This window comes from Thunnus maccoyii, chromosome 11 (genome assembly GCF_910596095.1).
Source record: "Thunnus maccoyii chromosome 11, fThuMac1.1, whole genome shotgun sequence".
Lineage (NCBI taxonomy): Eukaryota > Metazoa > Chordata > Actinopteri > Scombriformes > Scombridae > Thunnus > Thunnus maccoyii.
In genome coordinates, this window is record NC_056543.1 from 24,075,510 (window position 1) to 24,319,302 (window position 243,793).

Here is a 243,793-nt window from a genome sequence, read left to right on the forward strand (position 1 = left end):
CTGGAGCCCAGGTTTTGCATGCTAAGCACTCTGCAGCTAAGTCTGTGTGTATGAGTGTGTGTGTTTATGAGAGTTTGCATTTGCTTGTGAGCTTGCTTGTGTCTGTGTGTTTGCGTGCGTGTGCTAGTGTCGGGTAGACGGGGGGGCATAGGGGGTCCATCTGCTCTCTTCTGCTCCTCTGCACTGATATAAGATTACGTTAATCTGGGTACTTGTCAGGACAGGTTAGTGAAAGCAGACGACTGGGTGGGACTCATGCTAAACAGGTTGGCTAGAAAACGGCTGTTTTTGCCCTCAGACTCTGCAGTGTGGGTTTTGGCAAAAGGTGGTGAATGGCGAACAAACAGTCCCATAACTGCCGTGGATTTTCTGTGTTGCACATTTGCAAACATTGGCATAGCTTCTAAAAACAATGAACTTATATAGCTTTACCTTTTTGGGCGATTCAGGGATGTCCCCCTCCACTCAAAAATATGTTTTTCTTCTTCTGTCACTTGGATGTTGGAACTTCACTGTGCACAATGATGTATGTTCAGAGTTTGACACTAGAAGGCTATACATGTGCTCACCTTAAATCTGAGGCATGTACATATGAGCATGATTTGTGACATCACAACTTTGGGAGATAATTGTGGTCCAGTATGCAACTTACACAAGTGTGATGTGAAAACGTGATGCATCCAGTGCACACACACTGTGTCTAGTAGTTAAACTTTTGAAACGAAAAATATTTGCACATTCAAAGATTCTGGATTGATTCTCACTTGTCTGTCTGAATTTCTGAGGAGGTAATTGAACTTTTTTGTGGAAAAGCCAACATCAGACATCTTAAATGTCTTAAAACATGTCTGGAGGGAATCTGTAATCTCATAGATTTTGGTAGTCTGTGTGTTTGTAATCCAGTCCAGTCATGTGTCTCAACTTTTCACTGTCTGGTACCCACTCTGTGTTACTTGTGTGTGGATGAGTGTATGTCAGACAGGGTCAGTCCTGTGAAAGTCAGGCCCCTGCCCTTCCTTTGCATCACCTCTGTTGTGTTTACCCCTCTTACCACCTTCTCAAACATTTTTATTCAATTAAATAGCCCTCCTAAATCCCATACTGCATCCTGTGCGCTTCTGATGTTGTTTTCTCTGTAAGCACTTTAAGGCCATAATGATTTTGTAACTTGTTATGCTAATTAAAGTGGCCCTCTCAGACTGCGTAGCACAGGGAAGGATTTATTGCCCGTTTGCTTGGAGGGGAAGAAAAGAAAGAGAAGTTAGAGTAATTAATCCCGTTAACCAAGGATAATTGGGCAAAAAATAGCCTTGCCACTGCACTGACTGGGAGGAGTTGCAGTTAACCCTGTTTCCTGTGTTTTATTTCTAACTTAATGTTTCCTCTTGTTTAAACTTCCTCTCAGGATTCCTGCTAATCCGCCTGCCTGCGCCCCATTGGTGGATTGAGGCAGCATTGGGGGCCAGAGGGAGGAGGTGCCTGAATTCAATCAAACATCAGTAAGGATTTGGTGTCCTGTGTGCCCACAGTCAGGGTTTAGTTTGGTTAAAGCAAAGCGAATTTAATTTGACATGTTGTTAAAATTATTTCAATTAAATTATCATTTTAATAATGTAAAATTGATATAATGTTTTTTTCTTGATCTTGTACATTTCTAAGTTACTCTGTTTTTAATGTATCTGAATAAAAAATCCTATTTTTTTAGGCAACATATGTTCAGAAATGAATCACATTAATTAACACACTTCGAACAATTAAATGTTCTCACTTTATGACATTGTAAACTGTGGTTAAGTGTTGTCTTTCACCTAACTGTTTTGCATTAACATGTTTTTATAGGGACAAACATTTTCCAGTTTTTACAGTGGTGTTCCCATGCACATAGCCTTTTATGATCAGCTGCAATAACAGGCAGTGCTAACTCGTTCCATACCCACAATCCTCTCCCTCAGGAGAAACACTCATCTGTTTTTGTCAGTACCATGCCGGGACTGTAACCGGAATAGGCAGATCCTAATTTCATCCATTTTCAAGGAATTTACAGGCTTAAACAAGACCTCCTTGAAGACATATTTGTGTTAGAATAGAAAAAAAGGAAAAATAAAGGGAGAAAAAAAACTTTCTGTTCTTCAAAATGGTTTGGTCGGTGTATCAAAGGGCTGCCATGTTATTCAGAGAATGTGGGAAGATAAGAATCTATATTCAAACATGACCTTTGATTTGATATTTTCATTACACTGTTTTGTCAAAATCTCATTTTATTGTGAATGATAAAACATTCTGTTTCTTTATTAAACAAAAAAGCAATTGACAATTTAATTGATAATAGTTTCCTGTTTCTATCTCTTTTTCTGTCATTCTTTCTGGGATTCTTGAGCTTTAAAACCAAGGATGCCATTTAAATATGTCCTGTTGAAGTGAAAGGCAGGGAACAATTTTGCTGCATTAATTTGAGAATTCAACATTTCTGGGCTGTTCTTGCTAATTGCTGTTTTGATTGTTTTCAAGTTCAGTTATTAGCCACATTAGGTCAGATTAAGGACAAGCATGCAGAGACAAAGCCAGGTAATTAAGAGAGGATATGGAAGCCAGAGTCAGCCTTGTCCAGTTACACTTGACTTCATTAATATGGCTAACTTAAATCAACCGTCACAATGCTAGCAGGAAGGCTATGTTTTTCTCAATGTGAACTTGTAGTCCTGCCTCCCAGACTTCACAATAGGCTGTTTAGCATCCACAGTATGGCTATTGTCACTGTCAGCCATAGGATAGGAGGCAAGGGCAGGGTAGAGGAGAGGCTACCATGAAGAGAAGTTAAGCAGAGGGACCTGGGGGGAGAACACTTGACATATCTATCCTCTTGCAAGCAAAACCCCTCATAATTAACACCCTAAAGATAATTATTTCTCTTGATTTGTTTTCTCTCTCTGGCCACATTTCCTATTGTGCCGCCTGTATTTCATTCTGCTCTTGTTTATTTATTTATCTATTTTTATGTTTACCTCCCCCCCTCCTCTATGCCTACACCATATGGTTGCAGATCAAATAATGTCAAGCATTTTGCCCTTGCAAGTTTTTGCAATTTGCAGTTTCCAAATGTGAGACCTGTTGAAAGCAGGAGTGATAATGGACATGGTCTACCCCCCATCGTTTTTGTCCCACCATATCTCCCTTCAATTAATGCTACAGCGGGAGTTTCATGTAATAACACTTGCACTTCTGAGCTGTCCGCATGAGAGAGGGAGAAGAGAGGGAGACAGGAGAACAGAGGGAGAGAACCAGTGAGAGAACAGAGGGAGGAGGCTGGGAAGAAAAGAAGAAGGAGAGAGAAACAATTAAAACTGAGCTGGGATGCCATGACAGGACTGCGTTGTGTGGCCATGTGAATGTTGCATGTCAGCTAAATGGAGCAGTGAGGGGATGATGTGATTGGCGGTTGGTAGAGTGCATGCTAAGCTTGTCTATCATTGTTGCAGAACACAATCAAACTGGTGCCAGCAGGACGGAGGATGCGTTGACAGCTGTAATTATCCATCGCCATGGTGATCACTTTTGGCCTGCCGTGGATGGCCGGCGGATGCCCCTCCTCCAGTCAGCCTTTAATCAGATTGGACTGTCAGTTGTCAGGTAGACATGGGTGGGCCGGACACTCTGTATGTGCACCGTCTTGGGTCCCTAAGTGTTTTTAATTAGGTATTTCCATCCAAAAAGAAGACAATACTAGAGCCAGAAAATACATATATACATAGTTGACAGTCGAGTTGAATTGAGGAGCCACTAAAATGTTTGTCCACTTGTCTGTTTACAGAACAGGAGCGTAGGTGGACTTGTTGTGATTTTGTATTTATAGGACATATTATTGCAACACACAGGATGTCTCTTTGTGGTTATCTATAGCATCTCTTTGTATCTCCATATAATAGCAAACATCATTGTGTCAATGATCCCTTGTTTGTTTTTGTCTTATTTATACTTTGCAGTAATATTTCTATTGTGTAATTAAAGGTGTATGAACCAATGTGTACCAGATTGCATGGAAAAAAAATTATGATTAAAGTTATATTTGTGTTTTATCTAATTATTGCAATGCTCCTTAGTTCACATCCACAGTGTTAAGTAGATTGTTTTTAAGCAATATTTTACATTTCTGTGTTAATAAAACCTGTTAAATCCTCTACAAGACCTATGAAAAGTATGAAATGTTTGTTTTTTTCTGTTTTTAGTTGAGCAAACTGCCAGTGCCTGTCATGTTTCTCATATAGACTGTGCATGAGTCACTGTCCTTTAATGTGACGCAGTGGTAGCAGCCCATAATGGTGCAGTGCTTAAGGTAACAGAGAACGCCAGGTACAGCCTGATAATGTCAGTGTGATAATTAGAGCAGAGAGGCTTAAACCAGCGGCCCACGGGGAGACAGCCCCTGGTGTGGAGAGATGGCACGCAGCTGGATCATACTTAATTAACTAATTGAATATCATTTTGCCAGTTAGCTGGAAATTAGCTGGAAATTAAAACATGGACAAACACGACACTGAATGGACATTATAAAATTAATTTGAGAGAATGCCTTTTTCTTGCAAAAGCTAATGGTCTGATGATTAGGGTTGGTTTTATTCCATAGTGAATAATTAACATTTTCTATTACTTGATGCTCATCTTTCATCTGAGCTGTGCTATAGAATTTTCTAAATGTAAGATGTGTCACTGTTTTTCTTGTTCTTACCTGCCTTCGCTCACACTTTCAGATTTTTGACACTTCACAGTCACACAAGTGATTCATGATGTAAGTGTGTGCATATGTCTGTATATATATGTAATTATATATATATATATATGTGTGTGTGTGTGTGTGAGAGAGAGAGAGAGAGAGAGTGTGCATACTGTATGTGTAAGTATGGCTTTCATTAGTCCCATATGAGATAGCCAGAGTGCGCTTCTTGCTGTGATGAGGGAGGAATATGGCTTAAGAAGGTACAAAAATATCTCTGGATGTAATAAAAAAAAGGAGGTCAAGCTCATCCTGGGTGACAGTGGGACCCAGATTAAGTTCCACTGATTTGTGAGTATTTATCTTCAATTCAACACATGCTACCCTCATTTCAGAGGCTGTTCCATAAGCATAATTATATGTAATAACATTTTAACAGGCCAACATCTTTTTTTTTTTTTTTTTTTTGCATTTAAGCTGTTAATAATATTGTCTTGTCTTTTTCAAAACCCACCTTAGGGGGAAATCCTGTGTACATATTAATTTCCTTACACTCTATTTTGAGTTATTTCGGGTGATTAGTCTTTCTGTGCTATGACTGACATCTCCTGTTTGTTACACCTGTTCGCTTCACAGATCTTACACTTTTACTATCCTTACTGAACAGAATAGAAAATATTTTAATGTCCCTGAGGAAATGTGTCCTGCCTCTGCACTGCAGTTCTAAATATGACAAATATGACAAATGCAAATCTATAGTACAGATAGTACCACACTTAGTCATGCGTACCTTACACCTACCTTCAAGACTGAATTGTGCCTGATAACGCTGCGAGGACCAAAATGTCATAAATAAGTGAGTGATCAACAGCGTGCAGGATTTTTTTTTGGTTCTTGCATGATCAGGGTTTTTGATCCAGCGCACCTGTCTGTCAGACTTTCTGCTGTGAACTTTATAGTAATTATTACCTCCTTAAGATTAGAATATCAACACATCAGGTGTCTAATAAATAACAACTGTGCAACTGGCCTTCAAATGAAGGATATATTTTCAAAAATACAATAGAGTAATTGATAAATAAATATTATCTGCTTTTTACCAAAAATTAACTGTAGTACAACCGATCACATCACACTTTATTTTATGAATATCTGATGTAGGGATACTTTATAAGATAGTAGATATATAATATCTACTATCCAAGCAGATCCAAGCAGTCTACAGAGTGCAACAACTTACCCTCACTGTACTGAACATTGGAAGAGAACAATGATACAGTATACTGTATATCACAGCAGACTCAGTCAACTTAATATAGGAATCAGCATGAGGCATCAGAAACCACAGGAGGAAGCCACTCACGACTATATCGTGTTTGTTGTGCCGCTGCTGCCCCACTCGCTCTCCATGCAGTAATAAACAAATAAAGTGGGAGAAATTAATCCCTCTGGAGCCATTGTGGGCATTTCACGTCACCCGCCACCATGCTCCCCAGCTGCTTCTGTGTGCACTTGTGTGTGTGTGTGTGAGTGAGAGAAAGAGCACATAAATTTAGGGGTGTGTGTCTATGCTGTGGTCTGCGTGTGATACAAGGCCCATACTGAGACAAAATGAGTCGAGGATATGTGTGTGTATGTGTGTGTGTGTGTGTGACGAATGGCTGAGCAGAGACACATCCACATTATCAATGATAAAAAAAAAAACATCAGTAAATGTTTAACCTAGAGTTGAAGACAGAAGAAATAATGGTGTAAAGATGCATGTAGCTTCTACAACGCTATGTTCATTTACTTCATACATTACAATCACAAAGACCAAGCCAACCTAAAAATGCCTGGATCATTTATATTTATTTTTATTTACTGACAACACAGACCTACATATTTGTAATCAGCTCCAGTTTTCATGCATTTATTTACAGTTAAACAGCATGCTTAAACACTGCAAATCTGTCTTCAGTGGCAAGGTGGCAAAATTTGAGATCCCCATGTTTTCCTTTCACTCAATCACCCAGTCATATAATTTCAATAAATAAAATAATTACAAAATACAAATTCATCTCAGCCACTCGGAGAGCAAATCGGCTCAATAGAGAAATCAACTTATATGGCGATATGTTTCAGAATGGCTGTGCTCAACCAACAGCAAAGAGAATTTTTCCTCCTCAGATCTTAACACACCCACACACAATAGGCGTTTAGTATGTGTGGGTCAGCACAACAAAGGGGCTTATGGCTTGTTGTTTCCTAATTAAGAATGTAAAAGGGGATTAGGCTTCAAACAGCACAGTTTTTGTAGTTTCCTTCTTTCCTCAGCAGTCGAGGTACGGGTTACCTCTAATGGCGGCATTAGCCCATTATCATTCTCTTGTGTTATTTTTCGGAGCATAGTCGTGGCTCTTCCTGTCCTCCTCACTGTCTACATCACTCTCACATCCCCCATTTTTTACATCCCCCCCCCACCCCCCACCCCTTCCCTGGTGGCCAAAGTAGCACAAAACGTACCACTGGAACCCCACCCCCCACCCCAAACCCCCTCTTTCTGTTTCTCTGAAATAAGCAGTATTCTCTGGCCCTGTTTGATCCTTTGACTATGCAGGGGCTTCATGTCTGGCCAGTGTTTTTGGATCAGCAGGTAGTCGCAGGCAAGCTGTTAAAGGGGTCATCATTCTTCTCTCTCTCTGCTCCTCTCTGCTCCTCACACACAGATGGGGACCTGCTGAACTCTGCCAAAGGTCAGCGCTAAATTACATATTTTATGAATTCTTGCTTTAGTTCAGGCTTTTGAGAGGGGACACAGAATAATGAAACGCTGCGAGGAAAACAATTATCTGACATTTTCATTAATCACACTGACAACGTTATTTCATTGTCTCAGTTTAAGTGTCTATTTAGAAATTCTAGAGATGTTTCTGTAAATTCCCAGCCTATTTAACTCTTATTTCATGCTTACAAGAAATTGAATTATCTCCTCTTTTTTTTTTTTTTTTTTCTTTTTTCTTTCTGTGAATTCGGCCTTCCCTCCACCCTGTGCGAGTTGAAAGGGCCGTCTGAAATGTCTGATGTTTGGAGAGGAGACATTTTGGCTGGCATCCAGCTCATTGTACACCAGACTGGACTGGGCTGCCATGGCGGCTTTAACTCGCTGTACAACAGACAGATGACAACTGCCGGCGCACCATTCAAGACCTCAGAAACAACATCTCCCCACCATGTCTGATGAATTAGGAATGGAAATCTATGTTTCTGCTGGTTTTACTGCTGTTGTCCTTTGTTGCAGAAAGCTTTAGTAAGGATGAATTTGCCTGTGTGTTTCTATCCATGTTGAACTGGGGCTGACATTTCTTAGATTTTGATTAATAGCTCCTTGGACGGTCTAAATACAATATGTCTGTGTGTGCCAAAGAACATATGTGCTTGCCTGTACACTACATGCACACCTGGATCTGTGTGTGTGTATTCATTGCTATGTGTGAACATGTGTTGAGTTAGGTAGAGGTAATGGTTTGGTGTGTATGGATAATTCAACTGCCATCAGACTGCAGCATCTGCCATCAGGTGTCTTCTCACCAGGGTTCCCGAATGGTGCTGGAGACGCAAGTATATCTGCTTTCACAATGCTGAACATGACATTTGAATGTGCATGTACACGCAAAAAGAAAACCGAAAAAAAAAAAAACCCTGTGTGCACATGGACATACACAAACACACACTTCACAGAGGCTGTGTGAGAGCCACAATGCAGAGCCTGAGGGCTGTTGTGTCTCTGATGTTTGTATTGTTTACTCTGTTGTCCCAGTGCATGTAGGAGATTGTTGCGCACTTAGGCCTCACTCTCTCCTTGTATTATTTACTATGACTGGTGTGGACAGCAGGTTACTGTCCGGGAGAGCTGAAAGGCCGAGAAAAGAGAAGGGGAAAAAAGGAGGCAGAGATCGAAGGAGACAGAAAGAGATCATTGACTATATCTTTTTCCCCTATAGTTTCTTCACATACTGCTTCTCTCTCTTTTGCAGTTTGTCTTTGATCCTTTCTCCTCAAACCTCTGCCCCCATGGGTCACCAGCTGTCAGACAGCCAGCGGAGGGTGCCGCCTCTCTTCTTATCCTCTCTTCTCTCACTTTTTTCCGTTTGGGATACGCACCGTTTTGCACCCGGGGAATCATTTGGGAACCCCAGGTAAGTGAACCGAAGCCACACAGATGTTAATCTCCCCTCGGCCCCCCTCAGACATGCACCACACTCCTCCACCTCCTTCTTGGTCTCTTCTTTGCTTTTTTTTTTCCACTCTTGCCCTAAGTCTCTGAAATCTCATTGAAGACAGGGAAGTGGGAGTTAAGGTCTCTTGATTAAGTTTCTTTTTTAATGGAGGAAGAGAGGGAAGAGGTGGCAGATAGGGGAGAGGGATGTATCTCGCGGCTGGGAGTAAGGGCCTCACTTTGGGCACGCAGGCAGGTGAGCTGGTCCTCACCTCACTCCACTCTCCCTCCTCCTTTAACAATCCGGTTATCTGTGTCTATTACAGAAGGGTGGCTGACGGCCCGGATAAATCCTCACTCTTCCAGACATGTTGTGGGGCCCTATCAGCTGGGGACAGGACCTTGAGCCCTGATGAGAAAACTGGTCCAGGGAAATTGAATTAGCTATTGTGTCTGGGACTTCATTGATTGCTATTAGAGTTGGCCTGGAGGTGGGTGAAAGAGAGACGAGGAGAGTTAAGCCTGTCTGAGCAGAGTGCTCTGGTTGGTCTCTAGAAGGAGAACTTAAACCATACCAGATTCAAGCACTTGTCACGTTATTCTCAAAGCATGGTCGCCAATTAATAGACGCGCAAAACAAGAAATGCAGAAATGTCTCATATCGAAGAAAAGGGCTTGAAAACATCAATGCAGGAGAAAGAAATAATTGTGACAATCTTCATAGTGCCACGAGTAATGGTATGAGTCAGTCATGATAGAAGTGGATAACAATGTGAGTCAAAAGTCTATAAATGTGACAGCTCTTTTGGCTTGAGATGATGGATGGAGTCTGTGATGCAGACACTTCCTGTTTCTCTGGGTGCGGAGCTGCGGATGAAAGAGCTGCGGTGTGTTTTCAAACTGAGGAAGAACAATAGGTCAGAGGAAGAAAGAGTTCCCCTGACCTGACCCCCCCTTCTGTTGAGACTGGGGCCTTCTGACACTACTGATCTCTCTGGCTGACTCACACAAAGAAAGAGATAGGAGATACCTGTGGGCATTCTGTCCTGCTGCATAGGCACCTGCTTCATTTGCTTGAATTGCAATTTTACCTTAACATACATTTGAGAAATACAGATCAGAGAAATATAATACCTCATGACTATATAAAGAATAATCACAAAATTTCCCCTACCACCTAAAATTATAACGTAATTTATGAAAAGGATTTATATTATATATTTATTTCTTACTATTATTAGTTTGCCATTATTGTGCTTACATGCCTACACATCTGTATAGTGTATTTTATATTTTGCAAACAAATATACAACTACATAAATTCATTCAGAGAGTCAATTGAGGAAAGAAATGAGGAAACCTATATTTAAAGGTACACTCCCTGATTTTGTAATAGAGCTCAATAACATTTTAAACCACACTATAACCAAATCAAGGAGTTTAATATTTGCTCGTCAAAGTTGCATCACTAAGATTTAAGTTATTGTAAATACTGTATTTAAAGTAATACTTCACATAAAATCATTGGCCGCTAAAATATGAGTGAATACATTACGTTTAGTGGAGCTTCACAGCTTTGAGCAAAACAATAATATAACAGGAAGTCAGTGCATTTAGTCAAGAAGTCTCAAACCCTAAAACTGTTCACTTAAACTGTTGAAATTAGGGCTGCAACTAACCATTATTTTTAGATTATCAATTAATCCGTTGATTATTTTCTCGATTAATCAATTAATAGATTGTTCTGTAAAATTTCAGAAAATGGTGAAGAAAGTCACTGTTCTACAAAGCTTAAGATGCAACCTAAATGTCTTGTTTTGTCCCATCCAATAGTCCACAACACAAAGATATTAAGTTTGCTATCATATAGGACTTAATAAATTGCATTGCATTTTTTCTTTAAAAATAACTCAAAACAATAAATCGAATATGAAAAGTTTCCAGTCAGCTTTTCTGTCATAATCATTGCAGCTCTAGTTGAAATCACTGGCATATTTTAACAGGAATTTGAACATTTAAAAGATAATGAGCACATAGATAATATAGGATTTATTGGTTTCTATGGCTGTTATTTTCTATGGCTGTTATCAATTTTTTTGGCTGTTAAAATATGTCACTATATTAGCCGCCATGAATTAAAACCGACTGTGTCCATATCTGACTGTGTCCTTGACAGCGCAAAGAGTGCAAACATTGCATAATCACCTATCAAGCCCACAGATGTTGAGTGTTTAATACCAAGAATATAGATTTTAGATGCAGTATCACTTTAATACTAATGCTCCTGGTGACTTATATGTCTAATTCTCAGAAAAAGTGAGATCAAAGGTGTAGAGAGCAAAACTAGACCTTGGATAAAGCCCTGTGATATCTCTCAGCTGAATCATGCCGATGAGAATATATAACTTTGAAAGGATTCTGTGAATTTCAGATCAGAGAGACACAGTAACACGTTCAACAGTGTCAGGCCAAGCTCTGTACAGATCAGCTAGGGTGTTTGTGACAGCCACCTGTGCGAGTGTGTGTTTGCCTTGTCTACTACACCACCACATGTCGCTTCCTTCAGGAAACCAACAGAGATGATTGATGATGGCTTCATTGTTTGGGTCCTGGCTCCCCCCGATATTATGATAGTTAAAATTGTTTTATTTTTTTCCAATCCGTGGTTTATTATCATAGTTATGGAAATCATTCCTGTCAGTTATCATTTTAACATGTTAAATGACTGGTTTAGAAACTTTGCACACAGGGAGCCCAGTTTTCAAATAACTGTTATAGATGATTTTGTTGCAGTCTCAGACTAATAAACCTAGTAGACAGTATTATAAGACTGTGCCTAGCAGTGTTAAAGTGTCTACAACCTCTACAAATAAATAAAGCAGGTTATAAAAGTTTAAAAATGCTCATGGCTCATGGTCTAAAATATGCAGACTGGAGGCTGTTTCTGTATTGATAGCAAGACCATCAGCATAGAGTCTGCAAATAGATGACATGCAAATCTGTGAAGATTCCTCATTAGTACTCTCTGATAAATGAAAATTCAAAGCACACAGAAGTATTTGTTCCATGTATTATCTGAATGCAGAGGATGACTCTTGTATTTAATAGCACCAGTTGCTTGATATTGTGGCAATTAAGGAAAGAAAGCTTAGTCTATTGTTGCACTTAACCTCTAAATATCTAGAATGCAAATAAAAATAATTGCACCTCACTGCATTCACTACAACATTGTGAAAATGAAATAAAAAAGCAAAGCAAATGTCTGTTAATGAGCTGCAGTTTTATAATTATGAATGTACAAACCCAGCCCATCAGTCCTCCGGTGTCGCGCTGGGTAACCTCACTTCACCCTACACGTTCAGCGGCGGCTTTACACCCACCATAGGTGTGGGCCCAGAAACATCCCACATGGTAGCTCACACTGTGATAGCCTCCAGCTCTTCATATGAGGTATTCTGTGTGTGTGCACGCATCTGGTGGTGTGCGTGTATGTGTACACTGGCAGCCTCACTCTTTTATTCAGGGATAGCTCTTTCATCCTCTGTAAGAGGGCCGCAGGGTCTTGCCCTCTGAGTCCCAGAGATGAAGTCTAGTGTTTATGTGCGTTAGATTTCCATCCCACAGAGCGGGCCCTCCCCTTCGACTCACATTAAAGAAGAGAGGTGGACAACAGCTCAGTGGTTTACATTTTTATCGTTGTCTGTTTCTACAGGCAGTAAGGATTTAGGACAAATTGTTGCTGATAGATTTATTATTACAATTAGTATTGTTGCAATTTTTACTACTTCTACTATGATAGAGTCATATTCCTCATGTCTATTCAGATTCTTTTATTTGTTTGTTTCAGAAGAAGTCAAATCAATTTTATTTATACAGCGCCAAATCACAACAGAAGTTATCTCAGGGCACTTTTCACATAGAGTCTAGAACGTACTCTTTAATTTACAGAGATCCAGCATTCCCCCATGAGCAAGCACTTGATGAGCACTGAGAAAATTGTCAAAATTACTTGAAAAATTGGAGAGTCTATTATCTTTTCATTTACAGCTTAAAAGAGGATGAGTGTCAGCTGGTGCGTTGCCATATCCATCCATTTATAGCAGGGAGAAATATACGGAATATGAAAAAACAAAAGTGAATGCACATCCACAAAAGCAAATATGCATGTACACACTTTCACACAAATGTACATTCATGCTTTCATTCAGATCTATTTCCAAACACAGGCACACACACACACACATATGCATAGTTGGGCATATACACACACATCCTGAGAGAGTGGTGGGTCAGATCAGTAGCAGAGGCCGAAGCTGACCTCTAGTGAGTGTGTAGATTTATTCTAATCAGTACTCTGCTTCTGACAGGTTAACTGCTGCCCCCTGACCCAGGGAGCTCTCTGGGTGTCACCGTCCTTGTGTTCCCTGTCCGCTTTTATCGGCAGCAAAAAGAAAATGTAAATTAAATGCAGCATAAAAATAGATGATGGGAGCTTGTTCCTCTCATCCTTTTATTCACCCCATCTTATCTCTCCCTCCTTGCTCCTGCTTTTTTTTTTTTTTTTTTTTTTTTACATCTGCATGCTCAAAATGCAATAGAAGGAGAGTTGCTCTATTTTTTTTCTACCTTGCACTTGCTTTCTTTCTTTCTTTCCATCAACATGATACATATACAGCTGGCATGATAAAAACAGTGGCAGGGTGGAAAGCAGGTCATTTCCTGAAGCATGACAGGTGATGATCACCAGTAGAGTTATATATTGGTGAAAGGATTGTAACAAATAGATTATGATGTAAAAACATTGCATCACACAGAAGAGAAATAAAGAAAAAAAAAATCTCCTCCTCCTGTCTCACTCAGTCTCTTTCTTTCTGCACAACTGGCCTTAGCGGTTGCAGAGGGTAGTGTTACATCTGTTGTTGTGCCTTTTCAGAGCAGCAGAGAGGGCAGTCGAATTAGATAGCATTGTTATACCTCCATCAGAGCAATTTTCCAGCAATGCCTCTAAAAGCCCTCACACACTTCATCAGTATTATTGTAATTCTTTAGCTCTAGGTTATTTGACAGCTGCTGTGCCCCACTGGCAAATCCCATTCGTGATGCCGTCCCTTTCACCGCAGCCAGAGATCCATTGATTTTTCTTTTCCCTCCTCTTGCTTCGCCCAATTCATTTCGGATTGCTCAATGTGAAACATTTTAATTTCTGCTCGCACCTCCACTTGGACAATAGTCAGAGGTTTCCCTTTTCTTCCCCTTTGTGCAACATCTTTTCTTTCCAAGTCTTTAACCAGCAAAGAGGTCAGTGTAAATAGATTTACATGATTTCTCCTGAGTTTACTTTTTTACTAAGGTTTACAGTTTTATTGACTGAAATAAGTTTACAAGAAGTGAAAGCTATGTGTAGTGCAAGAAACAGAAAAGCAAAAGGCAGAAATTATTGTTCATTCAACTCTTAGGTGCAATATTACTTTATATTATAATACAGATTTTGCTGCTATCTTTTTAACATTGCATGTGTTTAAATGTGTGCATATGTGCAGGTGTGTAATTAGCAGTATTCCCTCTATGATTGGGCTTGGATGTGCCATTATAGAAGCTATGTGCAGTCTGATGGAACCTATTGATGTCTGAGTACACAGGCCCTACTTAATTAGTCCATCACACCCACTGCTTTGGTCTCTATAGGATCCTCGTAAGTGGTACTCCTTTGCATATGCCACGCGATTTCATAGGAGAGATTCTTTTTTTCTTTTAAAATGATGGGAAGAAAAACAAACATTATCTACGTCACAGGGGATAGGACTGTCTGGTTCAGTCAGAGTGTTTGTCTGACTGACTGTCTTCCTCTGTGTGTACACCTGGAGGTTTCGTCACATGTGTGTCTGAGAAAAGTCAGTGTGTGCCACTCTGCGTTTTGCTCACTAATCTAGGAGCCTTGCACTCGGCATGGCCGACATTTTGGACTGTGTCATTGATTTGGAATCGAGCTCTACACTCCTTGTCCTTCACTTAGTGTTGAAATCAATGATGCCTGCTTCTGACCATGCATTAAAATCTGCTCTCTCTCTCCCCCCCACACTCCCCCAGCCTTCCTCCCCAGGACTTTGACTCCTGCTTTTAATCTGTTCTGTAGCCAGTGTTTCTCCTTCACCGTCGGACTTGGAAATGTGCCATCCATGAATATTCAGATTGGGGGGGTTGCTATAATATTGAATATAACCTGCCACAACACTGAGAGTGAGACTGGTGCTGCACAAACAGGTAAAGAAGTAGATGGAAGAAGGGACTGAAATGTCTCTCTTCTTTGTTTCCCATTGACTTTCTCTCACTCTGAGACAGCACCCTACTGCTCAAAAAGTGTCTTTGTATTCCTGTAGTTGCATGTGGTGTACATATGGTTTTGCATTATACTATATGCAATTATGATATGTGAAGCCAAGTGGCCTGTCACCGTACCTGTCCCCTGCAGGTCAACCTTTGACCCCAGCATTCCTGCACAAGGTTTGGCCTGTTCCCTGGTAACCTCCTGGAGAGCTACTGGCCCCAGACCTCCATCTATTTTCCAACAGCATCCATCACTCGGGAAGCCAGCCTCTTGAGCTGGTTGGCCTTATCTTAAATATGTCACTCTGGTTTCATTTTCACTTCTATTTTACCTCATTGATGGTATTCTTTAACAACTTTTTATTTTTTAACAGGTAGGACATCAATAGCAAATCAATGAAAATAGAAAAATAAAGCCTTGATCTAGATAGTTTTAACTGTATGTCACACATCATATTTTGCTAACAAAAAGAGTAACAGTGTCCATGCTGTAGCATAAAAATAGAAAATCAGGTATATTGTCAGGATGCAAGTTGCACAGTTTCTACATAATTGTTTTAAAAAGTAAGGAAGGCCAAGACAAAATAATGCAAAATAATGGATTCATGCAGAAAAGAGTAAAACTAAATTATTACCTGCTAAAAAAATTGCTCAGAAATCAAAATCTTTGGCCAAACTTCAGCTTGTGTCACGAACAATGTTTGTTTTGTGACAAATAAGGGAAAAGCCTAAAATGTGACTTAGTGAGGAGGTAAAAGTGAAAAAATTTGAAGAACAACTGTAAAGCAGACATGTTGTACCATAGCAATCACTGATGTCCCACATCATGTTTATCATCAGGTTTTTATTGTCCACAAGTGTTTTCAACATGAAAAACATAAAGTTTGCTTTGCCTTCGTATGTATTGGTCCCATTTTTAGCTCTTCAATGATTTAATTTGTGGCTGTTGAGGTTACAGTTACTAACATGAAATCACATCTTACAAACCACAGCTCATTATAAAAGGGAGCATTTATTTCCAATATACCAGCAATCCAGCATATAATGAAAAGCTGACACTAGACGGGAAGAGGCAAGGACGGGAGAAATAGAGCAGTTAGGCAGGCAGGTGGACGGAGACAGAGCGGGAACAAACAAATGAAGAGGGCATCTCATACACTGCTCCCCCGTGGTGCCCAGTTGAATAGACCTAGCACAGATGTCAAAGGAGAGGCCTCTCAGCCACAATGTACACCTATCTGTCACCACACCACCTTGACAATAGGGTATCCCCTGTTGGCAACTAGGTAAATATTGTGGATGGTAGGGGGTTAGAGGTGTATGCTGGACCTCCAAGACATAAGTGAAAATCAATGCTGATGAGCTGTTGAGGCCACGGTTGTGAGTGTGTGTGTCTGTAATACAGTGTGTTTTGACCTGGAGTGTTTGCAGTAATGGCAGGCTTTTATAAGCACAGGACACTTAGGAAGGACTGCATGTTGGGGTCTAAGTGAACACTGTCCCTTCCATATATATAAAGTATATACACACATGCGCACATACACAACCAATACACAATGAACTGTTGATGGCATTCATAAGCACCTGCTTTTATTTATCTGTTTCTACTTTTTTCATTCCTTCTCCTTGTTTTTTGGGTGATTATTTTGATGTACCATACATGTGTCAAAAAATCTGGAAAACTATTGCATTTTTCAATGTTATTATTTTATTTACTCAGTTTTATTTATACGTTTTTTTCACACGTACACCTTTGTTTTACAGTATGTGAGTGATTCCAAAATATTCTAAATGTTTAAAGTCCATCCTCTACCTTTTGATTTGATTTCTCTAACCGAGAAAAACAAAAATCTGATTAATCAAAATCCAGAAAACCCATTTTCTGAGGCGTACCTCTTTGCTCCCTTCGTCGACCAAGCAGAACAGCTATTGTTCACTCACGCAGTAATGAGACCCTGAGCAGGGCAGACGGGCCTTTGGGCAAACATACACACACTCATACACACCCGCACGCAAACACACCTCAGAGAGTTGTGTCAGAGGGGTTAATAAACAAAGATCAAACACGGGGTTAAGACTGGAACACGGCCCTGGAATCAAGCTGTTTTGGGTTTCATCGCCATCCTAAATCTGATTCCATGTTCTAGAAGTGGAGTGGTTAACTGCTACTGCCGCAACGCTACACTCATGTCATCTAAGAGAAATCCAAGCGTATGATTAGGCCTCGGTAGGTTTGGGTGAGGCCGAGGGGAGACTGTGGGTGGGATAGGCAGGTTGGTTTCAGAAGGACTTTCTAATAGGCATTCAGTTGGTGAGAGCTCCCCCCTCAACACACACACACACACACACACACACATACTATTTCTACACTGTTATTGCTCTTTCTCCTTCTTTCTCTCTCACTCATTTGGTGATCTCATGGAGTGAGCCTTTTCCATGGAGGACAATAGCAGTGGAAATGGATTATGATTATAAAGGATAGGTAGTGGGTTGGCGGCATACCGACACTGTGCAGCATTAATATGGTGAAGCTCGCTGCAGGAGGTTCTCTGTCCTTTCTACCTAAACTGTAGGCTTGGTGATTTTCTCTATGCCATTTTTCTGTATATACTATATTGTGCCTGTGTGCTACAGCTTGCACCTTGTTTGCCGCTCTATTCAAAGCCTCCTCTATGTGACTGAGAACCTTTGAAATCTCCTCTGGCTTTTTTCTCTTATGAGGGAACTCAAGTGTGAAGGTTTGATATGCAGAGGTGGGAGTAAGTCACACATGTGCAAGTCATAAGCAAGTCTCAAGTCTTAACCTTCAAGTCTCAAGCAAGTCCCAAGCTACTGTGGTGAGAATCGAGTCGAGTCCCTGCTATAAGTCAAGCAAGTCACAAGTCATACGGAATTCTGATGATCTTCCCCAGTTTCCACATTTAAATCAGTTAAAAGACAGTGGTCATGAAAAGTTAAGTTTTATTTTCAACATTAACAAAAACTGTTGCAGCCTGCTTACACCTTATAAATCTTACTGATATTTGACGTTTTGTGGCAATCAATAACAAGCCTCCTAAATAAACAACAATGGAGGGTGGAGCTCTGAAATTATAATATAGCACTATGGCTTTAAAGGGCTTTAAAGTGAAAACAGAAGTACGACACAAAAAATTTACATCACAATGTTAAGCCTTCTGCCCTGGCTCCCCTTCAGGAGGGTCACACCATTTCTCCTTGTCCTGTTAAGGCATCTGTGTAAGGTGCTTCTCATATGACACTGTGTCATTGTTTTCCTACATCACTGTTTCTGTGCACAAAAAAGTATTTTAACTGGTTATATAACCCTGAATGAGTCCCCTGATTGTCTTGCATAATCGATTTGAAGCCAAGTCTAATATAGCTTGAACTTAACGTTAACTTTCTAGCTAACGTTTGACCAGCTAATAAGTTAGCTAAAAAGACAAATTCACATACCTTTTTTTGTGGGTTTTGTAGTGACGGATGAAGTTTGATGTTGTGGTGGTCATGTCACTGATTTCTGAGCTGCAGATCTTTCATACCGCTGTTCTCTTCTTAGTACCCTCATGAACAACATAATCCTTGAATCCAAATTTTATTATTTTTGGACTAGCCCCTTCCATGATAGCTGCTCAGTGCATTGGACTCTGCTGGTCTGCTGTGTCCTAGTAGGTTGCCAGGTTTACGCACATTGCATTAGCAATCACCCAATCATCTTTCAAAAACAAAATGTAACTTATCAATAGTCAGAAAAATGCAAGTATTTAACTAAAAAAAGTCCTTTTGAGTCATCTGTCTCAAGTCTAAGTCAAGTCTCAAGTCATGAATACCAAGTCAAAGTCAAGTCAAATCTTTTATAATATTAGTCAGACGAGTCTCAAGTCCTCAACTTTGTGACTCAAGTCTGACTTGACTTGAGTCACATGATTTAACCCCCCACCTCTGTTGATATGGTCAAATAATCAGAATTAATTTGATAGAATCACAAAAGCGATGCCTTTTTTTTTGTCTCCCCCATCAAATAATTAGTTGCACATTTTAGATATTTGATAGCAGTTTGGCCATTAATAATTCATGCTCACTAAATTCATAAAACATCATCTTGTCCCCAGCAAGTAACATTTGATATTGCATCTAAGGCCCAGAGCAGAGATGTTTGCCAGAATCCCATCAAATGAAATTTCTAAAAATACTGACTAGCATGTTCTCCCTCAAAGGCTCTCAGTGGCCCTTAAAGAACGGCTGGAGGAGGAGAGAAGACCCCTGCTATCTATTTTCTTTGGCACCACAGCTTTTCTGAACATCTTCCATTTGATTCCCTGCCTCTCTCTTTTTTTTTCCCTTCCCTCTCCCTCTCTTCCAGCCCCTTCTCATGATGTCAGTTTAATTCAATCTAAAGGATTTAAGCAACCAGCATCTTTTAATGTCTGTTGGAAAGGCACTTGTAACACATCAAATTTACTCTCACCTTTCTGCTGGGATTTTGAGGGGGGGGAATCAAGATCAATTATTTTCCGAATCTGAAGTTTCATTAAAATCACTTTTCTCTCTCTGTGTCCTTGCGTCGTTTTAAGTGGGCCATCTGTCTAAACATCTCTCAGGGTTCTTTTCCCTTTTTTTCTGATCATTTCCTCGCCTTATTCATGAACCCTAGGAGTCCAGCTTTGTAGTAGTGTTGGAGCTGGAGCAGCCTACCCCCACTGAATACAGCTTTGGGCCTCAGCCTGCACAAGACACCCCCTCTTTCCCTGTTACCTCTCCCCCAACTCTCCCAAATACCTCCCTCCACCTCTTCCCCACAAGGACCCAGTGAATCTCTGAACTTGCTACACAGAAATGACCCGCCTTTTTGAGATCGGTTATCCTCACCCTCTCTCTCTCTCTCTCTCTCTCTCTCTCTCTCTCTCTCTCTCTCTCTCTCTCTCTCTCTCTCTCTCTCTACCTTTGCCTCTGTCTTCCCCTCTCAAACCCACCCACTGTTTGAGACCCCCCCCCCCCCCCCCCACGCCTCATCCCCGGCCTTCCCTCCTTCCCTGCCTCTCCTCCTTATTGCGGATTTGTATGCAGGCTGTGACCTGGGTGGCTACAAAGCACCGCACATTATTCTTGATCATTCCTCTGCCCCCCGTGAAGCCAGTTATGAGGAAAGATCCCTTAATGATGCTCTGACTATTAACAGTGTTTTATGTCCAAATGTCTCCCTCGTTCTCCGAACCAACCGGTCAAATATAGATACAAGAAACCAGGGAATCTACACTGAGAAGATTTTGGTTTAATATACATAAGCCTGTTTGATTATGGCAATAATTGACAAGTAAAGGGCATGTGTGATCTGTGATAGTGGGTTCCCAATGTTTCCAGCATTATTCGCACTGAAGTAGAACTTGAATGTGGCTGATTTTCTATCAGCCTTTAAATGGTGCAATTTTGGTCATTTCAGGATATGTGTCTTTTGAAGCAATTCAGAGTTGGAGTTTCATTTGAACTTAAATATACTTCATGAACATGCTACATTTTCTGTGTTGTAGTCAAGTTTTACTTTCCAAAGCTAACTGAAATTCAAAGATTTATAACTCCTGCATGTTGAAGGATTTAGCAATGGTAACTTGCACAATATGCGCAATATTGTCATAATGCATTTTTTCGTATTTCGGTCATTACTTATTTTTCTTTTTCTTCTTGTGGAAAGCATAAACAGCATTTTAGACAACGGAGTACATGAACATAGAGTACATGTGTGTTGGTGCATGTGCGTGTGTGTTGTATTAGCGAGTGTGAGATTAGTCTTGATCTGTGTCTGTTGTCACACTGCCAGTATTGTGTCTGCAGCCAGTCCATCCAGGCCCCCGCATCTCCCATCCCGTCCCAGGCTCATCTCTCTGTCTGTGGGAAGACAAGTCACAGCGCCAGCCTGGCTCAGAGCCAGTATGGAAGCTCTGGTTAAGTCCCTCTGCCAAGCCTGGATTACACCGAGATGTTAATCATTGGAGAGCATATTAAAATCACTATCATATACTTTCAGTTTCCAAACTGGATCGACATTTCAGAGAAGGCATATCTGCCACCTACGAGCACATTTGGATCATTGCCTTTTACGCAACTACAGTAAAACATGTCAAAACCCATGTCTACTTGAGAATCCATAGTGTTGTTTTGGGTGGAGTTTAGTAAAGAGGAATGCCCTTTAAATTCCAGTCTCTTCTGTTGCTTCATTGTTGCAGCTTATTGTGTCATAAGTAATTCTAGCTGACTTCAAAGGAGGCTGGGGCACAACTGTAGGGTTGTGGGAAGCACAGTGAATGTCGACCAACGCAAACGACCTCTCTCAGATGGGAACGATACAGATTGTCTTGTGAAAATAGTCTGTTTCCCGTTTTGTGTTCCCTCAGATTGATATTTGACCTAAATTTGGCAAATAAAAACTTATAATGCAAGAACCTGATGCCAAACCTGACCTCCCTGAAGTTTTTGCATGTTTTTTTTTTTTTTGTGCATTACTGTATGTGTGTGTCTATCTGTATGCATGCAGACGTGTGTGTTTATGTACAAGGTTCACATTTAATGGGCTTTGTAGAAGTGAGTGGGAGCTACCAAAATGGCAAAGGGAGCAACACAGAAATAGATCATATTTCTGTTTTCTGTGTTTTTTCCTAATAAACCAAAGCAATATATCAGAATTATGCATAATCAGGGCTTTTCAATATTGGCTAAGTTGATTTGTGTGAGATGTGTGTAGGAGACAAGAGGCCTGTAATCAATTCACTTAGGGAGTATGTATGCATTTGGGCCTCTATAGTGAAGGAGACAGACGTTCAAATTAGAATGATGAATTGTACTGATCTACTAAATCTATCTGTTCTGACTTTGCCAACAGATTTTAGAGGACCTCACTCATTCACTCTGTCTACTAGCTTAATCCTGTTCAAGTTGCAGGGCAGCTGGAGCCCATATCAGAATATGTGGAAAGAAGGGAAATACTGTACATGTCACCAGTCCCTGACAGAGCTGTCACTTAGTTTCTACTGATCCGTACATGTGTGCAAGAGAGTAAGAATGGCTGTGTGTAAGAAAAAGACAGAAACAGAGCAAGAGAGAGTCAGACACAGAGAGAAAGAGAAAGCACAAGCATGGAGAATTAAGGCATTGTTTAGCAGAGTCGCCGGTAATCAGCAGGAGTTGGACATGCAGAGATTGTTGGCGGGGCTGGAGATCGGGGGTCCATACTCTCACTGTCTACGCTACTGGAGAGATCTCCACGGGGGGAAAGAGTGCCCTCTGGCCCTCTTCACTCCCGACACATCCATCCACAGCCCTCACACCTCCTCACACACATTCCTCACATACTCTCAGTATTGGCCTGTCCATCTTCCTCTCACTTTGCCTTCATTTCAATCCGACTTAAGCTGATATCTTACTTCAGATCATAGAAAAGTTCTCTGTTGCAAATTGCTGTATAGTACATATGATGAAAATGTGTGATAAGCGCAACAAAGGTGTGAATACGGTTGATTGTTTTGACAAACATAACCTACGTAAAAGTAAACAGAAGTCACACAATGTGATTGTGGAGATTTGCGCCTCTGCATGTTTCTGTCAAATTTACGGCACTACAGTATATGGGAGCATTTTTCTCTCTCATCAGCCGTGAAATCATCACTCCGCTCATGGAAACAGAAAGAAGTTACACCTGTACACTTGCAGCTGTCAATACGTCCTGCCGATGCTCACATCAGGTTTTTGAAGAACACGCACATACACCTACACATATAATGTGTTGTTCCAACAGGGGGTATATTCTTGGTACACATGCAAACACATATGGTCACACTTATAGCATAACATATAGCCCACAGCATGTTCGTTTCGTCATTTCTGCTGCAAATTTAGCACACACTTTTTCAACTTTGGCACTGAACTTTTGTGCTCACACAAATAACTACACATAACTATTGGACTTCCTTTTCTGAAGTCTCTATTTCTATTGTGGTGTTTGATTAGGGTGTCAAAATGTCATTTATATATGGTAGCTTTATAATTTTGTTTTATGTGTCTGCTTAAATAAGATATAATACCAACCAGCTTTCACAGTTGGAGTTTTTTGGTTCCAGTTTTGTGTTTGTTTGGGGGTTTTTTTTCAGGCAAGAAAGTTTCAGTTCAACAACCATGTTCCTCAGTCTTAATGAACCCATCAGTCAATAACAGTCAATGACAGCAGTTCCCTGTGTTATCAGTATTCACGCGGGAAATCGTCAGCTTTCTAATTAAGTGGATCAGAATTAATCAAGCAGCCGTTCACTGTGGCAATGTGTCAGAGGAGAAAGCAGTTATCACCCAAAAAAACACAAAGTACACTCAAACACATCACACACACACACACACATGTACACGCACTCACATCTACACACACACAAACACAAACACACACACACACACACATAATTAAAGCACATATAGATATTCAACCTTGCAACTGCATCTGTTTTATACATCTCATTATAAAATTCATTAAAACTTACTTAATTAGTAAAAGGCGTAGTTGTACATTTTGTTTCCTTAGAAGCACATCCCAGGTCAGCTTGACTACAGACTTATACAATATGCTCTTTTAATCTTCACCTTCTTAGATCAACCTTCCTTGTGACTTCTTTGTACATATAAGGCTTGTTGTTTTTTCTTTGTCCACAAATGAGGACTGATGGAAATCTAACTTAGTCTGCATCTGAAACTGTTTGGCATTTAAACTCTGGTCTTGTTGATTTTTGGATTTCACTAACCTTTTGAAGGCGAGTCTGTGCTTCTTTGGTATTTAAACACGTGTTTGGGTACCTTTTGTGCTTTGTGGGAGAGAGAGTGTGTGTGTGTGTGTTCACATGCACACTATGTACTATGTGTCTGCCTACAGTATGTATGCATGTGCTTGTGAAAAAAGCAAAAGGCAGACAGTCTGTGTGGGTGTGCTTTAATGTTGTTGTTGCTCAGATGCCCTCTTTATCTTGAGCCACAGTTTCAGTGCGGTGCCCTCCCCCAGCTGACCTTTTAATGTAAACTGCTTGTTTTAAGATGCCATGTTGCATCAGAACAGAGTGGCTGCTGGGATGCGACTCTAGTGTTGCAAGGAATGAGGGAGACAATTCAGAGGTGGAGAGAATCTCTCTAAGTGACCTCTCAAACCTTTGACCTTTTAATGAAGCTTTTATTACTGACATCCACATTCACTTTGTTTTGTTTTGGATTTAACCCTCATTGAACCTCAAAGTTGATGTCCTTCCCTCTCTCCCTCACTTTCACTCCTTCCCGCCTTCTTGTCTATGTCTTATTCTCCCCCTTTTACTCTCATCCTTGCTTTTTTTTCCAATCCTCTGTCTCTATTCCTGTTTTCACCAATATGTAAAAGGATGATTTGTTTTGTTTGGTCCAAAGTCTGGTCTCATCTTCAAGTCAGCATGCATCTCAAACTGCAGACCAAATGGGTCAGATCAATTAATGGCCCTAAAAAATTAAATGTCCTTATATTTTATGAAATTAATGATAGGGACAGTACTTAACTAATATAAAAATACATTTATATTAACAATTATTTATTTATCCTTTATTTAATGGACCCACTAGGAAAAAAAATATTATTGTTTTTGAATTGACCACACAGTTCTTCTAATCATGAGCAACTACCAAACGGTTGAGAGGTCCATTTACAGAAAAAGTACACCTTCAATAAATCATGAATTTTTCTCCATTAAAGTGAAATAAAATTTTTAGTAACACATCTCATTTTATGGAGAAGAATAATACTGACAGAAGTGTATGATCAGCAGCTGTGTTCCATAGCAGCATTCAGTTTTTTGGGAAAAAAAAATGTTAACAAAACTACTTCTATCATTTCTACCAATAGAGTATATTTTTGAATAATTAAAGGGGACCTATTATGCTTTTCCTTATTTTCAGTCATATTTATAATGTTACAGTGTTGGATGTTCATATTAAATGTGGCCAAAGTGTCAAATAATGAATATGAATATGTAGAAGTATGTGAGCAAAAAGCACCAGCTTCAGACTGCTCTGAACACTCAGTTTCCAATGTTTTTTTCTACTTTCATCCTGAGCCGACGTCTGTTTGTGATAGATTTCTTTATATGGTCATCTGCTCACTGTTCTGCGCCTCTAACATGGCATTTTTCCATTATTCTACGCCAAGCCATGACTCAAGTCAAGCTGGCATGCTGTGAATGCTTTTCCTATTGGAGGTGTGCTGGTCATCTGCAGCTCTTCATCAAACATTGTCATCACTTTGACTGTTTCTGCTTATACTATTCCTCCCTGCAACATTTCTAACTGATCCACTGAACAAAGAGCTCCAAATATGTCCATATGTTGTTGTCAACTGGTTTTTAGCGTTGCTAACAAAGCTCTGCCAATTCAGTGAGGAACACATTTAATTTCCTATAAATTCTTCACAATAAAAGTCTATGGCTATTGAGTCATTTAAAGGCTTTTAATATGAAGCAGTAAAGCAAGAAATGTTGGGTTTGCATCGGCAGTAACTTAACACGACTCTGATATGGCTGCCCCTCAGCAGGCTTCCAGAAAGCTGGCCAATCAGAACAGAGTGGGCTCATTAGGAGGGGGGCCTTAAAGAGACAAGAGCTAAGACTGCCTGTTAGAAACAGAGGCTGAACTGAGGGGCCACATAAAGGGCCAGTATAAGATAAATAAGTAGTTTTTTGAACTGTGAATTATGTAGAACTACTCTAGAGGAGCCCCAGACTACAAATATAGAGATGGAAATTAGCATAATAGGTCCCCTTTAATATGCAGTCATCAGATCTTTTTGGTAGTTATTAATTTACATAATTCTGTTCAGCAATACCTCTAACACTTAACTAAATCCAAAAAATAAGCTGGCTAAAAGTGATGTATCTACCTTAAACTTCCCAGATTAAAATCACCTGAAAAAATCTGGTTCTGAAAACTTCAAGGCCTCCTGTAAATTTTTGGGCACCTAACATACTTCAAAAAGTCCTGGAAATGGCTCAGTCAAGATGAGTTGAGTAAAACAAAATTTTCAGCAAACTATCACAGCTCAAAACAGTTAAGAAGACCATAAAATAGTTAACCAGGAAGTCTCTTGAGATATATTTTCTCTATTACAAGAGAGACCTGGCCAAAATGACAGTGTACAAATAATTTAAATGTCTCTCCAACAGTCTAAACCAAATAAACAAATGTATGAGATGTCACTATCCCTGTGATTTGGTGGTCCATTTTACATTTTGGCAAACAGAGGCACATATCACTTGCAGCACCCAACCCTGGGTTTAATGATATACCATGATTTTCTTGATTATCATTATAATTCTGTGTGCATACTTACAACCAAGTGGAAGGTTCCAGGTCTTAAAAGTGAAGCCAATGTAGAAGTACCTTAAACCTGCATTCTCTCAAATGGCCAGCAGGGGCAACTCCACTGCCTGCAAAAAGAAGTCCGATTGTATGGAAGTCTACGAGAAAATGACCCTGCTTCACACTTGATTTATTACCTCAGTAAACATTTTCCTAATGAGTGTATGGTCTCAATCGCCAGTTTCAAGTCTTCTTCAATACAATATGATGTTCATTTTGTAAATTGTGGTCCCACTTAGAGTAAAATAGACAGTAAAGCAGGGAATGCTTTAGGGCATGGTTATGTTGTGACTGACAAGTTGCTACTATGGCTACTTTGGTTAGGTAACATAACCATGGCATAACCCCAGATTTACAGAGTATAGGTGTAGCCTTAGTTGTCACTATTTAAGTATGTTTTCAGTTCATGAAAGTCAATTGTAATATTTTGGTGGCCTAAAAAAGTCTTGTTTGGTGTTTGGTAGTACTAAAAGACCCTCTAAGGAGTCAGATGTTCAGTTTTTCCAGTAGGAACATCCATCTTGCTTTAATGGTTTTAAGCTGGTTTTTCACTAGCGAAAATTAGCATCAGCATTAGCACAGTCAACCATGGACTGTAAATGTACCGTGCTAACGAAGCTAGCAGCTAGCATTAGGGTCAGCTCCACCCTCTCATCCAAATATGGTCACTTCACATCACTTCTGGCTCCGAAATGGCAAACTCAAGGCTTCAGAACGGATGTCCACAAACCAATGGGTGATGTCACGGTGGCTACATCCATTATTTTTTTTACAGTCTATGCTTACAATCTAAAGTCTCTTTTAGATAGACTGCATAGGAGTTTAGTTTATAACCTCTAGTCATATTCAGATATGATGGACCTAAGGATGAAGGATTAGTAGACAGAAATACGCCAAGGATATCTTAATCTGCTGCATTTCACATTCTTCACATCCAGGTCTTTATAGTATTATGCATTTGTGTCTGTAGTACATGGTCAAACAATGCTGGAATGATCTAGCTACAGTACATAGAGCAAAGATGAAGGATTTGTCATGTAGATTTGTCTTAATGCTCCCCACACACTATGAAAAAACCTGTCTGAGACAAGCACTGCCCTTGTTTCAAGTTCATCTTTTACTGTGGCACCCTTTTTTTAAACAATTAAGATATGCCATGCCAAGCTGATGGAGAATTAAAATCCTCAAATAAATATGAGCAAATGATGAAGCATGCATCATAACTCTTTCAAGAAATTCCACTATATAAACTAAGTAGTCTTCATGATGCTCTTGTTGTGAATCTATAAGATGCAGAACAACTTTCATTTGTGACAGAAAATAATAATAATAATAATAATAATAATAATAATAATAATAATAATAATAATAATAATAATAATAATGATACATTTCATTTGTACCACACTGTTCATTCATCGTGAAACTCAAAGTGCTACAATATTAATAACATAGAACACAACATAAATAGTATTAAGAGTTAAGATGAAAAAGCTCTCCTGAACAGAAAGGTTTTTAGGCCTTTTTTAAAAGAGACTAGTGTCTGTGCTGCCCTCAGATGGTTAGGAAGGCTGTTCCACAAGCATGGTGCAGCAGAGCAGAAGGCTTGATCCCCCATGGTGCGGAGCTTAGTACTGGGGGCCCGGAGGAACAAGCTGCTGGCAGATCTGAGGGTGCGAGGTGGAGGTTTGTGGTATGATCAGTTCCTGTAGGTAGGGAGGCACATGTCCGTTGATGGATTTGTATGTGAGTAGCAGGACTTTGTAGTCAATCCTGAAGGAGACAGGGAGCCAGTGCAAAGAAAACAGAATTGGTGTTATGTGTTGGTGTTTTCGCACTCTCATCAGGATCCTGGCAGCACTGTTCTAAATGTACTGGAGCTTCTGGATGCTTCTGCCAGGGATCCCTGTGAAGAGTGCATTGCAGTAGTCCAGTCTTGAGGAGATAAAGGCATGGACAAGTTCCTCTGTATCTGACAGGGTTAGAGAGGGACAGAGTTTAGAGATTTTTTGGAGATGGTAGAAAGAGGTTTTGTATAGATGTCTTATATGGTTTTCAAAAGTCAGGTGAATTTCAAACCTAACACCCAGATTAGTGACTGAGGAGGAAAGGGGGATGTCCTGGCCATCAAAGGTGAGATGAGGTATGGGGATGACTGAATCTGGTGTGGAGTACCAATAAGGAGAGCTTCAGTTTTGCTGCTGTTTAATTGGAGGAAATTTGTGCTCATCCAGGCCTTCAGCTCTGTAAGACAGGTGCTGAGGCGTGACATGGCTGCAGAAGAGCTTGGGGCGGTTTTGATCTACAGCTGAGTATCATCAGCATAGCAATGAAAATACATCCCATGTCTGCTAATGACATGTCCAATGTTTCGCTGCATGTGCAGGATTCTCATCAGGTTAACATGAAGTTGACATAATAAAAAATATAATCCTTTTTATTAAATGTATCCTGTTGTGTTTCATTTGTCAGAGATTTATTTGTCCTCCATGGGTAGCTAAACTGATTGGGGAAGTACTGTGGCACCTGCCTGTGCATAAACACAACAACTGTGAATGTGCTGAGTTTTGGGTTATTTAAGTGGTTCTTATTGGTTCCTCTTCTTCTCTTTTTGTCTATTCCCTTGAGCTCCAGTAGTTAGTAGATTGAGCAGAAAACGGCAATGAACCCTCCGTTTCCCCTTTGACCAGTCCTGGTCTCTCTACTGTCCCACAGTGCACTTGGACTATGAGCTGTCTGCTTAGCCTGTGGCTGTCTGGCACACTGACCCCCTTAAGAGGCCACTTTGTGTGTGTGCGTGTGTGTGTGTAAGACAAAGACTGTGTGTTTGTTTGTGAGTGTGTGTCGTGTGCCACCCCTCCTCTACCCAAACATCAACTCATATCCTGGCTGTTATAAATAATTCATTGGCCATTTGAGGCCCCTGGAGCAGAAGAGCACTTGTGCGAGCCTTTAGTGATGGCCTTTAGTCACTCCTTACAAACGCCCTAAACAGTCCTCACACACAAGAATACACTCCTCTCAAACCCCAAAGAAGCCACTTAAACTGTCACAGCGGATCAATGGGAAGCCCAAACTCAACATTAGACTCCTTTTTTGCCAAAGCTGAGATTTTTCCAACCTGACAATACTCAGAGCAAATAGATATTTTCTTATTCCCGTGCAGCCTTTTATCACCTACCTTGTACTGTAGTGCTGTTTGTATCCAGAAACTGTAGCCAGGGTCAGTGTTTTGTCCTGAAGGAGGAGGGGGAGTGGGTCCAAAGCGCCTGGGTTTTTAGCTCCAATCTGCTGTCTGCCTCTGGTCTGTGTATTTGATGTGGAGAGCAGGTGAAAGAATGGGGCGTTGGGGAGAGAGCTAATCAAGAGCGGTGAGGGAGACATGGCGTGAGCGAGACAGGGAGGAAGAGACGGAGGATGAGGCGTTGTGAGGTCAGAGTAGCATCTCGACTCCCAAGGAGAGGAAGAGAGGTGTCCAGTAGCACCTGCCTCATTACCGTCCGCCCCCCCTCCGTCTGACGTAACCCCGCTAACCCTGAAGAATATACATTAGCCACGGGCCATACCTATGGGCCATGCAAACACATTTGTACAAGTTTTTGTCGATTAACTAATTCAGAAGTGAGCTTCATTATTCCACTACCCTTAATTGAGATAACAATGCAAATTCCCTTCATTAACTGTGACATGGACAATTTCTCCCGGGCTCCGCAGGGACACCATTATATTCAGAGCCCATGGAGCAGGTTGCAAGGTGTCATCAGATATTCAAATGGCATGCTTGTTTAATTGCAGTAAATGTAGCATGTCCGGACGGGTTGGCGGAGGACATTTGGAGTGCGTGCCTGGCCGTTTTTGTGTCGGTATGTCCGTGTGTGTGTGTGTGCGTGTGTGTGTTTGGTAATAGAGGCATTTGGATAGTAGTTAAGGTAGGAGTCAGTTCAAGGTGTGAGTGTGTCTGTGTGTGTATATGCGTGTGTGTGCAGGGCCAATGGGCCCCCCAGGCAGCTGTTTGCAGGGCCCTGTGCGATCCCGTGGGGCTCCTGAGGGAGTGTGTTGTTGGACTCTTGTCTTTTATGGCAGCAGCAGTAAACATGACAGGCTGTTTGGAGACCATCTGTTTCCAATGGCTGCCGCATGGTAACAGGGAGCTCAACCTGAGATCTGCTTGGTGTCTGTCTCAGAGGTAACAGTCCTGTCTTCTGGCTTCTACAAGGGGATTCTGACAGGGAGAGAGACGGGAGGTGGAAAAGAGAGGAGGAAAAGAGGAGTCCAGTGAGTTGAACTTGGCATCTGCATGTGCTACCTAGCATCAAACAGCACCCTAAGGACCTACAGGTACAGCCTCATCACCATACGCAGTCACACGCACAGCAAACACACACACACTGAGGGAAAAAAAGACATACACTCTCCTTAACACACAGTGCACACACACAAACACCTCGGGCCATTAAGCTAAAGCAGTATTAAGAGAGGCGATCCCAGAGCGTGACAGATTGAGTCAAGTTCTTCTAACACTCTCATGGCTGCCGACACTGTGCTATGTCAGAAGCCTCCTTCCCTCAACACCTCCTCTTGCCAAATTGAGATGAAGAAAAGACAGTCACACTCCTCTTAACACATGAGTCATTAATATGTCTCTGATGCATTCATTTGTTCACCTCACTCATTAATTTCCAATATCAAATCAAAACAGTGTGGATCGCTTTGAGGTGTGACTCGGACTGATTTGCAGGTCTTTTACCTTTGAGGCCATTACAGTATCACAGATAGATTTATTCCCCCTCTGTTGTCCTTTGTTGAAATCAGAGTTTAGAAAAACACCAGTCACCCATGTGCTCCTATTAGTAGCTTGACACTGTTTTTATTTAATGAATCCAGAGAGGTGTATCAGTTGAGACATGGTTGGCTTTCTTCCTGTCTTGGCCTAATTATTCTTTTAAAGTCATTTACTTTCCCATCATTACCCTGCTTAAACACCCCCATCCTGAAAGGCCTTGAACCTCTCCCTCTCTCTCTTTCCGCCTTGTCATTTCACTCTCCCTGAACGTACTCACCCATTAAAGAGCTGCTGCAGTCCGCCACTCATTGTTGCTCAGTACATTTACATTGAATAGGTCATTGGGACCCAACTAAGTGGAACTAATGCGGGACAGAATAGTAGAGGGTTTGGGTTCAGTGTTACACAAACCGTCTGCTCTGTAATAAGGAATCTCTGATTGCTGTTAAGTAGGAGGGGGAGTACCTCACTGATCCAAGTCATGTCTGGGTCAAATCTGGGGTTTGTTTGTTGTTTGTTTTATGGTTGTCTGTTTGTGTTTGGGCTTTTCTTCATCTCAATGGGCACAGAAAAGGTCTACATCTATTCAAATTATTAAAGCATAAATGAAAGCTTACATACAAAAAATCACCGGGTTAAAATTGCACCTAGTTTGGATCAATATAGCACCAACACAACATTGGGTTAACCTTACCCAGTAGCAATGTGTTATTTTGACTCAGTGTTACACACAGCAAGCTTTAGCTAAAAAACCACCACAAATGTATTGTTTCTTTTACAAAACAATGTGCATATGACATTCAAAAGATAAGCAAGCTATTAACAATCAATAATAAACCATGACATGTAAATTTAAAAAGAGCAGATTATAACAAGCTTTAGTTTGTGTAAGTAACATTGAAAAAAAACCCCACTGAAACTGGGTAAAAACAACCCCTTGTCTTGAGTGGCTTTCTGGTTAACATTTACCCAGTATTTGGGTTGTTATATTGTTGCTATATTGACCCAAACCGGGTAAAATTTTAACCCAGTGATTTTTAGTGTGCACTTGCCATTCTTTTAGTGGTTCCATTGTTTTTTTTGTTTCAGTTGAATTGTTGCCCTGCATACAGTATTGGTCTTGTGATTATGCAGGGACAAGGATGCAGAAGGCTAGGCCATATGGTAGATGTCTCCTCACCATCCTGAAAAAGAGAAGACTTGGGAACGGGCCGCAGGGTCACTCTTTGACACCAACCATCGTGCACCATAAAGAGACAGCAATTATATACACACACACCCAGCCTGCGAACTGTATGATTTGACTGTATGCTTCCAGTATTGGGACTGTTGTACTGTGAAACATCTGTTATGTTTATGGAAATACAGCCACAGCTTTTCTCATGCTGACAATAAAGTCTATCTTCCTACACAACATGTGTTAGGTCTCCAGTTGAAGTAAACAGGCAGTAATTCTGTATCTTGTTTCTACTTCGTAGGCTCATCTGTGGGTGCAGGCAGGGAGGAGATGAGAGTTGATACTTACACTTCTGGCTTAACATGGTGGGTGGGAGCACAACAGCTGGTTGACGTTTATTAAGGCATTGCAGTGTGTGTGTGTGTGTGTACGTGTGCACAAGTGCGGCATGCATTTCAACCTGTTTACATGTCCATTTGAGTGTATGAGTCTATGTAACAAGTGTTGAGGCAGACGCAATTGACTGTTCTATCAATTAACACTAACTTCAGTTCCATAGAACGAAGAAAAAATGATTTTCTGTAGTCAGTTAGGTGGTCATTTTGCTGAACATGAGAGAGAGCAAGAAAGAGAACAAGAAGGAAGAGGTAGAAGAGGAGAGAGAGTAGCCTGTCTATGTGAATCCACTTCAACTGGATTTAGCTGTATGAAGTGGGATAGATCAAATATTGAGTAAGTGAAGGAAGGGCATCACCACATCAAAGGCATGGATTGGGAGGCACAGGGAGAGATTAAAGGCAGCCTTGAAGAAGTGGGTGAAGGAGACCAAACTGTGGTGGTTGTAGCCACGCTGGATGGGCCAGTCAATAGCCGACCCACTGCACTGCTCCTCCAAGTTGCTGCTATCTGAACACATAGCTTCTTTTCTCTGCTCGGGCTGCCAGATCTTAAGGACTCACTCGATGACCTTGAAAAGGTAAGGGTCATGAGAGCACAGGGAAGAGGAACATCAACAGGAAGGGGAAGATACTTAACAGTGAAATTATTCAAAGGATGAACAACTTCGAAAATTCTCCACTAGAAGAAGTTCTCAGAGTATCTCCACCAATCCCTTTCATCCCCCTCCTCCGTCTTTGTCCACCCATTACGTAAAGGTTGCAGGATTTCAGCTTTCATCTACATCCATGATATTCATTTTTCAGAATTTAGCATATTTCTGTAGACAGCCAAATAATTGACGCAGCAATGAAAGGAGAGGACACAATAGAACGTAAACAAAGTCGAGTGGAGACCCAAACCCCTGCCGATTCTGGCCCAATCAGCCTGCCCTCTTCTGGCCCAGCTTGTGTGCCTGCATGCCTGCCTGAGCTTGGCTAGGTTTGAAAAGTCAGGCTTGTGGGTGGATGCTACTCATAAATATGTATTTGGCTTGAGCTGTGTAGTCCCACTGCTCTCTGCTCTGCCTTGCTTGCCCAAACCTTGTGCTCCTCTCACTTGTCAGTCCTTCATAAGTTAGGGATGCAACTTCCTGGGGCATATTAAGAAAAAGCTTAACAGAAAAATTATTGATACTAGTGTTTTTATTACATAGGTATTGTGCAGAGGCTTGGATGCAGGAGGATTCAGGTTTGCAGAAATTAGAAATACTGCCTTGTATGCCTCCACCAACCAGTCAAGTTGCAGTTTACATCCATGTCTGTCCAGACTCATATAATATTTGTAGTAAAGACTTTAAAGGAATTTAATAGAAGGTATTTAGTGTATTTGCCTCGTATGTGTTCACATGCTTGGCCAATAAAGCTGATTCTGATAGAACACAAAGTTTTAGCCATAATAGTAGACGTTGCTTCAGATATAGATGTTGCTGCAAAGAAGCGACAAATTCTAAAGTGGATGCTTCACACACAGAAGATTTATACAATCACCACAGTTTCAAGGTGGGCACTCAAGATTAGTGTCACCAATTCAGTATCTGACCAAATGTGAAATATGGTCACAAGTTATGACGTTGAATAACGGCCAGAAAAGTGTTTTTGCAGAACATTATGATGTCACAGTGGAGTTGACCTTTGGCCTTTTGGATATAAAATGTCATCACTTCATCAGTTATGGACAAAAACATGTTTTGTGAGGTCACAGTGACCTTGACCTTTGACCTTTGACCACCAAATTCTGATCAGTTCATCCTTGAGTCCAAGTGGATGTTTGTACTAAATTTGATGAAAGACCTTCAAAGCGTTCCTGAGATATCACATTCACAAGAGTGGGATGGACAGACGGATGGACAACCCGAAAACATAATACCAATACCTCCAGCAACGGCTGTTGGCATAATAAAACCCAGGTAAACACCATCATTGTAAGAGCATATTCTGCCAAATAAAGACTACAGTGAAAAAATTTACTGGGTCTCACCGCTGCCGTCGCACCATTTCCTTGGCAGAGAAGCAACACATAGACATCTAAGGGATTAAAAGATTTGTGCCAAGACTGTGAAATCTTAGGAGAATCTGGAACTTACTGGGAAGCAGCCCAGAGGTATTGTTGTTAAATATGTAGCCGATAAATACTGTATGACACTCTCTTATCTATCTATCTATCTGTCTATCTATCTATCTATCTGTCTGTCTGTCTGTCTGTCAGTCTTCACTGATTGTTTCATTAGCATCTGTAAATTTAACCGACAGTAAATTTTCCTTGAAGAAGATTTATTTTTTCACCTTGAAAATTGAGATTTGTCCGACTGAGCACATAATCCTGATCCTGAATTTTGATTTAGGCTGCAGCTAGTGTTTGTGAGGGTGCACTCTTTCTATATGCGCTTCAAGTCAAAAGGCACAGAAGCTAAGACCTAAGATCTCTGCATGTACAATCTGTTGGGAATCTGTCATGTGACAATCCTTTTTTATCTACACAGTTGGTGTGTGTGTCTGAATGTGAGTAAGCGTTTGTGTGTGTGTGTTTCTGTGCTTGTGTGTGTATGTAGCTCATATAAGCACTGAATCACCATTCTATCTTTGTGTTTCCCAGGTCGCACGTTTGCAGTTAGCTTAGTGAGGACATACATATCCATATCCTCCAGTTAAAAGCCATGTAAGTCCTCGCAATAATTGATTTTCTCTTTGATTTTACAATTATACTTGAAGCACTGTCTTACAGTAATCAGAAGCGCTAGATTGTCAAGTATTGTGCTGCTCTTTTCTTCCCTGACTATTTATGCTTGTGACAGTTCCTGCCCTTTTTTCTTGAAACACTATTATTAGGAAGGCTCTGGCAGAGTCAGTGTTCTTTCATTTCTTAGAAATGGGAAAGATCCCCTAACAAACAAGACTTAATGCATACCTGTAAAAACATGGCTCCAGGCCCTGATCAGATAGGAAGCTTTGCGGTTCTCATTCTAACAGTAAATGCAAAGCACAGCCATAAGCATTGTTAGTAAGAGAAAGTTCAAAGGCCACAAAGTTGGTTTCATCATTCTTGTTTCTATGCAATTATCTAGTTAGAGTTAGATATCTAACCAAAAATAATAACAAGATAACAGAATGTCGTTCTTATGTAAAAGGCTGTGAATCCCATTCAGTGTAGCTTAATGGAGCTGTGATGTGCTGCTTACTTCGCTTCAGGGCTCCAAATTGTTTCACTGCTTGATACTAAAGCCATATACAACCTTGCAAACAGTGAAACATATTCAAGTTGGAGTGAAAAGAGGGGTGCCCAAAACACAAAAGCACTTATGCTAGTGCTACATGATCGTGGTGTTTGTAGTTTGTGCTTAAGATGTTCTGTTTTTATTGATGATTGTTATTATTTCCTCTATTACTTGTATAGATAGCTTGATTAAGAAATCATCAATTAAATGCGTGTGCCTATGGTGTGCACATATGTGCTCAGTTCAAAGACCGACAGCTAGAAAGTGAATCATCATCCACATGACAGAGATATTTAGGAAGATTGAAGACATTGTTCTTTATTTTTGTCTTGTTGCATGTCATCCATGTCCCACTTTTGAAACAAATGTATTATAATGTTCTATGCCTTTATTCAATGTGGAATGATTCTCAAGCTGAGCCAAATCATTATAAATATAAACGGGATTTCAACTATCTGTCAAAACACAACAAAAACATCATGCAACATGAAATTCTTCTTTGAATGTGTTAGTAAGGTTTCTTTGTAAGGGCTCGTCAGAGGAGAAGTTAGCGTGGTGTGTCTCTTATCTGAATTCGTGTAGAGAGGATAGAAAAATGACAGTCTCCCGGCTACGGGCCAAATCGAACCTTTCAATCTTTTCTCTGCAGGGACTGACCACTCAACTTTGCGAGCCAAGTACTGTACACTGAATGCTGCAGTAACCTTGACACGAGTTGACCTCTATGATTATTATCCCTATATTCTGTATTGGTATTCTTGCTTATTCCATGCTGTACAATGATAAATCCAGACCCAGTGTTCACAAGTTTGAACACCAGCCCTCACCCTCAACCCCTATTCCCAGCCCTGCTCCTATCCTTAAGAATCCAGTACAGAACTGCTTGTTGGATGGTCAAAAAACTTAGGAAACTTCCTCCCCCATAGCTTTTTGACATTGGATTAGGAAGGGGTTGTGCAGGGCCATTAATGTAATTTTGCAAAGGCAATAATCCAACATTGACGCCCATTTACTGCCATGATTGACCAGCTGTACAGAGGTAAGAAAGGAGCCAGGGTCTGAACATCTCTTTCTTGCTCTCTCGAGTGCAACACTATGAATGCCTTCCAGGAGGGACAGTCTGAAAACATGTGCCGTTATCCCTGTATTCAAATGATATCTTCTCTCTTTCTATGAAGGCTGACTTTTCACTCCGCCTTGAAGTGTGGCCAAACAATCAACGATCAACCCTGTCTTCTCCTCTATTCCTGCCAGCCCAGCATTAGCATTTGCAAACTCTTTCATACCTTTTGACCCCCAACCCCTATCCATATCCCAAGCTGTATCCCATCCCCATCTCTATAGATATTACCATTCCCTCTCCTATCCATACCCCGAGGCCCATCCTCTCCAGGCCCAGCCCAGTGTAAACTCCTGCCTTCAGTAGCCTGTCCACCCTGTGCCCTGGCTGTCAGCTTTCCAGGCAGGCTGCGTTGACAAGGGGAGGCCACTAGGGCTGTCTGTCATGGGGTTATTCTCGGGGCGGAGACGGTTCAGCTGATTCGCTGACACCGGCTGGCGTGTGCGGGGGCTGGAAGGGCGGGCATTTGGCGGGGATTTACAACATGTGTGTGTATGAGTGTGTACGTGTGTGCATTTGGCGGGGAGCTACCAGGGGTTAGCCTTGCCAGATGACAGGTATAAGGGAGGCGGGGAGAGAGACTCGGGAGGCGATAAAAGAAAGAAACACAGGGCTGGCTCTGTCTACACACCTAAACACACACATACACACGCACACACGTACACAACCAGTTGAAGGACAATGAATAGGGTTCCAGACCTCAGCAATACAGCTGGGAATAAATGCCCTGAGCCCCGAGAGAAGTAAGCAGAGAGTAAAATGTTGGATAAAATGAAAAAAGTTTTCTGACTCTGCCTCCTATAGCTGTAGACAATACTGCAATCTGCAAGTTCCTCATCATTTCAGTGTTTTTTCAACATTTTTTATTAAAAGCAGTCACTGCTGTTGTCATTATGCACCTCACACCAAGCACTGTCACATGTTTTACTTTGTATATTCTGTTGATGAAGTGTCTCTGTAGGTGGCTCTTGATTTTTTATCTATTCAGCCACAGTAGCTAATTCTGGTGATGCTATAACTACACTTCATGCACAATTATTAGGCAGATTGTATTCCTTAGGATTAATTTGTATTGTTGAACAAATACAATTCTCTCAGTCAATCCAAAATGCTGTTGAACCTAAAACCTGAATGTTTAACAAAGTAAAGTGAGTTTTGTCTTTCTTAGGGGAATGTATAAGTGTGCTGAATAATTAGGCAACTAAATTACAAAAAGAAATTTTCCCAAATCACTTGTTTATTCTCTAATTTAGTTATTTAATTTATTCTTTAATAATAAACTAATTTCTAGAGTAAGTGTACCAAATAAGTAACACAAAATGACAATTAAATAACATTTTTGGCCTTTCAAAAATATTTAGTGACCAATATAGCCAACCTTCTTCTCAATAACTGCCATGAGCCTTCCATCAATGGAGTCTGTCAGTTTCTTGATCTATTCAAGATCAACTTTCACTGAAGCAGCAGCCACAGCCTCCCAAATGCTGTTCAAAGAGTTGTATTGTCTTCCCTCACTGTAAATCTCACATTTGAGAAGGGCCCACAAGTTCTAAATAGGATTTAAGTCAGGTGAGGAGAGGTGCCAGTTCATTATTCGGTCATCTTTGAGGCCTTTGCTGGCTAGCCAAGCAGTGGAGTACTTGGTTGCATGTGATGGAGCATTGTTGCACAAACACCTTGTTGAATGCTCAGGACTACCTCCTATACCACTGCTTGAAGAAAGTATCTTCCAGAAACTGGCAGTAGGTCTGGTAGTTGATTTTCAGTCCATCTTCAACTCAAAAAGGTCCACTTAGCTCATCCTTAATGATAGCAGCCCATACCAGTACCCCTCCTCCACCTCACTCGAAGTGGTGCCCTGTGTCCATCAGTGATCCAGCCCTGGGCCCATCCATCTGGGCCATCAAAGGTCACTTTCATTTCATGTGTCCATAAATCCTTTGAAAAATATGTCTTCAGGTATTTCTTGGCCCAATCTTTATGACTCAACTTCTGAATCTTATTCAGTGGTGGTCGCGTTTCAGCCTTCTTTACCTCGGCCATGTCTCTGAGCACTTGACACCTTGTACTTCTGGATACTCCAGGTAGGTTGCAGTTCTGAATTATGGTGGCACTGGAGGATAATGGGCTCCTGGTAGCATCACGTTTAATTCCTCTCAAGTCTTTTGCAGTTAATTTGTACTTTTTCTTCTCCATGCGTTTTTAGTGACTCTGTGTTGCATCCGTCTGAAAGGCATTTTACAATTTTTGACTTTTCATTGTCAGTTAAATCTCTTTTTTTGGCCCATTTTACCTGGGGTAGTGAAGCCTAATAATTATGAACACCTTAATATAAGGTGTTAATCACCTTAGTCCACACCCTCCCTCATTACACAAATACATATCACCTGAAAATGATTAAATCCAATAAGCATTCAATTTTATATGGTTTGGAGTTGGAAAGTGTGCATAGAAATAATGATAAGGCCTGAATACTCACTTGCCTAATAATTGTGCATGCATTGTTGTCAGCTTCATCTGTGTGTTCCAGTGTATTCAGTAAGCAAATTGCCTTTTCTGCTTTTACCATAGAAAAATTAAACAGACTACATCCTGTGTTTCATTGTTGAACATACTGTAAGTATCTGATCCTGATGTACGTAGATTGAGGCGGCAGCAAAACTTCGCCACATGAAACCTAAACTATTTATGGCAAGAAGAGAAAGATTTGTCTTTTTTTATCATATGGGTGAATTGACTACATAACACACTTTTGAAGTCTGTATTGCTGTAATATAACACACAGTCAGAAAGTCAGTACAGGTTTGTGTCAGTGTTTTCCCCAAAAGTGTCAGGTAAATGTTATATTCCAAAATGAGAAAAAAATGACAAATATTGAAATAAAAAAGATCATGCACCACAAGCAAAGTCTATGCATTTATACACTTTCACAGTATGGACACAACAGCAGCAATGTGACCCTGAATGTCCAATATATGAGGTTTTCATCACCAAAAAAGCAACTTCTGTTTATGGGTGCTTTCTGTTATTTTCTGAGCAAAAAGTACTTGAAAGCAAGCCAGCTTTTAAAACATGAACAGACATGAATATAACGAGAAGCCCTGGAAGGCAACAAGACTCTTCCACCCTGTAGCACAAACAAAGCAGAGATTATGAGTGGGAAAAATCTACAAGATAATGAGGTAAATAGTGTACTCTTTAACCCACAGTGAAAGTGTTTGGCTGCAAAACATTTATTTACACACTTGTTTTGAGTGATTTTATGGTCATCTTTGTGTTTTTTCCAGTAATGCTGTTGATTGTTTTGGAGAAGGTTGCATACCTTTTAACTCATATAAGGATAACTTCACAGAATTCATGATAAAAAGTCACATGTACACTTGTAAGCAAATCTTGCATGCTGATGTACAGTATCTGTGTGCTTTTTAATGATCTTAAGGTCATCCCAGCAGAGTCAGAGAGACTGTACCTTACACCCCGCTGTAGTCTCGTCTGAGATCTGGGAATCTAAACACTGACATTCAGTATTATACGGTGTCTGGGCTGTCCCAAGCTTGACACCCTCCTCGGCTTCTTTGGGAATCTGATGCCCCTGCTCAGATTGCTCTATTTTTCTGTGTGTCTTGTTGGTACAATAGGACTATAACACCAGCAGGCATAGTGTGTCTGATCAACTGTGTTTGTACAATATGTGCACCTCTAAGAGTTCGTTTGTTGTTTGAGATTTTACAAGTGCACTGGAACTACAATATATATGCTTATAAATCTACTCAATAGTTATTCTGTGTCTGTGTGTGAGGTGGTGATAATCCCTTGATCTCCATCAGAAGGTCCCAGCGACATGCCAATGCTGACTTTGGCCACAGGAGCCAGGACAGCCCAGGCGCCAAGACAGCCCAGTTTCACTCATGTGGTGCCAGCACTGTGGGCCTTAAACAAACAGGGTCAGCTTACAAAGACAAAGGAATGACATGGATCCACTGGACTCTTAGTCAAGTCTTCAGATTTACTCTATTCATAAATCTGTCAGTCTCCCTGCACACAGGCATATTCACAGCAGCTGGGGGGTCATTATCCAAGCAGAGACATGTAATGTATTCGATTTATCTACGCAGTAACACTGTTATGTTTGATTTTTACAACTTAAAAGTGAGCCTCAGTGTCTTTCTTGTGATCACTTTTTGTTAGGAATATTTACAGAAAGAGTTGCTGCATCTGAACCATTTCACTTATTTTTACTGGCTGTCTTTGACATTACAATTTGTCTTTGATAATTTCTTAGCTGATAGCTTCTCATATATACATATAAAAAAACAATTACTGAGAAAGTTTCTCTGTTCTTACCTTGGACCTCAATTATCTTGAGAGTTTCTAAATCCTACATTAGATAAATGGCAATTGACTCTTTTCTGTTTCCTATAATAGAAGCAGCATCCTGACACTGCAAATGAGATAGAGTTCAGACATTAGTATGCTGTTAATTTGACCCTAGGCGCCTCTATGCAATCAGATCTGAAGCCAAAGCACTTAGCCTATGCTAAGGATTAATGACGGCTATCTAAAACAATTTGGGAGCCAATCAGTTGAACTGAGGAGGGTAAATCTAATATGATAATTTATCTGCATCAACGCGACTTGCCTGGCAGGGAGGAGTATGCTAATTGCGCGACCCTTACCTAGTGACTGGATGCACACAGCTGGGTGTGCTGGCTCTAGCTCTGCTATTAGGGAACTTTGAGGGACTTTGGAGTTTGCTGAAGCGAGTTCTCCTTGGAGGGTGATGGGAAGTGAACCCCGCCGCTTCACACTGAGCTCAGCCCTGCTCCCCTCAACCCCTCCATTTCAATTTCCATAATGTGCCCGCCTCCAATGACATGACAGCAAGGCGCAAATAAGTGTCTATATTGGTATCAGATGGAGATGTAGAGGATAGGGGTTTTAATATGGTTGGAAGGCCTCCCCAAGGGACCATTTTTGCCACTACAGAACATCAGTTACACAGTTACAACAATAGTCTCTTAATTGATTCGTTTAATTAGCCGGAGATGGAGCTAGCGCTACAGCCTGTCATCCTGTATCATAGGGGGTCTCCTCTGCAGCCTGCATGGCCAGCCTCTTACCCCACACCAGTCAGACTTCCATTAAAGTGTAATTATATGTAAATGAAAACTACATAAAACCCCCTCTCAAGTTGACCACTCAAACAGTCCTTTCAATGGCTCTTTTTCTTCTCATTTTTACTGATAAAAAGAAAGTGAAAGAGCATTTGAAAATGCAGCAGCCAGGCGTTTTTAAAACTTAACATGGAGACATTTTAAATCTTTTGCCCTACTTGTGAAAGACAAGCAATTAATCAGTGCTTTTGATGGAGAAGTAACTCTGTAAATCAGTTGCCAGCTTTGTATTGTAGAGAGTGAGTGCACTTGCGTGAGTTGGGGGTTGGAAGGGAGGGTGGGGATCAGGGGGCCTGTATGGGGGTATGTAAGAGTTTCTATTTAAACTGATGCCTCTCAACAAAAACAGCCACCCTTCCAAATCCTATGCACCCACTGCCCCCTCCCCTCGCCTTGTTGTTTACCACAGCCCCAACTTCACAAGCCCTCTTGGTATGAAGTTGGAGCCACAGAGCTAAGAGCAGGGGAGTGATTACAACTTCCTTCAGTGTGAATAGTGCAGATGTCGGCCTGGCCTCAGTGAAGCAGAACAATGCCCTCAAAGCGTCTGGACACAATGAGCCTTTCTCCTCTGCCGGAGATGTCTCTCTATAGCAGCTTGCAGCGTGGGGATGCTAAGCAGGTGGCACACAGAGAGACAGAGACGGCCCTGGCCCTTTCAAGTTCCCTCAGCTGAAAAGCATCAGTGGGTACATGTGTGGAGGAGTCGCTGCGGATTGCTTCTGTGGTCAGTCTGGGCATTAGCGTCTGGAGGTGTCATTTAGCTGTGGATTAGCCAGGCTGCCTGTTCACTGGGGATTTTCCCCCATTGATGGGCCACTGCAAGAAGCTGGGATTGATACTCTCTGGCGTCTTTCTCTCTGATCTGCCATGGCTTGGTCGAAGATTGAGAGCTCTTTCACTCTTATATGAGGAAGTTATAAAGTCCACCTCCCTCCCGCCATTGACTAATCCCCCCCCCCCCCCCTTTTTTTCCCCATATTTCTGCATCACACTTTTCTTTATTTTTGTCTCAAATAATGATTAATATTATTTTTTTTAAACAGTGAAATAAACAGTAAACAATATCAATGAAAAACTGTGATTAATAAAGCAAAATTTTAACTAAGGAACTAATAGTGGGTTTTTTTTTACAAATATTTATTTCGTACAAATATTTTAAAAATGATTTGTGCAGGTTGGTTACATCACTGACATATCTGTCTCTCTCCTCTGCTCTGCTGTTACATCTATCAGCAGGTCTAAACGAGGAGAGTCACATCCACCTGCTACATGATGCATATTTCCTAATTTAGGGGTTTTCCCCAGAGATAAAGCTGAGCTACTGACACATGCGAAGTGCTCCCAAGGGACTCTCCATAACTTGTTGTTCCCCTTCTCCTTTCCACAAAGTAAGGTTGTAAAAATAAGCAAAAAATGAAAAGTGCAATGCAATAATCGCCTTTGAAGTTCTTCCCTACACGTTACACAGTGTGCTGTCTTTGTGTTATGGGTGTATAAATAGGTAGAGGTCTGTCTGCACTGAGGTGATGAGGCAAGTTTTAGCTCAGTAGTCAGCGCAGTTGTCTATGATCTGGAGACTTCAGTTCGAGACCTCCTTCATAAGATAGTTTATTCATGAACACTTATTGTAACACTTTAATTTTATGAGATTAAAAGTGTAATAAAAACAAAAACAGGATTTTTAAGTCTCTTTCCACTTTTATTCAAATTCAAATACAAATAATTTTGCTGCCTCAACAAATATAGATACAAATACAAATACTGGGCTCTCTGCACATACCTAGTGTCTGTCTATGCTTATATTTTATATAATATGACATTATGTGTACATAAAGTATATTTGTATGTGGTTTAAAAATGTATACCACACACTTTATGTGCTTCCGCTTGATTGTGTTTACCACATCACGTTTGTGTACTAAAAATGGAAGCACCCTGCTCTTATGGATTTGCAGATTTAATTATGACAGCACGAGCGTCCCACCGTGTGTTTACCACAAAGAGTCCCTCTCTATGGAGCTGAATAATTTGCTCTCCACTTCGCCAACTGTGTGGCATTACTGTGGTTTTCCTGGGCCCAGTGGAGAGCAGTGGGGACCAAATGAAGAAGAGTCACCTGGCGTCTCCTTCCAAGGTCTCGCAGAGTTAACATGTAATGAATAAATTAATATCTAATGAAGGAGAGGGCCACTATTACACTCACCCTGCACTCATGCCATCAGGGAAGATAGAGGCTGATGACACTAAATACTGCAGTGGGTGCTGTGAATTGACAAACAACATCAAAAGATAGAAAGTGGTGCTAAATACTTTGTGCACTCTCCTACTGTGCTCATTTGAGCAAAAGTTAATGTCATCTGTACTTTTGTTCTTTTGTCTTATTTGTGTTTTCATCTAGCGAGGTTCACGCTGAAACTGTGCTTTCATCACAGTGTGGGCTGATAAAAGATTTTTGACTCTTTTAAGCAGTGTTTTTTCTTTAAAACATAATTGTTTTAAATGATTTGTACCTAGAATGTCTTTCTTAATTTGGGCTATCCACAGACCAACTTCCAAATGATGAACATTCACACATAATTTTCCTCTTTTTTGCTCTTTCATGTTCTATTACTAACCACTCCTAGCCACCTCAACATCCCTCTGTTACAGGAGTGTGTACAGTATGGTGTCTGGTGTATGATGGTGGCAAAACAATATGCCTTCCAGATTTACCTTTCGTGTATCTTTTGTCATTGAGGGATTTAATGCGTCATTGGCACACGTGCAAGGCGAGTCCTGCTGGGCTGTTGCTAATGTCGAGGCCCCCTTGTGAGAGTACATTATCTCTGAGCCTTCCTATTATTCTGGAACAGTCTTTGACTTCTAATGTGCCTATCTACACGTCCCCGGATATCTAGCGTCATTATGAAGCGTACTAACAATCCATTATTCTCATCTCTTGTCATTACAGCAAGCAATACTCCATTAGGTTAAGTTCTCTTGTTTAGTTCTCTTAATTTACATGAATGTCAATTTACTGTCCCACAAGTATTAACACAAAATTTATGCACAAAGGCTATGAGTCACCTGATAACAGATTTTCTCCATTGTTTGTGTGCATTGTTAGAAACAAAGGCCCAGTTTTGAGAGACAGCGGTACAAAAACACAAAAACTGTGTTCAGGTTTTATATAACAGCAAATTCTGGGTCCAATTTGTGATGTGTTCTCAAACCTCCTCATACAATCAACAAAATATAGTGTCTAAAGAAAATGCTATAAGAAAAAATCCTCACGCAAAACAGCTTAAAGAAAAACAACATTTTTCAACAACATGCATCAAATCAAAATTTCACATCTGCATCAGTAAGTGATGATTTGAAAAATGGTTACTGTTACTACTGATATTTTTAGATGGACTTAGACCATTATAACATTATAGTTTAGGAAACTATTTCCCTTGTGTAGATTTTCTCAACTTACAGTAAATAACACTCATCCCTTTACATGTGACTTCAAACTGAGTCAAAACTTTTGTACCTCTGCATGTGTTCACACAGTGAATGAGCCATCAGAGCAGAAACAGATCTGTACTTAGTGCCTGCACCTGAGTTAAATGTTCTACATACTATGTTTCATATGTGATAGTTGTGTTATAATCAAGATAAATGTGTGGAATCACTCACAGTTAGAATACAATTGCAAATTTTTGATCATTTACCGTTTTAGAACAGAATTGGCAGAAGTGCCGATGAACAATGGAGAAAAACTGTGATATTATCAATGACTGGAAGTAGCTGCACAGATAAGGCAAGGAAAGTTAATCAGATAGACCAATCAGTGATTGTGGTGAATGTAAACAATACAGCTGCCAGAGGTGAGACACATTAACCTTTATCCTGAAACAAATATCATATTTTTAGGTCTAGTGAGTATTCAGACTGTACTTTGATCCTGTGCCCATGCACAGAGAAAATCAGTGCTGACCTGCACGTTAGCTGACTCCTCAGAGGAAATACCAGAGTTTTCTCTGGCCATAGTACACAATACAATAAATGTAGAAAGTTAAATAGAGGAAGGGGGAGGTGGATGGCAATGGCTAGTATAGTGGATCATTTTTAAGCGGCCACAATAATAACAGTGGCCACAATATTAACACCCACTGACTGTATTTTAATCAACAGTTACTGTATCACCCCATGCTGCATGTATAACAGAAATAAAGCTAATCTTTGGACTTGGAAGCATTTTGAGTCTTATAAGGATTTCACATTTTTTAATGGAGTTCATTACATGTGACTTTTTCTTCACCAGTTTTCCTGCCACAGACATGGCATCACAGTGTCAGCTAATGATCACAAAGTGACAGACCAGCCTATTTTCCTAACCAGAGCCATCATTATAATGTCAGCACAATAAAATCAAAACCAGGAGGTAGGGAAAACTAACAAGGATAATTAGATTGGAAAACAGAAAAAAACAGCATGTGTTTGATGAACACAGGCTGATTGTTAAATACACCGATGAGAATGATTAAAAAATAAATATTAAAATAAAACAATGACAGTCAACACTTGGAATTTTGAGAAACATAAGGTAATAAATAAAAGAGAAATAAATAATTTAGTTTGACTGAAATCAAATTATATCAATTAAACTACTTTTTCACATACATTTAAATGTAACTTTATTTAAAAACTTCTTTATCTGGATTTTGGTGGCGATCCTGAATTAACCTTGTGCTGGCACTAAATGAAATTCTGTCATGTCATGTCAACACTCTCATTTATGTATTTCTGAGCCTCTGAAATGGTGCCTAATAAGGCTGATAGGGATGTGATATGACAATATTTGCCATAGTCTTGTTCCAGAGAAGCAAGCCCAAAGGAGAGATTTGTAAGCCCAAATTCCCTGATATTGAGTGTTAAGGTGAGCTCTCCTTCTCAACAGGAGTCAAGGCAAGCACATATCCTATACCTCTATCTCAGATTACACAGATCAGCAGATTTAAAAACTATATATATATATTTAATATTTTTACTTCAAAAAGCAACAAGCCTGCAAGTGATGATAGGTGCTTGCTCTTTGCTTTTACCAGTTTTTTTTCTTCGTACAGAGTGGCAGGTGCATGTCCCCCCAGTCTGGACACACCATAAATCTGTACTATTTACGAGCAGAACCATCAGTACCACACCAAAAACAACAAAATATGTCACTGTTCCCCCTATTCTTGTGTCGTGTTTTCGCAGTGACATCACTGACCACTGACTGATAAATTACTCTAATGGTCCATTCTTAGGCAAGAGGGCATGGTAGGGTCATGACCTTGAGGATAGAGGAAATGGTTGCAATAAGCAGGGGGTCATCCTTCTGTGATAACCACCCCTGCGTCACCTGTGACTAACTTACTGTCTATCTACTGGGCACCGAGCGTCTTGGTCCTCCTTTACCAACAGGAGAACAGCACGAGGTCCTGTCGTCCTGTGCTCCATAGACAACAGTTTGGCCCAGGAGAACAATAAAACAGTGTCAGTTTCTACAGGAAAATAGAGACAAAGTGAAAGAGGAAACAATTCGTTCACAACAGGACACAAGGCCGTTGAGGATAACCTGCCTTCAAAGATGCTGGGGTGGCGTATCAGAATAGTTTAGAGGTGGCGCACTTCAAAAGGCTTGGTGCGGCTCCCGTACCGAGTCGTTTTTCCTGCTATTCTTGTAGGTTGGTTTTGGGTTGCTATAAGTAGCCTGCATCCTGTCCCTCTGTGGTCTCAGGTGGATAGTTTTTGTTTTTGTAGCTGGGGCCAGGCCTTTAATGGCTCTCTGTGCTTCCACTGCCTCTGTTGGCAGGACTGATTGGCTTGTTAGCAATGTACACATATATCATACTAGACAGCTGCCAAAAACTCTTGTGTAACCCTAATTAGGACAGGTCATTTTGCTGCACTATGTTACATTAGCCCTTATGATAGTCAGGGAAACAGTCTAGAAAGGCATAATTGTTGCATAAAAATGATGCTTTTTCTTCATCTTAATTTTTTGTTTTGTAGCCTTGATTTAATATACACAGACACTGATTAAGTTTTAGTCTACGAGGACATATCACTGAAATACAAAACAATGATCTGAGCAAAAATTAAATGAAAGTGAAAGGTCAATATCATTTTAATAAAGTGGATATCTGAAACTTTGGTTTGTTAATGTCTTCAAATCCTCTTTGTCCTTGTGTGAGAAAGCATCTGTTCTACGCTTGTCCTAAGTGTCACTGTATCCGCCTTTATCCTCTCAAACCTCCTGGATAAATACAGGTTTGAAGACATGCCAGTCTGCAACTTTAGTGGACCCTTCCCCGTCTGTCTGTTTGTCTCTGGCCTCTCCTCATGTTCCCCCCTTTTCAGAGCTTTTGTGTCCTTTTGAAACATCTCGTCCATGTTGATCAGTGGTGGTCTGCTGGTTACCTCTGCTCCTCCCACAACACTCAGAGGCACACATGGCCCATTGTTTGGAGCACCAAGCCTGATTAGCGTGCACTCACCAACAGGATTGGTAGGCAAGCCACTTAGTGGAGTAAATGACCTCTGTGGTGTAATTAGGTACAGTCTGTGGTAACCTGGTGGTCTAAATTCTGGCCAGAGTGCACCTCTGCTCCCCCTTCCCCACCTGCACCTTTGTTAGTCACCCAGGCTTCCCTGGGTGGCTAACAAAGTCCATAGTCCTCCATGCTCGCATCCCTCTTCCTCCCCTCAACCTCCCCTTCCTCTTAATGGCTTTCAACTTTGTCTGGCTTTCCTCTCCACTGCCCTGAACCTTAGGTCAACCTCCCCATTAATTACAGCTTCTGGTGATTACGGGAATGAGAGGGAAAGTGGCGGAGTTTGCCTAGCATGTGGCGGTTCCAAACGGGGCGGCTTTGACTGTTTATTTAACCATACTAGTATCTCAGGTTAAGGATGTTCATGCCATTGTTTCCCTGTGACCCATGACCTCTGTTGGCCGACATTAATCAAGCCATTTGTACCTTGGGGATTCATGTATTTTCTCATATCAAGTACCTTTTTAAAGCTAGATTTAGTTTATAGTTTATGGTTTTAATATGTCATGACATAGTTATTAAACAGTATAAAGTACCTTTTTTTACTATTTTTTTTTACCTTGTAGGAGCCCAGCCAAGAAAGGGGGCTGGGGTGGCAGCACACCAGCAAACTCACACATGCTAACGGGTGCAATCACAGCCTCATATCCTGATTGTGCAGTTGGTAGTGTGGACAATGAGGGCGGAGAGAGGGAAATGTGCACGGCAGCTTTCCATTATGAGATAGTATGTATTACTGTAATCCAGAGGGCCTCCTGCTCGCTGTGGCGTGTGCCAGACTCCTGGGTGGGCAATCTCAGAGACAGTGGGGAGGCCCAGCTTATTTCTGGGCACATTTGGCATGGCCTATATGGCTGTTACAAGAACTAGAAGTGGAACAGAAGTCATAAAAAGACGTTTTGATATTTTGGGGGAAACTTTTTAAGTGCTAGGGGTGAAAGGTGTGTTTTATTTATTTTTTTGCTTCAGATGTGGTGACTATAAAAAAGGGCAGGTTGTTTAAGATGCTAATAACTCATAGTGAAATGATGGCGCCTCTTTCTGATGCATGTCAGGAATAAGAATATGAATTATAATTTCTTCAGCAAATGAAGGTCTGTGTCTTGCTCTTCCACTTTTTAAATGGCACTCTTGCTCTCATGAACAGATGTTGTGTTAGATTTTCATTTTTTAAAATTATCCTATGGTATATATTATCAAATAAAGGGACAAATTTTAATGTTGCATATATGACAAGATTGATGGGGCCTATACGGTTTGTAATTGGTCCTTGGCTCCTGTCACTTACTTACTTGTGGTTCAGTTGTCAGAGACCTTCACAGTATGAAAGCCTGTGCTGCCCTGAAGACCACTTGTTGGAAGCCTGCTGATCCTCTCTGAGTCTGGAATGGCCTCAGGAGACCCTGAAAGCCTGTCAATGCTCTGTCAGAAAGCTTATCCCCGTGCTGATGGCACCAGGCTGGCACTGGAGCACAGCTCTCCACTGAGACAGAAAGAGATGGTTGGTGTCCCACTGGAAATGTGTCTCATGCCTGTTAAGGTGTCTGCAGGAACATTGGCACGAAGCTTTTTGAGAGCTTTGCAATGAAAACAGAACATAACACATTCACACACACACAGTGAGAAAAGGCAAATTGAAGTAAATTTAAATGTGTGTGTGCAAGGGTGTAGGTCTGATTTGGAAAGTGGTGGGGTCATAACTTTGGCAGGGGGTCTGGTAGTCCTCCCCCAGAAGATTTTTCATTGCATTTCCCACAATTCTACACAATATACTATGACTATATCGTACTTTCTTGAACACAGTAAAAGGTGAGAAATTATCAGTCATGTGAAATGTCTGTCTCTATCTCTCTCTGATGCCTGTATGGACATATTTTGTCTAGTTTTGGTCTTGCACATTGTTTTTTAACAATGTTATCAAAGAGATAACATTACAGCGCACACGTCTGTCTCTCTCTGATACCTGTATTGACAACCAGTATGTGATATGCCTTAATTTAAAAAGCAAAAAAAGACAAAATAAAAAAGGACGCTGTTCATGCACTTAGAATAGGTGACAAGATAAGTTGGTTTAAAACAATGCTCAAATCAGAAGGATGTGCTATTTGAGGTAACATTACAGCTCATAGTGCAAATTCTTACTTGTTCACTCCTCTTTTCTTTCCCTGCCTGGCCTCGGCTTTCTCTTTCTTTTTCTATTTCTCTCTGATGTCTGTATTAACAACAAAACTAAATGAAAATGAATGGAACTCATAATTTGTTATAAAAGTTATGAAAATGAAGGGAACTTGTGATTTGCAGTGCAGCACTAGATAATAAGTTAATTCACCAAGTATGTGCATACTGGCAATGTTCTTTGCTGATAGATGCAAAGCCATTAAGCTAACTCAGCATTTTACTACACACATAGCTACTTACATTTACCAAGAAATAAGACCGTATGTCTCTCCTTTTCCTTACATCCATGATGATAATGCATACTGCTGAATTAAGAGGCAATATTGCAGGAGGTTCCATCAGAAAATAATTAATTGTGATGTTAACTACAGTAAACCTGTAGCCACAAAGAAAAAGAACAAGAACAGTTAATGTTAGCCAAGTCAAAAGTAATAGCACAAAATCACAGCACAGCCGGTCACAATATTTAGTTTGCTAGCTAACTACGATATCTGCCAATGTTAGCTAGGTATACTAGCTACTAGTATTAACATTAATATGCCTATTTTTGTTTGTACAGTGCTAACCTTAGCAAGGCTATTACAATTCCTGGTCTTTAGTGATTTATCCAGCCCAGGACAGCTGTGTCTTTCATATCACTGAACAATCTATGATCAATGTGTTTAATTTGATACCGGTACCATAACGTTATTATCACAGAAGGCAAAGCACCTGCAACACGACAGCCTGGATTGTCTTGTGCTCTTGCCTCGAGTTCTGTCCTTTGACTAAGCGTACCGCGCTGTTTCTGGTTCATTATCATCTGATTCATCATCATTCATTTATTTTTTTTCCCACCTGCATTCCGCAAAGACCCGCCCTACTCTGTCTCTCATTGGCTAGTACCTGTTGCCTTTTGTTCAATAGGTTGGTATGGTTTAGGCATGACGAGTGAGCTGGTATTGGGTTAAGGTAAAAATGATCAGGTTCAGAGCCAATCAGTCTTCGCAAAATGCAGGTGAGAAAAAAAAATACGTGCATCCTTTACGTGCATCCCTGCACGTAAAGGAGGTGGGAACAAAGCAAACGAACACCAATAGAAACTCTATTTCTCGTCCAGTGGGAACATGAGGATCTATATGTAATTAATATCAAATTAGTGGTGAGGACTATTTTAGGTAACCAGAAAAGTGGTAGGCACCCCACCGTCCCTACCATAAATTATGCCCGTGTGTGTGTGTATAAACTGGTATAGTTGATAATATAAAATATATTATCATCTCTTCAAGTACCCCATCACTAGAGATAATGCAATAATTTATACTGTTGTTGTCGTGTGGATATATACTGTATAGAGGTTCACACCCTCTGTAACAGTGGGTGTGAATCTCACATCACTAAGGCGCTTGATTGCCATAGTTACTGAAATAACAATGATGATCGTTCCAAGGTCATAACCTTGCATGACCTAAGTTCAGGGGGAGGTTGTATGTGGGTTTCCTAAGAATAATAAGTGGGAAATCTTCACTTCCCAGACCTCCCAGTAACCCTACAAAGTGAGAGATTTACGAGGCCCAACATGGACTCCCCTGATTGGCTTTATGACAGGACTTCCACCCTGTTCTCTACTTCTGTCATTAGGGGGTCCTCAACTCCAAACTTAGGCTGCTATGGAAGGTGTTATGCTCAGAGAGTGGTTTGATACAGAGGTATGGAAGTATTGGAGCAGAGTTGTTGCAAGGGTAATTACTGTGGAAATAGGGTGGGTTAGCAGTATGCTGTACATTGTGTTTCTATAGCACTGTGCACATGTTGCTGTTCCATTATGTACCGGTGCTCAGTATCCCTCTAAACTTGTAAACTGAAATATACTATGCTCGCATGGATGAACAGCTGACTTTCACTCTAATAGACACATACACATACACACTCACAAGCATGCACTGGCACTAGTGGAGACATACATGGGTCACCTGGCAGGTCATGCCCCCCCACTGGTCAGCCCTGCTGTAAGATTGCATTGATTATGTGCTTGTCTGCAAGCATGCGGTCAAGCATGTGCATTTTAGCATCTGCACATAGTCTATGTTGGCACATAGAGATGAGATCTGTTTGTGTGTGTGTGTGTGTGTCTATGTGTGTTGTATTATACTTGCATGTCCATGGACCAAAGTCATCATGCCGGCATTTTCAGGAAGTTTGACAGGATCATATTTTCAGAGGATCACCATGAGGGGGTAAAGCTCGTTTTGCTGTCAGCTTTACACTCACTGAAGGAGTACCTGTACCAACTTGTGAGGAAATAATAAGTCAATGGTATATTTTCCAAACCAAAAATGTCATAAAAAGACAAAAAAAGTATACTAAACAACCATTTTCTTACCACTGTGAACATCATTAACAGTCTCATTATGGTTGGACTACAAATTGAAAACATGTCTAGTTAAAAAGTTGCAACATAAACTGCAACGTGCTTAGCTTTGTTTTACCTGGTGCTGTGACAAAAATGTTTTTTTCCTTTTTTTCCCACCAAAACATCCAATCTTGCAGTACAATATCTGCTGATAGTACAGCAATGTTTGGCAGCACTTGGTTAAGATTAGGGAAAGATCAAGAATCGCAAAGTGTTAACCAAAGTGCTTTTGTTGCTTAAACTGAACCACACATGGGGCTTAATGCAATGCAAACCCTGGTCTCTGTTGTCAGAGTTCTTCATTTAGTACATTTTTTACCTGATGGACGAATATCAACTCGGTTTGTCAGAGTCCAAAGGCCCACACTGGACTTGTGTTTCCATGTCAAGGGTTAACGAAGAGAGGAGAAGGAGAGAAAAAGAAAAAACAGAGGTGATAAATTCTGTGAGAGTCAGATTTGTGCCAAATGTAATTGAATGTTCTGTGTATTACGATGGCCCTTCAGATCTCATCTCATTTGTTTCTTATCTCATTTGTTTCTCAACAGTGAAAGAGAGCTATGCAGTCCACAAGAGGCCCACAAGTGCTTTAAATGAATACGGTCTGCTAATAGCTGTGAGAAGACTCCCTGGGAGCAACCATGAAATATGTGCAAGGACCCATGACCACTGAGATAATAGCCCCTGCCCAGACCATGGATTCTCTCTGTCCACTCTCTCCTCCGCTCCGCTCCTCTTCCACCCAGGTTTGGAGTGGCTCATGTCTGGACAGATGGTAAGTTGAGGCCCCTGTATTTCCTGGCAGAGCAGGGGGAAGGACAATGCCCCATGGGTGATATAAGGATGAACAAAATTTGTCATCCCATCAGTTTAATAGCTTTTTTTCTTATGATTACTCTCCCGTGATCAGGATAATAATCAGGCACAGTGCACGCATACTAGCATTTGTGCAAGTCCGTATATGTTAATGCTTTTATTGTGTCTGTGCACATGTGAATAAATGGGTTACACTCAACTACAATGGTGTGCATTTGCTCACAGTATGACATTTTTTATTTATAGCAAAAGAAACAAAACTTCTTTCTTGACCATGCAGGTCTATAGTCAATGCACTAAATACTAACTGCAGAAAGCAAGTGTTGGCTATTTCCTAGCAGGGAGTTTTGTGTGTAGGAGCTTTTTGTGTGTGGAACCACATCCAGGGCAAGAAAGAAGAGAAGATAGAGGCAGCTCTAATTAAAGCCAAAGGAAGAGTGTCATCTGCTGTGAACTCCCAACTAGGGGCCACAGCAAATCAATGGACAGCCAGCACCGTCATCATCATCAACAGCTCCCGATCAGAGCAATTGGAGGGGAACAAAAAGGAATGAGAAAGACTCTACCAGGAAGCTCCTACCACCTGTGCAGAGCAAAAGAAAGCAGGGGAGAGGGAGACAAACACAGAGAGAAACAGACAGAGAGAACAAGATTGTGATGCCACGGTTCGAGCTATTGTGAGACGCTGGAGATTTATCATTTCTTAGTTTAGGGCAGGCGATTTTGTCATCATCACCAAGGACATTCTATTTTGATAAACAAAGGTGCAATTGTATGAACATTGGCTCTGAACTGAATGATCTAATGACCTCTCAAAAAAATATTGATTTTGGGGCTTTTGCTAGAAGATCAAACCGCTGCATATGGTGTGTGCCAATGGTAAATGTTCCTGGGAATATAAAAAGTGTTCCCCAAGAGCAGATTTAGACTATTGAACCCTGTAAGCGGTATCAGTGCTCTCCTGTCTATGTGAACTGCGCCTCTTGGCCAACAAGCCAAGGGAGCACTGGATCAGATTCTTACGCAAACACAAGCACATAAACGGCATGTTCTCATGGCATTAGCATTCCAAATGTTTTTCAAGACGAATGTGAATGCGTCTATTTTTGTCTCATAACCCGCTCTCTCAGATAACTCCCTTTGAATAAATGAATTCTGACAAGGGGAATCTGCATACAAAAACACAGCGGGTTTAGAGGCAGCGGCTGGTCCACTGGTGAGGGCCTCCGAAGCTCTCTCTGAATCTCTTCATTCACTGCCTGCTCCTTATGGACTTACGGTTCTTTAAATGGCTGCCTCTGTTTATCCCCTGTTCACATTGGAGTGAGGCGGTGAGGCATACAGCTGCACATTCAATCCTCTGTGCTTCTGGTTGGCACCTGCACATCTTTTTACTTACTATATCTTACAGTGACTGAACCTTTTACTGAAAAAGTTACAGACTAGTGAGGAAAGACATATCTGTTGAAAAGGGGCATGTCCGTTGTTGGGGTCAAGTTTTCACAAGAAGAGGTTGGATCATCAAACGATAAAAGTCATTCTGTGTACAGCAATTTATTGCCTGCTTCCAAACATGTGGACAAACCTATCAACATGCTTTGCTACACAAACCTTACATTAGGAAATTGTGCAGCTTTTGGCACTCTGCTCATCATCCCATGTGGTGCTGGTGGGCATATAGAACAGACTTTCAAAGCAGTGCCATCTCCATATGTTCACTACGATAATCTTTTATCCTCTTTTATCCCTGACTCTGGTTCAGTCCCTTCCTCGCCTGTGGCAACAATTTTATTTCTGCATCAATTAGCACAGTGATTAATACAACAAGCAAACAGTTTAGAGGTAATGGCACACAATTAACATCTTTCCCCATCATAAAGGGTATGCTAAACACTCACACCAGCACACTCTCTGCCTGGAATGGAGAGAAGTGTTTTGTCCCTAATTCATATGCTCTGGGATGGAAGTGGAGTGGGCCTGGCTTTGTGCTATCACCACATTAATCTAATTATAGATAGCTGAAAATGAGTCTTGCAAATCAGGACTGTGTGTGACACCCTTACCCCCCCACCCCCTTACACACACACACACACACACACACACAAACACACACACACACATTGTCCCTTAAATAGAAGAGTGAATGAGAATGCCTTTGCTTTTCAATGCACTGCCAACACGGAAGTGCCAACCCACTCTTCAAATGCCAACATCGCTGGTGAAAAGGCACCATTCACTTGCTTTGTATCCAAACTTGTTACTGACTTACTTTTACCACCTACCCCTGTCTCTTTTCTCTTTTCCTGTTGTCTAATTACAAACCCATTGGCACCGGGAGGGTGTGCATGGGTAAATAGAGCTGTAGGGGCCTGTCATGTGTGTAGTAGTGGAGAGAGGTCCTCGCAGCGCTGAGGGATGAGATGATTTGTTGTGATTGACAGCTACCTTGAGACTGGCCTGATGGAGTTGTCAAAGCTGTATGCTAACAGCCTGTTTCCTTACCACTGCAGATGTACTCTGCTCCGCTGTACTGCACACACAGACACACACACACACATGCACAGCATTTTCTAGCATTAGGCACATCATGGGAACTCAAATATTTATCAGGACACCGGTTTTTAGATGCAATATGAGAAGAGAATGTCAGATTTCACATCAAATTTTGCTTTCGGGGTTATTCTAGTATAAACAAGCATTTTGTACTGACAGCTTCACACTGCCACCTCTTCCATATCACAGTCTTGTTTTTTCTGCAAAGCCAAGACAGAGCTGTATTTGAGGGTGCTGTCTTGGGCTAACACCGGGTGTGTGAATACAATGGCAATCCTACATCTGGGAACTCAGTGGGAAAACTATCCTATTTCTCACTTGTGCTGTCAGAAGAGGGTGTTCATTTTTACAAGGTGGATAGTGTTACTACGAAATGAAGTTGTGCAAAATTCCCTGTGAAAATCTGGTTATGAGCGTTAGCTACAGTATGATTTTGACTGCTACTATTCATCACATGGGTCCACTGAGAGTCAGCGGAGCAAGTTTGTTTATGGTGGGCTGTTTCCCTCCCACCCTTGGTATATGTAACAGAGTTAGAAAATTCTGTCATTAAAGACAATTATAAATCAAAAAATCCAAACTTAACTGCTGTTTATACTGTGAATGTGCAGAATGAACACATCACATGTAAACACATTTATATCCACAAATTAAGATGTATAATATACTTTAGGGGCAAAATTACCATAATTGTTCTGTTTTGACTTGCTGTGCAGGCATTGTGTTATAGAGTGTGAGTTTGTCACTGGCTTCAAGGAATTGCAGCAAAGGGAAAGGTGTGTCGTGGCTCAGAGGCTCTTGTTCTGTAATGGGGTGCAGCTTTAGCGGGGTATAGAATGACCATCCTCACTCTGCACTTGGTCACCGGATTTCTCTTCTGGCCCCAAGTCTTTTTTCCTTTTCCCTCTCGTTTTCCCTCGCGCCTCGTTCTCCTTGCAGTTATTCATCCCAGGAACAAAAGCTAAGTGTTTAGCTGTGAGCCAGATCAAGGGCCTGCTTCTTCCTCCCAGGAAAAGGTGGAATAACAAACATGGCCGACGCTGAAATCAGCCATACCTTCTGTTGGCTCCAGACTCCCACATCTGTGCCGCACCTCTCTCCGTCTCCCACGCAGCTGCTGCTGAGGCTGGGGAGGCTTCAGCCCAGTGCCTCCCAGCTCCCTTTGCCTGGGTGTCCCCTGGGAAGCAGCTGACTGGCACCCAGACTGCCAACCAGATGATGGATCCTACCAGGAGAATCAGACGTGACAGGGGGAGGTGAGGCTGCAGGAGTGGCCACCACTGAACCTGAGGACGAGGGGCAGATGCGGTCAGCTGCCTCAGCTCTCTTTGTGTGTGTGTGTGCACTTGTGTGCAAGTGTTTGCATGCAGATATGTTACTGTCTGTATAAATGCATGTGATTCAATGCCCATGTCTGTGGGTGGTTATTTTGGCACGTGCAGTCAGTCAAGTTTTTTTTTTTTTTCTTTTAGTTTTTCACTCCAGTCACATTCTCCATCTGGACGTGATGTATTTTATTAGCTGTAGGATGTTAAAATCTTATTTTGAAACCTGACAAAATATCAGCATTCGTCATGTCTGCTACTGGACCTCCCCAAAACTGTGACAGATGCCAAATGACACATGTTGAGGATGAGCATACCAAATCATGTTGAAAAGAGAAGCGTTAAATGAACAGAGGTGGAAGAATTTTAATTTTTAGCCACGATATATCTGATTTTGACACCAGATCCTTAATTCACATAACTGGTAAGCAGTCTAAGAGGTTGCCACAGGTGAGTCTATTGTATCTCTAAATTGTATGTATCAATTATTTAAAAGAAGGAGAAAAATGCATGTTTAAAACCTTTTACTGGGCTCAGCATATTGTTTTGTCATTTCTGGCATGACCAGCTTGATCTTGTGATACCAGCTGGATGAAAGCTTCATTCTTGCCCTGCGGCGTCCCGCTGTGCCATTGCCTCAACCAGACACTCTGATGGTAAGTGACTGCTGTAATTGTTCTGCTCCCAGCTCTTACACTTCAGCCGTCCAACTGGCTCCTTCCTCCTGGTCATGCCACATTGCCCCCATGGGCCATATTGGCATGGACCCACACACAGCCCCCCAACACAGAGATTTAATACAACTGTACAGTTTGATGTTGATGTGGAATTTCTTTCAGATGAATCCCTATTGATGATTGCAACACTTACAGTACTCCTCTCATCCTGGTATCAATACAAAAAAAAAGAAGCATTAAAAATAAATAGGATTCAACATGAAATCTATACCTGCTGATATGTTTGATGCTGTGAACAGATTCCAGTATCTCTGCTTAATCTCTGCCAAAGTCTGTTTGGAAAATAATCTAATTATTGGGTTGATTCACCCAAATTACAAAATGATTTTCTCAATGACAGCTGCTGATGGCAACAGTCTCAGCGGTGAACATTTTAAAACCTGGGTGAATAAAAACAAAACTGCAGTAGTATTTAGAAAGGCTAATAAATAGGGAAAATATGCATTTTATTTTTTTTCCACTGTAAAGATATTTTTTTAAATGAAAAAAACCCACCATAAAAATATGGTGACTACCCGTGTACGTAAATAAAGTGTTTACTTAGCAGCCTGCGTGCTTTCATCGTCATCTCTCTGAGATTATGCATGGACTCAAATGCTCTCATTGCCTCATGTAGCCTCTCAGACTACGCCAGCAGCCGGACACACACACGCACACACACACACACGTACGCACAAACACACACATAACCACACACACACACACACAAGAAAACAAACAGCGGAGAGGGGAGTAAAAGATGAGGGGAGGGTTTCTCACTGTACTGTACATCAAATATTAAATTGTTTACCATGGCAAATAGACTCATCTTAGCCCAGTCTGATTGAAGTGACAGTCTTTGCTGTGAGTAGTGTGTAAAGTGGATCAGCCCTTGTCGTATGGTGGGGACCTACTACTGTAACTAAGAGCCTCATTTCCCATTCACTCTGTTGTGTCTCTTCTTCACACATTCCTGTTGGAAAAGGCACCCGCTCTGTATTAGTCAGGACTTACGCTGATATCTTTGCTTTTGGGTGTTAACGTTGGAGCCCTGTAGCGGTCTCTGTCCGTTTGCTTATGTAACTAACGTCATACAGTGAGGAGGAAGAGAAGGAGGAGGAGGGGAGGAAAAGTGAAGAAAATCAGTGAGGAATAGTGAAGAACGGTAAACTGTGCTTCAGCACTAAGAATGTTAAAAGATGTGTGCTGCAGCTACGACACTGTCTGTCCATCAGCAATCCGTCTCCCTTTACCTACAGGGTATGAATATACACAGACACACACACATATGTGCAAACACACATGCATGTACACTCTCAACACACTCAACCTTAGGGATTTGTGTGTCTGGCTTTTATCTTGCCTAACCACCAGTAGTCAAGTCAGGAACCTAGTGAATAATTCACCATATTTACCTGCTCCTCTCTCCAAGACTTATAATGTTTGTATTGCTGCACAAGTAAATGAATGAATAAATAAATAAATAAGTAAATGAAGCACCAGGTGAACATGTGAATGCATAAATAAGTAAAAGAGCAGGGAGGCAGGCCAGTGTCTCAGCCAGAGGTATGTTGCCATCTTCTGGTTTTGGAGCCAAACTTCAGGGAAAGGTACTGTTTTGCCCAGATACTCTAAGTGCTCCATCTTTCATATTTGTAACTTAAATTACTTAAAAGTGAAATCTGTGGCTTCATTGGCAGCACTATAACACCCAAATGAAACATCTAAAGATCACTGTCACTGTTAAATGTCTTTATTTCACATGCAAATTTATTGACAAACTATTCACGGGCCACCACTTGCTTGGTTGAGCAACTTTAACCAAGTGTATTCATTACTTTCTTTGAGTTTTGCCTAAATGTGCTCTGTACAAACAAACCATGAATAAATGTTATTAATTTGATTATAAAATGATGCAAATCTTGTAATGCAAGAATATATATTTTTGATAGGTGACTCAGGGCTTTACTTTGAGGTGTTGTCACGAGTTGTTGCCAGGATTTAGATGCCTTTCTTGTTCATCTAATTTGCATGTATGATTATCCACATATGCCCTCCTGTTCCACTACTGCTCGGAATATGATCTGTGCTGTGGCAGGGTGTTAATTGGCTTGGCCCTGCAGTGTGTCTGTGCACTGGTGTGTGTCTGTGTGTGTGTGTCTGTACCTCCACACAAATGTTTGCGTATGTATATGTCAGCATGTTGACAGCGTGAACAGTGTCGGAGTCTCTCTCGGCAGCCCAGCACATGTGGCTCTCCTCCAGTCAGAGTGGCTCTTTCCTCTGTTCCTAACATGCGCTCTGTGCCTCCCCATCCCTGCCCAGCCCTGGCTGACTCTGTGAGGCCCTGTCCGCCACAGACAGGGCCTCACCGAGGAGCCAGCCATTTACTCTGGCTAAATAGAGTGTGTTAGATTCTATAGACTGACAACCAGAGCTGGGCAATAATTCAATATTATCAGTTATAGTCTTTCAGTGGAACCGAAGACATGCTCACATCATCATATAAAAACTAACAAAGGAAACCATAGAAAACTATTTATTCCACCGATCATCAAGTTGATTATTTTTTAAATGTGATTTTGTATGTATTTGCCATATAATGATACATATGCATATCAGACAAATATTCAAATTAATATTTTGATAGTAATTTTAGACATATTGCTCAACCCCTAAATGCAACATACTGGACAAACATAATAAATACATATAGACTTGTTTTTGGTCATTTCTTCCAGCTCTTCTTTGCCAAAACAAAGTAATGTAATATAACATGTGTCCAGTCTCAAATCAAATCTTGTGTGGAAAGTGTGTATTGATGTCTGTATCATTCAATGGAAAATTCAGGAAATCTCAGGAAAGTCGTGTAGAGTTTGTGATGATTCTATTGTTTTTTACAAGGATGTCCCATGAGATATTTGTATGCCTTCCTTTATGGCATTCAGAAACTTCCGCAGCTATGTTTCATCATGTTGCTGTGTGGTGTCCAGGTTTGTGTGTCTTACCTGCCAAGTGTTCATGTGAGTATGTGAGAGTCTGTGTGCTCTATGTGGTGTGATGGTCAGCAACATGAGAGGTGCTGCTTCCTTCTGTGTCCAAAACGTTTGTGTGACTGTACTTTGCGTGTTGCTGTGCTGTCTGTGGTGTGTAGTTTTTGGTGGGTCGGCGTGGGGTGCTGAATAAGCGGGATGCCACGCTGAGTGGGCACATGCCCCAGAAAGTGCCAGAGGACAATCAACAACACAGCCAAACACACACACAATCTTTTGCCCTCCCTCTCTCTCTCTCTCCTTTTTCCTGTCTGTATCTTTTCCCACTATCCCTCCTTGCTCCTTTTTGCCTGCGGCAAGACAGCTGTGTCCATCAGGCCGTGAGGCCCGTGACATGGGTCACACGCTAAGAACCCACTAAGATCATGGCAGCGGAGCAGCTCTTCTAGCTGTTTGTGCAGGGAGGAGTAGTGCAGAGGCTCCCTCATGACCCTCATACAAACAGTGAACAATCCATTTTTCTCTGTGATAAAAAAAGAAAAAACTGAAAAAACTCTTTCCGTTATAATTTGTCATGAAGTTGAAATGTTCACAAATTTAAAAGTTTATTTAGATTCTATATATTGATGCCATATTTTTTACTTTATCTAAAAATATTTTAGCTGTGTAATTGTGATTCCATAGATGAAAATAATATGAAGGAGTCCTGTATTGTGACTGGCACTGCATAATATATTAATTTGAAAAGTGACAGATTGGTTAAAACATTTAGGGATTAAATGAAGAGCAGCAGTGGACTATAATTATAATTAGATAATTCAGTCAACACAAATATTGAAGATTTTCTTTCTTTTATTTTTCAGTTGGCAGGCCTCACTTCACTCTATTAAGTCCTTTAATGTGGTGCTGGAAGCTACAGAAGTACAAATGGCTCCACAATAATGAGTGGACCATCATAGCGGCCTCTGAATGAGATCCATTATGATTTCATGGCTGGCTGGGCAGAGTTTTAACTGCATGCTCTTTAAAAGCTGTCGTCAGCTTTGCTTAGAATTACCTGAATCTGTTATTTTGTGTTACACAGGGAGAATGCTAAAAGAAGAAATGGCAGAAAACATAAATCACTCATTTAATGTCAAGTAAGGCCAATATAAAATACATTTTATATTTTATTGATGCTATTCAAAATTGTACTAATTAAATTGCAGGTCTTCAAAGCTGCCAGACAAGCTCAACAGAATATTTAATATGACAAGGTAACAAATGAAAATGTCTTTAGTTTCTTATCTAAAATGTATTTTCAAAACAGCTAATTTGATTTAAAGTTAAATATGAATGCACATATATAAAATGTTTCATTTATAAACTTCACTGAATCTTATTAAATATTACAGGTGTATATAAAGATATAGAAGTGTAAGTGGAAAACAATCGTGCAAAAAAAGTGACTCATGTGTAAAATAAAATAACTCTTTCTGAATTAAGTGTCTATAACTCTAAAACAGAACAGTCTAACTCAGTGCTCTGTAGTGTAATGTTCATTGTAAGGGTACTATAGGGCTTGAAAACATACTTTACAGTCAAAGTTGTCATATATTGCTGCTTATCTGCTTGAACCTGTAATCAGTGATTAATCCAGTGGATTAATTGCTCAAGTCAGAAACACAATATTTCAGATACTTAAGAATTACTTTGCCTCTTAAATAGGTTGGTAATTTGTATAAAACCATTGTAATAATTTACATTCACACGTATTTTATCGTCTTCTTTTATTCTTCATGATTTTAAAGTTACAATCATTCCTGATTTTTTTACCCTTTATGTCACTGTTCATTCACCTTTTAATTTCTCAAATAATGCATCTGGATTTTGTTTTGTTGTTGTCCCATTGCGAATAGTTTTTGTGGTAAAATTACAGTTATCCTGCCGTTGGTAATCCATTACCCCCCAGCCATGTGGAGCTGTATTTATAGTAAAAATATTGTCACACATTGCCACAGCTGCTCCAATTCACTTAATGTCGGGTTTTAAGGAGCAGCTAAAAGCTTTGCTCCAACAGCTCCGTGTCTTTGATGTCAGGGAACTAGATATCCCCCCAGATCTGGAACACAGTCCCAGAATAAACACTGTGGTCTGGAGGTTAACTTGCAGAGCACTATATAGCCCGAATGCTGAAATCCATACGGCTTCAATGAAGGTGCCTCTCTCACTCTTCTCCCCACTTCACCCTTCATTCATTCACTGCTTTCTTTCTCTCTCTCTCTCTCTCTCACTGGAGCTGCTTTTGTAACTTTGCGTGGTGCGGCAGCATGTGCTCTCTCCCTCTATCTTTCCCTCTCCATCTCTCTTTCTCTTGTCCTCTTTCTCTGTCCCTTTTCACTTGCGGAGGTTCGTTTGAACAGAGGAGCTGTGCTCTCTTTGACCTGTGCTTGTCAGTGTTAATTGTATGGGTTTAATTACAAAAACACATTTAGCACGTTGAAAGGGGTTTAAGTTAAATCCTTCCTCTTCAGACCAAACCTCCAGGATTTAGATGTGGCAGGGCTGTATCAGCTATCCGAGTCAGATTAGATGTTGCCTCTTATCTTACCACAGCCTGTCTTTTGAGCCGCCTTTTATTCAGCTGTCTGTCTGAGGCTTTTCCAGGCTGCTTAGATGCTCTTAGCAAGGCAACTTGATTTGTATGATGCATCTCATTGATTCTTTAAATAATGATTTAGTATTCCTCTTTGCTTGTTACTTATTAAATCAACTGTAAAAACAAACTTTTAACTTCTTTAAAGAATTTTAAAATAAACCTGCTGTCAGGCAAAACTGTATCTATTGATTTATTAAAAGTTATTGCACAATTTTGATTTGGTCCAAACACCACAACAAATTAACTTTACAATATTTTATTCATTTATTTGCTTGTTTATACTCACAAAACCACCTTTGCTCCATACAATGGTACATTTGCAGAAACAATTTAAACAATTTAAATATTAAATTCTGTATTTCTGTCAGAAAAAGATAACAAAAGTACACACAGAAATGTTTACAAATATTTAAATTACTATATTGACAATTTTAATGTTTGATCTATACATTCCATAATGTTAATTGTGCACACTTTTTGGAAATATCTTTAAATAATGAAACAGACAACATAATGACATAATTCTGCGGCACTGACACGTCCAGACTTAATTCGGTTGATTCACGTCCATTGTGAAGCAGCCAGTGAAGCTCTGTTTAATCACAAGGATTTGTCATGTGATTGACGGACTGTTGACAGCAGTATTGGGGCAGTATTTAGCAAGGTCTCAGGACCCCCGTGGCTAAAGTGAATTTTATGGAGACACTGGTGGGTCGCTGGCATAACAAGAAGTCAGGCAGTTTTTAAAGCTGATGCAAATGAAGGTATTTCATGTTGACATCTCACCGTCTGGGGTGTGATAGTTGATCACTTTGTGCATGGTGGGAAAACAAAAGTGCATGCAAAGCCAACCCTACAGCATAGTCTGTGTGTGTGTGTATGTGTGTGTGTGTGTGTGTGTGTGTGTGTGTGTGGTTACACCCGCCAGTGTCCCTCTCTGTGTCTGGGAGCAGAGTAGAGTACATTAACAGACCTAATTTACAATGTATGGACTCTGCGGACTGGAACATTTGGAGTTATGAGATAGTTAAGCGCTTGGTTAACAATGTTTGGATTGAAAAGGGGGCAAATGGCAGGTATTTATCTTGCGTGTCTCTAATTATGAGTTGTTACTGAGAAGATTTTTAAATAACTAGCAAGAAAAATGTTTGCAAAGGCAAAAAAAAATCTATATTCAGGAAAATAACTGAGGGTAAGTTAGTGAGGTGTAATTATTAGAACGTGTATGTATAATTCAATTTAATAACTTTAATTTGACACATCACATTAATCACGTTTTAACTTGCTCTATTTCTTTTTCATAATTCATTTATTTAATTGTAATTTTTTTTCTATTTTACTTTTCAGATTTTAAAATACAAACCTTGTTTTTTATCTTTTTGAAATGCTCTATAAAGTTTGAAATGAATACTGACTGTACATATTTTTTTTCAATGAATATTTGAGATGGAGTCATTTACTTAACTTGATGCTGTCTGTTTTGATTTTATTTCCAACAGATTCCAAAAGAGAGAACTCGCCCCTAATAAATGAGGTTTCATTCTGCTTAATGTAGATGCACATGGAATTTTTAATGTTGTTTGAGCAATTACAACACACCCAGTGAAACTTTAATCAAGATTCCACTGGATTATGAAACATGATAGGATCTACAAAATATTTACTCAAATAATATTTGTAGGAAATATTTTTCTGTGGGGTGATTATATTCTTAATTTGAAGGGAAAATGTAATATTATATGCTACTAGAAGTCAAATTGTCTTCAAATAAATATTGCATTTGTCCATATAAGCAGTGCAAACTGTTATCTAAATCCTAATTAATTTGGGGTTTTTATTTGTTTTTTTAACCTGGAAAATATGTGATCATGATGAACAAATGACAGACAGTATTTTATACATTTACTACAAGTCTTGAAATATAGCTGATATTCAACTGCAGAAATGGCTCATTCACTCACACACCGTGACTATCAGACACTAAAACTAAATGTTTTTAGAGAGAAGTTGTACTTTCATAAAATCCATATGACATGCTTTGATGTTTTATCTTTGACCCCTGACCTGCACATTTTTCCCTTTACAGACAAACTAAAAACAATATTTTCTCAAGACTACATCTTGAGGCTTTTTTTCACTGCAGTCCTGAGGTCACGGTTTTGTAGGCAGCACTGCCTCTAGATGTAACACTGAGAACTACAGTCCCATCACAATCTATATTACACTTTTTAAAGATAAGGCATTTTGTAAGAAATGAGTGCAGTTTAAAGATGTCCTTTGAATTTACATAGGTACCTTTTGAATTTACTGAAAAACCCTCATTTCCTTGTAATCCTACCATATTTCTATTTGTCTTAATATGTGATTCTTTAATCCGACAGCTGGTCTCTCTCACATTAAAAAAGAAAATCACAAAAAGCATAAATCTTGACTCACATAAGTGATTTCAAATTTGTCTCTTTCCAATGAAAGGATAAAAATGAGAATGAATGAATTGCAGCTCTGAGGTTTAATTGCTTTTTCATGATCCAGCAATCCTGCAGGAAAATGCAGCGTAAAAAAGCCCAATTAGAGTCTTTTCACTTTGTGCTGGAGACAGCAGGGTTCAGGCTGATTGTCTTTCTCTGCTAGTTGCTCTGCTCCAGAAGGTGATATTGGGTTGGACCCCTGTTACCCTCCGAGCCTTCTGTTAAATTTGGCAGAAAAAACACCGGGGCTCAAGGAAGAACAAAGGCGTGCCGGTTTCACCATAGAACCAGAAAAAGAATCCCTGAAGAATGGATTAATTTGGTCTAATCGAGGAGACCCATTCCATGCTTACTCTAGCAATGAGAGCTATTGGAGCAAGCAGGAAATGGCTCGGAAGTTCTTTAGCATGCTCCCCCTATACAGCAGATGCTCTGCATTAATTGGTCTATGAAGGCCTGACCTGGGGTTCTGTGCAAGGGGTTTAAAAAGCATATTTATTATTTGCTATAACCTGGCGTACATGATGTGTGCACACAAGGGTCGTATTTCATGATATTATACAGTTCTTAATGTTGTGTGTGCTTCAGGGAGCTGGTGTTTGGGAGGTAATGTTTTAACAGCAGGTAAGTCCTAAACACCATTCATCAGAGGCCTGCTCTCTCCCCTCATCCGGCCACAGCCATGACTGATGGGCCTGTCTTTTGTATGAATGTTTAGCACAGTGGAAAGCCATATGCCACTGGCACCGACTCCTGCCCACCACCTCCTACTGTAGCAGTGGTGGAGAGAAGAAGGAGAAGAAGAAAGTCAGAGTGAACGGTAGGATGAGATGGGTTCAAAAGCAAGAGGACAACACAGAGAAGAAAATAAGTGTAGAAAGAAAATGAAAAGAATTTTTTTTTGCCCTAAACTCACCACAGTATCACATTCTGTGGTGCTGTACCTACATACACCTACAACTTTAAATACAGTTATTAACAGATGATGGGCCTTCTCTGTCACTTTTACACTGATTTATCAACAAGGAGTGTACATGTACATACACTCAGCTACACACATTAATAGTGGTAGAGATGTATTTTTAATAAGAGAAGCGGTGGTGGGAGGTGAGAGGGGAGGTGGTGCTGGGCTGGTCCATCTGTCCCAAGCAGCCTCTCTCCCAGTGCTGCTGCCGCCCCCTCGTGAGAGAAGCACAGCTGTTACTGGAAAGCCCTACTGTCCAGAAAGGGGCTCACACTCCTCCCCTCCATCCTCCATCCCTGTGTCCCTCCAGCCCTCCACCTCTCTGCCCAAACACCCCTGCAAGAGGATGAAACGAACCAGTAAGCCCAGCCACTGTGCAGTCAGCCTGCGCGTCTGCAATTTCAAACCTCTTTAGATCATTTTTCATGCTCGCCAGAAATGAATAATGCACACATTAACTGGTGCCAGTTAATAAATTTCCGTCTCACTGCACTATATTTTTCAATAAGGGTCTAGCTGCTTCGTTTTGTTTTGCAAAACAGCCTCAGAGGACTCCTGCTGCAAATTATCCCAGCCCCCCCTAAGTCAAGGAAAGCCAAAGAGCCTTTCCTTGACTTAAGAAATGATAAAATGATCATAAATTGCCTTAAATTTTCACTATTGCATGCAAATGTCAGTGAGTACATTTGCCATTTTGTTATATACATGATCACTCATTGTGCTTTTCTCAGCTGAAGATAATACACCACAACATTTTTCACAAGAGTGCATCTTCAACATTCAGCCCCCAGGGTACCGCTACATGGAAACAGAATCAATCTTGGGGAACTTCCAGGCTTTGTAAGGGAGCCAAATTGGCAGACTATGTCCATTATATCAGTTCAGCAAAGCCCTGGCTAGCATCTGGCCACACTGGACGTTTTATAGCCCATCTCTAACTATTAATCATTGGCCGCGACATCACGGACTCTCAAGAGGGTGGCTGGATGCTCCGTTACAGAGAACACAACGGAAAATGCCAAGGCATGTAGACACGACGGTCCCAATAACCACTGACAGTAGCCCTCCTTAAAATGACAGAGTGCATCCAAGCCAGACGGACAGAGTGGTGTCAGGGAAGCGCTGTGACAGGCGAGGGGACCCCTCTGAAAATGCCACCGTGCCCTAGTGGCCTACCGTGTTGTAGTGCACTGGTTGTATCTGTTCTGAGGTCGTGTCATGTAATATGATCTAGATGAAGCGGACAGGGTGGGTCCCTCTCTGGGATGCGGATGGGGTGTCAGACAAGCTGCTCCTCTAATAAGGACTGCCATTCTAATGATCACTCAGTCAGCCTAACCTCTGACCCCTACTGTTATAAGACACAGGGAGGGGCAGGCTGAGATGGTGGGAAGGACTGCGGGTTCAAATGCGCAGTATTTACATCAATTAGACAGGCAAGATGGAGGTGCCCATCAGAGCCCATTAGGATTGTTGTGGTTGGGGGGGAGCGGGAGGGAGGGACACTGTGGGCCCTACAGAGGCCCAGCGGACACATCACAGGACTGCCCTTGATCACATCCTGTCACATTGATGAGAACTCTGTCAAAGCCACTCTTACAGATGTACGATATGTGACTGTGTGTGTGTGTGTGTGTGTGTGCTCTAAGCTGCCATGCCTGCTTCCAGTCTTTCACCAAATAGGCCTACCACAAAAACAATAAAACTACTCACGTTAGACACAGTACAGTATTTGCCTTCCATCCCGGTGGGCATCAAAAGGCCATGTTCTTGCAATGCCAGTCATTCAATTTCAGGGTGACCACCGCACGTATCCCCACTGCTGCTTCATTTAATGTCTCAGGATATTTCAATAAAGCGGTTTTGATAAGCCTTGTGTTTCTTTATTTTGTTGGGGGGTGGCTGTTGGTGCTTATCAGATGCAAAATAGCACACCTGCTGTTCCAAAACACCCTCAGTGGGTTCAAATTAGTGCTCCCCTGCTTCTTGTTCTGCTGTTGAATATGCCGCTGCAACAAAAGGCCGACAATGGGGGATTTTTTTTATAACAAGTTTTGTGGCAATCAAAACAAAATGCCTTGTTGAATTTAGTATTACAGATTTGTGAAGGGTTTTTGGCTGCGAACAATCAGTCATCATTCTCCCGAATCCATTGATTACAATGATCAAAACTTATCAGCGCGATTAACAGAACGCAATAAAGAACCCCACCTGGGAGTTGATTTCATTATATGATTGTGATGGACAACCCAAGCAGGTAAAAGGTATACAGTAAAAACCCAGAGAACAAGGAGAGGACTTCTTAAGGTTGTAGTATCCCATCTTTTATTAATGTCACTCCCTAGGACAGCAGGTTTTTGTCAGTCAGAATGGATAATGAAGATGTTGGCGGGCCGGTGAATCCATCCCTTTAATACTAACATATTTTATGATAATGAAAGGTATTCAAAGAATGATTATGATAAAAGTGGGCTCCCCCACTGATGTGCCAGCGCAGTTGTGCAGCTAGACAGTCAGCTGCAGGCACTGAAAGAAAGGATCACACAGAAGGTAAAGAAAGGATCCGTAAGTACATAAAGCGAATAGCTGATGGTTTTGTAGCCAAGCGTACATCGGCAGCACTGCATGTTGCACTGCATGACGAAAAATAATAATATAAGGGAAAAGCTTTCAGTCTTGAATGTCACTATCCAAATCTTTTTGATCTTATTCTGTCTGCATTCACTCCATAGCATGAAGCCCTTTCACCACACTGACCTTTACATGGGTCTTGTTGAAACAGGTTTAATCTTCAGCTAAACAATACTTTGAGTGTGTCGTGTATATAAGCTATTTGTTGTGGTTTCAGCTATATCTACCACTGACTCTGTACATCAAAGCAGCGAAAATAAAAAACAGAGTTGAGTAACAAGGAAATTTCATCATATTAGTTGCATATTTAGGAGGTCATATACAGAGGACATCGCTGGTCGTGTGTGCTGTGGCACCCCCCGATGAGAATATCAGTAACATCTTCCAAGCATCAAAGCAACAACTGGTGTATTGTACTGTATGTGTAAACAAACTTAGCGGCCCCTAAAGCAAAACCATACCAGCCTGCCAGAGCTTCAAAAGTTTCCTGCAAGCTGTAGGAAGCAGGTGAAAAAATAGAAGTGTGTTGAACTTTGACCTCCCGTGCACACTTGTTGACTGATGTTTCACACTGAGGTCGCCTTTTCCCTCAGCAGCGATCTTCAAGAGGAGCAGGCCTGTGTGTGTGCGTGCATGCGTGCATAGTCCCCGGGGAGATCATCCCCATCTCCCTTTGAAGGCTCTGTGCTATAGAGCTGTTTTCATACAGCACCGGCTACGGGTTTCCTGTCTCAGCTGACCCCTTGTCTCCTTGTGGACACTTCAGAAAAACTTGCCAGGACAAACACCTTTCTCCCATTAACTACAGAGGCTTCAGGAGGAGCAGAGGCAAAGGGGGGAGTGCCATCCCATTCAGGAACAAAGAGCTGGGTATCAAAAAACAAACAGTAACCACATCAGCCCACCAGTGGCCAACACTTACCAGCTAATACCTCTCATGGACAATCAGTGTGCTGTGTTTTTCCCGCTTGAGTAAAGACTATGCTATGAACATGTGCAAACTAGTGATCTTGATCCAAACCATCACAGATTTTGAGTATAGGAACATTTGGGACTTTTGAGTGAAGGCCAATCCAAATAAATTTTACAACAGATTCTCTGGATCCACACATGCTTGGTGTTCTGTCCAGCTGACACAACACAGGGTCAGAGATGAAAAGAGGATGGGGTTCACCAAGTATCAGTTCCACATGGCCTTCAGACAGGGCAACAAAACAGCACAGTGCAGACGACCATGTAACCAGAACAGGCATCCAGCACACCTGCCCCTGATACAACTCAGACCCATGAAATCAAATGATGCACAAGCAGTCTCATACATGAAAAGCTCTCTACTAGTTAAAGCTACAAAATGACAAATTGCAGCTGTTCAAGAATGCTTTTCGCTTTAGTTTTCCTCCTTTACACAGTGGAAGATTTTTTTTTTTTTGTTCAAAGACCAAAACTAGAGCCTCATACACAAATCATGTTTTTTTTATTTCCAAATGCTACAAAGCCGGAATTAGTGTGATAAAATAAAATCAATTGGAACAGTGGAGAAATGTGTTTCATGGTAGGCGAGGGTCCTGGTGGGCTCCCTCAGGGTGTGTGCTGTTTAAGCTGGTCCAGTTTGCGTCGCAGCATGTTGTAGTTGTCTCTGGTCCCTGGAGCCTCGGGGTCTAACTTTAGAGACAGCTCATAGTGTTTCTTTGCCAGTTCCAGCTTTCCCCAGCGATGATACAGCACAGCTGAGGACAAATAGACACTTCTTCAAGCTGAGAAGCAGCAACAATTTCAGCTCTGTTCATTTAGTGTGTTCAATATAGTTCACATAGGTTGCACAATATTGCCTCGTCTAGTGTGCCCAATAATTCTCTTTTTGAGTTCTGGAGTGCTTATAATCTTTCTTCTACTCAGTATAAAATATGTGGTACAGCCCAAGTTGCAGTAGCCTTACCTAAATTGCCATGGCAACTAGCACCATTTGGGTTAATCCGAAGAGCGTGAAGGAAGAAGCCCTCTGACTCCTGAGGAAAAAAACAAAACAAATAGAAAAAAAAACAAAACAAAACAATGAATAATCTTAGCTGGTCAAAGAAATTTACCACTCCTGACTTATAACAGATTATGGAGGACCTTTTAGCACTAAAAGCATCAACATGCATGAAAAGTAATAATCTGAGTTGAAATGTTTATACCACACTGACTGACCTTATATTTCTGTAATTTCCCCAGGACATTAGCCAATGAAAACATGATAGTGTGGTCATTTGGGAGGAGCCTCAGAGCTTCCCGACCGATCAGCTCCGCTTGACCCAAGTTACCTCGAAGACAGAACAGACAAATACAAAAAATGTCAGACATTCATATTTAGTGATGCACACACACACATATAGCTTGTGACACATTGTATTTTTAGTATAAGCTACACAACATGGTAGACAGTGCATATGTTACTAAGAATGTGTGTTAATGATCAAAGGAGTGCAGTAAAACACAAACACAAATCATGAGATATAACTGTAATAACAGCTGGTATATGGAGAATCTGATTGTCTGCTTTATTTGTCAGCAGTGTCTAGAGCAGAGTTTTTCCCTCTCCACACATGGAGGAGCGGTTTAGTCTCCTAATTAAGGTTGAACACAAGGCCCACTGGGTTATTGATCTCTGTCACAGACCCGTCTGATGTCTGGCCAAAGATGGAGAAAAAGAGAGAGAGAGAGAGAGCGAGAGAGACAGTCAGACAGACAATGACTGTCATGTTCTGAGTCATGGCCTGTGTCCTTCACTCACAGCTTGCCAACATGTGACTACATATGAGATGGTGTCTGTGCCTATCTGCCTGAATCTACACTGATTCTGCCTTTTGTTTGTGTAATGATCAAAACAAAAGGGGGAATGAATACCAAAGAGAAAAGAATATTCCCAATTCCTTGCTATTTGAAAATGACACCCATTGTTCTTCTTTTCTCCTTTTTTTTTTGTTTGGTGGGGAGAGCTGGGGAGAGAGGTAGAATTATTTCTGTCAGATTTGGGGAACAAATGCGGTGGGGGGACTCTGAGGGGGCGCTGTTCTGGCTGTGCTTGCCCACGTTTGATCAGGAACATACTGGGACCTGATTGGACAGTTCCAGTGCCCTCCTGGGAGACCCCGCCCCCGCGGGAGCGGCTTCTGACAAAACGGCTCGAGCGTTTGGAAATCAGAGCATTCTCCACACGGCAGGGAAGAGTGCCTTCAAAACTCAGAACACAAAGCTTTAATACATAAATTTCAAGCATTGCTGATTCCTGCTCTTCCGGTCTAATCTTGTTGGCCATTTAGATTTCCTGCCTTTCCAAAATAACAACGCTGTGTTTCTTGGCTGTTAATGCTGGGACAAGCTGCACACAGAACAGAGAGCTCTTTGAAAGACCCATAAATGCTAAAATAAATATTCACAAATGTGTGAATATTATTATTATTATTATCTATTATTTGTATTCTTATTCATTCTCATTACTAGAACAACAATAAACATTTCAGATGTAAAGAAGCCTATAGGAGCATGAGAAAACACTGAAGTTTCCCTCCCCTCAAAAATGTGTTCTTGTTCCTTCAGTTGGATGTTTGAGCTTCATTGTGCAGTATGGTGTGTGTGCAGAGTTTGACTGTAACTCTGCAGGCTGTTTTCACATTCATCTGCTGAAGCTGGAAAGTTTCTGTTGCTCACCTTAAATCTGAGTTAAAGGGACAGTCGGATTTTTTGAAGTGGGGTTGTGTGAGGTACTCATCCATGGTCAGTGTACAACCTATAGTACATGGGGGTTGGCATGCCCCCAGTTTAGAGAAGAAGGCAGGTGGAAGCTAAGCAACGTACTGCTTTGTACGAGGGCAGCAGCAAAATATATTTTTGTCACCTAAAAAAAAGGCCCACCTAAAAAAAAAAAAAAAAATCAGTTTATGTGTACGCTATATTTAGAAAATTTGCATCGCTTTACCTTGTCGTCAGATAGTCCTTTGGCACTTCATTTCCTCAACCATAGAACTTTTGTATTACTACGCGTGCTGCACACTGTATTATGCCGCAGATCAACTGTCTGATCTCGCAACAGCACTTTCTGATCCAAACAGCTGCTCTGCAGCTTAATACAGTGTGCAACATGCATAGGAAGTTCTATGTCACAACTAGTCTGGAGACCAGTTGTGGATTTTTCAATGAGGGAGAAGGAGAAGATGTAGATTTAAATGATTTCTAACTAGATAATTGAATATTTATTGTTGAAAAACCATATCTGACACAAATTATCATTCAAAGCTGAGTATTTTTATATGTCTTACAACATGTTTAGAGGGTAGGACTGTCACGATAAATACTTTTGTTGGACGATATATTGTCCCGGAAATTATTGCAATAAACGATATTATTGTCATTTTAAGAATATTTTATGCCACTGATATAATGACATATATATATATATATATATGTAATAGCATAATAATGCAAGTACACCCTTTCAAAGAGCGATGAACTTTAATTCTTAAGAATCTTCAGACATTGGAATGTGAAAGAAATCTTTCCCCTGAGTCGCGAGGTTAGTCTGGATTGCCTGCACACAGCTCCCACCTCCGACATTACATGTAAAAACAGAAGTGGCCGGGCAGTAATGGCAGCAGCTTTCAGTGGGTCCGGTATGGGGTAGTGGCTCAACCTTGAGCCACTTAAGCTCACCAGGGCAACATGGGTGGGGTGATCAGAGGGTGGGCTCTACATTTCCGTAAAAACGCCAGACGGAGTTATTTGCGGTTATTGCCGTAGGAGAAGTGCCGCTCACTTGCGCGTTCCCCATCAGGATGTGCAACAGCAAGGAATGGCAGCGAGTACTTACTTAGCCAATGTGACATGAATATCCTATTAGCCACTAGTGCAGAGTGAGGAAGATCTGCCCTAATGTGGAGGTCGAGGAAGAGCAGGCGTCACACGCTGCCTTCCCCTTTTTTTAATTTTAACAGCACGAGCAAAAACTGGATTTATCAAAATGCTGAAACCTAAACAACCTGCTGAAACAGACAGACAGATTATTTGCTTTAAATAGATGGACCACACACAATTAGTTATGCTGTTTATTCTGGCATCATGTTGGTGACATTCTTACGTAAACAAACAGGCATGTAAACACAATGGGCAATATTGAAGTCAGCAAAAATGATCAAGGTCATGTCCATATATCGCACAATAAGTCAATATATGGACATGATAATGTTGATAATTACGTTATCAAAAGATGAGTTGATAACATAATTATCATGACAGGCCTTGTAGAGAGGATCTTTAAATTAGTTGTTGTCTGGTGTTTAGTGTAGTTTATGTATTAAAAGGACCTGCCAAACAATTTAGTGATAGTAGATTCCAACCTTGAGGTGTGATTTACAATTACAGTTACATTTTTGCATGTGTGTGTGTGTGTGTGTGTGTGTGTGTGTGTGTGTGTTTTGTTATACCAGTGTTGTCCAGTAGAATGACCATGTTGTTCCAAGCCAGGCTGTGCTCAGGTTTTAGCACTGTTGCATTCCTCCATGCATTCAGGGCATCCACGTATCTGTGCTGGTCAGCATACTAAAAAAGAAAAAAAAAAAAAAAGTAGGATAATTGTGTTGTAAATACTTTATCTTTATAAAATTATCTTTCCTACCAATAGCAGTTTTTCCATCGTCATTTTTTTTTAAAATATCACCAACTGCTAAAGAGTATTTGCACTATGGAGTCTCACCAAGCGCCCCAGGTTATAGTAGCAGTCTGGATATTTTTTCCGGAAGCGGATGGCGTTCCAGTAACTCTGCTCTGCTTCCTCAAATTTCTGCAGGCTGTTCTGAACTATACCCAGATTCATCCAAGCTGCGGCAAAATCAGGCCTGAAGAGATTAATAAATGCAACGCAATCAGTAGGGGCTTTTTCGAGTTATTCAGTGAAATTAAATTGTCATTTGTGTATAATGAGTGCTGTGTTCCTTTGTGTTGAACGACGTACTGGATAGAAACTGCTTTAGACAACAGCTGCTCTGCCTCAATCAGTTCATTCCTCTCCTTCAGGATGTTCCCCAGGTTGTTCATGGCGTGGACATAATTAGGATGTAGCCTGAAAGCCACAGAAAACTGCAGTTAGCACAACTCCGTCCTCTCTCACATACTATTCAACAAGCCAGTAGCTGATTGGATTGCCAATGCTTGTGAGGAGACTTACCGGACTGCCTCTCTGTAATATGTGATGGCAGCAGTAGTGTTCCCTCTGTCAGCCAAATTCTTACCGACATTATAATGGACCTGAGGAATCAACACATTAGGTATCAGAGTGTGACTTTAAGTGTATGGCCCTCATTTATTTCCACATGCTGAGAAAAAGACTTAATATATCCTGTAGAAACGGTCAGGCAAACACACAAAACATGGATCTTTACCTTGGCATTGAGTGGACAGACAGTCAGGGCACTGGTAAAGAGGCTTTGCTCCGACCGCCACTGGTGACTGCGGAGAGCACAGCGAGCTACATATACACACAACAGTGTAAGCACAGACGCACACAGCAGCTTCTGGAATGTGGAAGAAAAAAAAAAAAAACAAGTCATTATGACCCTTAAGCTTAAAAGTAAATTCTCTGTGACTCAAAGTTAATAGACTGCAAATGTATCCATGTAACACGTGGACACCACCCGCTGTTATCATCCCTTTATAGATGAGTCATTAGACATTTCTCATGTCTGTCCCTACACTACATCACTGAGTTACTGAATCTTCAAAGCTACATAAACAGGTGGTTAAATGAAAGGGTTTTGAACTGGGACAGCGTGACCTGGTGGCTATATAAATAGAAAGGTCGTTGAGTTGAATCTTTGCTAGAAACCGAGGGCTCACCATCACCATGTGGTAGCCTTTATTTTGTTGTGATCTTTTTGGTATCAGCCCACCCTACCCTGTATTTGGCCCAGCGGAAGCAGCAGTGTCCGATGGAGTAGGCCAGCAGTAGGCAGTAGCCAGACGAAGACAGGTAGAGCACTCTCTCAGCAATGACGAAGCCCACCCTGAAAAATATGTTACAGGCTGGCAGGAACGGGACCACCAGCAGCACCAGACCTAAAGTCAATGTCCTGGCAAGGAGAAGACAAAAATCACACAATGCAAAAGGACTATAATCAAATACTATGCATGACAATATAAATAGCTGTCTGACAATGTATGGAGGAGAAATTTCAGCAAAAAAAAGGCCCTTAACTCAGGAAACTTGAACCACACACACACACTGTCTCTAAAGCAACAGCGAATTTTAAAAATTCTCTAACTGCAATCGAGACGTGGTGCTGCTCTGGTCACACTGCAGTGGATATGATACAATTTTTATAATCAAGTCTAAGTCTAGAGAGGCCAACATGCACTTCATCTCATCTACTGCGAGTGCAAGATGGCTCTGCTTGCTTACCTCCTTCTCTGGCTGTCCTGCGAGCATAAGGCTTGGCTTATCAAGCCTATCAGGACACACCAGAGCAGCAGCAGCCACACCATCCTCCAATCAGTGGCTGACTTAATGAGAGGCACACAGCCCATGGACCAATCAAAACACAGCCACCAGGGACACAGCAGCAGCCAGGCATTCAGAGAGTAGTAGTAATTATAGTTCACTATCTGCCAATCAAAGAGGAACAGGAAGGGTGCAGAATGGAAGAGAGTGGGGAGAGACGAGGGAAGAAAAGCATTTCAAATTCAGAATTAAAGTACTTGGGTTAAACGTAATATTAGATCTTTAATTAGATTTAAACTGTGAACAAATTAAATATGCTTCATTGGAGTCAATTCATTATTGCATAGATCCTACCATATATTTCTAACGTTTCAAGAAAATAAAGATTATTTCAGGATGTAATCATGTACAGCTACAGTGTGTGATCAAATGTTGTATCTCAAATGAATTTCACTCACCCTGAGAAATAAATTTTCTGCAAAAGAGGCAGGGTTGTCAACTTCAGTGAATGCTGGTGGTCCTGTTCCCATGATCCTCCAGCGTGCATAGAGCATTGAGAGTCCTCCAAGACCCATGAGAGCCAATCGTGTAAGCAATCCTGATCGCAACATCTCACTCACCTGTCAGAAAATATATAAAATATATAATCGGTGCTTGTTTCAAGCCCTGTTTCAAGAGCCCAGTGATCTCAAGTTCATATTGCTTCACATAGACAATGTACAAGGTTCCAACACCTTTTCTTGACTCAAATTCAAGCACTTTCCAAATAAATCATTTATATATATATATATATATATATATATATATATATATATATATATATATATATATATATATATATATATATATATATATATATATATATATATATATATATATATATATATATATATATATATATATATATAAACACACACACACACACACACACATATATATATGTACTCAAAATGATTATTTGACTTCAACCAAAATTATGTTTAATAAGAGTATTCTACAGAGGGGAAACAAATTAAAAAGGAAACACAACAAAGTTTCAAGTTTGAAAATGTGTCCCTGATCCAGCGATTTACTATGAAAGTAATGCAATTACAATTTTAAGCTCTTTATTCAAAATCCAGCAATTTTCAAACCTTGAAAATACCACATTAAAATTCAAGCATTTTCAAGGATTTCCAGCACCCATAGGAACCCTCAATGTATGTGATGTGACATTAATCATACAAGGGAGTACATAATTTATGACAGAAAAGAGGGGGGAGGATAAATAAACTGTAACTCACATTGAGTGGATTCTTCCTAAGGAGTAGCCTCTGGCTGAGTTCATACACATTAACATTACAGATCAGGAGGACATCAAAGGCTGCATTCACACCCTAGAGGAAAATACATAGAGAAGGAAGGAGAAATGGCATTTAAAATTTATATAGGTCAGCAACAAAATGGATCTTTACCTCCAATCACACATGTGAAAAAACATCAGACTTAGCTTTTCAAGTAAGCAAGAACAAGAGATCAAATCAATTATCATGTCGCCATAAAGTGTATCTATTGGTATCTATTGATGAGGTCTCTCTTTTAACATTGTTACAACCGGATGTGATGAAATCATCAACTAACTACAAAATGCTCTTTACAAAAAAAAAAAAAAAAAAGACTTTGTACCAAGACTGTGATGCCTTGTTCTTTACAAAGCATTGCTGCAGCACACAGCAAGAGGCTGACCACAACCCACTGGACAGAAAACCTGTCATCTCTGTCAGTCCCTGAGAACACAAAGCCAAGACCAAGCTAGTTATGGACAGGAAATGCAAATGTTCAAAAGATACATAAAAAAAAACAAGTAGCTCCACAATGTTTGATGCCAGCACTACATTTATCATCTCATATGGACAGTACTTTGTATGATACAGTTTTACGGTGTAAATAAATAGTAACACTTGTGTTAGATACCTACCTCTGTTGAAAGCTTTGCAGTAGGTGAGAAAAGAGAGCTGGAAGAACAGGGCGCACAAAAGGTCTGCTCGACCCACTATACCAGCCACCTTATTGAGATGGAAAGAGAGAAAAAGACAGAGCAAGAGAATAAGATATAATAGATAAGACAGAAAAACAAGTTAAACTACCAAATATACATTAGAAACAGTCTTATCATATGCAGCCTTTCACAAATGATTGCATTTTGTATCATCTCGCCCATTTCCCATTTTGTTTTGCATGGTGTATTGAGTTACAACTGGAGGCTTATTAACAGAGGTAGGAAGAATCTCTCATTATCAGAGTGGCTTGTTGGTGTGTGTGTTCTATACAGTGTGTGGGTACAATATGGTTGGCATCCTGGGGTTGCCTGCTTTGATACATACAGCAGGCCTAAGCCAACAGCCTGCCTGCCTCCAACCCCCCAGGTCTCACCTAGTCCTTGCCCTGCATGATTAAAGAAAATGGAGAGGGGGAATTGCTGCCTTCCAACCAGGCTTTACAGCAAAAAACACATATGCTGGCAGGTCAATAAGCATCCCAACACAGCTAATAGTCAGGCCATGCTACCACACACACCTTGGCCCTGCACTCCCAGCTGAGACGGGGCTTTTGTTCTTTGCATGGAACCACTGCATGTTTAGTATTAAAACCTCTGGACTAGAGAGACAAGATGCCATGATGCACTGCTGTAGGGAAAAAAAAGTTTATTTGTAGCCTAAAATCACATAAAGTACAATGTCTCAATGGGCTATACAAGCCCACAACAACAACTGTTACTGCCTGAGTTCAAAGCAAGAAGGGGAGCTAGCATAATTGGGCACAACTGATGCATCGGGCCATGATATGAAAAATGGCCAATTATCTAAATTGAATTATTTGTAGATGACAGTTTTATTTTTCCATTTCCCATGAGTTTAAAGATTGAAACAGTTAAACTGTTAAAAAAGTATCCAAAGTCCAAGAAGTTGGATGTAAAAATAACTGTTTTAATTACAATTTTTCTTCATTGTTCAGATTCATTTCTGCCAACTGTGGTCTTCTGCAAATGTAATGAACCAGTGATCATAAGTTCAATTCATTCACTTACATTTTAATGAATTTTAGTTCTCTTCACAGAACTATCACATAGAAAACATGTTTTGAGCTCTCCAAATATAAACAGAATATATTAAACTAAGAGATTCACAGGGACTGAGTGAAGATTTCTTCTGAGACTTCTGTTTACATAATTTTTAAGCATTTTTCCCAATGAAGAAAAATCTGTTTCTGCTGTGTTTCTCATTCACGCCTTGATTCTACCGAGCACGGCTGCGTCACGTTCCGCCTGTGACACGGTTTGGTTCTGTCCTCTGCACAGTGCCATACCCCACCGGGAGCAGAAATGGGGCGCTTTTTTGCTCTGGCAGTGCCAGAGAGAAGAGAGCCACCCCTCTACCTGGAGAGGAAGCCAGGGACCAGGGCACCAGTGCTGTGATTTTCCACTGTCGTCCATGGTGACAAATATTCTCTGACCGGTTAACTTCTGGCCTGGTGCCACCACTTATAACGTAACGCCTGAGACACATTGGATGCGTGAACCTCAGAAGTGCATCGCTGAACTGCGTGAGACGCACGTGACACGCAGCCTGTGTGGCTGTTCTAACTTGTTAACATGGGCGCCGAAATGAAAAGCAAGAGGTTCCGCAACGCACACGCACTGCTCACGCATCCAGTGTGTCACAGGGGTAATGTTGATGTAGTGATGTGATATATGATCAGGAGTCTGTACAGGGTGTTTTATTTTGAAAATTGACTGGATGCTCTATGTCGTTTCTGTGTCTGACTTCCTGTCTGCCTCAAAATGCTCTGTGCAGCTTGATGCAGCTTCCATCAAAAACAGACTAGACGTGTATGTTTAGCGGAGCAGAGAGCTGCTTCTGGGACGCTTCTGAAACGCGCTGCGGTAGCTGTGACCTTGGGATCAGCTATGGCGGCTGCGTCGCAGCCAGAATGCGACACAGATGCACCCGGTGGAACCAAGCCATCAGTGTATGAACCGGTGAAGGAACCAAACTTTTGAGTCCAAATTTTGTATGATTTTACATGTGACGGCACGCTTCAGGTTGGTCACTTTCTGTGTGTCAAATGATGGAAGCAGAAAGCGTTGGAAATGCAGCTCTGAGACTAAGGGATGTGTGAATATAAGGTAGGAAAAATCTATGGAAGAGCAACAGTTGTATATCTTTGGAACAGTGATTTACTCATCAATGTGAGCTTCTGTTATACTGTGCTGCCAGATGAGAAAGAGCCTAAATAGAGTTTCCAAACCCATCGGAAACTATCCAAGTTCTATCTTCCACCATACTTATTATTCCTAACTGACTGAGCACTGCTTGTTTTATTTAATGCTACAGTGAGAGCAAAGAAGAAGTAAGAATTTTGATGTTCTTGTTAGAGATGAAAAATTACCATGGACATGATCTGGACTTACACTTTCTGTGTGGACAGGGTGTGCAGCAAAGAAGAGGGCAGCAAGCAGAGAGGTCTTGGGAGCATGGTTCAGTATCCTATTCTTCTCATCATAAGCCAGTCCACCAATCAGTATAGCAAACACATCAATCATAAGGGCAGATATGACAGCATGGAGGATGATGTTCAACACATGGAAACCAACAGGGTGCAGGCCTCCCGCCAGTAAGTAGTTCAACCTGCAACAGCAAGAGCGGGGGAAATACCTGATGCTTAATGTAAAGTAGGTGCAGGAAATAACAGATGTGTGTGAGTGTGTAAGGCGCAGCACAAGCTATTTTAAAGCCTAATGTGAAATGATGATGGCATTGGGATGTTCCTGTCACATTAATATATGATGAGAAAGAGGCAAAAAAGGCCAAGATGCAGAGTTGAGCAATGATTCTTCTACTAGGTCTGTTATTTCTATTTTAGGAAAACTGGAAGTGTATTATCACACTTACACACCTACCACAGGTAAAAAGAAATGTGGTACGTGTGTTCGAATTGCCATCTATGTTTTAAAGTTAGGTGTAAATTTACCCCATGGTTATGTCTTTTTCACCAGTGTGAGGTAACTGAAAACATACTGTAACATGAGGCATAAGTACTATTACTGTATTTTAATATAACATGCAGTTTTAATACTGCATTGAAAGGGTTGACAGGAACTTTGTTGCAGTGCCATGTTAAATGATTTTAACAGACAACTCCAAGCCAATCAGAAACAAGCATTTTTTTGTAACCATTGTGTAACAGCAGAGGGTGAGATCATACAGTACACAGGAGTACTAACCTAAATGTAAAGACAGTGAGAGGCCGGTAGGATTTGTGACTAGAGTTGCTACTCAAGTTGCTTCCCCAGAAGTCATTTCTCCAGATGTTGTTCAGAGGCGTTGCTGGTTTCAAGTCCTACAACAGAAAGCAAAATGAGACTAATGCCAGCAACACTAACCTGTACAGAATGCCACTCCTCACTCTGCAGAAGCCATGTCATGAAGTAGATAACTTTTTGCAACACAAGGGAAGGAAGCTCAATGCCCCATACAGCTGTGTGTATGCGGGAATGATAGTACTGGAAACAAGTTACCTTGTTGTTGACAATTGCTTCAGAGTCATCAAACACAAACTCTCCATCATAACTGTTTATGAAGCACAGGAGTGCCACCAGGGCGACAGTGACTTTGGCCTGGACAGGAGGAAGCTTTGGCAGGGGTATGAGGTGATCCCAATAAACTTCAGACAATGCCATAATGCATCGGGGCTTTGGTCAATTTGTATCATCATCTAGTCCCTGCAGGGGAAGAAAATGGATAGACAGTGTCACCTACTACAAATGTTATCTAAATACTGATAGCTGGCTTTGGACACTGAGTGGATAACAATTACCTTTATCTTTTGAGAGACACCTTTAGAGGGCTCACAGTCTTTATGCCAGCTAGCTGCCAGGTTAGCTAGCAAACGTAAACGTTAACTCACAGAAAGAGCCAACAAGTCGTACCTGCACACAAACATGCTGATTCACTTTATACTTTTGTTAACAGAGAGGTGAAATGAGTCTGTCTGACAGTTACACGACGCTGCAACGTGAAGGTGAAACGTTACCTTGGGGTTTAGCAGGCTAATAACGCGTAACTTTAGCATGTCTTGTTAGCGGGTGTTATCCACATTATTTTACGGCATAGACGTAACCGACGCACAGTAGTAGCTATATCGGTATTGCTGGCTATCTATTTAAAATATTTCTGAGACAACGGGGAAGATTATTCCACTGCAGAAGACAGCCCCGGCGAGGTTCAGACAGAAAACCACGGCTGTAAACAAATATCCACGCTCAGGCTCAGACACTTCCTGCTTAGCGTCACTGTGACGTACTCATTTTCAGCCAATAGGTGAATAGGATGTAAGTGCTGCTGAGGTAGTGTGGTTCAGTTCAAAATGTGAGGATACTGTTACAGCTCTTGTAGGCTAAACACAGAGACACACATGATGCAGTTTAGCCTCTAGGAGTTTATTACTCTTACAGTTAGTAAAAAAGTACTGACTGACAGTTATTTGGCTGAAGTGAAAAGCTCTCTTCTTCAACCCTTTCTACACTTCTCCCCCAGGAAATCTGGAGCTCATTATGTAGACTGAGTTTAGCTGCAGGTTTTAATCGTAAATGCAGAACCTGGAAAGTCTGCTTCTACTGCATGGTGCTCTGCCTCTGGATGATGTCAGAGAACCATATGTTTTCCCTGATGATGCTTTTGACTGATACTTTTTCCATACTTACAGCACAGGCTACCCTTCATCGCATCGTGTGTGTTTGGCTAACTAGTTTTGCCTTTCTTCTACTTTCTTTTTTTTTTGTAAAGGTTGAATAGTGTAATTCAGCAATGCAACAGTTTGCTTTAATGCTGTTTTCTTTCTCAAGCCCCTTTCAGTCTCTGTCTCTTTCTGTTTATCTACTTCTTGCTGGCTTAACCTCTGGCATAGTGTTCTAATCCTGTAATTGATTGTCCATCCTGGTGTCCCTTTTGCAGAACAGCTGACTCATCAGATGAGAAACCAGTGCAAAACAATGCCAATTAGGCTTGTCTACACAGGATATGCACACACGCATGCATGCATACACACGTATAAATCCACTTATTCAGTGATTTCACTATATCAGTTTTGCATTAAACAAAATCTAGTCACAATCTACCTGTCTTTATCATTCAGTTATTTTTTCTCTTACCTCTTTGCTTCACAGTATGCACATAAAAGGGCGAGGTACTAAAAAAATCATAGTGCATCCATTCCATAACAGCCATAACAAGTGTTAAAATCTGAGTTTAAAATGGAGAGGAAATATGGGCACAGAGGAGTGTTTTTATATGCCACTGAGGGTAACCCTGAGGTTTGGGTTACAATATAAGCATGCCTTTGTACTCAGCCTTTTTCCATGTGTATTTCTATGTTAAACCAGCCAAAAGGTGTGAATATGGTATTTAGTGTTGACTGACACCCAGTTTTAGGATTTGCATGAAATAATGTTCATGTCAGTCAAGCTGTGTCAAGCACTATGAGAGTGCTGAGAGTAAGTGTGTTACTTGGTCTTGTAACTTATATGGTGGTTTAATCAACTGTTTGCAGCATTTATTTCTACATTTAGATTGATTTAGATTGTATCTGTTAAATAGAAGTTGCTCAGCATCACTTATACTAGTGTTTGGCATCTAGAGTTATTCTTTAATCTTTCCACTTAATGAAAAAAGACATCAAGAAGTTTTTTTTTAAATAAAAAGAAGCATAAGGTGTGATTAGTCATTATGTCATAGTTACTGTAAGCAGTGTGCTTATCTCAATAAAAGCATGTGGGATACGTCTTATTAGAAACAGACAGCAGCTGTGAGTATGTCCATCCTTTTGGCCATAGACAATGTCATTTCTTAAGCTTGGGAGTTGGTGTTTTGAAGTAGCAAGTTCTTAGAGGAGCCATGTATAAGAATATAATATGATAACACAAATTATACAAGGTGGGCAGAGCAGACAAATAATTTCAAGCTAATTTTCTATTTAATTAATCCCCATTAAATAAGTTAACCGATGAGCAAGCTTTTCCTTTTATGTCAGAAGATGTAAAACCTTGGTTTGCATTTGCCATCTTCAACTCTTCAACAACGTGCACTGGCTTGAACACAAATGGTTTCTGTGTGGTGGGGTGGTGCGTTTGTCTTTGTGGGTGCATGTAATAATATCATGGGTATATTTCTCTGTCATAGACTGTACGGCTGTCATCTCCAACACTGGTAATCTGTTGTTTGTCAAAAGATATATTAATAGAAAGAAGCGTTAATAGAAAGACTGGTGTCTGTAAGAATTAGAGGTACTGAGGTTGTGGAGAGGCCCATAGCCGGCTTTGGGATTTTGTGCTCCATTTCACCTGTCATTGCTTAGGGAAGACAAGGAATCTCCCTAATGGCCAGAGCCATGGGGCCCAGGGCGACGAGAGGGGGAAAGATTGTCAAGGGCACATTCTCAGACCTTTAAAATGGGTCTCAAGGTTGGTTAGAGAAGCAGACACTTATTCAGCAAGAAAGCACACATAATTAAGGCCATGCTTCAAAACATCACCCTGGTGTCCGCACAGTCAAATACAGTTTTTATGGGTACTACCAGTTTGGTGGAGCTTCATGGTTTGAAGGACACACCATGATTGGAGGGAAGAATCAAGCTTGGATTACTTCCACTATTGGAATGCTTTCTATAAAAAAAAAAAAAAAGTGTGCTTACATCAATCTTAATTTACTCAGTTTTTCCCTCTGGCCTTGATATTAAAAGCTTTCAGCTGAATTTTTCTTTCCTCATCAGGAACATGGAAACTTCGGAAGGAGCATTTAGTACTCCCAAAATCGCCTAATTACCACCACATGCAAAATGCATGAAGTATGGATTTCATCTCCAGGTTCTTCACCCATGTCAGTCAGTTGGAATTCATGTTATTAGCATCACTTGAAGTGGGCTGGCGTGGGCGGGGTGGAAGAGATAATGAGGGAGGATGTCCCAGCACCACCAATGGAAGATCTAGTGGCCCAAATGCAGGGAGACAGGATTGCCAGTGGAGACCCTGTCAGAGAGGGTCCACTGTTTTTGTGATCACGCAGAAGGTGACAGACATTGATTGTGTGCAGTCTGACACAGAATCACAGCAGAAAGGAAAGGTCAGGGTCAAATGGCGTGAAAGTGAAGAAATGGCTAAGCATCACGCAATGTCCTGAGATGAACGATGCAGCCCGCATGTGTTTTTCATCATTAGCTGTGAGTAATCACAGTTGGCACAGTTTTCATTTCTCTGATCACAGTGGGTGATATACACTGATATTCTCCGAAGTCAAACTTAGCAAGTTTATATTTGCAATACATGCTTTGTGGTGAAACATCTCACTTTTTTTAGTGATTACTTCCCTGGCAAAAAATAGATAAAACTACTTTTGTTGCCAGAACAATAATTATCTTTTTAGCCTCTCAGACAGCAAATATTCAGTGATTTCAGCTGATGAAAATGCATTTTTAATGTTTTTTTCATTTTGTCTAGTTACTAATTAAACTCTACTCAACTTCCTTTTTCTAAGTGTACTATTGATGTGATATTAATGTGAAGAACACTGGATGTTTTCAAAATTGAATGTCCATCCCAATGGACATCAGGTCTAGAATAACATATTCAGAAGGTTGATGACAATATTATTGTGGTTGTTTATTAGGTTAGGACAATCATTTCAATCATACAACTTTTTTTCTACATTGAATAGTTATTTTAGATCTTATCACATCAATATTCATGTTATGAAGTGTATTCCATAATGTTTTACCTTAAGACAGCAGAGCTTCTCCAGCTTGGAGTAAATTGAGCACTTCCAAAAAAGTATATACTAATATTAAAATTACAAAATCTGAGACATGATTTGACATAAAAACATTAGATTTAGCCTCAGGCTTACCATACACTGAAAAGAGCAAGAATAAACTGGATGAAAACATTTATAAGTGGAAAAATTCAAGTCTGAAACGGTTATGTTAACTGTTGCCTTTGATGGGAGCAGTTAGTCACACCTCAACTTTTAAGTTTCAAGTTCAAGTTTCAAGTTTCTACTGTATGTAGATCTATTTCCCAGGTGTGGTGTGTTGGAGTCAAAAAGAATACCCCTGCCCTGCCGCACACAGAATCTGTCATAAGCCCTTTCTGTGGTGATCTATACATGATCACCACAGAAAGCCTGGTGCCCAGGATATACAGTAGAGCTCTGCTGCCATGGAAATTGCTGTGAGGGCAAACCACAACGTCAAACATACAGTAGTCACTTCAAGGCCAGACCTTAAATATGGAGAACAAATGTGGCCAAGACCAGTGTTTCTCAAAGTCTTCATTCTCTTATTCAAAAGTGGTGATGGACAGTGGTGCATATTTGCAATTGGCACAAGTCTGTGAAAATCCAGGTAGGAAGATAAAACCTACTCCTTATTCTGCCTGAAAAAAACCTCAGTTGTTTCTTTTTTTTCTTTCTAGAACAAGAGCCATTTCTTTACTGACTATCTACAACTTCCCTCCATTTAAGTCACTGGATTCCAAAGTGTTCTTGGAAAACGTTCCTATTTTTGTCTGGGTTCAGAGGTGGAACAAACATCTACAACAAAGGTGAGTGAGATAAAATTGACTATAAACCAGGCACTGAGTTATCACTTGTCACACGCCCTGTCTGAACCTCTTTAAAAGGTGCTCTTCACTCATTATTTCGATAAAGCTGCAAGCCTCACCCTTTCTGATCAAAAGTTTCTTAATATCACAATCCCCAAACTTATCCTTAAAGACAGTACTGTATCGTTATACGTGTTTCATCTCCTCTAAGTTCTCGTAAGCGACTATCGATGCGGTGGAGCTGAACCGTCTCCTTTTGAAATGTTCACCTCAAAGGTGCTGAATCCAAATCTCTACACGATTGAGCTGAGCCATGGGGACTTCATGTGGAAAATCAAACGCTGTTTCAAGCACTTCCAAGCTCTTCATCAGGAGCTGCTGATGTTCAAGGCTGTTCTAAAGCTCCCCCTGCCAACCTGCATGTAAGAACTGCTAATTTGCTCACCTTTGTCAATCACTTACATATACAACAGGCAAAAAACCCACACACACATAAGCATGTGAATCACACAAAATGTACACACACATACATGCATAGAACTGACTTAAAGCAAGAAACCCTTTTTTAACAGTTGCTTCTCTGTATCCCAGAGTGTTCATTTCTCAGCGGAGGGTGCTCAATTTCTCTTCAACTCTCTCTCATTTCCTTCTGTTCAGCAGCTTGAAAAATACAGCATGCTCTTGCAGACGGTGAAAATTCATTTATATAATAAGCCCACTGAAGGATTTCAAAGAACAATTTCCAGCCAAATGAAAAGCTTGCAGTCTCTCTTCTCCCTTTTTTTTCAGTTTAGCAACAATCTATGTCATGCTATGTTTTTAGAAATGAATAAATGCAAGCAAAAACAAATTAACATTTTCTTTTCTTGTGGCAAATATGTTTCTGTGACGCAGTTACGTAATGAATCTTTTAAAATATGTTTCTTCAAAGATTTTCCGGCAATATATCCTGATGTTTTTCATCAGAGTATCTGAGCGGTAAAAGTAAGAGTTATCAAACATGAGTATTATCTTATTGAGACATGTAATGTGATGAATGTCATATCATTACAAAACTGATTACACTCTTCATATACAGTTGTAATGATAATACTAAGGCTGTAATTCAGGTTCTGTAGGGGAACAGTCATTAGGCTATGCGTGCACTCTACAGCTGAATGGAAAACAGCTGGACTCAGTCTGACAGATGCAGCGTGAGGACTACCTGAGAAACATCCTCTAAGGCACCATGTACAGGATCCATCCATTATAGTCAAAGCCTTGTCTTGTAAAAGAATGACATCAATACAGTCAACTCCATTGAAGGTGAACCTTCTGCACTTTAATTAGGTGTGAAAGCTAACAGTAATTTCATCCTTGTCAGAGTTCTGTGGCCTGCATGAGGAGAGTCCCTTCACAGAGGACGGTGATGGAGAATAGCTTGCATTAATGAGGGGAAACACAGCGGGCAGGAGCAAAGAAACTATCACTTAAAGAGCTAAGATGGCCGCTAATATCCATTGCCTACAGAAAGAAAGCGATGAGATGACACATTATAATAATGATGCATAAGTGCAAAGTAAGCATCTTACAGTAAAACAAAGTCAATTTGTTCTTTAAGAATATGTGCGACAAACTGTAAGTGAAGTATTATTGTTTTTCAAAAGTTTGCAGCGTCAGTGTGTCAGCGATAACTTCATTCTTTTCAAAGACTGGAGAAGAAATTGGTCATTAAGGTTTCTTTTATTCTAAACAGTTCCCTTTCAGTGAGAAAAGTAGCTTAATATTTCTATATTTAAAGGTTTCAGATGGACTTTTTAGGACTCAGTCACATCTCCATCAAGGACCTGATGCCCAAAGAAATGTAAGAAGAATGTGAGGCAGTTTATATCTCTTGTATTCTTTGAATTATAAATAAACAATTTTTAAAAATTGCCAATATTTTGATGCCTCATTTAATTACTTCTTTATTTGTACTAAATGTATACTAATCAGTTATCTGATCATGTGGAGGTTGTCTTCATTTTTGACGTGTGTGTGTGTGTGTGTGTGTGTGTGTGTGTGTGTGTGTGTGTGTGTGTGTGTTTGTGTGTGTGTGTGTTTTATCAAGTCAATGTTTATTCTCAAAGAAACCAGCTAAAATATAAAATTTCAGTGTCTCTGATTATAATGTGTATCCAAAAGTATGTTACTCCCAGCCTAAAAGATAAGAGGTATGATTGTATACTATTTTGTGTTAACATTACTTCATAGCTCACTAAATATACATAAAAGCCATATGTCACGCAGCTCCAATGTTCATGATTGCATCATTCCTCACATCTGGGTTACAACATATTCAGCTTTCTACACACTGAATTCAACCATCGTGTGTACAGTGAGCAACCCTCCCCTCATCTTTTACTCCCCTATCCACTGTTTTCTTGTATATGTGTGTGTGTGTGTGCGTGCATATGTGTGTGCACGCGTGTGTGTGAGTGAGTGTGGTCCTGTGCACTTTTTAGATGGCTGGTGGTGAAGGACTCTTTTGTTCTCTACATGAGGCCGAAGGACAGCCAGGTGGGAATGGTGATCCTCTATGATGAGGGCTTTCACATCAAGATGAGCACCCGGGAGACCGTCGTCCATCACGGAGTCACCGCCAAGAACCTCTGCAGGCAGGCATCTGATCTTATCATATTTACATTTTGCTGTGATGGCATAGCCACACGTTTGTGCTGAGTGTACTCCTACGCAGATTATTTGTGTGGTTTGTTCTATACTGCTGTATACATGCCACAAATGTTACATCCCTATTGCTAGAGGCCAAAGTATGATATTTCCCACTAGATCTACCAACACAGATGTGATGGACTAAAAACAGTATACTGTCGTAGGTGTGTAATATGTTGCTTTCCTTATGTGTAACAAAACCTGTTTAAAAAATTACAGCATGTTCTTTTGTCTTTTCTGAGGGCTATGACACTGAGTGTTTCACTTTTTGGACACTTGATTCATTCATCCATTCATTCAATCATTTATTCACTCATTTCAACCTTAGAGGTAGAGTATAGGAAAGACTTTGACCTTAAGGAGAACCACTATGGATTTTTCATCCTCATCAGGGAGAAGAGAAAAACACAATAATACATTTTAATAATAATTCATCTTATTTTATTGGAGCTGTTCCCTAGCCAACCACCCAAAAAGAAAACACAGATCATGCAAAAATTGACAAGACAAAAAAATTACAGTCATCATAGTAGTATCAGGCTGGATAGTGTTGGAGATTACTATTATTATAATTATAAAGGTCCTTGATTAAATCTTGGTTTTACAATCTTTATTTGGAAATATGGAATTCTTTATCAAGAGGAACTCCCCTGATTTTACACATGAAAGTCCGTTTACAAGTGTTGGGGAGAACTACTGCATATGTGAAAAACATATAAAGCCTTTTGTGGCTCCAGAGGGAGCTGGCAATATCCACAAGACCACAAGTGTGAAAATGAGAAAAATCTGTGGTGTGCATATGCATGGAATAAAAAAGACAATAACTGTGGTTCTGCTGCATCAACTTTGATCCTGTCCATCTTGAGTCCGACAATGTTATAGATGTGCAATGCTAAATCAGTGGACTACTCTCTCATCAAGCAAACATTACTTAAATGCCATTAGTTTAGGAACCAAATAGATTTCTAGCACAGCCTTGTCCAACAAGTTTAGCTGTTGAACACTTTCTATGGGGTAAAATGTCTACAATATGTGCAATTATGACCTAACATGCTGTGATTCAATCTACCACATTGTAAATCTTTCTTCTGTAAGGCTGAATCTTGACATATTCTTAAAAAAGCCAGTGGCAACACCGGGAGATTGACCTATAGTGTATGTACTAAAAAGATATTAGCTTATTTTCATCCCCTAAGAGCCTAAGTTGGCACTTAATGCTTGGAGTTTTGCTTACTTATTCTTCCATCCAGTATGTATTTCTTGTTTTGAATAATAAATTAATTTGATAAATATTTTATATTGAATCAGGCAAAGTACAGCTATTTGTATCGAGATAGCTGTAAGTTCCCATGAATATGTGAAGTTAATTGATTGATTTGTCCACTTGGGGACAGAGCAACTCTGACATGCAGCAACATTAATTGTTGTATTTCTGGCCACCTGATAATATAAGTCCAAGACTTACTCTCTTTGTAGTTTCTTTTTGGTCTTCATCATCTCCTGAGAAAAAAACTCTGGCTAGTTGCTAAATTTGTCTGTGTGATATTAGGTGCAGGTAGCATTCAGTGGGTTTATCAGAGCTTTTTGGATTACTGCCTGCTGCTGCTAAAAACAAGGTTGATGACAGCGGTCAGCTTACCTTGCGAGGCAGCTGGATTGGTGAGATCACAACATCATGAGATCACAACATCATGAGATCACGCCAGAATCCATCTTATCAGGCTTCAAGTTATACGCTTTTGTCCAAACCGCCGGTGGTTCGACCAATCAGCGTCGTGAATCCAGCTGCTTCGCAATGTAAGATGGTGATAGACAGATGGTTCATCCAATCACCTGCCAATTATTTTTTGAAAGTGCCTGCCCTTTTCCGACTTCTTAGATGGTTCTGTGTAACAAACTATCTGGCACTTATCATTAAGTAAATATGCTGTAAAAACAAAACAATCAGCTAAAAGAGGCTTAAAAGCTCTGTAGAGCTGCAGAGTTGGATAATAATTCTCTGTGGGTTCAAACGCCATGAGTGACCATTTTTATATTTCATACAAGTAGTGATTTGATTCGTTGTTAATAAAGGTAACACTGAGCAGCGTGGAAAAAGGGTGCGGAAAATTATAGGTATGTAATTGGTATCTGCACTGAAGTACCTGTATCAAAATCTTTCAAACATACCCAGCACTATGTTACATCATTAACATACTAATAATCAGAAATACATTCTTCTATGATTATTAAAACTTTAAAACCCACCAAAATAACTGTTTAATAATAATTTAACTCTTGACATTCACCAACCACCAGAATTCTTCAACACCTGCAGTTGTCAACAGTCCTCCCCGGACACATACAGATATTAAGTCCTGTCCAAATCCATCAACTTTACCCAGTGCCTCCACAGGTGTCTGTGGCTCTGCCTCCCAAAGTGACAGAGCCATCATAACACATCACAACTCAGAGTGGAAGAGTGGCAGCACCCAGCTAGTCTAATGTACAGTGTAGGCCTCTGGGCACGGAGATGGGATGGATACTTGGATCATCCACTAGATGCCAGAGATGACTCCCTTACTGTAGGGGATGGCAAAACATTTTGTCTGCATGTGACCCCCGCCGGCTTCTTTCTTACAGGGGTCAGGATTTACACCAGGAGAATGGTTGGATGAATCGAATGGCCAGAGGGGGGTTGAAGAGAAAAAAAGGGATGTGTGAGACCTGGCAGTGGTTGGGTTGATTTGTTCTGTACTGTGGTCCCTGCTGTTGCCTTCTCCCTGGTGTTGCTCACAAAAGTGTTCCGCCAAAAACCCTCTTGTCACCATGGCACCGCAGGCCCCGGCATGATTGACACCCTGTCACATTATCTTATGACAGCGCTGGTGGAGAGAGAGTGCTGAGGAGTGATACTGGGAAGTGGCTGGGGACTTGCACACAGACACAGACGTACACACACATTGTTTGCACGTACGCACACATGCCCGCACAAATGCATGCATACACACACATATACACACATATACAAGAAACACAAACACACCCTAAGGAGCTCCAACACACACCAGCTGGGTAATGGAAGTACATATCAGCCATGGTGTGTGTGGATGTGTGTGTGTGTGTGTGTGTTGGTGTGTGTGTGTGCACTTGTGTGTGTGTGTGTGTGTGTGTGTGCATACTCTTGCTCTAGAGGCAGAATTCACTAAACACCGGGGAAGGTTCATACAGGGGCGCAGATGTTTTGCACATCGTGTACATCGTGCTTCAGAGACATGCTATTTTAGGCAGCAGGGTGTATGGAACAGTCCGCTGATTCATTTATGAGATGAACATCAGTTTATATAGCTGAAGGTAGCTCTAGGCTCCTATTTATGTCATTTATGTCACTCTATACCCAAGAGATGCTCTATTGTAGCATTGTAAGATCTCTGTGTACCAAGAAGTAAAGGAGTGGTAAATCAGCAAGGAGCCCTAAAATAGATGAAAGTCAAGCAAAGAGAGTTTAATGTTGATCTCATTTATGTTTTGAAGTTAACATGTGAGGCTCAGTGACAGCAGTTGAACTGGTAACTTGAATTGCTTATTGAGGGTTTTACAAAAAACAACAGCTGGCTGCATGGGAAAGCAAATTCATATTTATGCCATGTTGTGTCGTGCTATACTTGATGATATGCCACTAAGACCATATGCCCTCTACATCACTACTTTCGGCCCATTTCCGAAGCCTTACATTTTCTGGGAACCTTTTCAGTGCTCTTAGGATGGGCAGTTTATTTTTGGGTTGGTTATTTTTGACATCTACACAAACCCAACTACTCTAAAAAAGAACAAGCGAAAACGAGAGAGACATAACTGTTTCTATCCTTCCTTACATTATATTAAGTCCCCATTTACCCTGCTGCATGTCTCCTTTTCAATATTCAATCAAACATCACACAGTTGTGGATTTGTATATTCTATCGTGCAAAACTGTGTCTCAAACAAAGCTTTTTCATTCATGCATTTTAAGGCTAAGACCTTGCCAAAGTAAGGTATTCAATCCTGAGGCCTCAACTCTAACAGCCATCACATGCCAACATTCTGCAACTTCTGGAAGTAACTCAACATCTGCCACACAGTTTTCAGAAACTAACTTATTTTAACACTTATTTATCATGAAACCTCACAGTGTGACTCTACACTAAAATACACTAAAATATGATATGTTACAGGCTTCATTCTTCGTCAGTAGTTGTTAAGGATAGGTTGATGCTTCTAGACCTTTAAGTAAAACAGACAGTGGTTACCCTTTCTGTAAATGGGACTCACAGGGAGCCATTGCCAGCAGTGGGCCACCAATGTTTGTCCACATGTGTATGACCCTTTCGAGGTCCAGGTCAGGGCAGGCATGCCAGTAACAGCTGGGTGAGGATGATGGGTGTCAGACCACAGCACACGTCAAAGCCCAGACATCCATCTGACAGCTGGATGACATTGAACTGGGAGTTAAGGATAATTTGCCTGTTGGGTTCTTGTTATTATCAGTAAAATGCATTTTCAAAAATCATAATCACATGATATTTTAGGAGAATATAACACTTTGTAGTTTTTGGTATCATTTCACACCACCTTTAAGGTCAAATCAGACTCGGTTCAGATTCTGGACTTTAATTTTTAGAGCATTCCCATCAATTATTTGGCAGGTGTATTGAGCAGAGTCAGACCAAGATGAAGTCCCCATTAGCATCTGAGGCCCACTTTAAGGGTTGATATTCATCCACCTCCGTCTCTCACACTGAGAGGTGGAGACTAATCTCTCAGGATACCCCCTAACCCCCTAATGCCTGTCTTTCCATTTCCTAACCCCCCCACCCCCCCAACCCCCCTCCCCTTCCCTCCTTTCCCCTCTGGAGGCCTGCATTAAACATAAAGACTCTGCATGGATGAGTGAGTCAACAAATTACCACAGCCAATAAATGGGAAAAAATGATCTGCCACCAGTCTCTCATTTTCTCTCCTTTTCCCTTTCTCCCCTCCTCCTTTCTCTTTCGTTGTTTTCCTCTTTCTCTCCCCCCCCCCACCCACCACCCTCCTTACCTTACTGTCCTCTATTAGGTTATTGTCCCAGGCTTTTAAATAAACATGATCTTAGCCTGAGCTTCTCCTTATTGCATTTAGTTAGAGCATCCCTCCTCATGCTTGACTGGTTGTGTCCATCAACTCAGGGGAGCCTGACTTGCTGCAAAATCCCAGCTAATACACATGAAACTGCTACAGCTGTTGGTCTAACCTTTGAGTGTCTCCTAAGGAGCACAGTGATATTTGCACTTAATAAAATTATGCCTACCAGGAGAATATGCCGCTGACATTTGCCATTTGTCAAGTTGAGGTGGCAGCGAGGCTTTATGAGTCATTAGTGTTCAGGGTACAGTCAAGAGTTGCTTAGCCTGCAGTTTTCCATTAGTGTACATAGGAGCAATCTCTGTTAACATCATATGTACAGTAACAGCCACCATTACATGAGAAGTGTCTTTTCACCCTTGTACCTACATAACACTTGCTCTTACTTTTACTGTTTTTTTCACCATCTTGCACACAGCATGAAGTAAATCATCCCTTCATTCTAATGCAGTGTCACATTTAGCAGTAAGTGTCAAAGTAAGCCTTGAGCTGAAAAGTAGTGATTTTGTTTTCTGTGCCAGCTCTTTGCAAACGGTAATGCAGCAATCTGCACTTGTCTGACTCTGAAGTCATAGATTCAAAAGAGAGAAAAGCTATAGGGTTCAATGAGGAGCCGAGCACAGTTAGCAACTTCAGCCCACGCAGAGTGATAGATGTTGCAGATGTCGTGCTCTTCCCTGATACAGCCACAAAGAGGTCATGCTATGAAGGTATCGTTTCTGCTGTCGGTGTAGGACAAAGGGAAAGGACAGAAGAAAAAGTCAGCGCAGTGTTATTTTCAAAGGATGGGTTACTGATGATCACAGCCTTAATGGTTGTTACAGATGAAATGCAGTTTGATGCTAATGTGTGTTGATAGGGGGGATCCTTATGTGGATCAATAAACTCTTTAGTTTTATTCAATGAACACCCCCTTTGAATCTTTTTTTTTTTTATTTCCTTGGACATTTTTGACACAAAATTTGCTTGAACTATAAAGCTTTTTGTTTCCCAGAAGGATATTTATGAACTGTTCAATCCATATTCCAAAGCTAAACATATTGCACAGATATGCAGTGGAGGTGACTCATCCTGCCTGGCTGCCAATAACAGCAAAGAATACCATCTTATAACAAGTCTGGTTATCCTCTTCTGACACGGCCATAAAAATGTATGCTTGTTGTTGGCACTTCATCATGTTGAATCTTATGCTTCAGGATGTGTTTTAAAGTGCATCTTGATTTTAAAATTATATTTGAAGTCATCATCTGTAACAATAGCAATGTCCTGGGAGTGAGTGTGAACACATCTGAGACATTACAATGAGTCAAAGAAGAAGTTTCAATATAAATTCTATAAAGAGTAAAAGTAAGATTTCTCTCATATTTTATTCCCAAGCCTGTCTCAAAGCCCCTGGAAAAGTATTTCTCTATAACATTATTTATTTTACTATTATGACTAAGCAACAATCAAAGTTAAAGCAGTAAAATGCCCAAAAAACATACTGCTTCATCAGGTATGTGTGGGTGTGGTTTGATCAAATTTACATTGGCAGCAGCCCAGAAATACAGGAAGTAACCTCACAACTGCAATTACATTTTAATTCAAAAGTTACTGATACTAAAACCCCATGACTTGTAATTATATAAAGCTGATTAAATTCTTCAAATTGAAACCATTCAAGGTTTATTTAATGTATTAAAACATGTTCTTAAGATATACTTAAATATACTGAAATACTTTAGGCAGGCAACAGTCACATTGGAAACTTTGTCTTTGTCTTCATTGCATGCATACTAAGATAATGAATGAACTCAATATGTATTTATTTTCTGTGCAAAACAGATGCAGCTGCAGAAAACCCTGATATCAGCCATAAAACAGGACTGATAACCAGTGATATTTTTTTGAATTTTGTATCTTTTAATGTTTTTCTTCTGCACTCCTTGAACAAATAGTTTTTGATTCAACTGAGATTTGACCAACATGTCAATATTCTCAAGTGACACTAGCATCAACACTCTTAACCACTGGACTATGTGTGCTGCTGATTACCCCCTGCAGCCAGAAAGAGTAGTAGTTTCAGCATTCATTTAACTGGCCCTACAAAAAAAAAAAAAAGATGGCCCCTTGATTATTAAGTGCACAAGTGATTCCTGCCTACTCATAGAAAGCTGAGATCGCTGGACTGCTGACAACCTGCGGGAGTTATTGTGAACTACGTTTTTCATTTTAAGCCTTTTTTGATTTTGTTCATTTCCTCTTTCAGTCTACAGTATGTGTCCTCTGGCATTGGATACAGCATGAGAGATGCTGTTTAAATCATTTGAGTATGTCTAATTTAACGCAAACAATTAAAAATAAATAAATGTTAGACTACAATAGAGAGAAGTGGGGGATATATTTTTAATAAAAACATTGATATGCATTAAACCATTCATCACCACTTTAACTGATCAACATCTGTTCATTTCGGTCCCTTTCCTGCTCCTCTTCCTCTTTTGGTCATTGCGTGGTCAGGACTGGCAGCATCATCATGTTTTTCTCCAGCAAGGCCTGGAGGGCCTAATGAGTTTTTCTTTGCTTTTATAATGCACACCTGAAAACTTCCCCTTTATAAGAACTTGTTTCAGCAGAGATGATTAAGACACTTCATAAACAGACTGAATACTTACGGAAATTTGAATTTATTTTGGATCCATTTGTAGAGAGACTTTTTTTTTGCATTTGACATCCAAGAGTCTGTTCCTGCTTCATAATTCCTCTGTGAGTGAAAGTTGTATAACAGTAAAACATGAGTAAGCTCCAGAGGGATTGCTAATTTTATCAGCACTGTATCATTGCTAAGATTGCCTTTGTCAATTCTGAGTATGTAAATAAAGATGGAAACAACTCAGAGCTAATCATATACAACAGTGTATTACAGTACTCCTCATTACAAACACTTTGGAAGATCAGCACTTGCAAAAGAAATGCAGGAGCTGGCAAGATGCTGCATTTTGTGTGTATTTGTAAGCACAGAGAGGGGCAGAAGTGGAGTCAGCCTGAACTCCAGGATGCTTCCCCTTCTCCCACCCAGAGACTGATACAACAAACGGCTGTGTCTGCGCTCCAGTGAGTCTGGATCCCTTGGCTTCCATTACTCTTTACCACTGTCTTATGGTAAGTCTAGCCATTTATATACAGTATGTACCAAGTTAGTAAACTTGCCCAATATTCTGGTTATCCTACAATTCTGTTATTTTCTTTCTGTGTTTGTGTCTGCACACACACTTGTGAGTCCGTAGAGACAGACTCCCTGCAGAGCCACATCAGTAATAATGAATTGTGTGGAGACTGGAGAGGCCTGTTTCTGGCAGGGTGAAGACTATAATGCAACTTCATCCTCAAGGATCGGGTCAGGCTTGACAAACCATTTGATGAACACTTAATGTCTTGCTTGTTTGGTTTCTTAACTGTTTCCAGCTTAAGCATAGAACCTCCTCTTGAACATATACAGTTTGTTTACCAGGAGTTTATCAAGAAAATTCAGATGATTGCAGTCATCATAGGATAATTAGGTTTCCTTGGATAATTAAAAATAGCTTACAAACAGAAATGAAACAGATTCATCCCAATAATCTTGTGACCAGCCACTTAGGTTTTCTCACTTCCTGGCAGGTTCTGTCCCCAGTGTGAAATTAATTGCTGTGAAGTTGTCATGTCAAATATCAAAATCTTATTTTCAAATCAGATCTACACTGTCTTAAAAAATCAGAGCTGTGCCAAGCCAAGCAGAAAATAATCTGTAACATCACACAATCCATGAAGGACACTGATTTTCACTTTGATACTCTTTGATGTTGTTTGATTCTGTTTGTTTGCTTTCGCGCATCTATCCACATGTGAGCCTGTGTGTATGTGCAAGCATGAGTTGGAATTTTTTGGAATCTGGAAAATAGAGTCTGACTGCAGAGCAGTGAAAGGTTACATTTGCAAAACAAACTATATGACAACAGCGTTCTCTTTTGATATCATGATTGGCAATCTTCAAATGCAGGCAAACAAAGAAGAAGAAAAGGAGAAAAACAAAGGGGAAGCAAAATTGAAGTTGTCAGTTTGTACCTGAGTTGTCCCAAACTATCCCATTCTGCAGCCAGTGGGGGTTTCTGTCAGTCGGCAGCAGTCTTCAATATTTCTCAGCCTCTGTCACCGCCATTCCATTTCTCTGTCTGGGCTTTTATATATCGCGGGTCTGGGTGCTCGAAATGTCTAGGTAGGACACACAGGGATGAGGGGGCAGATGGCAAATATATAGATTAAAATCATTCACAATTTCTAGAGAAAAGGGAGGGAAATGTGGGCAGGTGGGGATTGACTGAAATTAAAGGTAGTCTTTGATCTCAGTAGAATAAGAAACTACGTACAGATGCTTATTGAGTTGGGGAGGAAGCGTGTTGTTCTTTTGTGTGAGTGCATGAGAACCAGACAGCTTGACCTACTGTAGCATGAGATGTTGTTTTGTTATCTGTTTGTTTGCTTTGAGTGCATTTTGTTCAGAGTTTTACAAAGGTATAGGAAAAAAACTGATCTCAAGTGTAGCCAGATCTTTCTTTTAGGACATCTTGTCTTATGTTTTTCTCTGATATAAAATCTTCCTTCCTACTGTACACAACGCTGCTACTTCTGTTATTGTTAGTACATTACAAATTCATATTGCAGAGTGAATGACTTGCCTCTTCATAATGTCACATCCATTTTCTGCTCCCTTGCTCCCAAACACCATATTCATGCACAATTTGGTGTAATAGCAGACTTAAAAACATGAAATTATGAGGTAATGTCTCACCGAGGGCTATAGTCAAATTAAAAAGTGCTTTCTCAGTGATATCTAAGATTGCTCTCCGCAGTGAAATTTAATAGTTTGAGCATAGCACCCCCTGCAGGCAGGCATTATTCCTTGCTAATAATACCCTCAATGCTCTGACTAAAGCGGTGGCTCTCATTGTTACCCCTTCGCTGCAATTACAGGCCTTTCTACTTTGATTGGTGGGTAATTGAATTGGTTTGAGCCTGTATGATTTCCTTCTGAATTTGCCACTCATATTCCAATCTTGGCACCAGATCAGACAAAGCCTGTCTCCTGGTAATTAAAGACGCCAAAGCCAGGTGTAGAACTGGGGAACTGGGGAACCATAGCCAGTTGAATGGGACTGATTAGGTGTTTAGTGAAAATGAGATTTTCTGGCTCAAAGACAAAGTGCAGTCTCTCACTCGGTGCACAGTGTTCAGTGGGGTGGCAATTGACTGCTGATGATGAGGTACATGAGGCAAAGGCCTGAAAATGACTTCTCATATTCATTGCATTTACAAAGGAGCCACTGAGTCAAAGTCTAAGTCTAAATGTAGTGATACATTTCAAGCATGAAACAGGCTTTTTTGATTTAACTTTTATGGAAAAATAGAGGGTTTTTTTTTTTATCTAACGAGGCAGAAAACAGCTTGTCCCAGATCAGTTGTGGAGATTGTCATGCACAGAGAAAGCCACTGATGAAATGAGAGCTTTAAAATTTGTGTAGGACAGTGAGACTGAACTATGTGAATAACCCTTATCTGACAGTTTCCCTTTATAGCATAGAACAAAAAATAGTGTTTGATAATCCCAATTTCCCATGAGGGGAGAAGAAGGTCCAGTTTAATTTGTTGTTCTGAGTTTTAGCTCAAACAGATTTCTTTAGGGTTATTTGTACTTACGACTATTGTAACAAACAAATGACCAAAAATATTGAACCTTTTACTGCACACTCACACCAAAGGCAAATTGATGAGGTCAAAGAATAACATTTTGGTCTTAAGTGAATGACAGCTGTGGTCAGGTCAAGGTCAGCATACTTTGAGCGATGGATGTACGCCAACTGACTGAGTGGAAAATGAGAGTTTTTTCTCCCTTCATTGAGACTGGAATGGATTTTAATCAACACATTATGCCAGTTGTTAATTGCTTTTGCCGCCTGCTGCTAAAATAATTTGCTACTTTTTTATTGTAGTAGTAGCCATCTGTTTCAAAACACAGGGACAGGATCAGGCCTAGACCTGGGGTGGATGTTGACATGAGATACAGGCGGCTAATTTGCACTGCCGCCACCTTATTTATGAGGCTAAGAATGTGTGGAATGGAGGGGAACATTCACAACAAGGATCTTAAATGCAGAGCAAGCTATATTGAACAGAATATTAATCTTCAGAGATGCACATATAAAGGTGCTGTCATTCAAAATCTACTTCACACTTCATTGTCCTCTTGTATCAAAAGGATAAATGACTAGTCACTACTGTACAAGTGTACATGCTGGATTATTCTGGGCTTCTTTTGAAATAGACGTCATTTTGGCCCCGAGGAACAATGGTCTCCTTATGAGGCTCACCCTGCTTTAACCCCTATCTGTGTCCCTTTAATTGCTCAAGGCTGCAGACAGAAGCTCTCAATAATGTCTAGAAGGGACAATAGCCATGAGGAGCTCAGTGAGAGAAAGCTTTTACCCTGCTTCACCTCATATTTACTCTAATCAGTCTTACTGTTGAGGCACACATTACTGCTTGGTGACTTTCGGTTTGCTCACATTGGTTGAGCGCATGGTGACTCTGATCCTGTTTTTGGTCTGATTTTATGTCTTTGCTCAGTGTGTTTTATGTTTTATAGGCAAATTTCTATTTAAATGCGGCAGAATGTATGATTCTGTGCTCCTTTGTATTTTTTAGTGAACATTTGAAGGAGGCATTGAGGATCTTTTTGACTCTTTGGAAAGGTATTGAGATTCATCTGGCCACTAATAAATCAGATCAAAACCTCATAAGGAATCTTCATCTCTGTCATTCCAAACAGCAAGAATTTACACATTCAGGAGCAATCACAGCTCATTTCTACATTGGTTGCATTGTCTCTGTGTGAACCTTAAGAAGTATAAATTCAGAGTTTCTGGAGTAGGATGACAAGTGTGTTCTAAATTATATCGACACTGTTTCCTCTAGGACCAGTTTTTAATTGGCTCTGTGGAGAGCCATCAACAGCTGCACATGGGGATGTACAGTATGTGCTGTATGTGTGTATGTGTGTTTCATATGAACATTTCCAGGTACTACTTTCTGATAAGTCACCCTTTATAAAATAAGAACAAAGATATTAAAACGAGAGCTGTGACCCTGTAAACTTTTCAAGTAAACACATGAACTGCCTGTCCACCTCAAGGTGTATTAGTCAGTTTTTACAGCTTGATCACTTGGTGTGGAAGTTAGTGTGCTTTGGGGTTGCCAGGTTGTGGAAAATCCCCCCTAAGCATGAAACTTGCTTTGTCTTTTTAGCTAGCTTTTTATTTCATTAGGGAGACCCCTCCAATAAATTGTTTGACCACCTACCTACTGGAAATGGGCTGCAGAGGACCAACAATCCACATTTACAATAAATAAATGACACTTACAACTCCAGGCTTGATGGATTATTGTAAGAACCCTTTATCAATGATTTATTAACATTTATAAATGACCAACTTTTGGTGATGACTCATTAGAAACTCTAGTGGGCATGCTATATGGGCCCAAAAATGCAGAAGTGTGAGGAAGCCCAGAGGCTTTTTCTGGCGTAAGCCATGGATAAGAGAGCTGAATACGGCCCACCACTCCTCCTCGCTGCCAATTTTTCTCAGTGGCCAACTGCAGTACTACAACACAAAATCCTCTGCGGGGAAAGAGACTTCTGTAAAATTGTTGACAGGACACATTAAACAGTAAACATTGTCAATTATTACTCTTTGTATTATCTCATTTTAATCCATGGTTTTATATTTATAAAACCAGAATCCATATTAGTGGTAGGCTGAGTGGGAGCGTGCAGGCAGGGCCAGCGGGAGAAACACTAATGTGTATGTGCAGTGGGCCACACAACATGGAACTAAACCCAGTTTTTGGTTATGCAGTTGGCAAGCGATTTTCATTTGAGTATGTGCACCATCATGGAGCCCAGTATCCAATTTCTCCATCCATGGGTGCTGTTATGTGGTTTAGATGTAGCTCTATTTAGATTAGCCACTAGAGGTCACTACAGCCTGTGAACAGTATATGTGTTACAGTTAAGCAAGGACTTCTGGGTAGGAGTTCATTGTATGTTTCTGAGATTAGCAGCAGCTAAGGTGCTATGTGCTAGTCTGTTCATGGATGACTACGAATCATAATAAAAGGTCAAGTTCTACAGCATGAGTCAGTGAACTTCATGACATGGTGTCAGAAGTGACTCTTCCCGCTGAATGAGAGAAGAGACGAGTTTGGATCACCAAAGTGGCCAAGTTTCATGTGCCGGAATCATTTCACTTCACCCAGCCATCAGCATGGCCGACCCAGAGACAGTGTTTCTATCGCTATCAGATCACAACGAAACTTGACGAGGAAGATGGTGACGTTCAAATTAACACTTTGTTGTATGCTATGGGCAAAGAGGCAGAGCTGATATTTAGCACCTTCACATTCCTGGAAGAGGACATCAATGTCTATTATTAGGCAGTAGTTAAGAAGTTTAATGAAGATTTTGTGCCCAAGCAGAACACAATATACAAGTGTGCATGATTCCATAGACGCTCCCAGCGACAGGGGAAGAGTATGGAGGCGTTTGTAATCTTTACAAACTGGCAGAACACTGTGAGTTTGGAGGAACTAAGGATGAACAGATAACAGATCACATTGTCTTTCACGGACAGTGACGTGTGATTTGACTTTAATCAGTTTTGTGTTTTGAAAGGGAGCATGTGTTTAAAGGTATAGTTAATAGAAAAATGTAATCTGAGACATCACTGCATATACTTGTCTCATGTCAGCTGTAACTACATTTAATCTCATAGGACCATCATCTGTTTCATTGTGTTTTCTGGGTTTTTGGTTTTCTGTTTGCTCTGTTTCCCTCCTGTGTTCATGTACTACTCTCCAGCCTGCTTTCCCTCCACACCTACCCTGTATCAAGCCTCGTTAGTACTGTCCTGCTCTCAGTGTTTCCCCCAACCAATCAGCTACTCACCTCAATGCTCTCACCTGAGCTTCTCCACTAATCTCCCCACATGCACCTCATCTCCTTGTTTGTTCAGTTAGTATTCAAGTCCAGTTTTCAGTTCAGTTTTTGTCAAGTCGTCTGATCAATTTGTCTGTTCCTGTGTCACAGTTTCTGTTGATTTTCATAGTTCTGCTTTTGATCCTGTCTGCCTGCCGTCTCCTGCATTTGGGTCCACCTGCTCCACTGTCTTTGTGACAAGCACCCTCTTGAGAGATCATGCAGGCACTGTGGTGGTGATGGATGATATCCTAGTTTTCAGCAAGGATAAAAAGGACCACAACGACAACCTCAGAGTAGTAATGCAAACCATTAAAGCTTCAGGACTAAAATTGAACAAGGACAAGTGTAATTTTGGGAAATCTGAAATCCAGTATTTTGGACACATCATTGGGCAAGATGGTATCAGACCCAACACTAAAAAAGTCAGAGCTGTCACAGAATTGCCCAGCCCCACTAACGTTACGGAGCTATGCCAGAGGATTGGGATGATCAAGTACCTGAGCAAGTTCCTCCCTGACCTTTCATCTATCATGCACCCCATTAACAGCCTATTAAAAAATGATGCTGTGTGGATTTGGGGAGAGGCACATGAGCAAGCATTTAAACAAGTGAAAGCTATGTTGACCACTGCACCTGTCTTGGCATATTATGATGCGCCCAAGCCAACAGAGGTTAGTGCAGATGCTAGTAGCTATGGTCTGGGACTTGCTCTGATAGATAGAAAAAGAATGCCTTGCAAGTGTTTGGGCATGCGAGTGGTTTGTGAGGTACTTACAAGGCATGGAAAAATTCTGCTTGCAAACAGACCATAAACAGCTTGTCCCTCTGATAAATTCATATGACCTTGACAAAGTGCCAATTAAATGCCAGCAGTTGTTAATGCATCTGATGAAGTTCAATGTTGAAGCTCTCCACGTCCCAGGAAAGCAGCTTGTTGTGGCTGACACTTTGTCTTGCAACCCTCTGCGGGATAGTGGTGTACCTGACACATAACTCGATGTTAAGTGCAGTGATATCAACAAGACCAATAACAGGTGACAGATTGGACGTTATCAGAGGGGCTACTAGCCAGGATACAGACCTTCAGACAGTTGCTTGCAACACCAAAATAGGCTGGCCTGTAGAGGTATCACACATACCACACACTCTGCACATATTCCATGTCACCAGAGCTCACCTATCAGAAGTTGAGGGACTCCTTCTGTATGATGATAGGATTGTCATTTCCCTCTCACTGCAGGAAAATGTACTCTCGCAGATACATGAAGGTTATCAGGGCCTCACTAAGTGTTGTAGAAGGGCCAACATGTCTGTTTGGTGGCCAGGGATTGGACAAGACATCTGAATTCTACCTGACGAACAAACCTACTCAGAGGAGAGAGCCATTGATTACCACGCCACTGCCACATGGACCATGGCAAAAAATCGGACCGGAAAAAACAAGACCTTGTAGTGGTGGATTACTATTCATGATGCATTGAGATTGCACACCTGCCCGCCACGAGCAGTCAACAAGTCAGTTCTCATATGAAAAGCATGTTTATAAGGTGGGGGATCCCATTGGATCTGGCAACTGACAACGGTAGCCAGTTCACCTCAGTGGAATTCAGACAATTAAGTGAGATGTACAACTTTGGACATAAAACATGCAGTTCTCACTCTCCACAGGTCAATGGGGCAGCCGAAAGGAGTGTTGCCATAGCTAAATGGATCCTGCGCCAGTCAGATCCTCACCTGGCTCTGATGAGCTACCGAGCCACCCCAATCACTGCAACAGGTCTGAGTCCTGCCCAAATGATGATTAGTCGATAGATTAGGACAACAGTCCCCATTCTACCTAAGCAGCTGCATCCCAGTCCTATTTACTACAAGAATGTCAGGCTCAAAGACCAGCAGACCAAAAATGCCTACCGCTTCTTTTGTACCAGACATCACTCAGCATGACCTTTACCTGCACTACAGCCAGGTCAGTGTGTCAATGTCAAACCGGATGGAGAAAAAGGCTGGAAAACTCATTGCCAAGGCACCAGAGTCCAGATCTATCAGTCTATCTGTGGGTGGAAAACATTCACACAGAACTCAACTGTTTTTGTGAATCCCAAGTTTACAGCCACAAATCTAACCTATGAGTACAAATCAAGTACTTTGTGGGGATGCTTTGCATTTAGTATTTGCAGTTATAAGCAGCTCTCTGGACAACACCTCTTCACTTTGTTTTCTGTGTTGTTATTTGATTTTAATGTGGCATGGAAAACTCATGCCACAACGAACACAACGAAAATCAATTCATTCAGTTACTGAAGACAAAAAGCTAAATAATTGTCCCTTAATTAACATCTTTTACTTAATTATGACACAGTAATACATAAAAAAACCCCACATGAAACAATGTGTATTGTATTTCCCGTTATCTCGTTATTTGATTTGTTTTGTTTTGAATGTTAGTAAGTCATTAATAAAGGGTTGTGGGTTTCTCCATTTTCAAAAAGTCATCAGCTAAAGTTACCTACAACTTAAATTATTAATAAAGGGTTCTTACAATAATCCATCAAGTGTTTAATTGTAAATGTTTATAAACTGTTTATAAATGGATTTTTGTGGTGGTCAAACGGTCCATTGGAGGGGTTGCCCTAATGAATTAAAGAACTGGCTGAAAAGAAAAGCAAAGAGTCATGCTGAAGGAGGATTTTCCACAACCTGGCAACCCAAAATTTGTCCTTATTAATGGTTTATAACAGATCTATAAAGCATTAGTTAATGATTATTATCAGGCCTTATCAGAGAGTGGTGCATGCAGTATTTGCATCTATGTTTGTGTGTGGTGATCTTGTACTGGAGTATAGGCAGAGAAGGCATTTTCTAGTCTATGTGCCTGGCGACATCTCAACAGGAGGGGACTGAGCCATCAAAGCCATCATGTACTTTAATTACAGGTAATCTTGACTCACAGACACTCTTCCACTCCCTCTGCACTTAAGAACTTCCTCCTCAATTACCAAAGTGCCTCAATTAGGCCCTAAATAACCAGTGGACATGCACGAGGGAGAGATGGGCAAATTACAATAGAGAGGGTAAAAACAACAGGCCCCGTAAGAGCCAGTGTGATGCAGAGGCAATTAAAAGACAAAAAAGTGTTCTACCACGCAGGGCGAAAATGAGAAAAAAGAGAAAAAGCCCTTTGATGAGCTAGTTCTGAGCTAAGTGGAGCTTAAGAGGCGATGGTTGAGGAGAAGAAAGAGCGAGAAAAGAGAAATTAAAGACAGTTGATTGGCAAGAGGGCTGATGTCACACTGTTTCCCTACAGGACCATATGTCGGTGGGAGCACTCAGTCATCGAGAGACTGGAATGTGTGAGTAAGTCATGATTTCTATAGAGCGAGTAGGCATCCCACAGGCAGCTGATTCTCTAAACTCTCTCTGCTTTCCCTCACATTCATTATCCAGCCAACCCCATACACACTCCATCAACTTACTGGGCTTTTGAATGGACAAATGAAGACCCTGTCTACTTTAATGGGCTAATTATGTGTCTAACAAGGGCCCTTGTTAAGGGAAAATGCTCTAGCTGCACCCGGCATTATGAATGTGAGTGCATTAGTCAATTAGCTCAAATCTAACCCAGCGCGATTGTTTGACGAATTAACTAGAAAGAAATACATGATCAAGGAACACAAGGAATAAAATGAGTAGCTAATACAGACACCTCTGTTTATGTGTTTGTGTGTATGTGCTGTATTCACACTGCCCTTCTGGATCAACTTCATTTTATTCTATGGACTGCACGCTGACCCGGATGGCTGGCTGGAAACTGAGCTCATCTAGATCCACAGCAAGCTGCTCATACCAGATGACAGGACTGTTATCATCAGTCATCACTATGAAATGGAGACAGTGCAAAGCACCAGGATAGCTTTCTAATAAGAGGAGTAAAAAGAACTGCACAATATAATGTAGTCCAATGGAACAGCCATTCAGCTCAGCCTGAAAAAAATTGTAGAATTGAGTCAATTCAAAGCAAAAAAGTTTGGACTATATACTTAGACTACAGAAACAAAAATGCAACGACAAAATAAGACTGATGACTAATGACTAATAATTTGTGTTTCATGTTTTTTTTACTGTATTTAACCTTATAAAAACTTACAAATAAATCCTCCCAAATCCATAATCCATGAACATACAAATAATGGTCAAAAGATGTCTCCTACTTTACTGAAAAGTCCATTCTCAGTGTATGTGAACCGGAGACTACAAGCTTCCACATCACACCTGCGTAAATTGCATACTGGACGATGATTGGCTTCTAAACTAGTTGTGATGTCACACATGATACTCATAGGCCCGTCCCTTAAACTCAGATTTAAGGTGAACACAGAAAAACTCTCTACTTGTAGCAGCTGAATGTGAAAACAGACTTCTAGTGTCAAACTCTGCACATACATCATCCTGCACAGTGAAGCTCAAACACCCGAGTACAACAAAGAACAAAATACGTTTTTGAGTGAAGGGGGACTTAAACAGCTTATCCGGGAAGCTCAGCATGTAGCCTATCCAGGAGAGGGCAGTGTTATCCAGAGAAGAGAAGGCGTCTGCACTGAGTGTTTGATCTGAGCAGATGTGTGCCAGGAGTATCATTAAACAGCATCTGTCCACTCAATTACCCTCTTCGTTAGTCTAATCCTACGTCGTTTTTTATTCATAGAATGGTTATTATGTTCCTCATAAACTGAATGGAATTACTGTGTAAAACAACTGATGAGGCAAAGGAATCACAGAATGACCAAAACAACAGAAAAGACTCAGGTAATTCAGGCTGCATGTGATGTAGTGTAAAGAGTCAGAGATTTTTCCTTTCTGTAGACACCAGTAACCAATTCTGTGAGGAAGTGTGGATGGTGTCTGTTGTCAGGTATCCCAGTGAGTACATACAATAAGCCTGAATGAGTAGACATTGATTCCTCACAGTCCCCACAGTGTTATCTTTTATGTTATCCTTCAGATAGGTTGTCATATGTGTTTTGTGTCACATGTGTTTTGCGTCCATGCTTCCTGACCAGGTTTTCAGTTATCAGTGAGTGAAGAACCTCCTCAGTTCCATGGAAAGTGTGCAAATGGGAATTAAACTTAGTTTAGACAATGACTTGGTACTGTGTTGCTGTTCGTTTTACTCAAATTCTGTTGACCTTTTTGGAGAGACTGATGCCACAGATTTTGTCTAAATGCTCTTTACTACCTCATTGTTCAGAGTTGATTGTGATGTAAATTAATCTTCACACTAACATTTTTCTAAAATGTTTAAAATGAGTTCAAGTTCCAAAATGTCCACCATAAAAAAGAGTCGCTTCCCACATGTATACAACTTTCATCTCTGTCCTGTGAAAAATATGTATCTTGAAAACATCAACTTTTCATGAGCTAAGAAAAAGCTTTTTTCAGCTTTGCGACCATGCCTTTTACAGATAGTCTAATGAGTTTTTAAATGTGTCGTGTAACATCAGAAGCTTTCTAAGCGCATAAGGGAACAGTGAAGGAGTATTAAAATCCTTCTGTTGATCTATAAACAATTTCAAATCACCAAATTTGGAGAAACATCGTTGTAACTATATGACATTATGATTATTTCAGCCTGCCTCAAATATATTGAAAACATTCTTGTGGAGGTTGAATGCACCTGTAAGTTTCTTTGCACCAAAGCTGCTAAATGAATATAATGTGAATAGAAAAAAAGCACAAATCTTTTGCTCATTAGGCTTAAGCCTTTATTAGAATAATTGAATACTTGATAAAGCTAAAGATTTATAATAATTTATAAAATAATTTGTGTTTTTAACTCCACACAAATACATAAGATAGATTTAACTTTTAATTACATTCACAGTCATAAATCTAAATGTTGGAGTGACTTTCATGTTCTACCAACTAGAACAAGAGGCCTGGTTTAAGTATAAAGTGTCTATAAGAAAATCGATATTTATGCAATTAATACTGAAGACCAGAAGAGACAACATTAGAAACATGAACGAAGAACAGAAGAACAGACACAAAGCATTGACATGAAAGGACATCACAAATTATAGTAGCTGTATCACCACAATTATTGGTTTCAAATGTTGACATGAAACAGCATAACAGTAGAAAAACACAGACAGCAGCAGTGTCTTGGTTCATTTCATAAATCCAACATGTCCTTGCTGGTCACAGTCATCACACAATCTGCTTTAACACCATATATACCTGCATAGAAAAACTCAGCAATCATAAAGAATGGAAATCACAGAGGAAAAGTAATACGTTTCCCAGAGGTATGAAATTGTCACTGCATGTCAAAAAGGCTGCTCAACGAATGGCTGCTCAACGACACACAGCCTACCGTACTTTCTGAACAGTTCCAAACCTGGATTAAAAAAATATTAGAAAAAGTGTTGTCATTGATCAGGGTAGAGCTAGAAGAAATCAAACAACTTGATTCAGCCAGCAAGCATCCCGGCTCATCTGTAAAAAACTGCAGGATGTGCTGCGCCTCGTCTCTACATGTCGATGAGGTCGTCGCCGCTCTCATCGCTCTCCACAGTCAGCTGACGGGTCCACCACTTCTTCACCTCTGACCCTGAAGAGGCTTCATCGTTGACAGGGTTCATCTTGTACACATGGGACTTGACACTTGTACGACCTAACACGACACATACGCACAGAAAAGAGGATTCACAGCCTGACTCTTGTCACTTCAACCTGCGTTTCTTCGTCTTTGTATTTCCAATTCCACATGAAAAAGGCCTTTGCCTTTTCAATAAATAAGAGTTTGTTTTTCACTGACTTATTTAGATAAATAAATCACTTTTTCTGCAGTATAAGGTCACATAAAGAACTAGTTTTCTGGAGAGACACTTGAGTAACACTTTGTTCCAGTTCTAACTCACTTTAGCAGATCGTCCTCTGCAGATCTGTGCCACATGAAAAAGAGACAATATACGGAGGCGTACACACCTGGAGGCAGCCGCCACTGTCCCAGCTTCCTCTGTGGTCTCCCCAGGTCTGAAGAGTCCTGCCTGTAGCCTCCTCTGTCTGACAACGTGGGGCTCAGTAGCTGCTGGAGACCACTCATCTAAACAAAGAGGAGATATCCTTTGTTTCACCAGTGCAAGCGCACACCTGCAGATTATATGATGTGCTTGCTATATGTCAAGCTGTGAGCATGTGTGAGTGTGTGCGCACTGTTGGTACATATGTGGGGCTTTACCTCAGGCTGCAAGGGGTTGTCTGGGTTGTTAGTATTGTGGTCTTCACTTGGCACTGTGGTCTCTATGCTGGGGGGGTTGAGGAAGCGGCTCAGCTCCTGCTGCTGGCTCTCTCTCAGACTGTGGATAATGCTACATGACTGCTGCTGCTTCTGCAAAGGCACACAGACACATGTGTTCAGTGTGTCGTGTGTGTGTGAGGAGATATACTGTACGTATACCCTTAAAGTATGTTTGTGTGTTTTCAGTTGAGAGACTGACTGCACGGATGCGTTTGAGGCATTTCTTGAGCCACATGCGTATGGTCTGCTTGGCAACCTCTTCTTCAATGGTGTACTCCAGCTGTTCCCTGGCCAACAGCTCCTCCAGCTGGAGAGACTTTCTAATGTCCACAGAGCGATACGACAGCATGCTGTATGATTACACAAACACATACATGCACACAAACACCAAACACAGAGACATACAGCAAACAGAGGGAAATAATTAATGAAATATTATTTCATCAGGACTTTCAATAAAAAATACACTACTCACACAGGTAATTTTTGTTATAAGAAAATTGATTACTGTATATGTGCGTGTACTGTATGTGGTGTTCCATGGTCACCTGAGCACATCATGGAAGGTCACATCTCCTCCGCTATGCAGTCGCTCCATCTCATAGCACATGTGTTTAAACAGCAACTTGTCTTTGTCCAGGTCCACCTCCAACCTGCCTCTGAGCAGACGCAGCAGGAACTTCACTCTGGATGTCGGAATGACACCCTGGAGAAACAGCCGTAGACGTCACAAGGTGATTCAAAAGATGGCAGATGATAGTTAAGATGGGATGGTACATGGGATCTGATATTTCACATATCAGGAAGATAAGGAACAGTATCAGTGGGATAATTAAGTCTAGATCCTAAACTGTTGGGAGTTTTGGTGTCAGATTCTCAATTCATTTTTATGTTTTTAAATCAAACTTACAATTGAATCCATTTACTGCCTTATTTGGAATCTATGATTAGGCAAATATACTACTCAGGAAGGCAGAGCCCGAAAGGTCTGCCTAATATGTAAATTCTGTGAGCGAAGGATTTATAGAGATTATATAAAGAAAGTAAGTAGAACCTTTTCCTCTTTTCCTCACTGTTCTGCATAAAATAAATAATCCATAGGTTTTTCTTTTCTGCTTGCTTGACGTCTCATTCTTTTCAAGAATAAGTTGGCTGCACCCCATGTACCAGGCATAAACTATGAATTTATTGTGCTACATAAAACTTGAAAAAAAAATCTAATTAACCTTAAGAGGCTCCCTTAAAAGCCTGAGAACATCAACACTTAATGACCCTTTTTGTGTTTTTTGGGGGATGGCTTGGTGGAGTTAGCAGTTTTTTTGAGTTTTTTTGTGGGATGTCAGACCACAGGTAGGGGTAGTGACTGGAGACAGTGAATAGGGTTGGGGTGGGACAACATATATAGCTATAGGCTGCTTTTTATATACTTGTTCAGTGCGATATAATTCTACAAGCCTGCGCAAAGACTTGAAAAGAGAAGCCTACATCCGGTTGACATCATAGATAAAGAGGAGGGGGTCTACATTCCTAATCCAGCACCCACTGCTGTAATTATTTTTATTCCTATTACTCAATGCCATACTTTGTTCCCTTCAGCCCTTCTCATTAGCTCGTCCTGCTTTTATCTTCTCTATATTATCCTTTGCTCACAGATATGCAACTGTCCCTTCTCCCCTCTGCTAAATCCTCTCTCCTATTGCTAATTTCTCACCTCTCGTTTGTCATCCACCATGTTCCAGATGATCTGGAAGTGCCTCAAGTCATTATAGCTCAGCAGCTGGTCCTCCTCAGTGGAGTAGAACAGAGAGAAGTTCTCCACGATGATGGCTGCAGCAATAGGAAGTAATATTAATACTCAGAGACAGAAATGTTCCATAATAACAATATCAATGTAGTCTCCATTTCGAGCAGCATCAATCATCTTTACTGTATTTCTGTAACAATGAATGCAAGTTGTTCTGCTGCAGTTTAGAGTGCTACATCTTTTTATTGTATGATGCCATGAGAGCTTCTGGGAGACAAAATGAATCATATCACAATAATGGGTTGATTGAAACCCGGACTGTTACATATATTAATAATAAAACTCATAGCACAAGCTAGAGCAGGAAAACAATCCATTTGATAGATTTGTTTCACTCATGCGCTTCCTGCTTTTTCATGAATTGCTTTTCTTGTGTGTGTGATTTTAATGGGTTTCTTTCTTTAGATAAAGTGCTCCTTGCAAAAGATCAGTAGTAGCTTTTGTATTGTAATAAGTATCTAAGGTTTATGCCTCACCATCTGTGTCTTTCCCTGAATGGATTACAACCCATAGGAAAGAGAATGATACATATACAGTCCATAAAACCAAGAGAATACACATTGTAGATCATATTGCTGTTGCCAAGGCTGTCGGTGCTGCCAAGTTTGCTATCTTTTTGAATGTCTTTCATGTACCCGCACACATCTCTTTTTTTGTCACTTAAGTTGTTTACATTCATTCATTCCCTTGGGACTTTCCCTAACCTTAATCAAGAACCAAGTCTTAACCATAAAATGTTATGTGTTACTTCATGGTGACCAGTTTTTTGTCCCCAAATTGGAGGTGAGTCTCAGTAATGTGTCTGTGTGAACAGATCCTTATTCCCACCATGTGATTAATACAATAAACACACTGACCTACAAGTAGGTTGAGCATGATGTAGGCTATAATGACATAGAAAGAGCAGAAGTAGATAAGAGCTCCGGCATAGTTGCCACAGTCAGTCTCCCAGTAGCGATGTTTATCCGGGGTGCAAAATGGGGGCTGTACCTGGGGATAGAACAACCAAAACATGTTCACACCAACATATGAGCCATTAAAATAATAGAAATTACATTTTTTTTATAAAATATAACACATAAAACACAACAAATGTCCCCTGAAATATTACAGGGTTATTAAAGGGTTTTACTATTTATTATTATTTATTTTCTAACTTATGTAGTGATATCTAGACACATCAACAGTTTTCATCAGGACTATTTAATCAATAGAATGTAGTTCCAGCGGAAACTGCTGAGAGTGAGGTCTGTGGACTATCCAATGTAACATTTGGGAGTACCTGTGTTTTTTTGCTGTGAGCACCACAAACAAATATCCATTCACTTCCATTGTATTGGGGTGCAGGCAGAAATTAGAGTGAAGTGACCCTTCCCACACAAAATATAATACAAACAATATACAATATTTTCTCAGATTGGGACTAGATGGTCTGCTGCTTTGTTTGTGTGGATGTGTGCTGGATTCACAGCCCATCTTACCATGCAGTCATGCATGATTTTATTCCAATCTTCCCCTGTGACAATACGGAAGAGAACAGTGATAGCCTTGCCCGCTGTGGAGAAGTTGGCATGCCTGCAATTAGGGGAGACAGACATAATGAGACAACTCTATAAATAAGGGGTTTTGCTGTAGTGTATACAGTCTGCAGTGCTCACCAGTGAGAATAAGCAAAACAATAAAAGACAGGTCAATAAACAGAAACACAAGATGCAATCCTTACCTGTTGATGTTCTCTCCATATTTGACCGTTCCAAAGAGAACAACGCCAGCAAATGCGTAGCAGAGGAGAAGGAGAAACATTCCCACGATGATGAAGAAGCTCTTGTACATACTTACTACCACAGTCAACAGCAGCATCTTCAGCGTCACCTTTAGACATCACACACACATTCAGAAGTATATTTTGTTGTTACAAAACACAGCAAAATACAGTGAACTGAGTTTTTGGCAGAAATGTACTCACATGCTTCCCACATATTGTGAAGAATCTGAAGACAATCACACATGTGCCCATCATGTAGGTATATGCATTCTAAAAGAAAAAAATAGAAGGTAATTATTTGCTAAAATACATTAAGTTGACTTTATTAAGTCCTCCCTTAATGTGACAGCAATTTGTCTAACCAGTAAGGCAAAGTGCAGGACTATCCAGATGACACCAAGTGACGTGACCAGCAGGTCATAGCGATTCCGTCGGCTCTGCCAGTAACCCGCTGGAGACATAGCTATCAGCTTCATGGTCACCTGGGTAACAACACCAACACAAAACTTTAGATGGATATCTATACTCAGAGGAAGCAATCAAAGTAAAACCTTAAAATAGCTGGATGAGTAGACAGGATAACAGGCTCACCTCCAGGACAAATATAAAGGTGAAGACAACCGACATGGTAGCAAGGGGAAATGTTACATGATCGTCTACATCCCACTGAAGAAGAGCAGATTCACACGTCAGTATGTTCACATTTTATACATATGGCACATTCCAATTGTTCTCAACATGCAAAAAAAATCTTATAAAATAAAATAAGAAGCATGTATAGGTGAAATGACATGTTGCCTACCTTGACTGAGAGCAGCACTGACTGTGCCAACACCAGCACAGCAATGCCTCGTTTGAAGAAGGGGTGCTGGGTAATGTCATACATCTTGGCCCGGAAACCCCCGTTTTCTGTCAGGCAGATAGAAAACACAAGGTTTAACTGAAACCTGCATAGTGACAATAAAATTCTCTTGATTATTTATTTCAATGTTTTCAAGGAGCTGGGGTGGGTTGAGAAAATTTAATGACCACATTTGAATGTCTACACTGGCTGTGGCAGTGGTGTACAGCTTGAATCTGTGATAGTATCCCTGTAGCCTGCAGAGGGCACTCGTGAGCTGCTTGGATGGTACTGTCAGTGTGATAATACTTTACAGCGCTGGAGGATTAACACACACATATTTATGTAGATATTTAAAATACAGTGAAAGAGACTAACACCATCTTGCAAATGTGCACTGGATTTTAAAAATTGCATAGTGAGGTTAGTATTACATCACTGACTTCACAAGAGACTCACAGATACTCAAATATTTTGGTTTCTTTGAACTTAAATGACACAATCTTAAGTTCAAAGATAAAGTCCTTAACGTTTCATAATATATCCCATGAAGCATATTTGGAAATCTTTATACTCATGTTTAAGGCACAGTATATTCATATTTGGGATGGTGTATATTTGTGCCTTGGGACTCTCTCTTAGCTGCTTTAAAACAGGATGAGAGGAGTTGATGTGATACTATATTCCATTTGTCACTTCTGCTGCGGCAGCCACTTCTCCAGATTGTTCAACGGTGCAGAAGGGCTGCATCTACACCGCAAAATTGCAAAAATCTGTTGGCCTTCTTCATATGCACTTGTATTTCAAACTCATGCTCGTAACCAGTCTCATATGTCAGCATTCTAGCTTTTAATTTGAAAACTGCTGTAATGCTTGATACAATTGTCCCTGGTGTCCATTTCAAAGCAGGGAGTTTAATGTCTAATGAACATCAAATAGAACATCCTGACAAAATGCTCTAACAAAAGAACATCCAGTGACAGGCAATGTGATTACAAATGACTGCTGACCGCTGAGACAATTTCTGCAAGTACTTTGAGTAGGACCATGTGAGTTAAGGCCAGTTCAGTGCTGTAATAATCTGCCAGTAGTGAGTGAGTGGCGCCAGTGCCGAGGGCCTTTGGATGTGGATCAAAGTCAGGTTGATACTGCTGGTGTCAGCGGCACTGCTGACTAAAATTGAAGCCATTGATTTTCTGTTAGTTCTCAGCCTCAGCTGTACTAACAGGCGTTTTCCCACACTGCCTCCGAGAACCTTCAACTATTCTCACGACTCCAATCACAGAGGAGCAACAATGTAAATGCACAGTAATCCCATGTTAAAATGTTATTGATAGAACTATGAGGCTTTGCTTATGTATGAAATTCAAGTTGAATATTTATCCAGTTACTGCTTGTCCATTCATGTAAATTTAGTGTGGATAAAGCTGGTAGTTTACTTCAACAGAGGTGTCAAAATTTAATAAAATCAGTAAATATATTTCACATAGAAGGCTGTGACATGCATGATTCAGTGTCTGAGCCATTTGCGTTCTGTCTTCCTTTTCACTTTTTTTCATTACTGCTGCTAATCATCGATAGGGTGTCATTATAAATCCTTCCCCCCAACACACACACGCCACATGATCAAACAGCGAATGGGGCAATGACGTGACTTTCATAATGTTTAGTATGATACTCTATCACTGCTTTGTATTACAGAATGATTAAAAAAGCATTTGTTGTGTGTTGTGAAAGCATTTTTAATATGTGTGTGTACCTGGGCGAGGAGGCAGGTGGAGAGGTTGGGCTATTTTCAGTCTGCTCTTCAGATCCTCCCATCTCCTCTGGTCCACAGTTAGCAAAGCAGTGCCCTGGTGGTGGGAGACACAACACATATAAAACCTGGAGTGGTTGTCCTGCTGGACTGCAGACATCCCTGCCTGCTTCTCTACTCTCTTCACTGCCAATAAAGGCAAAAACAACCACAGAATAATCTTAATAATCATAATCTTAATAAAGTATAAAGTTGTATCTCATAGCTGGAAGTTATTTAGTGAGATACATGAGGTGCTTACCTTGTTCTCGTTGAAGTTTGCAATGACGACGCCTACGAACAGAGTGAGTCCAATCATGCATCCCAGAAACACAAAGACATGGATGTAGATGCCATGGATCTGCCAGCACAGAGGTAATAAACTAAACTGAGTAACACTCACACTGCTGTTGCAATACATGAGACAGTAATAGACAAAAATTTTTGGTGGCAGGTGTTAGAAAAGTAAGATCAGGTTCAGTACCGGTCCAACGCGGTGAATAATGACATCTCGGACTTCCACCCAGCCTTTAAGTGACAGCACTTCAAAAAGAGCCAACATGGCATTTCCCACATTGTCAAAGTTAAAATTACGAGGGTTGGCCCTGGAGGAGGACAGAATGGAAATATTAATCACTGGCTGTGCTAAAACATTCTTAAATCAAGCAGTAGTGAAAAAAGCAAGTGTTACCAGACTCTAGGTACCCAGAAACCCGGTTTCTTCTCCCCAGGCTTCAGTCTCAGGTTGAGGTTTTTGGAAACGCTGACGTTAATTCTAAATATACCGTAACAGTCCTCCTGTAACAGCACAGTTTAAGAGCAAAACACAGAATGAAGCAACCATTAGAACAGCGTCTACAACAGAAAAATAGAGGTATTAGTGAAGTGGTTTACTGCATTTGTTGTATGAAAGAAATACTAAAATATTTAATTTGCTAAAATGATAAACACACTGAGAATATGACAATAATGAATATACTATACTTGGTTTTACATAATGTATAAGGGGTTTTAATAAGAAACGAAATAAGAATCTTAAAAATTAAAAAGTTATAACAGTTTGAAGACAATCATATTAATGCATGATAATCATTAGCACGCTTCTTACCAATTAACTTTAACATTTAATGTTTAACCATTATACTATATAGAACATTGTAAAAGGCTTTTTATATAATATAAGATGTATTCTATAATGGCACAAGCTGAAATAAGAATAATGACTGTTTCTAAGAAAGTATAGGATAAAAGGAACCACTGGATTATCGATTTTAAAGGGGAAACCCCTTTTACTTGTTCTTGTGGTTTCCTGCAGGGAGCGTGAGATGAGAGGAGGTGGTTTAGTGAGGAGATTATGTTTCTTGCTGTACCCGTTTAAGGATATGGGGGTCGTTGCACTTGGCAAGCTTTCCGGCAAACAGTTGAACTCCGAAGCTTGCGAACACCAGCATTAGTGTGAGGAGCAGAATGGAAACCTGCAGGAGAATCAATCAAGAGTTTAAGGCAGACAGTTCAACATAATCCAAGCCTGTGAGATTAGAGAAACAGCTAAGCATGTGAGACAGCTGTGAACGTTGAGACCTCAGCCAGGAGAATCCAAGTCAGACCCAGAGAGAATCAGTACCTATTGTAAGTTCCTAATAATATAAACAAAAATCCACATTTTAAGACATGTGCTATAAATCATGGATCTTTTTCTGTCAATCTTTTTCCAAAGAATGCAGCATCTTAGTTTTTCACATATCTCAGTGTTTTTCAGACAACCATTTTCTCCAAATCATCAATCATTATAAGTTTTCAATAAATTATGTTTAATGATATACTGCACTGCAGTGAAATGTAAACATTTAGCTAATGGTCCTGGTAATGCTCTATCTTCAGGTCACTTATATTCCTAATTATTTCCTACAGTATTTCTGAATATAATGATCAACTGGAAGCTAAACATTTACCAGAGTGAGCTCTGTTCACCCACATTTACACACACATATCTGTAACGTACAGTATATCAACCAGGACTGACAGGAGTAAGTGTAATGAACAGCAACTAACTAACTTACATTACTACTTAAATGTAGATTTTGAAAATAGCTTAAGTATTGTAGCAAGCACACTAGCCACTAACCAGAAAAATCTCCTTGAATCCTTTGAGAACCTCCCGCACCACCTTCCTCATCTGGGGTACCAGCTTGAAGATCCTGAGCGGACGCAGGCAGCGCAGCATCATCATCAGCTGAGCCCCAGACTCAGGAGGGATGTCAGGAGGCAGCCAGCATAGAAAAATCAGACTCACCTACAGAAGCAACATGAATGATCAAGGGAAGAAAAAACTAAAAATAACAAGAAAACTTGGTAATATTTTAATGCTATTTCATCATTTGTTGCAGTCTTCTTGTGTCACAGTTTATAGCCTTTTATTTACATAAACAAAGTCCCCCATTCCCATATCACAATTAACCTAAGACAGATACTGTATGTTGTCCTACAACACAACTGAACCAAGACTAAATCAGACTTCCCTGGATTACACAGCATGTGATTATTTTCTTTGCACAGGTGCACAATCAACATGGAAATTAGATGCACATAAGAATTCAAGTTATTTTGGAAAGCTAGTAAAATGTGAAATGATGATAGTGGGGTCAATGATCCACCCTTAGAGAGTTTTTTCCAGTATGATTCCTCCATTATGATCATATCAATTTTTATGTTTAAATGACGCTTAAATTAGAAGATTTTTTTTCTCACGAGATAGATGAAAATGTCCATCACTCCTCCAAAGTCTCTGATGACAGCCGTGGGGGTGAAGAACAGACCGTCGGCCATGATCTTCAGGTTTAGTTCGATGCTCATGAAGATCACAAACACATACTCCCCAATCTGAAACAGAGAACATTGATGTGACAACATTTTCCATTCATGCATACACTGGCTGGTTCATGCAACCATCTAGTTTGAATACCTGAAGTGTGGGGACTTGCATGATCCTGGTGAAAGGTGATTCAAACATCATGGAGATGCAAGAGCAGATGGTTACTATGATCATCACCCAGTCCAAATAGGTGACCAGGCCCAATAGATCACTGCAGGAACACACACATAAATAAAGTTACACAAAAACACAGTTTCTTTTTAGAATTTACACAAAGTAATTGTATATTCAGCTTAAGTAGGTCAAGAAAGCGATTTGGCGTGCAAACCAGCACGCAATCAGGGATAAGTCAAGAGAGAGAGAGAGATGCAGAGAGACAAAGAGAGCAGGAGGATACATGGGGAGAGTTATCAGAAAGTGAGAATGAAAACATCTTTTTGTGTATATGTATGCACAGCCCTGTGTTCTACAGCAGGATATCTGTAAAAATCCCCTGGCACCAATAGTATCTGATGCAAAGGACTGCCTCTCACTTCAATAATGAGACTGTGAGCTTGGCTGAATTACTATCAGGTTGCATAATGGGTGAGATCTATTTCACAGCTCCTCACTTCAGTTTTCATTCCTCACTGCAGTTTTGGAGAAGCACAACAGGCAGGCAATAAGCTACAGAATTAATAAGTATTCTACTGTTGTGGAATAAACAGATCAATAGAGAGTGAAGGAATCAATAATTCATCAGACTTACTACAGTTGGTGGTATTTGGTGTTCTTCACTGCTCCTGTTATGGGGTCAGTTTTGGATCTAGATATGAATTCATATAAATAAAATAAATTGTCAGCATTTTGACAGAAAGAAAGGAGGTTACACATCGTGAATACAAACTGAATTCCAAAATGTTTATCTCATGGCCTCCTGGAACCACAAAATGCTGCCTTGTGAAGCTGGAAAACAACAAATAAAGACCTGTACAGGTCTTATATTAGCTCAAATGTAAGACTGATCTTACACATTGAAACGAGCTCGAACGATCATCCTGCAAAAATTCCTGAAGCGGTGCTCCCGACCAACAATAAAGAGAGGCTTATCAAAGTAAGGATGGTTCTCCCTCAACTCCTCCTCCTGGACCTTTCTGCTCAGCCACACAAACAGAGAGATGAGATAAACACCGGTTATTGTACAGTATATCAATGACACAGCAAGGACTGAATGTTGCCTACAAGCAATGGTTAACAGGATGGTATTTTTCTTTTGTTGGGAACTTACTTTTACTAGCTCATATTTTGTGAACATGTGTGTGTGTGTGTGTGTGTGAATACCTTTTCATCTCTGCTTGCTCTTTCTTTTCTTGGATCATCTTGATCTCACTGTCCTCTCTCTGGGCGTTACGGTAGCGTACCGTACTGGAATGCTGGGCAAAGAGACAATAAAGATGTAGCGAGTGACACATTTTTAAGGTTTTTCCTTAGATTTTTATATTTCTTAGATATTTTGAAGAATACTTGGATAAATACATAAACAACTAGAGCCGAGTTTGAGAAAGCTATTCTGACATGCAAACACATAGTACAATATGTTATGTCAGTGTGGGTTTGCGTGCTCACATCTTGGGTGAGTGTCTCCAGCGACTTCCCTCGGCTGATCCTCTGACTAGTGGAACCATGTCGCAGAGATCTGCAGATACAAAAAGCAGACAGTGAGAGAAAAACACTTGAAGTATCTAATCTAGTATAAAAGTTATTACGCTTGTTTGCATTTCTGTGTGTATGTGGGTGTGTGCTGTCGGACCTGCGCTCTTGGCGTATGTGATGCTGGACACTGAGTATGGAGCGTTCCTTCGCTGGCTGGCCTTCAAAGGAACCACTTAGCATACGCTGTCTGGTACAAGCCCTGGGAAAAACAAACACAAACATTTTTTTTTTTCTCCTCATATCGAATATCATGAATATTATTAATATCATGATAAGAAAAAAAAACAGATCACCAGCTGGTAATCACAACACAGCTGGATCTGTTGCATCTTTCTACCTAACAAGGTATCTGTAGCCCTTATAAAACTGGACTCATAATAGCAGCGATCCAGGGCATCATTTTGAAACAGGTAACATTCATTCCATTAGTCAGTGTGTGTGTATGTGTGTGTGTGACTCTGGGTGTTCCTGTTTGTTCTGGCTAACAGCAGAGTCATGTACCAGAACAGAGCTAATGACACTGTGGGCACCAGCAGTGTGTATACCTTAATCATTTATGCAGACTCGAAGCGATTACTTGTTTATTGGCTGTATGTATGTAAGTGCTTGCGTATGCTAGATTGTGTGTATATTTGCTTACGTTGGTGCGACTGTGAACCTAATTGTGTGTTTGTGTGGAAGATGGCAGGCCAGACAGAACGTGTTATGACTACTGATACGCTGTCTATCATTCAGACTGACAGAATAAGGGAGGAGGGGCAGAGGGAGAGCGAGCCAGATTGGACACGGTGCTGGCGAGCTAATCTACACTTAGTGCCAGCTCTGCCATGCTGAACAGCAAATTATCCATTTCCTTCATTGCGACAGTAAATGAGTCTGAAGAGGGCCTGCATGTGTCTTGTGTGTACGTGTGTGTGTGTGTTTGTGTGTGTATGTGTGTGATAAAGAGAGGCATTAACAATACCAGAGTGCTGTTACAGCAAAGCTACATCTAATATGCACACACATTAAAGTTCACACACTCAAAGTCTTTGATGTGTTTTATGACTGTGGATGGCGCATACTAAACACATCAATTTGCTTAGCTGGGGTCTCCAGGGATGGTGTTAATCCAAAATTTTATGGTGTGAAAAGATGTCTAGACGTGCAGGTTAAAATTGGGATAGGTTTGATCAAAAAGGGTGAAAAAAAAAAAATCAGGCAACATGTAACCGTTGTTTCTGCAGCATTTTAGTTGCAACATTTTATCATGGATCAGATAACTAACTACATGTTGAAATACTGTCACTGTAAATTTCTGGGAACAACAATTTTAACATCTGCAACCTTTCAACCTAATGTAACCCAGGTTTGATCTTGAAGACATCATTTGATCTGCAAATGACCAAAACCACACTACTGAATAGGTGTAGACATGTCTTACCGCAGGATTTTATTGATAGTAGTTTCCTTTTCCAGGAGGTTACGAGCTCGGATGCTAAATATTGACCTGCGAAGCTGAGAGAGCACACACGGGTTGCAAAACAGTGAGAGTCTATTAGTGGGATTTTTTAAATGTTCCGTAGTCTTCCAAAAACACACCATACACACTGAGTACATTTACATACACACTAATATTCCACTATTATTCTGAATATGACAATATTCTGAATTTGATACAGGTCATAATCCATTTGGATATTCCAAATTAAGCCTTATTCCGAATGTAGCATTTTCCAATTAAGACATGTGGGATATCCTGACATGCAGCCATGGACTGACAGGGACGACTCAGCAGTGTAGTAAACATCATGGGACAACCTAAGTACTGAATATGCTTGTAATTATACATTTATATTGGTCATTTCAATATCACTTCCCTCTGCATGTCAATGGAAAGATTAGTGGAATAATATTCATTTTCATTAGCCATGTAAACAGCTTAGCAGGAATATTGTCTTTTTCAGAATAAGGGCAAAAACCGGAATATTTTGTGCATGTAAACATAGTCACTGTAAACACTTGGTCAAATTTGCTATCGTTACTGTATTTCTTATTGCTGTGGTTTATCTACTGGATATAGAACCATGAGGATGGAGTCATCACCGTCATATCCACTATCCACAGTAGGTGTGTGTGTGTGAGAAAGAGTGAGGAAATGAGTAAGAGAACGAGTGTGTGAAAGTACCTTTTGATCGATATACTTGTTGTCTTCAATGGCTGAGCGTTTGGAGTGGTCACAGGAGGAGGATGAAGCGGAGGGGAGACGCCGGAACAAACAACTGGTGTCCTGCTGCTGCCGATCAATGAACTGCTTCATAAAACTCTCCCTAGAGTACACAACAAATAACACACACACACATGCACACACAAATGTGATGAAGTGTCCTACTGTAGAAATCCATTTGCTTAAAGATAGAAAAAAATAAGCGTATTTGTATCGTAACACCAACAATTTCAGTACACTTTCAGCTGCAAAATATGTCAGTGGAAGTTCTTGCTGCAGCAGAAGAGCTCCAGAAGGGGATTTCTGTGTTGGACACAGTTAAGCTCTCCTGCTAAAAACTGCATAAGATACAAAAGGCTTTCCTGCAGAATACTGTATTATTGGTGTCTCTAGTACTCGTTGTTGTGGTGTTCTCTCACTACTTCCTGGTAATCACTACTCAATAAAACCTTGTTTTTTCTTTGATTTTCTGTTGATGTGGTATGAGCTTCTGTAAGTCTATATATATATATAGTGGATATTGATGCTCATTCTAATGACGAAGTTCCTCTTGTCAAAAAAACAATTGTTACTGGTGCTTGAAATATAAGATCAAAAAATCTAAAACAAATATGCTGTAAGAATCAACTCGGTGTGCGTCTCTCAGTGACTGTGTACCTGATTCTTGGCACAGTGAAATCTGACGGGAGCTTGGAGATCTTCACCATCTGAGGTCTGTTGGGGAACTTCTCAAAGATCCTGAGTCGTAGAGGGAGTTTCTCTTTGGTGTCAGCATTGGCTTCACTTTGCTTGAGCTAACAGGGGAAGGGAGAAAGCCAGTTAATGCATGCAACAGAAGAGCAAGACGGATATAGTAAAAGGGGAGAGTCAGCTGCATGACGAGAATGAGGGAGAAAAGCATTAAAACAATACAAAGGGAAAGAGGGGCACAGTTAACTTGAGTTTGGGTTGTGGAAAGGTTTGACAACTGCATGAAGTCATCCTCGGTATTTATGGGAGTAAAGCACCAGATTAAACTGGGTTTTCCCAGAGAAAACTGTGAAACGCAGAGGTATTACCTTTAAGAGTGCAGCTTTAAGTTTCTGCCTGATGATGGCAGCAACACACTTACATACAAAATGCACATCACATACAGTACAGTACAGACAACCACGTTTAGGATGAGATCCCACTTACTTTCAGAAAAGAATGGAAGAAGGCAACAAAAGAAAAAAAGAAAGATTACTTTGGAGTGGTTGATGGAGAAAAGAAAAGGTAGTGAAAGAATAACTCGCACGTGTGCAGACTTAAGCACAGTGGCACAGGTTGACAAAATAAAAAGATGACAAAGGGAATGAAACCAATTATTTCCATTTAATTACATATGGGGGGAGGCTGATTGAAATTCCCTCGCAGGTATTCTCTGTCTGGGTGCCTGGAGATAACCCCTGATGTATTGCAGATTAGGCCTGGAAGTGAACTGCATTTAGAGCAATGGTGAATGGCAGCTTATCATTCCGAGCAGGCAACCGCTGTGAAACATATTGACTGGGCTCGGTGAACGTTTCTCTGTCAGTCACGCTGTTTTTCTGTCTGTCTGCCGATGCAAACGTCCCTCCACGCTGTTCATGCGTATTGGTATTTCTGTCTGCGCTTGTCTGACTGCGAGCAACCGAATGACTGGAACAGCCTCTCATTTTTGAGGGATAACAGTCAGGGAAAGGAAAGACCTGACAAAAGAGGGAATGTAAATCTGTCTATTTTCTTTTTCTAGCAGACTAAAATGTGAGAGCTTCTTCTTCACCCTGAGTGGGTGAGTGGCGAGTGGCATACTGTGAAGACAGAATTATGCACCGACATTTGTTTGCCCAGGGTTTCTGTCTATATTCTGACTCCTGAGATAGACACAGGATAGAGAGAGGGGGACAGAGCATGAGACAAAAAAAGTCAAAGTAAAAGTTGACTGAAGGAAATGTATGGGAAAATATGTATGACAGAAAAGTTAAAAGATGATTACAAATAAAGTTGATTGTTAGAGGAAAAATAAGTCTTCCTCGTTAACATGGCTTAAAACACGCTTTTTAAAATATTGAATCTACTGTAATAGCATAGAATTGAAAATAAAAGTGTTGAGCAAAATAGTGCTCTTCTCTCTAGTGCTGCAGTTTTCTGTGTGAAACCTGTTGAAAGTGCTGCACTCATCTCAAATAGTATCTGTATATTTGGTTGTTGAATTCCCTGCAAGTAACACACAAGCAAGCAACAAAATCCAGCATGTACACACACACAATGCAGGATTAATATGGACCCTTCAGTTCCCAAATATCCTAACCAATTGGGCCAACTCAGCGAGACGTACAGTTTAGCCAAGGCTCAACACCCTTATCTGCAGCAGTATCCCATTACAGCAAAACTTTCTGTGCCATCTATTGTCCTTTGTTGCTCTCTGTGTTCAACTCGCTTCCTCAGCCTCTCAAAGAATTTGTTCTTCTCCATCAAAGTGGGCATCTATCCACATAGCTTTATATAAGACCACCCCAGTCTCAAAATCTTGAGTTTCAACTTCAGATTCTGTTTATCGCCTCCTTCCCTCACATTCTTCTTTCCTTTCTAAAAGAGGGGAAAGAAGAACTGTAGGGAGAGGAACAGACTTAGACATTCAAAAAGAATTGCTATTAAAATCTTTCTTTCATAAATAGACTAATGTGAGTGAGGCCCAATTATTCATGTACTTCAATTTATGCTGCATCTGGGGACCCACTACCGTGCAAATAAATAAGCAAAGGGTACACTGAATTTAATTTCATTTTATTCTGGGAAAATAGTCCACTGTACCATGGACCATTTCGATTCCTTTGTGTGGTGAAGTGCTATTACAGCTCATGGCAATTAATGTCCAGAGGCCAATGTAAGAAGAAGTCCTGTCAGCTATGGTACCAAATGTATAGTTTCCTTAGTTATTGATGCTGTGCAAGGCTGTTCTGTAAAAGGTGAGGAGGTGCACCATTAGCTGCCATAGATCACCATTAACTGTATGTGCTAACCCATTGGTCCTTCAGTCTGGTCAATACATAGGATCAATAAAGCACACATGGACAGACAGAAGCACAGGAACAGGGCACTTCCCAGCAAAATCCATTCTCTGCCGATTATAGGTTTTACGTGTTATCATGGAACAGGAATCGATTTCTCCTGTATCAAAGTACAACCATGATAGTACCAGGTATTATGTATATACATATCTATGCATTCAAATGTATCTCGTAAATTTATCAGTGTGTGTGTGTGTGTCTAAGTATTAAGAGAGATAAGTTCTATTTCAAAGTGCATATGTGTGTGTGACAACCATTTCCACCTGTATGTCTGAATGTGTGTGTGTGTGTAGGAGAAAATGTCTCTGTATTTTTCTTTGTGTCACAGTGAATGGTTGATAAATCAAAACTACTGCTTCCCTTGCCACAGATGAGATTTAGTGTACGGTGGTGTAACAATGGGGCCGAGACTAATGTGTTTTGCCTTGAGACCCATTCAGGTGACCTGCCACTGCTTCCCCCTCCATTCAAGCCAATTTCAGGCTTGGATAAGCTAGGGAGATTTCCGACTGGGATTTCCACAGCTTTCCTGACCAGGGCTGAAAGGAAGAAACTAATGTTGACCATTAGCATTAGACCAAATTCAGTCTTAGCTATAGTTCAGTGGGAGCATCAGGAGAAAGTAAAGTAGTTAGCATGAAAATGGCCCAAGACAAGTCTGGCACAATATTGAGTGAAACCAAGCTGGGAGTAAAAGCATTTAACAGGAGCAAAAAAGCTACTTTCTTGCAGGGGAAAAGTAGTAAAACCCCTGTATAATGACATGTTTCGGTGTCAACACCTCCATATAATATGTATGATTACATACAGGATAAGCAAGTTATCACAAAAGCTGTATATTAAAGCTCCAGGACAGGTAACATGGAGCTTGCTTACAGTAGAGGGAAATTATTCAGCTTCTTTTTGACCTGCAAGTTAATCCATAATAATCCTTAACAACTTTATTGCATCTTGTATGCACACAATGGGCTATAGAGCTAGGCAAACCCAGTAGTCCTTTAACAACTAATCCTTTAACTGCTGGCAAACAACTTGAAAATCAGTCACTGCAATTACAACATTTTATGTTACTAAGAGAACAGAGGGACGTGTTTATATGTACTTTGCGTAATCTGCGTATACTGTACATGTAGCATATCAGTAACCAGATTTCTCCTCTATCCTAGACCTCATTTTGGAAGAACATCTTACTGATTGTAACTGTATTAGTGATAGAATAGATGATAGCTGCCTTCTGACTTTCGTTTTGTAATCTGATTACTTTAAGTGCATGTAAACACACTGATTGATAAGGCAGTACAAAAAAAAACAGTCAAAAGCTTTCATCTCTCATCTTGGTCATCTGAACATTTAGGCATAATGCTTTCATAGATGCACATGCTCCAGCTAGTGACTCTAATAGGCATGTGAATACACATTTTCCCACTTTCCCACCTGAACTCTCTGATCAGTCTTGTCAGAGTGGCTCGGGGACGTGCGAACACAGAGTAGGAATATCTGTGAGAATAGCCAATGGAACAATGGGGAACTGATAAACAGCCACCTTCTAAACTGCTGCCCACACACACTAGCTGAGCACCGGATGCATGTACAGTCATCTGTATTTTACCATTCAGGCATCAAAGCTTGCCATTCACTAGCAACACCAGACAACAGCTGTGCACGTGTGAGAATGTGTGTATGTGTAATTATAGATTTCACATTAATTGTTAGTACAACACAGCCTCCTTACTTTCTTTGTGATGCATCATTCATCATGTGGGTAGTTACTAACTGGCACAGCAGAAAAATACATGGAGTGTGCATGTGCTGTATGTGTGTTTCTCTGTCTTTCTACAAATCTGTCAATAATATCTATGATCAATACTAATATTTAAGTGTAAAAAGGCATACCTATAATACTTAAAATATGTGTGGTCCCTGTCATACATACTAACCTCAAATAGTGGCCACAGCCTTTATTTACTTCAACTGCAGAGGGCACCAGGCCTTTAATGGAAGCAGGCTTATATTAGAGAGACGCCTTTATTTCTAATTCCCTTTGTTTGATAAGTAAATGGTAAATGGACTGTACTTGTATAGCGCCTTTCTAGTCTTCCACTCAAAGCGCTTTTACACTACAAATCATATTTACCCATTCACACACATTCATACGCTGAATGGGTACAGGGGCTACCATGCAAGGTCCCAACCTGCCCATCAGAGGAAGCTAACCATTCACACACATTCATACACTGATGGCACAGCCATCAGGAGCAATTTGGGGTTAAGTGTCTTGCCCAAGGACACATCGGCATGTGGACTGGAGGAGCCAGGAATCGAACCGCCGATCTTACGATTAGTGGACGAACCGCTCTACCTCCTGAGCCACAGCCGCCTGTATATTTGCATATATTTTAGTACAAAGCCTCCTTGTTTTCTGATCTGCTTGTTTGCTCTGTTAAATTTTTGTTACTGCATCACCAGGATTCTACTTACTCCGACGTGTGGAACAATAAATCTAGAGCTTTAGTTCCAACCAGAACGTTTTGGCAGTGCACCACTTAGCTGTAGCATACCATGGATGTATAATAAGAGCTGGATAGGGCGTCGTCGTTCAGCCTTGCAGTCAATTTTTCCCAGTGGCCACTCGCGGTATTGCAGCAAAAAATCCCCCTGCAGCCCAAAAAGGATTTTCCCTGTAGACCACCATTGTAAAACAGACGCCTGTAAAACTGTCCGACAGGACCCCTCAAACTGCAAACAACGTTTAATTGTTCAATTATGACTCTTTCTATTATGAACTTTTGATCCATGGAGGTTTTATGTTTGTAAAACTTTCCTCAAGCCGAGAAAAGCGATTTAAAAATCTGTGACATCATCACAATGTAAAGTCTATGGGCCGAGCGGGAGCTCGCGGGCGGGGCCAGCGTGGGAAGCACTATTGCGCATATTCAGTGGGCTGCACAACGCGAGGGCAAACTCGGAAACTAGAAACTCTTTTTGGCATATGCGCCAGGCGAGCAATTCCTATAGGACTGAATGGGCACCATTTTTAGTGCGGTGTCCAGCTCTTATAATACATCCATGTAGCATACGGCTAGCATGCTCATGGATGTATGCTCGCCGGCTCAACCAAGTTACCCTGGTTACCCGTGCTCATTTAGTGTTGCTGCTGTCATTATTTTTAAAATATATGGGCTAATAGGGCCATAGTGAGTGAGTGAATGTTGGTGAAGCCCAGTAGAAGACCTGTGACGTGACTGTCAAGTTTCTTTCTGCAGAAAAAAAACAAACAAAACAAAACAAAAAAACATGGCTGCCATTCCTTTTACTCTCAGTCGAAAATGCAATATTTTAAGATAGTTGCTGCATTCAAATGTGTTTTGATAACATTTCTAGTGAGAAATGCCTGTTTTTGGGGCCAGCCTTTATTTGTTCATGTCGACCATGCACCCTGCTATTATTGGAGAACCTATTAGAGGCTATTAATTGACTACCATCTTTTATTTGAGGAAATACAGTAACCTATTTGCATTCTACTTTCCATGGTCTTGGTTGGGTTGCCTAGGCCTCGGGCCAATCCAGCTGTAATACCCAGGGGAGGCAGTGTAGAGAGCAAGTTAGCAGGGGTCACCCTCTCCTCTCATTAGCTGAGTAACGAGCCATGCTGTGGAGATGCTGTAAAGCCACACAGCCCGTAAACCTCTAATAGCTACCTCCAATACCCAAAACAACTCTGGGTGACTCTATTATTACCATTATCTCAAAATCCAAACCTATATACAGTCATATTCAACTGTGTGCCTCTGTGGTCAGGTCTTGTGATGCTGAGGTGTCCAGCGGTAGCCTTGTGGTTAAGACTCATACTTGTGTAATTGCAACATTCACAGCTGGGGACCTTTGCTGCAAGTCTTTCTCTTTCCCCATGTTTCTTGTCTGTCTTCACTATCCACATTAAAAAAAAGCCAAATAAAATAATCTTTGAATTCTTGACAAATGTTAAGTTTAAGAAAATTTCATGTTAAAAACATCTGCAAAAACTATATAAGTATATTCAAGCATCATTAATGAGTTACATAAACGCACAGCACTGGGGGGCACACATCCTCAGTCTCTCGGTCCATATATGTAGTATTCCAATTGTGTGGATACTTCTTAGAAAACAGAGCTAGTAAACAAAATGACGATGATGTGCCCCGGCCCGTACCTAAAGTGTCACTGTTCCACAGATAACTTGACCAAGACATCCACTTGAGCACAAAATCTGAGGGGAAAATTAAGTTCAAACACTTTTAAATGGCTGCTTAACATTCCTCAGTATGTCTCCATCCTGCTATAATCATGGGTGAGTTCATTATAACATGCAGCACATACAAAACCATGGCAAAATTAATGTGCGATTGCAGCCAAGTGAAGACTAGAATACACAAGTCCACTGTGTGTTAGTGCATGCTAGTTTTAGAACATGGCAGGCACAGTGCCTGGAGTGTCTTCCAATAGAAAACTGAAGGTGACATTCAAAAGATAAGAACACATTGTATTTGGATTCTCCAAGGGGTACGCTCTTTTCTTCTCTGCTCCCTCTGTCTTCCTAGCCTTTCTTCTCCTCTGCTAAATCCCCAAATAAGTCCTTGGTCCATTAAATCACAGAAATGGAGGACAAGCTTTTAGTTTAATTAATAAATAATGAAGTCCTTGGTGGGAGGCCATAATACGATCAACCCATAATGCATTTGATCAAACTACATTTTTCTTAACAAAATGTATATTCAATGCTGAACGCCTTCTGAAATATGGTGGCTGAAGCACAGGGCAGAGTGAAAACATGTCACCTTTACAATCAAACATGTATGAATATGTGTAAATTAATATTGAGAAGAATCTGGTGTTATGTGGAGAGAAGAGTCCTTAACAGTGACTACTCATTCTAAACCTCATTTATACTCAAAGCAAACATCCATTTTCCCTCTCCTCCCGTTCTCCTTCCTCTCCCTTCCCTCCCATGCTGTGTTTATCTCTTCCTCCATCTCCTTCACCCACCTCCTCCCCCTTCAGTTTGAACTCTCACAGTTCAACTGACAAATATGGAACAAAAAGATAGACGCATCTCTACTGACCACAACACACTGTTACTGCTATGCTTTTCTCAACGCCAACTTTGACATGGCTGTCACACTGGGGGAAGAAATCTAATTACCTCTGTGCCACATCACACCCTCTGTCTGTGGCCAGTGGAACTCCCCACAGTGTTTCTTTAAGGATCTGGTAGTGAGCCATCCCTCACAACTGTGTCTGTTAAACTGATAATATATTGGGCATTTGAGAGAGTAGTCATCCATCACACCACAGCTGATGCCCACATAGACCTCTAAGATACAAAGAGACACACAATTATAAACACAACACACACACACACACACACACACATTTTTCTGGTCCAGCCATAAATCCTTGAGCAACAACAAATCATAATTCAAATTTTGCATGTGTAGGCCTTGCACTAGATGGCAGTATGGTTAGATGGTACAAACTATGAAGCACAGCAGTCCGCTTTATCATTGCTGCAGCCCTAAACCGATCAGATAATCTAGGAATCTAATATTTACCAGTGGGTGCAAAGGAAATCCTTCCCAAAGGCAATTTTGGGTCTGGCTCAAAAATAACAAAGGCCAGAGGCTATTGGGAACACACATGAACAGAGCACAATGGAATCGGTCGCAAAAACTTGACAGATTATTAAAAGAATATAGGGCCAGAAATTTAAAGAAATGTATTTGTATCAAATCAAATCAGGAAATACTTAAATTGTCATGCTTTGAGCAAATTGTTTTCCTTTCCTTCTCTCAAAAATAGAGTCCAACCAATGCTGGATATTTGTGGCAGATACAAGAGTTCCATAACAGAGTCCATAACAGTATAATAATAGTAACATACACAAACATTTTTTAAAAAGGATCCCTTAAATTTGAGTACTATTCTTATTATCAAGGTCTTAATCAAGAGGACCATGAGAGAGGACACCTTGAGTACAGACTATTTTGTCCATTTTGTCTGTTTTTTTATCCTGCAAATTTGTTTTTTAAGAAATTTTGACCAACATATGTACAAAGTGGAACATTTTTCAGATGAAAAATAAGCTTCTCTGTGCTTTTTGGTTAACAAACAAGGGCATATTTTACTGTTTGTAAAATATCTTTATCTCAACGATAACTGGTATTTCTGTGCTCCAATTTGTTGTTACTCGTCAGTCTACCTAATACAGTATACCAAGATATTGGTATGGCCAATCAGTCAAGCTCCATTTCAAAAATAGACTTATCACAAAGGCATATAGTATCCAACTGCAAGTATCTGTGTATGTGTGTTCACTGGCTACTTTGGGTGGCTGCTTACTGTATAGGTCATGAAAATATCTGTGTTATTGTGGTCATAACAAACATTAAAACATTATCTAAAGCCCAACCAAGAATTACCAAAATTGAAATGTTATAAAACAGGTCCTTCATTTTAGTTACATCAAACAGTCCATGACCAGGCAGACCATCACTTTCCAGCACATACAGTATGTCCTCTACAGGCTGAACACTCACAGCTACACCCTCTCCTCTCTGCTCATGAGCATCTGGCAGATTTTGAGAGAATGAAAGAGAAAATATCAAAGGACAGAAGAGAGGTCTCAGAGCTCAATGTGCAAAGGATTCAAATGTCAGTTTGTCTGCATGCATAATGTAAAAAGATTGTAGTCGAAGGAAAGGTAGCTATGCTTTTAGCTTTTCTCACTCTCTGCATTGCTTTTTACATGCTCCTTTTTTTTAACAATTTCCCAAATGTGTTCTTCATGACTCATCTACCTGGCCTGAGGACCTGTTTGATTGCCACACATTTCCTTACACACACACACAAACACACACACACACACACACACACACACACACACACACACACACACACACACACACACACACATTATCATCATCATCACTGCCCTAAGGGGTAAACACCTTTTTCTATTTAGCTGATATCTACCGGCACAGGATAAACATTTTACCCTATCCCTGCACCTCCCCCTGGCCCTGCAGACATTGCTCTGTGGGCAGGAATGATTTGTTGGATGGAGATGGGCCATCAATCTCTCCCATAACTAAGCCCACCAACCTGTCACACAGTAGATGAAGGTAGAGCAATAATGGGCAGCAGCAACGTCCAATAGACAAAGTAATTTTTCTAATCACGTACAGCTATTGGCCCATTCCTGTTGTCCTCCTCTGATGGTGGCACTTTAGATCTATGACTATGACTGTCTGCAGTTGTGCAGTCACTGCAGACTTAAGTTACACTGCGAATTAGTACAAAAAGTAGAAGCAATTTTATCCACTTGTACATGGAGAAGAAACAAGGGTAAAAAGAAGAGGGTACAGCGTTCTATCTCACACAGGCTCCACCCTCTATTGCACTCTATGGGGTAATACTCACAATCACATGCACACAATCACCCACTGAAATTTGCACGTACGTAGCCAGCCAATCAGGACACGCCTACTGATTACGTGTGTCTCATACAGTATATAAGGCAACACTTCGCTGCTGCCTGCCGTATCCCATTAACTAGAAGAGCGCCCCTCAGCCATGCCAACAGGCGGAGTATCTATGAGTTGTACTTGACTTGGTCAGTCTGTGGGCCATTCTGTCGGAATCCAGATGGATGGCCCTGTAGCAGGTAGTCCTCAGGCTGCGGTGGGGAGCAGCAGTGACAGCTTTGTCTTTGCAGGTGTTGGGGCTCATGGCAGTGGGCCATCCAGTGGTTCCACTGGGGCTCCTGCAAATGTGCCACCTGCAAAGGTGGTTTGCCAGCCTGCACTTGGATCCCGAGAGGCACACTGAATGGTGAACGTTCCTCCATCAGTGTATAAGGACCTGTGTTATTGGGGTCCCCACAGCATCTGTCAATGGGGACAAAGCTTGGTTGAATGACCTCCTACATAGCGGTGTTCACAGATGCGTCCGTGACAGAGTTGGGGGGCACATGCCTGGGTAGAGCGATAGGTGGTGTGTGGCCTCCAGGGGAAAACTGACAGGCAGGGCAGAGTCCAATCCGCAGCCCTGTTGATGATGGTGGAGAACCTGTTGTTGTGGCTTCAGAACATCTCCTGTCTCTGAGAACCCTCCACATTCCAGGTCCAGAAAACAGGGGCACTAACCTCATGTCAAGAGGTGGCCCTCTGGCAGATGAGTGGAGGCTGAACCCCAAGGTGATGTAGCAGATTTTGAACGGGTTTGGGAAAGCAGAAGTGGACCTGTTCACAAGTCGGAACAACACTCACTGCCCGCTCTGGTTCTCCCTGATGCTGCAAGACGATCCACCCCTGGGGGTGGACAAGTTTGCACACATGCCATGGCCAAGAAGGCTGCTATACACCTTTCCTCCTCTTCATCTCATTCCCCCTCTGCTGGAGAGAGTGAGAAAAGAGCGGCTGTTGGTCATTCTGATAGCCCCAGACCACCGTTCAGTGCCATGGTATGAAGAGATATCTCAGATGTTGGTGGCCCAGCCCTGGTCCATCCCCCAAGTCTGGGGGGCCCTGTCCCAGGAGGCAGGCTCGATAGGTGCACTACTGACGTTGGGCCGACCTCTCCAGGCTTGGTTCCTAAGAGGGACAGGCTGATGCAGGCTGGGCTGTCTGCACAGGTGGTACAGACCATCCAGGCGGCAAGAGCAGGATCCACCATTGCTTGCTACAAAACAAAGTGGTTAGGATTCCAACGTTGATGCGAGGAAAGTAGATTAGACTCCTGACATGTGCAGTGGGAGAGGTTCTCTCCTTTACAGTATCTAGTGGAAAAGGGGCTATCTCATGCCACTGTTAAAGTCTATGCAGCAGCTATTTCCTCCCATCATGATGGTTTTGGCGACAGACCTGTCTTCGCCCACCCCCTCATGAAACGTTTCTTACAGGAGGTTAGGAGACAACGCCTAGTGATGCATGTCTCCGCCCCCCAGTGGGAACTACAGTTGGTGCTCAAGGCCCTAGTGAGTGATTACTATGACCCCCTGGAGTGGTCCTCTTTGAAGGCATCGTCATTCAAAACAGCTTTGCGGCTTGTGCTGACTTCAGCTAAGAGAGTGAGTTAGATGTGCCTCACTGCCATTTCTTGCATATTAATTATCTAACAATTTATCTACTGTAACAAAACAGTACAGTCAATCGTCACCAAATAGACCACAATAAAACAACAAGGCGGTATTGCGTTTTTAGTGTGAGATAAAAACTAATCCAGGTTGTAGGTGTAAGTAAACCTGCCACCATTACTGCATTGGCATCTTGCCTGTAAATCTGCATAACAGCACTGTAATGAACACATAAAGCCCACATTTTTCAATAAAATCTAGTCCAAAACTACAGTCACTGGGCTGGACTGTCATCAACTGCTGATATAACAAACTTCAACTTTGGAAAGCTAAATCCACAAGCCTTAACTTTTCTTCATCTTCATTAAATCCTGGCATTCCATCTAAAACCATACTATCTGTCTACCATTCCTGGCCAAAATCCAGGTGATTGCTGACCACCAACATCAAACCAGCAGTTGTGTGTTCACCCAGTGAAACTCAGCCGCCACAGTAATGGCAGCGTCACTAGAGCGTGCAACACATAAATCAACTAAATTAGTCTATATGAATGCCAATTTATTTCTGCTGTGCAGTATGAAAATTTTAAATGATATTTCATGAGGAGTTCAGCACTTCCCCAAGTTTGTGTGTGTGTGTGCAGGTGTTAATGTGTGTTTGTATGTGGGCGGGCAGGTGGGGGGTGGGAAGTGCTCTGGTTCCTCCCATCACTTCTGTTTTCCTGTGCTGTCTACCTTTCTCCTGTCCCTGGCTTCATTTCATTAAAAAATTCCAGCTAACCTAATTTCACGCAATAAATGCGTTATCCTAATCAACATTGATGGGTGGTGCATGCTTGCGTGTGTGTGTGTGTGTGTGTGTGAGAGAGAGAGAGACATGAAGAAATTCCTGCTACTTCTGTGCTTCTGGCTCATCACTGTGGTGGAATAAATCGTTTGTTCATTTGCTGCAGCCCTGCTTACTCTCACTTCCCTGATTATTAATGATCACTCTTTATGTGCACGACATGTGTGTTTGCACATGCAAGTGTGTATGCACATGTGCCTGTGTGTATGTATGGGTGTGTGTGAGTGCTGAAAGCAAATAACTTTAATTCTTGTTCTCAGGCTGTGATTACAACGCATAGATTCAGAACTGTTTGACGACAGCTCCCATCACACAACTTTAAAGCAACCAGATATTTCAGCACAGCAAGCTAACACTGATCTGCTTGATCATAGTGGGACTACCAACAAGCCTCTGTGCTCTCCTGATGGTTCAAGCTTTGACTCACAGATGAAATATCAAATCAAGACAAATGGTCTGTCGAGGTTGACAGATGCAAGTCATTCCCCTGAAAGGCTGGGCTGCAATCAGCATACAAACGATGACAGATGTTTTTAGCTACATGCCTTATTGATGATGTCATTATCAAATCAGCAACATGGGCAGACACAGTAGTCCAACTGCTTCACACACACTCACACACACACGCACGCACGCACGCACGCACGCACACACGCACACACACACACACACACACACACACACACACACACACACATTCACACAGTGGTATTTCCATCACTTCAGAGGACATTACATTAACTTATATTCATTTCCTGGAGACTTATCCTAACTATAACGTAGCCATAAACTTACCTTAACTTAAAACCAAGTCTTCGCACTAAAATTAATGACTTACGTTAAGGGGATTTGCTTTTTGTCCTCATAAGGGAGGCGAGTCCCCACAACATGACTGTGTAAACAGATTTACGTCCTCACAGTATGAGGAATACCTGGGGTGGCTGCGGCTCAGAGGTTGAGCGGGTCGTCCACTAATTGGAAGATCAGCAGTTTGATCCCTGGCTCCATCAGTCCACATATCTAAGTGTCCTTGGGCAAGATATTGAACCCCAAATTGCTCCTGCTGGCTGTGCCTTCAGTGTGTGAGTGTGCACATGAATAAGCATTAGAAACTCCTCCTGATCAGCAGGTTGGCACCTTGTATGGCAGCCTCTGCCATCAGTGTATGAATGTGTGTGTGAATGGGTGAATGTTAGCATGTAGTGTTAAGTGCTTTGAGTTGTCAGAAGACTAGAAAGATGCTATTTAAATGCAGTCCATTACTATTTACTTGGTCCCCACAACATAAGGAAAACCTGGACCACATACGCACGTACACACACACACACACACACACACACACACACACACACACACACACACACACACACACACACACACACACACACACACACACACACACACACACCTGGCCATGGCGACAATCAAGGAGATACACATGGGGTGACAGGTGGAAATCTAAACCCACCCTGATGACGACATGATGACGACCGACAAGTGTTGCCTGGTAACTCCATTCATACTGATCTGCTCCATTAATGCTCCGATTAGAGCTCAGATAGGCAATCATGGAGCAGATCATAGCGAGTGGATGGCAGTTTGAGAAATATTGCCATTTTAACATTACTAACTTCATTAAGTTGAAACTCAAGGTAACAGCTCAAAACATATACAAGTAGTATATGTTTATGTTGTAGTCTGTCACAGTTGCTGTACTTTTATGGAGTTGTTAACAACATTAGTTCTATTCTCAGCTCTGAGTCATAAGGTGATCCTGTAAATATCAGCAGCCAAACAGACTGTTTGGCCTCTAAGGTGTGCATTTCTTTATACTGTATAATTCAGAGGTATTTTCCTTTCTATATTCATCTACTGATGTTGCAGTAATGTACTCACAGTGCATTTTAAACAGGATGCTGCTGACCTATTACGCTTAAAAGTAAAATGAACTCCCAAGATGGGTCCTTCAAACTTTTGGCTGACTGAACAACACTGTTAATACGCCAAAATAATGGCTAGAAGAGAGAGGAAGCTAGTGCTCCCCGGAGTGAATGAGCAGGAAAGCTGTGAATTACTGCATATGGAGATCAACAAATCCCCTTACTTCACTGCACTGCAGTAATAAATATACTAATTTTGACTAAATAAATGTAATCATCTTATGTTGTTGGTGATTACTTATTTATGTTAAGTCTATGATGTAAGACTATGATGGATGTTACAAAGAATATGACTTATCAATATATAGAAAATTACTTGAATGGTCCAATGGCATCATGCATAACTGTGCCATGCAGGTAAGCCTTATCGCTCAAAGCTTGACTGCACATGTGAATTTTCATTTCAATGTGACATGCACATACACACACACACATAAAGACACCGCTGGCACACCTGCAACCACACACGTACTGTATGCTTGAAGGCCTTCATGGTTGGAAGGAAAATACAATGGCGTCCAAGAGGAGATGACATGTTTGACTGGTTTTCCAACTGATATTTCTGACACACATGGAGCATGACGGGGGAATGGGATGCCGGGGCAAGATATGCTATCACCTACAGCTTCCATAAACATAATTTTACCCACTGCAGCTACACAATCAGACTTCAGTATATTACATTAAATGCAACTATGATCCCAACACTTAAGCCAATAAATGCCACTAATTACACCACCAACAGTGTAAATGTACACTCTACACTATCCTCTGCTCTGTAATGTCAAAGTTGTTTGTTAGCACACCATCCCTTATTTCACTTCAAATAATACCAAGACAAAATCCCATGATTTGCATGAACTCACTCTTTGAATGGTTTATTCGGCTTCAATTTGTTGTTCCATTATTTCCAATTAATTTTAACACAGCAACTGTCTGTGTGCTCAACCGACTGTGAAGAAGAAAGGATTAAAAATGTCCCAGGGAAGAGAATGCACACATGGCCTTTGTGTGCCCAACTCTCACTCTAAATATTGATTGATATCTATTCCATACCTACAGCGCAGTTTTAGAGCTGAGAAAGGAAAATATTAGATAGAACTATTTTCTGTACGTGGTCATTTTTTATTTAAATCATTTGCCATGGACAGAAGTCACACTGCAAACGTTACCAACTCACTGTAGTCATTCATCAAACAGCAGGCAAAATGATTCATCACATACACTGTAATTGGTTTCTCATCCCTCAAAACACACGTGTGTATTTCTTATAGAAAGGTTAGCCGTGTCATTGGGCTTTTGCCAATTGTTTGTAGAAGCCTTTTCTTGTGGGAGGGTGATCACCATCTATGCTCTATTTATAGTCACTCTGTATCCGTGATTGAAGCACCTGTAAAATAGACAATTTTACAGTCACTGCCTCTAATCACTCAGCTGTGGGTGGGAAATAACCTGTCCCCGCAAGCTGAGACCTGCCAGCCAGCTATGAGTGCACACAGTGCACAGCGTTTATGTGTGTGTATCTATGTGTGCAAACATGTTCATGGCAGTGAGCTTATAGATACTCTATGCAAACACATATCCAAAACGACTGACCAGGAGCTCAAATGTTAGGCATTTCTTTGTCTGCAACCATAGCACTTTTTAAAGAGCAATTTCTCAGTAGAAATACATCTGCAATACATTTGCATTTGATGACAGAAACTGCTTATTAAAGTTCACCCGTTGAGCAGTGACAAGGCCTTGTGTATTTGCGTATGTGCGTTTAAGTGCCAGGTTTTGCACACAACAGGGTTTTGCTTTTTTCAAGTTAATTGCCCATTTACTCAACCCTCAAGGAGAAAAGCCCCAAAAGGGCAAGAATGAAGAAATTACTCAGAGCCCTGCCCACATGTGGGCACATAATACAACCCTGTCACTCTTCCCAGGGTTGCAAGAGAAAAGTGTTCGGCTTTTAAATACAGCGTAGCACCAAACAACAAGTAGAAATGGCAAGCAGTAGAAAAAAAAATCTGTGTTTAGTGCTGTGATTATGGGGACAGAAAAGGTATTTTTCAAATTTGGTGCGTGTGTACTTTTGCATTTTGCTCTTTCGCTATTGTTATTCTGACTGGTTGATATGTGCTTGAAAGAGAAATGTTGCACTGGATTTCCTACTGGTAATGCCATTTGCTACTGTGATTAATAGAGCACAATTATGTCAATCAAATCCAATGTAACCTTCCAAATCTAGGTAGAATTTAAGCACTGAGCGTCAGATTTACTGCAGCATTTGCGCCCATTTTTAAGGCACAGATGTGATGCATTCTGCCCCAAACACATGTTGTATTTATCAAACAGACACAGGAGACTAGAGCCACAGTTCACTTGTCATTCGAGTGTCTGAAAGGTGAGCCTCTTTTCTCATGGCATATGTATTCAGGGGAGGATCACACAAATAATAGGAGGAGACATGTTAACAGAGTTTAATTATGTGTTCTGCTGGATTTACTAAGGTCACACAACTTGCGACTATCAGTTTTGTGGGGCAAATTCTCTGCCTTGGTAGGCATAAACAGAGTGCAAATAGGAATTAAACAAGCCACAAGTAAGGTTTTGGTTGGAGAAAAGAAACAGATATAAACTATAGCTTGTAAATAAAAACTAGTGCTGTCAAAATAAACATCTTAATTTTTGCAATTATTTTGAAATATTTAATGTGTCAAAAAAAAATTAGCTGCGTTTTGTTTACTACCTGTGGCGACTGACCTATGTGACAATGTGTGTCGCCAAACTGAAACATCCTGGCTAAAGATGGATGAGGACAAGGATGGAGTTCATTTGAAAAAGTTGCCTGACAGATCTTTGGAAAAAAAAAAAGAAACCTAATCTGCACAGTTTGCAAAGCCAAATTTAATTACCACAAAAGTAATTTGTATTTGACATATCACCTCAAAGCAAAACACTCTACCGAAACACAAGGCTTTGCCAATCTACATTACAGGAGTGTGTTACTCATGGGTGAATAGTGAAACCATTAAGTCAGAAGGTAACTTATGCTTTGGCTAATTGGATAGCTAAAAAGTGCCACACAATGAACATAGTAGAACACGATGGACGGGTTGCTTTGGCATTAAGGCCTAAATGCACTGGAAGCGATAACTGACGCACGTCAATTGATGCTCCTATGGCTCACTGCAAGCGTCAGATTTTAAATTCCAACACTGCAGAACCAACACAAATTTGTCATTTTGTCCTTGTATTAACCGTTAATTGGATGTAATGAATGAATGAAAAGGAGAAATGCAGAGGAGGAAAATGAAACTGAAACTAAGAGCGTCTGTGTCCACAGTAAATCATTTGTTGACTGTTTGATGGTTATTTATTTGTGCGTTAAAACGTGACTGCCGTGAAATAATCAGAATATAATGTTTCCTTTTCTCATTCAGAGGTTTTGTTCTCACTACCACTCGTTCTCCTTGCTCAACTTGCGCTATTTCTCTCTTTTTCAGCTGCAGAGAAAACAGTTTTGATCACTGAGTCCTAATTTGATGCTCCAAAAATCGAAACAAGGTCAGAGTAGTCAGGGTAGCATCAAGGCAGTTTGACGTGCGTCATGACGCTTCTAGTGCGTGTTCGGCCATTAAAAACAATAGGTGTACTTCAAAATGCACGAGTCAGACGCTTCCAGTGCGTTTAGGCCTTTAGACTGAGACATCCTTCTCCCTGGCAACACTCCCCAGCTCCTCCTGGGGGATCCCAAGGCATTCCCAGGCCAGGAGAGATATGTAGTTCCTCCAGCGAGTTGTGGGTCTGCTCAGATGTCTCCTACCAGTTGGACATGCCCAGAACAACTCCAGAGGGAGGCGTCCAGGAGGCATCCTAACCAGGTGCCCAGACCACCTCAGCTGGCTCCTTTCAATGCGAAGGAGCAATGGCTCTACTTCGAGCTCCCCCTGGATGTCTGAGCTCCTCTCTCTATCTCTAAGGCTGAGCTCAGACACTCTCCAGAGGAAACTCATTTCAGCCACTTGTATCCGCGATCTCATTCTTTCACTCTGGAACCAAACTCCTGGAAGTGAAGGATTTCAAGTATCTCGGGGATTCGAAAGTGTTCTGGCCAAATGTCGCAAGATTGTTGGGCACTTTAAGCATAGTCCATCAAACACTCAGGAACGAAAAGAACAGCAAGTGGCACTTGGACAGAATCAAGAATCACTTGTTCAGAACGTTGCAACAAGATGGAATTCTACCCTAGAGATGGTCAGTGAAACAAACCACTGACCACTACTCTGGCTCAGCAAAACAGCAACGTTGCCATGTTGATTGCACAAGAGCCTGCAAAACTGCAAAAGCTGAAGGAACTACTTGAACCTTGCAGGTAAGTTAATATTTCTTTCTTATCTCTATCTCTTTCTTTGTCTCTGTCGTCCAAGAGTGTGCTGTTTTCTCTCTCTCTCCCTCTGTGTCTTTTGTGTGTGTGTGTGTGTGTGTGTGTGTGCTGTGTGCTCTCTCTCTCTCTCTCTCCACCTGTGCCTTCTTTGTGCGTTCTAGCTCTCTCCCAATGTGTGTTCTCACTCTCTCTGTCCACTTGTGCGTGTGTGTTTTCTCACTCTCTCTCCCCCTGTATCTTCTGTATGTGTGCATGCATGTGTAGCATATGGACAAGAAAGTAGTGAGTGTCTTTTGTCCCTTGATAATGTAAACAGACTGGTCTGTCTCAGTAACTGGCTGAATGTAAATTAGGACTAAGCCAAATTGTTTTTATGGAGTGACAGAGATTTAACATTCTGAACTCTCAGCAGAATCTTTCCTTGTTCTTTTTTTCATATTTGTATGAATTATTGTGGACCTTTTTGAAATTCAACTGGCACTTGAACATGGAACACATATTTTGTTGTTAATTTCATAAATAAAGTTAATAGTTAATAAATATTCATTTATATTAGTGCAAGTAAGAAATGATTGCCTTCTAAGCTGATATCTAATTTTAATGGCCTTGATGGTTTTGAAATGCAAATCACACTTTGTTATTATTTCTGTTAGTGCATATAAGAAATATGCCTTTCAAGCTGACAGTCAATTTTGATGGCCTTGATGGTTTTATTGGAAATCTGTAGTTCACAGGAGAGAATCTGTGTTCAAAGTTTAAAAGATACTATTAACCAACAGTATTTGAATTTAAATATACTTCCTTTGTGTTGATTCTACATTAATTCCATGATTTTACATTTAAATATCCATTATTTCAAGCTTCAATCTTAAGAAGAAAAAAAGCAATTAATTGCGATTAATCACTGCGAATTCTGCGATTAATTTGTTAATTTAAAAAAAAAAAATCAATCGACAGCCCTTCTAAAAAACGATTAAACTTCACCATCAATGAACTGTAAAATCACTACAGGCTGCAACAAAACATTTCTTTCTTTTGTTAAGACATCTGTGTTTTACTTCAGGATCCATATCAACACCATCTCCAGCTCCACCTGCTCTGCTCTGAACTACAGGGGGGAGGGTGCTTGGTTGTGATTGGCTAGTGACGCACACGCACGCAGAAAACAGCACGCTCTCATGTGCACCCTGAATGACTGATTTTTGACAGTTCACTGGCCCACCAATGCAGCAGCACACTGTACTGTCCCGGTGTGCCTGATGGCAGTACACCACTGGTGCAATACCAATTTCTTTGTAAATCTGGCCCTGGATGTCCATGTCTGTAGGATGAAACATGCATGTACTCTGTACATCAAGCACCAAAAATACAGAAAACAGGGTTGGTTACCAACAGTTATATGAAGTACACCAACCACCTGTCTGGCAGAGGTCAGATATCAAAAAGACTACCAATAAAATTTGAGTACATATGTGATGAAACTCATAATGTGCACTGCAAAATATTGAATTTAGATGTAATTCTTGAGGTCATATTTTGAACATGGGACGTTGCCTGGTTCTCTTTTGGTGAATTAGTTTGTGGTTTTTGTTTTTGCATTTCAGCATGTTTAAGAACAAAAAAGAGCAGAACAATAGTAAGTTATTCAAATTAACAAAGTAAACATGAAACCACTTGAAGGCACCAAATGAAACAAACAGAGTGGAATGTTAACAATTTGGCCATTAGGCCACTGTGGCTTAGTCTGGCAATGATTTGTCACAATTTTAGCTTTGCTCACTGTAGTCTGACGGGACCATGGCTGACAAGCTTGTGAGAGATGTAACTGCAGTTGGATAATACTGCTTCATCTAACATCAGAAAAACTTAAGTTTTCATAGTTTTTAGCAAGGACTAACCAACATTTATTTAAACAGACAACAGAAGAAATTTGCCACGCAGGTGATTATGAGATGGTTAATGGAGATGCTTTCTAGCTTTAAATGCATCCTAAATGGAAGAAAAAGAGTTGCTCAGAATTTCCCCCAAATTTATTGCTCTTCTAAATCTGAGCATGACCTTGTTTAGTCTTCAGACATTATTGAAATTTACAAGTTTCTTACCTGTTTGAGTTTCTTCAAATCTTCATCCAGCTCCAGGTTGTCCAAGATTACGGCCACAAAAAGACTGAGCAGAATCTAAAATGCAACAAGAGGAAGTCATAAGAACATATGCTGTGTCTGAACACAATACATTTTTATGTCATTATCATAATCACATCTAAAAAAAGAGACTTTTTCAAAAGTATGAAGTGGCCTCGTCATTGTATTTGTCGCTTGTTCTGCCCTGGGAGATATCCTTTATGTCTGGGGTGTGAGTCATCCAAAGACTATATGTGCTGTTTGATGGCTTACCAAATCAGAAGAACAAACACTAAAATGTCAGCACTTCTTACACCTGCAACTCTGATTAACTGTGATTAGATGTACCACTTGAAAAGGCATTGAAGAGTTGGGGGCACTAATTGAATGCATTAAGAAAACAATTCATGTATCCTTTTGCCACTTATTTTTTCAAACCTATTTTTACTGAGCAAAATAATAGAATATGTGTTTAAAAAAGCATACTGCAGCAAATTGAGCCATTGTTCTTAGTGTACATTGAGTTGTGTCATTCAAATGCAAATGTCGTTATGACAAGCAGTGTCAATATACTAAAAGCCCATTTAACTTAACCAAAACACTAAAAACTCCAGTCTGTTCAATGCATTTGACTTTCACATTTGAAGCAGCATATTGAGTTCCTCACCAGGGTAGCAAACAGATGGTAAAGGATGAAGTAAATGGCCACTACCGGAGCCCACATATCACCTACTGCCACCAGAGTCTGGTCCATGACATCTACCCAGCCCTCCTGGGTTAGGATCTGGAACATGGACATGAATGCCTACAGGGAGGAAAGCACAGGATAAGAGGAAGTGAGAGAGGGATAAGAGGGCAGCATATACTAGTGGAAGCTGGGGAGATAAGGAAAGGAGGACAGGAACAGGGAGGAAATTACACAGAGAAACAGGCAGATTTTGACATTTAAAATATGCTTTTTCACAGGAGAACAAATATCAGACAGCTGACGCACATATCCCCTTCTGACCGTCTTTCTCTAGCTTGAGATTGTCAAATTTCAAAACATAAGCCAGGAAGGGAGGAAAGGAAGCAAGAGAAAGGCATCTGCTTTGCTGCCCTCTCATCTTCTTGCTAGAGGTCAGATGAAGGTGTAGGAACAGCCAGCTGCGACGCTGTGGCCCCTGGAGTCAAATGGCACGCCTGCACTTCCTTCGTAGCATCTCACCTCCAGACAGCAGCCTCCTCCTTCCTCGCCCCTCCCACCCACTCCTACATCCCAATCACTGCAGATAAAGATAAACCCAGCAACAGGTCAGCCAGTAGGAAAGGCAGCCAAACGTCATTAACTACGACGTGTGCGCATGTGTGTCTGTGTGCATGCATATGGATGTGTGAAGCACAAGCAATATAGAAACGGAAAGAGAAAATGACAGACAGAAGGGTAACACAGCATACAAGTGGCATCTGTTTATGAGCAACCTCTCCTGTCCCGCTGTGCCTGGGATCAGTGGAATGTTGGAAGGGAGAAAAAAATTAGGATGGAAAGATGCGGCTAATGAGAGAGAGAGAAGCCCATGAGCACTTATAAATCAAAGGAGGTACCACATCTGTCGACCCATCATCAGCATCTGCAGGCCTCCTTGTTGCGTGTCTGAGATATCCCTCTGGAACTGCTCATATGAGTTTACATGTAGTGTGTTTCATAGACTACCTACATACTGTTTTAATTACATTTGATGTTTCCCTGAGAGCAAATCATTTGAGTATTAGAACACATTTAGACCAAGTGTCTTTGGAGCAATTTAGTCAAACTTAATGGTTTAGTTGTTTGTCCGGATATGAGCATGTGAAAACAAGACTATTCAAAACCAGATGGCTCTAACGAAATAACTGCCTGAAAATGCTGGCTTAAACCATTTTCAAATAAACTGCATTGCATCAGGGGAAAGAAATCAATATAAACTAAATAAAGTAAGTATGAAAATACTCTAAGCTCTACAAAGCAGCAGTATTTGGGTTTCTTTATGTAGTCTTACCTGCTATTAATACAGAGAAGCTAATTTCAGTAAAGAGATAATAAGTGTAAAAGTAACCCTGAATGTAACAGATTTTGTTTAATCTCCTGATGACAGATTACCAAAAATCTGTTGAATACATGAGACGTTGTGACTCACCATGACTGTTTTACAAGTCGTGATTCATTGGGGTAGTTTCCCTAAAAAACACTTAGAAAAATACATCTAAGAAATAACTTGAAGGTATTATCCTAGTCATTGAATCTTTCTTTAATAGACTATTTCAGTTTTTAAAAACAATATTCTTTTAAAAGTATGCATATTTCCCTCTTGGTGACAGGGAGCATTGCGTGTGGTTTCTTACCCTGGGGAATGTGGTGAAACGGTCCAGCTCTTCCACAAAGCAGAACATCTGCAGGCTGATAGCTGACATGACGATGAGGAGGCTGGCTGTGAACACCACCAAGCTGCCTAGTTTTTTACCTGGACCAAATATCTTATAGACAAAGTCCTCCAGAGCTGGGGAGATCTTTATCAAACGCACCACACGTAGCACCTGAGGAGAACGAAAACAAATACTGTATCTCAACTGTAAGGTTATGGTTTGTGTGACCAGTGTTTTTGTAATTTTGGTCTTTGGGACAGTAATTTTATAGTCCACACCAGAGGAAGAGGGAGTTAATAGTTTAGAAGTTTAAAAGAAGATAGTTTAAAATAAATATCACAGTTATAAAAGCAAACATAGTAGCACATTAATAACATATTAATTTTAAAAGAAAGAGCATTATCTTGACTCTGTGCTAAAGGTGCAGTGATACTCTCCTCTGTCAAAGGGCTTAGTCGCTAAATTGCATGTGGTGACAACAACCCCGAAAAGGTAATGCATCTTGGTCAGGGTTTGATCAGGGATCCAGAGAGTGGCTATTGATCCACCTCTGCACTGTGATGCCCCTAGCCAAAGATTTTTCTTTACAATCCCGCTCTAAGCCAAATAAATGGCCATATTCCATTCCCTTGATATACAGTGAAATAAAGGAGACAAACACAGGATGCAGGTCTAAAAGAAAACCTACAGTAAACAAATACAGTAATAACACTCACAGCATGATGACAGACTAATGGGAAGACACTACCTTCTACTCCTGACAGACCATGATGAGCACAATCCATTTTACACAGACACAAGCTATGAGGCTAAGGGGCGAACCATGAGACAGGTAGTGCACAGAGGATACAAGGCTGCAACAGCAAAACTATTTTTTTGCTTATCTTTCTTTTCAGCCCCAGCCTGAGATCCACAAAACACTGGGGAATTGAAGTACATGCCGTCAATACAACTTAGATAGACATCTATCACAATAGAATTTACTGTAGATAGACAGACATCACAAATGATGGGATCATAATTGCTGTTTAAATGCATGCCACTTTAAAGTTTGTGCCACCATCTGCCAACATGTTGTCTGACCAAAGAACACTTGACTTATCTGCTTTCCTTTTTTGACAGGGAACACACCAGAGTGGCAAAAACAAATCTATTAATTATTCATTTCAAGACTGTATTGTATATATTTCATCAGAGGGGTGCCTCAAAATTGATTCTAAAAGCAGTGTTTGTGTCTATCTAAGCATAATTTCTGATCTTGCTCATTAAAAAGCATAATTCCCACTGATTCCAAACAGAGGAAATCCATATATAAATAACATAAATAAAATAACAGAATCGCCTAACAATTTCACACAACCATTGCATCAAAAAATTACCACCAGTAGTAGTACTGTAAAAAATAAATGTGATTTGTATTGTATTGCATGGTGCAGCACTACCTGAACAGCAAAGCCCTGATCACGTACCACCATGGCCAATGACCAGTTTGGAATGCATCGATACCATTTCTCACTCCTGACGTGATTACAAGTATAGGACTGTGAGTATCAGTCTATCTGATATTGATCCTTTTTGCATTAGATATATAACTGATGATTTTGGATTCATTTCAATGGGTATCATTATTGTCAATGTAAAATAGTAAAATAAAAAAGCCACAGACAAAATCACTATCATCTATACTTTTATACATTTATTTTCTCACGTATGTGCAAAAAAAAATGCCACTGTTTCAAGTGAAGCAGACATGAGACAAGCAATCGACACTCTTCTGATTCTTGAATATGATCAGTCTGATGTGCGAAACAAATAACATATACCAGAGGTGATCCCTACTGCGGTTCAGGCTCAGGGCCAGATCTGGAGAAGGTATTAAACATTAAATGACAGACTGCTGTTGTATGGTAGAATAAAAACCGTGTTTATCACCAAAGAAAATGCTGTGATTAACTATAAATGACACTCAGAGAATTTCTTTCCAGCTGTGTTATCCGTGTGCGCTTCTGTTTCTAGCCTCTTGCAAGACAAAGCAATGTTTTACATAAAATTGAATTGCATAATGTGTCACATTGTCGCTGTCACAGATATTCTATCCAGCGTTTTAAACCCAGATTGGCCAGATACCAACAACCAGAATTGGATAAGTGCATCTCAACCAGAAAGGTCCAAAACTAATACAATGCCCTGCCTCTCTGAATGAATGAATTGACTGAACTGTTAAATCATGCTGCTACTCAAGTCATTGCAATTCTGAACACACACACAGAGAGGCAGGTTCAATTTGCTGATTAAAAATCAATATGCCAAGTGTGTGTCTGTCAAAGCTGTAAGTATGGCTCTAAAGCGTGTGACATTTTGTCCAGACTGGAAGACAATTGGTAAGGCTAATGAAACACCCCTTGGCTAGATATACAATAATTAAATAAATATCTCAAACAATGGTTGTTTAGCCTGTTCCCTTCTCCTATGGGCAAGAACATACTTCTGGTTCCAGCACAGAGCCTTAAGGTTAATCACTTCTGACTAAATGTCACCTATTCAAACTGGGACCTAGTGGGAAAAATATCAGCAGGGACAGTGAATGACAAATGCTTTCCCATGAGTGAGGCGTGAATAAGACTCTTAATGCCCATAAAAACAGCTCATTAGACAAAAGCGGAATACTAATTGCATTAGGAAAACTTGTATGAACATGACATTACTGCAGTAGAAAAATCTACTGACATTAAGATTGGACTTGGAACAGTTTCCAGACTGTAATGGTCTGTGCATGTTGCTTAGCTATGTTCTAAGCTTGTTCCCCGGTGTCCCTGTTTGTATATACATTTGTTGAGACAGGAAAAACATATTTTGACTTGATAAAGTCAAAGGTGGCCCTCTTTAATTTATTGTTTTTTGTCATTAAACCTTTTCTCTGATACTGTATATTGATCCATTGTATAAACACAGAAACCATACAGTTGTCTATTATTATAAAAATTAAGCTGAACTGCAAAAAATCAGCTGTCAATTTCACATTATCCTTTGCTTATCTATGTTTGCTTATTCCATGTCTTGTTTAATGTCTTTATTATATGACAACATAGCTCTAGGGCTGAGCAGTGACTGATTTTCAAATTTAAGTTGCAATTTGAAAAAGTGCTGTCTTCAATCAGCAAGAACAGCAGCACATAATCATTATTGTTATTATCATTAATAAGTTTTAAGAGGTGAAAATTTAAGTCAGTAGATATCTGACATTATGCAGACAAACCCTGGAGTAATTAGAAATAAATCACAATTTAAGTTGCAAAAAATAATGTAATAATAATAATAATAATATATAATAATAATAATATACATTTAAAATCACAATTACATATTTTCCCTAAATTATTAAGCACTGGATAACTCATGAATGCAATGCTGTTCAGTGACCAGGATAATGGTGCACATGAATGCTGTTAAAGTCAGAAATATATATGTTGTACATGTGTTTGCTTGAGTATATGCATTGCACATGTGTGAATGGCAGTTGTTGACGGAGCCGGACAGGGATCAGAGCACCTTGTATGGTCAAGGCTCATTAAAGACCCATTGAGATGCCCTTTCCCAAACAACTGTCCATAGAGCTTTTCATCGGCTATGTACCTAAAGAAAGGTCAAAGAAAAAAAAATGTACAGGCTGTGCTGATGGTTGATGAAGCTACACTGTTGCCACATGGGTCATAACATATACAGTTGATTTCTGACATGAGAAATGTAAAAGGGTAGAAGATGTCAAATCAAACACGCTCAAAGCCAACTCATAAGTAGCACTTATGGACAAAAATACTGTAGACCACCACTACTATTAGAAAGACCAAAGGAATCACACATTTTTACTTCCATACATAGAGTACATAATGATCAGGACTTTCCCTGATGCGCACTCTTTCACTGAATACATCAGGCGTAAATGCCCATGATTGAACAATTAAACAACACTCAGAATATGCATGTATCCTCACCTGAAAGTAGGTGAACTGGGAGTGGTAGAGGTCGGGGTAGATGTGCAGTGTGGTGCCCACCACCAACAAAGATTCAAACTTGTGCAAGGAGGAGCTGATGTAGCCGGTGAAGCCGAGGCACCAGATCTTCAGAAGAGCTTCCAGGTCAAATAACACAGTAAAGGCAACCTAGGATGGGATGGAGAAAACAGAAATCAATGTTGGCATTCACTCCCTGTCAACACAAATCTCTGTCAGCACAAGATATTCTATTCTGTGGATACTGGCAAACTACTGTATTCATTTACTGTAAAGAATATTCCTGTGTAATGACCTATGTTTGTAGGATTTGCTGTGGGAAATAGGATCCTGCTATTCTGGTGCTTGGCCTGTAGCAGGGACTATACATCAGGATATCTTGGCCTCTGATGCATTGATTGTGCTCTTCCTGTTTTTAATCTCTCTCTTGCTAGTCCCCCGACTTTATGTAAGTGCAATACTAAAACACTGGAGTCCTTCAAGTAAAAGATCTGAATACGTCTTCAACCAGCATGGGTAAATACAGTAAGAAGGGCAGAATGAAATTGGCACCTCACCAATAAAATGTGTATTTCTCCATTTAACTCTGAACCCAGTGCCTGCATTTCCTATTTTCTCTTCATAGCCTTCACACCAATTGGAACAAATCTGCAGATCGATGGCTGTATGATATGGATGGGGGGAGTGAGAGGAAGTAATATTGTGTGTCTTTTTTCCCTTTTCTTATCTCCTCCATTCAGCTGTGCGTGAGAGAGAGAGAGAGGTACGGACGGGAAGAGGGAGGTGGACACATTCCTTGCCGTGTTTGTTGGCGCTTTACCAGCTGCATACTGATGACATCAAACCAACCTGTACTGTATGTGTGTATGTGGTTGTGTGGTTATTTTGAAACAGTAATATAAAAAGAACGAACAAATGTACTAAAGCCCTTTAATCAATGAATGCAAATGTATAATGCCCATTATTACACAATAATGCATAAACAGATGTATGGATTATAAACTATCCTCGCTTGTCAACATATCTTAAAGTCCCTAGTTGCATCATGCGATCATGGACAGGATCATGTGATCATGTGGCATGGACGAGGCAAAATAAAGCGGCATTCAGATTATGCAGGATTAAATGCCTATTAATAACATCCCACAACAATCCCATATAGGATGTACCAATAAGGACATCAACTGTAGAGAAAAATATCTTAAAAGTTGTGGGTTTTTTTGTTTTTTTTACATATTTTAACATAAGAAACAATCACAAACATGATCTCATAATATTTTTGTATCGTAAATGTATGAATTTATGAATTAAATATAATCTCAGGTCAAATGGCTTCCATTGAAATTAATTTAATATTACAAAAAATCAGAGGGTTTGGAGTGGACATTTGGAACTATAAGAAAAAGCGGGAAATAAAAAAAAAACAGCTCACCTCTGCCAGGTAAAACTCATCATAGTGCCTGCGGTAGTTCTCGCCTTTATAATAGTTGCTAGCAGCAACGATGACGTCCACAGCAACCATGCTCAAGATGAACATGTGGAACACAGAGGACCGCATCAGTTGCTGTGGAAACAGAGCAGTGTTCAATTGCAATCAATGTAAACTGCACAAAACTGGCAAAAAGCAAAGTAGGAGTGCAACCGTTCATTTGTTTCCCATTGAACTTGATCAGATTCTAGTTTGGTTGTGAGCCAGCAAAACCATGATAACAAAGTATAGCATTGTCTGAAATAAGTTATTTCCATTTTGACTGAAGGTTGTAACTCAAGCAGACAGGCAGGTATCAATATATATATACTGATATATATATATGTGTATATATATATATATCAGTATATCAGTGGAGGCTGGTCCATAGAGGCAGAGGAGGTTGATCCTCCTCTATCTATGGTGGAGGTGGAGTGGCGGACAGGGGAGGACAGGTGCCTGCTGTCCTCCGCAGGGCGGGATCTCTTACATTGGATTTAATGTATTTCATTTTTTTTCATGCTAACCTGTGATTGGCTCTGACACGTAAAATGATGCTCCAAGGGAGGACGTCCTCCCTTACCAATCAACAACCAGAATGCAATATTGACATTGAGTTGGTCCAATGATAGTTTCCAGATTTCATCTTCAATTCTCTCCACTGTAAGCCAGAGTAGCAGCGGTAGATAGCTCCATGCGATCCGAACCGTGAGTTTTGTTTTCATGTCAACACCCCTAGTGTTAACAGCTTTGTGGACTATATTTTGTATGTCATCCACATAGATCAGAGTGTGTAAGTCATGTATTTGATACATGCATTAATACTTTCTGATGTGAACCTATACTTTTAGATCTGTGAAAGTTTTTAGTGTTCAATCTTTCTTGTATTCAGCGCTGATCTGAACCTATCACATTATAAGCTTTGTGCTACTTTATATATTTCTGTATACTAAGAAAATACATAGGAAACACGTGTAAATCATGTGATATGTTGTCTGGTTTTGATGAGAATATAAATTTGTTGTCACAATAGAACAGTACTAAAAATTTGAATTTCACTTTGTTGGTAAAATGACACATTTGATCCACTCCATGGCTAAAATGAGCACTTCTTTGTTTAGAGACAATATGTATATGCTAAATGTCTTTAAAGAAGCAGCCTTTTCGCCACTCAAGCAAATTGTTTTATTGGCATATAAAATTGCCCCCCACCCCTCCAATTTCATCAGTTGAGACAATGATATAGTTTGATGCGGTTTGTTGTAAGATTCCATGTTGGTTTTCCTCCTGTCCTCCCCAATTTTTAGAGTCACCAGCCGCCACTGATGTATATATATATATATATATATATATATATATATATATATATATATATATATATATATATATATATATATATATACATAAAGAGCTACTAAATAAATTTGTAAATTTGTTGTCCATGTCTGCACAGGTGCAAATTCTTCTGTTTGGACAACAGCTAAAAGACAATGGCTATAACTAAAAGGCTAAAAATGGTTTTACATTGTGTTTCATTCAAGATCTGGCATCCTTAACCAATTTAGGAACCAATTTCTGTTTCACAGAAATTATTAAAACCAAATCAAGAATTACTTTGCAACACAACTTGTGATAATACTGTATATGGTGTGAACAAAACCTAGTAAGGTAACAGCAAAAAAACAGAGAAAAAACAAGCCTTGATAAAAACTACATTGTAACCATTTTCAGAAATGTATAGAAGTGTCAGAGATACAGGCTGGAAGACAGATGATAGACAGTCAGAACAAGACTATATATATGTGGTAGCATAGACACGGTTTCTTTCTTACTGGAGGTGCCAACCAACATAGGCTGTGCTGTATATAAAGAGGTGGAAACAGGCAAAGAGGGCCAGCAGCTAAACTGCACGGAATTCAAAGCAATCAGGAGCCTTTCACTGGTTGCTGGGAGAAACATCCACCCAGACAGCAAAATCAGTGTGTATTCAAACAGCCGGAAAACAAGAACAGAACGAGGCAATAAATGTATGTTATTTCTTGTGGGAATAGCAGTGGAATTGAACGCCTACAACAACATCACAGGATGGAAACAGCTATGACTTGTAAGAATGTGAGGAAAACTACAAAAAAAAGCCAGAGTCGGACAAAATACCCACCCCTCATTTAGACAAACACTGTAACTGTGTGTTCTTTTGGGGACAATGTGACAGATGTGATCACAGCCCTTAACTGCATGTATGTAGCAGAATGAACAGCTTGTGAGTGGGTAGAATCACTCACCCTAAAAAAGACTTGCATGTAATAGGAAGGATTGAAAAAAGTGAAAAATGAGAGGAAGACTTTAAGACAGATGAAGAGTATTTGCAGCATTTCTGGAAAGATCAAATTCGCCCCAGGAAAATGGGACCACTGCCATCTCCCCTCCTACACACAAATACAAGTACAGTACAAACTAGTCTAGAAAGTCTGATCTGCAATCATATTTGATGATTTGAAAAAAAGTGATGAAGATAAAATTATCTGAACTTTGTACTTGCGAGTGAATTACATGAAGTGACAAGGTGTAAAAAGAAGAAAACAGAGAAGCAGAGAGACCAGCGTGTGAGTTGGATAAAAAAAAAAAAGGTGGATACAGTCTAGTGTGTGTGTTTGTGCTCTTGTTCTAATATCTTTGTGAGAACCAATTTTAGTTTTAGAGAGACTGTCCTCGCCACAAATATGGAATAATTGATTGTTTGCTCAAACATGTAAAACAACCTACTTTTTCAATTACTTGACAAGTCACTTTTGTATTCACGCAAATTCTGACTGTTGTCTGTCATGGCAAAGGAGGAAGTACAGTAGAATGATTCTTATATTACCACAAACTGTCATTTGAAAAAGTTGGTGAACAAAATGTGTGACTTTGACATGGGAGTCCGCTGCTTGTATGCCAACTGCCTGAATAAACCTTAACCATAGAGCAGATCAGGAAGCACTCATATAAATCATTTTTGTATCATTTTTTTGGTCATTGGTTACATTTGTGGAAGAAACTAACAAACAATGTAATCCACTAAATCACACAACACTTTTGCAGTTTTGTAAAGGGACCATTACTCGTCAATCCTCACTTCAAAGGGGTGGTAGGGCAGGTAGTTCCGATGCAGAAGTGCCTTAAACCTGCATTCTCTCTAATGACCAGCAATCGCTAGTTTCAAGTCTTCTTGAATACAGCATGATGTTCATTTTGTAAATTATGGTACAGTATTTAATTTAAATTTTGACGATAAAGCAGAGTATGCTTTAGGGCATGGCTGGTTTCACCTCTACATACCCAGCTACCAAGTGCAGGAAACTTAAATCTGTAGCACCTTTTAAATTTACTTCTAGGAGCCCGCGAAGCCTTTTGCTAGTTTTAATGAGGTGCTCTTTTGCTCTTATATTTCTGTTTTACTGTTTTATTTTGTTGTTCTTCCTATTTTGTCTTGTCTTGATATCTCATCAGCTCATTATTAAACACTACATACCATTTATTTATCTCACAGATCTGAACTCCTGCTATTCTCTTAAGCTCAACTGATCGATAGAGTTGCTAGCCTTGGGGCTGGGTGTTTTTGCAGAACATACACACATGCCCACACTACACACACAGTGGTTAGTCTCCCTGACTGAGATTGGACGTGACAAAGCAGTTTGACATTTCCAGCAACCAGACGCTCTCCCCCATGGGTGTTTTGGCTGAACGGAGTTGTGTGTGTGTGTGTGTGTGTGTGTGTGTGTGAGTGTGTTTGTGAATGTGTGAGGGAGGGAGCAGGAGAGATAGAGGCAGACTGACAGAGAACAGAAAGTACATGCTTGCGCGTATGAAACGGTTGATTTTCTCAAGGTCCTGACTTTGCCCGTATTCTCTGTCAGCTTTTGGGAATCACACTACTAAGAAATGCTGGAGATCTAGCTGGAGAGTAGTGTTCATTTGTAACCTCTCACATATGGAGATACAACCAGCTCTTCCACAGAATAAACTTTTCATCTTTTGCACACATTTAACCCCATTTTTTCAAACCGACTAAAGATGTGGTGCACCTCACCAGATAATGCTCTTCATGTCATTCCCAAGGCAAAATGGCAGAGCTGCAGCTGATGGCACTGGCACACCATATATGGCCTCAAGATGTCAGAATCAATTTAACACCATCAATTGTGGGACAAGATGGCTCTCCCCTGCCGTTTGATGTTTCTTAGCTTGTGTGTCTCTGAAATCCTTTCCCACTTGTTTGATGGATGCTATTTATTTGTGTTGCCTCTGGCTGGGTCTTTGAAACACCAGGTGCTCACTGTGTACAGGCACAAGCATGCATGCAAACACACACACACGCGCTTTAAAGTCGAGTTTAAGCAAGCAGAAGCCGCACATTAAGTTGTGGCTTTCGCATTTTGCACAGGGAACGCTAGCATCATTCTGTCTGATAGCAAAGCATTGATTAATTTCTAATTTATGACACAGTACATTCTGAAAAATACAACATGTACTCAGCTTTAATTTGCTTGACTGCAACAGAGTGTGCATGATAGAAATTGTGTATGCAAATGGTGTTTTAGATAAATAGACTTCATTTCAAGCAGCATGTAAATTGGCATTTGGGGAAACAGTGCAGTCTGTGTGGAAAAAAAAAAAAAGAAAAACATAAAAAATAAAAATAAATAAACACCCAGTTCTCTTTTCATCAAGCCTTCTGGCTTCTTGTGTGGGTACTTGAGTTCTTTTATCACCCAATTTATGCTCAGTCAATTTAAACAGTGCAGCAAAGCCTCCCTCTCTAAAGGCTGTCTGGTCAGTGTGACATAAACTGCCATCTGACAGAAGAGGTGAGATAACGTTCAGCTGTGTTCATAAGAGGTGTCCCACCATGATCCGCTGGTAATAAGCATACCAATCATCTGGAGGACGGGGATATTTACATCATATATGGAACATTTCCAGTGGCTGCAACTGTAACACAACCAAGACAGAGAAACAGACTGACAGACCAACGACTGCTTCCTCATACTCCGTCTGTTCACTCAGAATGCCAAGGAGGACAAATGCTCTTTCCGCCGGTACATGAGACGAGTGTAGCACATGTGCACATAGCTGGCAGGATATAGCAGTATTCACACAGGAATTGTCACCGACAGACTGGGCCATGTTCTGGCACCAGCTCTGCTACAGTTTTCTCTCCCTTGTTTACTGAGATTAAGAAGAAACTGAGTGGGATTACAGACTGCTTCACATCTCTTCACCGGCATTTGTTGGCGAACGAATAAACAAATCATGATAATCAGAGTCTTATCAGGGCTTTTTTTTTTCCCCCCACTGAAACTCTGAATGAAAAGATGCAGAACAGACAAGCTAATTCAGACATCAAATTGCTGAACAGTATAGTTAACTCGTGGCTAACTGTGGTATCAACAGAGTTATTTTAATTTAAAGCTTTTGGCTGAAGCAGTGGGTGTGTAAAATCGTGCTGGGTTGGACATCTAGCGAAGCGGGAGCCCCTTGGCTTATTACGGCCCTGACTAAAGCAGGCTGACTCATGTCTCAGACTGGAAAACAGGCCTTAATAAAACATGATGGTCTGCCTGTCTGCGCCCTCCTACTCTTAATAACATCCACCGTGCTTTGCCACCTCTGCCTCCCTTTCTTGTCTGGTTCTTCCTTATAGACTTATAGTTTATTTCATTTCAGCGTATATCACTATATGTGCTCCTGGCTGATTGCAGCCTAGACCGAATACACAATCTGATTCAGTCATCCTGTTCTCAGAGGGCTGGTCACATCTTGTTCACTTCCTTCTTACAGGTGATTTCGTTTCCCCCTATCCACATATATCCACCCTTCTATGCCCTAATGCTGTCTTTTTTTCTCCACTGTAACCCTTTAGAAAAATGTTCTTCTCACTGTGATTATTTTCCTCCTCTCTAGCCAATTTCCCTTTTCTCTCTGCCCTCCTTCTCCTTCCACAAAGAGACAAACTGACCTTAACCTTGATACGTTGTGCATATGTGTGTGCGTGAGCTTAAAATGGTACAAGTGGTGTCACTGGGAAGAACCGTGGGGCAAAGATCAGTGGCGAGGGGGAAAAGGAGGGATCCAGAGAATCAATAACCTCTGGCTTGGGAGGGAGAGGTCAAAAAGGTGTTCCTTTCATTGGACCTCAGTACCCCCCAGTGAGATATCAGGTTATCCATCACTTTGTATTTAACTTTGCAGACAGAGGGCTGCAACAGCGGGAATGAGCAACATCAGCTGCTCATCGCCAAAAAGGCGATACTAAATTAATCACAGGATCCCCCTGGATTATTGGAAGTAGGTAACATTTATCATTCCTTTCCATAGTGGTCATTTTAGAGCTTTTTTTAATTATCCTCTAACAGACTTTAGTTCCTTAATTTGTATCTAGGGTTATTCTATGTATTTACATAATAAGCATAAATGTTTTTCTGCAATTGCAGCTTTAGATTTTCAATTTTTAAATCCATTTGTGTACACTTGTATAGAATGTCACCCTCTATTTTTGCTTATAACAGCCAAAGCTCCAATCTGCAGTGTAATTATGGTATGGTTGAGCACTGGGGGCTAATTAGTAGACCAGGTCTGTAGGGAAAGAACCAGGCTGCTACATTAACCTAAATGTAGCCCAAAACATTTTGACATTAATGAATGTACTTGAACTTTAACTCCAGCTGGCACATGCAGGCAATTTCACCAAAAGCCACTGACACTTCCATGCATTTAAACCTGCTTCCAAACATGAAAAATATATTTCATACTAAACTACAGGGAAACATGTCGGAAAATATTAATCTGGAATTTTGCATTCGATGAAAAGGTGGCTTTGAATATCAAATCAATAGAAACGTGACAACTGTTTCAAAGAATCAAAAGAATTTGTAAGTGACGCTGTCATACAGTTTCAAAGCTGCTTGTCTGTCTTAAAACAACACTTAAAAACAATTAAATAATTTTTAGTAGACATCTCTTCCTAATGTGATTTTGATGTAAGAGAGACAGGGGACAAAATACAGCATCCCCATTACAGTACAATCTGTTATATGTTACAATCTTATTAGTATGAAATTTCCCTTTTGTTTTACTATCCCTCCAAAGCAGCTCAGCAAGAAAACACTGTCCAGGGAAAATTTTATAGAATATCATAAAGTTGTTACAGTGCTGTCCATACTCACTGACAAGTAATTATAGGGAAATGGAGGTCAAAGACATAACAATAATGGCTTACAGTGACAGATGAATATCCAAATAAAGACTATGTTAAGGATTGTCACTGTAAGATTAATAAAAACACTGAAAAACAACTGTCAGAACGGAGGAGGAATGCGGCGAGGCTCTCAGTTTGCAGGGCTATTTCGGTTCGTAGCCCCTCAGGAGGGGGAAGCTGCTGTTTCCTCTCTGTCTCCAAAAAGAGCAGGTGGTTAATCAATTATGTGTTATCTCCAACTGCTGCAGCCCCTTGGACCCAGACGGACCCAGACTGACACACACACACGCACGCACAAATGGACAGACATCAACGGGCAGATCAACGGGGTGACAGTCAGACACACAGAGGCATGACCGGACACATACAGGTGGTTTAAAAGACAATCCGACAGGTATGGGTGAGCTAGCAGCTGAGAAACAGGAGGACACACACAGGCCGCCTGTCTGTAGATAGCACCCACTTGCCAGCCCTGAAACATTTTAATCATTTGACGGCCAATTACTCTGGAGCCAGGCAGAGCAGAACAGAAACTCACACTTCACTTCCTCAGCACTCGCAGATGGCCCTGCAGGCTGAATCTTCACTGCCTGTCTTCACTCTACCTGTCTACTCAGCTAGCACTGCTCAAGCAATGAAATAGGGTGTTTGGCAATGTTTTAGACAGAAGAGAAAAGGGGATATCCATCATTAATCAAATGATACAGCTGCGGTATGATAGGCCTTCTCTATTACAGCATCGAACAACAGAAATTATTGGAAAAAAATTACAATATTACCCATTCTGTCAAAACACATACATAACAGGTGCACACTACTCTCCACCATAACATATTATTAGATTAATCCTCAGATTATGTACATGTGTAGTGGTACTCTAGTTAGTGAAACCATGATCTGGCCCTTTTCCATGTACTGTGTCATTTCCTTTAAGTCATTTTACAGTGACTGAATGGTACTTGTATGTTCATTTCCTTATCATTGGACAAAGTAGTACCACTCATTTTTCATTATTTTCTTTTTTGATTTAAAATAGGTAAATGAGTATTTATTTAGAATATAAACAACACATAAAAATTAATAATGCAAAATTATGTGTGGAAATTCAGATTATAAAACAACCATCTGCAGCACAAATGTTCTCAAGTTTCAATGTTTTTTTAATGAGGTGGAGGGACTCTTGCTTTCTCTTAATTGTTCTCTCCAGTAGCTATTAGTCAAAGCATATTCAGAGCTTGTCCTTGTCATGCTTTAATTCAACACAGTCGCAACACAGTTACAATCACTTTATTCTCGAGTCACTAGTGGTAAACATTTTGTGTTTACAAAGTGTGTATCTGAGACAACATGGACCTTTTCCAAATTGAAAATCTGTAAAAACATAAAACATTGCCTTACTTATAATTCTTCTCTGTGATCTATGATCAGGCCTTTGTGGTTTGAATGGAACAGCTGGGTTAGATCTGGCGGTTTCCTGACACCATCAGAAAATCAAAACATTTTCAGAGTAGTTTGATGGTTTGACATGCCACAAAATGCTGTCAGTGTGTGATTGACAACTACAAACAATGGATGACTTTTGAAATTAACCACTGTATGATGTATGTCAAAGTCACTCTCATTGTTATTCAACTTTTACACTACTTGATGATTATTTGCTTCACGCTTGACACTTTGAATGCTCAAGTAGGCAGAAATTTAGATAACAACTAAAGCACTTTAATGTGGCATTTCAACCCCAATCAGAACTGTAGTGCAAAATACTCATCCTCTGTCAGCTTGAAAGATGGCTGGAAAACCTTAAACAGAGACTAGTGGTTGTGGTCAGCTTTAATATATGTACTGTATATAATGGATTCCAATATTTTTCAAAAGTGAAAAATATTTACCATGTTTGCAGCATAATTTCAGTACTTTGGTGTCCATTTGTATGTTCAGTCTGTTCCAAATAATTATAAAAAAAATAATTTTCACTATGGTACTCAAATACATTGTAATATACACTGTTCCTATATTTAGCTACTGTAGTAAGTTGCCTCTGTTTACAGTGAATACTCACAACAATCTATATGTAATATATGCATGTTGGGTTTTTTTGTTGTGAAAACCTCTTTGGAATTTATTGTCACTGACATAACTGCAAGAGCATATAATTGAGCAATCCTTTGGGTGATGTCATATAATCAATAAGATCACTTTGAAGGATTTTTAAAGGGGATATGAATCTAAGCTGCTGTGGTGGATAATGAAGATCAGTAATATATGATAAACCATTTCATTGATCATCTACATAATTGATCAGGAGAGAAAGAAATATGTAAAATAATTGGATTAAATCATCCTTATAGATCTGTGGTTGGTCCAACCTTTCATCATTGCCATATATGCATTCACGCACTTGTGGTGAACAGGCTCTCTCAGGCGCTCGTCTGTAACAAGACAAATACAGGCTGTCTGCTAGACCAGACTGGTATTCAGAAAGGAAGTGTAACCAGATGGGACAAATGAAGATCACTATGAGCAGAATTATCCCTGTCTCTCAGAATTATGTTCATAATGGACAATTTTACTGAAGACAATTTACAATCAATGCAAACATTCAGCACTCATATGTTTGTTTGTTTTTTACCACTGCTATGCTGATGACACCCAGCTTTATTCCCACCAGATGAACCAGCTGTCTCAGTGCAGATCACAGTCTGCCTCAGTGATATCTCAAACTGGATCTGACTGAGTATGTCGATCAACTTCTTGTACAAGCAGTGGTCATCTCCCACCTTGACTATCGAATCGAATGTCCGAAATGCGGCAGCACATCTGGTCTTCAACCAGCCAAAAACAGTTCATGTCACTCCACTTTTCATTGCTCTCCACTAGCTCCCTGTTGCTGCTCCCATTAAGTTCAAGTCACTAATGCTCACCCACAGAGTGGCCACTAGCACAGCATAGCACAGCACCCACACACCTGAGCTCCCTCATTCAGGTTTATGCGCCCTCTCATTCACTATGATATGCAACTGAATGGCAACTAGTCCTATGGTCACTGCAAGGCAGGAACTCTCAATCCAGACTCTTCTCCTGTACAGTCCCTCGATGGTGGAACAAGTTACCAAACTTGATTCGGTCAGCAGAATCTTTCTGTCTTCAAAAATAGCTTGAGGACCTACGTCTTCTGAGAGTACTCACTCACCTAATACGCTCTTTTTCTCCCTATCTCTCGATTCTCGAAAAAAAGTGACATGTTACTCAACGCACCTGCAAGCCTTGTGGCACTTGTGTCAGGTATAACAGTGAGTCTTAAATGAGTGTAAAGGCACTTATTATCAAAGGCTTCTCCTTGATCTACTGTAGCTTGGATTGTACCCTCATTTGTACATAGCTTTGGACAAAAGCACCTGCCAAATGAATAAATGTAATGTAAATGAGTACATGTAACACTGGCATTGAACTTTGGGTAATTTTTAATCATCTAATGCCAATATTCTACTTTTAGAGTGAATTTGTAGAATCCACAGAGTTCTACAGTAGCTGAATGGTTACTGTGCATGCCACATAACTGCAACGTCCCTGATTTGATTCTAGCCAGGGACCTTTGTTGCATGTCATGCCCATCTCTCTCCCCTTGTTTCCTGTCTGCCTCTTCACTAATGACTGTCAAATAAAGGCAAAAATGCCAAAAAATAATCTTTTAATCTGTAATCTTGATAGTAATCTTAATGATGTGTTTTTTCATTTACCTACCTCTCTCCCACTTTGAACCTTTCACTATGTTATACAGTATACTTCAATATTATTACTATGAAGAAAGAATTATAAGTTGATTATTCCTTTACAAATTTTTCTTCTACAGTGCTTTTCATGTGTCAAGCTCTCTTTGACAGGAGACATCTATTACATTTACTGGGCCATTGCCCAGAGCTGTAACGGTCCATGTGATGGAGGTGTGAGCTGTTATGCACTCTGACCCACTAAAACACTGCAACTTGGTCTGTCTCACAAGAAGTCGGCCCTGCGCAAGCCTGTATCCTTAAGGCGATGAGACTTTAAATAGTACTATGTAAAAAAAAAAAAAGAAAAGAAAAAAAAAAGAATGGGTCTGCATTGCTGTGGACATGTTGCTACAGTACCAGTGAGAAGATGAGATGAGAAATCAGATCAGATCATCAATAAGTTTTACGGTCTATCGGACAGCAAAACGCTGCAGTGTTTTTTTAGAAGATTTTATAACTCTGGAAAGTTTTAATGACGGCAATCATTTCTTCTACTCGACTACTATGAGGTAAACAGCAGAATTATGCCAGTTATGTTACAAAATTATCCACCAACAATGTGTGCTTGAATGTATTTGATTAGCAATCACAGTACGTTGCTGAATGATGTCATATTGCGACAAAAGTACAGCCCGGTTCCACTTTTTTTCACAAGATGGTCCTGTGTTGTTTCATGGGAGCCCTCAGCATTGGGAACCCCCTTGTGCCAAAGCAGGAGTCTCATTGAAATGGAAACTGTGTTTTTTGACGCAGTGCTATTGTTGGTCTGAACATGGCCTAATGCCTCTCTCTGTTAATCTGTTAACCCTTTATTCTTCTGTCAGAAGTGGTCTTCTTGTTGGCACAAGATGACAATAATAGCTATTTTGGTGTGAGCGAATGAGGCAGATGAAGCAGTCTGGGTGTTCCATATAATAGAGCACAGGGCTCAGAGGGAAGTCAGCCGTGTTTATCCCTCTGGTTATCCCTCTATCTAAATCTTTCCTCCAACTGATGATGAGGCTCTGGGGGACATAATGCATTAAAGGGAATACTGCATATTTCACATTCTCTCTTTTCTCTCTCATTTCTTTCCCTCTCCACTACCCCATTTCTCTATTTTTAATTGTGCTCTCTTTCTCACTCTGTTTGTGTGTGAGCCTTCTTCAAGCTTAGCTTTGGAGCATTATTTTCTTCATGACAGCATTGTTGACAGCTATCATCCCTCTCGTAGCTGTAGACTCCATTGGCAGTCTCTCACAGCAAGAGCCCAGCCTTTTACACCACACCGCTATCAACAGTGGGCCAGCTGTAAGCAACACCCGCTGCTTTCAGCTTATCTTTAAAGCCCAACCATTTGGATCACACCGACCACGAGGCAACAGTGGCGTCCATCATGTAGACGTCATTTAAAACTCATTTATCACTGGAGCAACATCATTAGTGCAACTCTACACATCAAACCTGAGCCTCCCCTCATTTAAAATCCCATCATTTAGTCATTTGACACAGCCATTGAAGATACAGACAAATGTGAAAACAATGAGGTGATACTGTGTGCATCCGTGGCACTTGTTAAATGGATGAGGATTACTGATTCTCTATTAATACAAACCATTTGAACATCAATAGAGAAATTTAAATAAGAATGGTTCAGCACACACATGCACACTGTATACACACAGGCACACAGCTCAGCTTCTGTATTTCAAGTAATTTATCAGAGAAGCAGAAAAGATGCATGTTAAAGTGTCATAAACATTTTTCATAGAATTATGCATGTGTGTGAGTGACAGAGAGACATTTTACACTAGCAACATCAGCAGCATATTAATTGTGTAGCGTGTTTACCTGGAGGCAGGCAGGCGCACGGCCATGTGGTTTGTTGACATCCACAGCTACAAGCTGCCATCCCCCAGCAGCGTCTTCGTGGAACATCTGTGGCACAAGGACAGCACATGAGGGGCAGCACACACAAAAAAAAAAAACACACACACACATTAAAAAAGCACTGGACAAAATTCAAACACACACATCTACCCTTTGGCTACATCTTCATGAAACATCTGTGGCCACAAAAAAAGCTGAAGGCATCACAAACACAGATTCATGGCCACACAAGACAGCATGGTAGCTACTAAATACAGTCTGTAGGCCTAAGGACCTAACACTAGAAATAAAAATAAACCAACAGTAATAACACCAATAACACACCAGACAGCTTGCTCATTGATGAGTATCAACCATCCCTCTAAATCATCAACACAACAACTCAATCATAAGCATTATCTTGCGGGCCCTTCCACTCCTGTGTACTGGACCAAGCAGTGTTACAGATGTTGCAAGAACAAGGCTGTGGCCATAAAAGGGCTATGAATTCAGATTGTTATGAAGAGGCTTTCTAGCAGCTTGACTGAATTCAAAAACGGTAAATTCTTACATATGAGAAACACAGGCTGGTTGGCCTAGTATTCAGAAAGAAGGGTAACCATGATTGGGTTGCACCAGCTAACTGTAAATCCATCAAAGTTTGTGTGCCACGTCTCTCTTAAATTCTTAGTGTCTAGTTGCACCGTTAAAACCTCTTCCATTAAAACATCTAGTAAACACTTTAGTAATGTGTAAATCAATTGCTAAGAAACATCTGTAGCTCCTTCCAATAAGAAGCAACCAACTATGTAAACATGAAGTCACTCAACAGGTTTAGGGGCCAAAAGATATAATAAAACTTCACTGACAGTCCTTTGTGAATGTACGTACGACTTACTTACTGCTTAACAGTATTTATGCAGTTTATAGTGAGAAGGAAATATATATTAAGAAATCAAATGTTTGCATTAAAATGTAATGTTAAGTGCTAGGTCACATATGTCAACCCTATTCCTTGATACCTTTTTTACTCTTCAATCCAAAGAGGTCATATATTAGCAAGCTAATGTTAGTTTGTCAGCTGGTTAAAATTCAGCTAGCTTATGCAACGGTTACACCTGGCAGTTGGTAAGAGCAAATATTTAGTAACTAAACTCTATGTAAGAACTAGTTTGTGTGGTAAAACTAGATTTAATTTAGTGATACATAAATCTCCACTTAGTAAACACTTCCGCTATAACTAGGCTAAGCTTGAATTTACGAATAGCCAGCTCCTGATGGCACAAATGAAGATCAACCCTGTCTCCCTCTGCAGGAGAAACTTTACATCCAATTCACATGTTTGATGTTGATCCGAAGATTAAGAGTTAACTTCACCAAATGTCAATGTCAGTTAGTTACCTTACCTTGGTGTAGCCCCAAATGAGCTTAAAATGGCATTGTTTCTGACATGATAAAACTGTTCTTAACCATGTCTTAATCATAGTTTTTTGCCATAACCAGTATTCCCTCATCTTAACAATATAACCATTCAGTGGTTGTCGTAAGCTGATATTATCAGACATTGCCATTTTAACTCCATGTAATACAGGTTCTGCAAAATTATGCAATTGACAGTCTATATAACAAATGGGCTGGTAAAATTCCACAAAACATGGAAAACAACTTTGCTTTATGAATGTCACCTACATTCACTTGGCATTTCTCAATGCACTAGATAGTGGGTTAAACCACTGTGTAACATTAGTTGTTTCTGGAATGGTGGGGATGACATACAACACAATTCTGAGAATCAATTGCCATTGGAAGGTTGGTGAAGTTTGAAAAAAAAAAAAAAACACCAGTTCCATCACACAGCCAATACAAAGAGCAGCTGCTTGCCTCTTACATGAAGAAATCCTTCAACCACTGTGCTTTATTTGTCACTATACTATTTAATTACATAACTTTCTCCCACTCTGTTTCAGCTTTGTCTTAAGCCTCTCACATCAGTGTCACATTTGGTCACATCCTAGCAAGACCATGGTCCCCAATCCATAGTTTTTATAACCTTGTTTTTAATATAACATGGCGAGGAGAACATTATCTACAACCAAGATGTCAAACACAGAGAGCTGATATCATTCAACCACAGACAAGCCAAGTAGACTTCAGTGTCATCAATCAAACTTCAGGACAAAAAACTGGATCGATGAAACAAAAGTGGATTTATCCATTGTCATTTTATCAAGATACTTAGGCTTTACAGCCTAATCTATTTTAAAAGCCTGAATAATCTGGAGACAGCAGAGCAAAGTCAAATAACTGGGGAGTGTGGCATGGGTTGTTTCTCCCAGGGCCAACTTATACCAGCCTTCCTCTCTAGGGAAAGTGAGGAAGGGAACATATTGTTTCAGCCTCTGTGACTGACAGTTAAGTGTTATACCACAGCTAATTAGTTTCCCCCCATCTACGATAAAGATAGGGGCATGACGATTATTTTTGATAATGGCAAGAAAGACTAATTGTTTTCAAGGTCATAGCTGTATATGCATGCCAGTGGCATGAGCCTGGGTTCCTTCATGACTGGAGTAATACAAGTTTTAGTTTCATGACTTTCCAAGATGTAATCTTTCAAACACTGAGAGGGAATAACCCTAACCCCGCCAACTCTATTACAATTGAAGATGTTAAATGCTTAAAGGGGAATTTGGATTCTTTACAAATACAATCCAAACTTCTGGTAGGCTTCAATGTCAGACCAAGGGTAGCTTTTCTTTTCAATCAACAAAACATCTGCAAAATACATGTAGAAAAGAAATAACAGAAATAAATGCAGAAACATGTATCCATCCACCAAATTTATTGTTGTATTTATCAGTGTTTTAATTGGCTACTGTTATATATACACACAATGACTTATACTATAATGTTATATATCTTTGTGAATTCTAAAGACATTAGGCTCTGAAACAAATAACATCTCTGATTTCCTGCTTCATTATCTTTCCAGTTTTCAACTGTAATGTAATCATACTTTTTGCAAAATACTTTCTCTCTCTTTCTCTTGATTTTCCCTGCTTCAAACCCACTTCCCATCCCTCTGTGGAAATTTCAGATAACTCTATTCTATGTGTGCAAGAGGCAATCAAATGATTGTCACATGAAAATAAGAATTAATTGAGATCAGAGTCACAACTCTCTCTCATACCTAAAGGGACATTTGCAGAAGAGCTAAATGTTCAAACGTGAAAACATGTCAAGTCAATGCTAATCACTAAAATAAATATGTGCTGTCTGGACTGAATGTTTGTGAGATATCTGTGGGTATTTATAGAATGAAACTCCAAAAACTCAGTTTTTTTCACTTACCCAAATCAGTCCTTTATGAGTTTAAAATTTTGGTGTTCTCCTCTGCATACGCACAAACTCAAGCCCTAAAATTATTCGTTTTTTTGTCTAAAAATCTTTTAATAAGCTTATTGTCATCAAAACCTTCCTAGACACCTCTGATGTGCTAAAAATTGTCTGAGATAGAAGTAATTTCTTAAGAAAGTTGATTAAATCCTGAAGGGATAATCCCTGTAGTATGTTCTGGGTCTGTCCCAGGGTCTTCTTCCAGTTAGACATGCCCAAACTACCTCCAAATGCATGCATCCTGGAGGCATCCTGATCAGATGCCCAAACAACCTCAAATGCTCCTCACCTTGTCCTTGAAGGTGATCCCAGACATCCTTTAACATAAACTAATATTGCCAACTTGTATCTTCAATCACATATTTTCGATCGGTTTTGGTATTTTGAGTCACTACACAGAGTTCATGATCTTTAAGAGTGGCTGGAACAGACACTGACTGTTAAATCAAGAGCTTAACCTTCTGGCTGAGCTTGTTTTTCACCACAACAGTCTGGTGTTGCGGCACCAATCTGCTTGTCAGTGTCATTCGTTCTTACCCTTACTTGTGAAGAAAACCCTGTGATACTCGAATTCCTTCACCTAAGTCTGTAACCTGCTCCCAAATAAAGGAGGACAAACCACCATTTACAGGCAGAATACATTGGCCTCAAACTTGGAGATGCTGACTTTCATCCCAACTGTTTCAAACTCAGCAATGAACCTGCCTGGTGCATGTTGGTGGTAATAGTATGATGAAGCCAACAGAACTAAGCAATCATCAAAAGACAGAGATACAATCCTGAAGTCACCAAAGCAGACACTCTATCATTTGGCTGCACCATGGGATTCTGTCACTGAAAAACACGAACAGATTCAGTGAAAAGGCACAATCTTGGATGAGCCCTATGCCTACCTAGAACCTGCTAGACTTATTTGCAAGAACAGGGACAAGCAACGTTGATAATCACTTCAGATTAAGGCACCACATAGCTGTCTTGTCACACTTTTTCAGCTTGTATGTCTGTGTGCGCCTGAGTGTGATAGTTCTACCTGTGTTGTAGCAGTAGAGGTGGTACTACTTCTTGAGCCCCACATCTGCTGAAATTGCACTCTGATCTCAGCAAATGTCTCAATGATGACTGCAATGAACACATTCTGTAAAAAAGCAAGATAGAGAGATTGTGAAACAGAGGCGGTGGGAGAGAAAAGTGTTAATTAAAAGTAAATGACTGAATGCAGGTCCATCTCTTTGCTTCTTTTTACTATTCCGGACATGACATACATTCTCTCATTAGCCAGAAAACATTCTACTAACAAGGTGAAATCGTTATGTCTGTAAGGTGAAAGATAAGATGATGTCAATTAACCAAAACCTATTGGTGTTCAACTATCCCCTGCTGCCATGCCATGGGAGCTGAAAGCATTATGATAAAGTGCAGAAAGACAAACACTGGCTCTAACCTTGACAAGCCATGCCAAGAAGAAAATGAGAGTTATAAAGTAGAAGTAGGAGCGCCAGCGAGGGAAACTGTCAATGGCTCTGTACATGAGGAACACCCAACCCTCTTGTGAGGCAGCCTCATACACAGTAAAGATACTTGTACCTAAACAAAGAGAGACACAAGAGTCAGAGAAATGTACAGTCAGATGAAAAATAGAGATTGAAACAAAGAAGAAACAAGTGTTAGTATCAGTTCTTTGCTTAACACAGTGATGCCTGTGAGCCTCATATCAATTACCATGGCTCCCCTCAGACTAAGCCTTTCAAAAAGACAATACCTCGAGTTTCTCTTTCCATCTATAATTAATGTACATTCTGACAGCTTGCAGGATGAAAAATACAGACAGCTGGTATCCTCATAGTTCCCTTCTTTATAATGAAAAAACTTAGAATTCAAACTGTTTGGCAGACTCATTAATCTATACAAATGATCTGTAATGCATGTCTTTGTCACTGTCACCGCCAACTTTGGTCAGATGTGGCTAATTAACATAAATTTGTGAGTGGGCCAAACTACAAAATGAAACTTTGTTTGTTTTCTTGTTAATGTGCTCTCTGCAAATGAACTGTCTGTACTATTATCCCTTGGTCAAAGAGGTTGAAATCGGGAAAGAAACACCACTCCATACTATTCTAATTTTTGAAAAGACTGAGAGTGGACTGTTTCCTTTTGCTATTTAAGAACACAACCAGATTAGGGAGTCTTTCCTTAGATAAAAAATATTGCTCACTGCATCAGATCATTTTATGACAGGTGACCAGCAACTGACAGCAGTTGTCAAGTGTAATTGACTGAATCTACCAGTTCAACTATTAAGCACTTTACATCACTGTTTTAAGCTTATTATCTTAACAGTTCTGAATCAGGGCCTCCGTGATTCAGTGCTAGATCCCAAAGTTACTGTATTTTTGTGAATGTCTCATTCTTTAGATAGATAGACAGATCAGTGGGTAATCTTTGGTACAGACAAGTACTGTACTCAAACTGTCAGTAAGTCTGTGAATCATTGTGACCAACTGTGTTTATATTTAGAGAAGCTGTTTGTTGAGTTTGTCAAATGTAAGGTTTTTGGTACTACAAGCACCCCTGTGCGAGATGAGTAGCATTGTTGTAAAACATCTTCCTAAGAAATATTTCTTAAAAATAAAGGCCAAAATAATAAAATAAAGGTTTGTATATGATGCATTTAAGCTTCACATTACAAGTTACATGAACATTTATAAAGTGTGTTCATAGATCAATACCTGACCTGTAGGCTGTACATTGCATCGAATCTGCCATATCCCAGTCTATAATTTCTAAATTACTGTTAACTGTGAAGCTCACACTCTCCTTCACGGCTATATAAAGATTAGGGGCTCTGCACTGTGTACTGACACTGAATGTGAGCACCATTCAGCTGATAAGAATGCAGGATGCTGCTGAATGGCACAGCTTCACACCAAAGCTGGTATATACAGCACTTTCATTCTCACGTTATCACACAGGGTCATTCTTCCACATTTCACAAACAGAACGTAGATTTAAAGATGAGCAGCAGCTAGTGTATTCTTGCATTTGTGTCTTCTACAACTGTTTTTGTCATTTTTGGAGTCACTGTTTTCATTCAGTTCAGCTTGATGCTGTAAAATAAATGACTTTAAGCTTTTCCAGGCATGTGTTAACAAGTGCGTCTAAGTATCAAAAATTTATATATTCACCTGTCCACAGGTAATTCCTCTAACAGTGAAATATAAAATATTACCTAAAATCTCACATATACACACTTACAATCATATACAATTACTGTCCTTGCCTATAGATGGAGTACATCAACATGTCATGGAGGTCATGGAGGTCTACACTGCAGCCACCGTTACTTTCCTTTTCATATAGGTGGCACAGACTGGACTAAATTACATTCAAAATATGGTCATTGTAAATGTACCTTTTTAAATACTTATGCTTGTGTGTAATATGTTTGAGTGCATTGTTTATGGGTATGGCTTATACCTAGTTCATTGAAGCCACTGTAACCAAGTTCCTGTCGGCTGAGACCCAGTTCTTCAAGGTCCATGCATTTGAAGCCATGAGGACACTGGTAGCCCTCCCCATCGGGGGAACAATGAGTGTCTGGGATGGCCAAGCTGTTCCATGACACATTACTGACCAAAAGAGAAAAAAAAAACATGAATTAAATAATATGCAACATGTGGTACTTGGAATTAACAACTAAAAAAAGGAAATATATATATTGTAATATAAGTAAATGTAAAGGTTGAGGCTTATTGTATTTATTTTAAAAGTGCACTATGTACATCAGGGAGTGTATGTGTGGGGTCAAATAAATAGCTGGCCAGTTACTGATTCAAATGTTATTAATAATAAATGTACTGAATGATAACATTCATGGAGGTACAGTCAGTTTTCAAAAAGTAGTAGCAGGGTGCCTTTACAACAACACAAGCATGAGATGCACACATAAACAATGAATGTTGCCTGACACATACAGAGTACATACACACACTGCCCCTCCTCCCCATTTCCCTGTCTTTTAGCCACAGGTGTTATTCCAGGAGCGGCTTGATTTCTCTAATGAAAATGAATGCCTTCAAATTGGCTGCCCAGACATTCATCCAAATTGTTTATTAAGGGGTACAGGATCAGAAGGGATAATTTATTGCACTATCACAAAGGGCAATCAGAGGCATAGTGGTGAATCCCGATAAAGCTAATTATACTGGGCTGAATAATACCACTGTGTCTTATCAAAGAAAAATCCCTTTTCTTGATGACAAAGGGGAGATAGATGGAGGCCCAAATGAGAGACCAAATGTCCACTAATACCATGATATTAATCATTTTGTGAGTCAAATGAAAAACCAAACAGTTCTGTGATAAGATATTATTAATGATCAGAGTCTGCAATTCAATTCAACCAAAATTAATTTGTGAAGCTTTGCATGATTGGACATGTGAGGTCCTGTCAACAACCTCTGCCCACCTCAACAACTATCTCTTGTCACACACGCTACAGAAACACAATCATTGCTATTCTATTGAGCACATGACGAAACACGCTACAGTATCAATACTCTTTTCTAAAGTGCTCTTATTCCTTTCCATCAAAATATCAGATTTTTCATTTTTCTCATTTTCATGACATTTTTCATATATGACTCATTAAAATAATTGGAGTAAGCGTCTTACACCCTTTGTGTAAAATGTGTCTATTTTATTAATTGGTTCAGAATATCTAATAACTTCACACATGCACACACAATACTATCGTATAACCCTCACAATGTAGCTTTCAAGAAATCTACAAAACACAAATGTCGTCCTCCAGTTAAGTACATCTCATTTATACTGCACAAATGCATGCATGATATTCATGCCATGGGGTCAAATAGTGATGAGGTCAATTGCAGAAATCCTGACATCCAGAAAAGGAGACCCTACTTTGTTCACAAATCCAAAACCATTTTCATCTAATACCCATATCAGAAAATGTCTCCCCTGCTATTTTCCCCAATTTCCATCAAATCCCTTGTGTGTGAAAAGCTAGAGAGCTTTGACTTTGTGTCAAGGGCATTTGGACAGATAGAGATTAGACACATCAGTCCTTTTGTGACATATTTTTAAAATACCCCATTAGAAGCATATGAGGGATTTAGGAAAAGGAGCACAGCAGCAAACAAATTAGATACACAGCTGCCACGCCACTTTTGGATTGATGTTACAGAGGGACATCAGAACTATAAATGTGAAAATATCCTGTGCTTTCTTTCCTGCAACTAATGGTCAATATATGCAGTGTCCCTGGGGTGCTTAGGCACAAATCAGTACACGGAGATAGATGGGCAGCTGCTGAGCTGAATGAGCTTAATACAATGGCTGGACAACGTAGGAAATTTTAATTATTATAATTAATGTTAGCTCTTGCTGCAGGGGCTTTAACCATGATGGTCACTTCCCCCATTTTTTGTCTCCACAAGCATTCCTATTCTCTGTATCATATTATCATCACCCTCAACTGAATGATGAACACAAAGGAACCCTCACGGATGTGTTTAAATACATATTGTATTTGTAAAACAACACGTGCACACACTGCACACAGCACTTGAAATTAAGGATGTCCTGTTGTCTCGAGGACAATAAAAATAGCACCTGGGACACAAAGATACGGTGTCTGGGACAATTCTGAGACAGTAGAGAAAATTATCATTACAAAAACATCAGAGCAATTTCCAAATAGGCATTATTTGGATAAACTGACCATATATTGGAAATCTAAATGGTTACTTTCTCGCATGAAAGAATATTACAACTTAATAAAGTGACATATTAACAGTCCTACAACGAATATTACAACAGCTTTTAACTTGGCTGTCCCAAGCCCACACAAGTCAGCTCCCACATGTAACCTCGATAAAACAGGAAGAGCAAGTACACATCAGGGCATTTGGACTGTACTTGGCTGGATGTGGAGTGGACTTTGAAAATGGAACAGTACTTTGACAGCGACTGATGACATTTCACAAGTACACAAGAACGCAGATTGAGAAATGCCTACAGAGAGGCAGCAGTAAGGAGATAATTATGAGAATGAGATGTACATATTAACTCAAAACAAATTAAATTGAATGTTAAACTATGAAGCTGTCATGGTGTTTAAAACACAATGAAGTGTTTACTATGAGATATGTTCAAAATGAATGTATGTAAATTTCTATTATCGTATACCAATCAGAAACAGGTTTGGATTTGCACTGCAGTTTGCAGTGATGCATTATTGATCAAACAGTTAGTAATAAACAAGAAACAGTAATAGTAAATACACTGTGTATGTACCTGATGAATTACTGTCTTAGAAAAACAATAGCTAAACTACAGAGTGGTTGTATTACTCTAAGAGTGTAAGTAAGTAAGTACATTTTATTTATAAAGCACCTTTCAAAACAAGAGTTACATGGTGCTGTACAATAAAAACATTGAAGAAAAATAAAAATAAAACCAGAGAATAATAATATAAAGGCATTAAAACTGCACAGAAGGCAAATATACATTACAAAACAAAGTGCTTACGAAACAAATGAGTTTTTAAAAATATCCACTGACTCACTGTTTTTATAGCTAAGGGAAGACAGTTTCAGAGAGTGGCTACAACTAGCTACAACTGCAAAAGCTTGGTCACCCTTCGTTTTTAGCCTAGATTCCGGGACAGCCAGAAGGCCTTGGTCAGAAGACCTGAGGGATCTTGGTGATCCCACTGTAGTCAGGGGATACAATAATTCAGAAATGTTAAGTGGAGCCAGCCCATGAAGTGTTTTATAGGTGATTAAGAGAATTTTAAAATCAATTCTGCAGTCGAACCAATGTAGAGTGGTCAACACTTGTGTAATGTGTGACCTACATCGTCTCTTAGTTAAAAGTCTAGCTGCCGCATTTTGGACCAGCTGGAGCCGAGACAAAGAGGAGCGACTCAGGGTGGTGAACAGTGCATTGTAGCAATCAAGAAGGGAGGAGACAAAAACATGAATGATTTTTCCCAGATCTTGAAAGGATAATACAGATTTGATTTTGGCAATGTTTCTTACTTGACAGAAACAGGATTGGGCCACTTTCTTTACATGCAACTCAAAATTCATGTGTTGGTCAAAGAAGACTCCTAGGTTCTTTGAGACTCGCTTAACGTTTGCTGCTAAAGGACCAATACATTGCTGTATTTTATCATAAAATGCTTTCAGGACCTATAGGAAGGATTTCTGTTTTGTCCATTAAGCTGGAGTTATATGACATCCAGTCTGTGATAGCAGTTAAGCAGTCTTGCAAGGTAGAGAGCTTACGAAGGTCATTCGGTTTGAAAGAGAGGTACAGCTGTGTATCGCCTGAATAACAATGATAAAAATAAACTGACTAATTAAGAAACCAAGGGGAAGCATGTACAGGAAGAACAGAATAGGACCAATGTTTGAACCCTAGAGCACACCACAGGTCAAAAGAGCAGATGAGGAGACATAATCATCAATAGCCACAGAAAAACTTCTGTCTGACAAATAGGAAGCAAACCAGTCAAGGGCAGTGCCAGTTATACCCACCTATTGCTGAAATACAGTGGTCAATAGTGTCAAAGGCTGAACTCAGGTCAAGCAGCAACAGAACTGAACATTCCCCAGCATCAGCATGCATTAGGATGTCATTTGAAACCCTACAAGGAGCAGTTTCAGTACTGTGCCTCAGACGAAAACCAGACTAGAACTTATTAAAGATATCATTGTTGACCAAGGTATGTAGGTGTTGCTTACAAACTACTTTCTCAAAGAAAGGAGAAATGAAAGGAAGTTTGGATATAGGTCTATAGTTATTTGGAAGTGATGGGTCAAGGTTTGATTTTTGTGGCTGAATAATAGCATGTTTAAAGCAATCAGGCACATAGCCAGAGCTAAGGGAGCTATCCACAATAGAGAGTATGATTGGGCCTAAGGAGTCAAAAACATCTTTAAGAAGAGAGGTTGGAACAATGTCAAGAGGACTAAAGAAGGGATGTATTTGGGAGACAGTGGCTGTGAGTTCTTCCTAAGAAATTGGGCTAAACTGACTCAATAGAGAAACATGAGCTAGACAGTCAACCCCAGAGGTACAGACAGGCAATATTGAAGACCTTATGTCAGTGACCTTATCTACAAAGGATGATAAAAAACATTTCACAGTCATCATTTGAAAAGAGTAGGGGGAGGGGCAGGGTTCACCAATCTATCAACTGTGCTGAACAAAGCTCTAGGATTTTTCTTATTACAGTGAATCAGGTTGGAGAAATAGGCAGTTCTTGCCTCTTTCACCTTTTGATTAAAAGATGACAGTAGTTCCTTCATATAAGTAAAGTAAACCTCCAGCTTAGTGCTTTTCCACCTACGCTCTACCTTTCTGCACTCTCTTTCTAGATAACTTATGTTATTGGTCATCCAAAGGGATGAGTTGACAGTACAAATCAATTTGTTTTCAAAAGGAGTGACCAAATCAAAGGTTGACAAAGAGAGTTTGTTAAAGGAGCAGACTAAGTCGGTCAGGACAGCGAAGGTCAAATCCTTACTAACGTCTACAAAGATAGAGTGCGAGAACCATTTGTGCACTTGATAGAATGGATGTCAGCATTAAATACAGCATCAAAAATAATACACTTATGGTCAGACACAAATATGTTCTCAATGCATAGAGCATTAAGGTTCAGACCAAAAGTAAAACTGAAATCAAGAATACGACCATGATTGTGTGTTGGCCCTGGTATATGTTGTGTTAAATTCAAAGACTGAGTTGTGCTCAAAAGCTCAGCAGCAAACTTATCTGATACATCATCAACATGTATTTTGAAATCACCAACAATCATAACTCAAGTTTAACAACCACAGAAGATAAAAATTTGGCAAAATCAGTTAGAAAGCCATTATTTGGGCTGGGTGGGCAGTAAATCAACATAGAGAAAAGAGGATCAGCCAATACAATCCTGAACATATGCACCTCAAAAGCGTTGAGATCAGCGCCTGTCATTACTTCTGTTCCAAACCAGGGTCCAGTGATCTGCAGTCAAAGGAGTTGAACAGGGCAGTGTCTAATGCTCTGCTGCTGCTCTAACCAAGAAGCTGTTCACTATACCTGCTGTAGGATGGGGAGTACAGCCTACAGAAGCAGAGGGAAGCCACACAACAGTTGTTTCAAGAGACACCAGATCAGAGAGTGTCCCAGCTGGAGCCAGACCACCACACACCACTAGACAGGACGGGTTAGACTATACATCATTTCCATGGATAGCAGAGGAATTTAGGTTCACAATCTGTTTAGCCTGTGCAACGGCAATGTCATATAAAACTGGAAAGAAATTGAGTTTTTTGCTTGAGCTCCGATGAGGATTTTAGACAAAAGAAGTCTTTATTCACCTTTTTATACAAGAGGCATTTTCTACGTGTATATCCATTATGTCTTTCATCAAGCTGGATCTCATCTTCAGTTACACCCACTTTAAACATTCTGCAGCATAAACAAATCAGCAATAGCGATTTTTCCATGTCAGATCCAGATATAGCTGGAGCAGGGTACATTTCAGATGAATGTCTCACTGATTTTACTGAACCAAACGCTTCAATGCTATAGTGCATCAGGTGGATCAATGAAAAGCCATTTGCACACTCAATCAATTAATCAGAATGAACTCACAAAATTTATCTTCATCCATCAAGTTTTCTGCAATGTGTGAAACAGCAATTTAAATGGCTGTTCCCATGATAAACTAACTATTGAATCCAACACCCATTGCATCCCACTACTATGCTCTAAAATACTTTCTTGAGAACATATTGTTACATGATAAAGTTTGTGCAGGAGGAAAAGCAACCCTTACAACTGTGAAGGTTTGATGTCTCTTTCAAAATGCTCAAAATACAACTTTACAAAAGATGCACACAGTCAGATGCTCATAGAAGAAAACAACAGTTTCTTTGTGTGGAAGGCTTCAGAGTGATTTTAAAAATGACAAATGTGGCAATAGATGGCTTCAACTTTAAAAGCACCACAGTGCACAAAGAAAAACACAGCACCAGCTGGGTGGCAGAGCACTTCTAATGGCAGAATAGAGCAACCAGGAAACCATGAGTTATTGCAGAGCTGGCCAGTCCTCTCAATACTGGTAACCAAAATGTCTTCCCTAGATTGTAATATATAATTACATTTTTATTACATAAAATCTCAGAAATATTACCTTTATGGTAAGAAAAAAAATATTTGCAGAAGTGCTGCACCACATAAAAAAGCCAATTTAATGTGTGAGGCTAGATGGTCACACTGTGTTGTTCTTGTTGATGAAATGAGATCCTGCCAGAATCTGTCAGACTCAGCTCAGCAGGTGACAGTCAACGACTTATCAGGCGGACCCATCACTGGTCTTCTTTGTGGTAATTAACTATAGCAGGATGTCGCAATGCGGGAAGTAAACAGAACAACATTTTTAACTTTTCTCCACATGGGTAAATACTGGCAGGTCAGACAGTCACTGTTAACTAGGGATGTATGACCAATTTACTGTACAGGGTGCTGGTACCACTGTCAGACAAGTTCTGCAGTGAAGTTAAAATAACATCAGCTCTACCACCAACCTTTCATTTTAAATGTACAAGCATGGTATTGCATAGGGGAAGCTTGTTGTTCTTAATGAAGGACAAAGATGCATTCTCTTAACAGCTGTTAAGGTAGGGTCAAGCACCAAAGTGAAGTTAGTTTGGCATTGGATATTCAACCGCTCACCACATCTCTTATCATCAATGTTTACAAAAATATTGCATAAGTTATTCTCATAACAGTTATTTTGTAGAAAGGACAACGGAACAGAAGCTCTACCTTTGTTAACGCTCAATCTTTGACTGGAATTTGAAGGTGAGCACTATAACTGCTATAAACAACACACCAGTACACTTATTCGTCATTAAATGGATCTGGCTGTATCATGTTTTGCTAAAGAATGGATTTCATCTGTCAAATAATATACGGTGTAATTCACTGCATGTTAACCAGTGCAACTGTTAACTTAGTGTCACAGATGAGTCCAATAAAAGCCTGAGAAAAAAATGTTTGCAAGCTAAGAAAAAAAATCAATCTCAGAACCCATCAGCTATCTGTCTGACACAATTTAGCCTCTGGGGGCAACGGCAAATATTTCAGGGCTTCCAGTGTAGCCCGCAGATATCCTGATAATGGATATCCAGGCCAAGACTTTCTCTTCCATACACCAGTCATTGTTTGCAGACCAATTAGCCACTTGAGACGGTCCAGACAACATTTTGGCTAATCTCTATAAACAGATATATGCATTTGAATGTAGATCTTTTTTTAAAAAAAGCTAATAAAAAGATAAATAATTGCCAGACAATAGCTGCTGAGTTCCAAGATTGCATTTTGGCCAATGCATTCCACCTCTTTTGCTCTCCACACAGACTGTTTACCTGCATACAACCAAAGCCCACTCAAACATGATTGATCAATACAACTCAGACTACAAACGGACTACAAAAGGAAATCAGAACGCTTCCAGTACCAAAATCTTGCTCCATTGCCTACAGATTCTGCATTCATATGCAGATATCTGTTTATAGAGATGAAGAAAAAATAAGACACACACGATACAAAAATAAGAAAAAATTGAGACAGAAATCCCCAAAGCAGTAAACAGTTGATTGTATTTAAGTCCCAATCTACTGAATTATTTACCCATCTATGTATTTGGGTTTTTTATTTCAGATTTTGTAGTGTAGACTGTGCTGTGCTTTGCTTCACACAGGCAGACTGAAAAACAAAGCCTCGACACCTTTCCTAACCAAATTGCTAAACTCACAAGTAATATAAACTTGTGAGCTCACAGCCTGCTGGAAAACTCATTAAGACTGATGAGGAAGCCTACAGTATATTCCTTATTATTCAGAAGCTGTATTCATAGGCTATTTATGTTTAGACCAAATGTACTTGCTGGTGAATTACATAAGATTGGCTTTAATAGCCTGTAATGCACAGATAATATGTCTGGCATGATGCATGTTCATTCATGTCAGTTTAGATGTACACTCAGCATAGTCCCTAGTCAGATATACTGTAATAACAAAGATGTATGTCCTCTAGCTTCTTAAAACTATTTCATACTAACCTTTGTTATTGCTATAGTAAACATAAAATGTGTCACTTCCCTGAGGACTTCCATTACAGACATTCACTACAACAATGACAGTATAACAGTGCGGTAAAACGGTTATTTGAACAGAGATGGTGATCTGTGGAAACAACAAAAAAGTCATGTGCTGTTATAGTTGCAAATAAATGAGTTTTTACCCTTTCTGTGTATCATTAGTCACACAGTGATGGTTGAACGTTCCGAACATTTGAACACCCAGAATTCCATAAAGCAGGAGAAAGAACAGCAGAAAGATAGAAACACTCCAGATCTGTTCCCCAGATCGCCTGCAAAGAAGAAGAGTGAAGGAAGACATATCTGATTGTTAAATTTGTATATGCACAATCATCCATTAATTATGGAAACCCTTTTTAGGGAAATGCTCAATTACTACAGTATTATACTTCAGAATATTGGTGATGCGGGAGCGAGGAAGCTCGAAGCGGAAGTAGATCCTGAAGGCCCGGATCATAATGAGTGCTCGGGGGATTCTTAACATTCCCCATGGAGACATCTGATCCACAAGCTCTGCTATTTCAAACACCTAAAACAAAGTGAATAGTTAAGGAGTAAATAACAGCTACTACAATGTCTTCAGTCTGTACACTTTCAGGAAAACAATGTACTGTAATTGCAGAAAAACTTGAATGTTGCAATATACCTGCAGCACCAGGGACACCCAGATGAAAAACACCATGAATCCATCAAACATACACCAGCGATCCTTCACATAGGAGTTATCACCCTGTGCAGAGAGGGAGATAAGAGGGAGACAAAAAGGGAAAAAAGGGGAAAGGAATTATAAAATAGAACAAGAGCAAGAACTGTGAACATGAATGAGTAAATAAACTATACTGAACATAAAAATCATCATTATTCACAGCCATTTTGTTAAAGAAAGCTGATGTATTCCACCAACTAATAAGCATCCTGTGATGTTTAAAGGCATTTATAATGCTAGTCTTATAATTCTGAAAATTGTCCATATCAACAATTGCCAACCATCATCTTCAGACAGAGAAAGCTTTTTTTGTGAGAGGAAGCCTTTGTGTGAAAAAGTAATAGTGTAGCAATTTTCAAGGAAAACAACAAACATCAGAAATGACTGTGCCCATGTTGACAGACTCACCGCAATATTCAAACAACTCTGTTTTCAACACGATAAGACAAAAAATGATTAAGCCCCTGAAGTGTGAACAAACCGAAATGTCATGGGGCCAGCAAAAATGGGCATACTTAATTACCACTTACAGAGAGAGAGAGTCTGTAAGAAGCTCTTAAGGGGTCAGTCTTCCACAGGAAGAAAGGCTGCAAATGGGAGGGTGTGTTCTGAAACACTCTACAGATAAGAACCATGTTTGATGACACACTGACAAGAACAAAAGCATGCAATTACTTTGCCACACTATGTGGATCATTTGTTAAGTGCACGCACTTTCAACAACTACTGTAGCTACAAAATACAACTTCCAAGTGCCAATCAATAACCTTACTGAAACCACTTTGGCAGATGTTAAAATAGAAATTACTTTAAACTTAGAAACCTAGACGTTAAAATGTATGAAACATCATTTATGTGTCATTCATACGTCACATCCAAGGAAGATGAACAAAAAAATACCTTCCCATTTTACAGACAAAGACTGGTTTTATCTGCTTTCAAGAACTAAAAGAGGGATTAAAAAAAAGAAGAAATGTTTCAGTTTTTATGCTGTTTTCTTGCACTGGTGATTCTAATTCTGTGTCCTCCAGTGCATCCCTGCTTGTTATCCTTGATTTACCAATTAAGCTGTCCACACTTTTTATGGCAGTAATTATGGGCCTTTCATCAGCCAGCTGTCTGCTTCTATAGACATTATCTGTCTACCTTGGATATGAATTGTGTTGATTCATCTGAATTTACAGCTCAATGCAACTGGTGGGTTTGAATTTGAAGGGTGATTAAAATCCGAGGCAGCACAAAAAGGCCACACTTCTGACTATTATCGACTGAGATGATGGACAGACAAAAGAAAATGAAATGTACTCGATGAGACTCCTTTGGTCAAATTTGAAGAAAAAAATCACTATGTTGAATTATCTTTTTTGTTTTCTACACCACTCAATCACTTGTTTGGGAGAAAGATCTGACTCATTAACCAGTGAAGTTACAACAGAAATAATGATTTTACCAGTACTCTGTATTTCAAAAAAGACCATGTTTTGACAAGTCAAGATGCACAAGCTAGTCAATACAAGATCCACATGTAGAACACATGTTTTTGCAATAGTTATTAGTTTCTTCCATTGACCACTACAACACAATCACTTCAGGAGAGGTGATTTTTAATGACTGTAGCTGAAACTAAACATGGTATGCTTAGTATGGTATTAAAGCCAATTCTAAGCATTTTAGCTGATTATGGCAACAACATGTTGTCAATCAGGTCTTTTATTTGTTCAGTGGCTGTTAGGGCTTGCCAATCTTCCACTTACTTAATTTTAGGTTTTAGGCCGACGGGCATTTCATCTTTGATGGTTTTCTGTGAGTTAATTAGTTAGTGCCCTTTTGGCACGAAAAGTGAAATAAAAAAAGCTAATCAGTGCTATGCCCCATAACCCTTACGCGAGGTTTGATTCAAATTAATTCTTGACTTTTTGAGATATCTTCCTAACACACAAACACAAAGGTGGGAAGAAAAATAACACACAAAATAAAACATAAAACTGTAACACAGAAAATACTACATGCTGAAATGAAAGAATTAAGTTAGAAAGATGTTGTTTGTGACAGCATGGAACATTGGCAAATAATGAGAATCTTTTTTTTTTTAAATCATGTTGTAACTTGATTTTTGTAATGTGCTTCATGTGACAATTCTGTCAAAAATTAACGAGGACCTTGTTAGTCGCTACCTTGATGATTCCTCTGATGTGCATCTTGGCGATCATCTCGGCGGTGTAGAGAAACATGAGCAGCGTGTCCAGTGTGAATGTGACATACTGCAGCGGAGGGTAATGCTCAAATGTCTTGGGGGTGTTCATACACACAGAGATGACACTGATGATAGCACAGGCTCGCAGCAGAGTGTGCACCCACTGGAGAAGAACGAGAACGGGTTCCATAATATTTTGCCATATTTTTAATACAAATTTACAAGAGAAATACAGAAATAGAGATGACAGAGCAGGACACTCACTGGTTTGTTGATCCAGAAGATGTCAGCGCTGTCTGCGAGGGTCTCATCTGGCCCAAAGTCGGTCATGGGCTGGGCCTCGACCCGTGAGCTCTGTTTCCTCTTCAGCATGCTGGGGCTTGCCGTGCTATACAGAGAGTGGATCTGACAGAGAGAGGGAGGCAGACCACACAGTGACCAAAGCTAAATGAGCAACAGGAGAACACCCTGGCTGCATCCAAGTCTGGGCAGTGGTACTACCACTTTTTGTAACTCCATGGCCACATTAACAGTAACTGACATTAAAAATATCAGTAGACTTCTCAAATAATAAATAACGGTACAACACTTAGGTGTACCAATACGTGAATAGACTGTAAAATGACTTTTCCATTTATTTCTGACGTGTTATAGATTAAATTGTGCATCAATAGTGGCTTCTGGATCTAACATATAGCATTAATCTTAAGTATACTGTGATGTGTTTTCTGCAAAGTAAACCACCCTGACTTGAATTGCCAGAAAAGAAAAGGGGTGTGTTCTTTAAAATTCAACGTGTTGCATTGTTGAATGGCCACCGTGATACACAACGTAGCACACATGGAACACAGGACGAGTGTATTCACATTGGAACAGCTCCAGTAACTTACCATTTGACAAAATCATACATGATCTTCATCATATTGAACACCAAGGCGCCAGCAGATTAAGCTGTACAACCTACAGTACAATGTGAGGAAGTGCGAGTCGGTGTTACCTGTGCATGTCCATGTTTGTGTGTGTGTTCGTGTGCATGTGTGTATGCTGGAAAAGAAAAGTGTACAGGCCGTTTCAACATAAGAACACAAGAAGAAATGACTTTGAATGGAGACAAAGCGCACATACCAAAGGGAAAAGTAAAGCTGAAATTGCTCCAGCACTGCACATAACATGCGATCAGGCATACCCTGTAAATAACACACAACAGTTAGTCAACATCATGGCTTATATGGTGTACAGTACACTACCCACATCTACAGTACGCTCATAGAGACAGGAATGCCCACCACGTCTGACATCAAGGCATATATGCAACACACTCTGTGAGTGAGTGAGTGACTGAGGTGTTGTGAAAGAAGAAGATGGGGTGGAGGAGGACCAGGGGACTCACTGTGAGGCTCCTCATTGGTGCGTTCATCCCCAGGTCACAGAGGGGTGGAGAGACCAACCAGAGAGAGAGACTAGAGATGTAAAAAGGAGAAAGTCCTAAAGGCCTGGAGGTCCTGCGGCTGGTAGCAGTCATAAGAGCAGTAAAGAGGAGTGAGAGGGCACATTCACGAGTACAGAGAGGTGCAGCTTCAGAACATGTATCTATAAAATAATTAAAGGGTTAGTTCACCTAAATTACATGAAACACACACTGGCTATCAGTTTTAATAAGGACTATTGTTATGGTGGAAAGTTCTCATGAAAACTGTTGCCACTTTTTATTCAGTCAAGCAGCACAACCATATTAACCCGTTTTGGGATGGTAGCATAAATCTCAGAGATGGATATTTCAAAACCTTAGGAAATAAATCCAAGACTATCTGCATGGTTAGATACTAGAGGTATAGTTTTTTGTAATTTGGGTGAACCAATCCTTTACGCAAGACAGCATTGAAATATTGTTAAAATAATGCTGAGGTAGTCAGGGTATCACCATGATGATGACGGTAAATTATAGATTCAATTTGTTGATTGCTCTCCTCACTTTAGTACCATTAACATAAAAATAAAAAGGCAGAGCGGAAGAAAAAGTGTTTTGTGAATAAAACAAAATTCCCTTAACTGACAGTACGAATAGAATAAAGAATCTTTGAGAAAAAGTTCCAACTTGAACAAAGCTGAATAGTGCAAAAACTTTTTACATAAGTAACAAAGATTAAAAATCTAAGCATGAGAAGGATACAAAGGACAGTAATGCAGATAGAACAATGTAACCATATCACCCTTGTTTCTTTTTATGCTCTTGCCAAGAAAAGAAACTGTCCATCCTATAAACCCCATGTAGTTAGAAGCAATTTCCAAGTGTAATTGCTACACTTAACATATGCAGATGGAGACGTGAGGAAGAGTGAAAACAAAATTACAGGGTCTAACTGCTATTATGTGGGAGTATAGGTGGCAAAGACTGCAATTACTTTCCCATTTGGAGAGAGGACATGTTCCTCACGGGCAGGATGCGATCACTGGGCAGATTAATTGTACTGTCACTGTGGGTATTTGTTGGATTCTGCACTGAACTTTGTTTGCTGAAGTTTTATTCATGAAGGATCTTAATTGCAACAGACTAGAAAAAGTTTGATAGCAAATTTGTACATGTCTTTGATTCTCCACTACGGCTTAAAGCGGAATTCAAATTATCTTTTCATACAAAGTGGTTTAAAATAGCTGGGCTTTATCCAAATTTAGGAAAAAATTCAAAGTTTGCCCAAGGTAATGGTGCACTCACATGACACTTAAGGAGGAGAAGAGGATTTCATTTAAAGCTGCACTCATCTATATTTTGACATAAAAATAGATCAAATGAGTTACTGTAATGTGAAGTGTCACTCATAATGACAATCACATTGTTATCGTCCAACTGCAGTTGCCCTCTACTGAGTTTTTTAGTGTCTTTTTGTTTGTTGTTTTGGCTTTAAAGCCTGCAAACTCTGCTCTCTTTGACCTTGTTTCCGACAGCAGCAGGCAGATCTTTTCAGAAAAAAAAACTGATAAACCCATTGTATGCTACATGCCTAGCACCGAGCTTGAGGCAGACAAAGTTAGCAACTAGCTGATGAACACAGATAGCATTTAGCAGCTATAGAGCAAGATATTTCCTTCAGGCATTGGTGCAGACCAAGACAGAGCTAAAAAAAAGGGAAGTGAATATTGGGATTATATTCATCAGGTGGCCAGAATCACAACTCCAAATGAATGCAGATACTGCTCATTGTCTGCTGAGTATGTAACTAGGCAACTGTTTGCAAACACATTTGCCATTATCCACTACTGTATGTTCACCAGCTAGTCACTTACTGGTCTGATTCCTGTTTGGTGCTGGGCAGATAGCGTACAGTGGGTTTTTAGAGAGTTTTTTGCTGCAAACAGCTGCCTATTAGATCTGGAAAATACACTAATGAGAGCAATGAGAGTGAATCAGAGCAGTAAAGTTGCAGGCTGTAAAACCAAAACAAGGAGGTGAAGAACCAAAACACTCCACTGAACAGAGGGGAACTGTAGAGCTGGGTGATAATTGTTTGTGAGTTTATCACTATGTGCGATACCTTTTCCATTTTAAGTAGTAATCTTATCCATTGTTTCAAAAATGATTAGAGCAGCTTTAAAAGAAAAATTAACAGACTCTATCATATCCTCACATTATAACAATGTACTGTATACTGATGTTGAGGAATATAAAAAAATCTTAATATTTGATTTTATCCATATCACACAGCCATGAAAAAGTATACAAAAAAGAAATCAAATCACTGTCAGATTTCATAAATCTGATACCTTTTGTGGTATATACTGTACTACACATATTCATCACTAGAATTATCATTACTTAATTATGCTTGTTTCATTTAAATGTCAGAATTTCATCAAACAGCTTGTAACAATTACAAGGTACCATTCTTCCAGTTCTGTTTGCAGCATTTTAAAGACTGGTCAGTTGTCCGTGATATAAGCAAATTTCAGAAAGATTTTCTGATTGAAAGTTAGTATCGACACAACCTTGAAAAACAAATCAATCTTTGTGTTTTAAGGACAAAGTACACCTGAAGCAGTTAAGATGTGAGTAAAGGCCCTACTGTGGCTGTCCCACTGTGGCCTCACAGTTTTTTATGGGCAACTGTAAAACACTAAAACCATTTTGAGGAACTGTCCACCTGCTCTATCAGTCACAAAAAGCCGTCCACAACTGGATGTCAATCCAGAAATGCTTATCCATATTGATATTGCAAGCTGAGTGCATGACATCGACGGAACCAAGGTTACTATGGAAACGGATGAGAGCTAAGGTGCTACACTGAGCAAAAACAAGCTATGAACACAACACCTATACAGAAATGTGGGCAAGAGTAGGTCCTAAAAGAAGCTAATGTGATATTTAGCAACCAGGCCACGTGACAGTGTTGCAAATACACGACAATATTTGATCAAGGCCTACTCCGGAGGATGAGAATTTTTACCACTTCCTGGAGAACCCACAAGCTAGCGAAGCAGCAGCAGCAGCAGCAGCAGTCGCATCATTACCGCTCAACAGAGGTCCAGTTAAATACACCACGGCTGCAGTGTCAGATTTAGAAAAATACTGAATGACTTACGAGAGGTGGGTTTCCCTTATCTACCGTGTCTCGTCCTGTCCATGACATCAGCTGTTTTCCGGATGTGTTGGGATCGTGTTGGGAGAGTGCGGGAGCGCGCGCAGGTTGCAATCACATCAACAGCACCAGCTCGTGAAGCAGCGGAGGCGCGCAGCTCATCTCCATGGTAACAGTTGAACGTCTCTCAAGTTGCTGCATCACAGCCTCTGTCTCCCAAATACTTCATTGCCTTGATTGTTTTCACTTGGTTTAGTACTGTAAATTGTGTCAGACCACTTCGATTTATTTTTTCTCTCTCATTTTTTTCTCTCTCTCTCACTCTTCATATCAGTGTCCTTATTAATGAGTATTAATCTGTAAATTGTATGGATCAGCATTCTTTTTTCCGTTTTTTGTTTGTTAATCTTTTGTAATTATTGAGTTTATTGTTTGTTTTGCTGGAAACAGAGGCAAGTACAAAGCATTAACTTTTTATGCATGCCTTGATCCCCATAAATTATTATTATTATTATTATTGTTGTTGTTGTGATTATGATAATGATGATGATGATGATGATGATGATGATGATGATGATTATTATTATTATTATTATTATTATTTTACTTCTGAGTACTACTACTGAGTACTATGGACCTCCAGCACATCACCTGCCCAGTGTCTGCATCAGTGGAATGAACTAGTGGCACTCTTCAATACATCTCTGAGCAGCGTCTTTGATCTTCAAGCCCCTGTCAAGATGCGTGAGGCCAATTTTTCCCGCTCTACTCCCTCGTTCACTCATGACCTGCAGAAAATAAAAACATTTGGACCTGTCCTGGAACAACTCTTCAGACGCTCTGGGCTCGCTGTCCATAAACTGGCCTTCCGTGAACATCAAAGGAGTTACTTAAAGTCTCCTAAATATGTTCGGTCACAGCTCTATTCCAACCTAATTAATAGCAATCCTGACAACCCAAAGCATCTTTTTTCCACCATAAATAATCTCCTGAAGCCACAATCATCTTCCCCAACTGAGGCTACAGAGGCGTGATGTAACAGCTTCATTGACTTTTTCAGAGCCAAGGTCAACAACATCCGCTATCTGATGTCCAGCTCCTCCTCTCTGCTTCCTCCTGTCAGCGACCCTCTGTCTGGGAGTGCGCCATCACTATTTTACTGGTGTCAAACAGAACCACTTTGAGGAAATCTTTAGGAAGATGAAACCCTGTACTTGTGCCCTGGACCCCATTCCCACAGCTCTGCAAAATTCATACATTTCCACTCTCAGCCCCCTGATCACCCAAACTGTCAAACTCTCCCTTCAAACTGGTAGTGTCCCATCTGCCCTCAAGGTCGCAGTCATCCACCCCCTTCATAAGAAGCCCAACCTGGAGCTACAGACATCCAGCTACAGACCTATCTCCAACCTCTGTTACCTGTCCAAGGTGTTGGAGAAGGTGGTTGCTTCTGAGCTTCAGGATAATCTTAAACACAACAAACTATTTCAATTTCAGTCAGATTTTCAGTAAGCACACAGCACTGAAACAGCTCTGATCAGGGTTGTGAATGACCTACTGATGGCAGCTGGTCCCCTGCTCTCCTTATTCTCTTTGACCTGAGTGCTGCATTTGACACTGTGGATAACACTGTCCTCTTAGAGTGCCTCCACACCACCATTGGACTGTCAGACTCTGCACTTAAGTGGTTGTATGTCTCACTGGGAGGATGCAGGTCTAGATCACTCCCTGTCACCTGTGGTGTTCCACAAGGATTGGTTCTCAGTCCCATCCTGTTTACCCTCTACATGCTCCCCCATGGACATGTCATCAGCAGATTTGGGATATCTTTTTATTGCTATGGTGGTTATATACAGCTGCAAATGCCCCAAGCCCTTCTGCAGCCATGTCACCCCTCAATACCTGTCCTAAAGAGCTGAAGGCCTGGATGAGCACAAATTTCCTCCAGTTAAACAGCAGCAAAACTGAAGCTCTGCTTACTGGCGCTCCACACCAGATTTAGTCATCCCCATACCTCATCTCACCTTTGACAGCCAGGACATCCCCCTTTCCTCCTCAGTCAATAATTTGGGTGTTAGGTTCAACCCTCAGCTGACTTTTGATGACCACATAAGACATCTATGCAAAACCTCTTTCTACCATCTCAAAAATATCTCTAATCTGCATCCCAGATACAGAGAAACTTGTCCATGCCTTTATCTCCTCAAGACTGGACTACTGCAATGCACTCTTCACAGGGATCCCTGGCAGAAGCATCCAGAAGCTCCAGTGCATTCAGAACAGCACTGTCAGGATCCTGATGAGAGTGGGAAAACATGAACACATAACACCAATTCTGTTTTCATTGCACTGGCTCCCTGTCTCCTCAGGGTTGACTACAAAGTCCTGCCACTCACATAGAAATCCATGAACGGAAATGCACCTCCCTACCTACAGGAACGGATCATACCACAAACCTCCGCCTGCACCCTCACATCTGCCAGCAGCTTGTTCCTTTGGGCCTCCAGTACTAAGCTCTACACCATGGGGGATCGAGCCTTCTGCTCTGCTGCACCAGGCTTGTGGAACAGCCTGCCTAACCATCTGAGGGCAGCACATACCCTAGTCTCTTTTAAAAAAGGCCTAAAAATCTTTCTTTTCAGGAAAGCTTTTTCATCTTAACTCTGAACTCTTTCTACTATTTTCTTTATGTTGTGTGCTCTATGTTATTAATACTGCAGCAATGTGTGTTTGTGTGTGTGTGTGTGTGTGTGTGTGTGTGTGTGTGTGTGTTTGTGTGTGTGTGTGTGTGTGTGTGTGTGTGTGTGTGTGTGTGTGTGTGTGTGTGTGTTTAAAAGTGTTTTTAAATGTGCATTATTTGTTTGTTGATGAGCCTTGTCAAAGAAGAATTTCTGAAGTTATTATTACTACTACTACTGAGTACTACTGAGTACTTCTGAGTACTAATACTGAGTACTACTATATACTACTGACTGAGTACTACTATTGAGTACTACTGAGTACTACAACTATTATTGTTCCCATAAATTATTGAGTCGAGTACAGTGCTGTCAGGTCAACTCAGAGCAGTGTAGAGTTCCTGTGGGATAAAAGGTGCAAGTTGAAAGTTCCACTTCAGCTTGCTGTGTATAGTTAGCTGTTCATTTACCTGACCTTGTATCAAACAGTTTAAATACTGCCAGAGTCTATATGTAATATCCTACCTTGTTTTATGTTGAGGGGCTGAAAAACATGAAATCAATTCTGAGTGTACATGATTCGAAGATGAGTTTGGACATGGCCAAACCAAAAGCATACATGAAAAAGATAAGAAATACAAACTTTTAAATAACATGGGGTGAATCAGTATGTATTAATTGTATAACAACATTTCTACATTTTATGGAAATTATATGGGAAAAAACTGTCTTTGTGACAAGAACTTTCGAGAAAAACATTGCAAGTTTAAACATGTTATTTGCCCTGTTCAGTTCAAATGTATGGAAGCCTATATAGGACTATATTAAAATGATAATGTAAATTGAAAATGAAAATGTAATTCCACAATAACATTATTATTTTCCACATATGTATGAGTTATTTGAGTAACAATTAAAATGAAAGTGCAAAAATTAAATTTGCATTTTCATTTTCACATACTTTACATATGCGTTCTATGACCATATAAAAATGAAAATGGAATAGCTATTTGACATTTAATTTTCAAAGTTGTACCCCGCTGTATAGTAGACAATATTCAAATGTTAATTCAATGTAACCTGATTTCCCATTTATGCAATCAATATTTAAGTCACAATTAAAATTAAAATGCAATTCTAACAATTCGAAAAGGAAAATATAAACCTTTTACATTTCATTTTCATTCAGACAAACTAATGTGGCAATTGTTAGAGATCATCTGTGAGACCAACATTTATCTTCCAAAAGGAATTATATCATATATCCTATATCTCATCTGGCCAGTGGCTCCAAACCATTACAGCAAATTTCCGAATAGGCATTATAGGCATATTATCCACTAAACAGCTGGTTAAGTCTTTGAAAATGAAATGTCAAATGTCGTTTTCTTTTTCATTTTCAAATTGTTAGAAAATAGCATTTTCATTTTCATTTTGACACCAAAAGAGGTTGGTGACATGTAAATATAAATGCAATAGACTGCTGTTTCGCTCACCGCATTTGAATACTGTCCACGGTACAGGAAGTTGAGCCTTTGAAAATGAGATGTCAAATGCTGTTTTCATTTTCATTTTCAAATTTTTAGAAAATTGCATTTTAAATTAATTTAATTAACTCATATTTAATTTTAATTAAATATTGCTTGCATAAATGGGAAATTATGTTACATTGTTTATATTGCATTTTAATTTTCAAATTTGAATTAATATTTGATTATTGTCCACTGCACAGCAGGGTGTGACTATGAAAATTAAATGTCAAACAGCTTTTCCATTACGAGTATGTGCAAAGGAAAATGCAAATTGAATTAGTGTATTTTCATTTAAATTTTTATTCAGATAACACATACATATGTGGAAAATTATAATGCTATTATGAAATTACATTTTCATTTTCAAGTTTACATTATCATTTAAATATAGTCCCTTGTAGGCTTCCATACCATGAATCAACACTGTAGAGGATAGTGAAAATCAATGATAGTGCAATGTGGGATCATATTAGCATTGTTATACTTTTATTACTTAAGAATTTATCTTAAACGAATTACTGGGGTCTTTGTCCTGTGAGACAATTCTTTTATTGAATAAAGCATGTGGAGGTTGCTTCAAATGTCTTTTTTTCATTTATATTGTCCCAAGTTAATAATGCACCATACCGGTAGGTGATGTTTGTATAGTGGTACTACAGTACTATTTAAGCATCACAGAAAGCCCAATTAGTTGTCATGCACACAATCTAGGATGCATCTGCTGTTAATGCTATTAATTACACCTGTGCTTTCTAGGCTATGATATGTCAAAAATATCTGCTGTGAAAAAGGTAAAACAAGCGCAACTTCAGTACTCTGCCTAAACTTACAAAATGTCTCATTCATTGCTTATGGGCAAGAGCAAACAAAAGTATGATGCATGTAATTCCATTGACTCCACCACTAATTTACAAACCAGCTTGGTTGGTCCAAATTGGATGGTAGTGTCTTGACTGTCATTGAATGTCAGTCTTTTGAGACTTACCTGAATTGAATTTGTACATTCAACTTTGTTTGAAATTATATTAGATCTATTAGATCAGACTCAAAATGTGTTTCATTATTCCTGCAGTATTGTTTTGAGAACTCTTGATTCTCCATTGTTTGTTGTTGTTACATATTAGCCTATTTCACAGCAGATATTTTGACTTGTCATAGTAGGAAAAGCACAGGTGTTACCAATAATATTAACAACAACGCTGTTCCATTCAAGTGTTCTAGTATTACAGTGAGCCAGCATACACTACCAGGACCCTGAAACTTAAGCAGATAGATTATTATTTACACCTGTGCTTTTCCTACTGTGACATGTCAAAATGTCCTCCGTGAAAATGGCCTATTAGGGGAAGGTATTGATTTTGTTTCTTGTTTATTATTAACATTAAAAGGAAAGAAACAACTACTCCACCATAGAGAGATCATCTGGTAAAGGAAGGAAAAAAACTGAAACAAAAAATTTAAAAAAAACAGTCTGCTTCTAATTACATCTCAAACTGGTGACTTTTCATTTTGGCAGTTTTCCCCACTCCAGCTCTTGCCCAAGACTGTCTGAGAGTCAAGACTAATCAAAGGCACTTGTATAGAGAAGACTGTTGGCCTCTGAAGGGATTGAGCTAGTTCAGGCCAGCCTGCTGCTCTTTCTCTCCCTCTCTCATTTTCTTTCCCTCTCACTCTCTCTTCCTGTCCTGTCTGTTTAAGGAGAGAAAGACTGGGAAATTCCTTCAAGCTACTTTACTTCAGGTTTCTGTGGGATTTAAACATGCACACTGAGGTTTTGGTACAGTCCATGTTAGTGCCGTTGTTTCTGATTCTGCTCTCTTCCGTGGAGGACACTTTGTTACAATCGGTGAGGTGAGTTTCCACATAGCTTTGTTTTTTCTTGTTTATTTTGGGGTGAGCCTAGAGAGTAAAAAGGAAGAGGGAGGTGCAGAGTTTTGCTGACAAAGACAGCATTTGGAGAGTGCAATGTGAGAAAGTTTAGGAGTGCCTATACATGTAGTTTGCACTTGAAGTTTTTTGTGCAGTTTCTTTATGCTACTTTACTTGCCTGTCATAATGCTGCGTGCCAAGTCATAAAATCCTAGAAGTCTGCTGCTCAGTTTATTATTTAAAGTTGCAGAGCACTCTTTTTAAAACTGAAGGGCATTGATTTATTTCCATTTGGACACCTCATAAATTACCACTATTCCCTATCGATACAATGTTATAACAGCTTTCGAGGTCATAGGAAGGAAGCTTGAGTAACATTTTGGCTGGAAGGGAGGATTATGTTTTTCAAAAGTGTTTACTGAGCAATCATTTGTAGCCATGAACAATATTGAAATAAAGAAGGAAATCCCCAAACCTCACATGTGTCAACGCAACATTTATGCAAAATTGCAATTAGTAACCTCTTGTATTATGTACTTGTTTTTTGCTTTATTATAAAATCATGAATATTGACTTTAGCCGCTAATGCTGCAGAACATATATTACACTTTTTGTTGAAATTGGCTTAAATATGAAGGAGAAAGATTCATTTCTGGTTTCCTTGGCCTTTTACTGTACAGTGGATCCCCAGCCAGCAGAATGTTGCCATATGATTCAAGCTTAACACAGCTGCAGAGGAGGTGTTTACTCCAAGCAGGTGCACCATGACAGTGTATGACATACTGTACTGTACAGTAGTATTTATTGGACAGCAGTGGCAAACCCACACATACTTAAACACAGTAAGCATCAGCGCCTGAGAATCCAGGTGATTACAGTGTTTTCCTCTGTTTTCCCTATACGTATCCAAATAATTTTCACCTTTTTTGTTGCCAGTTATATCATCACAACAAACTGACAGTGAGAAAAATGGTAGGTGTGAAACACTCAATAATGAAGGTTATGCATTGTAACCTCATTTCTAAGAACACAGGCAAAGTCCTCCAGTAGGTTCTGTTGGCTTGGCCAATGTACTTACAATATTTGACCCACTCGATATCCACAACATCAGCAAGTCAGGTTGGACCCATCCATCTTTACTCTACGTTACAATAGGGTTACAATACATAACCTTTATTTATCTACACACTGGCTTTGCCCTCTAATGGGCCCTACAGCTGAAGGGACAAAACAAGCCCCAAGGAGCAGCACCAGGCTGTGCAATGACAGAGACATTTTCCCTTACACAGCCATTACAAAAAAGGCTCTAAAACAATGAACACATATTTTTTATTTAACAAAATATTGTTGAAGTAACTGAACATGTTACTCACCTAAGCCACCCTCAGAACAGGAACTGAAAATAAGGCTAATTATATGCTTTTAAAGATTTAAAAAAAAAAAAAAAAAAAAAGGATAAAACAGTGGATAGGAACAATATGTATCCTTGCTTCTCTGATACTTCATGTAATTTCTAATAGTACCAGTGTATAGCATAATACTATATTACAGTACCAGTTTCAACTTTAATCAAAGATTTTCTCAGTTTGCATTTTAAGCATATCACAGGCTGTTTAGTCAGATTCAGTTGTGTGAAAATTGTTTGCAATGTCTTCCCATGATGATTTTTGGATTAGGGACACTGACCAGTTTTTTTTTTCTTATGCAGTCACAGAATCATACATGTTGGTGTTCAGATGGCTATTACTGTACCTGAATCTTTGTGTTATGTTCCAATGAAGTGTTTTTCATAATTCATCAGGCAGAACTAAGCAATTTTTTACTGAAGTTGTTAGACAGCATTAGTTGGACTTTGTCAGCTTTTAGGTCTTTACGGTCAGCCCTAATAATAGGTTGCTTACTGATCATACTGACACATTGTGCCTGCTATTCTATAATTTTATTCCATTCTGCTGGCAGATAGAATTGTTGTTTGATTGTTGTTGTTGATGTAAGCGTGTAGCTAGGCTAACAAGCTAATATCTTTTCTGTATTCTATAATTTTTCCCACAATACAATACATTACAATACAATAAGGCTTCCACTCAATAGTAACATTTTTGTTTGGAGGCACTAGGTTTACTAGAAGGGAGTACATATGCAGTGCATGGTTAAGTCCAATAATTAAAATCTTTCATATTTTGATATTGATTTCAATCAATTTTCACTCATCCACTGATATTGATAATGTTGACGATGCCTCCACCTACATAAGGTGTAGGTATTTCCAGTATAGCTGTCCAGTATTTTCAATGCCATCAACATTTTTGTTGGATACTCCAACATTCAGCCCTCTTCAGTGTGGCATCAACAACAAGAGCCAACAAATGATGGATTGGATACCACCGTTTTTATCTCCTTGAATGAGCAAACAACTCTGTTGAACCAATAGGGAGGACAAATCACTCATTTACATTGCTAAGGGCAATGCCACTGAGTCTTCTCAATGAGTTCAAATGGTTTCTTTGATAGAGCCGTGAGACATACAGTATAAGAAGGACTTACTGGGGGACTGACAGGAACACAGTTGGACTCTATTGCCTCACCCACTGCAGATAAGGATTTTGAGACTAAATATTATTTGTGAAACATCAGTGCTAGAGAAAATGCTAGTATGCTCAGATCTCGTTTAGGATGTTGTGGTGCACCCATTACTTGTCCATGTTTAACTGGCCAATTTTTTGAAACAAGTGGCCAAAGAAGACAGCCTATCAGTTGTCTCATCAGACATAGTTACACACCCATTAAAATAGAGTTGAAATTGCCACCAAAATGTAAATTTGTTTTCTGACTCCATCAGCATCAGCAGTTAATCAGGCCCTCAGCAATTAATATGCCCTATTTTCTTAGCTTAACTTCCCGTTAGACGAGGCTCCCAGTACCAAAAGCAGAAGAGATTCCAGGCTTGTAATGTGGAAGAATTGATACTGCCATACTCCCTGATTCTGGGTTATCAAGCACTGATGCAGAGGTGGTAGAAGAAGTATTCGGATCCTTTACTTAGATGAAAGCACCAATACAGCAATGTAAAAATACTCGATTACAAGTAAAAGTCCTGCATGAAAAAGCCTACTTAAGTAAAAGCACATAAGTATTAGCAACAAAATGTATTTTGCTAAATTGCACTAAATTGCAGTAAAAGTAGTGGTTTGGTCCCTGACTGATATATTATTATATATGACATCATTATTATGTTACTGCTGTAGCTGCTGGAGGTGGAGCTAGTTTCAACTACTTTATATACAGTTAGCTAGTTTAGTCGAGTGGTTCCCAACCAAGGGGTCAGGCCCCTCCAAAGGGTCACCAGATAAATCTGAGGGGTCGTGAGATTATTAATGGGAGAGGAAAGAAGAAAAAACAAAGTTCTGATACACAAATCTGTTTTTGGTTTTTGGAATTTTTCTCTAATCTTTGATTTTTGGTGAAATGTTGGATCATTTGAAAGTTTTTTGAAATTAAACCATGTGAGAAGTTTAGAGGGTAAAATTCATATTTGGTGGAGCTGTTAACAACTCATAGACATCTGAAATGTGACCACAACTACACACTACTCTTTGTAAGATGTCAAAAGCCATAAAGGTTTGAAACCACTGGTTTTATCTTTAACCATGTATTGTGTTTCAAATCCTCATCTAAAAAATAACTAGTAACTAAAGCTGTCAAATAAATGTAGTGGAGTAGAAAGTACAATATTTCCCTCTGAAATGTAGTGGAGTGGAACTATAAAGTTGCACAAAATGGAAATACTCAAGTAAAGTACAAATACCTCAAAATTAAGTACAGTACTTGAGTAAATGTATTTCACTTTCCACACCTGCACTGATTTTGGTTAAACTGATCTGGGGCAGTAAGTGAGATAGTGAAGCTTGAGATGGGAGGATCCCCACCTTCATTGTGCATTGTCCTTGCCATCTTCTGGATTGCATTACTCTCATCATGATGAAGTCCCAGCCTTGCTCAGGCTCAATCAAGGGAAGTACCCTGCAGATCAAACAACCCTGACTGCAGCATTCCAAGCTCATAGCAGATGTAACATTCCTGATGGGCATCAGGTGAGGCTGGAGCAAGAGGGGCAGCACAAAATAGTGGAGGGCAGAGACAAGGTCTCATGCTTGACCACAGAAAGTTGGCTTGTCATGAGAAAGAACCATCATTCTGATTAGCAAGTTGTTAAAATTCAGTGCGCTGCTCTGCAGACAAGTGTGATTAAGCCTAAAAAGACAATCAGTGGGTGAAGCCTGTGTGAAATGGAATTTGTATAACCTCCCCATGACACATGGCACACACACACACACTCTTTATTTAATTTAATGGGAGTGACCAGAACACTTGATCTGTTGGTTGTTTGAAATGTGTCTACTGTTCTCAAACCGGACAGCTGCCCCTTATGAAGAGAGGGCAGGAATAGAAAAAGAATGTCAGACATCATCCAAATGAAACAAATCTCACTGAGAAACCCCATGGAGTAAAAACAAAGCTCAGCAACAGCAGCTGGACTGTACTCAATGAAAGGTGATGGTGATTGTCTGCTATTTGATTTCTTCACACTCTGTTTTTGTAATTCCAAGACATTTTGTTTTTTCTTAGTATAAACCAAAACAGTCTGACCATGCTCTGAGAAGTTTTTCCCACTATTCTCCATATTGAACTTTTTTCCTTCATGTGCAATGCCCACAAATAGAAAAAGAAGTTTAAATTAATTATACTTCTGATGCCCAAACCTGTATGTGAATGATATTTCTGCACTCATACTAAAAATACTATAAATACCAAACACCCTGAACAGGTTCTTTTTGATGTATGAAGGGAGACATTCCTGGCACATCTGAGCTTATTTTCTTTGAAAAGGCACAGCGTATTTGACCCTTAGTACATTCCAAAGCTGCATTACAACTCACCCTTTTTTCTTTTTACCAGCCAGGTGGGTGGTGTGTGTAAACTATCCACAGAGTCATCCCTGCGCCGCTGCCGGACACTTGATGGCAAGATCTGCAGTGGGAGGGGCAAGTGTGACTGCGGCATCTGCATCTGCCAGGCCCCAGATCCAGGGAAATTCTATGGGCCAAGCTGCGAGTGCCACGACTGGGTCTGTGCCACACACAATGGGAAAATTTGTAACGGTGCGTAGAATGATAGAATGACATATACAACAAAACCCGATCGTTAGGTGTTACAATGAGGAATCAAACATGTTATAACACTGCTGTCTGTTCTTTTATTTGTGTATTGTCCTCTAAAAGTTTGGCTGTCCACGTTTGTGTCTATCACATGACTTTGGGGTTATGCAGCACATGGCTCCACATATTTTAAACAACTTGGGTATGGTTGTTAGTGATGGGTCAGTAAGTGAAGCAGCAGATCTCCTCAGAGAAGCTTGGCAAATAGACTCTCCAGCTGACGTCTAGGGTCTGTTTCAGCCAGGTGCTGGAAAAGAAAACAGAGAACTTAATGGTGCCATCCAGAAACCTAGATTTTCTTTTAATGCTTTCAATATAACATTCATTTTTTTATGATTTCATCTGGGCAACCATGTATTTCACAGACCTGGAGTGGATTTAGAGTATTTTGGTTTCATCTTTTTTTTTCTTTTTTTTATTGCCCATTGAGAGGGGTGCAGTGCTTTGTCTTTGAGAGCTCATATCACCATGGCAGTACTTCAAAGAATTTCCTTGGTAGTAGACAGCTGGTTGGTTCACACATGCATTAGCTTTTGTTAGGAGGCTTTGAACTTAGCTTGTTGCCTGGAATTTTACAACACTTGAGAGCGCATCCACACTCAAGAACAAGTTGCCTTATGAAATATTCTCCACTCTGTACATTCATTTTTCAAAATGAACTCAGTTGCTAATTTATTAGGTTTTTTGTTATAGTAATAGTAATAGTAATAGTAATAGTAATAGTAATAGTAATAGTAATAGCAAACTAAAAGTGTAATACAACAGCCATGCCCTGCATTAAATCCTACCTCCTTGAAGGTTTTTAGATGATGATTTAACTTTATAGTGATGCTATTTTTGTTGAAGCTGCTATAATCAATATTTTTATATTAACAATCAATCAAATTACTAATGTGAAAGCTCATAGTGACAAACCCACAAGAATAATCATCAAATTCTGTATCAAATTCTTCTTTAGCTCATTGCTTTGATTTTACAGCCTGCAACTGCAGTGTTTTGGTTCACTCTCACTGCTCTCATCAGCGTCACTCTAGGCTGCAGCAGGCAGCTGTTTTTAGCGGGACAAGTTTTGATAAACCCATTGTACGCTACCTACCCAGCACCAAACAGCAGGCAGACTAATTTAGTGACTGGCTGGTGAACATAGTGGAGCAGATATTTCTACAATTATAAAATACTTTGAATCTCTCTCCACCATTTTCAAAACAGAGCTAAAAGAAGATTGAATATTGCATTTACATTTATCAGTTGACATGAAACAACTCCAAATAAATACTAAAGTTGTAACATGTCTGCTTGATGTGTGACTGTTTGTACATTTGCAATAACAACTTTATAAGGTAATAGTATACCAATGTTGTGTTGACAGCCTGTTATTATTTAGTCTAACTTCTTTGGTATAATGGGACGAACCAACCCAAAGAAACACTTCTCAGTACAACGTGATACAATTTAACAGCACTACAGAACCAAAAAGCTGAATCAACACCTCCCTGAAACAGTTTCAACAAAAGCTGGATATTCTCTCACTCTCACAAAGGTAGAATTATACAGGGCAGCACTGCATTAGTTTTAGCTAGATGCACCTGGTAAACAAAAATTTTGTAGAGCATAAACACACGTAAAAGAGGACTGGTTGCAACCAGTTACCAAGACTTGTAAGACATACTTAGCCTGTATGTTGATGTATAAGAGAAAATAATCCTCATCTTTTTGTTTGGTGTGCTCTGTGATCATTGGGCTCTGAGTGTCAGGGTTTAATGGAGATATGTGTGCATTGAGAACAGGTTTAATGGAGATATGCGTGCATGTGTGTGTGTGTGTGTGTGTGTGTGTGTGTGTGTGTGTGTGTGTGTGTGTGTGTGTGTGTGTGTGTGTGTGTGTGCACGTGATGGGCAGAGTGATTTATTTGGGCAGACAAGTTGGCTGCTGTGAGGAGCTCATTATGGTTCAGCAGTCTGGAGCGAGAAGGCCCTGCTTCAGCCTGATAATGGAGTTTCACTCACTGGTACACAGACTGCAAATGGAACCTAGATGCATCAGAGGAGGGATGGGTTTTCACACCCAGACACACACTCTACACACGTACAGACACACACGTATGATCAGGCTCATTCTCATAGTGTAGTACTCATGTGCACACACAAATATGCACAACCAGCCACATACTGACACAACCACATGCATATAGGTCCAGCAATTATATTCAAAGCATATTGAAAAGAATAAACCTCCCCTCCCCCATTGCTCAATGGCCCATGCAGTGTGCATGGTCTGCTGTCTAAGATCGGCAGCCAATTTTTCTCTCCACGGCTCCCTTATCTCTGCCTCTCACAACTGCCCACTGATAAGATCCAATCGATTTTCTCCTTAAGGATAAACTGTGTGTTTTTCCTTTCCAAAAAAATTTGATTTTCTGGCATTGAGATGTTCTTTTACCTTGGATGGCATTCATTCATTCATCAGGCAAACACACTAATTTGCATCTTTTCAAACACACCAACAAGTTAAGATGAAGAAACTGGGGATGATAGATTTTAAAAAAATATATGTCTGGTAGCAACATTTTTAAAATCTATGTTGAAATGTTGTTGTCAGTGTTGTTGTCTATTGTACTGTTGAAGAAGGACCAGGTGAAATAGTTTTAAGTTCCTTTTTTTGTTGTTGCTTAAACTGTGTAGGGCTGCATAGTCAATTGTACTTCTAAGACAGAGCAAGAATGCCTTCAGTTTGAAATGAGTTATTGGTCTTTTTTGTTAGGCTTGCATGGTCTTTCCTTTTATTGTGTGGGTTTCAAAAGATATGCATGTCAGTTGAAGTAGAAGCTCTAAATTTATGTACTTGTGTGCTTGTCTATGTATACAGTATATAGAGTACCCCCGGGTGTTCTAGCCCTATCAAAGCTGGGCTGGAGGTATTATGGAAACATATGGCATTAATTCATGTACTGAAATATCACTGTTGTCTTTAGGTATGATTAGGAGAATATAAATATTTTATTCTGAGCAAAACAGCATATTATGTTGATATTATCTATTACACTATTTTCCCTGGAATAACAGCTGCAGGCATAATCCTCTTCTAAACATTTTTTTGGTCCATCTTTGTGATCCTGTAGATATATCTCAATTTATACAGTTACCAATACCACTTATAGTATACAATATTCAGGCTATGTTAAGGAACATTAAGGATATCATTAACCTTTCTAATGAGAATTTAGCCTGGTAAAGTACAGTATACTTCTGAAACCAGCAGCTGCTCCTCCCACATCATTAATGTATCGCATGCATGGTGAAACTACTGCAAGGTGGTGCTATGAATGGATTGGTTGGCAGATTGGCAAAAAACATTCTGAACATTTATACATTGTTCATTTCTTTATACTACGGCCAGTGCCATAGCACACTACTTCAGACAAATTTCTAGTACCACTGTGCATTATTTGTTCCATATGTTCCATGATAAGACTGAAAATAACATCCATGCTATCACAATCTAATAGAACTTATTTGTAACAGACCTAAAGTGTTGATTTTGTGAGATTTACTCAAAACACTGGTGCTCATTCATGTTTTTTACTCTGGCACATCCCATATTGCAGCAGAACAATGCGATGATGACCTGGACTAACATCTGTTCACCAACTGCCCTCTGTTTGTGTTTATTTGTTCCTGCTCTGTCTCCGCTACCCCATTTAAAAACATGAGCTACAGTGTATGAGAAAAATCTCTGTTAACTTATGAAGTTGAAGTTTGAAGTTGAAGTTTCCAAGTATTCAACAATATTTTTCAATGTTTACAGCTACTCTATATTTATGTGATTTCTGCAATAACTCTCTCGTTTTCAAAGATAAGGCTCAACGTGGCAATGTTTCCGTTTTGCCTTTCACAGCCTTTCCTCTTTTTTTTTCCTTCATGAGCCACGTGAAATCTCTTTCTGACTCTCTTTCTCTTTCTCTATGTCTGTGCTGAACTGAGAAAAGTGTTTTCCTCTGGTGTGCATTCAGACAGACTCTGCGATTTATGGTCTTTTTCCATTGTTAGAAACACAGAGGGTGGCCCAGGGTGCTGCGGGCTAGCATTGTCTCAAATGAAAAAAAACACTGTATAATCAACTTGTTAGTAATTACTGTTACAATGTAGTCTAATGCTACAATACAGTCTAATGCTACAATATTGAGTAGCATTAGACTATTATATCAAGACTAAACCCCTTAGTGAGTAATCATTCTCTTTATTGGACTAGAATGATTTATTTTTTTAAATTTGTCTTCATCACAGATTCTTGATATAACAACACCTTGATAACACATTAAATGTTTCATCAAGCAGGGGTCGACAGTTCTTTCAGCATCTGTGGTAACAGCTACCACCTCCCTAGCCACTGATGTGGACTGAGTCAGAAAGCCAAGTACGTCTGCAATCCAGAACAATCTGTAACTTTATGATTCTGGCAGACTTTATCATATGCGTGTCGTTCTCACCCTATCTCAAAGGAGCAGTTGAAATGGGGAGGTGCAAGCATGAAAGCGAAAACTCTTTTCCCCCTGATGGATGGTCGGGGTTCTGTCAGAACACATTTTAGCCTCACTACCACTCTCTCTCTCCCCCTCTCTCTCTCTCTCTCAGGCAATGGGTTTTCAGACCCTCTGTTCTTTTTCTGGCTTATCCCCCAGCCTCTGTGCCCCCTGCCAGAGCCAGAGACTATCCCACTCAAGGGGATGTTATGTCAGCAGCACATACAGTAAGAAGTCAATTGGCCAGTGCTGTTCCAAATCAAACTTCTCCAGATGCACTTTCTGTCAGTATTACATAAGCTTTGCAGTAGCTTCCAATATACACACATTATAGACAGATAATATAAACTAATCATGAGAGAACAACTCTCTAATGGTGATGACTTCCCAAAGTGGCTAATAGATTTTATACATAATTTCTGTTGATTTCCCAAAGAGAGAGAGAAAAAAACAACAGAAAATAGGGACACACAGTGGAATGAAGTCTCTGAGCCATTACAGTCCATTAAATTGCTCAATTTATTTTTGTTCTAGTACATATTTTGATGCTCTTAGATATTCTGAGCTCTGCTGGACTATGTGGCTGTGTGGTGAGTCACCTAATGATTCCAGTGTGGGCTGCAAGGAGAAAAAGCCACTTAGGTCTGTCCAAGTCTACTAGTAAAAGGCAATTTTGATTGGGACTCATTAGAGCTCCCGAGACTTCATGCTGCAGGAATAAGTGCTTGTACATTGCTATGGTCATGCCTCCAGTAGGTTTTAAAAATGTTTTAGTGGTATTGCAAAGATATGATGAAGTTACAAAAGTTGAGAATTGAATGCCTACAGTACAGAGAATTATAAAAACTGGAAGGATGAAAACAGGAGTACCTCGTTCTGAAGGCTGTGCACACAGCGAATGAGTTATTACCTGAGACAGGTGTCTCCTAGATCTTTTCCACAGAACATGACGTGCTGTCGTTTCACGCTCCACAACCCACAGGGAGAGGAAAGCAAGGAGGAATAATTACTCACTGAAATGAGTATCATGTTTTGGTGAACATGATCTAAACAAAGTAAGTGGGGAAATGTCATTTGGTGAGGAAAAATCAACTGCAAGAAATTAAGAAGAAATTAGCACAGAGACAATATGAGCTTTTAGATTTGCAATATGTAATGTATAGTTTTGCTCAAAATTGAAACTAAATTGATTTCTCAGAATGGCACTGACATTGCCTCGAATATAGAATTACTTTTGGTAAATGTAGTTAACCAAACAGTTGCTTAAGATTGCTGAATTATTATTGTGATCCATAAAAACGTATCACCTTGTTTATCTCCCTCTCAGTATTATATTTTCTTTGCAGAGGCAAGTTAAATTCTAAACCTGAAATTAGTTTGCTGTATGAGTCACCATCCTTTCCTTAACAGCAGTTAATCATGGTAACGCTACATCACCTGTTATTACAGGCACTGATGCTGGCACAGATGCACCATCTCTCCGGCCCCTTATTGGTTGTATCTGGGCATTGTTCGGGACCTGATTGGCTGGGTGTGTGTGTGTCCGACAGATGCGCGTGGGAAGAACTCTGACACCCCCAAGCCACAGAGAATTACTGCCCAGGAAAGATAAACTGTCGACAAGACAGGCACCTTCCCACACACTTAAACTTTCGCCTTGCAGACAAAGAGGGGCCATTTTATATGTCAGAATGATTGTCAAGCAGAGATTAATGGGGGCTAGTGGGTGACAGTGACTTTGTAATATTCTGCTGAATTAAATTGGAGAGAGTTTAATTCAGTTCTGTTTTACAGCTATTGTGTGGTAGTTCCCATCTGGAAGATTAAATGATGAATCCAAAAAGGAGTATCCACACCTTTAAAATTATTTAGATTGTGCCTGTGCCTGTCTTGTGTCTATTGACAAATGTCCACAGTTGTGTGGTCTACAGTAGATATATTTATGTGGTCTTAATGATTCAAAAACCAAGTAACTGGGACAAAAACTTTGGTTGTAATGGACATGAGTGTTTTTGCACATCAATATGCGATATGAACAGTGTGACAGCCTCAGTACCCAAAGAGGCAGAGTAATTCTGGATTAGAAAACAAATCTAGTGTAGACAGCAAGTAAGAGAATACAGTGCACCCATGGCTTTACGGGATTATTTCCAGCCTATATAGTGACATAGCAATAATATAGAATTTGGAACTTTGTGTTATTTTTTGAAATAACTTTATATTTGTTCAGTAGTGCAGTTCCTACTGTCACAGTGGGATTCATAATGATAACTGCATTGTGTAGAAAGCCAGCAAGAGAGCAGACTACTTTTTGACAGTTTGTGTAACAATTATTTAAAAGTTTGAGCTTTGTGTTTTGTATTGTTTAGATCAGTTTATTTCCATAATTGCATGGTCTCTGTAGCACATTCTTCAATGTGCACTTTCCATGTTCTTCTTTTCCTTGAACCTGTTCCCAAGTGTCCCCTGAGACCTATTGATAATGAGGATAGACAGGGGACTTGCCTGTTGTTAATGACTGATGGATAGCCCTTGAAAAGGACACCACATTTACATGATGAACGAGTCAGGAGAATGATTGAATGTGACATACAAGGCCCCTTGTTGCTAAATGCAATGGACGCAACATTTATAATAACTTGTCAGCAGCCTTCATTTGCATCATGTGATTCCTCCTGTTTTTCATATTGCTCACTACGGCCTGCAGAATGATGAGAAATAGTGTAGCCGAACTGCCTGTGAAGGGCCTCTGAACACTGAACAAGGTAACGCTCAGACTGAGTGATTGATGAGGAAGCTAGTATATCATCTTGAAATTTTGTAACATGGTTGTACTGCAAATAGACTTCAGGGAAACATGATACTGCCTGCTTGCTTACCATGTGTACATGTATGCATCTCAAAGGAAATGTATGGTGTCTCATTATGACATTCATTAAAACAGAATCACTTGGGAGCACATTGGTAGTAGTGCAAAGCCACGATATCCGTTTAACACTCATGTATCGTGGTGTTCACAGAGCGATTTGAATGAGTATGATTTTCAACAGTGATAAACAGCATGTGGTGTGTTGTGTTTCCCTATCAGACCGCGGCTACTGTGACTGTGGGATGTGCGAGTGTGATGAAGGCTGGTTCGGAGATGCCTGCCAGTTCCAGGAGGAGTGTAACCTACCCAACAAGAAAAGCAAAGAGCTCTGCAAAAACCCGCAGGGGGTGGTCTGCTCCAACAGAGGTACTGCAACTACACACACACACAAACACACACACAATGAGTCTGAGTTGCACAAAAAACACTTGAGCGTTAAGATAAACCTACATCAAAAAAACAACCTGCATCCATGTCTGCATTGCATTTTTACAAACACGTATGTACAAAATGTACAGTACATATAACAGTCATATAACATTCATATTTTGATACCATTTTCTGAAGCTTTTATTTTTTTTGTCATAGTTAATGGTTGTACAGTATTCACAATAAATCATGTCTTAATGCTTAAGTAACCGTAATAATCCATTAATAAAGAAATTCTAGATTACCAGGTTTTTACCACTCTCTTCAGTTCTTCACTTTTCCCATTTAAAACTGAAGGCTTGATGAATCATTGTATATAACTACATTATAAAATCAAAAACTCATTTTCTGATAAACCATCAAGTCAAGTTTGAATGTTCAAATGTTTGGAGTTTGTCCTCCTTAATGGCTTATTACTGGCCTATAAGTCATTTAAAAAATCAATTAATTAAAATTGATAAACCCAGTAGTTACAATTTATAAACCCCTGATGAAGCATGCCCCTTTGAAAGTAAGAAATATTAACTTCAGTTAGGGCAGATACTTGTACTAACAGACCAAAGCTTTTTTGATGCTCACAGTCCCAGTTTATGGCTGTGGACACATGATTAAGCACTGGCACACCGGAGATGCACACTGTGAGGTGACGTCTGGACTGAGGTTGTTTTCCACACACTGACAGCCCATCACCCACCTGGGCTTAACCTCACCACTGGCCCATGATGCCTCATGCTAAATGATGGATAAATGTATATTTGTGTGTGTGTGTGTGTGTGTGTGTGTGTGTGTGTCTGAGAGCATGTACTGTACAGTATGTGGCCTGTTGAGTGTAAATGAATGCAAATTTATTCACAGCATGTAGTTGTCTAGCCTTCTGTCCCTATAGTGCATCATTCAGAAAGTTCCAGCACACACCTACTCACACACAAAAACACCTCTACAACCTTCACTAGTCAGACACCAATCTGTGGCACATGATGCACAGACAGTGCCTCCAGTGCACATCTGCAAACCAGCTGGGTTCTTTCACCTAAAGTGCATTGCATCAAAACATACACACATGCACAAACAACAACATACTATGTACACAGACACACAAATATAATGTATATGTAAATAAGCTTAAACTGTGACTAAAGCTGTTATCTTTAATAGGCACTTGCCACTGTGGCAGCTGCATGTGTGACAATAAGGACAACAGGGGTCTGGTGACGGGACGTTTTTGTGAGTGTGACGACAGCGAGTGTCTTGATGAGGACACCGGAGAGGTGTGTGGAGGTATGCCTTCCAGACCCTGTCTCAGCCCCTCACTCTTCCCCCAAAACAGAACACACATCATAGTTTAATATGGGTTATTCAAAGACTGTTCATCCTTTTCACTCTCTCTTGACCTATTCCTCGTGCCATGTGTTAGCTGCTGTATGGTACCAACTGGAGTAATCATCTGTTTGAATGACTATATTAAGGGAATACTGTCAGAATTTGTTCATTTGCTGTCTTACTGAGAGTTAGAGAACACCATTGACCTTTGCTGAAACTCTCCTCTGAACTTGTCCAGTCATTACACAGCACTGAGTTAGCATGATATAGTGCAAGTAGCTGTCAATTATATCTTGCAGAGTTCTTATTTTCGAACAAGTTAGCTGGAGGCATTAAGAAGTCAGCCAGAGAAGGAGTTTCACTAACTTCTATTGATAAGCTAGCTTGCTACAGCTGATAAAATCTGTTAATTTCAGCTGCTGAAATTTGAGGCTTGTTTTAGTCAAATTATTTCTGAAATAAAGCAACCTTTTTTTTCAAAAATTATCACAAATGTAGAGTTTCTACATACAGTTTCTGCATACAGAGGTGAAACAGCAGGGAGCTTAGCAAACAGTCAATTCATCAGCAGCTGGCTGGACCACCTATAACACTCAATTAAAACCGGTTGCACCACACAAACTAGTTCTTATGCAAAGATTAACTGTTACTTAAATAGTGACACCTACTAACTGGTCAGGTGTAACTTTTGTGTAAGCTAGCTGAAAGAACCAACTACAAACTAACGTTAGCTAGCTAGTATACAACCTCATTGGATTTTAGAGTACAAGAGGTAATATCGAATATAGTCAACATATCTGACCTGACACTTTACATTATATTTCACTGAAAAGAAAAAACAAAAACAAACATAATATACCTCAAATTACAACAATGATGGCGGTTAGGCTAGCATAATCATATAATCCAATCTCACTGTAAACTGCATGAAAGCTACTAATTATAAAAAACACATATTTATCCAGGTATGATACGTACATTCACAAAGGATTGGCAGTTAAGTTTATTATATCTTTTCTGCCCCTAAAACTTATTTTTTACAGCTTGTGACAGGTTGGTGCAAATTGGATATGCTGGAGGGGCAATTTGTTAAACTCTTGAGAGATTTGTACACTAACCTAAACCTCCTAACCCTAAGGTTAAGGGGCGATTGTTCGTCTCTCTGGCCCATCAAATCTAGCATTTACCCTTGTGACACTACAGTGATTTCCTGTTTGCATAGTTGGTTGCTTCTTATTGGATGGCACTACAGGTGTTTCCTAGTAACCAACTTACTAAAGTGTTTACTAGATAAGACATTTCGTATGTTTTAATTGTGCAACCTGATTTAGTAAATCACTAGTTTGAGAGTTAACTTAGTAATTAACTTAAGAAGAACTTTACTCACAAACTTCATGATGGATTTCCTATTAGCAGGTGCGACATCCTAGCCAGCTCTGTTACATGTTGCCTAGCTTAGCACAAAGACTGTTGGGGGAAAAAAAGTTTCAAGTGAACTAGCCACTGACTGGACATGACCGGACTTTTTTTCAGTTATGAAAATGGTGAAGCCAGAAATTTAACAGGACAAGACGGGATCCTGAGATACTACCACTGCAGCTGGATACCCAGCTCTTGTTCAAGAAGCTAATGTCTTTGTAAGCCACGGTGTGTCATTTTGTAGTTTTGCATGAGTTAAATACATACATGGTTCAGGCAACTGTGTAGTACCTAGTGGTGTCAAGCTGGTTGTTTTTCTGCTTCCATGCTTTGTTCTTGGCTAAACACACTCCCACCTCTATATGGGAGGTACAAAAATGAAATTCATATCTTCTAATCTAACTGGTAAGACAGCAAATAATCAAATTTCCTGAACAGTGTCAGTTTGTTGTTGATTCAAGTTCACCCAAAACCTATTTCTCATATGTAGCCATCAATGGCAAGACTCTAAATCAGCATGATGCCAGTCTTTTACACAATTTAAAGTTCTTAACATAAGAAAACACACCAGCCTCATGTGTCCATTAAGGTTAATTGGACGATAATTGTAGGTCGACCTGTCATGCCATTTGATGATGTTATAGTCATCCCTGCACACCCCACAGGATTTTCCAATGTCTGCTTGTCAATGTTAATCAGCCATTTGTCATTTTATTTTGAAAAACAAGATATGGAGTTTAGGCCTTTGTGGGAAATACATCGGTTGTCTTCATTTGTTTTGCAATTCTCAAATAATGACAATTAAATAAAGTTAAAATGTTTTTTTTATTTGCATAATATGGAATTTTGATTAAAGAAAATATGAGTTTGAAAAACATTTTTTCTGATAAGGGTTGACAAATATATAACAATGTCAACATTTGCATCAAATATAAACTAATCTCTTAGAGTACTAAAACCTGGACATTTAAATGGCTAAGAGGATGAGTAGAAATCTGTTTGACTGTCAATCACTGACCGAGGTGAACTCATCAGTTGTTGCATGTTCATTCTGATCTGCTTCCAGGCCATGGCCAGTGTTACTGTGGAAACTGTTACTGTGCTGCTGGTTGGCATGGAGACAAATGTGAATTCCAGTGTGACATCAGCCCATGGGAAAGCAAGCGGAGATGCACATCTCCAGATGGCAAAATCTGCAGCAACAGAGGTCTGTTTACCCGCTTCAAAGCCAGTAGACAGTGTACAGCCTTGATGACTGTGTGGGATTACATTTTTTAATTATTATGTTTTGATAATTCATTAATTAATTTGATCAGAATTTACATATGATACTAACATTACATATTAATGAAATATTGAATAATATCATATATACAAAAATAAATAAATACGGAGAATATAAAATTTTAAAATAATAAGTATGACCAGACATTATGTTATTTTTATGTCAGGAAAAAGTGTTTTTGGTAGTGACCACACATTATATATAATAATATATAGCCCATAAAAATATGTGATTAAGGATCCTTTATTAACTTATTTTTTAACTGTAACTGTAGTGCTCTCTTTTTCTCATTTCTAGGTTTGTCCTTTCAAATTTCAAATCCCAGTAGAATCCAACATATTGGCTGCATTCGAAATCACTCCCTCATTCAATCATTCACTACTCCCTAGACACTCAATAGTTTATACAACAGTGAGCAGTAACTTGAGAATTCGGACACGTACTAACCATCCTCATTTCGCGTCATCACTGTCAGCTATAGAGTCTCCCAATGGTAATTTTCACATTCATAAAATGTGATGCATTGCATTGTGGCAGAAATGGATCCTACTTTTTCCTAGGAATTTTTGAGGGCACTATACTATATAGTGAATACATTTACATACAGAATTCTGACACTCACATAAAATGGCAGACAGTAAATATAACGCTCTATATAGTAAATATGGAGTGATTTCTCACAACCATTGACAATTTCATAGCAATTGCGTTGCTAGGATACAGAAAACAGACATTCTATAATGGAAATGTATTTCCTGTCTGTTATCTTGGATAATAAGATGAGGAAAAAACACTGTCCCTGAAGAACTGAAACAAAGGAAGATGGTACACAAATGAATAGAATGGATACTTAATCTGGATTTAAATTTTGTTTTGTTTTGTCATAGCCTCAGACATTGTGCAACATACAGGAAATCACTGTTTACTTATCACATTTATCGTGTCTTTGTTGTGGTTGTTCGTCTCTTTCTCCTGAAAAGATGCTCATGAAGATCTGTTATCTTGTCTCCAGATGTTATGTTTTTTTCAAATACTTGTGCGATCCAATTGAAATATCCCATTCTTATAATGCTAGTTATATAGGTAAGTAGTAGTAGCAGAAATAATCAGTGTGCTAGCAGTGGATGTAGTCATCATAGACAAAACGCTATAAGACTGAAAAGAGTTGACATACTGTATGTGGTCTCTTAGTAAGTGTGAAATATTAGTTCAGTGTGTCTTCTCTTTTCTAACCATCATAGAAGAAAAAGAGTCATCTTTGGCATCCACCTTTGAAACTGAGAATAATACATTAAAAAATACATAAAAAGAGAACGAAGAGAATAGACTTGTTTTAAAAAATCCTCATGTGAATTCCACTGAAAGCCATCAGAGCTCGGTAGACAGGCAGTCGGAGAAAAAGCTTCACTAACCTTGCTCAAGTGATCCTGTGGGATTTCAGTAAAGCTCTCTGAAATTAATTACAGTGGACTGGCTGAGGGCTGGCTAAGTGGTAGGGCTAAATGGTAGGCTACACGGACAGTGCCCCACCGCAGCCGAGCTGCAATTTATGGTTAAGTGCACAGCGGACCCAGCATGAACAACCATCGACTGTGTTCATGGTTTAGTGGCCCATTGTGCTCTTCTTTAGTATAGAAAAGGGCAGACAAAGGCCTGACAATCCCAAGAGTTAATAGAGAAAAGAACAAAAGAAATATGACTGCAACTAAAAAGAAGCCTGTGTCATTTTCTAAATATTTGTTGTTACTAGTGTTGCTAAAATTGACCTGAACACATTAGTTTGCCTTGTTTGGAGTTTTTTTCTTGTTATATTGGCTTGACAGAATTTTCCGATTCAGTCAAAGGTAGCTGTTATCATTCTTTAATGATTCCTTTATTGATCCCGTTTTGATACATTGTTGGATGGTGGAAAATGAATCCATACATGTTTTCATTTTGTTTTCTTACAGTCTCTGTACAGCATGTACAGAAGATCTCAAAGATTCGAATCACTGTAACAACAAATGTGCTATATTTGATAGTAAATCACTAGTGCTCTGGAACTACTGCATGACCCCAAACATTATTTACATCAATTAAATGAAAGAATAATAATAAATAATAAATAATAGCTATTCCCATTCAAGGCAAAAACAACATAATAAATCTGCCCATGTGGCTCTAGTGTTAACAGTATAGTAAAAAACAATTTGCACTAGATAAAATGCAGCACACCTGTACTGTAAACAGTCCAAAACATCACTTTCCTACATGCACTGCCGGCAAATATTAAAGCACATTGGCAGTATTGTGACCAATTTTATATGTACTATAAATACTATATTTCTCCCTTGCATCTATTTTTGATAATATGAGTCTACATACTCATACATATTTTTTTTTCATTCTGCCCCATTTAAGAACTAAACTATTCCTCAGAAGTCAGACAATCTGGCACTGATTATAATAGGAACAATTCTCAATTCCCATCATCCCTATATGACATGCAACCATTTCGCTCTGAATTAATCCTCCTTTAAAGCAATATGGAGATAATTCCCGTTGATTATAGGGGATGGATCAAGGAGGATGATTATGTAGAAGATGGCTGATTTGATTTCATCATCCTGTATAGATGCAGAGATGTGAAGTGTTTTGTATGAGACTGTGAAATGTCTTCTCTCTCTCTCTCCTGTATTTTGCTCAACAGTAACCTTTATCTCCCGCTCACAATCTGAAATGAATGAATGAACAATTTGACTGACTCAGTAGATAACATTTCATTTCAGCAAACTGTCAAACGCCTCAGCCTGTGAAGTTCACCTAGCCTCCTCAGATGAGCTAATAATACACTAACTGGTGTGCTGTCAAAATGATAACAGCCACATAACGCTTGAGGCTCAATACATGCATCCATATAGGATTTCTCTATCAAAACAATTTGACTCCGCAATAATATGGTTGCATGAAGCACACAGAGGAAACATTCCCCTTTTGTATAGAGAGCGAGGGTGCTCCTCCTGATTTTATAGAACGTTTATGTAACATTTTTTAGCAGTAACGAGTACAGGTGCTGTAATATGCTCTGGTGAAGCTGGGCTGTGACATTTGTGGCAGACATAAAACTGCATGGCTCTATAAATCCAGGGCTCCAGGGTTATGAGATGGTGAGGGAGACCGAACCTTAGGGCCAGGGGCCAGACACACGCTTGCCACAGCCCACAGGCTTGCCAGCTGGCCTAGCTCCCCTGGGGTTCCCCATGCTCTGTCACTGCTGATAAGAAAAAATGGGATTTCCACTGGCTGCTGCTCAGCTGACACCCTGGCTAAGATGTAAAACAAATGAGAAGGAAGGAGACAGACACACTGACAGATACATAGATGAAGAAAGAAAAATTGAGATAGAAGGAAAAAGAGTATTTATCCTGTTGGCTGCAGCTTCGGTGGAAATAGAAGAGAATATGCTTTATCCCCTTTTGTTTGATGTTCATTGTTGATGTTTTGCTGAAAATAATCTTACGAACAATGTGAATTTATGATATATATGTTTGTGTGGGCCTGTCTGTGTGGGTTTCAGGGACCTGTGTGTGTGGGGAGTGTAACTGTTATGATGTAGATCCCTCTGGCGACTGGGGAGACATTCACGGAGACACCTGTGAGTGCGATGAGAGGAACTGTCATGCGACCTACGACCGATATACAGACGACTTCTGCTCAGGTCAGCATGATTTTTTTAGATTTAAGAAATACGGTCACAAATATGATACATGTACTGCAATCTCAAGGCCTATATACAAGCAGAACTGACCAGTGTCTGTCTTTTTGGGTAGTCTATATGATTCTGTGAGTTGCTACTGTATGTTTTGTTTTATGTGTTTTTAATTGTTTTCTTGTATGTTGTTTAAAATACTGTATTGCTGCTGTCTTGGCCAGGGCTTCCTTGAAAAAGAGATCTTGTAATCTCAGCAGGATTCACCTGGTTAAACAAAGGTTTAATAAAAAAATAATGATAATAATGTAGTGACCATCTTCACCTTTGAGTAACTACAGTTCTCAACAACACTTCCCCAACTGCTCTTAATACTCTGCTGCAACTTTGCAGCTGTAAAAGTGAACTTTCCATATGACTAATTAATATATTAATTATTAAAATATATTATATATTAATATATAATTAGATATATATATATATATATATATATAAGAATTAATGAACAAAATATGATGGATACTACCACTGTGCCTATTATTCATTAAACTAATCATTTCTGCACCAGAAAAGTTATCTCTACATCCTAGCTTATGCACACACCGTTAACAGTTCTTTGGTGCATAGCTTCATGTATAGTTTATTGTTTGTGAGAATACAGACACAAAACACATTTTAATGTTTTAAATCACATCTGTCTCAATCAGTTTCTCACTCTCTCTGTCCCTCAGGCTGGACCAGTTTAATCAATGCTGGTCATCCAATAGCTTAGAAAGGACAATAAGTTGCTCAGTTCATCTTCTCACTTCTACTATGTCCTGTTCCTTGTTTATTTTACTACCTCCTTTGCTCTTCTGTCTCTCACACCAGCTCCCCTCCTTTGCATTCTATCACCTCTCCAGCCCTCCACCCTGCTCAGTGTGCCCACTCCACTAAATGCTGTATTTTTTTTCTCTCCCTCTCAGTTTGTTTATTTGACTTTTACCTGTACACAGCCTACACTTCGATTCACCTCTCTGCTTCTTCCGCCTCTTCCTCTCTCCTCTTGGCAGGTCATGGCCAGTGTAATTGTGGCAGGTGTGACTGCAAGGAGGGATGGGCTGGAAAGAAGTGTGAGCATCCTCTGTCCTGCTCCTTGTCTCTGGAGAGCAGTCTCAAGAAGTGTCGGGGAACATCCAATTTGCCCTGCTTCGGACGAGGTATACCTGGTCTTCCCATCTGCTCCTGTTGCCATGGTTACTGCAGTAGGCCTGCACTCTGTTCTCACCTCTTGGTGTAAAATAGGCCATTTGCAGTGTTTCACATCTCTTAATCCATTCTTAAGAGGGTCATTAAGACACTAGGGTGCCCAGCAATCAAAAGTGATAGCATCTTTAAGCATCTTTAAATAAGAACCACATCAACCCCTGAGTGCTCTTATTGTGTCGTACATAACACGTACATGAATGTATAGGTGTGTTTGCATTACTGTTCCTGTTTGATTTTTGTATGTTTTGTGGTCTGCGTTGTGCACTTGTGCTCATACTGTATACGTGCATGTGAGATTAAGGGGCACTATTTGGCTGCAACAATGTGAGCTAAGGCTAGAACAGCTATCTCGGTTGAACCAGCTGTGGGTCGATGTGTCAAGATTTATTACAGTGCACTATATGCTTCATTAGAGGCCCTTCTGGACAAAGGATGCCTGTTTCCTTGGATCCTCCAAATGTTAGGCCTAGTACTAATATCAGATTCAGATACTGAAGCAACACTGGAAATGCTAACAAAACAAAGGTCCAGCTTGTGCTTGTCCCTGTCATGGACCCTTGGGTCTGCTGATTGATGACAGTAAGGTAAAAGAGGGACAGTGTAAATTTTAGGGCTACACGAACCAATAAAGTAAGAGTAAGAGGCTGTTTTTGAGTTACTCTGCTTGATCTACATGTTACAATGTTACAATGTTAAAGTTTTATTTGGCAGATGCTTTTATCCAAAGCAACATACATGTTAGAGTTAATACAACACAAGCAAGGAACTAGTCAGGAGAGAACAACACGAGTAAGTGCAATTAAGCTAAGTTCAAGTCTGATAAGACATAGGTGCCAACAGGCAGTGCACAGAGGCAATGCATCTACATGCGTTATCAATCTGTTGTGTGTATTACTATTTACAGTCGAAACATTTTTACATTGAAATTTTGGTTTTAATTCTTACTTCTTTTTCTACAAAACTAAATATTCATGACAAAATAAGCAACAATCAAAGTTAAAGGTCGGGGGAGAAAAAAACATCTTTGGTATTATTTACTAAGGAAGTTAACCATCAAAAACTCAACTAATATGCTTCATCAGGACTGTGTGTGTGTGGTTTGATCAGATTTGATTGACTGTGCTGGAAACAAGTAAACAACCCAAAACTGTTATCATATTCTCATTCAAACATTACTGAACTCTGATTGGTGTGCAGACATACGCAACATCGCCTTCTTCTAAATGAGTTCTGCCAACTTCAAACTAAAGGCAGAGCTCAGACAAAAAAAGCACAAACAGAAATCTCTCAATTGAAATAACCAAAGCTATTTTAACTTTGGCAGAAAATTGTGTCTTCACATAGGAGCTTATCGCTCATAGCAGGAAGCTGATTGAGAAATTAGGTCTTAAATGCCTTTAAATTTTATTCAAGCCTTGTAAAAACAAAACCAGAAGCACCACAAAAAAATGGTAAATGACGAAACATGAAATATTAACAACATTGTTTCCATTATTTCTGTTTATTAAAGACAAAAAACACTTAAGGTCCTGCGCAGGAGTGAAACACCCACAAAATTAACATTATTAGTAAAGTGAGGCCAAAACATACAGTCAGAACATTAACTGCCCAACTGCTACATTAATTGATGCACAAACCATTAATTAAGATTACAGAGAAATACAAAAGTACACATCCTAAAGCTTCTAAGCCAACAAAGGGAGAAACAAATTACTCCCCTTTTGCAAAGCTGTGTTGATTAATTGTTCCAGGCAGTGGATGAAAATGCCACTGGCCATGTGTACAATATATTGTATTGAACTGATTTAGCACAAAACTAATTGGGTAAGGTGAAATCACAGTAATACAGACATATGGCATGCGTATCTGGCCTCAATGGAAGTTGGGAAATTGCACTCCAAAAAAGAAGCAGATGAAAGAACGTAAGTTTAAGAGGGGACATCAAGCCCCAAGTTGTTTGTTGTCTTTGGAGGACAGAATACTGTGTAAAGCCAATACCAAGAATATAACACATATTCACTGAGTTATTGTTCATGTGGAGTTATGACCTGTTTTAAAGATCATAAGAAGATGGAGAACATTCCGTGGATATATCTAGCATCTGTTGCCCAGGATAGGTCACATGTGACTTTGTTGATATAGATGTTCGACCCTCATGTGGATAGGGAATACAGGTGCAAAGCATCTAAGACGGCATTAAATAAAGTTAAATAAATTAAATAAAATTAGACATTAAAGATCAAATCAAGCATAGTTGTTACTCAGAAACCAATTTATTTGATGGTTTAGGAAGAATTTAATGTTTCCAGAAACTGCCATTTTACAGACTGAAAATCAGGTGTTGTAAGGGTTCATAAACCAAGCCAAAATTATGGCTTTACTGGATAGATATTGTACTGTGCCCACAGAGTTAACAATGCACATTGGTCACTGAACAATGCAAGTTGTCACTGACTGACAACTTGCATTGTTCCAAAGTATGCTGTGGTCATTTTTTAATATGATAAATTGTGCAGTAGCTCTGCAGTGCACACTTAGAAGTCTCTTCTTCCTGTATTTCACACTGATACAGTAGCCTTAATCAATCAACTTTACAGTGCTGTACGGAGTAGTTTTATAGGCTAATACCAAGCAGCATCCCTACTTAAGGATGGGAGGACAATTAGAAAAAGTATAGTAAAGTCTGCTGTATTCTGTTGGTCTCACAGTGAGTCAACTTAATAATGTGGTCGGCGGTGGGCGCTACAAGAAGGAACATAACCTGCTTGGTCTCAGGGCTCTGCGGATTTATCAGGAGTTAATGTTAAGCATTGATTTTCTGTTTCATTTGACTGTGGGGGAAGTCACTGGGGACTCCATAGCCTTTCAGCTGCTGCAGTGCTCCAAATGAAAAGAGAGGATATGTGGATTGCAGCCTATTGTATGTTATTACAGTATAGTGGCCATATGTCCCTTATAACCATGGCTGGGGAAGTTGCCTATTAGATCAGGAACCTGAAACCACATGGGGCAGGGCTGCTACCATGGAGACAACTACGTCAATATCAACAACACAGTGGGTCAGCAATGGAACAATGACAGCAATATGTTAAATGAAGCTCACATAACCATTATATATGAATTCTTTGCCTTGACTAAGTGCACTCTGCAAATAGAACCAATTTGTTGTCCTTTGAATACATCAACAATGTATTACATATTATGTCTGCTCCAGAGCAGACTTTGCTTTTGACGGCCTCAAACCAATTCCATAACAACAGGGTTGAGCAGGCATGGCGCTCCCCCTCACATAATGAAACAGCAAAGATTAACTTCTGCTGGGGGAGTTAATTAGCTTTAATACCTCCAGCAGTACCTTTAAATTATCTCCAATTGCTGCAACAAAATGGAACTTTAAATTACCCTGTGCTAAAGAACAACCATAGATTCTTTCTTTTAAAAATAGGATTTTTTTCCAGCCATCCCAGTCCATTAATTGTTAAAAATGTACATTTACACCACTTGGCAAATTGTTGAATAAATATTTTACTGTGCATACAACTAAATTAAGAGATCCTGATTAGGATTCTCCATGTGAAGCACTACGCCAGAGTATCAGAATTTCAGATGTCTGCTGAGGCCAGTAATTTATGTCCATAACATGTTGAAAGCAGTCTCATCATGTCATAAATTCACACTGTCTGCTTCTCATGCTCCTCCTAATTAGCCATTACTGTCTGAACGTACGGTACTATTCCCACATTCTGCTCAGATAGACAGAGGGAAACTGTCAGGGTCATAATAAAGGGCAACTGTGACCGTGACTGTGACTGTGTATGCATGTGTAGTTGAGTGTTTATGATGGTGCGTGCCTGTGTGTGTGTGTGTGTGTGTGTGTGTGTGTGTGCATTTGTGTTTTTATTACTTAAGTCCCTTTTCACAAGGATGCCTTTTTTGTTTAGTGTTTGGAAGGAGATCATAATGGTTGGAAACAAATGATTGTGACAGAGTTCATTGAAATTGCACCGGCTTCGATGGATGGCAAGATGTGAAATGAAAAAGCAAAGACAGCAGAAGTCTGTGAGAAACACAATGAAGGGAGACAGGAAGCAGGGTGGGAGAGTAAGAGAGAGAGAGAGAAGGAGAGAGAGAGAGAGAAACTGAAGGAGACAGACGTAGAAAATCACTTAGGCATGGATGAATGCGGCTGGTACAGATGGCAGCTTGAGCGGAAAAGCCTTGAAATTTGAAACAGCAGCTTCAGAGCTTTTCTTCCTCAGAGGTGGAGGCACGAAGCTTGTGGAGAGCACATTCTTTTTACTGGGGTATTTCCTTAAGGAAACACCTGCTTTCATCATCTTTTTTGCTGATTCTTGGGATTCCTTTCTCTGCCTTCTGAAGTGTGGCCTGTTCTAGACATTAACTGTGTGTGATTGTTAATATTTTATAGCACATACCTTTTGCATTACTATACTCCACTACCTATCATTTATGAGGCAGTCCAGTGATTTATTGTTGTACTACCATAAACTTGAAAGAGAGAAACAGATTAAAAAAAGGTCACTTTTACTCCCACATGTGGGTTAAAGGCCCAGAGGAATGGCAGTTAGAGAGTCTTTAGCTTCCAGTGTGACATATTTTCCTGAGATCCTCGAGATTTGATTGGATTTCTCAAAAGTGGGCTAGGCTTAGCAAGTATGTACAGTAAGTATTCTCAGCTGTAGAGAAATACACAGCTGTGGGACAGTTTGCTTCTTCCCACACCTGCCTATTTTAGCCAACTGATATCCAAACACACATCACTTACTATGATACTGCTTTGCTAGCTACTATGACCCACAACGTAATGGTTAAGTGTGGGCAGGCATGATTGCCCCAAATCACATTTGATTGGATACATTCATGTGTATGTCACTGATTGCAGGATGAGTCATCAAAACTATTGTTATGTTTTACAGGAAGAGAAAAGAGAGGGATTTTGATATATAAATACTCCATAAATGTTTTGTTTGACATATATTTGGCATGAAAGATAGCAGAATAATGAACACAGGGACACAGGATTAGAACTTAGTTTTGTAAAAAAAAAAAAAAAAAAAAAAAAATCCTACTGGGTCTGGGTCTCCAAAAACACTTGATCCTACACTTCAACTCGATTGCATTGTAGGAAGATAAACCTTATGATTTTGAAAAGCTCCCTCTGGAGCCACAAAAAACATTAAACAGCTGTTTTGGAAGGTTGAGCAGTATTGCCTCTGACATATTAACTGATAGTGATGTGCAAAATTGGTGACGTGCCACTTTAAGAAAAACAGTTTGCTGTGGTGCAACCACTGTCTCTGTAGCAATGAATTGTGTGAGCATTGCTCGCCGATGCATCTAAATGGATTGATTACTGCAGCCTACTTATACTGTGCACTTTACTGTATGTGTTTCAAATGACTATCATATACTTAATTCATCTTGATACTGATGTTTGGAGGGGCTTTCATTCACAGCACAGGATGAGACAAATCTCAGAGGGGGAAATCATTACACTGGATTTATTAAATTTGTCGTGATGTTGGAGTCATTGCAGCAGTCACAAAAGTGAAAATAAATCAAGTCAAAAGAGAAAGCAAGCTTTTGGAAATTAGAAGGCTGCCAAAGTGCCTATTCATGATGAGTCTCTTGGAGTAGTTTTCCCCTAAACCCCCTTGTGTTTTAAATAGTGCAGTGGATATCAGTGAATATACAGTATGTAGATTTTACACTCTAGCCCAAATGGTTTTCTTTCATTTTTAGTCAAAGGGTTTTACTAGTATCTAGGCAAGATGGCAGAAGTGCAAATGTAACATGGATACGAGAGCAATTTTTTTGTGCATTCGTCTTTTTGTTTGCTTTGCAGCCAAGGTGGATCACAGCTGTGGTTTTGTTTATGCAGACCAGCCAGTGCAGCTCAATTTTGGTATTAATTTCAGCACGAAAATAGGCAAGCATTTCCACTGGGTCAGAGCACTTCACTGCAAAGATGACAAGTATGACACAGTCTATTTGGGAGAGTCACACACAGAGTCATTTGACCAAAATCACATGAATCTTTTATTTTTGTTGAATTTTGCAACTTGCCTTTTGATTTGCAAGTTCACATTTAAATGCACATCAAAACACTAAATTACAGTACTGTGTCCTTGCAACATGTTACATTAATGGTTGATCTACAACCAGAATGTATGAGGGCGTTTCCTTTAAGTTGATTACTATAAGTCCATATCTGCAGTCTTTAATTTGAATTTGAAGTCCTGCTAAACTTTACACGATTTAAACTGGATGGATACTTGAATTAAAACCTTGGATATAACATCTACCTGTAAAATATTAAGTACACAAACTACTGCACTTTTCAGCATAACCTCCAAGCTGAATCCACACAGGATTCAGGTTTATGCATAGCAAATCATTACAAGTGTAGGAGTGAATAAATGAAACCTTATCAATAAATTCATCTGCCCAGATATCATTCTCATGATAAAAAAAAAAAACAGTGCGTGGAATTTTAGTGTTTCTTTAAATGAGAATTCAATTTTAGAATAGACATAATCTGACCTTGAACATACCTGAGTGCTATATATTAATTTTTAGGGGGCTGCCTTGGAACTCTAGCCATCCCAGAAAAGAGCAGTTTTTTCTTTGATGAAGGTGCCTTAGACTCTCCTTCCTGCCCCTTAAAAAGTTGACTCCTGCTTTTAAAGGTGCAGTGTGTAGAATTTAGTGGCATCTAGCGGAGCGGACTTGGCAGAAATTTAATACAATATTCAATTCAATATTCATAAATATGTTTTAATCAGTGTATAATCCCATGAAAATAAGAATCGTGTTTTTATTACCTTAGAATGAGCTCTACATATCTACAAAGGGAGCAGGTCCCCTTCCACGGAGGCCGCCATGTTGTACTGCCATGTTTCTACAGTAGCCCAGAATGGACGAACCAGACACTGGCTTTAGAGGGGGCCTTTCATGTTTTTCTTAAGTTTCGCAGCCAAGGTAGGTTCTCCTACACGCTTAGAAGGGAAGGGTGAGGGTATTCAGTTGGTTGCAATTTGCAACCTCACCGCTAGATGCCACTAAATCCTACAGACTGGTCTTTAAAAGGAATATGTGGAGCTGACTTGATTGACCATTATTAAAGCCTACCCTACCATTTGCGGGTTAAGTATTAATCTGTTTAACGATGTATTCACCCTGCTCTAGCCCTTTTTTGTGTATTTTGTGCTGCACCATGACTGAGCTTGTGCCCATGCTCACTAAAATTGCAAAAAAATGTATTTGTCACACCCTCAACTGCCCTGAGTTTGAACAAGCATTTGTGCCCATTGACACGAAAATTGAGCCAAAATTGTCTCTGGCTGGTGTCTACTGATTTGACATTGTCATTAAGGTGCTGTTCACCTTAGACAGGATGACAAATTAAACATCAACACACGTACACATTGGTGTAGACGGTTTGACGACCACAGAAATAATCGATTAGGCAGGGGTGTTATGACATCACTGGTTGCTAGGGTAACTGAGTCCCAGAGCAGACGGTGGTATATTATATGTGAAGCAGGAAGAGAGGTTGCTAGACTGTGTGTGTGTGTGTGTGTGTGTGGCCATAAGAAGTGACAGCGATGTGACATTGGCAACTCATTAGATAACACTGTCAATCGAATGGCTTTCTTGTAAATTCATGTTCTGCACCGTTTATTGCCCTCTAATTCCACTCAGTGAGTCATCAAAAGATAAAGGCAGGCGCATACACATTATAGCTATGTTTTAGGTGTTATTTACTGGCACTAAATACAAAATGTACCCTGTGGGTATACAAACAGGGAAAACACTCAGAGTGAATAATGATGTGCAAAAAGGACATAACTAGCTCAATAAAAACATGAGAAAAGAGAAAGAAAAGCACTCAGAAATCTGTGTTTTAACCATCTGTCTTCACAGTGCAATTATTTTACCATGGTGGGCAGCTTACCTGTTTGTGGCCTTTCTGGGTGTCATTTATATGCAGCATCAGTGAATAGGAACATTAGAAGATGACTAACTGCATGTGTCTTTCTCCTTTATCAGTAAAGCATAGAGTATACAAGACGAATGCACATGTCATGGTAATGCCTCATATTATGCACTGTTGTTCTTAAAGATCCCCTCCAGACATGTATTAAGACATACAGAAATACTCTGCTTCAAACAATAAAGTGTGTTTGATATGGTAAAGTACCACTTCAAATCCATGGCATCTACTCCTCCCTCATTAAAAATTCCAAAATATGCAAATATATTTCCTTTTAGAAGTTTATCTGCTGGACACAAGATGTCTCCTACTTCACTGTCAAGTCCATTATCAGTGTTTGTGCACTGGAGGCTTCAAGTTTCCACATCACACTTGTGTAAGTTGAATATTGGACCAGGATTGCATTACAAACTAGGTGTGTGTTACAAATCGTACTCATAGACCCTAACCTCTAAAAATCTGATTTTTGGTGATCACAGAGAAAATTTCAACTTTCAGCAGATGAATGTGAAAACAGCCTTCTAGTGTCAAACTCTGCACCTACATCTTTCTGCACAGTGAAGCTCAAACATCCAACTGTAGGAACAAGAAAAATATATATACTTTTGAGTGAAGGAGGACTTTAAGCTCTATTTAAGATAGTAATAAAAATGCTCTCTGCATTCTTAGGATGAACTGGATGACATTTCACCCTCCAGTAACATTGTTACTATTGCATTATTAAAGAAACATTTGGCTCAGTTACTATAAGTAAGTTATTAAGAGCAAAAGGTTACAAAAAGCAGGTTTCAGTATTGACAGTGTAGGCCTTGTTTGCTTTTGAATTTTTCTGAACACAACCTTTCTTTAATCCCTAAGAAGGAGGTGAGTGGTTTTCCAGACTTTCGGACTGGCCTTTTCACCTTTCCCAGTGGGGGTGACAGAATGGAGGCTAGCTAGACCTGAGAGACCATGGCTGACAAGATAACTAAATTAACAACTGGACATGGAAACACTTAAATGACCCTTGGGTCACTGAATCTTTTGAACACAAGTCAAGAGAACGCCACATTAACATGGTCAGAGACTCACTCTGGGTTCGCTTATCTGTGTTCATTCTTGAGTCACTTGAAATTGGTATATTCCCTGTTTTAGCCAAGTCTGAATTAATGTGAATAAAGTTGTCTAATCATTATGTGAGCTAGATAATGTTGATCAGCAAATGTTTTCCTAAAGAATGGTCTAACTTTGATACCTGTACGATAAGCAATGGATGGGTTACTAAAATCCAGAGGTAAGACCATCTATTAGCTGTGGATAGCTAAATCTTAGAACACTGAAATATGCATGAAATACTGTATAAATCATGGACTCTAAAGTATATTGTCTCAGGACAATTGTATTAGCATGTTAGTATATAGTATATAGTATATTGTGTGTGTTAATCTTTTAGCAGTATCAGAAATCATCTTAACAGTTAAAGTAGTCAGGAACGTCATGTTGAAATTAGACTGAAACAAGAGGTATTGATATACACTTGTTTTACATAATCTCTATACAATGTTATGTTTGAAATCACAATTATTTGGACCATAGTGTTTGAAGTATGTGATTTTTGCACATAAAACTCAAAAGTTAATTCACTAGAATCAGGAAATATGAGCCGCCATTTTAGTCACAAAGGACAAGCTGCCATCTTAGCCACATAACATTTTTCCACTGAGAACAAAAGAAATAATATTCATCGGGGGTTTTGGTGGGAAGAGTCTTGCCCGCGCCCAGAACCTTAGGAACTGATAAAAAGAAGCCTTAGGGGACTTCCCCATTATGCTGGCCCTCACTGAGCAGGCAGACTGGCTTGCTCCTCGCTGGTGACTCAGCACTGCAACAACCCCAGTCCTGCTGAGATGGTCTCATCTCTGCACTGAAACTCTTAAGCAAAGCAGGCATGACCCACGGGTTTCTGTGATTATGAATTGATGTCGAATCAAAATTATCTCTTAGAGAAGTTGATCCTCCCCCTAGCATCCCTCTGTACTTTTATAACTGCAAATCACTTACTTACTAGTATTTCCATCACTATTGTCAACTCATTTATCCCACCATTTAAATCTCTTTTATTCATTTGCTTGATTATTTTCTTCATCATGTATTCTTTAAACATTTAGCTATTGATAAATCTCTTCATTTTATCAGCAAGAAGTTGTCTGTTTATGTTCTTTGAAGCAGGAGACAGAGGTCAATGTATCGAAAATAACTCAAATTTCAGATATAAGACAATTAATTTGATAATATTTGTTCCTCCTAAGGGAGGTGGTGCCTCCATCATAATGATTGAAAGGTTTAATTTCTAAAGGTAGGCTTAATCCAACAACGGAAAAGTGAAATGAGTGGTGTATTAGAAGACATTTCTCCCTCTAAGCCTGCACACTTCCAAGGGTAGTTTAGAATAGGTGATGTTTTTCTAATGAGCTTCACCATTAGCCAGCATGCTCACTCAGTAAGTTCCCCTGTGGCCTTCTTCACTGGCAGCTCGCTGATTGAAGTGGGATAGCAACATCTTGAGGTGTGTGTACATGTGGGTGTGTAGCCCATGTGGTTGTTTATTAGAGTGAGTGATTTACATATAAGATTTCCCTGTGAGCCTGGAGGGAACGTTGTCAGGCAGATTAAGTCTACTTTAAAATCAGCCATCGCACACATCTACTGTATGTATGCAAAAGAGTCTCCCGAATTACAGTTTAACTGAGTAAAAAGTCAGGATGGTGTGACGCACTTCAGTAAAGCAATACTATTTTTACTTAACAGCAATCAAACACTGCTCGGATGTGGAAAAAAAATGTCTCTGTCTTTGTAGGTCAGTGCCAGTGTGGACAGTGTTCTTGCCACCCACCTGGGGATAGTCGGGTTCATGGCAAAAACTGTGAGTGTGACGACCGTCAGTGCGAGGACATCGGTGGAGAGGTCTGTGGAGGTGAGAGCGCACACACACACACACACACGCAACATATCTTTGTGCCCATTAAGGGAAGTGCAAGTTGCGTAAGGAACAGAGGGAATGAACAGAACATGGTAATAAACAGATGGAAAGTCTATGTTTTAACATTGCTTTTCAAGCTGTATAGAGTAGACAAGTGGGAGGTGTTACTGCAGGCGTAAAGTACTTTCAGAAGTTTTCCTTTCAGAACTGAATATTTTCTGCATAGACAATGGGCCTCATGCAAGAACCACTTGTACGAACAGATTTGTTTTAAGTAGAATGCAAAAGTTATTTAAGACAACTTGTTGCATTCACCATTTTTTTCGTGCTTAGAATTTTCTCAGGTAAAAATGAAATTCACAGGTGCTCCAGACCTGTGATACGAGTCATGTGCAGATTGTTTCTCCAAAAGGGGAAAAATAATCCTATGTAGATATAAAGGGCTCATTCTAAGCTAACGAAAACACGATCCTTGTTTTCAGGAGATTATACACTAATCAAAGCATAGTTATGAACATTATATTACATTTCTACCAAGTCCGTTCCACTAAATTCTACAGACTGCACTTTTAGCTTTGTGTCAAACCATTATTCTGTTTGTTTCTGTCGCAGTACAGTGCTGCTCTGATGACATGTTGTTGGCAGCTGTTCTGATGTTATCTAATTGTTTCGGGTACCACTGCTGAGACTCCCGATGACACATGTTTCTATGTTGACGAACATTGGCATAAGCAAATTTATCAAATTTACATATTTACAATGAGGAAAACACTTTCAGAAATGGAAAATACACCTAGTTCATTACTCCCTTGCAGACACAACATATTTATATCTACTGATCTATACGATTTACACACATTTTGTACAGCATGTGCACACACTCACCCATTTTGAAATTATGCAAGGAGCAGATGCTGAATTTGAAGATCAATACAGTGTGATCCGATCTGCTCTCTTTGATATCCACAGGCACAACCCTCTAAACCCTTGAGCTGAATTTGAGAGAAATTGCTCCAAGCCTTTGAAGCCTCTGTTTGAGGTCTTGGGAAGCGGGTGCTCTTAATTTGAGCCATTTAGGCACAACCACTGTAATGGAGAGATCGCACTAAAACATTAGAGGCCAAATTGAAATTGATATTTCAAGTTGTAGCTGCTGCTGCTGTCAGAGAGAGACAGAGAGAAGAGAGGAATTCAGATGGAAGAAATGTGCAATTACCAGTTGCTCCTAAAGAAAAGCAGAAAATAATATGAAGAAGGTTATATTCTTTTCCAGCAAAACCAATGGTTGTGAGTTAAAAATAGACAAAATGTGTTACTTATTTAGCCATACATGATTCACAATATAAGGGCTTTCATGGGAAACATTCCCTTATTTGATTGAACACTCAAACAAAAAAGCACCTAAGCCTTTTCTGTTTGTCATAGTATTGTTTATCAGAAAAACTATTAGGTTATTACTCAAAATATTTCTCATTAAACAATGAGATATTATACTCCTCAGCCTGTATCTAATTATTAATACATTAGGAGGCAATAAACACCTTCAGGGGAAATGAAAAGGAGATGAGGTGACAAAATATGATAATTCAAAGACACACAAAATATATGCTAGGCACCACAACTGGTAGAGAAAGAGAGAGAGAGAGAGAGCAGCAGGTCAGCAGCAGCAGTTCAGAGCAGAGCAGGGGGAGATGGTGTTAATATGGATGCATCCAAACACACACTTAAATGTCTTATATAAGACATGTAGTTTAAACTGGTGGGATTTTACAGTACATGGATGGTCGAGTTCAAATTGTTTAATGAACACACACTACTCAAAACTTCCCCTTGACACGGTGTACAATAATACAATAGTGTGTTCATTAATAGTCCAGTTGCCTAATTTTTGTTTATAAGAATTGGTTTATGTATACACTTGGTCTTCAGGGGTTGGTTGCACCAGTTTATAAGTTCAAGCTTAGCCTAGCTAAAATGTAAGCATTTACTAAGTTACTTAATTAAAACTGGATGCACCCCACAAACTAGTTATTACGTAGAGATTAGTTGTTACTAAATATTTACACCTACTGTCAGGTGTAACCATTGCATAAGCTAGCTGAATGAACCAACTGACAAAGCTAACGTTAGCTTGCTAATGTATGCCCTGTTTAGAGTAAATGAGGTAATATGGAATATGGTCAACATATCTGACCTGATATTTTACATTACATTCATTGTATACCTTAAATTACAAAACATCACACCAGTAACATTAGCCTAAATGGCAAAATAATCACTGGTTAGCTTAGCATAATTGGATATTTACCTCTCACTGTGAATTGCATGACTAATACTAATTCTAAAACACACATATTTCTCCAGGTATGTAGATATAGATAATACAAAGTAATAACTACATTACAAAGGACTGGCAGTTGAGTTTATTCTATTTTTGGTCCTTAACACCGTTATATTTGGAAGTAATGCTACAGTTTATGATGCTACAGTGACTTCCTGTTTACATAGTTGGTTGTTTCACATTACTTAAATGTTAACTAGATAAGACATTTCTTAAGTTTTAATGTTGAAACCTGATTTAGTAAATCACTAGTCTGAAACTATTAGGCTAAGTAGTTACTAAGAACTTAAGAAAGACAAACTTAGTGAAGGATTTACTATTAGCTGGAGTAACTCAGTCCTGAGGTGGTGAATTTTTTCGGCAAAACTAACTGTGTGACGTTAGTATAATCAACCTCTGTTAACATGCCTCCTATTAATTGCGTGATCCTCCCTTCAATACAAATGCATATGCAATGAGGAGAGAGTCTCCAGCCCGGTGTGTATTTGATAAATACACCATTTTTGGGCAGAATGTGTCATATTTGCTGTAAAACAGGTGCAGAGGTAAATCTGGTCTACGGTATGTTCTAGATACATAAGCAGGTTTGATGTCTCCTTTTTTTGCCTTTGCTACACTTACAGCACTGCAAAAGTGATACAACATGACACACGGACAGGTTTCCAGCTCTCAAGGTGTGAACAAACGGAGAGCAGATTTTCCCTTACCTCTCTTATAAAAGAGAAGAGCTTTTCCTCCAGACATGCATCAAGCATGGAAGGCTCTTTGTTAAACTCCTGTCTCACTCTGAAACCATTTTGGACACATGTAAATGCTTCAAACTGTTTTTTTTTTCCCAAAGTTGACAGCTATACAGATGTGTGTGTGTGCAAATTCTTTGCTCTGAGAGATGCTTTTTAATGTTGATTTGGTAGGCTGTGCTATTCTGTATCAGTGGTGCATTGCACCATCTGAGGGTAAATGTCTCCTTTAAAGGGGGATGCAGTATTTATGTGAATGGATTACTGGGACTCATTGTGTGCTGGACCATCCAGAGACAATTCTTAAGGCTTCTGGGGAGAGAGCCTGTCTGAGCACCAAACACAGTTACACACGCAAACAAACACACACATACATGCTGTCAGGCTGTTTACGTGTGTATACTCAGAGGCCTGTGGAAGTTATTAGGTGTTTTGAGAAGCTGTGAGTGGATCAAACAAAAAGTAGCTTCATGGGTAGGGGATGGGAAGAAATTTCCCAAACAGCCCAAAAGCTCCTGGGTTTTTGGGCCTCAATGCAGACAACAGAGAGGGGGAACGTAAAAAGGCAAATAATAAATGACAAAAATAAATTAAATCCTTCAGTATTAACCATCTATAACCGTCTATACTGATGACTGACCACTATGCCTAGCTGGCACCGACGAGTAAATGGGTGCTGTTGGTGCCGCCCAATTCACAGGCTGGATTCTTTGAAGGATGTGGGTCTAGGCTGACACTGGCCCTCTTCCCCAAATGAGACAGTCCAACCTCCCAGAGGCTCCCAGAGACTATAACTAATGTTGTGTTTTGGCACTGTTCATTTTCTCTTTACATCATTCATTTCCAAGTTTACTACCAGTGGGAAACTATCACTTGAAAAGTTGGGAAGGATTGCCTGAGTCCTTCCTCAAATAATTGTTCAGTGCACAGGGATTGGGGTTGAGATGCTGAAGGCTGGGATTCACAGCAATTCTCAACATTTAAAATGGGAGAAGCCTTGACAGCCTGTTATGACGTATGTGGTTTAGAAATGCATAATTTTAACTGTAAAAGTCTTGAGCTGGGAGACACTGCAAAAGTCTCACTCTTATCAAGTATGTTTTGTCACTAATTGAGTTCTTAAAGTTGTATTTTCTTGTGAAGTGAAATATCTGCTAGTGTATTGAGCACATTTCAACTTGTATTTTCCAAAATAAAGTTCAACTTTTCTTAGTTCTTGTGCAACAGTCTGTCTTGCTGTTTCTTGTTATAAAATGCAGACGCTAATTTCTAGTAAATTCTTGAAACTGGTTAATTTGTTTTGGGAACTTGAAATGTTCAAAAAACTTACTAGGATTACTAGGATTCAATGAGACTTGATAATATGAAGATTTTTGCACCGCAGTAACAGCATATGCATAAAGGGGAGCTTAGATCCTTCCCTCACCCTCACCAGGTTGTCTTCCTCAGATTACTCCCTCAGCTCCATCCTTTCTCTCTAGTAATGAACTCTTAACCTTTGACAGACTCTTCTGCATACAGTAAAGATCTTTGCTGGGTTAAATACCATATTCACCACCACCCCGTCCCTTCGAGGTCCATCTCTAAAAGCTCTAGCACAATGCATGCTCTGTGAAAGGCAGGTGCAGACTAATTGAATAAGGGCTAGGTTCGCGTTCCTCCAAAGCAATTAACTGCTCTCCCAGGCTGGCTGATTGAGGCAGCCATGCATGGTCTGCCATGGCTGCCACTCCACTCCAACTGTGAGACAGACACTAACTAACTTTCATTTATAACCTCCCACTTCCACCACACACATCCCCCACCTCTACCTCTGACTGATAGAAACTCAGACAGCATCACGAAGCAAGTGTGATAGCGATCAAGAGAGAGAGGACAGACAATATTGATGCCTTTTCTATAGCTGGAGAACAATTGATGGCTTTTAAGTTTATATAATTATATATTTATATAGCAAGTACAGGTGGTGTAACATCAACAACAAATTTCCTCATTATTCATTAGTATCAAACTAAAGGGTTTAAAAAGCATTGATGCATCTTGATCATCAACATAAAGCTGCATCTATCTGACAAAAAAATCTGATAAGTTGTTGTTAAGTTATATTTGCAATATTTGGGTCTTGGGCTGAATGTGTAACTTATGCTTTTTGAGATTTTCTGTTATTTATATACTGTTATGATGTTGGATATCTACGCTAAACATGGTCAAAGTTCCAAAACTTGAGGTTAACGTATGTAGAAATGCTCCCTGCAAGTCAAAAGCCCAGGCTTCAACCTGCTCTTAATGCTTCGTTTGTGATGTTTTTTTCTTCCTTACCAACGAGCTGACATCAGCTTGTCGTGCATGCTTATAAACGGCTGTCTGTTCATGTTTGCTGCAACGTTTTTTTTCATGTGTTGTCCACTCTTATATTTCGGATCGTATTCTGGCTCAAACATGTACGGATGTATTTGAGAAGTTGACATTTCAAGTAAAAAACAAGAATAAGTAGTGAAATCCTACATGATTTCACATACTACAGGAAGTCAGCCATGACTCAGCCAACCAATCAGAACAGAGTAGGCTCATCGGGAGCAGGGCCTTAAAGAGACAGGAGCTAAAACAGCCTGTTTCAGACAAAGGCTGAACCGAGGGGCTGTGTAAAGGGTCAGTAAATGATAAATAAGTTTTTTAAACTGTAAATCATGCAAAGATATTCCCCCGATTTAAAATATAGACCTGGAAATGTGCATGATATCTCCCCTTTAAGAGGCGTAAAATCTCAGATGAAAGAATCAAAATTGAAACGAACAGCTGTTTGATTGAATCAATACACCCTGGCATCAAACAATTTCCTGCAGCACAGTATGGATTTACAATGATGGAAAATGATGGACAAAATGCTCCGCTCATTATCACCTTTTCAACCTGGCATCTGTAACCAGATGTGAACATAAAGGAATCAATCAATGATGCAACTGCATCGACACCATGTGATTTATATTGAAGTGAACGCGTTGTGAGTGATCTAAAGGTCCTGTTGGAGATGAAGGAGGGCCTAAATGAATGTGTGTGTGTGTGTGTGTTTGTGTGTGTTTGTGTCAGTGTTTGTCTGCCATTGCCTTTCTTTGTTTTTCATCTCTCTCTGAAGCACTGGAGATTTATTAAGGACAGGACAAGACCAGTGATGACAGTTCCTTTCATGTCCCCAGGGAAAATACAATAAGCCTGCTGCGTCTCTCTCGTCTTTCTGTGTGTCTGTCTCCTTGTACTGCCTATTAGTGTCATGGTTCAATGTCTGCTCTGTCAGCTTTCTGTGTTTATGTGCTTTATTGCTATCTTTTTCCTCTCCACTGCCATCTCTTGACTTTTCACTCTATTTGTGGAGGCTTTTTTTTATTTCTTTTTACCTTCTATTTGTGCTATTTTCTCATGGCCATGCTCCATATTCTGTCTCTTTTAAATGAAGGCCCTTCTGCCCTACACCGCCAGGTCACGGTTACTGTTCATGTGGACGTTGCATCTGCGAGGAGGGCTGGTTCGGGAAGCTGTGCCAGTTCCCCAGGTCTTGTGACATGAGTGACGCCCAGAGCAAGGAGCTTTGTGAGACATCTGATGGAGTCATGTGCAGTGGAAAAGGTGAGGATTCTTTTTAAATCAATGCTTTAGAAATGTTTTGTTAAAAAAGTCTCTCTTTGGCTGACACACACTTACATATACAGTATACACACAGAAAATACATGAATATTATTTCAAAGAACCTAGATTGGACACATGTGGACACATTTACCAATAGTTTAACCTTTGAAACCTCCAATCCAGGTTTTATTATGAAATAGAAACAGCATATAAAACTAATATAAAACTACAGCTTTCAAAACCATCCATCCAAATGTCATAAGTGAATTGTGACACTCAGAACATGTTAAAGCAGAAAGGTCACTCCTTGAAAAGATGTTGATCCTTCAGATCCATTGAGACAAATCAGCTTGCACCGAGATCAGAGGCTACTGCTGTCAGAATCAGATTCGTCATGATGTTTTAGACATTTATTAGAGAAAGGTAAAAGAAAGAAAACAGCAGTATAGAAATCAATCAACGAGACACTATTGTTACAGAAGCTCAGAAATTTTTAAGCATTTTTTATGTTTTTATTTAAATGTTCTCTTGAGAAGTTAAATTTCTCCTTATGATTTTTATGTCATTTCTCTGTAGCATGTCATGAGTTAGCTTCTCTCTGAGGATCACAGAAAATTAGCAATCTCTAAACAATAAAACCCTAATTTAATTCATCTCTTTCAGCATCTTGACAAACTCTGCACCACAAATTTTGTCTCATTTTCATGCAGGAATATTGCTAAAAATGTTGGTAACTACATACTGACATCTGCTTTCACTGTTATGTCAAGAGCACCTTAAGCTATATACATGTAATTTTTTTTACTGAACAAGCATGTGTTTTGTTTACCAAGGTAATGTTACTCCAGTAGGAATCATCAAGTTCTTTCTGATAAACTTGGTTCATACTGCGTCTTTTCTGTAGGTAAGAAGTTCTCTTCATACTTGTCAAACAGGTCTCAGGTATTACTTGAGTTAGTATCTTAACTTTTTCTCCTTTATATTAATGAACAGCTGAACATTCATGTTCAAAAAGCATTTGACAACATAATCTCAACTCAAGGTCTACTTACTCGCTTGTTCTGGAGCTTTTGACTATATCACACAGTCCTCATTGGCAGAGAAATTAACATGAAGATCCACAAAACTCATTTTTTTGTCTTGATGCTACACTTATATACACTAATTTATGAAATAGCTCAATCAAAATCTCTGTATAGCAGGATTAGGCCTTATCTTAGTCTGTCTCTGATACGCAGTCATACTTTCTGCTATCTTAATGTTAAAGTGCCAAGTAATTTAACTGATTGCAATGATTTACAACAGATACAAGATTCATGTCACATTTCCACCCTGAAGCCACAATTGTGTTGTTATTGCACAGACTAATGATTGAAGTAACAATCTGGACAAGATTTACATACTTTTAGCTTCTTTCATGTTGTAATCTTTATCCAGATATATGTATACACAGTTCAAAATCTTTTCTTCACACAAAATCCAGATATCCTCCACCTTTTCAGAGCATAAGCCTCAGAAAACTCTTATCAGAAAACTGTATGATATTCAAGTAAAGCAATACAAACTCAGATAGCTCCCTGTAGCAAAATGATTATTCAGTATAACTGATTAGCTGATCGACAGAAAAGTCAACAAAAGACTAATATAACCACTTAACCATGTACTGTAAGTCATGTGCCATGCAGAAAGAACACAAAATCACTGGTTTCAATGTCTCACATGTGAGGATTTGCTGCTGCTTTGTGTTTCATATCACTGTTAATTGAATATCTTTTTGATTCATTGATTAATAAAGAAGATAATCATTGGGTTATCCAATAATAAGAATTAATTGATAGTTGCAGCCCTAGCTGACTGTCAGCTGTAACCTATATATTCATAATGAAGTACTGCACATTGTTACTAGATTGTATGTATCATTAGGTGTCAAATGACACCACACAACAGGATTCCCTCTTTGTTGTGTAGCAGTGAATCCCCAGAAACCCCTGTCCCTGCCCTGCAGAGCCGAGCACGATGTGTCATTCTTTATGCTCCACTATCTTCAGACACCAGAGCCAATATGTATAAACGCTGCATTAGCACAAAAATCATGCATACACCGTTTCAAACACATATATTGGAATGTACACACTTCAGACCAGATACACATGTTTTTCTATAGCCAGAAAACCATGATAAGGTGATGAATCTTATATTTTATATTCATATTTTCATAATATTGCATTTTATCCTCACTTATGAAGTACTTTGTAAATTCTGTTTCAATATGAGCGCTATAAATTAATCAATCATCTTTCTGACATTTAATAATGATGACTGAGATATCATCAATGATGATGTTTTACAGGTGCATGTGATGAATTAAAGGTACAGACGATATAAATAGCCACAGGTGTGAGGACTTCTTTTTTTTTTATTGTCAGGTTTAACAAGTAGTGGAACAGACAGAATAATTGATTAAGGGCATGTCTTCATCCATTTATGGCTAACTGTGGGAGTAGAAATGAGACGCTTGCATGTGAGCCCACTTGATTGAGATTTATAGAGCAGAACTATGCACACAGCTTAATAAATCTGTCGAAAACAATGCATATTTCTGTATTTGTGCGTACACCCAGTTTTAGTCATGAATCTGCAGAGTTTTATGCATCAGGCCCCTCAGCCCCTCTCTTTGTCTCACCTCTCTCATCTGTTTCACTTTTTCCCCTGCGCCTCACTCCATCTGTCTCCCTCTGTCTGCCTCCACCTTTCGTAGTGGGTTCTTGTAACCCAGTGTATTTTTATAGAAAACTGGAGAGATTGAAAACATAGTTGCTGGACCTCTGGTTGTGAGCTTTAGAAAAAATGAAGCAGACAGAGGTAGATTTGTTTCCTTCTCACCAGACTGCCTCTCTACCAATCCTTAACACCTTATTATCCTGCCCTTGAAAGAGAGAGAAGAATAAGACTCTGGCGGGGAAGAGAGGAAATTTAAAGCGTGAGTGGATTGGTTTCCCGGTGGCAAGTTTCCCTCAGGGAAGATTTCCATCCACTCTGGCCAACACTATTAATCTTCTGTGTAAAATAAATATTTTACAGGAAATGATACAAATAGCATTTATTGAAAAAACACAAGCAGCAAGGGGTATGTGAAAATATGTAATGTCAAAATGTTGCTCAGCTTACATGAGAAAAATGTGATGTTAATTAATAGTATGTGTGTTTGTGTGTGTCCGTGTGTGTTGCAGGTTCCTGTCACTGTGGCCAGTGTATCTGCTCTCCCCAAGACTGGTGGGTGTCTGGAGAGTACTGTGAGTGTGATGACCGAGAGTGTGACAAACATGACGGCCTCATCTGCACAGGTACAGTAGGGCAGGACTCCTGCACGCTGTTGTATCTGTAGGTTTTTCAATGAAACCTCACATACACCCACATAAACGCAAACATTTCCCTTACATAGCCGCTTATCCACAGGAGCTGTCTTCACCCCACTGATAATGGAAATCCCAGAACATGTTTATAATTATTTTTGCCCCGGGGCTTGTCAAAATCTGGACAGCTGTTCAGAGGTGTTTCTCATCATGACTTCATGACTCCAAATGTCAGCCTTAATGTCATTCAAACGAGCGTCTGCAGTTCCAGATGCAGTCAAACGTTGCTTAAAAACTGTGGAAAAGAGAAGAAAACAAAGAAAATATATGGCAAAGTCTATTAAATGGTCCTGATTACCATATTACTGACTGCAGTATATATGTGAAAATTACCATATGTATGAGTATTATTATAATGTAATGGTCTTTTACATTAAAAGGCATTTCCAGAATGTGGAATATGCAGATAAAAAAGGACAGTTTTTCTTCACCTGGTAGCAGTAATGCACCCAAAAATGTAAATGACACAAAAAATTGTCTGGCCACTAAGTTTGCCAATAAATCACCCTGCATCCGGAGATTTCATGGACCCTTCAAAGCTGTAGATTCTCATTACACTACAAGTGATGAGTGATGTGGAAAATTTAGAGTGTTAGGAATGCTTGCTGGTTAATTTCATACACTGAATATGAAGATTTCAGCGACCATGTCAGAAAAGAGACAAAAAATGTCTGAGTTAAGTGTAAAAACAAATAAATTACAGCATTTAGGCACCATGCAACATATATAATTGTGCTTATGCATGTTCATGAATTTGATGAAGTTGCTCTACAGGTTCCAGTGTCTTCATTTTTCCATCGCAACTACTACTGTACCATCACTTGAAATGTTTATGAATCAGGAATACCATAACATAATTGTCACTTGATTTGAGTGAATTCCCATTTAAACCAAGTATTGTTTCTATAAATACTGAAATTTACACACAGGAGAACATGAACAATTGAACACAGAGCCTCTCTTTGCATTTTTCTTAAATTCAGTAAAGTCCCAAGAAAACACCAAAACCAACAATGATCCTACAAATCATTCAACGGGATCAACATCTTATAAACAAATATTGTCTGTGTGGCCAAAGCCTGATATATCTTATTCACTTGAGCCATAGAGCTCCAATGTTGTCCAAAAACTGTTAAAAACATATCAATGAGCCACACTGTAGAACTGGATGTCATGTTCCTTCATTACAATTAACATGGGCACTAGTTTATTTTGAGTTCACTGTCCTGGTGCCATAAATATTTGCTTGAACATCAAATGTGCATTAATCCACAGCTGAAAATAGTCCCCAACAAATGCACTATTTACTCCTGTTTCAGTAACATTTGCTAAAAGCTACAGGATGTCTGACGAAGGTTCATGACCAAAACATTGTCTCCCAAATAAACTCAGCACTGACAGTGTGCAGAGATTTTTCTTTCATGATTAAATTTCTTTACACACCTCTCTACCAGGTGTGCATTATACTATAGAACACTAAAAACTAGGAAATGACTAAGCCTTTTCAAATCATAAAACTATGGACGTAGTGTATAAAACACATACCATATACGGTAATCGCAACATCCCTGGTTGGATTTGTCATCTGTTCTAAAAGATGTAAATCTTCAGTAGGGAGAAAAGGGCTTAGGGATGAGTTCCACAAACATGGCAGGGAAGCTGGAAAATATTGAGATGGAAGACATTGTTGGTTCTGGTCTTTTCAAAAGGACTTATTTGGCAATAAGAAGAATATAAAATAACAAGAGGAAGGTCTGTCCAGTCTGCACCGTAAATTCAGAAGATCAACAAGCAGCTCAGCCATTTCTGTGTGAAATTATGTGTTGACTCCTTCAGCTCAGTCCTTCCCTACTTACTCATCTCTAATGCTGTCTGATTTTCACCTTACTTTCATTGTTTTATCCTCATCACCTCCATCACCACCTTTTCCCTCCTCTGCCACAGCAATGTTTTGCTGTAGATATGTCTATTGAGCTGTATTACAGAAGGACAGTGAGACTCATGCTCCACCTCAAGGAAAATCAAACAGATTTTGAGATACTGTATGTCAGTGTGGTAACATGTAGTAGATATTTAAAGTATAAAGGCTTTTCATTCTTAATCAAACCAGAGTTTTTGCCAACTGCTGTGTGGGTAATAGCAGTGGAAAACCACAAAATGTCCTGAGGAGTGTAGTCAGCTTCCACCCCCCCACCAGACAGCTGCACCCAGGGAAGCAGGGTGTGAAAAGAGGAACCTTGTTAAAGGTCAGGCATGATGGCACAGCTCTTTTAATTCACAGCTTTTCTTCTCACATCTTCTCACAGGGAATGGGTTGTGCAATTGCGGCAACTGTGAGTGCTGGGACGGCTGGACGGGGAACGCTTGTGAAATCTGGGTGGGAACAGAGTACTGAGGGCAACAGGACACTGGTGTTAGAGACAGAGGCCTGGCTGCCCGGAGCGACCAGGAGTACCACCGATTGGTCACAACCAGGCTGGTAAAACACCACAGCCTGAAAATCACAGGAGGAGGAGAGAAAAAGAGAAGCCAAAACTAAACATGGACGTAATTCTGCATATCTCTAACAACGTTCATTCTTTTATTGTACTGGTTACAAATGATCTTTATAAAACTGGGTTTTGTAGGTGAAAAATAATGATCTGTTTAAAACATAGTACAATGTAAACGTTCATATGTTTCCAAAACAGCTATATGTATTTTTTTTTTCATAACGTAGGAATGCTTACATATTGCAGAGGGCTACACATAATAGGATGCAGGTACATGATAAATCCAAATGTTGGAAGAGGAAGAACATGTATTATTAAGGTGACATTTTTGGAATACGTGGGATACTGCGGGGGATAATGTAGGTCTGTTTTGAACTGAATGTAGAATGCTGTTGTTGTTCCCAAATAGGACTGAAAGTTCACTTGAAAGCTAGCAGCAGACATACTGTTTGAGGTTTTTATTTCTTTTTAATAATAAAACATTAAATGTGCCGCATGACACAACATTTTGCATGGAAAACAATGCGAAGACCTTAATCATACATGGTTACAAATTTGTTATAACATGACATAACTCCAGTGGGCATACTTGCAATGGTATACAGTATATATATTTTTTGAAAATAAATCATTTCAATAGTGCCTATTCTTCTCCACCAGAAATCAAACCAAACAATCTGCCATAAAACCCATACTGTACTATAGGTACATGATGGACATTTCTCACTCAACTCATACTAGTGATAAGGTTAAATTGTAAGTGGAGGAAACAAAGAGAGGGCATACATAGTTCAATTGTGGCATGCTGGATGTCCATGTCACTTCAAAAGGTGGCATCAGGGGATGAGAGCTGCATTGACACAAGAGCTCAGTCACCACTTGA

General features: G+C 39.8%; 3 protein-coding genes and 2 long non-coding RNA genes across 13 annotated transcripts in view; 2 read left to right on the top strand and 3 right to left on the bottom strand.

The window, feature by feature from the left end:
• Nucleotides 1-4,105, top strand: part of LOC121907593 — an 8,490-nt gene extending 4,385 nt beyond the window's left edge. The window contains exons 2-3 of the long non-coding RNA XR_006098912.1: nucleotides 1,406-1,499; nucleotides 3,477-4,105. This is a non-coding gene — a long non-coding RNA (uncharacterized LOC121907593). The remainder of the gene's footprint in view (nucleotides 1-1,405; nucleotides 1,500-3,476) is intronic.
• Nucleotides 4,106-72,230: 68,125 nt separating this feature from the next.
• Nucleotides 72,231-84,571, bottom strand: tmtc4 (transmembrane O-mannosyltransferase targeting cadherins 4). Of its 2 annotated transcripts, none has more exons than XM_042427004.1 (19): nucleotides 84,314-84,571; nucleotides 84,098-84,209; nucleotides 83,799-84,002; nucleotides 83,505-83,620; nucleotides 82,692-82,908; nucleotides 80,199-80,286; nucleotides 79,907-80,007; nucleotides 79,525-79,617; nucleotides 78,700-78,861; nucleotides 78,203-78,405; nucleotides 77,699-77,873; nucleotides 77,187-77,318; nucleotides 76,973-77,052; nucleotides 76,760-76,867; nucleotides 76,502-76,643; nucleotides 76,233-76,347; nucleotides 72,964-73,076; nucleotides 72,710-72,779; nucleotides 72,231-72,500 (listed from the first exon to the last, which is right to left on the bottom strand). In XM_042427004.1, exons 3-19 carry the CDS (start codon nucleotides 83,958-83,960, stop codon nucleotides 72,352-72,354), a joined length of 2,226 nt encoding a protein of 741 aa, XP_042282938.1. In that variant the 5' UTR covers nucleotides 83,961-84,002; nucleotides 84,098-84,209; nucleotides 84,314-84,571; the 3' UTR covers nucleotides 72,231-72,351. The 2 variants fall into 2 exon arrangements, with proteins under 2 accessions (XP_042282938.1, XP_042282940.1); XM_042427006.1 differs by having other exon boundaries at nucleotides 84,098-84,224.
• A 27,241-nt stretch (nucleotides 84,572-111,812) lies between these two features.
• nalcn (sodium leak channel, non-selective) lies at nucleotides 111,813-191,401 on the bottom strand. Of its 5 annotated transcripts, none has more exons than XM_042426742.1 (46): nucleotides 191,259-191,345; nucleotides 188,075-188,144; nucleotides 187,810-187,871; nucleotides 186,949-187,089; nucleotides 186,665-186,847; nucleotides 184,431-184,514; nucleotides 184,174-184,313; nucleotides 183,928-184,056; nucleotides 175,072-175,223; nucleotides 173,039-173,181; nucleotides 172,628-172,732; nucleotides 168,184-168,270; nucleotides 155,308-155,439; nucleotides 153,858-154,025; nucleotides 149,845-150,036; nucleotides 148,151-148,288; nucleotides 147,466-147,540; nucleotides 126,683-126,819; nucleotides 125,987-126,128; nucleotides 125,243-125,316; nucleotides 123,917-124,018; nucleotides 123,733-123,802; nucleotides 123,448-123,539; nucleotides 123,138-123,260; nucleotides 122,876-122,932; nucleotides 122,218-122,338; nucleotides 122,004-122,135; nucleotides 121,381-121,548; nucleotides 120,626-120,730; nucleotides 119,947-120,053; nucleotides 119,740-119,860; nucleotides 119,518-119,616; nucleotides 119,220-119,313; nucleotides 117,422-117,528; nucleotides 117,211-117,285; nucleotides 116,982-117,101; nucleotides 116,821-116,889; nucleotides 116,578-116,726; nucleotides 116,336-116,429; nucleotides 115,712-115,844; nucleotides 114,762-114,877; nucleotides 113,599-113,756; nucleotides 113,250-113,400; nucleotides 112,991-113,140; nucleotides 112,738-112,855; nucleotides 111,813-112,423 (listed from the first exon to the last, which is right to left on the bottom strand). In XM_042426742.1, exons 3-46 carry the CDS (start codon nucleotides 187,849-187,851, stop codon nucleotides 112,281-112,283), a joined length of 5,238 nt encoding a protein of 1,745 aa, XP_042282676.1. In that variant the 5' UTR covers nucleotides 187,852-187,871; nucleotides 188,075-188,144; nucleotides 191,259-191,345; the 3' UTR covers nucleotides 111,813-112,280. The 5 variants fall into 5 exon arrangements, with proteins under 5 accessions (XP_042282676.1, XP_042282675.1, XP_042282678.1 ...); XM_042426741.1 differs by having other exon boundaries at nucleotides 188,075-188,192; nucleotides 191,259-191,344; XM_042426744.1 differs by lacking the exon at nucleotides 188,075-188,144 and having other exon boundaries at nucleotides 191,259-191,346.
• A 5,693-nt stretch (nucleotides 191,402-197,094) lies between these two features.
• Nucleotides 197,095-243,107, top strand: itgbl1 (integrin, beta-like 1). Of its 3 annotated transcripts, none has more exons than XM_042426746.1 (11): nucleotides 197,095-197,316; nucleotides 202,291-202,493; nucleotides 210,158-210,304; nucleotides 211,523-211,645; nucleotides 214,173-214,313; nucleotides 217,948-218,088; nucleotides 219,132-219,278; nucleotides 230,181-230,297; nucleotides 236,859-237,005; nucleotides 240,236-240,349; nucleotides 242,725-243,107. In XM_042426746.1, exons 1-11 carry the CDS (start codon nucleotides 197,225-197,227, stop codon nucleotides 242,811-242,813), a joined length of 1,461 nt encoding a protein of 486 aa, XP_042282680.1. In that variant the 5' UTR covers nucleotides 197,095-197,224; the 3' UTR covers nucleotides 242,814-243,107. The 3 variants fall into 3 exon arrangements, with proteins under 3 accessions (XP_042282680.1, XP_042282681.1, XP_042282682.1); XM_042426748.1 differs by lacking the exons at nucleotides 197,095-197,316; nucleotides 202,291-202,493 and adding exons at nucleotides 209,331-209,386; nucleotides 209,777-209,834; XM_042426747.1 differs by lacking the exons at nucleotides 197,095-197,316; nucleotides 202,291-202,493 and adding an exon at nucleotides 209,303-209,386.
• On the bottom strand, nucleotides 202,377-213,280 carry LOC121907279. 2 transcript variants are annotated; one of them, XR_006098827.1, is made up of 4 exons: nucleotides 213,075-213,280; nucleotides 210,245-210,313; nucleotides 207,980-208,023; nucleotides 202,377-202,461 (listed from the first exon to the last, which is right to left on the bottom strand). It is a non-coding gene; the product is annotated as an uncharacterized LOC121907279 (long non-coding RNA). The 2 variants fall into 2 exon arrangements; XR_006098826.1 differs by lacking the exon at nucleotides 202,377-202,461 and adding an exon at nucleotides 202,549-202,797.
• Nucleotides 243,108-243,793: the final 686 nt, after the last annotated feature.

What these genes read in the sequence shown, in the direction of transcription:
- tmtc4 (XM_042427004.1), bottom strand. Translation starts at nt 83,960, where the DNA reads ATGGCATTGTCTGAAGTTTATTGGGATCACCTCATACCCCTGCCAAAG. An exon ending in CAGAAAATTTATTTCTCAGG is followed by an intron (nt 78,406 to 78,699) that starts GTGAGTGAAATT and finishes TTTGATTGGCAG; the next exon opens with ATAGTGAACTATAATTACTA. An exon ending in CATTCTACTGGACAACACTG is followed by an intron (nt 73,077 to 76,232) that starts GTATAACAAAAC and finishes TCTGTCTTCGAG; the next exon opens with GTAACTTGGGTCAAGCGGAG.
- nalcn (XM_042426740.1), bottom strand. Translation starts at nt 191,306, where the DNA reads ATGTCATGGACAGGACGAGACACGGTAGATAAGGGAAACCCACCTCTC. An exon ending in CATGCTCAACCTACTTGTAG is followed by an intron (nt 114,878 to 115,711) that starts GTCAGTGTGTTT and finishes CTATTGCTGCAG; the next exon opens with CCATCATCGTGGAGAACTTC. An exon ending in GCCTCAAACGCATCCGTGCA is followed by an intron (nt 113,141 to 113,249) that starts GTCAGTCTCTCA and finishes GTGCCTTTGCAG; the next exon opens with AAGCAGCAGCAGTCATGTAG.
- itgbl1 (XM_042426746.1), top strand. Translation starts at nt 197,225, where the DNA reads ATGCACACTGAGGTTTTGGTACAGTCCATGTTAGTGCCGTTGTTTCTG. An exon ending in CAATGGGAAAATTTGTAACG is followed by an intron (nt 202,494 to 210,157) that starts GTGCGTAGAATG and finishes TTTCCCTATCAG; the next exon opens with ACCGCGGCTACTGTGACTGT. An exon ending in AGTCATGTGCAGTGGAAAAG is followed by an intron (nt 237,006 to 240,235) that starts GTGAGGATTCTT and finishes TGTGTGTTGCAG; the next exon opens with GTTCCTGTCACTGTGGCCAG.